Here is a 288,358-nt window from a genome sequence, read left to right on the forward strand (position 1 = left end):
CAAAAAAAGGACAAAGGCCAGACATTTTCAGGATGTTTACAGGAAGTGACTTGTAGTTAAAAGTGAGCCTGTCACATGTAGTTATGTGACATTATGAAAGAGGAATCAAGATTTTTATTATTATTATTATTATGGAATTAGTAACATAGTCAAGGCTCACATTAAAAAAATCAAGACAAAAATAATGTTAGAATTGTAAGAAGCATTCTGTATGTTTATTTTATGGAAATAAATAAAGTGCTTTATGTTCCATGAATCAATAACACAACAGAAGCATCTTTAGCTAGTCTAGGCAGAGCATTAGTGAACCACAGAAATACTATTATTTGACTGTATTCAGGTTTATCACTTTAACAAATTGAACCATTTTTGCAGATTAGGTCCAATATATTGACTTTTTAGACTGAGGAGGACGTTTTGAGTGATATATAGTGTGCTGTATTTCAAAAAATCAAGGCGAAATGAGATTTTTCATCGTTTCACAACTTCACATCAGTTATTCATTTTTTACTGATAAAAAAAATCTTTCTTTTATCTGTTTTACTGTTCGTATTTCTGTTTTGAATCCAAGCAGACCTGCACAAGAATCTTATTTAGCTTTTTTAATGCGCAGAACAAATGCTTCATGCACTGTGTTACATTACCTGCTCTGCTCAAAATGAGATGCACTGTGGTCCTTGGTCAGATGTTGTACAGGGGTCTATTACTGGAGATATGAGATGGACAAGGTGTCCATAACATGCTGTGGAAACACTGTTTGTGGGCAAAGGGCAGGAGATGAAGCCAGGGCCTGTCACGGTGCTGTAGACAAAAAAATCATTATGTTAAAACAGTATATCTCATCACAGATAGTATACATTAAAATAAAGTAAGATGTTCTGATGAACTCTTGCCATTAACTGCCAATAGATACTGTAACAATGACTGGCTTTGGACTTGAAGAGAAACAAACTCACATGTTGAGGAAGTTGCAAAGAACTGAGACATGTGATGGCTGAAAAGCTAGAAGAGAGAAAACATGAACTAGTTTCTCAGAGTCAGAGGAAATAAAAGTCTGCACTGAGGATGGTGACCTAGAGCTTGAGTTCCCATGAGTGAGAAAAATGAGTCAACTGAGAAAATATATGAATATATAAAACAGTTGTTCTACAATTACCATGAAGCATCATTCAAGTGTGCAGATTCCCTTGTATGAATCATAGAAAATAGTGGTCAATCAAAACCCAAGTGTCAGAACATCTCTAGATAGTGTAAAAAAAAAGTGGCTATAGAAACAAAAAGGCATTAACTATTCATTATATAGCTTTATTTCTATCATGACAACTCTCGGGGGGATTGGCATGGAAATGTACATGATAATGTTAATCTATTTTGTCTTTGAGGAATAGATCTGCTATGCTGCTCGTACTGAGACATGCTTCTGCCAATACATCCACAACATGCTCATGCGAGCTTGTAAGATTATTGCTGCTGCAAATATAACATACAATGAAATACCTCGTAGCGGATCTATACATGTGGAGCTGGGGAAGGTGGAGGGTTTCTGAAGCAAGCTACACTGCTACAGCAAGCTCTAGTCATGTATTTGAATGTTTGTTCTCATTGGCTACCAGTACAGGAGAGAACCAATCAGCTGTGACATGTGATGATGTCATTACGTCAGATTGAGTTAGACCTATCGGACTGCACCATCAGAGTTTCATGCCAGAACTCTGTATGTAACCTACTGAAACATCTCAGTTGATGGTGATTGGCCCCTGTGCTTAAGGATGAATCATGATCTGATGTAAACTTTCCTTGTCATTTCATCCCTGTCAAGGGACTTCATGATTTATAGACTCCGCAGCAGTTTTGCAATTAGTTTGGTATGCAAATAATAAAACTGGTATTCAGATTAGAGATCTAGGAACTTTTTTTTTTTTTTGCTGAGAGGAAAATTACATGAAGGTGTTAAGATAAGAGACGAGCTGCAAACCACAAGTTGAACAAAATAAATACAATCATGCAAGAAAAAAAAATCCTGCACTACAACACAGTTCCTGCTCAAAGTCTTCATCCTGTTTGTGTCAGCGAAAGAGCTGAATTTCCCTTGATCTTCTTAAAGCTACTGTAAAGACGTCTCGAGGACTGATCCCCACAGTGTGTTTAGGCTACTGTTCATCTGCGCTTATCTCTGAGGTGATAGGGCTAGGAGGACCCCCTAAAGGGCGGAGCGATTTGGTCGAAATTGAAGTATGGAAACTGAAATCAAGAAGTAGCCTAGAGTTTTCAATCCCGTTGCCTATTTCTTTTTTCTTAACAGAAAAAAAATACCTCGTGCGTTTTTAAAATGGATAGATGTGCTACCAGGATATAATATTGCAATCGACGCACAGTCCCACGCACATCTTAAGACAATAGATCTTATTTTTAAAAAAAATAATTGTAGCCCATCTTAAAAATTTAAAGCGAAATCGATACTAACGTAACAGTTTTTAATGTACTGATAGCGCTTCTTTGTTGTAAGCGTTGTAGGCTACTTTTAATATCTGCTTAATATCTGAAAAAAGCGGACGAGCAAGCTCGCTCTACAAAATCATGAGGAGATTATTAATTGGATATGTCGGGATATGTGAATATGGTTTATAAATCTTTTTTCCTCTGTCTATGGATTTGGTTCTCACATGGTAAGTGGTTCAAATTTTATTAAATAGTGTTTCATCCGCAAAAGTGGCATTTTTTTATGTTTTCACACAATAAATCTATTCTATATTTCGGTGAATATGTTCAACCTTGGAGCGCAACATGTGGAAAACGTCCTGTCTAAAAGAATAAGCACGAATGCAGTCTTTTTTGTGTGTACTTATTGGTTTCTGTCATGTAGTTTACTCTAAAATTTGAAAAATATTTATCTGTTTCAGGTGTGTTTGGTGATACAGATGTAATGCAGTCATTATCAGTGATGGAGGGCGATTCTGTCACTCTAAACACTGATGTTAATTTACAGAAAGATGATCAGATACTGTGGATGTTTAAAGTTAACAATTCAATCACTCGTATTGCTGATAGACAGAAGATCTATATAGCTAACAGAACTGTGACATTCAGAAACAGACTGCAGATGGACAGCCAGACTGGATCTATGACCATCAGAAACATCAGAACTGAACACTCTGGACTTTATAAACTACAAATCATCCAAGATGACGTTACATCCAAGAGTTTCTCTGTTGCTGTCTATGGTTAGCAATTTTACATGCTTAATGATGCTAAGAGATAAAGGTTTTGGAAAATGGTCAGACGATTATGTCGTTTAAGATGAATAACTCTCAGTTTTTTCCCATTTAAATTTATATTTCCATCATTATTTTCAGCTCCTCTTCCCATTCCTATCATCACCAGAGACAATTCAAACTCTTCATCATCATCATCTTCTGAACGGTCATCAGTGTCCAGATGTTCACTGCTGTGTTCAGTGGTGAATGTGGGTCATGTGACTCTCTCCTGGTACAAAGGAAACAGTTTATTGTCCAGCATCAGTGTGTCTGATCTCAGCATCAGTCTCTCTCTACCTCTGGAGGTGGAATATCAGGATAAAAACAGCTACAGCTGTGTGCTCAACAATCCCATCAGCAACCAGACTCAACATCTGGACATCACTCAGCTCTGTCACACATCTGCAGGTATGTCAGTGGTGATATTAGTGATTAAAGAGTATGTTTAAAAAGGTATATTCTAACCTTGTCCGTTCAAAGCCATGTTATGAGATGAGAACAATTTCTTGATTGAAATCAGACACTGCAGGACTAATGAATTAATATTATTCTTCTGTTGGTAATTCCAGGACCATTGCAGCAGTCGCAGACAATGGTATTGTTAATTAGTTTTGCGGTGGTGCTGGTCTTGGCAGTTGTGGGGGGACTATACTTTAACTGCAGGAAACGCAAACAAGCAGGATCAGAAGGCAAGTATTACCTTTTTCATTGAATAATATGAGCATTCTGGGACAAAATCGAGATCTCAAAATATGTTTTTGAACACCATTGCAGACTTATTTGAACAATGTGATATTATCATTAAAACAGTCCAGACTTGTGAGGAAGAGGTGCTTTATGCCGAAACAACATTTTGTGCACGCAGTGTTCACAGTACGGTAAGACACTGTACTGCTTTGTACAGTGAATCTGCATAAACTACAGATGTCGAGAGAAAGACATGCGCTTGAACACATGACAAAGCAGTAACTGTGCCACCGTGTGCTGCTGTCAGTGTTTCTTCTTACTTGTCTGCGCATGATGTGGCCTTTCAAGCTATTTAAACCACTCTTTTTAGCTTAATGTCTGTTTATGCTTGTTCTTTTTTCTGCTAGGCTTCAATTGCACATGGTACTTTCCCCAAGGCACAGTGCAATATCAGATAACTTGAGAAACACGTTATACCAAAAACGTCTTCTCATTTCTCAGAGCTAGTAGGGTTTAGGAAGGGTGTAGTTTTTTCCTTTACATTTATGGGCATTTTCTGCCTTTATTGGGACAGGACAGTAGAGAGCTGACAGGAAAGCATTGGGTGGAGGGGGAAAGGGGTGGCAGAGGACCTTGAGACGGGTATCAAACTCGGGTCGCGTGAGAGCGGTTGTGTTCTATGTCTGTGTACTAACCACGTGGCTATCGGCGCCGACGTAGGTTGTAAATTTAATGAATACCATGATTATGCTTTTGAAAAGCCACAGGCATCTGTAACAGACACACAGTCAGTGATCAAATCACAAAAGCCTTTATTTTAAACCCTGACGATTCAATAGCAGCTGAATGAAATGCAGGAAAGCCGTGCTGGAACCTCCAGTTGACTTTTTGCAGCTTTGCCAGTGATTAACAACGAACAGACAAAAATGAAAGTGTTTTCAAAATGCCCAAAATACCTTTCCAAAGCCAAACGAAATGCTCTGTTTGAAGTCTTCACTTTGTGGTGAAATTGTGCATGTACATCTTGCCAGTATTTAAGAAAGTTATTTAAAACGATTGAATAAAACATCATGCTTTTGCTATCATGCCCCGTGCTTGTAATTGTCTTTGTATTCAACTGCTGACCATGAGCCAGTTAAGAGTTAAGAAGTATTACAAGCACATTACCAGACTGTTGGTATATATGTATACACACAAACATTACTTATATAAGCATACACACACTCTTTTCATTGTTTTACGTTTTAATTCCTGATATCCATGTTTTGTTTTCTTTCAGAAACCAGATGAAGAGCACCACGTCATATACTCGAGTGTTAATGTGAAATGATCAGTGGTATAAGCCTTTTTTTTTTTTTGCAACTGATATGAAACCAGCATGTAAAAGTCATTTTCAAGTATTCACTTCTCTAGCTTACACAGTCATTTCATGTCATAGAATGCTAACAAATACATGAACATTCTACATTTGTAGTATTCATTTTTCCGGAATACTTGACTTTGATTGGCCAGCAGTTATTGAGCAGTCAAATGTTTCTGAGTAATCTCCACTCATGTGGGTAACTCAGTATAACTGAGCATTTATCCGGAAAATCGAATAGATGTTTTAATGGATTATTCCTAGTGATAACATTTGACCTTCAGTGTTTGGCGTCAGTTTTATCTAACACGCTGTTACTTGTTCTGTGGGTAGATGTTTACCTGTTAGGCAAGGCATGTTCATGCAAGCTCAGCTCTGTTGCTGGAATCCTTCTTTTAAATCCTTCATAGACACTTAAGTTTACATAAAAGCCTTCAATATTTTTTTTCTGCTATCTGCTCTTTTAAAAAGTACTTATTCTGCTATTAATTGTGTTATTATTGGCATACAAAATATATATTTATGTACATCATTTTCTATAATTTTTGGATCAGAAAATGTATTATGCATTTATACTTTTGTATTAAAATGCCTATTTTGTATTATTGTACCTGGAAGGCCACATCTAGTCTGACTGCTTCTGCCTTTTTGATAAATGGGAATGTTAATGGTTAACTCGCTTCAGTTATTATATATACTTCCTTTTTTTCAAACAGATTAGATCCTGAATGTTTGACACCCTTTTTAATCTGACCCTAACCAACAAGCTCTATTACACAGTAATTTTTTGACTAGAAGAATCTTGCCTCTGTGCTCGAGTTGTAAAACGTGGTGAATTCATGCAAGTGACACTAGAGGGAGCCAAAGCTTTATGCACTGTGCTGCATACTCAAAGCCATTTGGTTCAGAACTACAGCCACGAACAGAAAGAACTACAAACATGGTGGATGTGAGTGAGACGCTCTGAAACGGATTGCATATGGATTCGTCTTCTCTCTATTGCTCTCGCGATACTTTACACCGATGGTTTAAAAACATTATCATATTTACTACAGAAATGTTACTACATTTTACATGGTTAGAGAAAATAGATTTCTTTCGAAAATTTTAACACTCCAATAAAGGATACTACAACATGGTCAGGACAAAACATATATTATTAAAACATGCAAATTACTTAAAATGAACAAAAAACATCTTAAGAAGTAATTTTTTTTTTGTTCTTGATTGCATTGTTAACTCTGGCCAGTCATTGCTGTCAAGCAGAAATGCACATGCTATTTGATACTATTATTAGATCTGTCGTATTTTGACTATTATTATACTTTGTACCTGTTCTATCATTCATGCATACTAATTCATTATCTTCTAATACTCTATTTGCATCTATTTTCCTACTACCCATTATTACATTATGTGCATTAAAGTCTCCACATATAACATTTTACCTAATGTGCTCATCCTTTCCAGATTTTAATCACTATTACTAAATTTTATTTATCTGTACTTATCAAATTATATCTCACTCCACATTGCACAAAAAAATTGACACTCCACCCCCATTTCCATTTTCCTTATCTTTTCTAATTGTTGTATACCCTTGAATTATACAATTCCACCTTGGTTTGAGCCATGTTTTTTGAATACAAATGATATTGTGCTTTTCCTGTATATTGAATATAAATTGTTTAAACTCTAGACCATTGTCAACCAGATTCCTTGCATTTAATTGCTAAATATTTACAACCATGGATACATCACCCCCGAGAGATATTCTTTATAAAAGTTAAGAGTCAACCACATCACCCTAAAATGCCTCGTTTTGTTTCTCTAAACACTGATGTAAAAGAACAGAGAAAGGATCAAATACTGTGGATGTTTGGACCTCAAGAGAGTAGTATAGATGAAATCCACAGACAGAGCATCTATATTGATGCTAATCCAACATTTGAGAAAAGACTCCAGATGGACAATCAAACTGGATCTCTGACCATCAGAAACATCACAAATGAACAATCTGGACTTTATACACTACGGATAATCAACAACAGAGGAAATGCATGCAAGAGAGTCAATGTTACTGTCTTTGGTGACAAATTGGTGGTATCCTGCCAATGATGCATTTTCAACGATTCATCTTTGATTTATAAGTGTTTTTAAGACATTTCTCTGATAATGGGTATTGTTTTATATTTCCTAATGGAAATACATATGAATAGAAGGAAGAAAGAAAATATAGTGTTGACGTTTTAGCTACAATGTGTATCAAAGATTGTAGATTGGGAAGAAGGAGGTGGGAAAACTATTCATCAAATTATTTCTTTAATGATTGTATATACTACAGAATATCAGACATGATGTGAGCTGTAAAGTAAAGATCTAATATGAATACTTGAATACCTGCTTAAGTGAAATGTAATATGTGCAATGACATAATCCATCAGGATAATTACTTTCTTCCAAAGTTTAAACTGTATTATATTCATATTACACTAATGACTTCTCTGTGTATTACAGCACTGAATGAGCATTCACGTCACACAAAGTCTTATAGTGCTGCTGGTCATAGAAAATGAAAATGAAGGCAAGTATTGACATGCAAAAATTAAACAAAGAAACTTTTAAAGTTTATTAAATGTAGTTATGTTTATTAAATGTCAAATTATTATTAAAACAGCTCAGACTCAGGATGAAGACATACATTATGCTGATTTAAAATTCAGTGCACAACTGTTTCAAAGTACAGTGAGATATATTGTATTAATTTGTGAGGTGTGCCTATTGTCCTTATGTAAACATCCTTAGCTTCTTTACATCCATGATTCATGATCACACTGCTTTGCTTCTTACTGGTCTGCTCAGTTGTAGTAAATAGAGCTCTTGTTTAACATAAATCTATCCTTCACGTTTATACACTGAACAAAATAATAAATGCAACAATTTATTTTGCCCCTGTTTTTTATGAGCTGAACTCGAAGATCTCATACTTTTTCTATGTACACAAAAGGCCTATATCTCTCAAATATTGTTCACAAATCTGTCTAAATCTGTGTTAGTGAGCACTTCTCCTTTGCCGAGATAATCCATCCTCCTCACAGGTATGGCATATCAAGATGCTGATTAGACAGCATTATTAGTGCACAGGTGTGCCTAAGGCTGGCCACAATAAAAGGCCACTCTAAAACTTATTGTTTGTAATAATCTTAGGTTAGGTGTCATTTCTTGTGCGTGTGTTTACACGCAAGCATACACTCGTGCACACACAAACATACTCTGCATTCCATTAGGAAGGGCTCATCCCTAACCCCTTCAAACGGAAAGGAAGGCCCTTTGAAGTGGCTTGTTTTAAGCACTTCGGTTTGGTACGACCCTTCACTATGAAAATGCTAATGTTTTTGTGTAAACAGAATTGGAACAGAAACTGTAACTAGAATATATCACTTTTTCCACTTCCAAAAATATTACTGTTCAGTTAAACCACAAAGGCACTTTCAATTAATGTATTCCCTCTGTATCTGTATCCTTTTTTTCCAGTTTCATTTCTGCACGATCTTACTTGTGAAACGTGCCATGAAAGTACTGTGGGATTTGTTGTTCTTGTCTGATAAAATGTTTGTCATGTTTTCATTTATTAGGAACTTTGTAAAAAGCCTGAAGATCAATGCAGTAACTATATTTAACACTGATAAGATCTATAACAATCAAGAAAGCACACAATGTAAACAATGTGACTTTAAATGCCATTCAAACAAAATAACTCATTGTGATTGCAATGTATAGCGTTGGGTGCCGTCTCATATCAATGTAGCCTTTCAGAAAATTGCCTAACTTTAAAGAATGTGCCATGAGAAAGGTACTTTTTGTAATTCTAGAAGGTGTGAGCTCCATTAGTTTGGGAGATTCACAAAAGTCAATATTAACATATTACATTTCAATAATAATACATCATTTTTGTCACTGTGTGCACAGCATATGAAAGAAGTGCTCCTTTGTTCCCTAGATATTTATAACTCTTGCAGTATTACTGTCCTGCAAAGTTCAGAAAGTTTCTAGTAAATCTGAAGACCTTTATTAGATGCTTCAGTTGTGTTTAATTAGGGTTGCAGGACAGTGGCCCTCCAAGAACAGGTTCGGACAGCCCTGAACTAATGTAAAGGAAGTTAAATGCCGCCCCCTACAGTACACAGCAGTGTGTGCTGTTATATGAATATTGATGTTAGATCATCATGCATTCTCAAAAAAAAAAAAAAAAAAAAAAAAAAAAAAATATTATATATATATATATATATATATATATATATATATATATATATATATATATATATATATATACACACACACATCAAAAAGCATATCAAAATCACAGAAAATTTTAATCTGAGAGCCTCAATATTTATTAAGTATTACTTTTTGAGAAGATTAAGAATTATTATTGTTTTTTTAATACTGTAAGTTTACTGGGAATGTGTTTTCACGAGTTCGCATTTACTTATAATTAAATAAAGGTTATGCGTATTTGGCGTCCGGGGAGAGAGCTCCGAGCCCGGCAAGACTCCCGAGCCCGGGGCACCCCCACCCCACTCCCCCCCACGTCTGGGGAGAGGGGTCTGAGCTCGGAGTCGGGCTTAGCCCAAGTGCTCCCCTGAGTTCTTCTACCTGAGCTGGGGTAGAAACTTGGCTGAAGGTGCGAGATCGGGGTGGCGGAGGGATTCTGAAAGTCGAGAGATAACGAAGGTAGGATGTACTTGATTATTTATAGGCGTTTTCTCGAGCTGATTGGTAAACAGTGTAATTGCTGATGATGATGAACTGGCTGTGTTAATTATCCGTGCACGCTCCTCCTGAAATTCGTTTGTGAAACGTCACTTCACGAGTTCGCATTTACTTATAATTAAATAAAGGTTATGCGTATTTGGCGTACTGTCCGGGGAGAGAGCTCCGAGCCCGGCAAGACTCCCGAGCCCGGGGCAAGATCGAAAAGGCTCCTGCGGGAGCATACACTGCTGAGGCAGTGAGGATAATATGGAAAAGGCTCTTGGGAGAGCTGGCACTGCTGCGGCGTTGAGGAAATATGGAAGGACTCCTGCTGGAGCTGACACTGCTGTGGCATTGGGGGATACGGAAAGGCTCCTGCGGGAGCTGATACTGCTGCGGCAGTGTGGAAATGCGAAAAGGCTCCTGCGGGAGCATACACTGCTGCGGCAGTGAGAAAATATGGAGAGGCTCCTGCGGGAGCATAAACTGCTGCGGCAGTGAGAAAATATGGAAGGGCTCCTGCTGGAGCTGACACTGCTGGAGCATTGGGGGATACGGAAAGGCTCCTGCGGGAGCTGATACTGCTGCGGCAGTGTGGAAATGCAAAAAGGCTCCTGCGGGAGCATACACTGCTGCGGCAGTGAGAAAATATGGAGAGGCTCCTGCAGGAGCATACACTGCTGCGGCAGTGAGGATAATATGGAAAAGGCTCTTGCGGGAGCTGACACTGCTGCGGCATTGGGGGATACGGAAAGGCTCCTGCGGGAGCAGACACTGCTGCGGCGGTGAGGGAATACGGAAAAGCTCCTGCGAGAGCAGACACTGCTGCGGCAGTGAGGGAATATGGAAAGGCTCCTGTGGGAGCTGGCACTGCTGCGGCGGTGAGGGAATACGGAAAAGCTCCTGCGAGAGCAGACACTGCTGCGGCGGTGAGGAAATATGGAAAGGCTCCTGCGGGAGCTGACAATGCTGCGGCGGTGAGGGAATATGGAAAGGCTCCTGCGGGAGCATACATGCTGTGGTCGTGAGGGAAAACTGAAAGGCTCCTGCGGGAGCATACATTGCTGTAGCAGTGAGGAAGTACAGAAAGGCTATTGTGGGATCTGACACTGCTGCGGCAGTGAAAAAATACGGAAAAGCTCCTGCGGAAGCTGCCACTACTGCGGCAGTGAGGGAAATACGGAAAGGTTCCTGCGAGAGCATATATTGCTGTGGTAGTGAGGGAATGCGGAAAGGCTCCTGCGGGAGCGGGGTGCCGTTGGAATGAGAAATGGAGATGGCTAGGGAAAAACGGGTGACTGATGAGGGTTTGGTGGGCTTTCTTGAGATTTAAGCGGTATGATCGGATGTAGCTCTTAAAAACTTCTGATGACCAGCGACCGAGTGTTTGGATCTGATGTTGGGAAAGGCCATTTTGAGCCACTGTGATGGCTGCACCTATTCTTAGGGAATGGCTGAAGAAATCATCAGCTGAGATAGCAAATAGACATAAGACAGACTTTAGGCGCTTTTAGAACCAAAAACAGGAGACAGGGCGGCTGGAGTCATCTGTGAAAAAGAGGGTCAGAAAGGGATTTAGCTTGAGATTTCCTGAGCTGAAGGAAGGCTAGGAGAGTTTGGTATTGGAGAATAGGTGAATGGAGATTAAAAATATAAATAAAGTGGCCATATCATATGATAATATTGTGTATTGTCGATCTTACAGGCTGATAATATGACGATTTGAAAAGTGACCATATTGCCCAACTCTAGCGGGAGCGAGAACTGCTGCGGCACTGAGGAAATATGGAAAAAGGATCCTGCGGGAGCGGGCACTGCTGCAGCAGTGGGGAAATACAGATGGACGCTCCTGCTGGAGCAGGCACTGCTGGGATGCTGGAGTGAGGATGGGCTATTATGGATGGATAAGGGGATGTTTAAAGAGGGTTAGCTATGGTGGGTCGCGATTTTGAGTGAAAAGGGATGGACTGGCGTTAAGGGGGTTGGCTGATGAGGGTTCGGTGATCTTCTTTTATATGGAGTCATTAGGGTATGGCGGAACAGAGAAGTAATGGGGAGCATGAGAGGAGGAGGAAAGATAGCTGCTGGAGCCGCCTGCGGAGATGTGTTTACGCTTGGGACGGTTCTGGTAGTGGAATAAAGTGAGGATAAATGGCGGGCATTGGGGCCTGCGCTATTAGCAGAGGAATGCTCACACTTGGGACAGCTCTGGGAGTGGAAGAGAGAGGGGAAAGGCGTACAACGGGGCCTGAGCCAAGGGTGTTTGGAGGGATGGGTAGGGCGGAACATAGAGAAGGAAGGGGGAGCAAGAGAGGAGGAGGAAAGATAGCTGCTGGAGCCGCCTGCGAAGACGTGCTCACGCTTGGGACGGCTTCGGAAGTGGATGAAAAGAGGGGGAAAGAGAGGGTGAACGGCGGGTATAGGGGCCTGCGCCAATATGAGAGGCAATGTCACACTGGGGTTAGACTGTGGGGCTGCAGGCCATGAGTATGGGAGAGGGTTGTCGGAAAAGGGTTGTGGATGGGTCTGCACTGCTATCGGAGGCATGCTCACGTTAGCGTCTACTACGGCAGCTGGAGGCCACTGAAAAGGAAAAAGGAGGTAAGAAGTAGCAGGAAGAAAGTAAGGGTCTGGGTTGCAAGTGGAAGCAGCTTCGCACTTGCTTCACGTGTTGTTGGTCACAGGAAGGGAATCCTGAAGACCCTGTGTGCAACCTGCACTACTACCGGAGGCAGCCTTATGCTAGTGTTTACTACGGGAGCTGGAGGCCGCTGAACAGAAAAATGGTTATTAATAGAATGAGGGAGCAGAAGAGTTGTGGGCATGTTTACAAATGGAGGCAGCCTCACGTTTGCTTCAGCTGCTGTAGCTGTAGGCCATGCGAAGGGGTTGGGGTGTGTGATGTCTTGAAGAACCTGTGTAGCCTGCACTGCTAGCAGAGGCAGCCTTATGCTAATGTCTGCTACTTGAGCTGGAGGACACTAAAAAGAAAAAAAGGAGGGTTAGAAGTAACAGGATGGAAATACTGGGATGTGCAGGCCAGTGTTGCAAGTAAAAGCAGCTTATGCTTGCTTCGGCTGCTGTAGATGTTGGCTGCGGGAAAGTAGAGGGGTTAGTAACATTAGACAATTCCTCGAGCCATGTCCACATTAATATGTTCTGGTTGAAAAAACATATTTTCCTCTCATTTTGGCCTTCCAGCCTTTTTAAACACTCTCCAGAGTGGATAAATTTGAAGATGCTGTTTTCACGTTGTAGTATGGACTGTAGAAACAGAGGCTTTTGAAAACTAAGCATGTTTAGTCTTGTAACACATTCTACCAATAGACATGTTTATAGCAGTAATGTTAACTTGCAGTTATGTGCTATTCACTTTCACATGGTTTCTAAAAATTTATTTGCATGCTTTTCATATTACAGTCCTAAAAGACAACAGAAAATTTACTCACAATTGCTGTCCTGCGGAAAACACGAGGGCAGTTGCGTTTTAGATCAATTCTGAGTGATCGCCCCAGTAAATGGTGAAATTTCCTTAAATAAATTGATCCTGCCGGAAAATTTAATGAAACTTATGTCTGTATCATCTGAGTGAGGTTTGGACATGCACAGCAAGGCAGGTGTAACCTTAATGGGTTCAGACATTTAGTGTGGATGACAGCTCTGAAAAAATGCCTTGTTGGCTTAATGGTTAAAAATGGCATCGACATCAGACAGAATTACGTCATAACATCGTTTAACAAACTTTAGCAGCGAAACCTGCATTTGAGCAGCTTCACCTGAAAATATTAATTTGCAACACGCGGTCTGCGCCGCTAGTGGAGGCAGCCTCGAACTGCGTTGCGGCCGGAAAAGCCGTGGTGAAGGGCTGAGCCGCGGCAGGAAGTGAGTGAGGCTTTGCTTCGGTTAGATCTGGGGCGCGGCCACATTACTTCTCTGGTGGTGTCGAGCGAGGCGAGCTCGGGGCTTTGCACGGTCTATTGGCGGCAGCGTGTGGCTGTTCGAGAAGAGCAGGTGTCGCGATAACGCTTGGTGCTCGGCGGCTGTGTTAGGCGGGATAGGAGTGATCATGGGGCCGGCGAATTGCAGCAGATCTGAAAAAATCCCCGGTCTAACGTTAGATCTCTTTGTTGGATGGAAAATTGGGTCTGTGATGAGATGGTAAACTGCGCGAACCGAATTCTGAAAGTCGAGAGATAACGAAGGTAGGATGTACTTGATTATTTATAGGCGTTTTCTCGAGCTGATTGGTAAACAGTGTAATTGCTGATGATGGTGAACTGGCCGTGTTAATTATCCGTGCACGCTCCTCCCGAAATTCGTTTGTGAAACGTCACTTATAAAGCCTGTATATCCTAATAATAATGTAGTGCATTTAAAAAGTACATTAAGTGCATTTGTATAAATGCTTAAAATCAACATTCTTGCAATGCTTTTTAAAGGTTATTCATGAAAGCAACAGGATTTGTCATCTAAAAGAGCATGTGTAAGCAGTAGGATGTCCATCTAGGATTGTTTCTAGGTGCTTTTTGAAGAGAAAAGTTTGCTAGGCTAGTCTGGAAGGCTGCTATATCTAGGGCTTTTCGATTCCAAATTTTTTGGAATCAACTCCGATTCAGATTCCTGGTTCCGGAATAAATGGGAATCAATTCCAAGAATCTATTCCTCACTGTTGTTTTCGATTCTTTTTCAATTCTTTTTTTTTTTTTTTTTTAGATTGAAGGAACCTAATCTCATCAAGATGACAACGACTAAAATCTAGATGTCAACCACACTGCTCGCCTAAAGCAGCTTCAAAGTTCTCTCCTCTCTGCTTTGACAGTAAGATTTCTGTCGTGATCACCAATACTATGGAAGGATTTGTGGGTCTTCATTATTCAATCAAACATTCTGTGTTTGAAAGTAAAACTTATTTTTTTACGAGCAAGAGGTCGTGTAGGCCTACCGGGTAAGATAACTTAAGATCTTAAACTCAGTGACAAGTGAACTTTATTATCTCCTCTCATCCTGACGCTTTACTATTGGGGGCTCTGGCAGCTAGTTATACTGTTGGCTAATCAAATCTACAACTGGCTTAGCTAACCTTACGTATTTATGGGAGAGCATGAGACGAGATAATAATTAAGTTCACTTGTAACTGAGTTTAAGATGTTAAGTTAAAGAATAATAAAAGACACAAAAATCATTCCATACAATACAAAAAAAAAAAAAACTAATTAATGACCACAAGGTGGCAGAATCAGTTTTAAATATTTAAACAATCAGGAAGCCTTCAGCGGAAACACTCTGAGGTGAGTCACCATGCATGGCCACACATTGCCAAAATGGCAACCAAAAATACATATCTTCATTTCAAAAGATAAAACTGGATTCCCTGTCGAAGAATTAGATCCCAATTCTTACGTCAAAGTGACAAACAGGCTATTGTGATACAATATTCGATATTAAAATTCCATTAATATGATGAGGTGCATATCAAAATAGAGAGGTTTTAGCAGCATTGTGTTGTGATCACGCTAATGAGGTAAACCAGTCATGCACAACTACTGGTAATGTTATTTTATATTAAGTTTCTCTATAATCAGGCTTTTTTTTTACATGGAAAAGAAATAAGCTGACTTTAAAAGTGGAAGTAGGCCTACACAAATAAGTTCTATTTTATCCAGTAGTACAAATACATTTTTCTTCATCAGGATAATTATGTGATATGCAGTGGTAATTTATCAGTCTTAAGTTGGATGAAAAACTATGTATACTCTCAGAAAAAAAGGTACAAATGTTGTCACTGGGGCAGTCCCTAAGTACCTAAAGTGTACATATCAGTACCTAAAAAATACAAAAGTGTCCCTTTAAAAAGTGTACCGCCCCAGTGAAAGCGTTTGTAGGCCTACCCACTTCTTTCAGTTTTTTTTTTCTTCTTTTTTTAACAAACATGAAATGGCTAAAACTGAAGCGGTTGCATTAATTGTAAGTAATGTTCAATTTACTCTTAATTACATACTGCATATTGATAAAACTGTTTATGATAATACTGTTTGATGAAAATATCATAGTTGGTTAGATTAAGATCACCTACAGACCTTTAATGTGTAGTGAAAGCAGTTAGTTCAACAACACGAAAAATGGTGTTGACGTGAAAGGACTTGATTACACTGCCACTTTTGATAATTATGCAGCAAGTGTGTGAATATGTTTTGCCTCTAATGGATCCTTTTTTTTTTGAGACTCTGCCCTTGACAGTGGTCTCCAACCACATTACTGGTGCATGTTTCTTTTCCTGACACTCACTTTAGCTTTTGTAATCTCTAACAATGAGATGAGTTCTGGTGTGTTTGATTAAGGATACGGTTACTTCAGTCATTTACATGTGTATCAGATGGCAGCAGGATGCACAAAGAAGGCAGGCCGGAGGCATTTTATTGGTAGTTTTAACAGGTAATACATGCAAATGCAGTTTGATGTTGAGCTGCTTTTAAAAATCCACATGCATTTGTGCAGTTTGCTGTTGTGTGAGAGCAACGGAGCAGTCAAAAATACATTTGTATGAAAACCCCAAGTACCCTTGGTTTTGTCATTTTTATTCTATTTATTTTTTTTCTTATCGACTGTGTACTTCTGCTTTTTAAGAAACAATGTGTACTAGATTAAATAACACTTTAAGGCTACATTTTTTAAAAGAAAATTTTTGTTTATAATTTAAAATTAAACAGCACTGCCAGCACAAAGTTTGTTATTGTGTTCAGTCTCAACTGCAACTGTTGCATGTCCAAAACATGGGTAACAGGTCTGTATGAGAGGATTGGGCTCCTATAGGCAGCTAATGCATGCCATTTGGTCTCTTTTATACTATGAGAGCTGTGTTAAGTTAATTGCCTTCTAATATGGCTAATTCAGCGCATAAGGAAGTACTATAAAGCCTGTTTCTTTTTATCAAGCTTTTGACTAAAGTGCAGTCATGAAGTACTTTTATATATTTTTCTAATGGGGGGGTGGTTGCCGCACTAAAAGCTTTTCTCCTCTGGCTAAAGGCTAATGCTATTGCCATGCTGAAGAAATCAACGGAGCTGAAGAAAAAAGCGCTGAGGTGATTCATAAAAGGATCCTCTGGGACAATAATTAGACAAGTCTCAGTCTCTCCATCTCACTCCATCCCGCTTTTTTTCTCTCTCAGATGATGGATTGGCAGACTTGGCGTGGTCTGGGCACTAATTCATCAGGTTTTAGTGAGAGTTTTAGCCGTTAATTGGACTGTTTCTTACCTCATCTCGGCCATAGACAGTAAAAGAAATGGACACAGCGGCCCCATTGGAACTCAATTGAGACAAGTAAAGCCCATTTTTAGCGATTTTTAGCACTTCCGTTTCTGACGCGCAGACTCAAACTAAGCGTGATGACGTCAGCAACCTGTCTGACAGATGTAAATCTTCTAGTGGCTGTGCGTGCAAACTGCCATCGTTAATCTTGCAGAGACGGCGAGCTTGAGCGGGGAATTCTTTGGCATGAGTGAGCAGGAGTTAATATTCTGATTAATTATTTTGTATAGTATTTTAAAATGTAACGCCAGCACGCCATATTAAGTTTGCCAATACTTAATTTAATGTGGTAAGTGGCTCTGTATTGCATTAACCTTACGAAAAATAACCGTGGTTTTATTATAGTAAAACTGTAGTAACCCATGTTTTTTGGCGTGTTGACTACCATTAGTATAACCACAGATTTACTACAAATACCATGGTTAAACTATGGTTAATATAGCAAAACCATTGTTAATTTGTGGTTACCATTGTGGGTTTTTTTTTTCGGTTTTATTTGTAGTAAAACCATGGTTAATTATAAACGACTTTTAAGTTAATCTTTTTTGTAATAAAGTTGTTGACAGGCTGAACTTTGTGGTATCTATCTATCTATCTATCTATCTATCTATCTATGTCTGCCTATTTGAGGAATCCTTTTTTAATTTTTTCACATTGGTCTCTGTTTTAAAATCAATTTAAGCAGAAATGAAACAGAGACATATTCCAAATCAATTTTATTTCATTATTTATTTATTTATTTATTTATTTATGTGCTTTGTCAGATGTTGAGGGTTTCTGTGTTGAAACTGTAGTGAACAAGATGCAAGTGCAGGGCTTATGGACCCTGATAAATATTAAAATTTGTACTGGTGTGAGTTTACAACCCATTTGGAATTTCTGGAAGTAGTAAAAGGACATTTTATGCATCTTTTCAAACTCCATCCTTTATGAAAGGGATGCGGTTTAAAGGATTGAATCATGGCTTCCAGAAAAGTTTAAACCATGGAATGAAATTACTTTGATAGGCCAGACTGCTGCATTTTTACTTTATAAACGTGGTATGAACAGACTGGAATGTTCAGATATCATTCTGCTCTTGTTAATACTGAAAGCTAGATCATACAGCTCACCAAATGTTTACAGGATGTGACCCTAACGATAAAATTTTAGCTGATAAAGTGAAACACGTTTGTATTGTTTGCTTACAGTTACAGAAAGAAACAATGTAAAACAATTAGTTTAGTAACAAGGATTTTTTTTTGTATGCATTACAAGTAAACACTATTTCAATCTTTAGGCCTACTAAAAAATTTCATGAAGTGGTGTGTTACTTGCCATCCCTTTTTTTCAGTGCAACCCAAGAGAGAGGCATATTGATGATACGCAGATGCTTTTATTATATATATTTTATTTTTAATAAAAAAAAAATATCCTATATCTTAATTAGAAAATATAAAAAGACTTATGAAAATTAATTCTGCAACATTTAAAAAATGTGACTTCAACACATGCAAAAAAACAACAACTTTTTCTGTCTGTTTCCTCTTAAATGATCTTTGATGTGGGAATATTTTAAAGCTTTATACTCAAATCCAATTATTTATATCATGCGAGATATGGAACAATATATACTGATAACATAGCATAACAAGAGATTTATAATCTACTGTTATTTTTTATTTAGTGTTGTGGCAATTTTTCATTTCAATAAAGGTATGAGACAAAAAGTATTTTTGAATATTGAATATTGAATATTTTGAATATTTATTTTCTTGCAGGAAATGTCTAACATTCATACAGTCATTCAGGGTTGGCTGTAGTTTTCGAAAAAAGAAAGGACACTTTAACTCAGTATTTATACCCTAATAAAACCAGAATGCTTCTGTCTCATCCAATCATAATGCATATTCAACATTATCCATTTTAAGATATCCACCTATGTCGTCTATAGCCGCGTTTACACTAGGCGATCTGAACCGTTCCCGAGCACGTCTGACCCCCAAAGCCCGTTTTGTTTGATTAGTGTGATCATCCCGTGCGATGTTTGTTTGCCCTCCCCGGACATGTGGTCCAGAGCACGGTTCAGTTGGGCACGGGCGCGGTACGCATGAAATGACTGCCAATCGCGCCTTTCCTGTTATCTCTCATTAAAAAGAGCGTATGGTGCATATAGAGAAGAAAAGAACACTCTTTGGTACAGTAAAGCAAATAAAGCGAATAATATTTCAGATTAAAATAAAATGTCATTCTTAGTTATTTGTAGGTCGGCAGGTAATTTTGACTGGGATCACCACAAGTGTGATTTGTTCAACTTTGTACAGAATAAAAATGTCGGTGTTCAAAGTCATTTATTGTTTGGTTGTATAAATAATTTAAGAGCAGCATCTGTTGCCAGTCATCCTCACAAAGATTCTTTTTAGGCTAAAATTTGCAACTGACGCCGGTGACCTGCACCTGTTTCCAAATATGTAGGCCTGTTCATTTAAATAACGAATTGACAAATAGGCAAAAAAAAAAATTCAAGCATAACATTTTTGAATACAATTTATTTTATACACCTTAATTATTTTTCATATGTTTGAGGAAATATGATGAGGAAATATATTGCATTAAATAAGCTATCTTTGTACATTTACTAGAATGATGGAATGAAAATTTAAATATTGCCTACAGATAAATGACTTCTGTTTCGGAATAAATAAATCAGTATTTAATTTTCGTTCAAACCGCTACTACTCAGGTTTTGTATGTGGACATGTTCTCTTCTATGTGTTATGACTGTTGATATAGGTTGTATTTATATAGTTGAACAGACGTGCATTAGTGACCTGTGGTGAGATCGTCTTTCTACACACCTTCTAACTTTATAGTTCGAGCAGCGTGTTGAAATCTGCAGCAGTATTTAGGGATTTGGGGCTATTGTGAAAGATTTTCATATTTTCATATAACGGGCAGGTTGGTCACGGTGAGTGGTAGTTTTATTATGCGTCTCCCATTGTGTTCTACGGTTTCTTTTTCAATAGGATCAAATAAAAGAAGGTTGAAATGACCTGAATATTTAACCCGAAAGTGTATTTTTGGAGAAAAACAACCTTCTCGAATCCCTTAATGCAGGTGCACAAATCCCATTCTATCAATCACAAATTAAAAAACTCATATATGCTCACAGTTTTGCGACTATTGCTTTAGTGGATATGGTGCAAAACACAAACCTGAATCAAAAATCTGAAGTCACGGACGAATTGTTTTTTTGTTTTTTTTTGCACATCGGCAAATCAGTAGGCTATGTGAATTCTTGCAATGAGAGTTGCACACTTGTAGAATGTTTTCTAACAAGTAGCATCCTATATTCTTGGATCACAAACACTAGGCCTATACTTGAAAGAAAAAGCATCCAAGAAAAATCCGGTTGAATCTGCTGCTATGAGTCTCAAACGCTGTTTTTCATGCAATCTCCCTTATGCACCTCATATCTGTGTGAAATAGGGAGCAAAAGTGATTCGAATATCATTATATATTGTGCCCACTATATCCTTTTGAGGGAAAAAATTATTAGGAATGTTTATAGCTACTCGATCCTGTTCATGCCTATAGAAACATTGAGATTTAAAACACTTCGATTTGTGATTTAATTCTAAGGCCAGTCTGAAAAATATTTACCAGAATAATCACAAAATTAACTTTATGATATCACCATACATTTCTTCAGCGATTTTAGAACAGTGCACTTTTAAAGACTCTCAATGTAGTCTAATAAAAAGATAGGATATAACAAAAATATCTAATGGCATGGCTTGTTTACATATCTGATAGCCTACACAAGGCAAATTCGGTGGCTTTGGCTCAGAAAGATTAGAGAGATGTTAGCACGTGTCCAATGGCTCCAGAGACAATGCACAGATAGCCTCAATAAATCAAACTACACACTATAGGCTACATTACTGTCCATCCAGGTTTCGTTTGACGCTGATTTCGACACGTAGATACCAGTCCAAAATAGTTTATGTGATACGGGAGCTTAAACTGTTTACTGTTTGTCGAATATTTCAGAATACCGTTTTAATGAGGGTGGCTATCGTCCATGCATTAACGCGCCGCTAACTCTCGCTTTCGTTTCACGGGAAGACATGGTTAGACCGAGTAGTACATTTGGGACATGTGTAGGTGAAACATCTTAAATACCTTGAGTGCACAGGAACCCCGAGGCATGATTTTTGCTCCAAACATAATAGCTTTGATCGTGGGATGTTTGAAAAAAGCATGCGTCTCACTCCGAAGATATCGGCAAAAGGTTTTATTTTCCGAGGTAAGATTTTCACTTCACAATGTCCCTTCCAAAATAAATAGCTTGTTATCCTTTTATGATTGTTAAACTTAAGGTATATCATTGCAAACATTAGGCTCTGTGCTCTAAAAAAACGTATTATGACATCGTGTCATGCATTAAGGTCGCTTACGGAATGTTCATATAATGTTAGAAATAGCCTGTGTGTGTGTGTGTGTGTGTGTGTGTGTGTTGCGTGTGAGTTTTAGGCAATATCAGTGAGTGGACTTTGTCTTTTTCCTTTTTAAATTTGTTTGCTATATCTTTTACAGTGTTAAATATTTTGTTGCTATTTTGTTTAACTGAATCTGAATTAAAGCGAATAGGCCTAAATAAATCTGATTTTTTTTTATTATTATTATTACATTAGTAATAAATGGTTAGCGCATAAAGAATGGATACTACGGTACTGTTTATAATATAAATCAAATTTTATAACTGAAATTAAACCAAGGTTAAACATAGTTGGCATATCATAAACACCTGAGTTTGTTTGTATCCTTCTTTATTGCGAGCGCTCTTCTCTAGCACGCGCTTTCTCCTGTTTTCCACGGAAAGTCACGCACGCGCTTAATTTAAAGATTAACGGTCATTTCGTTTTACTGACTTACATTCGTTTATTGATCTCTTTGTTTGATAATTACTTACAATTAATATGTATACGATATAATAAAATATTGTGATTTCAGTTTCAGAGAGCTTTGATACGTCTAATTGAAGATGATGTTAACCGAGAAGTTTTTGTTTAGGCCTGACCAAAAAGTCAAGCACATCATCGCTAATTCAGCGGTAAGAAATTAATGTACTGTTATCCTAGCCAAAGTCATATAAATGTTATTCATTTTTAATGTCTGTTAAAATAAAACTGAAATTTAAAATTAAAACTTTAATTAAAACCCAAAATTGTGTCGCAGTCATTGTTATTTGGTGCTTAAGAAACGTAAAATATTGGTTAGGCCTGTTATATGGTAAGGTGACACAAGTTGAAATCTTATATAGCCTATTAATTGATAGTCTCATTTAATGCTCCTTAATGGTTAAATGTGCTTTGATGTCTTGATATTGATATCTGATATTTGATATATTTAATGAAACAATAGTTTAAAACAAGAACTATTAAGGCCCATCCAACTATCTTCCATGCCGCTTATGGGACGCAGGAGTGCTGGGTAATTACTGACGTACAGCAGGGTATATCAGGGTAAAAATGTTAGTAGAACATTATGGGAACCCTCAGATAACTTTATGGGAACCTTATAGGAAAGTTTTACTAAGTTAAGAAAACTTTCCTGGCTAACCAACAGTGAACATTCTTGGGAACCCAAAATTGTTAACTGGGTTCTCACTTATTGTAGTTTAGTTTCAATGAGATTTTATTCATTGTAATCTCAAATTTGTATTAATGATGCAAGATATTATTCCCTTTTACAAGTCTCATTTTTATTTTTGGGTAGATTTTCATTATTCACACATTATTTTATTTTTTATTTTTTACATATTGAACATTGTTGCAGCATGCCTGTTCCCTGTTTGGCAATTTGTACTTTCTGTTTGGTCAGCGTACATGTTACAAAACATACGATTATTCTGATTTGGCGTTTAACTAATCTTTATTATTATTAAACTTTTGAAAACATTTTTGCTGCTTAGTAGTTTTGTCATGCACCATTCAAAATTTTGGGGTAAGTGTGAATGAATACTTGTATTCAGCTATTGGATGCATTTAATTGAAAATATTACAGAAGATTTCTGTTTAGTTATTTAGAATTTTCTTTGCATTAAAGAATCCAAGAAAAAAATATTATTGCTTTCAAATGTAAACATTAATTATAAAACATAGAAATTAATCATAAACTGTTGGTCTCAACACAGCGGAACAACTGGGAGGTTGGAAGACCCTCTGAAGGAGAATGAATATGGAAAGAAAAAACAGCCATATCGAAAGTAGGAAAATATTTCTAATTTACTTTCTTATAAGTAAATGTTCAAGCTTTAATAAGTTTAACTGCAATATTTGCACTGTTTTGGTTTATTTTTTTAAACAGATGGTACCAGCATTGAAACACAGTTTGGAGCCATGACACTTCAACAGCATAATGACATTCCACAACATAATAATATTAAAAGTTCTACATCACTCAGACAACCACCAATTCAAAATTCAGACCAGTATCTTCAGGACTTCAGAATCGACCAGAAGAATGGTGGCACAGTAGTTGCTCCAAACATACTAGGATCCATAATAGCTGGTGATGTATATGTGGTGAGTGTTAATGTAATATTGTACATTTTGCTGAGTTGCTCATTTAAGATATGGCTTATGTGTATTTTGTTATATGTACTGTTAACATATGGGATTTTTTTCAGACACAGGTGTCTCACTTTACCTCAATAAACAACAATGGTAAGAGCGAGAAAAGACATGTGAGACTCTTGCTCAATAAAACTGTTCAATCATAAGTGCAATACTGTTTATCTTATGATATGTCCTGATTTCTAGAAACTCTTCAGAGTGTAAAGAGTAAGATAAAAACAAGGATGATGAAGGACTCTGAGAGGATTTTGGAGGGAAGTGCACAACAGTCAGTCTCTCTAAATAAGATCTACACACAACTGTTCATCATCAATGACGAGTCAGACCCCATCAATAGAGAACACGAGATCTGGCAGATTGAGACGACCAATGATTTAAACACATCAGCACAGAAAATCATAAACTATAATGAAATTCTTAAACCACCACTGGATGAAAATAGAACCATGAAGATTGTTTTAACAAAAGGAATTGCCGGAATTGGGAAAACGGTCACTGTGCAGAAGTTTGTCCACGACTGGGCAAGTGGAAAAGCCAATCAGGATCTAGAATTTGTTTTCCTCCTCCCATTCCGAGAGCTTAACTTGCTCGGGGGAAAAAAGAGTCTTTCTGACCTGCTTTGTGACTTTTACCCAGAGTTCAAAAACGCGAGAACTATCTCTGACTGGATCTGCGATAGAAAAGTTCTGTTCATCTTAGATGGGCTGGATGAATATAAAAATGAATTGAGCTTTCAAACCAGCATTTTGTCAGACCTTACTAAAAAAGACACAGTGGATGTCCTCCTAGCAAACCTTCTTAGAGGAAAACTGCTTCCATCTGCACACCTGTGGATCACCAGCCGGCCTGTGGCAGCTGAACAGCTTCCGTTTGAGATCTTCAGACAGGGATATGTCACACAGATCAGAGGATTCATAGATGAACAGAAGGGCGAGTACTTCACGAGGCAGTTTGAGGATCCAGATCTAACCCAAAAAGTCATCTGTCACCTAAGGACTCATAAGAGCCTGTGGATACTTTGCCACATTCCCCTCTTTTGTTGGATTTCATCGGTTGTTCTGAAAACCATCATTAAAAGTCAAAATAAAGCTAGTGAAATGCCCTCAAATCAGACAGAAATGTATATCCACTATCTGCTCATTCAGACTGGGTTAAGCCACAACAAATATCAAGGCAAAAGTGTGTCACAAGAAGATGCTCTCATAGAGCACAAAGAACTGATTAAGAAACTGGCGGCGTTGGCCTACTGGAAGCTGAAGGAACAGAATGCAATCTTCAGTAAAGAAGACTTGAGGAAATATTATATCACTCCTGATGAAGCTCTTCGATACCCCGGCATCATCACGTATGTCTCTGAGTGCAAGTCTGGATATAACAGGACTAAACTTTTCAGCTTTGTCCATATCAGTGTCCAGGAATTCTTTGCAGCCTTGTTTGTTTTTCATGAATTTCTATCAGGAAATCAAGACTCCCTGGCATTAACTAAAGCTAAAATGGGGCAAAAGTCTAATTTGTCAGATTTTCTCAAAAGCGTGATTGATGTGGCTGTGGAAAGCAAAAATGAACACTTGGATCTTTTTAACTGTTTTCTCTTTGGGATTTCTTGTGATTCCAGCAGACGTATACTCGAGGGACTCCTGCCTCGATCGGAAGACAGTAGTTTAGAAGAACACAAAAAAGTGACCAAGTACATTAAGTCTTTGAGGAGGAAAGATCTGTCCCCTGAGAGATGCTTAAGTCTTGTTCGATGCATCGTGGAGCTCAAGGACAGTTCTTTTTTGCAGATGCCAGATCTTGAAAGCTCACGGACCACGAAGCCCCTCACACTGTTCCAGTGCACGCTTCTGGCTTTCCGGTTTGTGATGTCAGATACAGAGCATGATGAGTTTGTCCTCAGGAAATTCAACATGACTTTAGAAGGATTTCAGAGATTCTCTCCAGCCATCACACGTTTCAGGACGGCTATGTAAGTATTAAGAAAACTTCTGTAAAAATCGTCAAAATATTCTCAGTCAAAGTTAAGTGTAACATACAGTAGTTTATATGTGAAATCATTGAGTTTAAATGCAATACTTACAGGCTCAAAGGAAGCGGCTTTACAGAGAAACACTGTGAAATCCTGGTGCCTTTACTGACCTCACCAAACTCTCACCTGACTCATCTTGATCTGAGCCACAATAGTCTGGGACTGTCTGCACTGAAGCAACTTTCTAGGGCCTTCTGTGATCCCAAATGCCAGATTCAGATGCTGAACCTCAGCCACAATGACCTCCATAGTCAGGACTTGGAGCTCATCAGGAACGTGCTTTCAGGATCAAATGTGAATCTGAAAATCCTGGACCTCAGTGACAATCAACTTGAGGATGAAGGAGTGAAAATGATCTCAGCTGGGCTGCAGAGTGCTAACTGTCATCTTGAAGTTCTGAAGTAGGTAAAACTAACTGCAAACATCAGGGTCCAGACAGATGGGTTAAATAAACATTGTTAAATGAAATTAATAGAAGTTGTAAGGGGATAAGAATATCATTCAAGAATATCATTCCTTGGCCGGTTGATCAGAACCAAAATCAGATTTTGCTTTATAGACTTTCAGGCTGTCATATTAAAGAAGGAGTTTTGAAGTTGCTGTCATCTTTGAAAGCCAGTCTGAGAGAGCTGGACCTGCAGTATAATGACCTTGAAAACATCATGGAAAAGAAATTTTGTCTACGGAAATATAAGCTGCCCTCACTGAGGTAATGTAGCTTTTATCTGCTATTGGTTCACGTGGAAGGTTAGAATGAACATCCACTGGATCCTATCAAACTTGTAGTGAGGACTTTGATTCTTCCTGAGTGAATTGTTCACTGTTGTGTTCAAGTATACTTCCTTTAGGCTTACACAAGCACTGTACGCAGGGCCAGATTAACACTTTGTTGTACCCTGGGCAACAATATTCAAGGGCCCCATCATCACGACCCCAGGATCACCATAATATGGTCATATACAGAATATATTACTGTAATATACAGTAAATATACTCAATACTTCAAATTCTAACTGTCATCAGGTGTATTTTGATTTACAAATATTTAAATGCTCATAGAACTACAAATGCACTACTATGTCCCCTATCAAAGACATTCACTCACATATGATGCTATGAAAACAAAACACATCAGCATCTGTATAATCTGGTAAAATTGACCCCACTACATTGAGAGGGAGGGAAATATCCTCCATTTTCACAAAAATGAATAAATAAGCAACCACTTTCAAACCATTGTTTATTTAACAACATTTATTCCCAATAGAAATGTTATAGCTATAACAGAAGACCACAGACAACACATCAAGAAACATTTTGGTCCTCAGCTCATTTTAAGCAGAAATCACCCTGACAGGGTGACCCTGTCTCCTCAGAATTCAACAAGGCAATCAAGTTATTAGTCCAACACAAACAATTTGAAATCTGCCAGTTTTCCCTCCACAACAATATACAGCATTTTAATAAAGCTGGCACCTCAAGGAAAAAATAAATAAATAAAATGCAGTATCACTGTTATCTGCTCATAAACATTTTTATCCTAAGCTCATTTTAACTTGTTTTAAAATAGAACAACAACATATCACAGCACAATTAACCAGTTAAACATTGTAGTGCTACATAAACATTTAGAAATCTGTCAATTTCTCTGAAGAAGACAAGACAGAAATAAATGCTACATAATCTGGCAAAACACACAATTTTAGTCCTAAATAATGAGGAAGTGCATGTTTGAATTTGAAATGCCTTCATTTGGCAAACACATTTTACAATGGCTTTTTTCTGGACTTTGACTGTGCAAACTGGTGTACAGTATAACATCTTCAAAATCAAGGCCACTAACAAGTTCATGTCCAATAGCTAAAATAGAAAGTGCAGAGCCGTGTCTGTGACACAATTTCTCTCTAGAAGACAAGATAAAAATAAATACTACAAAACCTGGCAAAACACACAATTTTAATCCTAAATAATGAGGAAGTGCATGTTTGCTTTCATTTGGCATCTTGTAGAAAAGTCCTGGCTAGCTGAGTTGTCCTCGTCGTTGACGGAAGCTGACTTAACAGAACTGTCGGCAACATTAACAGGAGTGAAGAAATTACCTATTTTAGGTATATACTTTACATTTTCTGCGTTTCTGATGTCCTTTTCCTTTTTTAATTTCCGCTTCGCGCTCCCATTTAGCTTCTCCATGTCAGATTTTTTTTCTGTTGTAGCAACGCCTGACGTAACCCGCTCGGCGTAACATTTGACCAACCTCATGCGGACTGACCAATGAGGAGAGGGTCTTAACTTGAGGCCCTCTCTTCATTGGTCATTCCGCATGAGACTGACTCTCAACCGCTCTCAACTCACGTTCAAAGTCATAGGCAGCGCAGCGTATCTCTGTGCAGCGCAAAAGCTTGTGGCGTGTTGACAGTTTGTTTAATGTAAAGCGGGAGATTACCAGATACAGTATTTTGCTCGTGCCCTTGCTGCCCTGGGCCCTTTAGAGGTCTTGGGCCCCTGGGCAATTGCCCAGTTGCCCGTATGGTTAATCCGGCCCTGACTGTACGTAGGTGGTGACTAATGTAAAGGTAAAAATGTGAATGCATTATGAAATGAGAGACTATCTATTTGTGCTTCAATAAATGTGCAATGTACATATTAACCGATACTAACCCTAACTCTCACTAGAATTTACACTGGAGGAGTCTGCAGTCACCAACCAGGACTGTACCAATGTGAGTTTAATCATGGACCATCACAAAGATTTGTAGCAGTTTTATTACAGCCCAAGACTGGTTGCCCACTGAAGCTAAGCAGGGTAGAACCTGGATGGGAGACCTCCTGGGAAAACTAGGTTGCTGTTGGAAGAGGTGTTAGTGAGGCCAGCAGGGTGTGATCTGTGTGGTTCCTAGCGCCCCAGTGTAGTGACGGGGACACTATACTGACAAAAAGCACCGTCTTTCGGATGCAACGTTAAACTGAGGTCCTGACTCTCTGGAGTCATTAAAAATCCCAGGATGTCCATCGAAAAAGAGTAGGTGCACTCTGGCCAAATTCGCCCTTCTGACCTTCATGGCCTCCTAACCATCCCCATATCTGCTAATTGGCTTCTTCACTCTGTCTCCTCTCCACCAATAATCTGGTGTGTGGTGGGCGTTCTGATGCGATATGGCTGCCGTCACATCATCCAGGTGGATGCTGCACACAGGTGGTGGATGAGGAGATTCCCCACTTCTATGTAAAGCACTTTGAGTGCCCAGAAGTTTTTTTTTACATCATCTACACACAATATGCTGTTAATGCTAATTGTAGATATTTATGCTGAGAATTTCTGATAAGTCTCACTTTAGGGAAGGAAAGGGAAGTCATGGCCTAATGGTTAGAGAGTCGGACTCCCAATAGAAAGGTTGTGAGTTCGAGTCCCAGGCCGGCAGGAATTGTGGGTGGGGGGAGTGCATGTACAGTTCTCTCTCCACCTTCAATACCACGACTTAGGTGCCCTTGAGCAAGGCACCGAACCCCCAACTGCTCCCCGGGCGCCGCAGCATAAATGGCTGCCCACTGCTCTGGGTGTGTGCTCACAGTGTGTGTGTGTGTTCACTGCTCTGTGTGTGTGCATTTCGGATGGGTTAAATGCAGAGCACAAATTCTGAGTATGGGTCACCATACTTGGCTGAATGTCACTTCACTTTCACTTTGTTTTTAGATGCTGTCCCGCTCACCTTTGACCCTCAGACGGCTAACGAATACCTCTATCTGAACGAGGACAATACTGTAGCTTTTCGTAAGAGGGAAAAGCAGCAGCTTCCTGCTAATGACGAAAGATTTGACAAGTGTAACCAGGTCCTGTGCTGCCAGCCGCTGTCAGGACGCTGTTTCTTCACTGCGGATGTGTTTGGAGCAGGTGTGCACATAGGTGTGGCCTGTAAGGGAATCAAGAGGAAGGGTGTGAATGACACCGTATGTCTGGGACGTAATAAGATGTCGTGGTGTTTATGTTGCTCAAAAAATGTATGCGTGGCTCATGACAAAAAGACTGAATCACTAACTAAACCACTTCAAACAGAGTCCACCAGAAAACTCGGTGTGTTCCTGGACCAGGAGGCTGCTTCTATTTTCTTCTATAGGATGAGCCCAGAGCCCGAACTCTTGTACATGTTTGATGCAGATTTTCCTGAGGACCAGGAACTTTATGCTGCATTCAGTATTCAGGAACCAGACAGCTCAGTCTGTTTAAAGCAATCATCACTATAAGTAGTTACTGTTACAGTTACAATTTGTGGTCCAGACATGAATGATGACTCAAAGTAGGAGATGTTTGCTATTACCGTTGAAGGCGTGGATCCCAGAATCATCATGGCCTTCATAAAAAGTATATTTTTGCATGATTATTGATCAAGTTATTAATCAGTATTTAATCTTATATATTGTTAGTGGGTTGAATAAAATTATTATTTACAATATAGTAGTTATAGTCACCAAGAAGAACCATGTTATTGGAGTGTGTTTTCTCTTGTTCAGGAGAAGCTCCTTCCTTTGCTTACTCCTCTTTACTCCTCTCAGGTCTTTGCATGCAAACGAATATATGCTTTTAACTTAAAGTTTTTCGCTATTTCAGCCAATCAGAGTCATTTTACCTAAATAATGAGTACTTAGGTTAGAGTATAATTGCTGTTTTATTGAGAATGTATACAGAGCGGCCTACAAACTCCTTTTTACTGGATTACTGAACCTGACTTCTGCCGATAAGACCGCAAACTACTTTTCTACAGTAATTTTTTTTCTTCAATTGACTTCATCTCTGACTCCTGGTCTTCATTAATCATACCTGACCTGGGGTTTAACTGTAAATTCCCCTACACTGATTTAGTAAACAGACTTACGGTATTCACCTAGCAGACCTAGGAACCTAGACCTAGGAACCAGCTAGTAAAACCGAAACAGAAAGTATTGAAACATTGCGCACTTGATAATCAGCAAACCTCAAAACTCAAGAACTCTTTACTATATAATAATATATATAATCAATACCAGGGGCGTCTCTAGGATTTTCTTAGCTCAAGTATGCTAGCCTTTTTGCAACATGCACTGTTATATGTTTAAGTTGTAATACCTATATATTAAATAATACACTGTAATGTGTATTAAAAGTTACATTTTAAAATGAAAATGACAACATGATCGTTTTATAAAGTAGGTCTGGCTATGCGATCATATGTGTTGAGGTCTTCATTTTCGTCGCTGGAGGAAACCGCTGTGGTGTGACGAACATATTTAAAAGCGTCAACACAAACTGTCCTGAACAGAAAATGGCTCGATAGCGCCACCTGTATGTAGCACCCCATACCACCTGAAAACAAGTACTTTTTTTTTTTTTATTGTGCAAAAATTATACAAAAAAATGTACAAGCATATACATCTCACAACAATTAAAAAAACAAATAAACATTCATAAGAATATGTAAAATAAAACAATTCATGCCAGGGGTAAAATTACAACAATTTAAAGTAACAAAAAGCTTCATAGGTCTTTCTTGCTTTTTTGTTCTTAATTTTATCTAATGTAGTACCATATTGTTTAATCTCTTTTATAAAATGTTCAAAGTTTGGCTTAGCTTTAGACCATTTTTTCACATGAATGTGATATTTTCCAAGCAAAATTAAAAGTTGCGTAAGAAAGCACATTGTACTTTTTGAATCAACATTGTCCTGTACAAAAAAAAATACAATATCATACAGATCAATTTGTATATAGGTTCCAAACAATCTAGAAATGAAATTAGATACATCCAACCAAAACATTTTTGAATAAATACAATCAAAAAAAAGATGAGTCAAAGATTCTTTGGCAGTGCTACAGAATTCATATGTATTTTCAGTATTTAAATTGAAACGTTCGAGCAATTCCTTAACAGGGTAAATTTTGTGTAATATTTTATAGGATACCTCTCTAATCTTGTTATTAATAAAAAACCTATTTGTTATTGACCATACTTTTTTCCAATTAACGTGTTCATATTTAGTGGACCAAAACATTGTTGAACATGGTAAATAGTTTGTTTTTAAAATGTTTCTAATATATTTATTACTACATTTATCTACTACAATATTAATATCTCCAATAAATATTGTATCACTACACAAACTAGTTTGATGATCAATGCTAACAGGAGAGAATCCAGGATTTCGCAATAATGATACCGCTCTGCCAGGGATTGCATCAAAGATAATAGAGTATTCTCTTGGCCTCACAGGGATCATAAATTTATTGAGAAATTCAGAATATGTTAAAAGCAGACCTTGTTCATTAAGCAACTGACTAACTGTAAGAATGCCACTGTCGTACCATGTCTGATTAAAGATTGACTTTTTTTTGTACAAGATATCTTTATTATTCCATATAAAATATCGGTGCGGTGAAAAGTTATGTTTATAGATTAATTGCCAAGCCAGCAGTGCCTGCTTATGAAAGTTTGCAATTTTCCCTGGGATTTTTTCAACTGAAAAATTACATTTTAAAAGGAAATTAATGCCACCCAAAGAGTTAAATATGTAATTGGGGAAAACATTCCATACACTATCTTTATTTTTAATAAATTCAATTATCCATTTTATCTTAAACACATTATTAAGATCTGTAAAGTTTAAAACTTCAAGGCCACCAAAGTCTCTTTTATTATTTATAATATCTTTCCGTAGATAATGTATTTCTTTCTTCCAAATAAAATCATAAAGTATCTTATCTAATTCCCTGACAACTTTTTTTGGAACATCTGCTGACATAGATATATAAACAGACCTTGAAAGCCCTTCTGCTTTTGAGAGTAGAACACGTCCATATAGGGACAGATCTCTCATAAGCCACATATTGAATCTGTTTTTAATTTTTTCAATAATAGGGTCAAAATTTAACAGGCTTCTCTGATTCAAATCTTTACACACCTTTATCCCAAGGTATGTGACATCGTCTTTAATTGGTATTCCACAAATTTCTTTCCGGAAACAATCTTTAAGAGAGAATAAAGTGTATTTATTCTTATTCATCTTCAATCCCGAGATTCTGGAAAATTCTTCAATACATTTAATAACTTCATCTATTTCTTCACTATTTTTAACAAAAATTGTAGTATCATCTGCTAATTGGCTAAGTTTAATCTCTTTACCAAACACTGAAATTCCTTGAAAACTTGCTTTTTTGATATGAGCAGCCATGACTTGAGTAACCAATATGAAAAGAAAAGGTGATAAAGGACAACCTTGTCTTATCCCACGCCCATATCAAATCTCTGACAGGTACCGTGAGACAACTGGACTGAACTATTACAACCATTATAAAGCATACGAATTGCCTTTTGAAAAAAATGGCCAAAACCAAAGAAGTCAATAACTTTGAACATAAATTGATGTTCAATAGTGTCAAACGCTTTATAGAAGTCAATAAATAATATAAAACAATCATCTGAGATAAGGTGTCTATAATCAATTAAATCTAAAATTAATCGTATATTATTTCCAATATAACGGCCTTTCAGAAAACCTGACTGCTCTTCATCAATTATTGTATTTAAATTTTTCTTAAGTCTTTTTGCAAAAATCAATGAAAAGATTTTAGTATCATTATTTAATAAACTAATTGGTCTCCAATTTTCTAAGAACAATTTGTCTTTGTTAGGCTTGGGTATAAGTGTTATTACTCCTTGTTTTAGTGATGCGGGCATTTCTCCCAAATCAATTGCTTCTTTAAATACTGCCAATAAAAAGGGTGCAAGGTCATTACAAAAAGTTTTATAAAACTCCCCTGTCAATCCGTCATTTCCAGGAGACTTATTCTCTTTAAGACTATTTATACAATTTGTGATTTCCTGAATATTTAATTCTTTATCACATACATTTTTGTAATCTGAAGTTATCCTATTAATATTGGTGGATAAATTATTAAGAAAACGATCTGAATCATTTAGTTGATTATTTGGACTATATAATTTACTATAAAATTGATTAACAAAATAAGATATATCCTTGGTATTATCACTAGTAAGCCCATTTATTATTAATTTGTTTACAGAAGTTATTTCTCTATTTCTTTTTTCTAAACCAAAGAAATATTTAGTGTTTTTTTCTCCTGCTTCCATCCATTTTTGTCTTGACCTAACGAAAGCACCCCTAGCTTTCTCTTCATAAATATTATCCAGCTCATTCTGCAGTGTAGCAAGTTCTAATAATTCAGTGCTTGACATATTTTGGTTAGCTCTAGAAGTGATGGATATAATTTCATTAATTATATTGTTTTCTTTTTCTTTTTTCTTTTTCTTAATAGATTTTTCATACGACATTGCAAATTTCCTTATTTCAAATTTTGTTTGTTCCCATAACTTCCCGTAAGTTTGAATCAAAGAAGCCTGTTGCCAATATTTAACAATTAAATTCTTAATTTGTTCACAAAAATCATTATGTTTCAATAGACTATTATTTAACTTCCAATATCCTCTCTTAACTCTACTTGATTGACAAGCTAACAAACTAATTTGAATAGATATGCCTTTGTGATCCTTTAAAACCGATGGTTCAATAGTAACAAATTCAACTCTGTCTTTTATATGTTCTGAAATGAGCCAAAAATCAATACGTGATTGAGATCTGTCCCTATTACTCCATGTATACATAAGTGACTGTGGATTGTTATATCTCCATATGTCAATTATGTTCAGTCGTAAACAAACATTGCTTAATTCACTTGCCATATTGTCAATTCTAGGTGGCCATCGATCTTGTTTTCCATCAAACACCATATTAAAGTCACCCCCCCCAAATTACTTCAGCAGACGGGAATTTTGAATGAAGATGATTTATATGACCTTCAATATCTTGAAGTATTAACTCGTTCGATTTTTTATTATTGGTGGCATATATATTTATAATAATAATTTTAACTTGGTATATATCAACAAGTAGAGCAATCCAATGACCTTGATCATCTGTTTTGTGACTTAGAACTTTCCCTGAAAATCTATCCTTTAAAATGGCAACACCTGCTGTTCTATTTGAGGAACCAAAAGAGAACCAGATGTCACAACCCCAGATTCTTCCAAAAAAGCGCATCATCCTTGCAGGCATGAGTTTCTTGAATGAAACAAAAAACAGCTTCTTTTCCTTTACAAAACAAAAACAGAGCTTTTCTTTTTAGCATGTTTCGTAAACCCCTGGCATTAACTGAAAAAATTCTTATTGACATGAACTTGAGAAAGAATTAAAGAAAAATAAAAAATTCTTGATGGAACAATTAAATGAACAATGAGTAAACTGGAATGCAAGTGTTGAGAGAGTATAAGGGTACTCTTACTTCCAAATTTTCATAGGAGTCACAATTCAAATTCAAGTTTTGAGATCCTGTTTGCTTCAATTTAACGGAAAAAAAATAAAGTGAAGTCTTTTTATAGTCCCAGTATCACAAAAGAAAAATCAAGTGATGTATTTACATAGGCCTGATGTCACAAGAATATAAAACATTAACATCTTTATAATTTTAAGGTTATTTTAGAAAGAAAAAAAAAAAAGAAAAAAATTAAATTATGTCCAGCTTGTAAGTCTCTCTATATTTAAATTAAACAAATTATTGGTTAGTGAGGCAAACAGAATTTTCGTAGCAGACTGGAATTCTAGACCAATGACATAAAGCATGGTTTAAGGTTTGATTTCTTTACCATTCACTATTGCCTTGACTCCCACATAGAAGGCCCTCTTGCCTTCTTTACGTGCTTTGTCAATTACAGGCCAAAGGAGATTTCGTGTAGCTCTATCTTTGATCGTGAGGTCTTCTTTGAAGTAGGCCTACATCTTGTTCTGTTTAAGGAAGTCTTTTCCCTTTGCTCCTTTCCATGTGAGGTCTCGAGCTGTTCTGGAAGCAAATCTTATTATTACTGGCCTCGGTTTCTTTCCATTGCCGCTGTCTGCATTAGATCTTCCAAGACGATGAGCAATGTCCACATTGTTCGCCACGAAGTTACACTCTTCCTCGACAACCACCGCTTTGCAGATCTCAATCACCTGAGACTTGACATTATCGTCGATGCGTTCAGTCAGCCCTTCTAAACGCAGATTCCATCTCCGACAGTATCGATCCTGATCATTCAGTCTGTCCTCCAAATCAGAGACACGTTTCACAAACTCTTCATTTTTGTTTTTCAAATCTTCGTTTTCTTTTCGAATGTCAAATATTTCAGAATGCACAACTTCCAGTGCTTCTTTCAAGAGGTTGATGCTGGCCGAGTTTTCTTTCACCATGTCTTTTATTTCTTCGGATGACTGTTTGATTATTTGAATGATGCTATTTTGTACCTGACTTAACGTTAAATCCTCTGATGTAACGTTATCTCCTTTTGCGAGCTTCTTCGGTGGACGTGTTTTGGATGGCGTGTTAGGGAAAGAGTCACATTCACCTCCTTTTTTGCTTCTGCAACTGTAGGAGTGCAAGTCGTCATTAAGTCTTTTCTCTGTCATCTTTTGAACCTCAACGTCCATTTCTTCGATAACTGACGAGTCCATGGTAACTCAAGCTCTTCTGTAGAATTAAATAAACTCAAAGCAGCTAATTTATGTCAGAATCTCCTTATCACATAAAACAAGTGTGACTTATTAGTTATATCAACATTAGTAAGATATACCCGAAATTTATTTTACGCAGCCGTGCAAATGCATCTAGTCATGCCGCCATCTTGAAGCGACCCGAAAACAAGTACTCCTCGCTGCAGACTGTAGCGCGGCGACGTCACGTATGTACGTCACGTATGTACGTCACGTATGTACGTGACGTGTGTTTACCGCGCATGCACAGTAACGTATATGTATTTACCGTAAATACGATTTTGCGCCGTACACGCCGTACTGACTGTCAATAATGCGCATATCCAGGTTCATTCACTTGCGGATGTTCGTAAGGTATGGTGGATATGAGATATTACTTTTGTTTTCTTAACAATTTGCGTTTAAATTGCTTTTAATTGTAAGAATGCTTTGGTCATAATCATAGAGAGTGTCATTGCAAATGTGTGCGATTTCAAACACTTATGACATGTTTTATGATATAGTATTCGAATGCTGGTCTTTCAAAGTCTTATTTCGCCTAAAATGAACCATTAAAGATGTCTTAAAATAGAGCAGAAAAACTTTATTAATGTTAGTAATGCCATTCCCTTATGAAACAAAAATATATTGCAGTATATTGGAAAATATCATGTAATATATTAGGCATATATTCTTATATATGGGATTAAATATTTATTTTTTCCAATATATTGCAATATATTGAAAGCGGCAATCATTTGTATATTTTGCAATATATTATATGATATATGTATCATCAATATATTATTCAATATATTCAAATATATAATAAATTAGAAAATAAAAAGGAAAAATAATATATTACAATATATCACAATATATTTTAAGAAATATATTGGTAAATATATTTTCCTTTCGTAAGGGTTGATAGTAAAAAAAATATCCTATTTGTAATCTTTTTCATTAACATTATCAAAGATTAATAGATACTGTAACACATGTATTGTTCATTGTTAGTTCATGTTAATTAATACATTAACTAGTGTTTACCAATGACACCTTATTGTAAAGTGTTACCACTGACCTTCATATATCTTAATATGACTTTTTGGGGACATTGTCAGTGAGAAGAAATTCAGAGAAGAGACCCATGTGGCTAGAGTACTGTAATTATCTGTTTTTCTTTCTCTGACAGACTGTATAGCCCTCAACTGTAAAATTTTCAAATTGAAAAAAACTTCAAACTTTCAGGCCATGCTTTCTCAAGCCAAGCCAACCTACATTTTGACTTGAGAAAATGTATTAATGTAGTTGATGTTAATGCTGGTTATAATTTAATCTCTTAGGTAGTTTACAGAAGCAAATAACACTTTTTCTAACACCATGCTATAATATATTTAAAAATACATTTAAAATATTTTCCTTGTATGGCTCTTCTGCCTTTATTCAAAATGATTTAATTTTGCTTTAGTATTGTTTGTTCTTTTATGCAAATTAGGTGTCGTGAACTGGAGTGCATTGTCTGAACAATACAACCTGAGTTCCCGGGCGTCATGTTCTCCGACCCAGTGTACGGTGCAATGAGATATTTAAAGACTGTCCACCTGTGTGTGAGGAATCACAGGAGGAGAGTCCTGTGTGGGTTTTATCAATTCAAAGAATTTGAGGGCTACTGCTTGGTTTATTGTTTAATCAGTGATGGAGGAGAATTTCAGATTTTTTTTTCTTTTGTGCTGCTTTTGTGCTCCAGGGTCACAAATGCTATTGTCATGTTTTGCTGCAAGAGAGCAATTGCAAGTAATTGTCATTTCCAGGAATGTAACATGACTATTGTATAAAGTAAGCTTTATCTTCACGAACACTGTGAAAGTCAAAAGCAGGCACAACAATGGCAGTACAATAACTTACAGCTGCGTACAGTATGAGAAACACGACTAATCATGTGTCATCATGTTCAAATTCCTCCATTTTCACAGTCCACTCTATAAAGCTATAAAAAAGTATAACTATAAAAATGTATGTGAATCTCAAATGGAGGCAAGAAGAAAAATAAGTTTGAACTTGACATTATTTTAGACCAAGAATAGTTTCAATACTAACCTCTGCTTTCTCCTCGTTTGTGTTTCATTATGTAATAGATCACACCTGCAATCACGACCACCACTAAACCTAAAAGTGGTAGCAGTACAGGAAGCGGTACAGTATCTGATTTCTGGTAGAGTTCTGTAAGGGCCAAAGACAGCTTTGAAATGAACATATCTGTGTCCTTCCAGGAGCAAACAAAAGTGTAAACCACAGGTGATTTTATGTGACAGTCGCATTAAAGATCGTATGTCGATATCTGTATATGTAAGTTGTATCTGAAATGTGATGTTCAGGCTTTTTTATTACTTTTATTTATAATCATTGCAATGTAATTGAAGCCAATTCACACAAAATTAAACACATCACCAGTTAAAAGAGAGTGTAAAATCACCACTGACATACCTGCACATGTGTGACAGAGTTGAGTGATGTCCAGATGTTGAGTCTGGTTGCTGATGGGATTGTTGAGCACACAGCTGTAGCTGTTTTTATCCTGATATTCCACCTCCAGAGGTAGAGAGAGACTGATGCTGAGATCAGACACACTGATGCTGGACAATAAACTGTTTCCTTTGTACCAGGAGAGAGTCACATGACCCACATTCACCACTGAACACACCAATGAACAATTCTGCTCTGAGGATGAGGATGATGAGGATGAAGGGCATTGTGAAGAATTACTGCTGATGACAGGAACAGGTAAAGAACCTGAAAAACAAATACATCTCTCTATATATGTATAAATATATATAAAATGTATATAAAACAACAATAATTCAGATGACCATTGATTTATAACTTGCTTACTGTAGACAATAGCACGAAAACATTTGATTGTTTCAAAGTTTCCGCTTCTGTAGCTTGTAAATTCGTAATGTCCAATGTCTTTTTTGCTGCTATTCCTGATGATGAGCGATCCAGTCTGACAATCAAGCTTAAATCTCTCTCTGACTCTCCCATTATCACATGCAATCGTTTTCTCATCTCTGAATGTAGCTCTGCATAGATGTTTATTGTCAAATCTCCACTGTATCACATCATCTGGCTGAAGTTTATTAGAATCAGGGTAAAAGGTCACAGAATCTCCCTCCATCACTGAAATTCTCGTAGTATTTCTCGGACCTGCAGAACACAATTCCAGTCGAAACTGTAATGACACTTCAAAATAGTCTTTGTGCAAGTCCTTTACTTTATTGGAGAACTTTGATAATGTTCAGTTGTTGTGATGTCACTCTACTCACATGCTTGTTGCAATTCCACCAGGGGCAAGAGGATATAACCTACAATGTTTAAAAGACAGTGTTTAATCCGACACCACTGGAGAGCATTTCTACAGTGATCAGAGTTACTACATATGAAGACGTGCTGAACGAAATCTTATCATGATTCATAAATAGCAGTGTAATGATAGGCTACATGTATTCATATTGAGCATTTCGGTACGAGGTTTTCGGTTCGGTACCTACGCTTAACAAACCGAATAATCCGTTGGACTAATCCTATTACATTTTGAAAATAAAAAGGTTAAAGTGTGTGAAATATAATTTTTAGGGTACCACTGCGCTCAACTAGGTACGAACGACGTAACAGGCAACCGGGCTGGGGTGTGTCGAAAAATGATGTTCTATCGACGATAGCCACAGATATGGTCAAAAACAACAATTATTGGCAATATTGAGAGGATGTGGCATTTCTAATTAATGTAGATCTGTTACATCCTTATTTTTATTAGGTCTGTTATTATTATTAAGTTATTTTTATTATTAAAATAAAACTACAATTAATTTGCCCAGCAATATTACCGCATTACTATCGCGCTGCAAAGATTAGTGTTGCTTTCGCCAACGAAAATTATGACTAAATATCATCACCAACGAACCTTTATCACGTGACGAAAACGAGACGAGACACAACGTAAATGCTGGTCATGTGAAGATAATTAAATGTAAAATGCAATATTGTTAACGAATAAAAACGAGACTAAATGTGGTGTACTAAATACAAACTATTCTAAAATTAAAACAAACTATTCTCTTCATTTTCGTTGACCAGAATCGCCCTGAACTCTCGCATGTTCGGCTAGAATCGCCCTGAACTCGTGCATGTTCGGCTAGAATCACCCTGAACTCGTGCATGTTCGGCTAGAATCACCCTGAACTCGTGCATGTTTGGCTAGAATCGCCCTGAACTCGTGCATGTTCGGCTAGAATCACCCTGAACTCGTGCATGTTTGGCTAGAATCGCCCTGAACTCGTGCATGTTCGGCTAGAATCGCCCTGAACTCGTACATGTTCGGCTAGAATCACCCTGAACTCGTGCATGTTTGGCTAGAATCGCCCTGAACTCGTGCATGTTCGGCTAGAATCGCCCTGAACTCGTGCATGTTCGGCTAGAATCACCCTGAACTCATGCATGTTCGGCTAGAATCGCCCTGAACTCGAGCATGTTAGGCTAGAATCGCCCTGAACTCGTGCATATTCGGCTAGAATCGCCCTGAACTCGTGCATGTTCGGCTAGAATCACCCTGAACTCGTGCATGTTCGGCTAGAATCACCCTGAACTCGTGCATGTTCGGCTAGAATCACCCTGAACTCGTACATGTTCAGCTAGAATCACCCTGAACTCGTGCATGTTCGGCTAGAATCACCCTGAACTCGTGCATGTTCGGCTAGAATCACCCTGAACTTGTGCATGTTCAGCTAGAATCACCCTGAACTCGTGCATGTTCGGCTAGAATCACCCTGAACTCGTGCATGTTCGGCTAGAATCACCCTGAACTCGTACATGTTCAGCTAGAATCACCCTGAACTCGTGCATGTTCGGCTAGAATCACCCTGAACTCGTGCATGTTCGGCTAGAATCACCCTGAACTCGTGCATGTTCAGCTAGAATCGCCCTGAACTCGTGCATGTTCGGCTAGAATCGCCCTGAACTCGTGCATGAACTCATGCATGTTCAGCTAGAATCACCCTGAACTCGAGCATTTTAGGCTAGAATCGCCCTGAACTCGTGCATGTTCGGCTATAGAATCGCCCTGAACTCTTGCATGAACTTGTGCATGTTCGGCTAGAATCGCCCTGAACTCGTGCATGTTCGGCTAGAATCGCCCTGAACTCGTGCATGTTCGGCTAGAATCGCCCTGAACTCGTGCATGTTCGGCTAGAATCGCCCTGAACTCATGCATGTTCGGCTAGAATCACCCTGAACTCGAGCATGTTAGGCTAGAATCGCCCTGAACTCATGCATGTTCGGCTAGAATCACCCTGAACTCGTACATGTTCAGCTAGAATCACCCTGAACTCGTGCATGTTCGGCTAGAATCACCCTGAACTCATGCATGTTCGGCTAGAATCACCCTGAACTCGTGCATGTTCGGCTAGAATCGCCCTGAACTCGTGCATGAACTCATGCATGTTCAGCTAGAATCACCCTGAACTCGAGCATTTTAGGCTAGAATCGCCCTGAACTCGTGCATGTTCGGCTATAGAATCGCCCTGAACTCTTGCATGAACTTGTGCATGTTCGGCTAGAATCGCCCTGAACTCGTGCATGTTCGGCTAGAATCGCCCTGAACTCGTGCATATTCGGCTAGAATCGCCCTGAACTCGTGCATGTTCGGCTAGAATCACCCTGAACTCATGCATGTTCGGCTAGAATCACCCTGAACTCGAGCATGTTAGGCTAGAATCGCCCTGAACTCGTGCATGTTCGGCTAGAATCACCCTGAACTCGTACATGTTCAGCTAGAATCACCCTGAACTCGTGCATGTTCGGCTAGAATCGCCCTGAACTCGAGCATGTTAGGCTAGAATCGCCCTGAACTCGTGCATGTTCGGCTAGAATCACCCTGAACTCGTACATGTTCAGCTAGAATCACCCTGAACTCGTGCATGTTCGGCTAGAATCACCCTGAACTCGTGCATGTTCGGCTAGAATCACCCTGAACTCGTGCATGTTCAGCTAGAATCACCCTGAACTCGTGCATGTTCGGCTAGAATCACCCTGAACTCGTGCATGTTCGGCTAGAATCACCCTGAACTCGTACATGTTCAGCTAGAATCACCCTGAACTCGTGCATGTTCGGCTAGAATCACCCTGAACTCGTGCATGTTCGGCTAGAATCACCCTGAACTCGTGCATGTTAAGCTAGAATCGCCCTGAACTCGTGCATGTTCGGCTAGAATCGCCCTGAACTCGTGCATGAACTCATGCATGTTCAGCTAGAATCACCCTGAACTCGAGCATTTTAGGCTAGAATCGCCCTGAACTCATGCATGTTCGGCTATAGAATCGCCCTGAACTCTTGCATGAACTTGTGCATGTTCGGCTAGAATCGCCCTGAACTCGTGCATGTTCGGCTAGAATCGCCCTGAACTCGTGCATGTTCGGCTATAGAATCGCCCGGAACTCTTGCATGAACTTGTGCATGTTCGGCTAGAATCGCCCTGAACTTGTGCATGTTCGGCTAGAATCGCCCTGAACTTGTGCATGTTCGGCTAGAATCGCCCTGAACTCATGCATGTTCGGCTAGAATCGCCCTGAACTTGTGCATGTTCGGCTAGAATCGACCTGAACTCGTGCATGAACTCGTGCATGTTCTGCTAAAATAGCCATGAACTCGTGCATGAACTCGTGCATGTTCAGCTAGAATAGCCCTGAACTCGAGCATGTTCGGCTAGAATCGCCCTGAACTCGTGCATTAACTCATGCATGTTCGGCTAGAATCGCCCTGAACTCGTGCATGAACTCATGCATGTTCGGCTAAAATAGCCCTGAACTCGTGGATTAACTTGTGCATGTTCGGCTAGAATAGCCCTGAACTCGTGCATGTTCGGATGCGGAGCTATGCGGAAAGTTTAAAAAAATTTACTGAAAAGTTAATGCAAAAGATTTCCCATTTTAGGGCAATTCACCCTATATCTAATTTGGCCTTTTCAATTGTAGGCCTGTTACATTCTTCTGATTATTAGGCCTATTCTATTAAGTTACTTGAATTCTTAAATTAATATTACAATTGTTTTGCCCCACAATAATTTCATAGTGCATCATCGCAAAACTTAGGCTAGCTTACTCCTCATTGACAATGTTTTTTAAAAAGGTCTTTCAAAACAGGTTTATTTATTATAGGCCTATAATTGAAATTAACACTGCAATCATCAAAAAAAAAACTTTATTTCAATCACTGACTTTTTTTTAAAAGAAGAAAATAGTTTTTTACAAAATACATTTCTTCTCTCTTTATTTATTTTTTAATTTATTATTATTACCATTATTATTATTATTATTTTGCACTAGCCTAAATGTTCGGGTCACAAGAGAAATATTAAGGGAGTAAATCAAATAAAACATTTAGCTATGTATATATAACATTATCAGCATATGAAGTAGATTTGTCTTTCGTGGTCTCTGTGCGCTTTTAATGCAGTGTCAGATGCCGAAATAATTCTTGCAGAAAGTTTGCACGTTGCTTGTGTGCTATCCATTGCCTCGCCTTCCTGGTTTAAAACTAATAATTACAATATTGCGACATAAGTAGCCCCCCTCCCGCCTCCACCCAGCCCAAAAATAAAATTATATCTATACCCCTGACTAGAACAGATTTAAAAGAGTATGAAAGTGACTAAAATAATAAAAACTAAAATGACAGCTTCACACAAAGGCTAGACTAAAACTAAAATTAAAACAGGCCACACTAGCAAGGATAACAAAAGACTAGGCCATTTACTCTTCAATTAAAATGTTTAAAAAATATATTTTAAAGCAGTTCTATATATAGGCTAATTAATTATAGACCTATAATTATAATATTAGCAGTCATCTATAAAAATCCATGAATTAAAAGCTTTAGCAAGCACCGAGTTTCAAAACAACCTGTTTAACACGAAAAAAAAAATATATATATTCTTTTTTTTTTTTTTTTACTGTAGGCTACTAACCACAAGAAAAATATTAAGGGAATAAATAAAACAGTTAGCTATATCCTGTTATCAGCATGTGTTAAAGTATATTCGTCATGTGTCGTCAGATATCGAGAGCTCCGTTGCTCTGTTTTACTTCCACTTTCTGTATAACGAATCGACTGAGATTAAGACGCAATTTACACCGGAATAACTCTTGAACAAAGTTTGCACGTTGCTTGTGTGTGATATCTATTGGCTCGCCTTCATGGTTTAAAACAGAAATAAGCCTATATCCAACATTGCGACGAAACTACACCCCCGCCCCCCACCGTAGAACTCAACGGTAAAATTGGTGAACCGTTACACGGAGGTGTGAAACATAGCATAGTCAAAACAAACACATAGCACTCACCTTGCAGACGCAGTAGATTAAAAATGAACAAACCGCGAGAGAAATACATCATCTGCATCAACAAGTGTCTTCAAAAATCATATATGAACACAAAATCGTCCCCAGTTGTAAAACCTTCTACAAGTCACGTGACATGCGCAGTGTTGCCAAACCCCTCCCTCAGAAAATCTCTAGAACAACCCTCAAAAGTCTAAATTTTTCACAAAAAGTCGCTAAGTATGAAAAAAAAAAAAAATATATATATAGATACATATATCCTTCCAAATGATTACGATATAAAAATATAACAAATGATTAAGCATAACAAAAAATTCTAAAGTGAAATTAGCACATCAAACTTGATGGAAATGATGGAATTTGTTTCATTTGTCACCAAAGTGCATCTCTGTCCTGCTCAAATACAACAGATATTATGATTCTCCAAAAACGAAAACTTTATTCATACAAACTTATTCCAGTCAACACACTCTATAACTACAAAGTAGGCCCAGGTGCAAAATACTGCATCTCAGCAAACAGGAAACGATGATGCACTGTGTCTCAGTATCTGTTTGACATGACTTTTGTGTCCGTGGTTAAAACAAGATGTCCATGCTTTGAATAGTTGGTTTCCTCATGTTATCAATTAAATTGAGTTGTGCGTTATGGCAGGCATGGCGTACTGGTGTGTTCACTGTGCAAACTCATTGGCATGATTGAGAGCAAAAGTGAGTGGTCACAGGCCTACAGAAGGGTGTTCCCAAGTAAAAAATAAAACATCTCCAAAACGTCGCTAGTTTAATTTAAATATAGCTAAAATAGCTCAATATTTTTATTTTTTTTTAAGTCGCAGCTACAATGGGAAAGTAGACAATATCCCCAAATTGGCAACACTAGACATGCGTCATTGCTTTGAAAACTCAAATTAAGTGTTGGTCAGAACCAACAAACTTCGGAAGTGACTTAAACTGTAATTCTTCAACTGGCCCAAAAAAAGGGAGTCAATCTCCCCATGTTAAAATGCCCCAACTTTACAGCATTAAAACATGTTTACAGCCTGGTGCAAAAAAAAAATTTGCCCTTCATTACAACTGTGAGGGGGTGAATTTTTTATAACTCATCCATTTAAATTATATTAAGCCTTAAAGTTCTGAATAATTAAGGACGTAGCCACTTAACAGCAAACATGCCCTCTTGGGTTTTCTGTGGGACAGTGTGGGCAGAGCAAACCCACACTAAACCCAAACAGCAGCATTTTTTTTTTAGTGATAAGCTATTTATACTAAGTGCAAATAGCTATTGATTTTATTGATTTTTATTTTTTCACTATGTTAAAATTTTACTTTTTATTGCAAATAGTGGCAATTATCTGAACCTCAGTATTGTAGTACATTGTAAAACAGTATCTGTACAATATTAACTTACTGAGTGTAGATTGTAATTTTAATTCAAATTATTAAATGGATTTCACCTTACTGGGACAAAAAAAAACTCCCTTTACCTACCTTTTTTAATATATTCTTCATTTTCATTGAAAGTAAATGCTTTTCTGATGTTTGAAATTTGAAAAGGGAGAAAAAAGTTTGCCAAAAGGCGGATTTGAATCCAGTGTCAGCTAGTGAAATGGTGACGTGAAAGGACTTTATAATGTTAGCATTTTTGATAGTTATGCAGCATTATGAAAGTGTCTTATGTTTATCAATCCTGCATTTATTTGATCAAAAATGCAGAAAAACTGTAATATTGTGAAATATTATTAAAAGTTAAAAGAATGTTTTTCTATTTGAATATACTTAAAATAGAGAAGTTAGTAGACTAATGGTTAGAGAGTCAGACTTGCAATCCAAAAGGTTATATGCATGATTACTTCCTGTTTTCAGCTCAGTCATTTCCGGTCGTAAGGGGAGCGCCCTTTGCTCAGTTTCTCTACATAATTCATTCACAGTTTGGAGAAAAGTTTTGTTTGTCTAAGATGACCAAACATCCACGTATACCATTTCAGAAATTATAAAGATTCAGACGAACAAAACTACAGCAGCAAGTCTGTGTCGGATAAAACTTAAACAATGTAGTTTTTCAATTAAAGGTACAATTTGTAAGATATTTGCAGTAAAATATCCAAAAACCACTAGGCTAGTGTTATATATTTTGTCCAGTTGATTACTATCAATATCTCTAATGTGTTCAACTACTTGTAAATCATGAGAAAATGCCCATTCTAAACAGTGACACGGGGCAGTGCAGTCGCCTGTCAATGACGTCAGTTACCCTTTGTTACCGTCTTTACTGACGTAGAAACCACATGACAACAGGGCAGTTCCTTATTTACTTCTTCTTGCACGTTTAATGGTGGATTGTGTTACTTATTTATGAAAGATAATTACTGTTTACCATCTGCCGCTGGTTCTGTCAACAAGGACAACTCCCGTAAACTTGTGTTTTACTCGACAGGTGAGTTGTTTTTATTCGTATCTTTACAGAAAACGTATGCTATTATAATGACCAACAAGATTAGTATTATGGGGCATACACACCAAACGCGGTGCATCGCATCTCTAGACCCGCGCGAGGACGCGTCTGATCGCGTCTTTGCATTGACTTTTTATGTAATCTACTCGCGTTTGAAAATTATGACATCAAAGACAACATTCATAAAACTTTACCTCATCCGTTAAATCCATGTTTTATATTTCCATCTGATTTGATGGTCATCAGCGGTTGGGTAGAAGACAACAAATCCCATCATCCCACGCTCCTTCTTAGCGTCATCAAACCACGCGATTGTTATTGTTTTGGTAGTGCGCCCTCTTGTGGCAGGTCCTACAACCTGGACCTTTAAATCTTAACATTTACAAATATTCATTGCATTGTTTATTTATTATAACTTATTTAATTTGTATTTAACTATATAGGTGTTTAAATAATTCAGCATTATAGGCTGTTGTCTGGCCTTTTTATTTATTTCTTTAAATGACAAGTGACTTTGTGACTTCCTGCACTTGCTATAGGCCTTCATCAGTGTGATAAAGTACTTAATTTGTTATAATATTTATTTTATAATAAATCAAAAGACGTGAAAAGAACTAGGGTGTTGAAATAGCAGCTGCAGCCAGCGAGTTATCTTAAACTGTCATCTCGTGGTTATAACGGAAATTTCTTTTTCATCTTAAATTTTTTTTATTTTTTGCAGAGTCACGTTTTTGCCACAATTCTTCATGTTGTCCTCATGAGTTAGAAAGTGAACCTTTAATAATGTAAATTTTACATTTTTGTATGTCACATCACTTTCACTGTTTTACTTTAAAATAAAATGTATGCAAAGCTGAATTTTCAGCATCATTGGGCCTGCTCCAGTCTTCAGTTCATGATCCTTCAGAAATCATTTTAATATGCTGATTTATTATCAATGTTGGAAACAGTTGTGCAGCTTAGATTTTATTTTATGAATTTTTTTTAAACCTGTGATACCTTTTTGGGGTTCATTGATAAAAAATGTTTTTTAAAAGAACCACTTTTAATCAAAAATAGAGATGTTTTCTAAAAATATCAATCTTTATTATAACCATTTCTATCAATTTAAAAAAAAATTAGCTTTTGCATGGTAGTGTTTTTTGTAAAAAAAAACTAATATTTTAAATAAATGCTTTACTTTTTATTCATCAAAGAATCTTGAAAAAAGTACCACTTTTGAATATGCAATACACCAAAATAAAGGTACTTTTAAAAAATATACAAATATACATTCCCGCAAATATGTATCTGTTCCACTTGGAGGACTGTCCATCTAGACTGCTCTTATTTCACTCCTCGCGTAATCCAGTCAAACTGGAATGTCATGAACTTACGCTCGCTGTGTTTTCAGTGTCTTGTCGTCTCACTAAATGAAGTCATAGAACACATGAACTTCATCTTCACAGCTGCTCTGAGAGTAGCTTCATGAACAGTTTACACTTCCATTTGAGAAAAGTCACATATACCCACAGAAACGTTTTAAAACTCTTTTTGAATAATGAATTTAAAAAAAAAAAGATGTAGGCTACAACTTTGCAAGACAATGGCTAATTATCTTTCATATGCATTAATATGTGTGATCACTTACCATATTATAGCTTTTGCTTTAATTGAACTTTTTTCCAGATGTGAATGATTTTGCAAGGGATGAAATGATGACAGGAGTGACTGAGAGAGATTTCATCATTCTTCACAATGATAGGCCTGTTACTGAAATGCAGTGAGGCGATCACGTGCTGTGGATCTCTGGATCTCCACATATTCACACCCCTGAAGTCTATGAAAGGATCATCTCTACCTCAAACAGTTATAAAGGGTTCAAAGACAACCAAAGCAGAATGCACATTATCTGGAGCTTCAGCAACACTCGAACAGGACGGCAATTCTTTTCCAGATCGTGTGAGTAGAGTTCATAATGATATATGTGCAAACCCTTTGAAATGCTAACAGGATGAAAATAATTTTCTAATTACAATAATTCTCAAAATTGGAATGTTTTACAGATGTAAGAGTTGAGAAGAAAGCTTTAGTGATGGAGGGAGAGTCTGTGTCATTTTATCCAGACGCTACTGAACTACATAGCGGTGATCTGATCCAGTGGAGGTCTGCAAATGGATATTGTCTGTTTATAGCTAAAATCAATGAAAAGCAAATGATTACATGTGACAGTGGGAGAATCGGAGGCAGATTTCAGCTGGATAGTCTGACCGGATCTCTCACTATCAGGAACATCAGCACAAAAGACAACGGACATTATGAATTCACAATCATCAGAAATAGAAACATAGAAACATTCAAGCATTTCAGTGTTAAAGTCTATGGTATGCAGTTTTCTGCTTCAACACTTTCATGCTGGTTATAAATCAATTTGTCTTAAAGCGAGTTCAGAAAAGAACATTGTTAACCTCATGTTGTTTTCACACCTCTATGTTTCTTCGGTGGAACTAAGATTTGAGTGTCACTGATGTTGTGAGATTCATAGGAATTTTTTAAAGCTTATAATTCTATATGTCAGGCAATATTTATAAAGGCTATCTGTACTGTTGTAGTAATTTATTCATTTATTTCCAGGTTCTTTACCTGTTCCTGTCATCAGCAGAGACTCTTCACAATGTTCATCATCCTCCTCATCCTCAGAGCAGAATTGTTCATTGGTGTGTTCAGTGGTGAATGTGGGTCATGTGACTCTCTCCTGGTACAAAGGAAACAGTTTATTGTCCAGCATCAGTGTGTCTGATCTCAGCATCAGTCTCTCTCTACCTCTGGAGGTGGAATATCAGGATAAAAACAGCTACAGCTGTGTGCTCAACAATCCCATCAGCAACCAGACTCAACATCTGGACACCACTCAGCTCTTTCACACATCTGCAGGTATCACGTTACCTCTTTTCCTTAAATGACTCAAAATTGTGTCTTATAGTGTTAATTCCATGTCTATGGGCTTTAAGGTCATCTATATGTGTTCTCTCATCTGTAATATTATCTTACATATTGACGGATCATTATTAACAAATATTATCACATACAAATGTTTGTCTAGCCAATCAAGATGGGATGTTTGTCTTAAATTGAAGCCCATTCGTTGCTTAAAAAATGGCATTTGTCCCATCGTTTCAAAAGGAAACACGTAAAAAAAACCTGTTCATCAAATAATTTCTATAGAATTTCAGACAGGTTGTGAGTGGTAAAGTGAAGACCTGGTTTAAACATCACAATATTTGTTGTATTCAGATTACACTAATGACTGTTTTCTCTGTGTCTTACAGCACTGGATGAGCGTTCACATCTCATGATGTCAATAGCTGTTACTCCAGAGCTGCTGGTGTTTATAGCTGTAGTTGTAGGTTTGATGTACCATAGAAAGGGTAACAAATCGGATAAAGAAGGCAAGTATTGACATGCAAAAAATTAAACAAAGCAAATAAACACAAAATCAGTTCGTGTTGATCAGAGGTAGTAAGATCTATTAAATGTCTGATTATTATTAACAAAGTTAAGACTAATAATCAAGAAATGTATTATGAGCTGATACAACATCTGTTCACATTCAGTGTGTAAAAGTCTGATTCGAATCATATTTCATATGAGTTTTGATTCATAATTTAAACAATTCTATGCAAAAAGTCATATTTTTGCTGACAGTATGAACATGTAAGTGTGGTGTGTGTGTGTGTGTGTGTGCGTGCGTGTGTTCTTGTTTTTGTGACATATCAGGACACAACTGTGTATAATGACATGGGTATGGTTGGTGAAGGGCCATAGAATATACAGTTGTGCGCTGTGTGTGCCGGGTCCCTCCAGGATCGAGCAGGTGCCAGATGTGGATCTGGCTGATCCTGGGTCATCACCTGTGGCAGATCCATCCAATTCTGATCTGGGCAACAGTGAGTCATTATCACTTCGGTTCAAGTTGTTTCTGCCATCTTTTGTTAAATACCTTTCTCTATCATTACTTGCAGCTGTACTTCTCATTCACTGCAAGTAGCTGCTTAAAATTCAACAATGACTTGTTGTACTATTTTCACTGTGCTGTTTTCAAAGTAAATAGGCAATTATTCAGAATTTATTCAGAAATGGATTTAACTGATGTATTTATTAAAATTATCACCTGAATATATAAAAAAAATTGGTCTAGTATTGACCATAAATACCTTATATAGCTTGATGATAGCCTTGATATCACCATGATGATAGCCTTGTTGCTGACATGGCATTAAAAATAAAATTATTTATTAGTAATTAATTAGTAGCTGCAGGTACAATAACGATTCATGGATGTTTCAAATAGTTTATTATTCATTTCTTCATTTCAGAAAAAACTCAGAAAGGCGAGGAAGAGGAAAGCAGTCTGTGCTTTCTTTAAGAGATTACGTATGCCTGTAAAGCACCTCTTCCTCTGTTGTGACCTGAACAGAGTCCAGCATCTGACCCCAGAGCCGGATCTAGACGATTCTGAGCCAATGCCTGTCCAAGCTGCATCCGAGATCAAGTCAGCAGATGAAGTGGTTCCTGTTGAGCCTGAGCCAGTGTGTCTGCAGAACCATGTCTGTGTAGATCTCCAGTCCTCGTCTGTACAATCAGCCGATGCAGATCCAGATTCGCATGTGTCAGATTCATCTGATTTGAAGTCTGAACTGGATTGTGGTGAGTCATTATTAGCTTTGATTTATGTTGTTTCTGCCCTGTTTTATTTTCGATGTTCTATGCTGCTCCTCTGTAAACCTATTAAAGTCAAAGTCAAGTCACCTTTATTTATATAGCGCTTTAAACAAAATACATTGCGTCAAAGCAACTGAACAACATTCATTAGGAAAACAGTGTCAATAATGCAAAAATGATAGTTAAAGGCAGTTCATCATTGGATTCAGTTATGTCATCTCTGTTCAGTTAAATAGTGTCTGTGCATTTATTTGCAATCAAGTCAATGATATCGCTGTAGATGAAGTGACCCCAACTAAGCAAGCCAGAGGCGACAGCGGCAAGGAACCGAAACTCCATCGATGACAGAATGGAGAAAAAAACCTTGGGAGAAACCAGGCTCAGTTGGGGGGCCAGTTCTCCTCTGACCAGACGAAACCAGTAGTTCAATTCCAGGCTGCAGCAAAGTCAGATTGTGCAGAAGAATCATCTGTTTCCTGTGGTCTTGTCCTGGTGGTCCTCTGAGACAAGGTTTTTACAGGGGATCTGTATCTGGGGCTCTAGTTGTCCTGGTCTCCGCTGTCTTTCAGGGATGTAGAGGTCCTTTCTAGGTGCTGATCCAGCATCTGGTCTGGATACGTACTGGATCCGGGTGACTGCAGTGACCCTCTGATCTGGACACAGACTGGATCTGGTGGCCACGGTGACCTCGGAACAAGAGAGAAACAGACAAATATTAGCATAGATGCAATTCTTCTAATGATGTAGCAAGTACATAGGGTGTTATGGGAAGTGTTTCCGGTTTACCTATTTAATGCAGCCTTAAAATCCTTTAACGGATTTGGATATTAAAAGCATATTAGTATGTTATGTGTATGCCAGGTTAAAGAGATGGGTCTTTAACCTAGATTTAAACTGCAAGAGTGTGTCTGCCTCCCGAACAATGTTAGGTAGGTTATTCCAGAGTTTAGGCGCCAAATAGGAAAAGGATCTGCCGCCCGCAGTTGATTTTGATATTCTAGGTATTATCAAATTGCCTGAGTTTTGAGAACGTAGCGGACGTAGAGGATTATAATGTAAAAGGAGCTCATTCAAATACTGAGGTGCTAAACCATTCAGGGCTTCTTTATAAGTAATAAGCAATATTTTAAAATCTATATGATGTTTGATAGGGAGCCAGTGCAGTGTTGACAGGACCGGGCTAATATGGTCATACTTCCTGGTTCTAGTAAGAACTCTTGCTGCTGCATTTTGGACTAGCTGTAGTTTGTTTACTAAGCGTGCAGAACAACCACCCAATAAAGCATTACAATAATCTAACCTTGAGGTCATAAATGCATGGATTAACATTTCTGCATTTGACATTGAGAGCATAGGCCGTAATTTAGATATATATTACTCTGACTTCCCTTCAGTTAACTGCTTGTTGTTGAATCCAAAGGATGACAGTGTTTTTGATTCTTTAAACAGATTTTATTTGATATGTTCATATCAGACAATGAAAGGAAACTGCTTTCTCATGTATGTCTGTGTTCTTTTCCTGTGTGTTTTTCAGGATCTACGTTCTAAAAAATGCTGAGTTATTTTTTTAAACCCAAATGTTAGGTTTAGCCTGTTGGGTCGATTTATTTGGTTATTTTTAAAAATGTATTACCTAGGTGCTGGGTAGTTTTTCTGTACTCTAAAAAATGTTTGTTTGTTTGTTTACCCAAATGCTGGCTTCAACTTGATGGGTCATTTTTTGGTGATTTATTTTTTATTTTTACACAGGTGCTGGGTATTTTTTCCTTTAACTCAGCTGCTGTGTAATTTTTACTATCAATACAAATGATGAACCTACCCAGTGCTGGGTTAATGTAACCCAATGTTGGGAAACTCTACCAAACTGGTTAAAACTGGATACATTTGTCACCGGTTATTTTGTGCTCTGTCCTGAGAGAAAACTTCCTGAGGGAAATCTTCAAGAGGGGAAACTTCCTGGATGAAATTAAGGTTGGTATTACATTATATTCCTACCAAATAATTAATTTATAAATAGGAAAACGCCTGTAGTCTCACATTTTTTCTTTTTTTTTTTTTTTTATGTACGCAGCTAACATCTGCTTGGAATGCTAACCTTCTACAAATGTAGTATTTGATGTGCAGGCACCACCACGGATGTGGGAAATAATAACAATTCGATCCAAAAGATAGTTGTACTGTAGCAACACAGCGCAGATGCTACAGAACAAAGTTGGCTGACTAACTGTATAAGATTGTGTTCTACGCTAATATATTACTTCACTACATTACTGGCTTGTACTTTTACATCCATAATATTATAAATTGACAGTTTATTGCTGGTCTGTGGTTTTATACTGCTGTAATTTTGAAAGATTTTATATTATTGTAAGGTGAGCTTAAAGGGTACACTACTATGAAAATCACACACCTTCAGCATGACATCAAGAAAAAGTATAATTTCATAGATATTGCTAAAAATCATATTATTAACTCATAACGCCAATATTCAAGAATGGAGACAAATCAGACCCAAACAATTACAGAGGCAGTAATCTGGGGAAGCTGTTCTGCAATATCATCAATACAAGACTCGTACACTTCCTCACCAAGTTTAATGTCCTCAGCAAAAGTAAAATTGGATTCTTACCAAATTGTAGAACTATAGACCACATCTAAACCCTACACACCCTGATCGACAAAAACAAAACAAAACCAAAATTTTTGCTAGTTTTGTAGATTTCCAGAAGGCCTCTGATTCAATTTGACATGAAGGTCTGTTGTCAGAACTTCTAGAATCAGGTATTGAGGGTAAAACATACAATGTTATAAAATCAATGTATTCAAAAAAATCAATGCACAATTAAAATTGGAAATAAACTAACAGAATTATTCACTCAAGAGCGGGGTGTGAGGCAGACCTGTCCACTATCACCGACCCTCTTCAATATCTACATTAATGAACTAGCAACACTCCTAGAACAATCAGCAGCACCTGGCCTCAAACTACATGACTCAAAGATAAAGCTCTTGCTGTTTGCAGATGATCTGATTCTGCTGTCTCCAACAGAAGAGGGTCTACAGTAGAACCTAGAGGTCCTGCACACGTTCTGTCAGACCTGAGCCCTGACCATTAATCCTAACAAAACTAAAGTACTAACATTCCAGAAAAGACCCAGAGTTCAGGGAAAGAAACACAACTTCACCCTTAATATGACCAAAATTGAAAATGCTACAAACTACACATACCTCGGGCTGAAGATAAATGCAACTGGTAAACATGGCTGTGAATGAACTGAACGAGAAAGTGATAATGGCCTTTTATGCCATCAAACGATCTATCCAAATTGAAATACCAATTTGAATCTGCCTCAAAATATTTAATATATCAGTCGTAGAATCTATTGTGAAGTGTGGGGTCCTCTCCTAAATCACAAATTTGAAAAATGGGACAAATATTCGATTGAAGCCTTGCATGTGGAGTTCTGTAAGAGTCTCCTCAGATTCCAGAGGAACACTACGAACAATGCATGCAGGGCAGAATTAGGCCAATCCCCTTTACTAATGTGCATTGAGAAACTAGTCAAAAATAAAATGAGAAACCCCAACTCTTACCATTTTAAAGCTCTTAAAAGCCATGAAGTGAACCCTGAAAAAAGTCCCCTGATTCAGATGGTCCTGAAGCTGCAGAAACAAACTAACACGACTAACAACAGCCAGAATCAGAACACTAAAATAAGAATCCAGAAAATTCGGCCTAAACAAATTATAAAAGCACAAAAGGAAAATGATCTAACTTATTGGACTGAAACAACAGAAAAACTAAGTAAACTTGAATGTTATTTGGCCCTAAATAGAGATTACATAACTGCAGAATATCTGAGTACAGTGAAAGTGTGTAAATGAAGATGACAGATGAAGAGGTCCAGACTGAGCAGTCATACTCTGACCATAGAGACGGACAGATATCCACACCACTGGCCGCCCAGAGACAGCCACATCTTCCCTTACTGTAATCATGGGGAAGTGGAGACGGAGACACACTTCCTCACCAGCTGAGAAGAGCTATGAAGAAATTAGAAATAAATTTTATCCCAAATTTGAAATACTTTACCCTGACTTCAAAATGTTTAACAAGAAAACACAACTTCAATATTTATTAGGTGAAAAACAAGATTGTATCTTACTAGCAGCAAGATACATTTATGTCACAAAAAGAGGGCGGAGTCAACTAATCAGTAATGCACCCATACACACACACCACAAACGCACAAACACACACACCACACACACACACCACATTGAATTATAAATTGTTCCTAGAATTTAAAAATGTTATTTGTTCTACTTTTTAAATGTATATACATGCTGTCACGACCATTAGCTGGAGTGCCCATGAACTACAGTAGAGGGCACTCCACTCAGGACTTACTCAAAACCCATCAACCACCAGATGTCACCATATCATCACATGGACACTAGCACCTCTCATACTGTTGCACCACACCGAACTACATCTCCCATGAGTCACTGCATCAATATCACCTTGCCACACCTGCATCTCATTCATCAGCTAATCTCCTTGCCACACCTGCACCTCATTTACACACACATATAAGCAGCACTCACTTTGCAAAGTCTTGTTTAGCCCCGTCTAGCATTTCCGAGCGTTTTCCCTGTGTTTGTTCTTCCCGTGTCTGATCTTGGATTGTTTCAACCGACCCTGATTCTCTGCTGCCTGCCCTGACCTCTGCTTGTTACGATTATGATTCTGGTTATCCCTGACATACCTGATGCCGTTCCTGATTTCTGCCTGTCTGACCATTCTCTTAATAAAGTTCTGCACATGGATTCAAACGCCTCAAGCCAGGTCCCCGTCGACTTCCCGGAGTCAAGCCAGGTCCCCGTCGACTTCCCGGAGTCAAGCCAGGTCCCCGTCGACTTCCCGGAGTCAAGCCAGGTCCCCGTCGACTTCCCGGAGTCAAGCCAGGTCCCCGTCGACTTCCCGGAGTCAAGCCAGGTCCCCGTCGACTTCCCGAAGTCAAGCCAGGTCCCCGTCGATCAGGTCCCTGTTGATTTCCCAGAGTCTAGTCAGGTCACCATTGACCGTCCAGAGTTAGGTCAAGTCACCACTAACACCCAAGAGTCAAGTAAAACAACAGTTAAACTTCATGAGTCAAGTCACCGTTGGTCTCCGTGAACAAAGTCAAGTCACCAATGATCTTCATGAGCCGAGTCAAGTCACCAATGATCTTCATGAGCCGAGTCAAGTCACTAATGATCTTCATGAACAAAGTCAAGTCACCACGGATCTTCCAGAACCTCGCCACGTCTCAGCTGAACTTCCAGAGCCTCGTCACGTCTCAGCTGAACTTCCAGAACTCACTGTCTGTCCTGTCACGGCCACGGAGGCCATCCATGAACTCACCGTCTGCCCTGGCACGGCTATGGAGGCTGTTTGGGAACTCCCTAACCACCTCATCATGGCCTCGGAGGTCGCCATTAACCTGTTTATGTTCTCTGTTTCAGTCCTACCTGACCAGACTTGCTCCCCTGCTCCATCGACTCCACTGTGGTGGTCCTCTGCTCTGCCCTGGTGGGCTTCTGTCCCGTCTTCTCAGTTGTGGTGGTCCTCTGCTCCGCCCTGGTGGGCTCCAGCTCCACCTGCTCCGCTCTGGTGGGCTCCCACGCCACCTGCTCTGCCTTGGTGGACCCCTGTTGCCGAGTTAAGCCCACGGCAGGCCCCTTCTCCCGAGTTAAACCCACGGCAGGTCCCTGTTCCTGAGTTCAGCCCTGTTCTTGAGTTCAACCCATGGCGGGCCCCTGTTCCCGAGTTAAGCCCACGGCAGGCCCCTGTTCCTGTGTAAAGCCCTGTTTCCAAGTTAAGCCCAAGGCGGGCCCCTGTTCCCGAGTTAAGCCCACGGTGGGCCCCTGTTCCTGAGTTAAGCCCTGTTCCCGAGTTAAGCCCACGGCGGGCCCCTGATCCTGAGTTAAGCCCTGTTCCCGAGTTAAGCCCACGGCGGGCCCCTGTTCCCGAGTTAAACCCTGTTCCCAAGTTAAGCCCACGGTGGGCCCCTGTTTCCGAGTTAAGCCCTGTTCCCGAGTTAAGCCCACGGCGGGCCCCTGTTCTCGAGTTAAGCCCTGTTCCCGAGTAAAATCCATGTCGGGCCCATGTTCACGATCATTAGCTGGAGTGCCCATAAATCAGTAGAGGGCACTGCACTCAGGACTCACTCAAAACCCATCAACCACAAGATGTCACCATATCATCACTTGGACAATAGCACCTCTCATACTGTTGCACCACACCCGAACTAGATCTCCCATGAGTCACTACATCACTATCACCTTGCCACACCTGCACCTCATTCATCAGCTAATCTCCTTGCCACACCTGCACCTCATTCATCATCTAATCTCCTTGCCACACCTGCACCTCCTTTACACACACATATAAGCAGCACTCCCACACAGACATTTTGCGAAGTCTTGTTTAGCCCCGTCTAGCATTTAACATTTTAATATATATTACATGAAATGTAATAAAAACTGGTGATGCTCCCATTAAGCTCTTCCACGTTGAACATCTATTTAAACTTTATCTTAATCTACTTCATAAACAGACTTTAAATATGAACTGATATCAAATCAAATCTACAGACTGGCTCTGACCTTTTGTTGTGTATTCCAGCCTTAGGAGACGAGTTCACATCCATTTAATAAGAGGCTTCATAATGAGGATAGTTTCTGTGTTCATCCCCGTGAATGTAATGGTTTTTTTATTTGTTTTATTTGATTTTGAATTTGTGTTTCTTAGCTCAACATGGACTAGTCTAGATGTTGATATATGCTTAAGTGACACTATGTATATTTAACTGATCAAATTGAATGCCTTGTTGCTTGATTTTAGGGATCTGTTTTTTTTTTTGTTTGTTTTTGATTGACTTTATGTATATCTTAATTTAAATGCTTTTTTTTGTTTCTTTTTTTTATTTGTGTACAGTGGCTTTATTTGAAGTGGGAGAGTTTATAGGGTCAGGAAGTTTGGGCAGGGTGTATGAGGGATCCCATATATTTAATGGCAATGTATAGGTCCTTTTCTATGCTATTAAAGTGAAACAACTCAACATAGATATTGGAGCCAGATAAAAATGCTCATTTTAGATTAAGATTTCAGATGGCACTTAGAGGCTATTGCATCTGAACTCTTCATATTTAACACAGAACATCTATAAAAATGAAAGCACATAATGACAACAATGTGACCTTAAATGGCATTAAAACAAAACAACTCATTGTGACTGCAATGAAAACTTATGGGTGTTGTCTCATAAAACTGTAGCCTTTCAGAAAAGTGCCTGAGAGATTTAAAAGAATGTGCCATGAGAACTTAGCATGCATAATTCTAGAAGGTGTTGATGATATATGTTGTGAGCTCCATCGGTTTGTGAGATTTACACAACTCAATGCAAACATATTACATTTCAACAGCATAGATTATCACTTAATTTTACATACTGTATGAATTAATTTCTCTTCTCTTCCCTGTTGATATTTGAACTAATGCAGTATGTCCTGCAAAGTTCCAAAACAGTTGCCTGAAAGTTTCTAGTAAACCTGAAACCCTTGATTAGCTGGTTCAGGTGTGTGTGAGTAGGGTTGGCCCTAAACTCTAAATAAGAGTGGCACTTCGGGAACAGGTTTGGACGTAGCTGAATTAATGTAAAGAAAGTTAAATGCCATCCTCTACAGCACACAGATTTTAACTTGAAACATACAGGAATACTGGTATTAATATTAAACGAATTTTGTGTCTTAAGATAATTAATATAAATTCAAGTCAAATTCAATAAATTCAAGATTCTTGGCAAGAGGAATAAAATAACAAAAATTTTTGCAGACTATAGACTTTTATTTGTTTGCTCATCTTTCTTTTTTCAGTAGAGTATATCTAAATATGAGATTCTGGAACGAGATCTAAATTATTGGCATGAAATGAATGTTTGTAATTAGGTGATTGATGAGCCTGCTAATATCAATTAGTCCTATACTGAGTGTAATATCACAAGAGTAGGATCCATGTAATATTCTACATGTGACATCTTTTGTAATTTGTTAATAGATATTTGTGTGGAATATATTTTCTGTTGATGTGATCGTGTAAAAAGTGGATACTGAATTTGTCATTAGTAATCAAAATTCCTTTCAGTTGAATTATAAGTGGTATACAGAGAAATTGGATTATAATTTTGCTCTTCTTTCAAAAGAGTTTTTATACCATTAGGAATGGCGTTGATTACAAAATTATCTTTTAACGAAGCCCCATAATTTTGAAAAGGAATAAAAGTGGCCATTGGCATCTATCAACTGAAAAAACACATCATATAAAGGTTAGAAATCACAGTGTAATAAGTATTTGATCCCCTGCCAACCAGCAAGAATTCTGGCTCCTACACATTGGTTATGTGCCGATGTGGAACACAGAATAGTCCAGTCACTTTAAGAAGTTACTCCTAATGTCAGCTGGTTGGGTGTATAAGACACCTGTCCACACAGTCTTCCATTCCAACCTCTCCCACCACCATGGACAAGGCCATAGAGCTGTCAAAAGATGTCAGAGACAAGATTGTAGATCTACACAAATCTAGAATGGGCTATAAGTCCATCAGCAAGAAGCTTGGTGAGAAGGAGAATTAATATTGAGAAATGGAAGACATACAAAACAACCATCAATTGGCCTCAGTCTGGAGCTCCGTGCAAGATCTTGCCTCATGTGGTAAGAATGATCATGAGAAAGGTGAGGGATCAGCCCCTGAATTACACGGGAGGAGCTTGTTAATGATGTTAAGGCAGTTGGGACCACATTCACAAAACAAAACATTGGTAAAACACTACGCTGCATGAACTGAAATCCTGCAGCGCCCGCAAGGACCCTCTACTCAAGAAGGCACATGTAAAGGCCCATTTACAGTTTGTCAAAGAACATCTTAATGATTCAGAAAAGGCTTGGGACAAAGTGCTGTGGTCAGATGAGGCCAAAATGTAGCTCTTTGTCATTAACTTGACTCGCCATGTTTGGAAGGAGAGAAACGCTGACTATGACCCCAAAAACACCATCCCTACAGTCAAGCACAGAGGTGGAAACATTATGCTTTGGGGTTGTTTTTCTGCTAAGGGTACAAGACGACTTTTAGGGGCAAATGGATGGGACCATGTACTGTAAAACCTTGGATGAGAACCTCCTTCCCTCAGCCAGAACACTGAAGATGGGTCATGAATAAGTCTTCAAGGATTACAATGACCTGAAAGATACTGGCAAGGCCACAAAGGAGTGGATATTAAGGTAATGGAGGGGCCTAGCCAGGTCTGCACCAAGTACTAGGTTTGTGCACCAAGTACAAAGTCATGTTTTGGTTGGGGATCAAATAATTTTAACTCACTAAAATGCAAATCAATTGCTAACCTTTATATAATGTGTTTTTTTCAAGATTTTTTGGTAGGTATTCTGTCTCTAGACATTAAAATAAACCTACCTACTTAAAAAAAAATACAGACCCTTTATTTCCTTGTAAATGGGCAAACTTACAAAATCAGCAGAGGAACAAATAAATATTTTCCCCACTATACCATTTCTCAAAAAAAAAACAATTATTTATTTTTGTTGTATTTATCATTGTGTATATCATTGAAGTTACTCCCTTTAAAATACTTTAAGAAATTACAACCCGAATTCCGGAAAAGTTGTGACGTTTTTTAAATTTTAATAAAATGAAAACTAAAGGAATTTCAAATCACATGAGCCAATATTTTATTCACAATAGAACATAGATAACGTAGCAAATGTTTAAACATTTTGTTAAAATTTTACACTTTTATCCACTTAATTAGCTCATTTAAAATTTAATGCCTGCTACAGGTCTCAAAAAAGTTGACACGGGGGCAACAAATGGCTAAAAAAGCAAGCAGTTTTGAAAAGATTCAGCTGGGAGAACATCTAGTGATTAATTAAGTTAATTGATATCAGGTCTGTAACATGATTAGCTATAAAAGCTTTGTCTTAGAGAAGCAGAGTCTCTCAGAAGTAAAGATGGGCAGAGGCTCTCCAATCTGTGAAAGACTGCCTAAAAAAATTGTGGAAAACTTTAAAAACAATGTTCCTCAACGTCAAATTGCAAAGGCTTTGCAAATCTCATCATCTACAGTGCATAACATCATCAAAAGATTCAGAGAAACTGGAGAAATCTCTGTGCGTAAGGGACAAGGCCGGAGACCTTTATTGGATGCCCGTGGTCTTCGGGCTCTCAGACGACACTGCATCACTCATCGGCATGATTGTGTCAATGACATTACTAAATGGGCCCAGGAATACTTTCAGAAACCACTGTCGGTAAACACAATCCGCCGTGCCATCAGCAGATGCCAACTAAAGCTCTATCATGCAAAAAGGAAGCCATATGTGAACATGGTCCAGAAGCGCCGTCGTGTCCTGTGGGCCAAGGCTCATTTAAAATGGACTATTTCAAAGTGGAATAGTGTTTTATGGTCAGACGAGTCCAAATATGACATTCTTGTTGGAAATCACGGACGCCGTGTCCTCCGGGCTAAAGAGGAGGGAGACCTTCCAGCATGTTATCAGCGTTCAGTTCAAAAGCCAGCATCTCTGATGGTATGGGGGTGCATAAGTGCATACGGTATGGGCAGCTTGCATGTTTTGGAAGGCTCTGTGAATGCTGAAAGGTATATAAAGGTTTTAGAGCAACATATGCTTCCCTCCAGACAACGTCTATTTCAGGGAAGGCCTTGTTTATTTCAGCAGGACAATGCAAAACCACATACTGCAGCTATAACAACAGCAAGGCTTCGTCGTAGAGGGTCCGGGTGCTAACCTGGCCTGTCTGCAGTCCAGATCTTTCACCTATAGAGAACATTTGGCGCATCATTAAACGAAAAATATGTCAAAGATGACCACGAACTCTTCAGCAGCTGGAAATCTATATAAGGCAAGAATGGGACCAAATTCCAACAGCAAAACTCCAGCAACTCATAGCCTCAATGCCCAGACGTCTTCAAACTGTTTTGAAAAGAAAAGGAGATGCTACACCATGGTAAACATGCCCCGTCCCAACTATTTTGAGACCTGTAGCAGAAATCAAAATTGAAATGAGCTCATTTTGTGCATAAAATTGTAAACTTTCTCAGTTTAAACATTTGCTATGTTATCTATGTTCTATTGTGAATAAAATATTGGCTCATGCGATTTGAAAGTCTTTTAGTTTTCATTTTATTAAAATTTAAAAAACGTCCCAACTTTTCCGGAATTCGGGTTGTATTTGGGTGTTTTACGAGATCCTGGATATGAAGGGTAAAATGGTTCATGATGGAAACGGACAGCCATTTCTTTTAATCTCAGTCACTGAAGTGAAATATAATTTATTATGTATTTACTAGCTTAACTATCAAAGAGTATTTATAACACTTCATTTGCATCTGCATTTCAAAATGATTAATACGTCAAATTATATGAATCTGAAGATTAATTGCTTAATCTGATTTTAGACATTTGTTTTTTTGTATGATTGAGTAGAGAATCTCTTTGGTCAACCAACATCTGTTTAAAACTTGATTACATACAGTAAATCATCAGTCTCGGTTTGTCTGATCTACCAGCAAGAAAAAAAACAGTTGTAACCATTCTAATCTCACTTCTTTTTTTGAAGCACACCATGCTTTCAGAGAATCCCCATTTATGGACGCAAAGCAATGGGACACAAGTAACAGCTTCAGATTCTAGCTGAACTGATGCATTCAAGTTAAAAATGATTAAAAAAGGATACAAGGGTTAAATGTATGAATGATGGTTCAGTGGCCTTTTGTCTTCTGTATAGCTGTTTTTCTGAATCAACACTGTACTAACATGAGCTGTATAATGACTATTGGCTTGTTAGAGCTGCTTTAGAGAAGACTTTGAAATGTTTACTATTGTGAAGCTGCTTTGAAGCAATCTGTATTCTGTAAAATGCTATATAAATAAGGGTGACTTGACAATTTGCTAAAAATAAATCTGTTTCAAGCTCCATTTTGTACCTAGTTAATGGAAAGTGTCCCATATTTTATTTTCGATGTTATTTCACAGCTCTCATCATTTTTCTAACTACAACAAAGGCATTCATTCACCATTACCACTGATCAGGGATGGGCAGTATTTCAGATACATGTTTTTGAAATACAAAATACTATTTTGTATTTAACTACATTTAATCTTAGTAATTATGTATGTTTCAAAATACATAAAATACTTTTTATAGGACTGTGAATATTTAGGTAGATTGAGATTCGATTCACGATTCATAGGTTTTTGTTTCGATTCAAGAACGATTTTTGCAAATTTAGAATGATTTGATTCGATTCACAATTACATTTCGATTCAATTCTATTATTACGATTCTATTCTACATTGCATTCACAGGATTATTTAAAAAGTTGCCAGAAAGCTGCAGCATTTTTTACAAATCTTTCTTGGCCCCCAAAATATTTTGTTGTATAAATATTTCAACATACAATATACCAAAAGAAAGAGAACCTTTATTACAACAACAACACAATTATTTAACTTCATGCATTATTTTTTATATTTACAAATATTTAGAAAGCAACTTTTTGAGCAAAAGGTTGAGAAAAATGTGTTTTTGTCAAAAGCTACATTTGTATATGAAATGATCCTATTAGTACTTGTTTCTGCCTCTTTTTTGGAAATTCTTTACTCTTTCAAACGACAGCTCCACCATACGTATAACAGCATATTGTTGAAAATGGCAGTGAAGCATTGTTTCATAAATGTTACAGAAAACTGAAAATGGTGGGGGAAAAGTTAAATAGCCATACATTAACCTTATGTAAAACTACAACAGGTGTTTGATATATAGCAATCCAACACTTTTCACACATACAGTGACATGCAAAAGTTTGGGAACCCCTTGCAGAATCTGTGAAAATGACAGTACTAAATAAAAAAAATAACATGCATTTAGTATGATCTCTCTTATTTTTGTTAAAATTATTCACATTTTCACAGATTCTGGAAGGGGTTCCCAAACTTTTGCATGCCACTGTATATGGCTTCTCTCCACTGTGGATCCTCATGTGTCCAATAAGGTTTCTTTTCTGTGTGAAACGCCTCCCACATTCTCTCCACTATGAACTCTCATTTTTTAAGACTTTTCTTGTTTAGGAGACTCTTTCCACTGTAAGAGACTCGTATCACCAGTTTTGGCATGATGTCTCAGCTCCGCTTCACTTCGCTTCAGGTCTAATCTCTGTCTGTTCATGTTCATGTTCTCAGCTGGTTACTTAATGCGTCCACTTCCAGCTGTTTTCTGATATTGTCATTTGTCTCCCGATCATATTTTGTTAAGACTAGTGTTATTATACCAAAGCAAAATCAATGGAAAAGTACTGCTTCACAACATTTTCCTGCAACATTACATTAATTAAAACATTGAAATGAAACAACATGTAATATAAAAGCATGAAGAATGACAAATAATATTTTAAAAAAATATTAAGCTGTTAAATAGCTAATAATCAGTGGATAAATTGTTCTAACCTTTGATTAATCAGTTATCAACAATTGTTTGATGCAGTCCAACACACCATCGCTCCTAAGAGTACAGGACCAGAACTCAAACTAAAGGTTTTTGTAATTTCAGGCATGCATTTTTTTTTATGACCGCTTAGAGACGACAAATGAGTGAAACTCTTCCCACATCGAACGCAGTGATACGGCTGTTCTCCAGTGTGGATCCTCTCGTGTTTTTTCAGATATTCTGAGCGTTTGAAGCTCTTGTCACAGTGTGAACACTTATAAGGTGTTTCTCGAGTGTGAACTGACTGATGCACTTTCAGGTCACCAATTGTAGAAAAAGCCTTCCCACATTCAGAGCAAGCATGATCCTTCACAGCGCTGTGTCTTTTCTGGTGTATCTTTAATGCACTTGTCTGTCTGAAACTCTTTCCACACAAGGAACATACATAAGGCTTCTCCGTTGTATGAACCTTCAAGTGGTTCTTCAGGAAATCCGCCCTAAAAAAACTTTTACCGCATTGGTCACAGTTATACAGTCTTTTTCTAGAATGAGTAAGCGTGTGTTTTTTAAAAGCACCTGATTTTCTGAAACTCTTCCCACACTGATCACACGTGTACGGATTCACTCCGGTGTGGATCTTCATGTGATCATTAAGGGCTCCTTTTCGTGCGTAACTCTTCCCACACTGAGCACAAGTGTGTGGTTTCTCTCCAGTGTGGATTGTCATGTGGTGGTTAAAGTTTGTTTTATACGTGAAACTCTTCCCGCACTGATCACATGCATATGGATTCTCGCCAGTGTGGATTTTAATGTGATCATTGAGTAAATATTTCCCTGAAAAGCTCTTCCCGCATTGAACACAAACGTGTGGTTTCTCTCCAGTGTGGATTCTGAGGTGTACCTTAAGGTTTTGTTTTAGTGAGAAACTCTTCCCACAATGATCACACGTGTGCGGCTTCTCTCCGCTGTGGATTTTCACGTGATCATTAAGGTTTCCTTTTCGTTTGAAACTCTTGTCACACTGAGCACATGTGTATGGTTTCTCTCCGGTGTGAACTCTTATATGAAGTCTAAGACCTTGTTTGTGTAGGAAACATCTTCCACACTGGGGGCAGATGAAATATATTTGTGCACTTCTTGTCAGCAATAAATTACTTTCAGTTTGTGAGGAAGAAGATTTTTCTCCAGTTTGGACTTGATGTTTCTCCTCTGATTCACTCATGTCTTCACTCTCCTTATTCACTTCCAACAGGTCTGAAATGAAAGTAAAAAGATGCATCACTTTTGTCACTCTAAAGGTTAATAAAGAAAATAAATTCCATCCTTCAATTTTCCAAACGCCTTGTTATCAGTATGTTTGGTCACAGGGGAGTAATTTGCAGTAAAAGAATTATCAAAGAGAAAAATTTCAAATTGATGGACATAAAAGTGAGCATAAATGTAGCAGCAGACAACTGCAATGCGATATAATTATTAATTTAAAATTTAAGGCTGCGCAATTAATGGAAATTGATTTGCAATTTCTGTGCATTCATTCAGTTAGTATTAATCATGTAAGTACAGCACAGTTGGTTTATATCTAAAATGAAAAACGGGGGAAAATCAGATGTTTATTGAAGCCTGTTTGATAGAGTGGAAATACTCTGGTTCTAAATTTGCAGAGGATGTGCAACTGAAGACAATATAACCATTAGTCTGATCACAGGTGCAGTCACAAACAATGCAATTTCCCAATTAACACCATCAAATGGGGAAATACAACTGGTTAACATTTCTGCAGATGACACACCTATTACAAGGTAAACTGTAACATTTAGCTCTCTATCTATCATTAATTGCGTCGCACATCTTGATTCTCTATCAAGCGAACACACGTGAATCGTCTGAATGTCCGTGCATTTCACTACAAACGTACAAAGTTAAATAATACACTTCAAACATGGTTGAAAACATATAGAAATCGAAGAAAACGTACATTATGGTAATGTACTAACACTCTGAACACAAAAACACCAACGAGCATTCAAATTCCAGGAACTGTAGAAAGAAACAGCAAGCAGCAGCAGCACACAATAACAATAATAACTCCAACGGGAAGCGCCGGAAACTGCACTCTTCAAAGTATCAAAATAAAAGTCCCTCATTAAACGTCTTCCTTTCCCTAGGAGCCTATTATACACTGTGATTGAAATTTCACAGGAATCTTTTTTTCTTTTTTTTAATCATCGTGATCAGTCGCGATTATGTTTTTTTTTTTTTTAATAAATCAATAATATTGTTTCCTGGAATTTTCCAAGAATTATACTCTAAATATATATTTTTTAATTTATGAACACAAGTCACATGTAGTGAGAACTATTTTTAAAAAATCTATAAAAATTGTAGTGTTGGATCCAGATAGCACACGTACGTCTGCAAGATGTCTGTAAAAGATCTGTTGATCTGGAAAGCATCTGCTGTCTACAAACGTCTGACAGACGTCTTTCAGATGTCAGTTTTGCATACATTCCAAATCATAAACATCTTATAGACATCTAATAGACATCTATTTGACATCTGAAATGAAACGTCCTATAGACGTATTGCAGATGAGCAAACACTCTAAAAAATACTTCTAAAAAATAGTCTTGCACACATCAAATAGACGTCTCCGAGATGTACGTGTGCTATCAGGATGGATTCCTCAGTGCTGCTACCGAGGTTATTGTAAGAAAATAACTTCTATATAATTCAGATTAACTTCCATAATTCAATTTATTAATTTATTTCAGCATATTATAATTTGCCTAATTTATGATAAAATTGCAATCCTGTTTACAAGTTTATTTAATACATTTTGATAGAAAACAGTTAAATTGACAAAGTTTAGTAACACAGTTGCAAAAAAAAAAAAATGAACCATTATAAAATGAATGTAAAGAAATATCAGTATGATTTTTTTTTCTTAAATCTCAAATATTTTGAAAACAAACATTAAAAGATTTTAGTTTCAGGCTCTTTTATAACAACTAAATATGATTAAAATATTATGACCTTCACCTTAATGTTACCAAAGTTGTCTTTAATGAAAAAACAGGATTAAACACCAATCTCTTTGTTCTTCATCATCCTCTTGTTCCATTATGCAGGCTTCTTGGTCATACATGTTCTTTAATGAACTCCATTTTCTTCACTTGTAGGCTTATGGAAATAAGCTTCACTCCAGGTGATATGCTGTGGGAGGAGCTTCACTCCAGGTGATCTGCTGTGGGAGGAGCTTCACTCCATCACATGACATCACTGAATTCAATGATGAACTGCCTTTAACTGTCATTTTGCATTATTGACACACTGTTTTCCTAATGAATGTTGTTCAGTTGCTTTGACGCAATGTATTTTGTTTAAAGCGCTATATAAATAAAGTTGACTTGACTCCAGGTGATCTGCTGTGGGAGGAGCTTCACTCTAGTTGATCTGTTTTGGGAGGAGCTTCACTCTAGTTGATCTGTTTTGGGAGGAGCTTCACTCTAGTTGATCTGTTATGGGAGGAGCTTCACTCCAGGTGATCTGCTGTGGGAGGAGCTTCACTCCAGACGATCTGCTGTGGGAGGAGCTTCAATCCAGGAGATCTGCTCTGGGAGGAGCTTCACTCCAGGAGATCAGCTGTGGGAGGAGCTTCACTCTAGGTGATCTGTTGCGGGAGGAGCTTCACTCCAGGTGATCTGCTGTGGAAGGAGCTTCACTCCAGGTGATCTGCTGCGGGAGGAGCTTCATTCTAGGTGATCTGTTGTGGGAGGAGCTTCACTCTAGGTGATCTGTTGTGGGAGGAGCTTCACTCCAGGTGATCTGCCTTGGGAGGAGCTTCACTCCAGGTGATCTGCCATGGGAGGAGCTTCACTCCAGGTGATCTGCCTTGGGAGGAGCTTCACTCCAGGTGATCTGCTGTGGGAGGAGCTTCACTCCAGGTGATCTGCTGCGGAAGGAGCTTCACTCCAGGTGATCTGTTGTGGGAGGAGCTTCACTCCAGGAGATCTGCCTTGGGAGGAGCTTCACTCCAGGAGATCTGCTGCGGGAGGAGCTTCACTCCAGGTGAATTGATGTGGGAAGAGATTAACTGAAGGTGAATTGCTGTGTGTTGGGAGAGGATCTGACAAAAGTAAAAATTAATTCCCACAATTTCAGCATTTGTGTTCATTTATCTATATAAGATGTAAATTACACTTTTTTTCACCACACATTCACATTCTATGTATTTATACTTTGTTAGTCAAATATAAAAAAAATCCTTCATTTGCTGTATGAACAAATAGACAGATATACAAAAATAAAAATAAATAGATATATATATATATCACTCCAATTGAGTTCAACATCATATAGCTGTTTTTTGATCACAAAATAGTTAATTTAATGATTTGGCATATAAAATAGGATTTCAGAATAAGTTGTGTTATTGTTACAGAGCTACCCAGTAGTAATTGTAAGACTGGATCATTTTACTGACTTTTTCTTTGAATCTCAATTAGCAAAATGAACTACTCATATTTAAGTCATTTCATAATCTGAGCAATATTCAATCCTTTTTTCGATTTAGGAAATCATTATAATGCAGCCAAAGATAAATCATCTTGAAAGATTAGTTCACTTCCTAACCATTTACCTTTAAAAATTGTTATGTGAATTCATCTTAGCATTGTTTTGATTATTATAACACTATAATGCATTATAAGAGAGGAAATATATTCTTTCTATTTCAGTTCTAAGCAAAGCAGTGTTAGATCAGATGCATCTAGACATCAGAAATATCACACATATTAGAGCTGATCCCGAAACCATGTCAGAAGATATCTGCTATTGTTTTATCTGCTGTCCAAAACCAGAAAAACCTGTCAACAGAAAGTACCCAAAACTCTGTTAACAGTCTTCTTTCAGCCTGAAAGTTTTACTGAGAGAGACAGAAGAAGAAGACAAAGTTATGATATAACAAAGACCACAATTTATTGAATAATCTTAGTTGCGTATGTTTCAATGCTCAAGATTTCATCTGAATGCAATTGTATAATAGCTCAGACAAATCCAACAAGTCCTATTATACCAAAGCAAAAACAATGGAAAAAGCACTGCTTTACAAAATTAAAAACTTTGAAACAATGACATTCTCTAATCTCTTACCAATAATATTCATAAGATTAAACAACAATAGCAAGCATCGCAAGGAAATAAGTAAAAGAATAAGCAATATAAAATATAAAAGCATGAACAATGACAAAATAATAATAAAATGATTAAAATAAAATAATTAATAATTATTAATCTGTAAAATAATCAACAATCAGTTGATTCATTGATCTAACAACCTTTGATTAATCAATTATCAACAATTGTTTGATGCAGTCTTACAGTTCAACTCGAACTACTTATTGTAATTTCAGACATGCATTTTTTTTTATGACCGATTAGAGAAGATAAATGAGTGAAACTCTTCCCACATGAAGGGCAGAGATACGGTCTCTCTCCAGTGTGGATCCTCTCGTGTATTTTCAGATATTCTGAGCGTTTGAAGCTCTTGTCACAGTGTGAACACTTATAAGGTGTTTCTCGAGTGTGAACTGACTGATGCACTTTCAGTGCACTATCTGTAAAAAAAGCCTTCCCACATTCAGAGCAAACATGATCCTTCACACCACTGTGTCTTTTCTGATGTCTCTTTAATGCACTCGTCTGTCTGAAACTCTTTCCACACAAAGAACATACATGAGGCCTCTCCTTTGAATGAACTTTCAGGTGGTCCTTCAAGAAATCTGCTCTAAAAAAACTTTTACCGCATTGGTCACAATTGTGCAGTCTTTCTCTAGAATGAGTAAGTTGATGTACTTTAAAAACCCCTGATTTTCTGAAACTCTTCCCACACTGATCACACGTGTACGGATTCACTCCGGTGTGGATCTTCATGTGATCATTAAGGGCTCCTCTTCGTGCGTAACTCTTCCCACATTGAGCACAAGTGTGTGGTTTCTCTCCAGTGTGGATTGTCATGTGGTCGTTAAAGTTTGTTTTATGTGCAAAACTCTTCCCGCACTGATCACATGCATATGGCTTCTCGCCCGTGTGGATTTTCAGGTGTTCATTAAGGTTTCCTTTATGTGTGAATCTCTTCTCACACTGATCACATGGGAATGGCCTCTCGCCAGTGTGGATTTTCAGGTGTTCGTTAAGGTTTCCTTTTTGTGAAAAGCTCTTCCCACACTGATCACATGTGTGTGGCTTCTCTGCAGTGTGAATTTTCACGTGTTCAATCAGGTTTCTTTTTATAGTGAAAATCTTCTCACACTGATCACATGCGTACGGCTTCTCTCCATTATGCAATTTTATGTGAAGGTCAAGATTTTGCTTGAATGAGAAACACTTTCCACACTGAGGGCAAGTGAAACATATATTGTCGTTTTTCAATGAGGGACTCCAGGATGTTTCTTCAGTTTTGACCTGATGAATCTCCCCTTCTTCAATAAGTTCTTCAGTCTCCTCGTTCTCTTCTATCAGGTCTAAAATAAAAGTTTCAAAAGTTTGTTTTTCAGTAAATCACTATAAAAGTAATAAATAAATAAATAAAAAAATCAAAAAGAGAAATGTGAAATGAAGAGGTTGTAAATCCTGACATTATATCAGAAATCTGAAGATTCTGATGCATTCATTTGAATTAGGTAAATTTATCGTCCATTTATATTTGTATTATTTTATCATCCAATTATTATATTTAAACATTGCAGGCACCAATTGAAGATTTTTTTTTAATGAGAACTACAAACTATATATATTCATTAACTATATTTTATAAGTCTGGGATGTAAAATCTTAATTTTGAACACCTGACATCCCCTGCAAAACGGTTCTCATTCATACTTGAATATGAATCGCCCATGAGTGAACATCATGAACGTCATAATTCAGTTCATCTGTAAGAGAAGACAAAAATGTTTTGTGGGAGCACTTTAAATTGATTGAGGACAAGACAAAGACAGTGTGCCAGATGTGCGATTTGAAATTGGCCTACCACAACAGCACATCAAGTTTGAAAAATCACCTGAGTTCTGTAAGTAGTACTCCTATAGCATATTGCTGGTTAAAAAAAAATTATAAAAAAACAAGCTGCTTTTATCCGCATGTTAATCAGTTATTTTACACATGATAAAAACGTGCACTTAATTTGCTTGGAAAATACTACTACGAACTACTATACATTTCATTAGCTATATTCATACAATATAATATACTATATTGTCCAAAATGTTAGTAATATGGTTGCAAAAATTGTGAAACACATATATAATAATAATAATAATAATAATTCATTACATTTATATAGCGCTTTTCTAGGCACTAAAAAGCGCTTTACATAGTCTGGGGGTATCTCCTCATCCACCACCAGTGTGCAGCATCCACCTGGAAGATGCGACGGCAGCCATAGTGCGCCAGAACGCCCACCACACACCATCTTACTGGTGGAGAGGAGACAGAGTGATGAAGCCAATCAGCAGATATGGGGATTGTTAGGAGGCCAAGATGGTCAGAGGCCAATGGGCGAATTTAGCCAGGATGCCGAGGTCACACCTCTACTCTTTTTGAAAGACATCCTGGGATTTTTAATGACCACAGAGAGTCAGGACCTCGGTTTAACGTCTCATCCGAAGGACGGATATAAATAAATAAATATATAAATAAATATGAAATAAAACTGTTTAGAAAATAGTCGGTAAAAAAAGAAAAAAAAGTGCTCCATTGTGGGTATAATTCATGGAAAGTTACCTGGATATTATTTGCTTTAAAGCTGCAGTGCATAAGTTTTTGGCTAAAATTCGATTAGAAAAAGACAGTGTTCAAAAGCGTAAAATGGAAAGCTTATAATAATGTTTTATCATTTGAATGGTGGGGTTGGATTTCATGGGAAATGTCAGTTTCATCACAGCAGGTAGAGCTGCTCTGTTCACAAAGCACGGAATATAGGAAGAAAATACTAAATATTACATTTTATATGGATGTATTTCTGTTTTCAGTAAAATTTGCATGGTGTTCTCTTTTCCTCTTGGCTCAGTATAATGCATAGTATTGTTACTACTATTACCATACTTTGTTCTCAAATTGTTACCAACATCAACATTGCGTGAGTGTATTTAGTTTTTGTTAGCGTTATCTTTAGATTTCAATTTCTGTACAGTCTAATCTCTAATTGTCATACCATTCGAATGTCATTGAAAGAAATTGCTCTTTTAACCTCAAAAGCAATTTAATACTACTTAGAACTCATTCTCTTTGGAATGCAAATCTTTTTCGAGTACAGTAATCCCATGTTTTCAGACGTGACGTAATGACGCAAAGCGAACAACGCGAACCACTCAAATTATAAAACATCACTACAAGCTTACCTTTGTGAATTTGGCAAACTTAGCTTTAAACACTGATTGGTTATGTACTTCACTTTGGATCTTTTTAAACAAAAAAAAAGTTTTGCAGATTTAAGTATTATAACCTTATTATAGAATTAAGAACAGACACCAACCTATTTGTTGTTCAATATCTTCCAGTTTTATTCCGCAGGGCTCTGGATCATTCATGTTTGTTTACTTTCTTTCACAAACTTTATCTTCTTCACTTTTAGACTACTGGGAACATTCCATCTTTTACTGTGAAGACGCTGAACTGTGGGTGAACTGCTGTGTGATGGGGCAACAAAACTGCCAAAATAAAAAATAAATCCGTTGTCAAATCAATGCTTTCACCGAAGAAATCATGATCGACTCCCATTAATTCCCCTTAGATCATGCTATGACATTTGAACTAGTATTCAGTAACAATACCAATATTGCTCCAAATAATCGATGAAAATACATCAAGGTCCCACTGTAACGTTAGCTATTTAACATTAGTTCCTAACATCTGCTAGGCTAAACGTTTATTTCAGTCAGCAGACGCCAGAAAGCCGCATAAATAGCGCAGTACCCGATGTAAACAATACAGAATGACTGCAAAAAAGGTTGCTTTAAAAATCAGTGTTTTATACTTGTATAAATGTTAAAGCACCAAGAACTGATTGTCTTTTTGTCTTACCTCAGGAGACCCAACGCTGACTGATGACGCTAGTTGTGACGTCATCTTGTTTCACGGCGGTTCGTGTATCAGTGAACTATCGCCACCTATCGCAGAATGGACCATTGACTACGTGGATATGTTGTTTATATCGTGGCTTAACATGAAATAGACTTTATATTGCTCAACAATATATTGTGTGACGTTTCATATTTAATTTCAGTCACGTTCACTTAGAGAAAAATATTAAACTAGTCAATTATTACTTGTAAGGCGAGAGGTGAATAGGGTAAAAAAAAAACTAATATTTATCACCTTAAATTGATTACATTGATAATTGCAAAAAAAAAATGTATTACAAGTTTTCGAAAATGTTATGTTGAAATATGCAAATTATGCATTATTTAATTAAATATGCACTCATTTGCATAACTTCTAAAACAAAAATCTGAACACCCCTTACGAAAAAGTAGTATACTTCAAGTATATTTTACTAAGTATACTTAAGTAAAGTTCAAGTATATTTTTAAGTATACTTTAAGTAGCAAGTATACAAATATCATTGTTCTAGTAGAATACTTATAAGTGCACTGTTTTTAAAGTTAAAGTTTCAATACTCCTTGGGACTAAATTGCCCCACTCTGTATATAAAAGTATACTTTTATGTATACTTTAAGTATAATAGTAGTAAACTTTGAGTACACAACTAGTTTACCTCCATGTCTGTAGTTTGTACTGCAATTATACTAAAAGTGAACTTATATGTACTGAGAGTTTACTAATTAAATACTTTGTACACTTTGAAGTATAATCTCAGTAAACTAGTTTAGTAGTTTTATACTGCAAGTATACACATAAGTTTTCTTTATGTCCCTATTTAGGTTTTAATTGTATATGACCCACCTTTCTGAATTCCTCAGAAAGGGGTAAATGTTGGGGGGGGGGGGGGGGGGGGTAAATGTTGTGTTTAATCAAGAAAATTATATGAACAAATCCCTCTGTAAAAACCTTCAGAATATAGACAGGAATAAATGTGTAAAGTTTGGTGTGTGTATGTGCTACTGAAGTGGAGATTTATGGAGAAAAACTCATTATGAGAGAACAGCCTTTAAAAATATGTATTGAAGTTCAAATCTATTGACACAAATAGATATAAAGTCCTATAAAATAAATAATTTTAAGAAATAAGAATAAGAAATAGCTCTCCACTGTATAATCTTTTGTGGTGGGTGTTGTTGCTTGCTCACACATCTGGTCAGATGTTACATGATGCGTCGGCTCCCAGGCGAACCTCAACTCTGTTGCTTAGGTGATGGCTCGTCGATCGCAGTGGCTCTGGCTGTTGCTCTGCACAGCGGGTGTTATTTGGCTGGGCTCTGGGTCATGCCAGTTCCTCATCAGCCTGGCAGATGGTGAACGGGGATCTGTTTCTCACCAGTACCCGGGGCCTTAGCTGGGGTTTGCGGGGCCCCGGTGCAGGTTGTACCAGTGGGCCCTGTTTGAAATTGTTTAATTTATATGTTCATTCTATTTATTTATTTGTGCTGATTGCACAATGTTTAAGTTGTTTCATGTTTGTAGGTGTACAGGTACAGAAAACAAATAATTAAATATAAAATAGCACTGCATAGTCTTCACTGTAAAAATTAAATTAACTGTCAAACCAAAATGTATTCAGACACCTTCAACATTTCTTACATTATTACAGTTTATCTGCTCTAGTTTATAAAATGGTAATAAAATATGATACAAAATCAGAGTTGAACTGTCAGAACAAAATGTTGCATTAGCAATTAAAGAAAAAAAAAACACATAAGCAAACCATGAGGTCAAAGTGTCTGAATAACTTTTGGTCCCATTTTTTTTCCATCAATTTCACTAGTTGTGTTTTGGGTATAATATGTGACAGTTCGCTTTGTTTTGCTATACTCACTAACCTAAATTAATTATAGTGTCCTGCACCTATTAAAACTTTAGTTTAGTGTCGCTGTCTGTTAGATGAGGCTGAGACTGTGAGATGAGTGCACACCGAACACAGCGCGCGAGTAACCAGTTCAGATGACCACCCGTCCCGCGTAGCGCATAAGCGCACAGCGTTTGAAGCCCAATTCATGTGTCCCACAAATTGAGACTGTGTCATGCACAGAGTTTGGAATAACGGCGTTTAAAAGAACGGCGTTAGCTAACGACGTTATTATTTCAGTAACGGGGTAATCTAACGAATTACTTTTCCCTCAGTTACAACGCCGTTAACATTACTGAACGTTAAATGCGGTGCGTTACTATGCATTGTTTTTATAAACTATGCAATCCGAATGCACCCCTGGCTCAATACAGAGTCTGTGGGAGTGATGGTAAATTTCATAATGTTCTCTATTCTGATTGCCATTATCAGTCTCTCTCTATTGTTTCCTTTTCTGAAAGTTGCTATTTCAGCAAATGTAACACACAAAAATATATTAGATGTAGTCTCACATTCACTGCTATTGAACTTAACCAAACTATGATGACTTCCACTGCTGAGAAACCCAGAAATGTGAAAAAGGATAATTCTAGGCCAAGAGTTGTTTGTAATCGTGCCGTGCCAAACAGAGCTCAAGAGGAAAGACAGCTAGAACCATTCTTTACTGTTTTAGAACTGTGTGATGGGAGTGAACTATTGAGATGAATGCACTTTTGATCTACATTTTAATGTATATGATTGGTCCATTGATCATGTGAGTTGTATTCTGCTTGTTCTGTTAACATGTCTGTTGATGGACTAATCAGTGACCTAGTGTCATAGGTTGGTTACAAAAAGAGGTGGAGACTGTTGCCCTTTAAGACCGTGCTTGAGAGACTGACAGGTGTCTTGTTTGGATTGCATCACTACGTGGAAGGCGACGCCCTGTCAAGTGTTGTGTGCTGTTGCTGGCATCTGAGAAGGAACACAAGAGCAGTGATAACCGGACATTTTACGGCTGTGCAGAAAACCGTGATTTGAAGTGTTGTGAAGACGTAGAGCAATCACAGGCGCAGCTCTTGGAGACGAGTGAGTCAGCGTGTGTTTGGAGTCGAGTACATCAGCGGTTGACTAGCAGAGTAACCACGTTTGTACAACTGTTTTGGAGACGAGTGAGACGGTGACGGAGGGTTTGTGCAATGCTGGAAATTGATTAGACTGGGTAGTGGGCACTGCTACCCAGTCATACTGTGAGTACAACCCCAATTTGAAGATCGTTTGATGGATGTTATTGTGACCATTTTCGGCATCTAATTCCTAATTAATAGAGACTAAGAACTAATTGCCAGTGTACTAGCCATAGCTCTTAGTTTTACTTTTTTGTAGTTGTGTGACTTATTTGGTTGCAGTGTATATTGGTTGGTGTGGGTATTTGTGTGCACAAGTGAGAGTGGTAGTAGGCTACGTTAGCTCTTGCTAACATTGGACTGGAGATACTGGTAGTTGTTTCTTATTTTTCTCTTTAGTACACGACTGGCTGGATCCGTGCAGACCTATGTGTGGTGGGACCAACCCAGGACATTCATTCGGCTGACCATAAAGACTTCATATTGGACTGTGCTGAGGACTACATTTTAATAGTTGTTTTACTATTTAGATCATTCTGATTTTATGGTAATAAAATATTTTGTAATTCAATCTACTACTGTTGAGTGTCAATCGTGCCCAGCCCTCAGTCAATAATTAAATTTGGTGAACTTGGGTCCTAGGTTTTTGTAAACAACCTAGGTGGCGTAGTCGGCTACTTTTATGTAAGTGGGGTTTAATACTAACAGTGTTGGTGGTAGAAAGTATTATAATCGTGCAGCCCTTGAACCATCCCCCTTTGTGCCACGCCACATCTGTTCACATTTAGCCTACTATAATGTTTCTGTTTTTCTTAAGCAAGCTGTCATTATGTAAACAATTGTTAAAGGGGTCAAATATAACAATCTAAATTAGGTATTATTTTTTATTAATTCTTTTAACCCATCCATCCATCTTCTTCCGCTTATCCGGGGCCGGGTCGCGGGGGCAGCAGTCTAAGCAGAGAACCCCAGACTTCCCTCTCCCTAGACACTTCCTCCAGCTCTTCTGGGGGGACACCGAGGTGTTCCCAGGCCAGCCGGGAGACACGTAGGTGTTCCCAGGCCAGCCGGGAGGCCAGCCGGGAGACACTCCAGCGTGTCCTAGGTCTTCCCCATGGTCTCCTCCCAGTGGGACGCGCCCGGAACACCTTCCCGGGAAGGCGTCCAGGAGGCATCCGGAACAGATGCCCGAGCCACCTCAACTGACCCCTCTCGATGTGGAGGAGCAGCGGCTCTACTCTGAGCTCCTCCCGGGTGACTGAGCTTCTCACCCTATCTCTAAGGGATCGCCCAGCCACCCTGCGGAGAAAGCTCATTTCGGCCGCCTGTATCCGGGATCTTGTCCTTTCGGTCATGACCCAAAGCTCATGACCATAGGTGAGAGTAGGAACGTAGATTGACCGGTAAATCTAGAGCTTCGCCTTGTGGCTCAGCTCTTTCTTCACCACGACAGACCGGTACATCGACCGCATTACTGCAGAAGCTGCACCGATCCGTCGGTCAATCTCCCGTTCCATCCTTCCCTCACTCGTGAACAAGACCCCAAGATACTTAAACTCCTCCACTTGAGGCAGGAACTCTCCACCAACCTGAAGAGGGCAAGCCACCCTTTTCCGACTGAGGACCATGGCCTCGGATTTGGAGGTGCTGATTCTCATCCCAGCCGCTTCACACTCGGCTGCAAACCGTCCCAGTGCATGCTGAAGGTCCTGGCTTGATGAGGCCAACACGACAACATCATCCGCAAAGAGCAGAGACGAAATCGTGTTGTCACCAAACCTGACCCTCTCCGGCCCCTGGCTGCGCCTAGAAATTCACCCTCCACAGGCTGCCGCGAGGGACACAGTCGAATGCCTTCTCCAAATCCACAAAACACATGTGGACTGGTTGGGCAAACTCCCATGAACCCTCCAGCACCCTGTAGAGGGTATAGAGCTGGTCCAGTGTTCCACGGCCTGGATGAAAACCACACTGTTCCTCCTGAATCCGAGGTTCTACTATCGGCCGGATTCTCCTCTCCAGTACCCTGGCATAGACTTTCCCAGGGAGGCTGAGAAGTGAGAAGTCGTTGGACGGTGGAAGGAATACTTCGAGGATCTCCTCAATCCAGCTGTCACGTCTTCCATTGAGGAAGCAGAGGCTGAGGGCTCAGATGTGGACTCGTCCATCACCCAAGCTGAAGTCACCGAGGTAGTCAAGAAACTCCTCGGTGGCAAGGCACCGGGGGTGGATGAGATCCGCCCTGAGTACCTCAAGTCTCTGGATGTTGTGGGGCTGTCTTGGCTGACACGCCTCTGCAGCATCGCGTGGCAGTCGGGGACGGTGCCTCTGGGATGGCAGACCGGGGTGGTGGTCCCTCTTTTTAAGAAGGGGGACCGGAGGGTGTGTTCCAACTACAGGGGGATTCTTTTAACCCGTCACTGTAAAAAATAAGTGTAATTTTAACTGTGATATTTTGCAAAAACCCTGTGGAAAAAAAACTGTTAATAGATTAACAGTAAGTTCCCGTATTATATAGAGGGAAAAACTGAAAAGATCTAACCAGACATTTCATGTAACTTTACAATAAAATGCTGTTAATTTTACAGTTTTTAGAAGTAAAAAAATAACAAATCAATGTATAATTTAGTCAAACACTGTAAACTGATATTCCCAGAATTCCCTGCAGGACATTCTAGTTTGAAAGTATTTTGTTTAAATAATCATGTTTTTAAATAGTTTTTGTTATCAGTTATGTACATTTTGGCTTTGTTACATCTTCTGTTGTTCTGAAAGTTTTGATTCTTCATGTGGCTTTCTCTTTTACCACCTGCATTATTATGGTGGTTGTCAGTATTTTAAAAGTACAAAACAGATTTGAATAGTTGAATTTGTTGAATTTACTGGTTAACATTCAAATTTTCTTGTTTGTAAATTAGTTTTATACTGTATACAGTTTTTGACCGTATATGTGTTTACAGTTTTTCTGTATTTTTTACAAAATTATTCTTGGAACCACAGCTGCCAAAATTACTTTGTAAAAACTACAGATTTTTTTTACAGTGTACATAAATGCAATTATGGGGATTATAAAACTTTTTTTTTAAAGTTAAACAATACCTAAAAACTATTTATAATCAAAAAAAAAAAGTATTTCCATGTTTTTATTTAATTTTTATTTTTTATTATTTTATCCAAGCATGGCTGCATGGACAGGGCTGTAGAGTGTTGCCCAGAACATAACCATACCGCCAACACTAACTGTATGCAATATTGTAATTGTAATAAATATACTTGACAAAAGTGGTACTGATTGAAATAAACACTCTTAAACTTTCTCTCTGTGCAAGTTATGTCTGTCTCTTTATGCCACAGTAATAGCCAGATGGAGATGGCTGACCAGATGAACACTGTACCAACAGGCACTGGGTGTCAATACAATCTCAGGTTGGCGTTGGACCCCAATGTTGGACAGACGTTGCATTTTTGAGAATTAAAAATCTGGTTGACGTCAGTATTTGACATCATGATGTCATATGACGGAGCACTGTTGTGTCTGTGCTAATTTGACAATGTGGTTATAAGATCCCTTAATGCACACTAAATCTACACTATCTTTAATACCAATTCAGAGATGTACTTGAGGTGAAGCATATCCCATCATTCCTCATGTTCAGGTACTCACGTGCAGTGAAATTATAAGATATTTTGAAAGCCACCTTAAGAAATATTTGGCTATCAATTCTATGAATGCAAAGAAACTAAAAGGCTTCTGTACATTGCAGTTGATGTTGATGTGAAACGAGAACACAAAATTGCATAAGAACTCATGCTGAACAAAAAAATGTGCCTTTTTGGCTTTCCATGTGTGAACATGCTAGTTGAGATTTCATCACATGATGCGAAAAAAAAAATAGGAATTGTTCACAATGACATAATCATCTAAAAAACAAATATGAAACATATAACAAAAAAACTGCACACTGAGTAAATAATACAATATTGCATATCAATGGTAAAATATTTCTTATAGATATAACCCAAATTCTTAAAGGGGTCATATGATGCGATTTCAAATTTTCCTTTCTCTTTGGAGTGTCACAAGCTCCTGGTGCATAAAGAAGATCTGTAAAGTTGCAAAGACTAAAGTCTCAAATCCAAAGAGATATACTTTATAAAAGTTGAAACTCGTCCACGCTCCCCCAAAAACCTCTCGTTCTAGCACGCCCCCACATGTCCACGTCCCTATGTGGGAAGATTTGCATAACGCCGCACAGATGTTCATGCAAAGAAAGAAGGCGTACCTTTTATTCTCGTTGTAGTATTTTTGTTGCCTCCATGTCGTATAGAAGCTGTGTGTTTCACTGTGAAAGCGAAACTTGTTTGGCCTTCCGAAAGAGGACGATATCCGCTTCGTCATGTCTGGAGCTGATCAGTGCTGGTAACTGGTAACTGAGGAAATACAGTTGTGACCTCTCGAAGGAGAACAGGAAGTAGAACAGACAGCTACGACATCAAAGGCAGATATCGCATTGTTTACACTCATGCGCTGTGTTGGTGATAAACATATCATTTCAGTTCTGTTGTTTTTATACGATAACAAATATGATGAACAAGACACTCAAAGTACTTGCTATTTATTCCATTCGAAAACCGTTTTTATCATCCATTTTCACTTAATACAAACTTGTATTTTGGTTTTTTGTATATATATATATATATGACAATCACATATCTCACAGAGACTGCACTGCCATAGTGTTATCAGACAAAAGAAATTAAATTTAAGAAGAGAACGCAACATCATGGTTGTTGTTGTTGTCGTTTATTGAAACATTCACATTAAACAATCTGACAAAAAAAAAAACAGGTTGACTAAGGACAACTCCAAAACAAATAAAAATGTACCACAAAAAGTACAAACCATGTCAATATTACAGTTAAATCTATTTACAAGGAAATGGTTACCCTGGTAATATTTACTAATGAGTTTGAAATAGATTTATTTTGCTTTATTTGTTATTAAATATTTATGAGGTAATTTCCCAATTCTATGCCATGTCAAACCATCAACACAGCTATTCCAGAAAGTTATATTAGGAGGTCTAGAAACAACATCCCATTGAAAAAAAAGCCCGAACCTGCCGAATTGTGTTTAACAGAGGAAGAAGAAAAGGAAACTCGACCAACAGCATCACCAAGATCCAAAGACTGCAGAAAAGATTGGGGATGTGTGTTTGTTTTGAAATTATGTCATATCAGTTAGTTCTTTGATTTCGTTTGAAGTATATCGGGGCCTTCAGTCATCACGCCAACAGACGATTGGCTAAACGTCTGATGTATACAGCAGACAAAAGTGGAAACACTTCAGGAGTTGAAGCCGTCATTGGATTGGTTGAAATATACAGGATTTCCAGGAGACGTGTGTGTCGCATTCTAACGTTCTGCCTGGAATCAAAGATGCCATGACGCCAAACCACCTCACAAAAGAAGAAAGCCGTCGTGTCTACAACTGTAACGACAAGCACTTATCAGGATCAACTAAACGCTGGATTTTCAAAAGTATGTAAAATGATTAAAGTTTGCTGCACAGATCCTTTAAAATATGTTTAAGAGTTTTATACACCAGTCCGTTATTGTGGCAACATTTCCACGCCTTGAAACGTGATGATGAAACAAAACAAACTGTGATTGGTTGTTTGACATTTCGGTCAAACGACCTCATGGGTGGGCCTTGGCCAATGAAAGCTGCCATGGATTCCAGACCTTCAGTTGTAGGCCTAAAGGTCTGGCTATGCGAAACTACTTCAGCCCAAGCCGGCAAATAGTTATCAAAAGCTTTTTAATAGACTAAACCAATCTCAAATAACACATCGGTGAAATTGTTGGCATGATGCCAAGCTGATTCTGAGGATGCAACTCTTCAATGCTTTGGCATATTGACCCCGAAACAGTTGTCTCATCACACTGACCACACTATAATAATCTGATAACAGCACCACCTATTGGTCAAAATTGATTAAGAAATATTTATATACTGCAAATACTCCACTGTCAGCCAATAATGTAAAACACTCGGCATTGCCACATTAACTTCAGCCTCTGTTTCAGTCTCAATAATTATTTTGCATTAAAAGAGTTGTGCATAAGGCCTCTTTTATTTAATATACAGAATGAAAACGAGGAGCTTTATGCCTCACTGGCAGCTCAGTATCAGAGTCAGAATGATACCTGCTGTAGTCATTGTTGTTTATCGACTGTCCATGTGGTTTTGTGTGGTTGGCTGAATGTAGCAGCGGGTGCAGGGGTGTATGTATTACTGGTCACATGGGAAATGCATGAAACAGTGTGTTGGTGTGTTTGTGTCTGCTTGCAGCAAGTGGGTAAAGGGCAATTTCCACTTCTGTGAATCCCCCTACCAGACACCTCCACACTTCACTGTAATCAAATGTTGTGAGAACGCATTACAATAGTTTTGCAATTAATACTAATCCAAGTTCCAGTTAGTTAATTCATTGTCATTGTACGGGTATGAGATTCGTGTTCAACATCCTTTTTGCAAAAATTATAGATGAACCTTATCTAATTTTTCATGTGGCCATGTGGTTTAGCCTTACTTTCATTTGTGAAACCCCAATGGAAATGCTTAAAACATTATGATGTTGGGTAGCTTATATAAATGCGTTTTATTCTACAAAAGCAGCTAAAAGCTTGGTTTTGAATATGAATTATCCATTTGATCAGGATGTGCACAGCATGGTCTGTCTGTCTGTCATGTGACACAAACCTGCCAGAATTTAGCTATCATGACACAACTGATGATCTACAATGATAATTCATCCTCTTTAATCCCGTCAAGAGAGCAAAAGCACTTTGAAAATGTCACTGTACAGCTTCAAACTGATGAGAAAGTTGTAAAGGATGTTGAGCCTTAGCTGCAAAGGAAATGGTGGCCAGAACCCAAGGCATCAAAAAAAAAAAAAACTCTCAGAAGTGCAAGACTGTTAACGGCTTTTCGGTGGTCAATCAAAATACAGGTGTAAGTGAAACAAAGTAATTATTTAGCTCAGAGCTAAAAAAAAAAAAAAAAAAAAAAAAAAAAAAAAAATTAAGAATATCATAAATAAACTGAACTGAATTGAATGAATGGGCCCTTTAGAAAATATTTAACGCAAGAGCATCAGCGTTTGACATGCAAACAACTGATGACTAACAATGTAACTGTGCTCTGATCTGCTGTTTTATTTGTCAGATATGAGGAAAAGAGTATTGATTTAATGCAAAAGTACCCTATATTAATGCAAAAGCAGCATTTACACATCTGTGTTCATACACCTGGAGCAATAAGCAGCTAGAGCATGTAATCGCTCTGAGGACACGCCATGAGAACAGGGTAAAATGAGACAAGCATCCTCGTGTAGGTGTTTCAACGGGGGTTCGCTGTATTTAGCGGCCAATGTCACGGGTGTTTATTTCTAAGGTTGATGTCACATTAGCTGTGTGAGTGTGCGGTTGATTTAGATGCACACAGCGTCAGAAGCACGCGTTTATTGCTCTATGGCTTCTATACATAGGCCTATAAGAGCGTGATATCAATAGCCATGTTTACATGTGCACATTTTTTGTCATTCAGATTTAAAGATTCGGTGGACTGTTTACATGAGACGATATCTAATCCGATATGGTGTTTACATGTGCTTTCTATTTTGGGACATGCTAAGTGGCCTACGATGACATCATACAAATCACCAGAGGAAAAAACGGCCACAGTTGTATTACTATTTTAATAACTGCTTGCACTGATTGGAATAAATAGACCATGCATAGAACCAATATAGCTCTCAGCAGTTGATAATTATATCATCATATCTCCCTAATTTCTTAATGTTAAAGCATTAAGGAAAATAACCGTAGCCTAAAACCCTATGTAATGCAGCTCTGAAATAAATTGAATTCTGATAAAAAAAATAAAAAATAAACTACATTTTACTGTACTTAAATGGAAAAATACACCATTTTTCACAAAGTGTTGCTGAACAGCAGTACATTGTGCTTCATTTATTACATCAGCTTTCTGCTCTGGTCATGAGAGCAGATATGACCGTTCATAACACAGCAAGTGTTTTCCATTCTAATGTGTGATAACTGTATCATTTAAATTTTAACTTCTAGGTCCACTATTATCCAGTCTCTACTGTAACGTCAGTGTCTACAAATCACAGAATGCACAGCGTTGCCGACATCACGTTCCCATTCTGATGACTACATCTATCTGATGTGATTACATCGATGCAAAGTAATCAGTTTAACACGTTACATGGCAGGGTTTTAATTAAGTTCGGTTTGTAGAAGGTTATCCCACCCCTCTCAAACCGATTACTATTTCGGTTTGGGCAATTTAATTCCGACTGAGATGTTTATATGGAGCATTCTCATTTAGATTGGACTGTAATTCTAAGTTTCCAAAGGCTGTATGCTTCCCCTGCTGGAATACCACCCTCCATTATGCAATTTATAGCATAAATACATATTACATGCTCCTCGTGCAGCAGCAAGGGGTCATATCCTTCCCCTTTATCACACATTTGCGTTAATGGTGTTTCATGTATTCAGAGTTGTTCACAGTGTTGAAGAGATGGATTTTTGTGCTGAACTGGGCCAAAGTTTTAAAAAATGATTTGGACAAATGATGGAGAATTTCTGTGCAGCAGATCTAACTTTCGGGTTGGTATGGGTATGGCTGTTTCTTTTTTTTTTTTGATCATGGATCTAATGACGTAGATGATGGTAGAACTCCTTATATGAGCATTTCTCTCTGAAAAGTGCGCCGGCGCACACATTGACCAAAGAAGAGCGAGACCATGCACATCAGCAGGCTTCATCAGAAAATCGTCGGCAGCGCTGCATAGGATTTGTTCAAGATTAAGTGTGTTTTTGGATGTGAGGGAAAGTTTACCGTGATCAGCTTTCCAAAGAACCCAGGATGCAGTTTGCTTTTCCAGGGCAGCAATGGAGTGTAGCAAGTGCGTTTGTGTGTTCTCATTATTGACTATTGACTATTTTATGACTATTGATTTAAGATAAATTAGTCCATTAATTTCATCTCTGGTTTACCACTACAGAAGTTTACCTGCTTTGAGTTTACCCAAAGGCTCCATGAACGATTTTAAGGGGGATAAAGTTCTTGTACAGTGGCAACAGTTCAAATGTAGTATTTTTCAGAATAATAAAAAACACAAAAACTGTACAGATATAGAAAGTATTTAAACCACACAATACAACTGTATTAATTTTTTAATATCCATCCATCCATCCATCCATCTTCTTCCGCTTATCCGGGGCCGGGTCGCGGGGGCAGCAGTCTAAGCAGAGAACCCCAGACTTCCCTCTCCCTAGACACTTCCTCCAGCTCTTCTGGGGGGACACCGAGGCGTTCCCAGGCCAGCCGGGAGACATAGTCTCTCCAGCGTGTCCTAGGTCTTCCCCGGGGTCTCCTCCCAGTGGGACGCGCCCGGAACACCTTCCCGGGAAGGCGTCCAGGAGGCATCCGGAACAGATGCCCGAGCCACCTCAGCTGACCCCTCTCGATGTGGAGGACCAGCGGCTCTACTCTGAGCTCCTCCCGGGTGACTGAGCTTCTCACCCTATCTCTAAGGGATCGCCCAGCCACCCTGCGGAGAAAGCTCATTTCGGCCGCCTGTATCCGGGATCTTGTCCTTTCGGTCATGACCCAAAGCTCATGACCATAGGTGAGAGTAGGAACGTAGATTGACCGGTAAATCGAGAGCTTCGCCTTGCGGCTCAGCTCTTTCTTCACCACGACAGACCGGTACATCGACCGCATTACTGCAGAAGCTGCACCGATCCGTCTGTCAATCTCCCGTTCCATCCTTCCCTCACTCGTGAACAAGACCCCAAGATACTTAAACTCCTCCACTTGAGGCAGGAACTCTCCATCAACCTGAAGTGGGCAAGCCACCCTTTTCCGACTGAGGACCATGGCCTCGGATTTGGAGGTGCTGATTCTCATCCCAGCCGCTTCACACTCGGCTGCAAACCGTCCCAGTGCATGCTGAAGGTCCTGGCTTGATGAGGCCAACACGACAACATCATCCGCAAAGAGCAGAGACGAAATCGTGTCGTCACCAAACCTGACCCCCTCCGGCCCCTGGCTGCGCCTAGAAATTCTGTCCATAAAAATCATGAACAGAACCGGCGACAAAGGGCAGCCCTGCCGGAGTCCAACACGCACCGGGAACAAGTCTGACTTACTGCTGGCAATACGAACCAAGCTCCTGCTCCGGTCGTAAAAGCACATGTGGACTGGTTGGGCAAACTCCCATGAACCCTCCAGCACCCTGTAGAGGGTATAGAGCTGGTCCAGTGTTCCACGGCCTGGACGAAAGCCACACTGTTCCTCCTGAATCCGAGGTTCTACTATCGGCCGGATTCTCCTCTCCAGTACCCTGGCATAGACTTTCCCAGGGAGGCTGAGAAGTGTGATCCCCCTGTTTCTTGACTACCTCGGTGACTTCAGCTTGGGTGATGGACGAGTCCACATCTGAGCCCTCAGCCTCTGCTTCCTCAATGGAAGACGTGACAGCGGGATTGAGGAGATCCTCGAAGTATTCCTTCCACCGTCCAACGACATCCCCAGTTGAGGTCAACAGCTCCCCACCTTTACTGTAAACAGCGTTGGTAGGGCACTGCTTCCCTCTCCTGAGGCGCCGGACGGTTTGCCAGAATCTCTTCGAGGCTGACCTATAGTACTTCTCCATGGCCTCACCGAACTCCTCCCAGGCCCGAGTTTTTGCCTCCACAACGACCCGGGCTGTAGCCTGCTTGGCCTGCCGGTACCTGTCAGCTGCCTCAGGAGTCCCACAAGCCAACCAGGCCCGATAGGACTCCTTCTTCAGCTTGACGGCATCCCTTACTTCCGGTGTCCACCACCGGGTTCGGGGATTGCCACCTCGACAGGCACCGGAAACCTTACGGCCACAGCTCCGCGCGGCCGCTTCGACAATGGAGGTGGAGAACATGGTCCACTCGGACTCAATATCTCCAGCCTCCCTCGGGATCCAGTCGAAGCTCTGCCGGAGGTGGGAGTTGAAGATCTCTCTGACAGGAGACTCGGCCAAACGTTCCCAGCAGACCCTCACAGTACGTTTGGGTCTGCCGAGTCTGTCCAGCTTCCTCCCCCGCCATCGGATCCAACTCACCACCAGGTGGTGATCGGTTGACAGCTCCGCCCCTCTCTTCACCCGAGTGTCCAAGACATACGGCCGGAGGTCGGATGAAACGACCACAAAGTCGATCATCGACCTACGGCCTAGGGTGTCCTGGTGCCACGTGTACTGATGGACACCCTTATGCTTGAACATGGTGTTCGTTATGGACAAGCTGTAACTAGCACAGAAGTCCAATAACTGAACATCGCTCGGGTTCAGATCAGGGGGGCCGTTCCTCCCAATCACGCCCCTCCAGGTGTCACTGTCGTTGCCCACGTGGGCGTTGAAGTCCCCCAGTAAAACGACGGAGTCCCCAGTCGGAGCACTTTCCAGCACCCCTCCCAGAGACCCCAAGAAGGCCGGGTACTCTGCACTGCCGTTCGGCCCGTAGGCACAAACGACAGTGAGAGACCTATCCCCGACCCGAAGGCGCAGGGAAGCAACCCTCTCGTTCACCGGGGTAAACTCCAACACATGGCAGCTGAGCTGGGGGGCTATAAGCAAACCCACACCAGCCCGCCGCCTCTCACCATGGGCAACTCCAGAGTGGTGAAGAGTCCATCCTCTCTCGAGGAGTGTGGTTCCAGAGCCCAAGCTGGGCATAGAGGTGAGCCCGACTATCGCTAGTCGGAACCTCTCAACCTCACGCACAATCTCGGGCTCCTTCCCTGCCAGTGAGGTGACGTTCCACGTCCCTAGAGCTAGTTTCCGTGTCCAGGGATCGGGCTGTCGAGGCCCCCGCCTTCGACTGCCGCCCGATTGTCTAAGCACCGGCCCCTTACGGTCCCTCCTGTAGGTGGTGAGCCCACGGGAAGGCGGCCCCACGTCGCTCCTTCGGGCTGAGCCCGGCCGGACCCCGTGGGGAGAGGCCCGGCCACCAGGCGCTCGCATACGAGCCCCAACCCCGGGCCTGGCTCCAGGGTGGGGCCCCGGCTGCGCCAACACCGGGCGACGTCACGGTCCTTAGATTTAGTCTTCTCATAAGGGGGTTCTGAACCGTTCTCAACTGTGATCTCAAAAACACAAAACAATAATGCAGCAGGTCTGTTTCCATGAATAGTGAAAGTAGGTCATAGGTGCAAAAAATGTAAAATGGCTTATTACAGGAAGTGAATGTAGTTGCATTGCATGATAAATCAGCATAATAAAAAAAATCAATTTCTAAATTTCTAAAACCATAACAAAAAGGAATACACATTAGTTTTATTATTTGCTCACAGTTAAAAACAGAAACCCAACCCATATAAATTTCAAAAGAGAAAGTGCTCTAAAAAAAAAAAAAGGATCACGTGCACTGAGGTTTGCTTCAAAAACAAAGAACCCTGCATCCGTTCTTCAATGCTTTAACAAGCTTCACTTTAGTTGGTTTGCTTCAAATCAAGCAACCCATTTCATTGGTTCTTTTGAAGATTATGGCTCGACTGCTATTTGTTTTATGGCTCTTGAGAGGTAAATTCTACATTTACTTTTAATATTTTAACCCCTATTGTTTAATTTGAACAATATTGTACTGCAAACTTCATTAACTTCTTCTCTTTGTTCATACCGTATCAAATTACTTGACGCATTGTCTCAGTAATAAGCGCTTTTCTCTGTACATAATGTCAGTATATGTTCTGTGGGTGTTGTGCGTTCAAGCTTATGGAATAAAGATGGCATCAGTGAAGAATGGAGATCCCAGCTTTCATAAGACTGATGTAATACTTTTAAACTTTTTCAGCTAGCTGAATCTTTCTGTAATTATCATAATAATTGCTTCAGATTGTCTTAATGTTTTAGATTTAATTCTTATTAATTGATCTCTGATTTTTTTTCCAGCTCATGCCTCTTAAAATTACCAGACATTTCAATTGTTTACCATCAGAGTCCGTGTGCGTGCTAAAGTGTTCAGCATCCAGAGTTCAAGAAGCTAATCTAACCTGGTTTAAAGAAAATCAAGTATGTTCCCAAGTCAGTGTTGTTTATCTTGACCCAGACCCCTCTCTTAAATTGTTTGTGGATAATCAGGACAAAAGCAACTACAGCTGTGTGCTGAACAAACAGAACAGCAGCACGACTTTATATCTCAACACCCCTCAACACTGTAAGCCATGCCCAGGTATGTAAGGGGTGATGTTACTCTTAATTTACTGCATATGTCTATGTCCTTCTTATTTCTGTCAGTGTTTTGTTACTGATACAGCCAAAACACAGACATCGCAGACGGTGAAGAAGGGAGATTCTGTCACTCTACACACTAATTTAAGAGACATACAAGAGGATATTTTCATTAGATGGTTTTATGGTCCTAATGAGGCTCTCATTGTGGAAATAAGTAAAGATCATATCAACATGTGTGTTCACGGGGAATTAAAAGGCAGACTGTTGGTCGACAGTCAAACTGGAGATCTCACCGTCACAAACACCAGCACAACAGACTCTGGAATCTTTAAACTACAGATCAACGATGAATTTCGCGAATGTTGGAATTTCAACGTTACTGTCATTGGTAAGTAAACTAAAGAGATCCTGTCACAAATGGAGTGCACACATTTTAACTATTTATGTAAATGCCTATGTCCAAAACCTTACTAAAAAAGTAGTATACTTCAAGTTTATTTTACTAAGTATGCTTAAGTAAAGTTCAAGTATATTTTTAAGTACACTTTATGTAGCAAGTATACAGATATCATTGTTCTAGTAGTATACTTGTAAGTGTACTGTTTCAATACTCCTTGTGACTAAATGGGCCGCTTTCTAGTATATAAAAGTATACTTTTATGTATACTTTAAGTATAATAGTAGTAAACTTTGAGTACACAACTAGTTTACCTCTATGTTTGTAGTTTGTACTGCAATTATACTAAAAGTGAACTTATATGTACTGAGAGTTTACTAATTAAATACTTAGTACACTTTGAAGTATAATCTCAGTAAACTAGTTTAGTAGTTTTATACTGCAAGTATACACATAAGTTTTCTTTAAGTGAAGTTTACATCATACATTTAGTATACTACTATCTCTATATTTAGGTTTTAATTCGTATATATTTTGTTATATGAAAATCTGAACATACAAAACATCCAAAGAAAGAACAAAGAAGTCAGCTTGTAAACCAAAACATTTTATTCAAGCTTCATGCGTTCTTTTTTTAAACATTTTAATGTGGGTAAGTTTAATAAAAAAATAAATAACATTTTGAACAAAAAGCTGAAAAAAGACTATGAATTGGATTCAGAATGACAATAAAAATGATCAACACCCCAAAGCCTGACTGCAATTATTACCTCTTCATCAGTCGACATTTTCTTCCATAACGCTACAGTTTTGATGCTGTTTCATTTTACAGATGAACATTTAAGGGAAGTCGTGGCCTAGAGTCAGACTCACAACTGAATGTCACGTCACTTTCACTTTAGATTACGTGTTTTAGGATCCGGTGTTTCTTTTTTCTTCTTCACTTGTGTTTTTTTGGAAATTCTGCACAGAACATGTGTACTAGCGCCCTCTACCATATAATAATGAAAACACAGATTCTAGGAGTATAGCTCAAATATATTTAGACTTTTTGTCAGTATAAGTCAAGTATACTTAAATGTCATTTTAAGTATATTTTTGAGAAGTACATAAAGCACATTTTTTGAGAGGTACATAAAAAGTAAACTAAAATCATACTTTCCTATTTTTAGTTTAAAAGAAGTATACAAATAGCAAGAAGAGGACGGATGGGACAGAGAGTTGCTGAATTCTACCAGAATAGTACTCTTAATATCTATACCATGTTCAGAAATAGTGAAAAAGGAAAGAGTAGTGTGCTAGTATGCAGTTCTGAATATTGAATAATTAAGTCCAAAAAAAAGCCCTCTAGTGATGCAGCGAGTGGAGTTTGGGCTGCTTTATTAGGATATAAACAGTCTTGCATTCGTTTATGTTGTCATGACTATTGATTTCTTCTTTTTCTACACATTTCTCATATGTTTCTTCTTTTTTCTCTCTCTTATGTTCCCCAGATCGTCTGCCCAGTCCTCAAATTTCCAATCAATCCAAACACTGTCCATCATCAGACTCAAAATGTGTGGTGGAGTGTTTTGTGGAGAATGTGAAATCTAAGGCAACTCTGTCCTGGTACAAAGAAAACCGTTTATTGTCCAGCATAAACATAACTGATTTAAACTATTTATGTCTGGAATATACGGATAAAGGCAACTACAGCTGTGTGATCTCCAATTCGCTCATCAATGAGACTAAGTTTCTCATCATCAGTGAAGTTTGTGCAGGTATGCCATCATTTGTCTGGACTTGATCTCTCAGGATGTCTTTTTATATCATTTTACCAGACAGTCAAAGGTTTGGACACAAACCTTGAAGATCAGCAGAAGCAAATTCAGTCCAAGTCATGTTTAATGGTTAAATGTGTTCACTGTCATGTTTATATGGGTGCTAATACTGCCAGTGATTCCTTGTTGGTCAAATAACTGCTCTCTGTATATGTCTGATTATATGTAGTCACCTTGTTTGAAATCTGTGAGGAACAAGTCGCTTATACTGTTTTCTTTTTGTCTATTCCAGAAAAAAGCGATAATACATGGATAAAGGTTTTAAGGTGCTGTTGCTCTTTGTATTCTTGTTGCTCTTGTTATATATTTCTACAAACGTAAACAAAGAAGACAAGAAGGTAAGTATTACCTACAGCTGATATATGAGCCTTTTGTGGAAAACTAACTTGACAACTATATTGACCATTTTTATGTTCACAATAATTTGCAATGTTTAGTCTTTTTTGTTACTAATTTTAGTTTTATGATAGAATCATTTAGCATCTAGAAAGTACAGAATTGGATATGTGGTAAATAAAAGAATATGTAAGCTATGTAAATGTAATAATAATCTATGAAAGCCTGCAGGCGGTCAGTGGAAGATCTCAGACAAGGACATTGCAGTTTTATATTATACATTTTCACAATGAACTCAATAAAAAACACTTAATACAAGTTTAATTTATAATGGTGCATTTGAATTTTGCTTTTGCTTTTTTTTCAGTGGCATCCAGGAACTCCCCAGGCAGCAACCCTGCAAACCCCTTGCTTTCCTCATATCTCTACCATACGGTTGATAGGGAATAAATCTATCAGAAGGAAAAGATGACAGAGCAATCTTTCCACAGCTGTATTGCCCAATCTCTGTGTCTGCTGTTGCCATGGGGGGTTGGGAATTTCCAGTTTTCCAGTGACAGCAGCAGTTTACAAACTTTAGTCAGTCACACAGAAGGGAGAAGGGCACTGGTCAGTCATCAGATAGGGTCAAACAAGCAGTCAAGGGTGGATATGTCTGTAAAGGACATCATATAACATATACTGTATATTGCCATACGTCTATATATATTATAGAGATTCTTAAATATAATGTTTTATCTTTGTGGACCCCTGAAGGTTATGAAATGTATCCAAGATACTAATAAAGTTAAAGGAATTTGTATTATTGGAAAATAACAAATAGAAATAGTTCTCTAAATTTTTACTCAAGATTTACCATGGACTGACAGCTCAACAGTATGGTATAGTTTTATATAAACCATACATTTAAAAATATAATTTATTATGTGTCTACTTGTAAGAATTTTAAGTTAAATATTTTTTTCATTAGCTCCTTTTAGGGGTGAAAGTTAAAAGGTTAAAAGTTAAGGTACATCACAAGCCATCTTATTTGTGCTGAATATAGTGCATAGATATTTCTCCCATGTCATTATTAAACCAAACATCAGGAATTATTAAACCAAATACATTTGCAGTTACCTGAATTCAGAATCCTTTTACTTGTTTTTTATTTTTACTTTTTTTCCCCAATTTGAAAAAAAAATGCCTCCTTTATGGAGTTGAGCACTCAAACAAAAATAAATCATTGCAGATGATAAAAAAAAAACATGTTTTATGTTTCCCAAATCTTTGTTTGAATGAATCATGTGTTAATATTTTTTTGGTCTGCTTTGGAATGTTCTACAAATATAGTTTTTACCGGCCAGGTTGTGAAATTTCTGCAAGCATTTTAAAGCTAAAATATAGCGCTACAAATTCTAATGTTAATGTTTATTAAGATAAATGTTTATTGATTATAGATATTATAAATATCACTTTATTTGTCTTAAAAGAGATTTTAAACTGTCATTTAGTTTTTATTGGCTTTAGTAGAGAGACAGAGACATTGAAGAGATTGATGAAAAGAAGCAACCCCCCCCCCCACACACTGATGCCACAATGCAGTCATATATTAATAAAAGTCAACCAGCAATCTAAACAGTCTGCATTTCATATATTTTTAAATGAATAATTTACTCCAATTTCCTTTGACTAGGACCTGTATAACTTTAACTCAGACTAAAACATATCACTCTTGAATGAATCACACATAAATAACTTCAAAATGGCTTTTCATAAAGGCTTATTTTGCTCTTCTGGAGCCTGTACTCTGCCTTTAAATTTTCATTTCATGCAGGTAAAATTACATAACTTTGTTGTCATTTCAGAACATAACTGGGGACAGCCATTACTAACATTTAAAGAGTAGTACCAAAACATAACTGTTAACAACCTATTAATGTGCATCACTTAATGTCTCAGTTCATAAGTGTGATCTCATAGGTTGTTTACAAACTCACTTCTGTGATGCTGGGCTCTGTCACACTGAACTGAACATTGACACTGGGCTCTGTAACCCAGTACTGCATCAGTTTCATTACTTCTCTCTTTTCCTGTGGTTGGCAATTGGGAAATGCTCTGTTGTTCTGTATCATGGGTGAGGCTTTTTTGTTGTTGTTCTCTGGTCTGTATGAGATGTCTTCTATTCCGAGTTTTTGACCATCACTTTCCTCCACATAAGAATTTGGTGCCTTACTTCAATCACCTTTTCTGGCTTTGGGGGTGGGCTTGTTTGACTCAGGGCAGCAGACAGCCAATCATGAATTACCATCAGCACTTCCTAGCCACACCCCAGCAACCACTATTAAGCGCCCTAGCAACCCAAACCCAAACAGGCATATCTTTAAATCCAAATGTCATAGAGACATGGGGGTTGGTTTATATCATTCATACTGAAAAGCAGTCATTGGAGTATCATCATTGGCAGCTGCCAAGCCACTCCCTACACTATATAAAAAAAATAAAATTTAAATTAAAAACTAATTTTGTCAACTGTGGTTTCCAGAATGACTTTGTAAATAATACAAAAAAACTGTAAAAACATTTACAGAACATACTGTACATTTTACAGTATAAAACTATAATTTACAAACAAGAAAATTTTAGTGTATTCAACAGTGCACACTGCTAGTAAAATCAGTAGTGGAAAGAGTACTAAGAAATTGTACTCAAGTAAAAGTATTGCTACTTAAAGGGGACCTAACACAAACAATTTCACATAATTTCATATTAATCTTGAGTACCTATAGAGTAGTACTGCATCCTTCAGATCTCCAAAAAGTCTTTCGTTTTAACATGTTTATAAAAGAAAGATACAGCTTTACGATTCTCTCCAAAAACAGCTGAGCTCCTGGAGGTGCACTGTGGCCGGAGCTAAAGAGTGATGAGCAATTAAGCGCCAATTGCATTAAAACAGACATTTGATGCAGTTTCACTTGCCATCTGTAGTTCTGAATAATGACCGGGATCTTTTAAAGCTGGGACCCCTCTATCTGCCAGTATCAAACATAGTCCCTTTAAGATAAACATTTTGCACAATTTATTAGCTGTAATATCATTGTCTTGCCACTAGATGCCTGTTTAGCCCTATATAACAATCCCCAGTAGCTAAGACATTGCACATAATTCACACATAAATTAATTTTATTACATTTGGATTTGGTATATGTTTAGATATTATCAGTGGCTACTTTTTGTATTGATCAGTTTTTTTGTTGTTGTTCAATTGTTTTGTTGTTGTTGCTTGAAACATTAATTTAAAGTGTCAGTCATTGCATTAATTATTTCAGTCAACCCTATAAAACCCTTTGTTACCCCAAACTACATACTGTATAAAAGCTTGATCAGTGGCATAAAATTAATCAATGCAGCTGCTTAATCCTTTGCTCCTTTGTGATGCTCTGCCCTCTATGTGAATGATGCTGTTCCCATTAAGTGCTGTTAGAAGTGATTTAACACATCTAGCATGTCGACACCTCCGTAAGCAGTGTTGGGGTAGTTATTCAAAAAATGTAATTAGTTCCTAGTTACTAGTTATTTCTGTAAATTGTAATGAGATTACTGTACTAGTTACTGCATTTGAAAAGTAACTTCACTTCTTACTACTTTAGGGCCCTATAAAATCAGTTTAATTTTTTTCCAAATTCTGTTTTTCCGTTTACATTTTTCTGCATTCCATTTTTTTTTCTCAACTCCATTTTAATGGTTACATTTAATTTTATTAATCAAAAAGCATGTCTAATTGATTTAAATCATAACACATACATTTTTACAACAATTTATTAAAAGTTTAAAAAAACTACATGTTTAAGGCCCTATGAAATGTTTTATGTTTTCTTCATCATATGTTTTATTGTAACCAAATTCTGTGTTTGAGCATGTCTAATTATTTAAATGCATAAAAACAACTTAATTTGTTCAATATTTTCTTAAAATAGCCTTATGAAATGTTTTTCCCATCAGAAATTCTGTTGCGTAATTACATTTTTCTGGTTGTCAAATGAAGGCATAAAACATTCAGTTAGTTTTTCTTTTAATTATTAAAAATTAAGCACAGTTTATTTGTTGGTAAACAAAGGGGATTTACTATTAAAAATAAAACATGGAAGAAATTTTGTGATTATTCCTTAAAAAAAAATCATTTTAGTAGAAGTAGTAGTAGGCTATGTACATCCTGCTGAACAATAGTAATACATTTCTGGCAAATACTTTTCTTTAAAGTAAACCGGACTTTTATTTTGACGTGTTAACGTGAATACCTTTACAGTTCTGTGTATGTTATGTGAAGCTAGTTTTACTCAAATCAAATGGTCAAATGCTCATGAAGTGAACGCAGCATGACTCTCAGTGCAGTTCTGGAGGGGGAAAAAAATTTCATAAGGCTATTTTAAGAAAGAAATGAATAAATTAAGTTGTTTTTATGCATGTAAATGTGGCAGTGACTTGCTGAAGTGCACTAAAACCAGCCATGTATGTATTAGACCCGGAATTTAAAGAACGTCTCTCTCTCTCTCTCTCTCTCTCTCTCTCTCTCTCTCTCTCTCTCTCTCTCTCTCTCTCTCTCTTTCTCTCTCTCTCTCTACTGTATAAAAAGTATTATATATTAGTATGTAAAGTATAATATTATACACTATGATATAATATATATATATAGTATAATAATATAGTAGGCCTATTATAATATCCAAGTGTTCTGTCTGGAACGCAGCATTAGGTTAATATAAGAACGTTTTCTAGAGTAGTTTTACGATCGTTCGTTATTGTTTCATGTGTGTTTCCCAACAATGCAGGTAAAGCAATCGCACGTAGCTGTGCTTTAAGTGCTACTTATAGGAGTCACTGTCCATTTGTCAAGTGCTGAAATGTTACTTATAGAATGGCTCTTAATTGTAGTACACGATTGTTTATTGACGTTAACCCTAATGCTGCGTTCCAGACAGACAACTTGGATATAATAACTATAATACAATACAATATTATATTATAGTGTAGCCTATACTTTACATAATAACATAGACCGGTAATAGCCTATACGTTATATACTTTATATACTTATATATTATGTTAGGTAAAAATGTTAGCCTGAATACACTGTAAGTCGCTTTTGATAAAAGCATCTGCTAAATGCATACATTTATTTAAATTAATTTATTCATATACAGTATAGAGAGAGAGAGAGAGAGAGAGAGAGAGAGACGTTATTTCTGGGTCCAACACATAGCTGGTTTTCGTGCACTTCAGCAAGTCATTGACATATTTTCCCCTCAGTCTTTGAAGCATTTCCTACATCTTTTATTCTTTTTTTTCAGTCATTTAATTCAAATTTCCTGCCGTTTTTAATTAATTCATTTATAAATAGATTACAAAACAAAGAAAACGATTCATAAAGTGTACAATAAAGCACAACCAAATCCTTATATTATAATCACATTGCACTTGAATCAAGTTGAAGGAGTAATATGACGATTGTCCTGCAGGTGATCACATAAATCTGTCTTCTTACGATGTACTTAGGGTTTAACGATTACTCCAGAGAACTCATAGATCTACGATGATTTTCAAGTGCTTGTGCTACTTAAGTTACGATCAGAGGTGGGTACCCACTGTACTGTACTGTATTCAAGTAAAAGTAAAAGTACTAGTCTTGAATAGTTACTTGAGTAAGAGTAAAAAAGTATCGGATAAAAAATCTACTCAAGTAGTTAGTTACTAGTTACTTTGGGTCATATATACTGAGCCTATTTTTATTTAGATATATAGATAAAAGGTATGTAATGTATGTGTGTGTGTATAAATATATACATTTCATCAGCCTTTACTCAAGTCTTCAATGTCACATAATCTTTCAGAAATCATTCCAATATGTTGATTTACTATCAATGATGTTCTTTTTATCATAATCCTAAACAAAATGTCACAGGTTCCAAAAAAATATTAAGCACCAAAACTGTTTCCAGCACTGGTAATAAATCAATTTATTAGAATTATATTTTGAAGGATCATAACTCTGAAACCTGGAGTAACAGCTGATGAAAATTCGGATTTGCATCACAAAATAAATTATATTTTAAAGTATGTATTATATATGTATAAACAACCTCTGACACAGAGAAGAGAGAAAACTCCTCACATGACCGTTAAGTTACAGAACATCTGTCTGTTTACTTAAGTAACAGTTATAGGTGTCATTCCATAACATATTTTTAATACGACTGACTTTATATTAAATGTGAATTTAACATTGAAAGTCAATGTGTTATAAAAACTGCTACTAATATTTCATTGTTTAGGGAAGTCGTGGCCTAATGGTTAGAGAGTCGGACTCCCAATCGAAAGGTTGTGAGTCCCGGGCCGGCAGGAATTGTGGGTGGGGGGAGTGCATGTACAGTTCTCTCTCCACCTTCAATACCACGACTTAGGTGCCCTTGAGCAAGGCATCGAACCCCCAACTGCTCCCCGGGCGCCGCAGCATAAATGGCTGCCCACTGCTCCGGGTGTGTGCTCACAGTGTGTGTGTGTGTGTGTGTTCACTGCTCTGTGTGTGTGCATTTCGGATGGGTTAAATGCAGAGCACTAATTCTGAGTATGGGTCACCATACTTGGCTGAATGTCACGTCACTTTCAATTGTTTATAAAGAGAGCAAATAACAGTCTAGACTCTAGAGTTCAACCACTCTCAGAAACTCCCATTAAAATCACTGAAACTGTTAACACTGTGAAATCAATATCTTATTTACAGATTCGTACACACATCTGCACTTTGTTGTTTCTGACGAGAGAATTTGCCAGAAAGACGAGGTATTCAGTCAGTGAGCGAGTGAAGGAAGAACCGGAATTTTAGCGATGACTCATCTGAACGCCTCTGATTGGCCATTGCATTCAAAAGCTCAACAGAATCGTGTGTGATTGGTTATAATGCGCAGTGCTGTAAAAACACATCTATCTCTGGCTCAGCGCCAGCAAGCGAACACAGATCTGAATTTAGCAGCTGATGATATGACTCGCTGAACGTTCTCACGCCGGTGTGATTGTATTAATATTAATAAAATATTAATCGGCTATTTTTTGTCTTTTGGAAGCTGCATTCAACTTGGTTCCCTTCTGTTATAAGTCACTCGTACAACAAACAAACAACAAACGTCACAGGTATCGTGTACTGTAATCGAATGTAGCCCAAGTTATTACCTGTTGAACAGTAGACAGCACACGCGGTGTTCATCTAATAAATATCTTCATCGCTAGCAAATAGCCTTTGCAGATTTGCTTTCAATTCAATGCAGTTCTGCTGATGTTAAACGTTACAACTCTGAGTGAACCGCTTCAGATGCTCAGCGCGTGCAGCAGGGAACTGAACGAATCATTCAAACTGATTCATGAACCAATTCACTCATTTGTCAACTGGTTTGATCAAGCCTTTGAACAGAGTTGACTCAAAAGAATGAATCATTCGCGAATGGGCATCGCTCATAGCCCAGAGAAGTAAAAGTACCCATCTTTAAATATACTCCAAAAAGTATTAGTTACCCAAATAATTTACTCAAGTAAATGTAACGAATTAAATGTAACTCGTTACCCACCTCTGGTTACGATTCTATTGGGAAACAGACCGTAATATTAAGATCAGTCGTACGATCGTTTTTAAGAACTTCTTAGGCTTACGAAGCTTTTGGGGGATAGAGTGGGGACTGCAGTCATATTTCAGAGTGACCATCTTTATCACAACCCTGCTAAAATGTGGCTAGTGCCAGTATTAGCCCTCATTGGCGTCCCTTCAGCTGGTGATCAGCTTTGATCTAGCATATATATATATATATATATAAATAAAAATATATATAAATATATATATATATATATATAAATATATATATATAAATATATATGTCACAATGATAAATGAAGGATCCAAAAGCAGAGATGAAAAATAAACAGTCTTTAATGGAATATTCTTAACAAAGGCAGTCCGTAGTATAAGCACACAGAACTGGATCTTGAAATAATGAGCTGACTCCTGTCTGAGGATTAACAAAGCAAGGCTTCCTTGAAGCAGGCAGTAGCAGCACAGGAGTTGAACTCAGTCAGGTGAGCACCGCAGGTTACTCACTCATCGGTACAGCAGGAAACAGAGACAACAGGAAAACTCGACTGTTCCAGACAAACAAGACATAATAAACGGGAGTACAATTCTTATTCAAGCTAGCAGCAATACGAACGTGTGACATACAACAATAATCCGACAGAGAAACTACTAAAACCAACACCAGATAAAGGGTGAACACTCAGAGCAAAGTAGGAACAGGTGTCAAAGCAAATCAGCGCGAGCGCTAATAGTAATGACTACCAGGTGAATAATGAGGTGTGTGTGTGTGTGTGTGTGTGCGCGCGCGTGTATGTGTGTGTGCGCGAGTATGCGTGAGAGAGAAGAGACAACCTGACTCATGACAATATATCAGTATCATAAGCACTTTAGGCCTAAAAGTTCAATAGGCTGGCTACATCTTTGGATTAAGAGAATAAGATTTCTTTTTTTTAATGCCTTGCAATCCATCAACATTTTCTGACAAATAGACAATGTAGCTTTGCTTCATATTTGTGTGGTTGATTATCAGAGGGACTTGCGTGTCTAGATTGTGATTCTCTCTTAGAGGAACTAAAAAATACTGCGTTAACTATACCGTTCTCTTGTGTAGCCTACTTGAAAGGTAAACGCGCTGAAATAAGCCAGATGTAGGCTATAACTTTGTGTCTTCGGTTAAGGTTTTGCGAACACAGCAGACTGAGATACTAAATCAGCAGATAGCCTACTCTATTAACACTTAAAACTCTATCAATGTAAAGTTTTCATACTGCTGATATAAATAATAATTGTCCTGTTATGTTTTGTTAATGAAACAGCTACAAAAAAGTGAAAAAAAAAAGTGAAGTGACATTCGGCCAAGTATGGTGACCCATACTCAGAATTTGTGCTCTGCATTTAACCCATCCGAAATGCACACACAGAGCAGTGAACACACACACACACACACACTGTGAGCACACACCCGGAGCAGTGGGCAGCCATTTATGCTGCGGCGCCCGGGGAGCAGTTGGGGGTTCGGTGCCTTGCTCAAGGGCACCTCAGTCGTGGTATTGAGGGTGGTGAGAGAACTGTACATGCACTCCCCCCACCCACAATTCCTGCCGGCCCGGGACTCAAACCCACAACCCTTCGATTGGGAGTCCGATTCTCTAACCACCAGGCCACGACTTCCCGACACAGACATGTTGGCGACGGAGGGAGATTCTGTCACTCTAGACAGTAATTTTACAGACATACAGATGGAAGATCGAATCATGTGGATGTTTGGACCTCTAGAGACTTTAATTGCTGAAATCATAAAAAAAGAGCAGCACATCATAAATGGTTATGATAATGGGAAATCCACAGACAGACTCCATCTTAACAGTGAAACTGGAGATCTCACCATAACAAACACCTGCCAAACAGACTCTGGAGTCTATAAACTACAGATCAACAGTCAGTATTTCAGATGCAGTGGTTTCAGTGTTACTGTCTATGGTGAGAAAACGAATAAATGATTTCAGTATAGCATTTCAAGTGCAAAAGGGAGATGATTAGACAACATATAGGGAAGTACAGATCATAGGGTGGAATCAAATTGAACTGGCATGGTTTGCCTTGTACTGTAGACGTCTTGATATCGGTAAACCCTGAAAACGTGTCAAGTTATGTTTTGTTTTCATTGATCCTGAGACTAAAATGTCATTCATTTATTCTATTTTTCAGCTCGTCTTCCCATTCCTGTCATCACCAGAGACTCTCCACAGTGTTCATCATCATCATCATCATCATCATCATCTTCAGAAAGGTCATCAAAATGTTCACTGCTGTGTTCAGTGGTGAATGTGGGTCATGTGACTCTCTCCTGGTACAAAGGAAACAGTTTATTGTCCAGCATCAGTGTGTCTGATCTCAGCATCAGTCTCTCTCTACCTCTGGAGGTGGAATATCAGGATAAAAACAGCTACAGCTGTGTGCTCAACAATCCCATCAGCAACCAGACTCAACATCTGAACATCACTCAGCTCTGTCCAGGTTTGCCAGTGTCTGATATTTAGGTTATAGCCTAAAAAAACCATATTATAAAACCATTTTCCATATTTTAGTAGTCACAATATTATAACTATGAAACAACACCAACTGAAGTATAGAGACCAAAAAATATGAAAATAAATAAATAAATTCATGCTGCTGTATGTATTCTGTGCATTTAACTTATTGCTGGCCTAGCACTAATGACTCTTTTCTAATGTTTGTTACAGATCAGAGCCAGGCTCTAATGATAAGTGGTTGGACTCTTGCTGGTGTTTTATTGTTTGTGTTGGTCATCATTGCGGCTGTGAATGTCTGGAATTGTAAACGAGCTAATCAAAATGGTTAGTACTTACAGATGATATATGACTGCAAAAAAGTTCAAATGAGACAATAATATTGTGGTTGACAATAGAGCTATTGCACAAGTGGAGCAACAAAATTGAGTCTTTTTTGCCTTTGTGGTTTTAGTTTTATGATTAAGAATGTTTGTACATCACAGATTGTTAGAAAATACAAATATAAATACAGAAATTTGTGTGACATAATTTGAAAAGACTAAGATAAATGTGCGTGTTCAGCAGATGCTGGGAGCCGAACTGAGACGAGTCAAAATCCCCCAACAGGTTAGATACAGTTCAATTTTATTTCAGACTCAATATAAACCAAGTTTGAAACCATAAGAGTGCATTTGAAATATTTCTGTAACAGTGGCATCTATTAGGGACACACCAGACACCAGCCATGATGAACAGGACAATGAAGATTTGATTCCCAATTCATCCTCCTTAAGGGCACCTCAGGAATCTATCTGTTTATCTCATCTGTGCTGCAGATAGTTACAGAGGATAGTCACACATCAGGATTTATAAAACAAAATTTTCACTCTTGCAATTGGTGATTATTGATCAAGTAAATTAAACAGGTTTATACACAGAGAGAGAGACGATCCTCCCTATATACGCAAAATAGCAAGCTGAGTAGGGCCCCAGAAACACCAGAGGGCCCCCTTGCTCTCAAATATGATTTAATTTTAGTTTCGATTTTGAATTTGGCAAGCGGTTATGAAAACATGAATGATCATTTCTTTCAATGCAGTGCGCTGTTGCCCTTTCTGTGGGAGAGACACTGAAGAGATCACTCTTACCCCACATGGCTTTTTATAGGCTGTTTTTGTCCTTTTTCTCTCTCTCTCTCTCTCTCTCTCTGCCTTTAACTTGCCATTCTCCATGTTTTTTAATGCAGATTTTGGATTTTGATTTTTACGTACAGTTGAAAAAGAACAAAATTAATTTATCTCCATTGTCTCAAATTCAGAGATTAAAGAATTCCTTTGCACTCCTACATAATATGTACAGTAAATGTTGATATTATGGATCTCTGTAAGACATGTACATCAGTGAATATATTCATGGCTCTGTTGTTTTTCATATAGAAGTTGAACATTACTTTTATTGTAAAATGTTCAGCTCTGAGTAAAAGTTGCAAACCCTACATTATTCTGTCTTTTAGCACTGATTCCAGTTGTACTAGCAGTTGGAATATTTTTCTACTGGATTTATACAAACACAAATGCATACGTATAAATCTAGTGCTTAAAGTGATTAATTTACAGAAACAATGGAATTTATAGATACAATATTCACAGTTAGATTTTTTTGTGTGTGTAGTTGTTGTGGTAATATTGTTTTTCAGTCCGTTAGGGTTTTTCTGTTTTCTTGGAGGAAGCTGTTGTAGATCACACAGTGAATCCAAGTGTTGTAACATGAATTAGGAATCCATTGGTTTGAAAGTTGTTTTAACATTTTGATTCATTTCTTTTAATTTGGGGACATGCAAAAACCATGAGACACTTCTGCAGTTCTGGATCATCTAGTTAGTCTACTTGAAATGTTGATACAGTACAACAGGATCATAATAATGACTTCCTGCAACCCAATCTAATAGGCCTACCTTGTCTGAACTTGTATTTTCTTCCTTCTGATGAAATACTGTTCAGAAACTAGATCAACCATCTGGCTTCAGTCTGTTTGTACACAGGTTTAAAATAAAAATTTAGTTTATTTCTCAAGGTTGCTTATGGCTAGGGACCCTAAGTCTAGGGTTCAGTGTCATCAGTATTTCAGCGTCTTTTTGTTTATATTTCAGAACTATTTTTGCACTTTTTTCTCACAATGCTATATGTGACCCTGGAGTACAAAACCAGTCATGTTGGTCCTTTTTTTTTTTTAGATTAAAGAAATATCTACATCAACTAAAAGTTGAATAAATCATTTTAATTAAAGTAATTTTGACCCATACACTGTATTTTTGGGTATTGCTACAAATATACCCATGCTGCTTATGACTGCTTTTGTGGTGCAGGGTCAGATTTGTTAGTTGTGACATGCTCAGATATTCCAGTTGGTGGCAGCAATGTTTAAATTAAAACCCCTGTCTATTTTCAGTTTCAGCATCAATAAAGACTTTTTCTAAAACTTTAAATTAAAAAATGTTTTTTTAATATATATATATATACTACTATATATACAGAATTGTAAATTCTGTCTAAAAAAACAGAATTGTTAATAGGCCATCTAACGAACCCGTACTGTTAATATGGGATGGAACAGACATGCTACTTTTCTAATGCTTTAATTCACACCCAAAACAGGATCAAGCATTAGCTCCAAGGTAGTAAACAGGATTATGTTGCTGATTATGATTGCACAATATCAAACTCAAAATAGTGTATGTTGGACAACTAGGCACAAGATTGCCGGTAACTGATTTGGTACAAAAGCACTCAAATGAATGTGATTACAGGTTGAATTCATTTTAGACCAAAGTAGTGCATCTGCTACATTTTTGACAACATCTCTGCATATCGTTTGCTTGTTCTTTTCTCTGCCAATGATAGTAATTAATTAGTATCAAGTGTTTCTTCTAGCTCCTGTAACAAGTTCAGACTCATTATAATAACTTGTTATAATATCTGGACAATACAGGCAGCCTATTTGCCCAGCATATTATTTAGTATCCTATGTTTAAATAATGTGGTGGGGGTAATCATGTTTGTGTTGGGAAATGTATTAATTTCGTAATAAATAAAAGTCTGTTTTAAAATAACTTTATTTCTCCCAGCTTAAGTTATCTTTTATAGATTTTTATTTTGTAAATTTAATGTGATTTCTGTCTCTGTCACTACTGAACTAATAGCATTTAACGACCAGAAGGTGGCAGAAACGATTTCATATATACAGTCAGTGACGTCATGTAACGCCAGGCTTCTCTCTGCTTGGAAAAGAACGCGGGGGAGTTTGACGTTTGGCGTCGGCGGGAAAATAAAGAGCTTTTTCCCGGGTCTCGTTTTTCGAGATGAGGGCGGTTCATTAGGTCTTCTCACTCCTCGCGAAGAAGTAAAATCTCATTCTAAACTCTTTATTATGACACATAGTGTGCGCGTAAATATCTCATAGCCTAAATCTTACAATTCATCTGTTTTGTAAAATGGTTTGAACTGGCAAATAACGCCTCAGTAACGGGTTGTGACTTGTGAGCGTTTCTCCCGATGATAAGGATTTGTTTAGTTGTGAAGATCACCGTGAAAAACGTCCTCAAAATGCAAGGGGTTTTGTAAGCAAAGAAGCTCCTAATGTACTGTAACGTTAGGTGTCAGAGGAAAGTAAACATAATATAACTTTGTGGATCTTTAAGATAGCATTACAGCTTTTTGTTGCATTTATACATATTTTCCATTGTCATGCATTTTATAGAAAACTAGATATTTAAAAAGTTAGATATTTAAAGAAACTAGAATATAGAAGTGATTACAACAGCCTTAGTACAAGATATTGACTATTTCTGTTCTTTTATGTTTCTTGTGAGCAGTGTTGGGGAGTAACTAGTTACATGTAACGGCGTTACGTAATTTAATTACAAAATTATTGTAACTGTAATTAGTTACAGTTACTAAGAAAAAATGAGTAATTTAATTACAGTTACTTATGAAATTTTTAACGATTACAAAGGGGATTACATTTGAATATTTACACACATCCACATACAGATTTAACTGTTTTCTTTCCCATATTGCACTGACTATTCTGAGACATACGCCCTAATAATTTCCGGGATGCGGAAACACAGTCTGGTTCGTAGAATCCAGTCATCAAAACAAAATGCCTAACGCGGACGGAATATGCCACATTTTGGATGACTAAATCAAAAGTAGGTCAGTAGCCTACACTTAACTGTTAAACAAAACATGACATGGACTAGTGTCTGTGAATATTAAGCCCCAAAAATGCAATATATGACTTGCACATTCTGCGTGTCTGTGGAAATCAGGCGCGGACTGGACACCGGGAGAACCGGGGCAATTCCCGGAGTCCTGGCAGTCGATTTTGCCCCACTATTTAATATCATTATTGTATAATTGCCTGCCGAATGTACTAAAGCGATCATTTGCGAATCTGCCATTTGATAATTAAATCTCTAATAAGTCATGAAGTGTTAGTCATGACTCGCGCGCTCTCCGCGCCTCCGCCAAACGGTTTGGATCAGACTCAGAGTAATCAATGCGAGAGAGAGAGTGAGAGAGAGAGAGAGAGAGAGAGAGAGAGAGAGAGAGAGAGAGAGAGAGAGAGAGAGACAGTGGACTGCTGGAGCAGAGAAGCAGAACTACTGTTCAGGGTTTCAGGTCAGTTTCATCTGTAAAGATGCTTTTTTTGTCTTTGTTTTTTTATTTATTTAATCAAGCAGCAGCACGTTGCTCATCAGTCATCACTAAAAATACTATATAAAGGACATCAGTATTATCTGTTGTAATGTTACAGTAGGAATTTAGCTGAAAAAAATTCAGATTTTTTCATAGGTTTAGGGGGAGCTACGACAGACAACAACACAACCCTTACGAAAATTAACATTTTAATATTTAACTATAAATCCAGAGAAAATGGTTACTATTGTTTAACTGTGATAACCAAAAATGTAAACTTATTTTACAAATGTATTTATTTAAAAATCCATTTGCAAAAAAAAAAAAACGTTATTTTTACTTTTATATAGGCTAATAAAAGCATGTTTAACTTTTGTAAGGGAAAAACATGACTCGTGTACAGTATTAGGATTTTTCTATAAATATATTGTAGTATTGTAGAGTATTGCATTGTAAAGTATAGTTTTTATCAATCTTGATTATTAAAGTCATGAGAGAGATGGATAACGGCAAAATAAAGAGACTGAAGAGAAAAATGGAAGTGAAGGTGCAGTTCAGGAGAGAACTTTTAATTATTTTGCATGTCCCCAAATTAAAGATTTAAACCTTTTTTATGTCAGGTCCATACCAAAAAAAATTTTGTCCATGAATTTGTTTGTATGAGTTTGAATTTTCCAGTCTGAATTTTTTTCCCAGTCCGCCCCTCCTGTAAATTAATGGCAAAGACATGGTTTCATTTACTACACATAGGCCTACTGAAGCTCGCAGTGTTTTCAACCTCTGTCATCTCAATATAGGAGTACACGAGCACATAAACATAATTTCTAGAACTGCTCTGTGTCACTTCATGTGCATTTTACTTATTTTGAGAAAACTATCATCATATACAGAGACAGCAGTTTAAAAAAACACCAATGTTTCAGGAGTTTATTACACAGAATACGTCACATGCTTATTAGATAACTGTATTTAAGTTGATGTATATGCTTTTATTTATTATTCTTTAATTTTCACAAATTTAGAAAAGTAATCAAAAAGTACTCAAAAGTAATTAGTTACATTACTTTAATAAAGTAATTGAAAAAGTTACACTACTATTACATTTTAAACAGGGTAACTTGTAATCTGTAACCTATTACATTTCCAAAGTAACCTTCCCAACACTGCTTGTGAGCTTATGGTTTTTTAGCATGAGTCAGAACCCAGAGGCTCAATTTCTGCTTACTGGATTGACAGATAAAGCAACTGCACTTGTTTTCCATGGAAATCCCCAAGCTCTCCTTTCCCTTGTGTTGAGATATAAACACTGAGCAGAAGGTACTTCTAGTACTGAAAGAAAACAATGAATCCTTTTGCTGATTCTTTTTCAGGAGTCAGTCTTTAGAATCGTGGCTGTGTTTTAAACCATACTGTATTGTTCCCACAGTTGTAGGTTAGGTGTGTTTTCTTTGAACCCGATGTCAATATTTGTAGAGGAAAGGACAAACATGGTAGACTGTACTTCACTGTCACAGGAAGTTAGGTCTTTTTAAATAACTCTGAAGCTTCACATGCTCCGTTTTGAGACCACTGGCACAGGATGCGGTTAGGTAAATGAAACGGTGTCAGACCAAGATAAAAATATGAAACTTGTATTGATGCACAATTACAGGTTTGCAGCTTCTCCTGTACCTCGCTTGTTTTTCTAATATTTAGTTTCATTTTTGATCGAACAGTATGAACATTATCTCTAACAGACAGAAACATTGAAAAACGTAAGTGGAGCATCTGAATGGAAAGTAGGAGGTCATAAAATGAGTAACTGATTTATGATTTGTTTAAACTATGAAAACACCATAGCCCTCCTCCATTACATAATCAGCTGCTTACACAATGGTGCATCTTGATACACCCCACTGGTACTGAATATTGGAATCATGAGGGAATCCCACTTTTTACGTACAATACTTTCTTACTTTGAAACCCCAAAACGAAACCCTACCAACTGTGAACATGTTAATCTGACAACACTTACTGGAAACAGATCAAGTTACAGTATAAACACACCCTTAGCCATTAACCAGGCCAACATCCTCTGAGTATAATGGATGCTCTCAGTTACTGAGGAAGTTTATCATTATTAGAAATAGGAAATGAGTGTGTAAGCACTGGGGGATACTAAGGTTCTGTTGTCCTTGTCACACAGAATGAAATAGTCCCTCTGTCCTTTGTGTTTTGTGGGATGCTGATGTTTCACACTGTATGCAAACAAAAGACAGTTGGCGCACATATCAGATAACAGCGGCCATCTGGGAGCGGTAACTTGGCAACCAACTCGACCAATAAGGTAGTCAAGACACTGAAGCCCTGTCCCTTTATTGTCTGTTTGGAGATAGAAGCAGGTTTGGTCAGTCTTAATCATATTGATGACTACTAAACATGGGACGAATGAAAACAGAGGACATTTTACCAGACAACAGATCAAATCCTACAACAGCAGTTGATCAGTCGATTGGATTTAAATACATAAATATGATATTACTCAGCATAAATCTAATGGGACCGCGGGAAGAAAATGAATCTCTGATCTACAGGAAATGGTGGCCTACCAGAACCCAAAGTGTGAAAAAAGTGTGAACTGAGGGTTTTCTGAAATTAAGTTTGAGATCAGTCTGTCACATCTGTTAGCATTTTGTCTGTAAAAGCAGTAACAGGGACAATAATTTGGGACTTTATGTCCAAATTACACCAATGTTATTTAGAACTGTTTCTAAAACACTCTTACATGTTTACAATTTACAGCTCTATCTTTAAACTATAACTGCCGAAACTACTTTCCATGTTATCAGTGTTAGCAAAGGGAACATTTCCTTCATTTGTTTTGGAAACACGGATGTAGGATGACATTTATGGCACCATAATGTCATGTCAGATAATCAAGCAAATACTTATGGTAAAAATCGACATTTGAGGACATTTAGAAGTAATTTACTTCTTTGAACTGACATTCTAGTCTTCCATCCGACCATCAAACTTCACTCTGCACTCTATTTGACGAATTTGGATTTTAATATACTATCTAAAAACATTTGGTATTTTACAGTCACAATGTTGGTGACTGTATATGCCGAAAGTTGATTAACACATAAGGGTGACTAGACTGAGGACAACTTCATGCACACTGCACTTTGGTTTTTACCTCTTTGATCTTTGTTGTAGATCAAAGAGGTATGCAAACTGTAATGCAAACAAACTGGGGAAGTTGTGGCTTAATGGTTAGAGAGTTGGACTCGCAATCGAAGGGTTGTGAGTTTGAGTCTCGGGCCGGCAGGAATTGTGGGTGGGGGAGTGCATGTACAGTTCTCTCTCCACCTTCAATACCACGACTTAGGTGCCCTCGAGCAAGGCATCGAACCCCCAACTGCTCCCTGGGCGCCGCAGCATAAATGGCTGCCCACTGCTCCGGGTGTGTGTTCACAGTGTGTGTGTGTGTTCACTGCTCTGTGTGTGTGTGTGCACTTCGGATGGGTTAAATGCAGAGCAAAAATTCTGAGTATGGGTCACCATACTTGGCTGAATGTCATGTCACTTTCACTTTCATCTCAACAGGAAGTGGTGGTCACTCTGAAGGTGATGCAACAGATGGTCTAATGTCAGAGCACCCCAACCCAAGTTACCTAATAAGGTTTATGATTGTGCTAATCTGATACACTGTTCTTTATTGTGTTAATATTGATAAGGATCTACAATCTAATGTGAGTTGCGCTGCACTGATGGGGACTTTTAGGCCTGAGCTGTGAGAAATTCTGCATCTTTCTTTCCTGCAAACATGACAAAACAGATAATCGATCTCAGTTGGTTGAGTCAGATCAGAGGCCGCAGCTTGCTTTGGGTTTTTGTAGAAGAGTGAAAAAGATGAGGAAGGGGCTTTGGGTTCAGAGAAGAGCTGAAAACCACAGTGATGATTAGACTGTAACATCATGGTTTATCATTCAGATTGTTGACTTTGTATTGGACTGCAGGGTTTGACTACAAATGTGTATGAATTATTTTTAGCAAATCAAGTCCAATAAATTAAGCGAATGCTTCAAAGAAATATTAATATTGTGTATGTGCAATTAGTTTAACCAGCTCAATAAATGTATTGTTATCATAAATCTAGGTCAGGGTATTGTACCTCCAAGTTTGTGGTTTGTACCCGAGGAATGTGCAACCTGTGCACAATGAGTTTGAGAGATGGATGCGTGGTGCTGTGTGCATATGCGGTACCAGTGCAAGGTGTAGGTGGATGAGATGCTTCTGATGGCCTGATCTTAATACTGCTTTATATACGTTGACAGAACCTCTAGGCAAATACAAAAATTTCAAAAGTGCATCAAGCATATGTTATTTGCAACAATAATACCAATATGTTCCAAAAACAACAACAACAAATAATAAAAAAAATCTGTTTGTGCAATGTGCATAAGCTTGTATGACCAGCTGGTAGCTGGTTTCTTTCTGGTCCAAGATGATCTACAAGCTTGGACCAGCCTGTAACCATCTTTATTCAAAAACACAAAAAACATTTTCCAGGTATAAACAAAGAATTAACAAAATCTTAAGATGTTAATAATATTTATATTTGAACGCAGACAATACAATTTTCCATAATAAATACAATTACGATAGTTTTCCTCAAAACCTATGCCAGCTAAATCGCTAAAATAGACAATACAAAATAGACAGTAGCCTATAATGTACCAGAAAACTTCACTCATAGCCTAATAGTCTAGGGCGGGACTGAAAACAGTGTGGTCGACTCAAACGCACTGCATGTGGAACCTTTTTCTTTTTAATTGTAGATTCGTGGAGAAAATAAATTCCTTAATTATCGATTTGATGTAATCGGGTTAATTAAATTTGTAAACCCAGCTCGGTTTGAATGCGTCAGATCCGTGTCAGATCCGTGTTCCTGGTTGCTTTTGTCCATCTTGACGACGCTTCTCGTAAAACATCATGTGGAATACAGGTATCTCTAGGACAAAATGAGGACTATTATTAGTAAAACAACGTCTTTATGTCTCTTCCTGTTGGTCATGGACGGTAAGTGTTTTAACTGTGTCGCTTCGACTTCTAGTCTGTTGGGTTTAAAACATAAATATATATTTTTTCACTCTTGTCTGCATTTTGACTGAAAACGTGCCAATTTCTGTGGGTTTATCAGATATAGGATCAATCAGCATGCTTGAATACCAAACAGACAACCTGCATAATGTAGTAGATCAGCTTTGATGGAGTTGCGCCCAAATGTTGGATCAGCCATTGGGAATCTTTCTATAGAAACTAAGAGCGCTACATTCTCCGTTTGTCCTTTCTTTGTTGCGCACATACCTAACGTTACCAGAATCTCAAAGAAAGCAGAAATAGCATCGAGTGTAGCATTAACATACATAGTTTAACATAACCACGTTTAATTAACTCTAAACATAATTATAAACATGAATTCAAAATAACAATTAACATTTCCGAATAGCATTGTCGACTTTGCAAATCCTGCAGCATCCAGTGGATGTTTTTGTTTTGTTTGATCTATAGTTATATTTGCCGCTGTATAATCATCAGAAACTGAATAAAGCTATACAAATTTGTTAATTTCTTCAGAAGTGAAGAATAATATACTGTAAAATAAAAAAAATATTTTAACAGAAAAATAAATGGTTGGTTGGCTGTAATGTTACCTGGCAATATACACCATGCTAAACAAATTCATTAAGTATTAGTTATGGGGCAAACGGAACTCTGCAGATTTATTTAGTTTCTTTAATATCAATTATGTTCATTTAAGTGTTTTATGTTGCCTTTTTTGTTATTTAGTTCATGTTTAGTGTGTTATTTTAGTCTTGTATGATACCCTGAGTAAAAATACAAACACACACACACACACACACACACACACACACACACTCTTATTCTGGAAAAACTGTTTCTGTATGTGTTTCAGGTGTGTTTGGTGCTGCTACAGATGTAATGAAGTCAGTGACTGAGGGAGATTCTGTCACTCTAAACACTGATGTTACTGAACTACAGAGAGATGATCAGATACTGTGGATGTTTGGACCTAAAGAGACTCGTATAGCTGAAATCTATAAGCTAATGATTGATATGTTTAACAGTAATGATATATTTGGAGACAGACTGAAGCTGGACAATCAGACTGGATCTCTGACCATCACAAACATCAGAAGCACAGACTCTGGGCTTTATAAACGACAGATCCGCAGCAACAGAGGCAACTCAGACAAGACATTCAGTGTTACTGTCTATGGTGAGTCAAATATGACTTAAAAACCTCTTGTGTAGCTTATTATTGATCTGGTAGTATATATCATATTACACATTTACGCATTTAGCAGATGCTTTTATCCAAAGCAACTTACAGTGCGTTCAGGCTAAAATGTTTTGCCTAACATGTGTTCCATGGGAATTGAACCCACAACCTTTTGTGCTGTTAATGCAAAGCTCTACCACTGAGCCACATATATATACATATATATATATATATATAGCTCAGTTCTGGTTTCCGTGATGGATATTGTGATTATTGTTCCACTTAATATGAAATTGGATCCTAATTTCCCTCATGTCAGAGTTTGCCCACATTACAGCAATATTCTTATTCAATTTACATGTTTTCCAGCTCATCTTCCTGTTCCTGTCATCAGCAGTAACTCTTCACAATGTTCTTCTTCATCATCATCATCATCATATTGTTCACTGCTGTGTTCAGTGGTGAATGTGGGTCATGTGACTCTCTCCTGGTACAAAGGAAACAGTTTATTGTCCAGCATCAGTGTGTCTGATCTCAGCATCAGTCTCTCTCTACCTCTGGTGCTGGACTATCAGGATAAAAACAGCTACAGCTGTGTGCTCAACAATCCCATCAGCAACCAGACTCAACATCTGGACATCACTACACTCTGTAAAAGTATGACCATATCAATGATTATTTTTAGCTAAGCTAAATAGCTTCACTAAGTACCAATTATAGTTTGAATCTTGCAATATGCAGGTGGTGCTAATTTAGACTGAGTTAAAATCCTTTCCAGGTGTTCTGTGTTATTCATCTTTTTTATATATGCTCTGTACTTTTGTAAATCAGTACTTCTTTCAGACCATTTTTGCCAATTATACCAACAACCTACAGTTTGTATAACTTTCTGTATAGTAGTGCAAGATAAAAATGAAGGCATATGCACATTTATACTGGAAGTAAAAATAAAAAAATAATAATTTTAAAGGGTATTCTGCACAATGGATGAGTATAAAGTATATAAAAAAAACTTTTAATTCCTCTTCTGCCTTCATATCATTACTCTTACATAAATACTATTTCTGTTTCTTCTTTAAAGGCACAGGTTAATGTTAATTGTTGTTTTTCCTCTTTTCAGTTTCAGATTGCAGTTCATGGCTAGTTGCAATAATCTGCGGTTGTTCTGCAGTAGTTCTGGCTATGATAGCAATTGTGATGTGCTGTCTTTACAGGAAATACAGAAAATCAAGGCCAAAAGGCAGGTCTTATCTGAAGCTAATGCATCAAGCATATGTGCATTTGTCTTTTAATGATTGCTATTAATGATTTAAAAAACTTTTTTAAATATTTTTTTCTTCCATGCAGCTGAAACAGTTCCGACAAACGAGAGTGAGGTAGTTTACACAGAAACAACATTTGTACCTAATGTACAAAGGAAGGTATGACTCTCATGGGCATGTTCACGTTAACATCAGATACAAATGGTAAAATGTATGTTTTGCTGTTTAAAAATAAAAAAAAAAGTTGAAATGTGTGCATGAAGCAATGGCAGTATACTGTTAATGGACATATACACCAGCACATTAATCAGAAAACAGCGCACTTCTTCCTTGTGACTTTGCCAGCTTCTGGTCTGACGAACTGGGGTTTCTAGTAATGCGATTACTCTGGAATTATTCAAACATAGCATTTGTAAGATTATAATTTTTCTGCAACAGCAGCATCCACTTAATACTAGGTAGATATGTTCTGTCTTTTCATTTTTAAAATGTGTTTCGAAGTAAGGACTGTACATAACATTATAGAAATGCTATTAAAGTGAGCCTGCTGGTTTTTGTTTTGTGAGACTTCTAACCTTCTGTCTGTGTTGTCCTACAGAAGGCTAATGGGACAGAAGAGACGATATACTCCGCTGTCAAAAAACACTGATCAAACAAGCAGAAGTCTCTCATTTCACCACAATGGCTTTGTACGCCTGCATCTGTCAGTATTACTGCACTTGATCGAGGAGAGGAAAACATAATTTGTGCTTGATTTTATTTGCCTTTTAACTTCAAATAATATTTGGGGAGGAATTTTGTGGTCCAAACAACATTGAGCCGCATTCATTCTTACTGTATGAAATGTGCATTTAAAATATTGTATAAAAAAAAAACTTTTTTTTTTTCGAAATATCTTCATAAGTTCACCATTAGATTGAACTTTTTTAGCTTGCTTCGTTTTTTTTTTTTTTTGCATATCCAAATTCCCCTCTGGCTAACAAATCTATATTTTGCATGTAGCAAGAGTTAAAATGGCTATTAAACAACTGACTTAATTCAGAAATTACTACATTCTTGTACTAAAAAGCAGTTCCATATGTGATGCATTAAAATGTAGAAACGTGCATGCCTTGTTTATGCTCTTTCAGCTTGTCTTATACACAGAAAAACTGGCAGTTATTCATGTCCTCAGGGTTTTTATGTAAAGTCACAGGACTCTGCCCCAACTCATGCTGTCATTCCAGTAATTCTTACCTTTCTGCCCTGTATCATAGCAATACAAGTCATTACATGTCTCATCCTACACTATAGTGCTTTACTCCCACAGGCTTTGTGCTGCATCTGATGAAATTTAACCCTGATCTGTGCTGTTTGTTAGTGTTAAACGTTGATTTTTTCCCCCCTCTTTTTGTTTTTCCCTTTTCATTGTCATTAGTATTTGTATAGAAATCAGTCAGTCAGTTATTTCCAAAAATAAAGAGTTTGAAATTTAACTCAAATTACAACACTGTTTATTAAGGTGTTTGTTCATGCTTTAGGTCAGTGACTTTCAATGTGTTTGTAAATTAATACAATTTGTAAATAAAATTCAGTGTGTTAATTAGACCCGAGGGTGAGTAAATTATGATTTTTAGAATAACCCTTAATTTATTTGGTTATGACACACTACCTCTTTAAAATGGTGAATCACACAGTTTTAAATGAGTAGTTAAAAAATTGGAGAACCACTGTATTAGAAGCACGTTTGCTCTATTTACATGACGAAGTGGATGTGAATTCGATTGAACAATTATGAGTTACTGCCTCCTCGTGTCTGCAGAAGAGAATGGCGTGAGTGAGGTTGTGATGCTGGCTTTTTTTTTGTTTTTTTTTTTTTTTTTTTATTAAACTTCAATATACAAGTACATCAAGTACAGATTTTGTGTACAAACAGTAACAATCACGCCAGGGGAGAAGACAACTAAGATAACATACAATAAAAGAAGAAAAAAAATAAATAAAAAAACAAATCATACAAATGCATTGTAAAGCAGAAACATTGTATGTGACCTAACAGCTTTCTTATTCGTAGAGCAGGAAATGGAGGAGATGTATTGTTTTACATTAATGGAAAGTTCAATAAAGGTAGGTTTCTTATTCTGGAATTTCGATTTATGAATGTAAAACTTGGTCAAAATAATAATTAGATTGATTAGATAAAACTCAGAGGTAAAGTTCATGTCATGGGTAACAATACCAAACAGTACATTTTCCCATTTCAGCATAAAGTCAAGATAAATATGGTCGGCAATATATTTACTTAGTTTACTCCAAAGCAGCCTAGTATGAGGACACAACCAAAATAAGTGCACAAGTGTTTCTCTTTGATCTCCACAAAAGGAGCAATTAACATCAATATCTTTTTTAAGCTTCTGTAGGTAATGATTAGTTGGGTAAAACCTATGAAGCATCTTAAATGAAATTTCTTTAACTTTATTCGTTAAAAAAAACTTATGCGGCAGCAGCCATATTTTATTCCAACACATATCACCAACAAAATGAGACCAATATGGCACTGATGATGGTACAGTGATAATTTCTTGCTGGAAAGATCGGCAAATGTTTTTATTTACACTTTTACTCTGAACTGAGAGACAGCTTTTACCAATATGTGTTTCCAAAACATTCCCTAATACAGGGGGATTGTCATTTCCCATAACACCTCTAAATAACGATATTACACCTGTAGGGATGGCATCAAAGACAACAGAAAAATCCTTTGGGGTGACAGGGATGCCAAATGTAGTGAGAAATTCAGAGTAAGAATAAAGCCGACCATCCTGATTAAACAACTGGCTAACCAAAAAAATATTGTTTTCAAACCATTGTTTTAAAAAAAGTGATTTGTTTTTAAATAGAATATGCTTATTGTTCCATATGTAGAATCTATGAGGGCTAAAATTGTGTTTGTAAATCATTGACCATGCCAGAAGCATTTGTTTGTGGAAAGAAGCAAGTTTGATTGGAATCTTGTCAATATTATAGTTGCACAATAAAACAAAATTGAGACCACCGAGTGAAGTGAAAATATGATGTGGGATAAAGTTCCACAGAGATGTTGGACACCGAAGAAAACGCCTAATCCAATTTATTTTAAAAGTGTGGTTCAGTGTGGTGAAATCTAAAAAATTAAGGCCACCCTTGCAGTACTCATTCATTAAGACTGACTTTCTCACATAGTGTGTGCGGTTTTTCCATACAAAGTCATACAGAATCTTGTCTATAGCTTTGCATGTCTGCGTATCTACACTTAACGAGAGAGCCGCATACGTTAATCTAGAGATTCCCTCTGCCTTAGAGAGTAAGATTCTGCCCCTTAAAGATAAGTCACGAAGAAGCCATTGGGTGATGCTGGCTTTTTCTTGTTCACATCCATTCTAGATCTGACGTAACAAACGAGCAGAGCGACAGAGGCCACGCCCACCACAGCATAAATCAACGATGGCGTCACACTCGAAGAACTGCTGGGGAAGTCTGGGGAAAGAAAAGACTTATTAGACTAGCCTATATGAGGAATCAAATACTCATTTCTAAAAGTCTTTTGCTTATTAAATGTTTGAATGAAAATTCTAAAATGCAGTGTTCTAAAAAAGCCCCTTTGAGAAAGACCTTGTTCTCAAACCTTATAAACACTCGCACTCTTTTTACTAGACTGAAAACTGATTGCACTGTATTTTATATCTCATCATTTTGTTTTCTTTAGTTTAAATTTTATTTTAAATAATTTTTTAACAATTAAATCCTTGCTTTTATTATTGTGTGTTTTTTTACTGTTATGTAAAGCACTTTGAATTACCATTGTGTATGAAATGTACTATATAAATAAACTTAACTTGCCTTGTTCTTCTGACTGAATTTTTTTATTTTTACCAAGTGAAAGTGAAAAAAAGTGAAAGTGAAAGCTGTGTTAACCTAACTGAGACTTGTTATAGCACTTATATATCATTGCTCTTTTTGTTGTTTTTGATTGCTTCCATTGTCTTAATTTGTAAGTCGCTTTGGATAAAAGCGTCTGCTAAATGAATAAATGTAATGTAAATATATATATATTTTTTTCACTATTTGTATTTATTTATTTAAATTAAAAACTCGACCAGGAAAGTGACACTGTGGTGTTATAATCGGCTTCATTTCATCAATGTTGCTAAATTCATTAATAAATACATTCATTCATTAACATCAGTGAACCAACGAACGGGTTTTTGTTTTTGGGTGAACCGTTCCATTAAAAGAAAGATCACTGAAGTAGGCTACCTGGACATTTACAGAGTGTAGTGATGTCCAGATGTTGAGTCTGGTTGCTGATGGGATTGTTGAGCACACAGCTGTAGCTGTTTTTATCCTGATAGTCCAGCACCAGAGGTAGAGAGAGACTGATGCTGAGATCAGACACACTGATGCTGGACAATAAACTGTTTCCTTTGTACCAGGAGAGAGTCACATGACCCACATTCACCACTGAACACACCAATGAACAATATGATGATGATGATGATGAAGAACATTGTGAAGAGTTACTGCTGATTACAGGAACAGGAAGATGAGCTGGAAAACATGTAAATAAATATAAATATATTGCCGTGACATGGGAAAACTCATACAAAAGGGAAAATAGGATATGTTTATAATAATATTAATACCACAGACACAGAATTGAGCTACACAACACTGGACAAGAAGATCCAACAAAGCACATAAAGTCTGCATTACATATTAGTTTTGAGAAATATGAATTAATCAAGAAAGGACATTGGGTTATACAACCCGAATTCCGGAAAAGTTGGGACGTTTTTTAAATTTTAATAAAATGAAAACTAAAAGACTTTCAAATCACATGAGCCAATATTTTATTCACAATAGAACATAGATAACATAGCAAATGTTTAAACTGAGAAAGTTTACAATTTTATGCACAAAATGAGCTCATTTCAATTTTGATTTCTGCTACAGGTCTCAAAATAGTTGGGACGGGGCATGTTTACCATGGTGTAGCATCTCCTTTTCTTTTCAAAACAGTTTGAAGACGTCTGGGCATTGAGGCTATGAGTTGCTGGAGTTTTGTTGTTGGAATTTGGTCCCATTCTTGCCTTATATAGATTTCCAGCTGCTGAAGAGTTCGTGGTCGTCTTTGACGTATTTTTCGTTTAATGATGCGCCAAATGTTCTCTATAGGTGAAAGATCTGGACTGCAGGCAGGCCAGGTTAGCACCCGGACTCTTCTACGACGAAGCCATGCTGTTGTTATAGCTGCAGTATGTGGTTTTGCATTGTCCTGCTGAAATAAACAAGGCCTTCCCTGAAATAGACGTTGTCTGGAGGGAAGCATATGTTGCTCTAAAACCTTTATATGCCTTTCAGCATTCACAGAGCCTTCCAAAACATGCAAGCTACCCATACCGTATGCACTTATGCACCCCCATACCATCAGAGATGCTGGCTTTTGAACTGAACGCTGATAACATGCTGGAAGGTCTCCCTCCTCTTTAGCCCGGAGGACACGGCGTCCGTGATTTCCAACAAGAATGTCAAATTTGGACTCGTCTGACCATAAAACACTATTCCACTTTGAAATAGTCCATTTTAAATGAGCCTTGGCCCACAGGACACGACGGCGCTTCTGGACCATGTTCACATATGGCTTCCTTTTTGCATGATAGAGCTTTAGTTGGCATCTGCTGATGGCACGGCAGATTGTGTTTACCGACAGTGGTTTCTGAAAGTATTCCTGGGCCCATTTAGTAATGTCATTGACACAATCATGCCGATGAGTGATGCAGTGTCGTCTGAGAGCCCGAAGACCACGGGCATCCAATAAAGGTCTCCGGCCTTGTCCCTTACGCACAGAGATTTCTCCAGTTTCTCTGAATCTTTTGATGATGTTATGAACTGTAGATGATGAGATTTGCAAAGCCTTTGCAATTTGACGTTGAGGAACATTGTTTTTAAAGTTTTCCACAATTTTTTTAGGCAGTCTTTCACAGATTGGAGAGCCTCTGCCCATCTTTACTTCTGAGAGACTCTGCTTCTCTAAGACAAAGCTTTTATAGCTAATCATGTTACAGACCTGATATCAATTAACTTAATTAATCACTAGATGTTCTCCCAGCTGAATCTTTTCAAAACTGCTTGCTTTTTTAGCCATTCGTTGCCCCCGTGCCAACTTTTTTGAGACCTGTAGCAGGCATTAAATTTTAAATGAGCTAATTAAGTGGATAAAAGTGTAAAATTTCTCAGTTTAAACATTTGCTACGTTATCTATGTTCTATTGTGAATAAAATATTGGCTCATGTGATTTGAAATTCCTTTAGTTTTCATTTTATTAAAATTTAAAAAACGTCCCAACTTTTCCGGAATTCGGGTTGTAGTTTGTTGGCATGAAATACAAGTAGATGGGAAACACATTTTATTTTTAACATGCATAAGCTTCATGTCCTTTTATACATGTATGTTTTAAGTCATATTTGACTCACCATAGACAGTAACACTGAATGTCTTGTCTGAGTTCCCTCTGTTGCTGCGGATCTGTCGTTTATAAAGCCCAGAGTCTGTGCTTCTGATGTTTGTGATGGTCAGAGATCCAGTCTGATTGTCCAGCTTCAGTCTGTCTCCAAATATATCATTACTGTTAAACATATCAATCATTAGCTTATAGATTTCAGCTATACGAGTCTCTTTAGGTCCAAACATCCACAGTATCTGATCATCTCTCTGTAGTTCAGTAACATCAGTGTTTAGAGTGACAGAATCTCCCTCAGTCACTGACTTCATTACATCTGTAGCAGCACAAAACACACCTGAAACACATACAGAACAACATCTTTGGCTGAACTGAGAGATCTTGAAAAACCTTAAAAAATGTATCTAGTATATTTATTTTTAAAACATTTAGCATATAAAGATATGACAGGATGTGTTTTTTACCGTTGGTTATTGGCTCATGAATGTCTCTATAATGATTAGATGAGTTTTCTTCAGTAATTTAAAGTTAACCCTTATGTGTTTTGGCACATATCAGTCAAACAGGCACATTATTGGATCATTTGAGCTAGTAACAAACATTGATGCTCAGTGACTCTTGAAAACCTCTTGAAAACTTATATATATATATATATATATATCATCAAGCATTTACAAAAACATATGAAGGTAATAAGTAGCAATACACATCTTACCTTCCACACTAATGAAGAGCAAGATTAAACAGCACTTGTGCGTGTGCATCTTCAAAGTGCAACTGGTGTTACTGAAGTTTCAGTTCACACCAACACACACAACAGAGTATCCGGTAAAGATTCAGCCAATGACCACTCACTGCACATTGTATTGTTATGAGGAAGTATCAGTCAGAGTCTTTTAGAGTCCAGAACACATTGGGTTTCAGCATCTTGGTTGTTTAAACATAATTCAAGTACCAATAGCCTCCTTAGGTTACTAAAGCTTTTAAGCATATTTTTCCACATGTTGTAAAATTCTTGAGTGATTAATATATTTTCAATTATCCCTTGGTTGTGAAAGAAACAGGCTATCTTATATTTGACACACCAAAGTGTGTTAAAATAAGCATGCAGTGTATTTTGTTGCTAAGCACAAGAACGTCAGCATTGGCATTGTGGGCACATAAAGATTCGTGAGAAGTTTCAAGTGCGTGCGAGGATGAAGACCATCTCCAGCACTGTGGTTATAGCTCTCTCATATACTTTCTTTCCACAAGACCACTTTCTACTGCATGCTAACTGTGTTAGAGGGTATATTGTTTAGAGGGCAATAGGTGAGAAGGGACTTACTTACACAGAAGAGAAGAAATTGTTAAAGAAGCTATTTTTGTTTTCTTTGCCCCAAAAGTATTCTCCTAGCTTCATTAAATGAAGGCTGAACCACTGATGTCACATGGACTATTTTAACGATGCCCTTATGTTTCTGTGCCTTTAATGTAGTTACATTGCTGTCTATGCAGGGTCAGAAAGCTCTCTGATTTCATCAAAAAATATCATAATTTGTGTTCTGAAGATGAATGAAGGTCTTACGGGTTTGGAGTGACATGAGGGTTAGTAATTAATGACAGAACTTTAATTTTTTGGGGTGAACTATCCCTTTAACCCAAATAAAAATATGAATTAGTTCAGAACAGTTCGTTCTCGAACAAACACAGTCCGGCTTGTATGTGTCTTCGAAACAAGTTTCTGTTACAGGATTACCTTCATATTAAGATGGTGTTCAAATATACACTGCAAACACTTAATGATGTAAACAATAAGGTATGAACAAAATATTCGGTCGTAAGAGCTTAAGTTTATAAGCTGACACCTCTGTTACCGTCTCTGGTAGGGTGACCACCTGCTAATAAGCCCAAGGGGGGACAAGGCGTATGTTTCTGAGGGACAATGTGGGACACTGCCTTGCGCGGTGGTGCCCCCACCCCATGGGCAGACTCACTGATAGTGGTTTTTGATTTAAACACAATAATCAGTCAATTACAGGCCTAAGCCAATAATGTACTGTTTCACTTTCCATTTTAAAACCTATTTCAAACACTTCAAAATGGAAATACTCAGGTTATTGCAACTAGCACACAAAATATTCTGACAACAGTCATCCTTCAATTCTTCAAAAATATTTTCACACAAATTACAGACATACATTAATTTTTAGCTACATAAATTGAATAATGTAATCAAATGTAAAACGCATCGCATATTTGACTGTATAAATTAAAGATTGTTCTTTATTAAAGTTACAAAAGCTTTTTAATCAGGAGCAGTGATTGATTTCTTTGTTGTTGCTATTCGATTAATATAAAGACTGTCACTTTAAGAGAATGCACTGATACAGTGGCCTACGTTCAGCCGGCTATGTCTGCTGTAGGATACTTACCAAAACAGGCATTTTGACATGATTTTTGTGAGAATTTGTCCATTTAAACACAATACTTAAGAGAGAGCTTGTATTTGCGCGCGTGCCAAGGCGCGGGTTTGCGCGCTGAGCGCATGCACAAATCTTCTCACTGCGCGCGCGAACTCGCTTCCTCTGGCTAAAAATGTTTAAACTGACAAAGCTTAAATGAGTTTAGTTTAAACACAGATATCAGCACCCAGATGATGACGGAATAAATTACTGCTCATATACAGCATTCGCGTTGAACAAGAGTGAATGATTTGTCCAGGGTTTTTTTTTTTCTCATGTTTTTGTAATGTCCCGGAAGCCAGAATTCGCATGCATCAACAGAAACATTTTGTGGGAGGAGACTGGCCAGCAACCAGTTTCAGGTGTAGATGGTTAGTTTTTTCACTAAGATCGCATAAAGGGTTCTTGCAGCAATAGGTGGTGGTTTTTTGGTGGTGGACGACAGAACTCACTCTGACGTGGACTGACACGGAGGCAAACATTGTGACAAATAACTAGGAGGAAAGACTAGGACTGAGAAGTAAAGGTAATATAAATACAGTTTAAATAAATAAATAAAAAGAAGGGAAAAGGGTTGTGTGAGGAATTTGCAGTGGGATTATCGACCGACGGCCTGTATAGGTCCGGAACGGTGGTCTCACGGAGTTTCTTGCAATCCGTAGGAGATGGTAGGAAATGACTCTGACAGTGAGAGTAATAACATGGCTTGTAGTGAGGAAGATGAGAGGAAGCTAAATGAATGGGAAAGTGCTGGTAAGGGAAAGAAGGGAGAGAGTCGGAAAAGAAAGAAAAATCATGCATCTAGCATTGGAGAATCAGAAAGTGATGAAAGTGGAAAAGGGGAAAAAACAGTAAAGGAAGGAATATTGAATGTTGTTGTCAGATTTGAAGAAGAAGGCGGAGTTAAGAAAATTGACCCGATTAAATTAACAAAAATCATCAAGAATCAGATTGGGGAAGTGAAATATGCAAGGATTTTAGGAGATGGGAATTTGCTAATTGGATGTGAAAATGGGACCCAGTTAGACAAAGCTAAAAGGATGACATATATTGGTAAAGTTAAGGTTCAGAGGGTTGTAAAAGTTGGAGAAAAGAGAGATAACGGAGGTAAAGGAGTGATTTATGGGATTCCCATTAATATCAATAATAAAGAAATACTGGAAAACATGAGAGTGAATAAATTCACAGTGAAAAGTGTCAAAAGATTGACCAAAGGAATAGAGAAAAAGGACACGGAGTCAATACTGATTGAATTTGAGGAGAAAGAGTTGCCTAAAGAGGTATACTTTGGATATGTAAGATATAGTGTGAGAGAGTATGTACAGAAACCAATGAGATGCTACAACTGTCAGGAGTTTGGGCACACTGCTAAAATGTGTAAGGGGAAAAGAAGGTGTGCTAGATGTGGAGGTGAACATGAATATGGGATGTGTGGTGAGGGAACAAAACCTAAGTGTTGTAACTGCGGAGGAAATCATAGTGTAGCATACTGGGGATGTGAAGCACTTAAAAAAGAGGTGGAGGTACAGAAGATAAGACTAAAAGAGAAGGTGTCATATGCTGAAGCAGTTAAGATGAATGGACAGAGGAATCAGAATATAGAGGGAAGAGTGAATAAAGGACAAGAGGAAATGGATGATCAGCAAGGGATGAGGAAAGCATGGATAGAAAAAAAGAAACTGGTCACATTCATTGCAGGAGTAATTAATGCAACACATGAGATTAAGTCAAAAACAGAAAGAATTCAAGTAATTGTGAAAGCGGCAGAACACCATTTGGACATGATAGGGCTGAAGTGGGAGGAAATAAATGATGAACTCAGGATGCAAGCAAGTCAGGAGGCATCATGATTAGGTTTTTAATCCTAATAATGCTGATTTTACAATGGAATGCGAGAAGTCTCTTAGCTAATGGGCAGGATTTTAAGCAATTTGTTGGTAGTAGGGTAGAAAAACCAGAGATAGTGTGCATTCAAGAAACTTGGTTAAGACCTCAATTGGATTTTGTTTTATATGATTATGTGGCGGTAAGGTATGATAGAAGGGAGGGGGGAGGAGGAGGGTGTGTTACATTTATAAAGCAAGGAATACCGTATAAAATCTTAGGAGTGGGAAATGAACAAGAATATGTAGTAGTGAAAGTATGGGCAGGAAAGAGAGAGTTGGTGATTTGTAATTATTATAATCCTTGTAAAAGACTAGAGAAAACTAAGCTAGAAAAGATAGAGGGACAAAATTGTAATAATATTATATGGTGTGGGGATTTTAATGGACATAATACTTTGTGGGGGAGTAAAAAAAGTGATTACAATGGTCAAATAATAGAAGAAATGATAGATGAGAAGAATTTAGTGTGCTTAAATAATGGTGTAGGTACAAGAATTGATGTTAACACTGGAAAAGAATCAGTATTAGATCTCACATTAGTTTCAAATAAAATTGCAGCAAGATGTGATTGGACAGTGCATAAGGATGGCACAATAGGCAGTGATCATTATCCGGTGTGGTGTAAAATAAATATAGAGGTAGTATGTAGTATTGGGGAAGCAAGTGGAAAATGGATTTTTGAGAAAGCTGATTGGGGAAAATTCCAGGAGGAAAGTGATAGGTTGTTTAGGCAAACTAAAGATGAAGTTAGTGTTGAAAAATTAGATAATCAAATTAAGCAAGGTATAATATCAGCAGCAGCAGAATCCATTCCCAAGAGTAAAGGAAGATGTAAAAAGAAAGTAGTGCCATGGTGGGATGGAAAATGTAAAGAAGCAGTGAAAAATAGAAACAAAGCATTTAGATTAGTTAAAAGAACACATAATTATGATCATTTGATTCAGTATAAACAAGCACAGGCAATAGTTAGGAGGATAATCAGACAGACAAAAAGAACATTCTGGAAATCTTATTGTGACACAATAGGAAATACAACTCAAATAGGTGAAATATGGGGAATGATTAAAAAGATGGGGGGGGATAAAAGAGAATGGAATTATCCAGTTCTGACTGAAGGAAATGAGAAGGCGATAACAAATAAAGAAAAGGTAGAGATGATGGCAAAACGTTTTGTTAGTATAAACAGTTCTAATAACTTGTCAGAGGAAGGAAGAGTAGCAATAGAAAGAACAAAAGCGCAGTATAAGGATGTGATATGCAGGAAAGATAATGGGGATGAGGAGCAAGATGCTCCTTTTAGCATGGGAGAGTTGCAGAGAGCGCTGGATAGGTCAGGGAAAACGGCTCCAGGGAAAGATGAAGTGTGCTACAGTATGTTAAAACATTTAAGTATAGAGGGTTTGGGGAAATTATTAAATTTATACAACAAGGTGTGGGAGGAAGGGAGACTTCCACAAAGCTGGAAAGAGGCAATAATTATTCCAATAAGGAAGCCTGGAAAGGATCCAAGTAATCCTGGTAGTTACAGACCAATTGCATTAACATCGCATATATGTAAGATAATGGAACGTATGATAAATGAAAGACTAATATATCTTTTAGAGAGTAGAAATAAAATGGCTAGATGTCAAAGTGGTTTTAGAAAAGGAAGAAATACAATGGATCCTGTGATCATTTTGGAGGAGGAAATAAGGAAGGCACAAGTGAATAAAGAAACTGTAGTAGCAGTATTCTTTGATGTGGAGAAAGCATACGATATGCTGTGGAAAGAGGGTCTTTTAATCAAATTACATTTAATGGGAGTTGGAGGGAAAATGTTTAATTGGATTATGGATTTCTTAAATAGAAGGAATATACAGGTGAAAATTGGGGTAGATTTATCAAAGCAATATGTTGTAGAAAATGGAACACCACAGGGAAGTGTGGTTAGTCCAACTTTATTCTCCATTATGATTAATGATATTTATTTAAATCTTCCAGGGGATATAGGGAGGTCTTTATTCGCAGATGATGGTGCTATATGGAAGAAAGGTAGAAATGTTGAGTATATTTTAAAGAAGATGCAGGAAGGAATTGATCAAGTTGAAAATTGGGGATTAAAATGGGGATTTAAGTTTTCAGTGGAAAAATCAAAAGTAATGGTTTTTACAAATAAAAAGAAGAATAAGGAAATTAAGCTGGAAATGTATGGAAGTATGTTAGAGAAAGTAGAATGTTTTCGTTTCTTGGGAATATACTTTGACACAAAACTAACATGGAGAGAACATATAAAGTATACAGTTAATAAATGTAAGAAAGTGCTAAATGTGATGAGATGTCTTGCTGGGTTGGAGTGGGGTGCAAGTGTTTCAGCTTTAAAATATATATACATTGCTTTAATAAGATCTAAATTAGACTATGGGAGTATTGCGTATGGGTCAGCAGCAAAGACAACATTAGCTGAATTGGATATTGTGCAAGCGTGTGCCTTAAGAATATGTTTAGGGGCAATTAAAACTTCTCCAGTATGTGCACTTCAGGTGGAGGGAGGTGAAATGCCATTGTGGCTTCGACGGAAACAACTGACTGCAAACTATTGGATAAATCTTCGAGGGCATGAGGATAGTCATCCAACAAAAAAGGTATTACAAAAGTGTTGGGAAAAGGAGAGAAGAAAGAAAGAAAGTTTTGGCTGGACAGCTGATTTAATTGCAAAAGAAATGGAAGTGTATAATAAAAGATTTGCTAATACTGTGTTATGGCCTGTTAAGCCATTTTGGACATTGGAAATTCCGAAGGTTGATCTAGAGCTTTTAGTAATTAAAGGTTGTAACAGAAATATAGATATAATCAATGAATATTTTAAATATAAGAACAAGTATAAGGACAATACGGAGATTTATACAGATGGGTCAAAGGACCTACAAACAGATGCGACAGGGTCTGCGGTATACATCCCTAAATATGAGATAGGAATTAGCAAAAGAACATCTGACAGCATAAATGTTTATGCAGTTGAATTATGTGCTATACTTGTTGCATTAGAATGGATTGAACAATGCAGGGATATTAACATTCTAGTATGCAGTGACTCAGTATCAGCTCTTATGAGTATGAAGACTGGAAAAGCTAGTAGTCATCAAGAAATATTATATGAAATCTTGTGTTTAAATTCAAGGGTATGTAGACGAGGGAAAAATATAACATATATGTGGATACCAGCACATGTGGGCATACAGGGAAATGAGAAAGTTGATAAATTGGCAAAAAAGGCAACAAAAAAAGAACATGTTGACATGGAAATTAAATTGTCAAAATCAGAAGGGAAGAGTCTAGTGTGGAAAAAGATAATGGAAATATGGCAACATCAATGGGATCATGAAAGTAAAGGAAGACAACTATACATGATTCAAAATAAAGTAGGCAGTATAAGAGAGATGTCAAGTAGAAGGACAGAACAAGTGGTAATAACAAGACTTAGGATTGGGCATTGTAAGTTAAGTGGAACTCTTCATATGTTAGGAAAACATCCCACAGGCCAATGCGATGAATGCCAAGAGGAAGAAACAATTAGTCACATTTTTATGTCATGCAGGAAATTTATAAAAGAAAGACAAGAGTTGAAATATAGCTTACAAGAAATTGGTATAGGACAGTACAATTTAAAAAGTATATTAGGATGTGGAAAGAGTGAGCAAGGAAAGAAATATTTGTTTTATTTTTTAAAGAGGACTGGACTGGAAAAAAGAATATAATAAAAAAGTGACATGATAATAGACAACAGATGGCAGTAATGTAACATATTGGATACCAACTGCCTTAAAAACCCAAGGAAGAAGAAGAAGAAGAAGGTGGTGGTTTTTCTGCAGTTCTGGCGTGTGTCTGTTGTGCTCAACGTGCAGCCTCCGTACCCTTTCATAGGTATGTTTTATTTGTTAGTTTGGGTTGTTTGCATGAAGTTTCCAACTGCTCCTTGATGGTGAAATTCCATCTTTGTTATTTTCTTCTTTTAGGCTGATTATTTAAGAGGTTTATTCTCTGTCTGGGAAATGAGGCAGACAAACATTTATTGCTGCGGTACCTTCAATGGGCTGATGGCCGTGTTGGAATGCTGAATAACGGTAAACGCAGTATATACACTTTAAGACCGATCATTTATGAGTTTGATGCAATTAATATATAAATGTATTTGTTGTGGTAATCTGTTCTCTTGTTTCATAGTACCTTTTATCAATCATGTTTGGGGATTGAGAGCTGAGATTGGGTAACTGTGTTGCAGTTGTACTTTCGCTGAAGTAGGTTTTTTGTTGTTTTAAATTGTGGGCTGCATTGATGTGTATTAACATGCATGTCTCTTTATTGTTAAAGGGGCAGACCAGCCACTGTTTCTTGTATATTTTAGATTTGTATTGTGGCTTGTTATTGTTATTTGATATTGATTTTGATCTTAAATGTTATTTGTCATTTGTTTTGTTTTCTTTGGTACTGCTCTCCTCTTTTGTGTGTTCCAGTGGTCAGAGGCTTTGTACAGGGCCGGGCCTGCATCTACACTAGACCTCCTTCGGTGTGGGTGATTTGGGTGGTGTGACACTGCTGTGTGGTGTGTACTGGAAGTTGGCACTGAAATAGTGACTTAAAGGTTACTAATTTGCAGTGTATGCTGTGGGGTTTCTTCTGTCTTCTGTCTCTTACAGGTGGTAGGAGGTCCACAAGAGCAGGCCCGACCCTCTTGCAGTCTTAAGGAGAGCCAATTCCAACTTCTGTGAATATTATTAACATTTTTAAACATTTGATGGTTCTATTGTAACAATAAAATTGTTACCCTTTGTTACAACCTACATTTGTTGTCCATAATCCGTATTGTGACCCCTAGAGGGCTCCTCCTGCCTTAAATAAGGAGGTGGCGTAGTCCGCTTATATTTACTACACTACATTTTATTAGCTGAACCCTGTTTTTTTACGTGCCATTTATAGCAAGCCATATTACAGATGATATTACAGATGCTTTGTCGAAGCGAGTGTCGAACCGTGTGTGGTGAACCGAACGGTTTAATTTTTTCAGCGAACCGTGCCACCCCTATTACAGGGCCGGCCCGCGGTATAGGCAAATGCTAAGGGCGCCACTCATCCATAGGGGCGCCAGAATGAGTGAACGAGTGAATTATTTTTGTTTGTTTTTTTTACATATTTTTTTTTATAATAGGCTACTATTTAAAACCATTATTTCGAAATACTACCAAATAAAGCAAAAAAAAAAAAAAAAAAAAGTCCGGCTCTTCAATCTTCCCCCGCCCATCGAGTGCTTGAAGTGCGTCAGAAACAGAGCGCACGCACGTCGCACGATCAGTTGTTGATAATTTGTTGTGTAGCGTGCCCGACGCCGCATCCAATGTAGACAGCACTGCTTTTGTTAACACACAGCTCGTAGAAACGGGCCTGGCAGCTCGCGCCAGTTCTAGACACGGTGAAAGTTTCCTGATTGTGACGGAAGGCCGAATTTACATGACACATTATAAATGAGCATAGTCTGCGATAGATACAGTGCCAAAAAGAAGAGAAGAGGATAAAGACAGAGGTAAAGAGATGTAGTGAAAGAACAATTTATTGCATAGGAGTAAGATACTATAATTTTTTGGCAGTTATTTTTACCTTAAACTTAATGTTAGCAGTTGTTCTGAGTCCCCAGACTGTGATTTTGTACAATCATGTCAGTTTTAAGACGCAACATTACTATTTTTAATGTTTTTGAAAGAAGTTTCTTCTGCTCATCAAGCCTGCATTTATTTGATCAAAAATACAGAAAAAATGTAATGTGATTATATTACAATTTAAAATAATTTGTTTTCAATTTATTATACTTTAAATTATCATTTATTTCTGTGATGCAAAGCTGAATTTTCAGAATCATTACTCCATTCTTCAGTGTCACATGTGACATCTGGTCTATCACATGATCCTTTAGAAATCATTCTAATATGATTTATTATGAGTGTTGGAAACAGTTCTGCTGTAATGTGTGTGTGTGTGTGTGTGTGTATATATATATATATATGCTAAATCATGAACACAATGACAGGGTGAAATGGGCTGTGATGCATGGGGCGCCAGGTAAAATCTTGCCTAGGGCAGCAAATTGGTCAGGGCCGGCCCTGCCCTATTACCTCAATAATCAATCAATTACAGGCCTAAAACAATCATGCCTGAGCAGACGGATATTAGTACATCTCATCACACCGGCACCCGCGTCTAAATCAGTTGTATGGTCTGGTTTTCAGTCTAAAACAGTTGCGTCAAGTATAAATGTCTCGACTGTTTCAGGAGGTGCGCGCGCAGTCAGCGGAGACTCGCACCTCCCAACTCGCACCGGAGGCTTGCACCTTTTTTTCTCAGATTTTGAAAAATCATCGCGATCGACTTAAAATGCTTCCAAGATCGACTTGTCGACCGCGATCGACGGGTTGGTGACTCCAGATATAGATGAGCGACCAACTTATTTTGAGCAAGCATTGATTATGCGTGACACAGTCTCAATTTGTGGGACGCATGAATTGGGCTTCAAACGCTGTGCGCGCACGCGCTACGCGGGACGGGTGGTCACCCTAGTCTCTGGTCCACAACTTCTGTTCTGATTTCTGAGGCAGAATGTGCTATAGTGCAAGTTTCATTTACTGATGCAAGTACTGATGTACTAAAATGATGCTCAGCAATGTACGGTATGGCACCATAATAGTGCTGCTAATGGTTGTTGGGTTATAGATTTATATTTTACATATAGAAGGCATCATAATAGTGAATTGAGTATACTTTACATTTAATTGAAAACACTATTTGTGTTGTTTAAATTACAATATTTTAACATAGTTGCAAAAATACCTCTTTTAAAGAGCAGGTCATATGGGTTTTCGAAAAATATATATATATTTTTTTTTCATTTGTAATGTAGCGTCAATGCAAACAGTCTGAAAACTTGTTAATCAAAAAAGTGTCTCTCAAAAGAAAGAGTTGACTCTGAACCACCTTAAATATATTTTCGAATCACAATCCCCATGAAACATGAACACTCTGACCTGCCCACAAACACTTCCGATAGTTGGAGTGTTTACATCATGTTTTGTTTTGTTTCCTGCACGCTTTGTATACGGAAAGACCAATCACAACAGACTTAGCCAACTGACCAATCAGAGCACAGTAGGCTTATTGGAAGGGAGGCATTTACAGACCTTAAGCTCAGAATGAATCGTTTCGAAATCATTGAAAAATGATTCTAATATTAAATGTATATTCTAAAAAAAAATGACAATGACCTTAGATGCATTTCAACCTGTAGTAGGGGACTCCAATACAATATTAGGATACTTTAAAATGCCATATGACCTGCTCTTTAAAAAAAAGAGAAAGTGAAGTGACATTCAGCCAAGTATGGTGACCCATACTCAGAATTTGTGCTCTGCATTTAACCCATCCGAAGTGAACACACACACACACACACTGTGAGCACACACCCGGAGCAGTGGGCAGCCATTTATGCTGCGGCGCCCGGGGAGCAGTTGGGGGTTCAGTGCCTTGCTCAAGGTCACCTAAGTCGTGGTATTGAAGGTGGAGAGAGAACTGTACATGCACTCCCCCCAACCTCAATTCCTGCCGGCCCGGGACTCAAACTCACAACCTTTCAATTGGGAGTCTGACTCTCTAACCATTAGGCCACGACTTTCCCACGACATTTTTTCAAAAATGTTTCTATATTGTGGCTTCATAAACATAAGCATAAGAATCTGTTGGCATGTTTGGTTTGGTTTATTAGTCACAAATACTTTATACTCTCATTATACTGTATAAATATAGCTTCAAAGCTAAGCTAAAACAATTTTTTTTGCAGAAATTATGTACAAAAATCTCATATTTACAAATCAAAAACAAAAAAAGTAGCCTTTTATCTTTGTAAAGAGATATTTCTGTAAATGTGCCCTTATTTTTTTAATATCTGAAGACATGATTTGTTGTATATTAGTAAAGTTGTTTGCATTCACAGCAGATCACACTCGTCCCTCCAGAGAAGAACTTTTGGATTGATGATTACGATTTTCTGCGTCAATCTGAGATGTCTGAATGCATTTCTGCTCATATTCTTCCAAGATTTTCACCATGTCCTTGTGGCCGAACTGCATGGCATCATCCCGAGGAATATTTCCCCACCTGAATAAGAGTTATGAGGTTAGTTATCACCAACTGGATGAAGCTGAAGGTAATAGTATAAAGAAACAGGGCTCTGTACCGGTCTTTCACAAAAGGGTTGACTTTGCAGGACTGCATCAGAAATAGCACAACATCCATGTGACCTAAAACAGAGAAAGAACAGATGGCAAAATAAATTTATGATTAAACCAATCATGTTTGGGACTAAAATATTATTTTATTTTTACAGAAAACGATTTTACCCTCTGCAGCAGCTACATGAAGAGGTGTACGAGAGTCATAGTCCTTCAGATCCATATCCATGGATGAAAGAGCAAACCTGGAGAAAGAGGGTAGTAAGCAATCTATATTTCGGTAGCACTCAAAAATGTGGAGTAATAAAGACATAAATTGTATAAAATGACCTTCTCAGAGCTGAGACATCTCCACTGTGTGCTGCAAACATCAGATTCATCACGTACTTATTCTACAAGACCAAATAAAAATCATTGGTGAGTTCATTGCTGAGACTAAAAAATAGCTTAATGTAGGGTATTTTTCACAAGTTTTGGAGTTTAGTTGAACTGAAAGCTGTTTTTCAAATTTAAGATTTACCCTGTCATCATCAGACTGTCTGCGAGGGTCCTGCTTTTTCACAAAGTGCTTCAGATTGTCATAATTGTGAAAGTTGAACAAAGACACCAGTTCCTAATTATGGAAGGGTTACAAAATTAGTTATTTAAACTAAATGTATAATGTGGAATTAAAAAGAGAGTGATAAACTAACAGGACAATGCCTGAAACACCTGACAGAAGTGGATTCCACGGACACTGTTCCCAACTTTGTCCACAGGGGGCGACCAACACATGACACCCATCACATTTGGCACCACCAGAAGAACTGCACCAGACACACCGGATTTAGAAGGTAACCCAACCTGCCATGTATTGAGAAATAGCTATGATTTGTTACTCGGGATAATACCAATTATTTTGTTTCCGATATGACAACGATATTTTTCAAGGCAGTATCGTCAATACCGATACCGATACGACACTTCTGAACTTAACTTTTAAATTATGAAATTTATTAAATTATTAAATTACTAAGAGTAAAATGGGTAATGATTACTACTTAACTTTATATAAAATGCATTTAACATTTAATACGCCCTTAATTGTAACTTACGAGGGTATATTTTTGTTTACACATGGTTCAGATATGTTTTTTGTTTACAGATGATTCGAAACTATGTAGGCTACAATATCAATATGTTTATTTTGAAATGACTCGAATATGTATGTTTCTTTTCTGTCCTCTGATAAGCATTGTTCAGGACTGCCGTTCCCAAAAGCTTTAATGCTTTCTTATGATACTTTTGGGAAATGCAGCCTTGTTTGAATGCGCTGTCAGAAGTGAGTGAACGCTCTCTGTCATGGATTGATTCTGTCTTGCAACATTTGCGGGTGTTCAGATGAGCAGAAAAATCGTTCTACACAATTATTTGCTAACATAGCTTATTCATCGAATTCAATGCATTATTTTTTTGTTAAATAAAATCACTGGTAAATAAAACACACCTTAGTATCAATATGTTTTGTCTGAGTATCGATACTTTTGATACTTGCATCATTATCAATACATTGATATTTCGGATCGATACGCCCATCCCTATTTATTACTACAACAAGTTTAAGTATGACAAAATTAACTACAATGTAATACAAGAAGCTAGCATAAAAGTCCTTAATATTATACTGATTAAAGGTTTTTGAAGCTCTCCAGTATATAGCATATATGTATTACCTCAACAGACTGCACAATTAAATTTGTTTCAATTAGTAAGGATTTTAATAACTTATCTTAAATAAGCACTTTTTAAATAAAAATTATTTTAAATGTAAGTTCACTAGATTCAAAGCATTAGAATTCAAACTCTGACGACATATAAAGACAGACAGTTTGTAGAGACAATATTTATTCTCACATGGAAAGCGAACTCTCCAGAGAAGTCGTACATCCCGCAGGAGTGCATGAGACTCAGCGTGTTTCGTACGGCTTCTGTGCTCAGAACTCTCTGTCCTGTGATTGGACAGATGCCTCCGTTAGCCAGTGTAGCGGCCATTATGCTGCCAGATTCACATGTGACTTCTATGGCGCACAACTATGAGGGACAGAAAGGAAATTCTGATGGAGCGTTCAATTTAGCGTTCGATTTAGCAATGGAAAAAATTTTCAACTGGGCCTACCTGGAAATAAAAGTCCAGTGCATCCATCATATCCGCCCCCTCAGGAAAACACTGTAAAGAAGGACATCATGGTTGCATTTGCAGACAATCGACAATATCTTGCTAGTTTGCTAAAGATGCTAAAGAACAAACCTTCTTCTCTTTTAGGTAGTATCCTATTGCGTAGTTTCGGTCTCCTGTTTCCTTCTCAGACTGAAACCTGGTGAAATGAAAATAGGTCAATAACAATAGCACTGGGTGAAAAACAAGTGTAAGTTGAGCAATGAAAGACATACGTTGCGTTGCTGAAGCCCACATACTCCCTGCCCGTCATTTTCTTCACAAACTCCATCACCTGTGAAAGAAATCCAAACAGTCCTTAGCTAACAGTCAAGATTTTGGAATCACATTTGGTCCATTTTTGGGATAACGGCATTTTTGGGATAACGGTATATATATATATATATATATATATATATATATATATATATATATATATATATATATATATATATATACACAAAAAGGCATATATTTTCAAGGAATGAAGACTCTTTCTAATACAAAGATACTCTGTGACTTTTATAATATAGCTGAAAAGCTGTATGCACTACATTTTGAATTATTTTTTTTAATGGCAACATCCAACAGGTTATTACTTACATAGTCAAACTTCTCGGCCTTGTTGGCACCTGGCTGTAGAGAACAACAACAGGAGAATTTACCAACCAAATAATTTTGTGTATTCTAGCTTGTACTGAAGAACTCTGGGAACCTCGTAAACATAAGTCATATACACCTAATGTAAAGGTCATTTTTAATAGGCTGGATTAATTCCAGACCATAAATACTCCTGCTCATAGCTTCACAAGGTCAGTATGCTACTCGTGTAACAGATGCACTGGGTCTGTCCACACAGAGCTGCATTCTGGGTCAAAGGTTTGTTAGATCAAATGAATTCTTGGCCCAGTCTGCATGTCAGTACATTGGCATATATCAGTATTTGTTTGGGAGTCGAGCAGAGTTGATTATCGGAAAACAAGTAAATATTAACGCAAACCTATTTGACACCAAACTCAAATTCACCAGAAAATATTTGTATAGAATTTCCCATTTATATAAAAATTTGTCGACCTTGATAAGCGAACTGATGACAATAGCTCCAGCGTTGACCATAGGATTGTGGGGTTTATCTAAGAACAGAAAAGCAGCATCAGCTTATCGAATTATTTAAATTAAATACAACTATTATTACTTTTTTAAAATTATTATAGAATAATACATTTATTTAGATTTTTTTTTTTTTTATGAGATTATTCTCAGGACAGAAAAGTTCTGTCTAGCAAAAACATAAAATATTCTACACGTAATGATAATCTATATCCACATTTTCCCACCTTCTTCATCCAGGGAGAGTTTATTGAATTTGAATCCACTTGGCTCCTTCCCCACGTAGTGGTGCACGCGCTCTGTGCCGTGTTCGTGTACTGCGATGGCATATTCCAGCGGCTTCACGCATGACTGCAAGCAGAACGGCATCTTTGTGTCTCCAACTGAGTGTCTGAATTCCAAGATGTGATTTAAAAACCACCCCTGCATATTTTAGAAAAGTTGGGGTCAGATTGATCTATTTACCTTTGTCCATCCACTGTGCAGAGAGAGACACCCCAAAGATCAGGACTAAACTTGGTCAGATGGGGAATGTATTTTGCAACCTAAAAAAAATTCTATGTGAGTCCAACTTCACAACTGAGTAATGAAAATGGATTTAAAATACAGTTTCTACCTGTCCATCCTGCTGGAGTTTCGATGTGTCGTAAATATGATTGATAATGCCCACAAATGCTTCAAATTCTGGAATGATAAACTTCCGTCTGAAAGCGAGACTCAGCAGGACTATGTTGCCACCCACACACCTGTTTTGATTATCGCAATTAGTAAACAACCAAATATTTCTCATATACAGGAATTTTGCAAATCTACATCGCCTGGATACTCACTTTCGGAACAGCTCAAGGTCCATCATGACTTCACCGGCTGACTCCCGGACAGCTTCGCGAATCTTTTCCATGCAGTCCCGTAATCTGGGGTCAGAGGTCAGTAGGCCAGTGCTTTTCACTGCCTGTAAGATGGCGAGAATAATGTTCTGTCTTTTCACAACCGTTCAGTTTACTTTGTGTAATGCCATTGTGCAATGCACTTGTTGTGCAAGCATTATTTAAAAACGAATGTATATAAATGTAAACTAAACAAGACTATAAATATACTAACTGTTTAATATTTTATCTAATAAAAAGTAAAAAAAATTAATTATACTATACTGATTATTGACTTTACCTATAAATGATTACATAAATGTTGACACAAAACAGTTCCACAAAGTCTAGGTAAATGTTTGTGTGTGTTTTGGCCCAGACTTCTCATGACCAGATTTCGGAACAAACGTGTATGGGGGGTTAATAGTAACTGAGCCTATAACATGCAACTGAGTAAATGTAGCTGCTCCCAACTGTTGCCCATATACACATATATATATATATATATATACTTGGAAAACTGCTAGTGCAAAGATTTTTAAATCTAGTTCAATCTTTATTGGATATGATTTTGTATGTGTTTGTCAATTAATAAACTCACAGCAATGAAATGAGACACGGGAACTTTCTCTGCTCCTTCAGTTATAGTGTAGAAAAGCATGTCCTCTAGTCCACAAAACAGACTGGTCACGTGTCTGCTTTAATAAAATACAATTACACACAGGCTGCTAACACCAAACATATTGTATTTCAGTTAGTTAATTTTATAGTGCATTACTATTTTTATATGCTATTTCATTTATGACTTTAGGTCCATTAGCAAGAAACACACAATACAAACCAAAACAATACACATTAAATAAGACAGTTATACCAATACTTTGTCATAGAGGACTGATATCCCACAAGAGTAAGCCTATGATTTGACAACAACATTATTTTATTATTATGTGAATCATCCAGCCGACAACTTAATTTATAGGCCTAAGTTCAATCAAATTTCTCATTAATACAGGGAATAATTATACTCTAGCCTTACTGTATAAATCACTTGAACTCCTCGATCTATTATTTATCGCTCTATCCATTTATTGTAGAAGTGACTCACTGTTTTGATGTAGGTTGATCGGCGAGAAATTCTTGACTCGAGTGAATCCGCGAAGATAAACTGAACGTCCTCCTCGCCACATTGTGACACGCTGAGCCGCTTTTTGCGATGTCTTTGGCAAGTAAACCAATGACTCCGACATTAGTCAGTCGCAGGGTCCTGAAAGAGATCATTTTACAGTATCTCGTATGACAAAATCCGGTTTAAAGCGTTAAAAGGAGATATTCAAACTATTCCTTGTCGCAAATAACGGTCTCGAGAGTTGCGCGCGGCCGGTTTGTTTTGAGGCGCGTGAACAGGTGCGCGTGGAATTCATCAACACTGACGTCGCCGGAAAGTTCACTGCCAGATTACTGGATAACTTTCACTAATAAAACATCGGACAATTCATGTCATGATGTTTAAGACAGCACGTTTTGAGACGTTTATAAGCTTAAATTTATGTCCTCGACTATTGTTTCATTCAAACGATCGTTTGAGGTAAAAAAGTGAAGCTGCAAGTGTCTGTTAAAGATCTCTTCATCTGGAAAGCATCTGCTGTGTAGGCTACAAACATCTAATAGACGTCTTTAAGATGTCAGTTTTACATATAAATAATAATGAACATCTTAAAGTCATTTTTTAAATGTCTATTTATTACAGATGAGCAAACACTGTTAAAAAAATATTATATACACATATATATGTCTTGCAGATGCAAATGCATAAGTTTAATAGACGTGTATCCGAGATGTACATGCTATCAGGGTTTACATCATTTACATCATATAAGTCTATAGGAAGTTTCCTAGATGTCTTTAAGATGTCAGCATTTGTTTAATAAATCTTTCACCATGGTACAAAGTGTTAATGAATAACTCTTGTTTACTAGACTTCTGGATATCATTATGCAATGGCAGAACCATTTTTGGTTCCTCAAAGAACCTTTGACTTGACGAATTCTTAAAAGAACCATAGTGTGAAGATCAATAGGCTAATATAAAGAAAATCTTTCTATAAGAACCTTTTGCGTACTCAAAGGTTTCAGTTGATGTTAATGGTTCTTCATAGAACCATCAATGCTAATAACTCACCAAAAGCTGGAAGACCATGACCTTTAGAGTACAGTATTGAAAAACAACAATAAAAGATGGTTTTATGCAAGTTATGAGATTGATGCACGGTTGTCAGTGCATAGAAAATATTCTTATAACATTTATTGAATTATGTTTATACAGTTGAATGAATTTAATTAGCAGTGACATACAGATATAATACCAAAGGTCCCTCTAGCAACACATCTACATTAGATGACCAATGGGCACAAACTGGTGATGGACTTTCAAGGCACATTTTAATTACGTTGCATAATAGTTCATAAATATACAAAATTACTAATAGTGTCTAGTTACCAGATAACTTTACATCATAAATACTACAGTATTAAATTTACAGACACATAGTGTTTGTAAACTCTAGTTACTTTGTAAGACCCCAAAATAAACCGTCATCCAGTGTATCGTAAAAGGAAAGTGAAAGGTTAAGATTTAAGGAAATCGGTCCTACACTCACGTCCAAATCTAGACACTTTTTGCTGGCTTTGGCAACACCAGCTTCAGGGCGATATCTACAATGCAAGCGGGCATATAAGACAAGGGAATCCACAAAAGCTTGGCATCCCAGCCTGCGCTGTAGCGTGTTCTCGGGTGGACGGCCAGCAGGGCGTGTTCCATGCAGTTGGTCACTTTACTGAGGTCGGAGTCGCAAATGGTGTTCATAATCAGCCTCTGGATCTTGATATCTGGAGAGACAAAGAGTGTCTAAATGGACTATACTCTTATAAATAAATGTATTTTATTAGCATTGATGATTCTGAGAAGAACCTTTAACATCCATTGAAACTTTTCAGTGGGCAAAAGGTTCTTACAGTCGAAAGAATTTATTTAGATTATTAAATGATCTTCACTCTATGGTTCTTTTAAGAATTCTTCCACTGAAAGTTTCTTTAGGGAACCAAAAATGGTTCTGCCATTGCATAATGGAATGTTTATAGGCTAGTTGAGACTATATGTTTGGAGAAATGGAGAAAAGTAGTTGTTGGCATAAATAACATACATTTATCCAAGTATTTGTCTCCATAACTCTCCTTCACTTGAGGGGTCAGTTGGTTCCAGAGGCGATGAAGTTCCCTTTCGATGGGCTCCAGACTGGTCACCTGGGTCTTGAAGAAACCAGGTTCGATGATGCACACATTGACCCCAAAATTCTGGATGTCCCTCCTGAAATTGAATGCAAAATCAAAACGTTTTCTTTAAAGACTAAAGCTATGGTTTCAAAGGTCAAAATGATATTAAAGCCACATAAAAACATTGTATTCATTGACGTGTGGTACCTGAGACAATCGGAGAAGCTCTCCACTGCAAACTTTGAGATGCAATACCCTCCGCCGTTAGCGGCTACTCTTCCCAACACTGAGGCCACGTTCACCACTCGTCCACGGGCCTTTTTGACAAGAGGAAAGAAGTTCATGGTCATCTCGATAACACCAGTCATGTTGACTTTGAGCGTGCTTTCGAAGTCTTCGATTTTCATCCATTCAGATGGGCCCATGGGAAGGGAGTGTCCGGCGTTGTTCACAAGACCCCATAGTCCTGGGAAATTGGAAGCAAATATGTCACGCTTGTATCTAAAACTTATTTTAAAGTCTCACCTGAAACGCATACCTTTATCTCCAACTTCTTTTTTGGTCCATTCCAAAGCCTTCTGAATGCTGGCTGTGCTGGTCACGTCCAAAATGCAGGTCTTCAGGAAAGGTCCCGTCGCCCTCTTCAGATCATCTGCACCCTTTTCCGTGAGACACCCGGCTAGGACACGGAAACCACGTTTGTCCAGGCGTTTGCACAGTAGGTGTCCGAACCCAGAGTCGCAACCTGTTACAAAAACGTGTTTCTCCGAGACCTTGGTGATCTCCAGGTTGTCCCGGTAGAACCACACCAGAACCCACAGCAGCACGAACGCACCCAAGGCGTATGTGCATGTACAGCTATTACTGTAAGCACAAAATGCATACAAAATTGACATATTTATGAGTTTTGTTGGTATGTAGTTATGTAGCTTGTTTTGATAGTATTTTAGTTAGACGCTTTCTTACCTCAAGTACTCGTACATCGCTTCTGCCTCCTGAGTGATTCTGCAAAGATGTTTTGTAAACAATTGCTTTTTGGTAGAATGCCAATGAATAAAAGAAAGAAAAAAACAACAATGCAGGTGTAATTATGAAGCGTCACAGTGCATTTCCTTAAATCACCACACGGGGCAACATAGTCTAACTCCAGTTTAAAAAGGTATTGTGAATTTATATAAAACTTTTTTAAAGATTCAAATAAAATGATATAATATGTTTTTTACGGGCTTATTGGACTTTATTGATCCATGTTCACAGCTTTTCTTTGGTTTTAGATTATGTATTCACAGGGGGCTAACATGCGTAACGTTATCGTTTTTCAGAGCACATGAGAAATCTTGGCTAAAATCTAAGGCTCTTAAAAAACAAAGGGCGTAAAGATTTCAACAATGCAATAAAATTGAGAATCCAGCACCACAGAAACACTATAAGCTTCTCAAAGCTCAAAACCTATTAGCTACAGGGACTTATTAGCAAAGAGAAAGGTTGAAGATTCATCTCGGTTACCACATAACGAATTGGACAAAACCAACCATTTAAGCTCCTAAGCACATTATGCTTTGAGGAATGTATGATAATTAATTATCAAACAAACATGCTTTTATCAAAAAATTATGCTTTCCGATAATAAATGCATAAAAGTTGTACACACAATATTTTACAATTAACTTAAAAAAATAACATCCAAAAAATAAGAAAAATAAAAAATATAAAAATAAGTTACTAAACTGAAAACCCTTATCAACATACATTAAAGAAATTGCCTTATTTGTAAGGCAAATAATGAATATAAAACCAACTAATACTCTTTTTAATCTCTTTAAGCATACACATTTAAAAAAAATGTTAATCCACCTTGAAATAATAAAAAATTCTGCTATCAGTTAAAGTAGTCAGTTATTAGACTTACTGTTTTCCCTTCTTGGCTCTGGAGCTGGAGGTCCTGAGTGCGTTTGGTGAGTGATCTGAAGTGGGTCTGCGTCTCAGATTTATCCCTAAAGCTGATCCTCTCAGAGAGGGCCGCAATTTCTAATCTCTAATCTCACTGTATTGACGTTTGGGCATTTTTGTGTGCTTGTGTAAGCGTCATCCACAAATAGCTGGGTTGGGAGGAACTTTTAAGGAGAATCATGCCAATTCACTTTATTTTTAGGTTGATTGAATTAGTTTTTGGGAGGTTGATAGGAAACTTTAAGCAATGACAGGAGCGTCCGTCCAGTGATGAGACATTAATGTGACACTTTTTTCTACAGCAGTTTTAAACCATTTCTATTTTTGTTCAAATGGTCATATGTGAAGACTATGGAATATTTGTACGTGTGAAATAATAATAATGTAAATTAGAATATACAATTAAATCGAATAATATTACACAATATAGAAACTTATTTTCATTGAAATTTATACAAATAATTTATCATATGGATCTAGAAGATAAGTTTTTCATGTTTTTATGATTCATGTTCATTTTTATTAAATTTTCATTTCAATTTTATTGTAGTACATCAAGTTGAACTAAATAAAAATCTGTAAACTAGCTGAAAAAAAGTTATAATTTAGTTTTTATTTCAGCTTTTATTTCAAATAAGGATTGTTTTTTTTTTTTACGTTTGTTAAACCCGTTTCAATTTTATGGTTTTAGTTTGATAACTCTGAGCTGTGTGTGTGTGTGTGTGTGTACATATATATATATATATATATATATATCCCATATGAGTTCAAAATTGTATATGCTTAAAATTCATGATAAAAATGACAAATTAAGAACTATCAAGCTAAAAATCTTATGCAATCCCTTAGGGCAACTATGTAGAATCTGGACTTAAAACAACCACATTCTGTTCTTTCTTTTCGTTGTCTTAGTTTAACGCTTTACTCTTTCTCCTTATGTTAATCCTGAGGCTGAAAGACCTTGTTGTAAATGTGGATTATGTAGCGTCACAGTGTGTGCACGGCTTAACATGGGTTAAGTAAAAATTAACAAACCGTGAAATCCCACAAAAACGTATCAAATCTATTTTAGCTGACTGTTACGTCTATAAAAGCTTAAAAGGAGCAGGGAAAATGTGTAATTCTGCCACTATACATTCATTACTGAGGCTGAATGGAAAACACATTAAACGCTGGTCAAAACAAAAGTTTGTATAAAGTCAGAAGCAGGGCAGCGGATCTGTGCAAGGGAACTTTTGGGGGTAAAATGTGATATAAAAAGTTCCAACTTAGCCGTTTTAGCACAATAGATATTTTTTATTAGGCAAGCATATTAATATTATGTAAAATAAAAATGAAACAAATTAGAAATAAACAGCTGTTCCGGCAATGCTTTACAGTAATAAACCAGACACGAATGTCTTAAATAACAGTGTCCGAGATTCACCAGCATCTGGAGGAAAAGCCTCAGCGTTTCTGTCCATGTGCTCATGAAGACGTGGGCTGAACCGGGCCTTTGTGCACATATTCCAGAGCTGTCGTGACTGTCCGCATGTCCATCTCAATACTTCGTGCCCAGTTCTCCACATCGCCGATTTCCTGTAAAGGAATAATCTGCCATTAAATCTGCACAGTTCACCGAATGCAACACTTAATTTGCCATCGTTTCAATCCTGCATTAATCAGTATTTAAAAAAAGCTTGTGTACTTTTAAGGCCTGGTTGAAGTTCTCCACCATGTTGATCCACTGAGCCGTCTGCTTGGCAAACTGACTGGCCTGAACCTGCAGCGTCTTCACCTCGTTGTCAAGCTTGCGCTGGTTGACGTACGCCTGCGCCACCCTGAACAGAGACACATATACTCTACAATGTCTTAAAGGAACAGTTCACCCAAAAATACTAATATTTTCTCGGGCTATTCAAGAAGTTTGTTTCTTCTTGGGAACAGATTTGGAGAAATTTAGCATTACGTCACTCGATCCTCTGCAGTGAATGGGTGCCGTCGGAATGAGAGTCCAAACAGCTGATAAAAGCATCACAGTGATCCACAGCACTCCAGTCCATCAATGAATGTCTTCTGAAATGAAAAAGCTGCACGTTTGTAAGAAACAAATCCAAAACTTCAATCCATTGTTTCTGGCCAAAATATGAGTCCATAATTCATAATAACATTTCCTCCAGTGAAGAAGTCCATCTCCTGTTGTCCTCTTACATAAAAATTCAACAACACATTCTTTTAGGGCCATTTTGGCTTGTAAACAGTGCTTGATCCGTGCATATTTCTCTCCTGATTCAGACCAGATGACTTTTTCATTGGAGAAAGCAATATTATGGCATGTTTAATTTAAAAGTGACAGTTTACATAAAAAATTGGTTAATGATGGATTTGTTTCTTACAAACATGCAACTTTTCACTTTACAAGACATTAACTGATGGACTCGATTTCTTGTGGATTATTGTGATGTTTTTATCAGCTGTTTGGACTCTCATTCTGACGGCACCAATTCACTGCAGAGGATCCACTGGTGATGTAATGCTACATTTCTCCAAATCTGTTCTGATAAAGAAAGAAACTCATCTACATCTTGGATGGCCTGAAGGTGAGTACATTTTCAGCAAAGTTTTCAGTTTTTGTTGAAATATTCAGTTTCCATTCCAGCGCTCTTTGCATTAATTTGTCTGTTGCGTGAACAATGTTCTGTTGCATCCAACCATGCAACTCTTAAGCTGCTTTGGCAGAGTTTCATCATAACGTCCACACAAAGACTGGGCTTATGACCCAAGAGATCACATGAACTGAACATATAATCCTGCATACCGTTACAAACATCACACACGAGTCCGACTCACCCTACATTGAGATGGTCCACCAGAGCTTCTGTTAAACTTGTAGCAGCTGCTATGGCCTCTCGCCTTCGTCTTTCTGTAACACAGAGAAGCATTTCTTCAAGAAAAAGCAATGATTTCATTGCACTTGAGTTGTACAGATTAATTCACTTTATTTTGAAGTTGATTGAATTGGTTTTGGAGATATGTGTGTGTGTGTGTGTGTGTGTGTGTGTGTGTGTGTGTGTAAACCATTATTCAATATTTGCTTATAATAATTTATTCGTTTTTTTTATTATTCTTAACGTTAACAAGCAGTGTTAGTGACTAAATGAAACAGGAAATTACTGAAACCTGAATTTGCGACTCGAAGGAAAATTTAATTTCATCATTTATAGCAATGTCAAAACTCCATCTTTTCTTAAATACATTTAACACACAAATATTAAGATGCGTCTTTATCTTTGCATTTGAATGATATCAAAGGGCCTGTCGATAGAGAGCTACAGAAACACATACCCTGCGACTCTTTCCTTTCGTTTTGCTTCGCTTGATGTTCTTTTAATAATCGGGAGAGCATTTTGGCTATTTATTATAATCGAAAATATAAGATGTTCATCTGATAAAATCAGTTTTCTCTAAACGTTTTGGCAATCGCTGGATTCACATGACAGCTCGAAAATATACGGAGAGGGCGGAGGGACAAAACGTATGAGCGTATTTTAAAACTATATTTCAAAATAAACGTTTCGTTAAACTATTACAAAAATATCACAAACCGTCAACAAATGCATGGCTGTCTTCGACTGCACTTGACTGAATGATAAAAAAAATGTGTACTAAGTTGAAATTCTTTTATTTTATTTTATTTTTTAATAAATGCCTTTTCGTAGGTACAAAAGCATTTTCTAAAGACTGTTAAACGTGTTTATTTTTTTATCTGATAATTTTTAATAAGTTTTGTGTGTTTATTGTGTTTTTTAAAAGTGACCGTTATTTTGAATGCTGACTGACGCCGCCTTTTGCGTGAGCAATTTAAACTTCAACTCCCATAATCCTTCACTCACACCTCAACATCAACCAGATGAAACTACAGCTGGAGCTGCTGCGGCGATTCGCGTGAAATGGCACAAAAGAGGCGCAGAGATGCCGCTTTGGTTCGGCGGAAAACATTAATGTAAAACCCTTGACATGAGTGAAACCGTCCGGAGCGACAGATGAGCTTCACGTGCCGTGAGTTTATCCAGCTAACGCGGGTCTGAGGAGAGGATGTGGCCTTTAGCTGTCAAGCTTAAGTAGTAGAAGCCCGTCAGCTGTTAGTATTTCCCTGAGAGTGAATGATGAAGCTGCATCTAAAGACATCAGTGACAGGATGAATCTGAAGAAGTCTCGGAGCCTCAATGGATTTGGAAAACAAGGTGGGTTTAATTGAAGAGTTCATTAAATACACGATGAGAGATTTACTGCTTCACTTTAACGTTACCGGTCGATAAGTGAATGCTATAAATATTACAGCTCTTAAAGCTCTTAAAATGTAGAGTTTGATGGATAATTTATGAGTTTGAAATAAGTTTTTTTTATTGTTATCTTTACTATATATAAATAGATATAGCATAAAAAGCTATACGAATACTTGTTAAGATATAAATAGATTAATATTTACAAAATTATATATATATTTAAATATATGTGAATATATAAATTATGTATACACACACACACACACGAAGCATATATATTTGTTTACCTTCAGTATTTTACAGTAAAGCTCCTTACAGTTATTACACACACACATATATATATAATTTACTGTATACACACATGTATAATTTATATATCTATATATTTATATAGATTTAGATTATATATACATATAATACTGAAAATATCTAGCTAGCTATAAAGAAACATATTGTGTGTGTTTCATGTGTAATTTATATCTTTATATTTATATATAAATACAATTTAGTTATACAGATAGATATGTGGGGATTTTAGAAATGAATCAATGTATATAAATAAATAAAAATAATGCTTTTAAATTAATATCTTTCTGTATGGATAGATAAATGTAAAAAAAAAAAGACAGTTGTTGCATTAATATAAAAAGCACATTTTGTTTGTGTGTGTGTGTATATGTCTGTGTGTATATGTGTATATATATGTATATATATAGGTGTGGGGATAATTTATTTCTGCCTCATAATCCTTTGATTATGTCTGTGGCAGAGTCCTTATTCTCACATTTAAAGGTGTAATGCTCATTATTTCATATCTTAAGCACTATTCAGAACACTTTTGAAGAATGTATCGTGCATGAGATATCTGCACTCATTATGTACAGTAAAACTGTTACAGTGCTAACACAAACTGATGTTTTGCACGTGACTGTGTTTTGTGTGCCAGAGAAAAATAGTTCCCTTTCAAAACCAAACCAAGTCTTTTAAAAGCGCCGTCCCTCTGGGAACAGCTGTTTAGACAAAAACACTTGCGCAAATGAAAGGGAAAGATCTTGGTCAACTTAGTCAACATTTCCAGCGAACTGTTCTGCTGAAGTGCAGTTAGCATCAGTGCCAGCGTGACCGTGTTCAGGTGCTGACCGCGGTCATCATGTTGGCAGATGCTGAGTCCAGACGGAAGAGGAAGACGGCGGAGATCACGCAGGCCCTGAACACGACGCCCGTGGATGTGGCCGCTCTGAGACGCATGGCCATCAGTGAAGGAGGACTGCTGAGCGACGAGATCCGCCGGCTGGTGTGGCCCAGACTGCTCAACGTGTCTGTAGAAAACATCCCTGAACAGCTGGGTGAGAAGCACATTCTGAGATTCTGAGAACAAAACATGCCGTTTCATCCAACAACAATAATCTCTTTTTCATTCTCTCACCCTGGAATATGCTAAATATTATTCAACTATAAATAATAATCTAGTTTATTATATCTTAATAAATGATTTTATTATTTATTAACACTTAAAATATTTATACGCAATATTTATACATGTAATTTAATTAAATGTGCTTCAATCTATATTAAATATAATTAACATTTTTAAATATTTATACATATTTAATGTTCCAGATAATCTAGCATAATTCATTCATTCTGTTGATTCACTCATTGTATTGAAAATACATTATTATTAATTATGAAATTTAAATATAATTTGTATTTACATTTTAAAATAATTATAGGTCTTTTAATGTCCAAGATAATTAAGCACCGTTACCATAACCAAAATTCCTATTATCATCACTGTAATGTGAAAAAAATACATTATTATTTAATTATTAATGTTAGGTAAACACTGTTGGCCTGGATGCACTGTGAGTTGTCTGCTAAATTCATAAACTTAATTTAATTTAATATTTTTTTATTTAATTTAATTTAAATATTACTAAATAAAATATGCATATACCATAGTTTAATTAGCATTATTTACATTTTAAAATATTACTACAGCTTTTATTTATGTAAAGTGCAATTACCTTCAACAAAAAAATATTTTTCAATAATTGTAATGTGAAAAAAAAATATTATCCATTGTTATTATTAATTATTAAATATACATATAATTTGATACGTATAAATTAATTATAATATTTACATTTAAAAAATGAATGCACATCTTTTATTTAGACATTTCTTGTATATGCCTTAATTTATGCTGATAAAGGGAATGAATGAAATCCATGGAAATTCACTTCATGAAAGCCATGTGCTGTAGATGTGAATCCAGTGTTTATTTCCAGAGCCGGTCGATCGAGACAATAACAAGGACTTCAACCAAGTGCTTCTAGATGTTCAGAGATCCCTGAGACGCTTCCCTCCAGGTGAGCAGAACGGCCCCCCGCTACTCCTTCAGGACCCTCAGCTGCTCTTGGTTCATGTCTAAGCTGCTCTCTGTTTGTTTGCGGGGTTTAATGAATGCAGGGATGCCAGACGAGCAGCGGGAAGGCCTTCAGGAAGAGCTGATCGATATTATTCTGCGGGTGCTGGTGAAAAACCCACAGCTGCACTATTATCAGGGTTACCATGACATCGTGGTGACCTTCCTGCTGGTGCTGGGGGAACGACTGGCCACTGCCCTGGTGGAGAAACTCTCCACTCACCACCTCAGGTGGGCCAACAGCAGGAAACACACACGGCAAGAACCGCTTCAGGACACTTCACCAAAACACAGACACAGGATGTATTTATTAATCACTTCATTTTTGCAGATTTTTATTCATTCTGAAATGTTGTTCAACTTAATAAAGCGCTATTCTCGTCAGTACAAATTAGCATTTGAATTTTATTCAGTATTGTTTACATTTTAAAATGTTTATAAATTAATTTTTTTTGAAGATCATTACTGTAATGTGATAAATATATATAATAATTATTATTACATTTAATGTGCATATAATATATTAAATATAATTTAATTCATTTCATTATTTCAATTTTTTTTTCATTTTTTTTCAAAATAAAAAAAATCCCATCAACTGTAAAAAAAAATATTATTATTATTATTATGTTGTTATTATTGTTAAATATTAATATTATTACATTATCTTTACATTTTAATATATTTATGCATACATTCATTACTGTAATCATAAGTACAACAATAAATGATAATCCTAACTATAAAAATAATGGTCAATGTAATCATAACAATATCTGTACCGATAATTATAACAATTATATTAGTAACTATAACTGTAATCATATGTATAACAATAAATGATAATGCTAACTATAATAATAATGATAAATTTAATCATAATATCTGTAACGATAACTAAAATGAAATGACGTAATTAGATTGATAACTGTAATCATAACAATATCTGTACCGATAATTATAACAATTATAACAGTAACTAACTGTAATCATATGTATAACAATTAATGATAATGCTAACTATAATAATAATGATAAATTTAATCATAATATCTGTAACGATAACTATAATGAAATGACGTAATTAGGTCGATAACTGTAATCATAACAATATCTTTACCGATAATTATAACAATAACAATTATAACAGTAACTATAACTGTAATCATATGTATAACAATTAATGATAATGCTAACTATAATAATAATGATAAATGTAATCATACTAAACTAAAATGATAGTGACGGTAATTAATGTGCATAGAATATATTAAATATAATTTAATTAGTTTCATTATTTCAATACATTTCATCAACTGTAAAAAAAACATTATTATGTTAATATTAAAAAGTATTATAATTAAATTCTATTTACATTTTAAAATATTTATACATAGCTTATGTATATATTTCTCATATGGGCATTTATTCTGAAAATAAATGGATTTTATAATTTTTTTCAGTTACTGTATTAAAAAAAAAAAAACATCTTGAAATGATTTTTTGTTTTAATATCTAGTAGAAATGTATATTATAGGGACTTTATGGACCCCACTATGGACAACACCAAACACATCCTGAACTACCTGATGCCCATAATCAAGCGGGTCAACCCTGAAGTGTACGACTGGATGCAGCAGTGAGTAGACGCCCATTTTCTGTGAGTTCATGTGTTTGGTTTGTTAGTCTGTGCTGAAGCTCAGTGGTTTGATTCATTTTTTCTTCATAATTACATAAAATTAAAAGCATCTCCTGAAAGAATGATGACAAACCATCTTTATTGACTTGTATAATTTGAGATAAGAGTCTTTATATTGTCTGCAGAGCCGAGGTCGGCACCATTTTCGCTCTCAGCTGGCTCATAACCTGGTTTGGACACGTACTGTCAGATTTCCGGCATGTGGTTCGGTTGTACGACTTCTTCCTGGCCTGCCATCCCCTCATGCCCATCTACTTTGCTGCTGTGGTACGTTTCCAGTTGTTGTCCTCGAAACCATCGTCTGAATCTTTGAGTCTCTGATGTTCAGCTTTTTATTTAGAGCTGAATCGGGCTGTTGTTCAGTCGGAATAAATAACTGACACATTCTGTCATGTCCACACTATTTGTCTTTTGAACAGTAAAGTACTGTGTTCTCCATAAACTTTTTGATGTTTGACAAATGTAGGTGAGGGACTAAATTGTAAACACAAATTAAACATTTTTACAGTACAGTTACATAATAGTAGTATTGTTTTTAACCCTTTTATACTACCATAAAGAATGTTAAGATTTTCACATTAAATACACACAGATAAAGAAAATCCACATGTATGTTTTACATTGTCCATACACGGCTGTAAGATAAGTAGAAAGCCAAACACACAAGCGCAGTCTGACTCAATCTCAGTGCAAGAGTGGTTTTCTCTTTGCAGATCGTGTTGCATCGAGAGGACGAGGTGTTGGACTGTGAGTGTGACATGGCCATGATGCACCATCTCCTGTCCCGTATCCCAGAGGACCTGCCGTACGAGACCCTGATCAGCCGCGCAGGAGACCTGTTCGTTCAGTTCCCTCCATCCGAGCTGGCCAGAGAGCGCAGTCAACTGTAAGTCTACCTTCCAGAAATGTATTTCTCTCGCAACTAACATGTCCCACCAAACACTGTTTATTTGTTTTTGGTCCAGGACGGCTGTCTCCACCTATAAAGACTTGGAGTTGGCGTCGACGCACCAGCGTCCGGACACAGTGCTTCGACGGAGACGAAAAGAGCAGCAGAAGCACCAGCAGCGCACCCTGGAGGCCCAGCGAGGGAGCGTGGCAGTCGTCCGGCCCACGGCACGCCGCTTCATGCGGCTGGCGGTCATGGGATTGACCGTGGCGTTAGGGGCTGCCGCTTTAGCCGTGGTAAACTCTGCCCTGGAATGGGCTCCTAAACTAGACTTACTCTTCCCGTGAAGGAGCCAAAAAACAGCACAGAGGACTGAAGATTGGTTACTTTGTAACCAAGTATTTATACTGGTTAGACTAATACACAATACATGTGTTCATAGTTATTATAATTAAACAAGCCTTTTCCCATTGAATGAGGTGCTGAGTCTGAAATATTCAGTAAAGCAGAGCGATCACAAGAAAATGTTTCCTGGATCTAGTGAGGACAAGCAACACAATCCTGGGGTTGGATTGGATGTACAGTGGCTCTATGTATACTCCACGTCTCATACATGAAACACAATCTGAGCAAGTTTTTGTGTAAATGGATTTTTCACCAATGGATCGTCTGCAGTGAATGGGTGCCGTCAGAATGAGAGTCCAAACAGCTGATAAAAACATCACAATAATCCACACGTAATCCAGTCCATCAGTGAATATCTTCTGAAGTGAAAAATCGTCTCGTTTAAAAGAAAGAAATCTATCATTTAAGAGATTTTTAAACTTTAAAATACATGTTCTCTATCCATAAAATTGCTTTCTCAGGTGTAAAGATAGTCTCGTCTGAATCAGGAGCATAATATGGAAAAACCTCTCTAAACATATATATGGTTAGATTTTGATGTTAGCAGGAGACGCAACGGGTTAAAAGTAAAAATCCTAGTGGATTATTGTGATGTTTTTATCAGCTGTTTGGACTCTCATTCTGACGGCACCCATTCACTGCAGAGGATCACTGGTGATGTAATGCTACATTTCTCCAAATCTGTTCTGATGAAGAAACAAACTCTTCAACCTCTCGAATAGCCTGAGGGTGAGTTAAATATCAGCAAATTTCTATTTTGGTTGGAACTATTTCTTTAAAAATTTATTTTTTTTATATAAATTGTCACATTGAATTCATATCAACCATTTAGTAACGATAATTTAAGAGTTTTTGTTTTGAAATGTACCTATAAAAGAAGTATATTGTTTGTAAAACAAAGTTTTCGTTTTGAAAAAATTATCAAATTTAAGTGAATGTGACAATTTACATAAGAATGCCTTGACATCACGTTCATAATGATACAAAATAAAGTAAACTGTTGTATTAAATTGACTGCAACAATTCAAGAATGATGTACATAACGACAGTCATTCATGTGCATTTCTCATAATACGTTTTTTACTAAATTGAATATAACAATTTATTAACAATAGTTAGAATTTTTGCTTTGAAATTAAAATGTAATGTAAACAGTTTACATAAGAATGTTTTATAAACTACATAAAATCATTAAAGGAGTCTTTGTTTTAAAATTCAAGCTCAAAAAACATTTAATGTTTGAAAAAAAATGTGCGTCTATGAAGGTTGTCAAGTCTTTTGTAAAACATTTTCCTTTTTGCGATTAATTTGTTAGAAATTCACGTACAAAAACAACATTAAAGAAGAACAACCATTCTAAAACCATTCCCTCAAAATCAACAATCTCACAAAAATGGCTTTTTCAGAAATTTGCTCAACTTGTGGTTCATGATTGAGACCCCATGTTCTTTATTATGCTTTGCAAACATTGAAAACCTAAAAATAAATTAGGACCAAAATATTTTTAGAAAACCTGTTTGTAGAATTCGATATTTCGTCTGATTGGTCCAGGACCCCTTATGGGTACGAATCTCATTTAAGTGTATGCAGTGAGCGAATCAACTTTTATTATGTTCGTAATTTGCATGTTAATGTTTTTTGAGGTTGTTTTTTTTTCCACTACATTGCAGGTTTTTTTTCTTTCTCCGAATCACCTTAATTACAGTATTTTTTTATGATAAGTGCCAATCCTAGTACATAACGTGCACCTCTCACGAATCTCAAGAGATTGAATTGAAAGCACTTCTGAATAACTTCAGCTGATCAACAGACTTGAGATTCCTTGATTCTGGAGTGTGTAAACGGTAGTTTCTCAAACTCAGTGTTGAATCATGGCACGTTGTTATTTTTGTTGTTCAAATGTTCACAACTGATCGTTTCCACTAAACCACATCAAAGCTTCGAGTAACATCCAACACTGCTTGGTTCAAAAAAATCCATGAATCATGATTTATTGAAATAACACACTGCCATCAACACAACTACTGCTTTTGCTTTTATTTTGCATTACTTTTTCACTAAAGAACGCGCTTCTTGCTCATTTTTTGCACTTTGAGAGATTGTCATAAGTTGTCTTTGGTTCGCTCATGTTAATGTCACATTTGACCATGTTGCTAAATATGTTTAAATAAAAAGAAAAGTTAAATAATTTGAGTCAAAAATACTTGTTCTTTTCAATTAATTTTGCACTGCTTGTTTTTTTTAATTATTACTTATTTTTAAGAGGTTATTTAAAGATGTCTATAAAAAATGAATAAATAATTGAATTGTACACCAGCTTTATTGAATTATACAATTTGTAAACAAAAAAATATTGTCAACAGAATGAAAATGCTTCTACATGTAAAAAAATGCAATATGGGGAAAAAAACGTATAGTCTAATTATTAGACAACATTTTTTTTTTTTTAGTATTAATTTTTTAATATAACCGTAATGTGAAATTATGCATTTGATTACATTCTATGCTGCATTTCTTCTGCTTTTTCTTTAATGTGTTTTTTCCTTCATTGCTCCATATTGCATATTTTGCTATGATCTTGCACACAAAAAAATCTTTGGATGCTAAAAAAAAAACTGCCTTTAAAAAAAAAAAAAAATCAATATTCTTACACCATAATGCTTTCCTCTTACAATATCATTGCACAAAGTCCGAGAGCATCAGTTTGCCAGTAGTGATTTAAGACAGTTTGACGTATTTGATATTTTAAAAATGTCCCTTTTTCATCAGTTTATATTATCCCATGATATTTTTCCGTTTGTAAACACGGTCTGAAAATTTAGTCCTAGAACATATCTATTAGGTCCTGACATCCAGATGATTGTGCCAGTGATATAACTAGACTGAGCAAATGTTTTAAAGCTATAAGTGCAAACTGTATGCATCACATCAACCCCACTTGGATTCTTTTAAGGAGTTTTGTAAGTGTTTTGTTGCTGTAGCGCATGTTTTTGCTCGTGGAATGAGTGTTTAGTGGCAGTTCTGACATCGCGGATGGCAAAGGACTCCATTGATTCGACATTTGCAACCCCCTGATGTGTCTCCAGCACCCTGCGGAGACGAAACCAGGTACAGGTTAGCCATTTGATGTTTGTGAATCACTGAACTAATGATTTATGTACACTTGTGTCTAACCTGAGGTCCCCATCGGGCTTGTTTGGTCACCCAGCAGATCTCGGTCTTGCACATCAGACAGCAGATCCAGTCACAGCCGTCTTTCTTCTGGACGATCACCTGACATTTGGGGCAGTTCATCGCCTCGCCGTTCTTCAGGAGTTGCTGGAAGTGAAACCGGTCAATGGGTAACAAATAACTTAAAGTTTATTGTTTTTTTTGTGTGTATTTGAAAAACATAAGGTGTAACCAGTGTACTATGATTCCTGAACAAAATGACTCTTATGAATCGTTTCTTTGTAGTGAATCAAACAAATACAGCACCACCAATGGAATCTGATTCTGAGAATTTATTGTACATTTGCTTATCAATGATGTTAATTTCCACAATGAAATTGCATTTCCTTATTTGTTTGTGTAGCCATTAGAACTGCAATTCCAGTGAGGAAATTCTTTACAATTCCCACCCCTAGTCGGTGCTGTTTCACAATGGCAATAAATTCAAATACTAACAAAAAGCTGAAGGAATTAATTTTCCACTTACATCCAGCATCTGTGTGGTCTGCAGGGCTGCGTCGTCATTCTGCGCTCGAATACGGAGGTCATCCTGGTACTCCTTGCAGTTCATTCCCTTGTGAATAGCCTTGAGATGCACATGCACAGGCCTTTAGGTCACCATAACACACGCTTTTAAAATTGAATGTGAACAAGACACCGACAAACTTTGTGTTCACCTTGCAGAGGATACAGTTGGTCTCTTTGCAGATGTCACATGTGAATTCGTTCACGTCATCTTCGAAGATGCACCAGCCGGCGCAGTCGGGCGTCTTGCAGTGGTAACTGTTCTCACTGCGCGACTCTGCGATGTTCAGCCTCAGTTCTAGAAACTTCTGGTACTCGTCCTGGGAGAGGAGCTGGTGGGAAACAGTAAAGTTTGGTGTGTTTTATTAAGAGAACAGGTAACCACAATAATCCAAGGTTAAATAATACGGCATTTATGATCTTACCGATTTGATTTCTCGATCTTGAAGTTTGCAGTTACAGGAGTAAGCATGGTCTCTGTAAGGACAAGCCACCTCGGCATCCGTGCAGTTCAGAACTGTTTCCTTCAGACATTCCCTGTAGGATATTCAAAGTTGTATTTCAGTCTGTTTCACTACTTCCTGTTTATAGTAACTGATAAACAATCTCACAGCACCTGCAGAAGCTATGCAGGCACTCTCTCAGCACAGCGCCCTCTCCTGGCATGATGGTGCAAAAGCAGATGGCACAATCCAGCTCTTCCACATTCCCCACCAGACTGTGGGAATCCGTTTCAAGGAGTTCTTGGAAATTCCTCTCCCGTTCATCCTTCATAGACTACGTACATAAACGGACAGGCAACATGCATTATATATCTGCTTTTAATAACAATAAACCAGATCAGGAAAAGACACTGTTGTAAAAATGCTGATTTTTTTTTCATCACAATATTAAAAGATGCTAATAAAATCCTCTAAAAATCAAAACATTTAAATTTGTCCTAGAGGAAAGTTGTATATAATTTATTAAGTTATATATCTATTTAATAGGAATCTAAAAATGAACTTATTTCTTAAAATATGTAACTAATATTAATAGTCAATACAAGCATTTATAATTACAATCATTTAATTGTTATGATTACTAATAATTACTAATAATTATATAATTTTCATCATATTGGTAAATATATATTTTTTTATTCATGACTGTATAAAATTAAAGTTTGCTTCAATTATTAAAACATAATTTTTGTATTTCTTTTTCAGTTAACAACAAAAAAAAGAAACTTTTTTGCATTTAATTCTGTGAATCATAGTAAAACCATATGAAGACTCTCCGAATGTTCCCCATTTTCACTTTCCATTCATCTTTTTAAACAGTAAAGCTTTGTAGGTGCAAGCATAACGTTAGGTAATTTAATAAACCACAAATGTAAACCTGGTGTTTTTTGAGTGGTTTTCATCCCACAGTCCAATCTAAAAGTTCACTGTAGTCCAGTATGTGGGGTCCTCTCAACTAACCTGCTCGTACTGCAGCCTGGCGAGTTCCTCCTGCTGGAGTCTCCTGGTTTCTGTCTCATCCGGCTGGTATATGTCAGGTACATTATAGTTGTCAGGTCTCTCTGTACCGCACATCTCACAACCTGGACGTGTTGGTTTATTCACAAACGTGCAACCAGGACATGACCAACCAACTGCCTATAAAACCAAATAAAATTATTATAATTATGATAGATAGAGCGAGCAGCAGGTAAAATGACAGAGAATGACAGATAGAACAAAAGATATAGTGATAGAACAATAGAGCTACATACAGCAACATATAGAATGATAGAGTGACACAGAACCAAGAAAGGTAGAATGATAGATGGAGTGACCGATAAAGCAACAGAAATCTAGATAGAGCAACAGACAAAGTGACACTGATAGAGCAACAAATAGAACGATAGAGTGACAGAATGATAGTGACAGATAAAGCAATAGAAACTAGATAGAGCAACAGAATGATAGACAGAGGGACAGATAAAGAGAAAGATAGAATAACAGAATGATGGAACAACAAATAGAATGATAGAGCAACAGACAGAACAATAGTTAAAGTGACGGAGCATCAGAACCACAGAAAGAGCAACAGATAAAATGAGAGGTAGAGTGACAGAACAATAGATAAAGTGATCGAAACGGATAATGTGACAGATAGAATGAAAGACGATTGACAGAGTGACAGAATGAAAGAACAACGAATAGAATAAAAGAGTGACAGATAGAGCGTCAGAACCATAAAAAGAGCAACAGATAGAATGATAGCTACAGTGACAGAGAACAATATATAAATTGTAGGATAATGCAGTAGAAACTTAGAGTGACAGATAGATAGAGCTATAGACAGAATTACAGAATGAAAGAGCGACAAATAGAATGATAGATAAAGTGACAGATAAAGCATTAGAAACATTAGATAGAATGATAGAGCGACAGATAGGATGATAGCAAAAGATATATAGTAGACAATGACAACAGACAGGACAACATGATGGAGTGAATAGAAAAGAATGATAGATAATGTGACAGAGTGCCAGAACCATAGACAGAGCGACAGATAGAATGATAGATGAAGTGACAGAAAGAGCACCAGAACCATAGAGCGACAGATAAAATTACAAAAAAAATATATATAATACGATAGATAAAGCGATTGAAACATAGCAACAGATTAATGAAAAGATTAAAGATAGAGCTAGGGATAGAGTGACAGATAGAATGATAGAGCGACAGATAGGATGAAAGCTAGTAGACAGAACGACAACAAACAGAATGATGGAGCAGAAGAATGATAGATAATGCGACAGAGTGCCAGAACCATAGACAGAGCAACAGATAGAGCTATAAATAAAACAACAAAACAATGCATAGAATGACAGAACAACAGAATGATAAATATAGAGACAAATAGAACAAAAGAACAACAGATTGAACGATAGAGCTACAGATAGAGCAACAGATAGAACAATTAAGAAAATGACAGAGATAGACTAAACGAGAGAGCTGCAGATAGTGACAAAAACAATAGAGCAACAGATAGAATGATAGAGAGACAGACCTTTGGTTTGGGAGGTAGAGGAGGGCGATTAACTCCTCTGGCGACGAGCTCTGGTGGGCGATGAGGTGGACGTTCAACGATTTCGATTATATCTTCATTAAGAAAGAAATGCAGTTCAGTGAACTCATATACAAGCTGATATTTTAAAAAAATCAGAAATACAGTCTAGATACCATAGATCCGTCTATCCTCTTTCTCTTTTCTCTCTTGTTCGCGGCTCAGATTGACAGACTGAGGGGAAAGGATGAAGAGGAATGCTGTATCATCGTGGTTTGTGACCCCATACTGATACAGGGTTTCTCTGTCCTGGGCCAGGCGCTTCCCAATCACCCAGCGCTGGAGGGACGGGTGGAAGCCATAGTCTTGATTGATCTGAAAGACAAGTTGTGAATGACTAAAAGGAAATAAGGGCTTAAGTATATGTATCATTTTGGGTTTCCATTTCAAACAAGAATTTTCATACACAGGTTCATCACTAACACTATTTACCTTTTCTTTCAGCTCTGATATTGTCATGTAAACTGGTACCATCACTGTTATTGGGATGTGGGAATCTGACACGGCATCCGCCACTCCTACTCTCAACCTGCCATCACACAAAACAAAACAAAAAATCACATATAGCTTCAGATCCCCAGCAACAAGTGTTCCGCACCGCAATTAAACAAGTCTAACAGCATACCTGATGCTGTCTTTAGAGTATGCTTCAGGATTTATTTTGACACACACTGGGAGTTTTAGATCCAAAAGTTGATCCAGGTACTTGGTCGCTTCATCTTTGTCTCTAGAGTTGATGGCGTCACTCAGCATTCGAGCTGCATCCTCGGCTGGGACAGCAAAAATTTGATGTTAACATAATACATGCTGCTGTGTGGAAAATGTGTATTTTGATATATTAATTTATTGCATAATGCGTTTACTAGCACTCACCTTCTTTTATATTTCTAGAGGCATCTAGGGCAGCCATACTTTTAGCTTGAAAGCTTTAAAACACACAAAGTAAAAAAAATGTAAAAAAAGTATATATATTTATTTATATATATATATATATATATATTTTTTTTTTTTTTTAATAAATTGAATATTACAAATTAAATAAATATAACTTTTTATTTATTTTATTCATTAAAATAAATATTCAATATATACATTTGTTTATATATAATATTATTGTATTAAAGATACCATGGTTTATATATCAATTGTTTACATAAATGGTATAATATATATATATATATATATATATATATATATATATATATATATATATATATATATATATATTACTTTATAACAATAAATATTACAAATAAAATTCATATTACATTATATGCAATTATATACTATAGTAAATGTCCAAAAATACAGCAAATTATAGTACATACATAAAAACCTAGCAGTACCATAGTTCAAGCAAAAAATATTTTAAATATTATTATATTTATTATTTTATATAATACAAATATATGTGCAAAACCCTGATATTTTTTGTCGATATTTAATTCCCTTCCAAAAAAAGTACCCTGGTCATACCATGGTATTTTACTCCATGGCGATTTCAGAATACTATGGTACTATATCAGAAATGTCAACATAAAAGTGTACTACGTATTCTAGACTTTATGTAACCAACCAATGCTAACCAACTTAAACAGCTAACTAATCAAATATGTAACAAGCGCTCGTTCAGCTCAACAGCAGAGAGTGAAATATGAGGAAATAAACTTACCAACCATAGGAGAGCAGTATTTAAAAAGCTTTTCGGGTTCGTGTTTTAAACGATACAGTGCTGATTAAATCATCCGTGCTGTTTACAAAACCAGGGACGTTTAAAGAAATAAAAGTGAAACTCGGTTGCTTCAGGAAGGAAAGTCTCAAGTCTCAACAGAGTTGCATAACGCGGAAGACACACTCGGTTGCAATTCAGTTCATTGGAAGAGTTATGCTATAATAATAATTAAAAAAATTGCAAGCAGAAAAATACAAATTATAGAAATGAACTGGGAAAAAACAACAACAGTAGAGCTGATTTTTTTTTTTAACTAAAAGTTATCAATAAATATATAATCAGTTTTTTTTTTTTTTTTTTTTTTTTTTTTTGGGGAGGGGGGTCTTTTTTATTATTATTATTGTCCGTCATCATAATAAGAATTAATTTCCCTGTTGTTGTTTTATTTTTATTGACTTTTATTGAGGGAGTTATCGCGAGAAGCTTCAGTCAGCCTCGTGGGTTGGACGCGGGAGCGGGACGACTTTTTCGGAGTTTAAGGCGGTTGGCATAAACTGGTTTGTGACTGGGTTGAGATGAATTTTGAGAAAGTTAATGATGAAGATATGGAGTTTGATGATTGGAATTTAGTAGGGAGTGGGAAAAGTCAAGAAAACAGGAAAAAAGGACGAAATGAAGGGAATCTGGTAGCAAGCCAATCCAGTAAACGGATTAGAAGGAAACAGTTCAGATGAGGATAATAGGGCTGTTCGCAAAAAGATTGTAAAAGAGGAATTTAAAATAATTCTTTCATTTAGAAAGGAAGATGAGCATGTTAATCTTAGTCCAATGGCGTTGTCTAAAGAGTTGAAGAAAAAGTTAGGAGAAGTGGATATGGCTAAGATTTTGAGAGACGGAAGTCTGCTGATAATTTGTAAAACAGAAGAACAAAAAAACAAAGCGTTAAAAATTGACAATATGTGCAAGAAAATAGTGAATGAAAGAAAGACTTTGGATGAGAGAAGAAATGAAACAGGGAGTGATAACAGGCATTCCAATCGAAGAAGATCTAGAAGAACTCAGTTGAAGTATTTCTGGAGGGGAAGTGAGTAGAATAAAAAGGTTGCAAAAAACAATAAATGGGGAAAGGAATGATAGTTTGTCAGTTCGTTTGGAGTTTCAAGATTCAGTGCTTCCGGAAAGAGTTAAAATAGGATATATGAGTTTCGTAGTGAGGCCATATATTCCTCCACCATTCCGCTGTTATAGATGTCAGAGATATGGACATATAGCAGCGGTGTGCAAAGGAAAACAACCATGTCACAAGTGTGGAGCTGAGCATAGAATTGAAAACTGTGGAGAGGTTGTACAGGATAATTGCTGTAATTGTGGTTGGCAACACAGGGTAACATACAGTGGATGTGATGTAAGGAAGAGAGCAGTGGAAATTGAAGTGAACGCGGTAAACAACATAAGTTACTCAGAGGCAGTGAAGAAGGTTCAAGAGCAAAGGAGAAGTGATGATACTGTTAAACATATCATGAGACATGAGGTTGGTCAAGCAGAGGAAAGCAGCACAGCACTGACAGTGGATAAGTTGATTTTGTTCATTGCTTATGTAATTAATTGTACAGATCAAGTTAAACAAAAAAACAGAGAACATTTTAAAAATTGTGAAAGGAGCTGAAAGGTTTTTGGGTATAGATAATATATATTGGGAAAATATTTTTAAAAAGACTGGAAGATGGTGGAAAGACAGGAGGCGCAAGTGATAAGTCGACTTGAATATTGTACAATGGAATGCAAGAAGTTTGTTAGCTAATGGTCAGCAGTTTAAAGGATTTATAAAAGGGCTTAGAAAGAAACCAGAAATCATATGTATCCAGGAAACATGGCTTAAGCCAGTATTAGATTTTAGTATTAAAGGGTATGATGGTATACGCAGAGATAGAGAGGAGGATATTGGGGGAGGGTGTATAATATTTGTTAAAAATGGAATACAATATAGGGTTATTGAGAAAGGTAATGAGTTGGAATTTATAGTATTAGAAGTTTTGAGTAAAGAAGGGAATGTTAAAATTATTAATTTTTATAATCCATGTAAAAGATTATCACTAGAGTTAATGGATGAACTTACTGTACATTTAGAAGGAAAAATTATATGCTGTGGAGATTTTAATGCCCATAGCACTTTATGGTATAATTGCAATGATGGGAATGGAACAGTGATTGAAGAGACCTAGTATGTTTAAATGATGGAAGGGGTACAAGGATTAATGTCAGAACGGGCACAGAATCAGCTATTGATCTTACACTTGTATCAAATTCACTTGCGGGGGTATGCTTATGGGATGTAAATAGAGAAATGACTATAGGAAGTGATCATTATACTATAGTAGTGGAAGTTAATTTACGTACAGAAGAAGATAATACAGGAGGAGTGGACAAATGGTTTTTTGAAAATGCTGATTGGGAGTCTTTTAGGTATATTAGTGAGCAAGAAATGAAAAAAATTGATATTGAAGAAAGTATTGTTAATGTTAATAATTCTATTCGTAATGTGATATTATTAGCGGCAAGTCAGACCGAAGAAAGGGGGTATAAAAAAGAAGATTGTACCATGGTGGACAAATGAATGTGATAAAGCAATTCAATCTAGAAATAAAGCTTTTAAATTGCTAAAAAAGAATGACAGTTTTCAGAATTTTATTGAATATAAAAGGAGGCAAGCAAATGTAAGGAGAATCATAAAAAATACAAAGAAGGATTTTTGGAGGAAATTTTGTAACACAGTGGGAAGGGAAACAGAAATTGGTAAAGTATGGGGAATGATAATAATAATGAATGGGATAAAAAGGGAATTTGGGTATCTACTATTAAGGGATGGAGAAACAACAGCAATAAGAGGTGAGGAGAAAGCATGCAGAAATGCTGGTTAAAATTTTTTTTTTTAAATCATTACTCAAACAATATTAGTGAAGAGGGAAAAAGAGGAAGGGAAAGTACATTGGAGGAGTATAAAGAACTATTACAGAATGAGGAATACAATAATGACCAATTAAATATGTTTTTTACAAAGACATAATTAAATCGTGCTCTCAGAAAAACCAAGAAATCAGCTCCAGGCATGGATCAAATTTGCTATATAATGATAAACCAGCTCAGTGAATCATCCAAAGATGTTTTATTAAAAATGTACAATAAAATATGGGAGGACGGAAAATTACCACAAAGTTGGAAGGAGGATTGTTCCAATACGCAAACCAGGGAAAGATTGCACAAATCCAGAAAATTATAGACCAATAGCTTTGACACCTAATGTCTCTAAAATAATGGAAAAAATGATAAATGAAAGGTTAATGTATTATGTGGAAAATAATAAATATTTATCCAAATATCAGAGTGGTTTTAGGAGAGGGAGAAATACCATGGATCCAGCTGTATGTTTAGAACATGATATAAGAAAATATATAATATATAAATAGAGAGAGTGTTGTGGCTGTTTTCTTTGATATAGAGAAATGATGTGGAGAGAAGGGCTGTTAATCAAATTAGGTAAGTTAGGTATTAAAGGTCAAATGTATAGATGGATTAAGGATTTTTATTAGGGAGAGCAATAAAAGTTAGAATAGGAAACAGTTATTCAGAGAAATTTATGATAGAAAATGGAACTCCTCAAGGAAGTATAGTTAGTCCTTTATTATTTTCGATAATGATAAATGATGTGTTTGAGGATCTAGAAAATGGATTGGGGTTCTCGCTTTTGATTGTGATTCTGGAGTTTGAGGAGGAAGTGCTCCCAAAGAATGTAACACTAGGTTTTTTGAGTTCTAGTGTAAGAGAGTATGTTCCAAAGCCAATGAGGTGTTATAACTGTCAAAGGTTTGGACATACAGCAATAACATGTAAAGGCAGAAGAAGGTGTGCAAGATGTGGAGATGATCATGAGTATGATCATTGTAATCACGAGCAACCAAAGTGTTGTAATTGTGGGGGTAGTCATAGTGTGGCTTACGGTGGATGTGAGGTGATGAGAAGGCAAATGGAAGTACAACGAGCTAAAATTCAAAATAAGATCTCATATGCAGAAGCTGTGAAAATGGTTAGTAAGAGTGATGAAAGAAACCGAGAGGAAAGACAAAATACAAAAGTACCAGATCAGGATAAGGAAGAGATAGTAACGGTTCATCTAAAGAAGTTAGTCACTTTCATAGCAGGGGTGATAAATGCAACTATGGAGGTTAAATCTAAAACAGAGAGAATACAAATAATTGTAAAAGCAGCAGTTCATCACTTAGATATCAGGGAGCTGACATGGGAAGAGGTGAGGAATGAGCTAAACAGTCAAGCAAGCCAGGAGCAAGTAGGGACTGGATAGTATTAATAATGGTCCTCTTGCTACAATGGAATGCTAGGAGCTTGATGGCCAACGGACAGGAATTTAAAAAGTACATTGATGATCTTCCCAATAAACCAGACATTATTTGTGTACAGGAAACTTGGTTGAGACCAAATTTTGAATTCAGGTTAGATGGATATGCCTCTGTAAAGTGTGATAGGGGGATGGAGTAGGAGGAGGATGTGCTACATTTATTGGAAATGATATTTCATTCAGAGAAGTGAGTGTGGGGGGGGGGGGGGGCAAGACTATGTTAGTGTAGTGATATGGACAAATGAGGGAGAGTGTGTAATTATAAATTATTATAATCCATGTAGGAAATTAGAGTTGGGGCAGATTACACAAATAGTAGGGCTGGATGGTAATAAGGTGGTGGTATGTGGTGACTTTAATGCACATAGTACATTATGGGGAGGAGTAAAAACAGATGTAAATGGTGAGGTTATAGAAGAATTGTTAGAAGAGAGAAACATGGTGTGTATAAATTATGGGAGAGGGACTAGAATAGATGTACATACAGGGAACATCTCAGCATTAGATTTAACTTTAGTTTCTAGGAATTTAGCGGGAATATGTGAGTGGGATCTATCTGAAGAATCATTGGTAGGTAGTGATCATTTTCCAGTATGGTGTAGTGTTTTATTGGAAATAAATAAGGATCAAAGGGAATTAGTGGGGAAATGGATATTTAGTAGTGTAAAATGGGAAAGATTTAAATATATGTGTGAGATAGAAATGGACAAAATAGATCTAAATGAGGAAATAGAGGAGATTGATAAAAATATTAGAACAACAATACTACAAGTTGCTAAAGAATCGATATCTAAAAGCAAGGGGAAAATGAAAAGAACACATAATTTGAGTCAATATTAAGAAACACAAGCAAAGGTTAGGAAAATTATACGAAAAGCAAAAAAGCAAAGCTGGCAGACTTTCTGTAACAAAATTGGTAGAGCAACACCTGTTGGAGATGTGTGGAACATGATTAAGAGTATGCGAGGAATTCGAAGGGAATGGAAGTATCCAATATTAAAGATGGGGGAGGAAGCAGCAGTGTCTGACCAGGAGAAGGCAGAGATGATAGCAAAGGCATTTACTCTTATTCATAGTTCCGATAACTTAACCACATCAACTCTGGGGACCCACCGGTGGGTCCAATATTGCATATGCCTAATTCTCAAAAAATCTAAATAACAGCTGAAGTGGTTTAACGGAGGAGGGCAAAAGAGGAAGGACAATTACAAGATTAGCATATGGAGATTTACTTTAAAGAAGGGAGCATAGTAACAGTATAATGGATGCACCAATTACAATGGAAGAAATGAGAAGGGCAATAAAAAGATCTGGATTAACAACTCCGGGTAAAGATGATATCTGCTATGTAGAACATTTAGGTGTTTTAGCATCTACAAAGTTGCTGGGGTTTTATAATAAAGTATGGGATTTAGGGAAATTGCCAGCTGGGTGGAAAGAAGCAGTAATTATTCATATATCAGGAATTTATTTAGTAAATAATAATATAAATAAATAGTAATATATCAGGAAACCAGGGAAAAATTTGTCAAGCCCAATGAATTATAGACCAATAGCACTTACATCACATGTAGGGAAGATAATGGAAAGGATCATTACAGATAGATTATCTTTTTATATGGAAAGTAGAGGAATTTTATCACCTCATCAGAGTGGATTTAGGAGGGGTAGAGGAACGATGGATCCTGTTATGTGTTTGGAAACAGAGATAAGGAAAGCTCAAGTTAATAAAGAATCTGTAATGGCAGTGTTCTTTGATGTAGAAAAAGCCTACGATATGGTTTGGAAGGAGGGAGTAATGGTAAAATTAAAAATGATAGGAATAGGAGGTAGGACATATAATTGGATTAAGGGATTCTTGGATGAGAGAAGTATACAAGTAAGAATTGGGACAGCTGTTTCAAGAAGATACATGGTAGAGAATGGTACTCCTCAGGGCAGTGTTATTAGCCCTATACTCTTTTCCATAATGATTAATGATGTTTTTTCACAAGTACAGGGGGGTATCGGACAGTCACTGTTTGCTGATGATGGAGCCTTATGGAAAAGGGGAAGGAACATTAATCATATTAAAGGTAAAATACAAGAGGCAATTAATGTGGTGGAGAGATGGTCAATTGCATGGGGATTGAAGTTTGCAATTGGGAAAACCAAGACAGTATTTTTCACTAGAAAGAGAGGGGTTGAAGCTCAGGTAAAGATGTATGGGCAAGTAAAAGTTTTTAGGTTTTTGGGTATGTGTTTTGATGATAAGTTAACATGGATTGAACATATCAGAAGGGTAAATACCAAGTGTAAAAAGATACTAAATGTGATGAGATGCTTAACAGGGTCAGAATGGGGGGCAAGTAGGCCTGCTAGTAAAAATGTGTATATAGCATTGATGAGATCAGTATTAGATTATGGGTGCATTGCTTATGGATCGGCAGCAAAAACGTCATTAAAGAAGTTGGATGTGGTGCAAGCTCAAGCTCTAAGACTATGCTATGGGGCTATGAAAACAACTCCTGTGGCTGCTCTTCAGGTTGAGATGGGGGAAATGCCGTTGCACATTAGACGTAAGCAGTTAATGATGCACTACTGGATAAATTTACAAGGTCATTCTGGGGATCGACATCCTACAACTAAGATACTTCTCCCATGTTGGGAGAGTGAAAGAGCTAAACGGGGATTCTTTGCATGGAGATGTGAAGAAATAGCTGGAGACATGACATTAAATCAAGGTGGATATATCCCGACAGTGCCATTATCAGTGACACCACCTTGGTTGTTTCCTCCAGTGTCAATAGATTTGTATTTTCTGGAAAAAATGCGGGGTCAAAAAGGATTTGGAAATATAGCAGTACTGGTGGAAGATAGAATACAAACACTATATCAAACATATGTTCAAATATATACAGATGGATCCAAGGATCCTAATACAGGGAAAGCAGGTTTTGGTTTTAGTATTCCTACATTACATGTTTCTGGTAAGAGAAGGACTTCAGATCATCTATCAGTATACAGTTGAGATGTTGGCAATTGTAATAGCATTAGAGAAGGTAGATGAATTACAAATTTAAAAAAATGTATTATATGTACTGATTCATGCTCTGCATTAATGTCACTGAAGTCATTTACATCTAACAGCAGACAAGATATAGTAAATGAGATCTGTTAGAATTAAAAATATGAACATGCAGGTAACATTTATGTGGATTCCGGCACACAGAGGGATTAAAGGAAATGAAGATGTGGATACATTAGCAAGACAGGCGCTGATGCAGGAGGAGGTCTTGTGCGTTCCACTCAGTAAGTCTGAAGCAAAAGGAATAATTAAACGAAGCATCATTTAAGGAGTGGCAGAACAGTTGGGATACCGGAAACACAGGGCGACATCTCTATATGTTACAGCAAAATGTGGGTACAGGAAGGATAGCCAGAAGAAACAATAAAGAGGAGAACATTTTGACAAGGCTAAGGGTAGGACATACTAATCTTAATAAAACTTAGCACTTAATAAATAAGCACCCTTCAGGAGTGTGTGAACACTGCCAAATAGAGGAGTCAGTCGAGCATGTAATTCTTCACTGTCAAAAATTCTATCGAGAGCGGGAAGTATTAAGGGAGGAAAGTAGAAAGTTTGATCAGGAAGAATTAAGTTTAAAAAAAAAATTTGATATTGAAGTAGGGAAGTTATTCTGTTATTTGAGAGAAACTAGATTGATAAATAGAATTTAGGGGCAGGAAATATTTTTAGTATTATTACTATTATTAGCTGTATTTATTTTTAATTCAAGGGAAGGAAAACTCTGGCCCACACTCCAACATAGTAGGTGGCGGTAATGCACCATAGTGCTGGTTGCCACCCGCCATTAAACTAAACAAAGAAGAAGAAAAAGAGAAGAAGAGTTATCGCGAGATTTGGCAAAACAAGAGGGCGCATGGCGCTGCGCATGCTGTGTTTGCGTGCATAAAGGACAAACACGACCTGTAATTCTGTAAGTTCATCTGTTTTCTGACCTCCAAACAGTTAGTTGTTTGACGTTAATTTAATATGTAAATGCAGCATGTTGTTTTATATAGCGACGGGAAACTCTTTAACTAGTATTAGTCTTTTTGGAGTTCATGGTTAATATAGAACTGACGCGTGAGCTGGAAGACACCGATCTTCTATAAATGCATGAATTCTTCTTCTACTAGTTCACCATTATAAAGAATATAGTGGCAGTACCATGATACAGTGATTGTGTTTGAAGATTCGTATTGAATATGCAACTCAACTCTTATATGCATTTACATATTCCTGTATTAATTAGCACTGCAAATTGATTTGAATTGACAGGTTTTTATCTTTCTTCATTTAGGCATACTCGCAGACCATCTGGGAAGATTTCATTGGGTAAAAATAAAAGTTATGGAGCAACCCTCAAAGTTTGAGCGATATGTGTACAAAAATGCTTCAGTTTACCATTATATGAAGATATCTCTGTAAGTGATATGAGATAGGGCAGTTTTGATCTGCTAATTTTAATGCAATTATTAGATAGTGTGCATGAAATGAAATTTTCGCCTTTATTTTTATTTTTTTAGAGTTTTGGAGAGTGAAAACAAAAATATTACTGATGCACAGTTCAAACAATTAATTATCTGTGGACTCAAAGACCTGTACGGAGAGGTAAGCACATAGTATGTCTCTCTTTTTTTTACAATTTGAGTGTAATGATTCAGTTATTGTTCTTTACTAAATAATGCAATGCATCATTAAATTCGAAATATTAGGATTCATGATGATTTAGTTTATCATTCTTTTTTTTTAAGGCACTGCTGGGGGGAAAAGTCAAAAAATAGACTTTGAAATAGCATAATACATTGAGAATTGTTAATTTAATCATAAATGATGCCGAAATGTAAAATAATTATATGTGCAATAATTATGAATAATAAATGTCAAATAATTAAAAATGGCTTAAATTATCTAATTAACAAATTAGATTCTCGTTTTGAATTATAGTTTAAGGATTAAGTTTTTTGTATAATATAAATAATTATTAAAAATGTAAAAAAAAGAAAATGGTTTTACAGTCCATAAACCATTTTCTGTTATGTATAATATGAGCTGTGGTGAGTAATTTGTTTTGACTTTATCCTGATTTCTTTTTTTTTTTTTGTATGGCAGGTTGGAGCTTCTTTTCCATTTGATTTGCTTAAGTTTGATAAGAACGAACTGACAGGCATACTGAGATTGTACAACAGGTAAGACATGCTCAAAGAACAAATCTTGTACATTTAGGCCAAAGAGTTTAAATATAATTTACGTGAGGTACAGAGCTGTTTATAAACACAGAGAAACTTGGAGTGTCCCTCAGGGCTCGAGTTTAGGACCGTTTTAATTGGACAAATCTGTTAGTAATTAATTTCTTGAATGTTTTTTTCTGAAATGAATAAACACTTATGGATTTGTCCAACCCATTTTGTCAATCAAATGATAGTTTTTATATTCTTTTGTGTGTTAATCTCAGCGGCCTGGTGAAATTGTGGAGCGCATTAACATTACTGGGATCATATCAGAATGAGGCGTGTGCATTCAGAGTCATGCAGGTACATTTCCCCCAGTGTTGAAGCAGATTAAACATTTACTTTGCCCTGAGTTTGCAGTCTGTTGGCACTAGATGTCAGTAAAAGATTGTGGATCAATTGTAGATCTTTCAGGAATGACTAGACACAATTTTAATGAGACCATTGGCATTCTGTCAGCCAAACTGTGTGTACTTTGTAATTTGCGTCAGATGCTGATGGGCGGTTACTGTTTATCTCATTATAGATACTGAACCCCAATGCACTTCTAATAAATGACACAGACATCTGTGTTAAATGCAACTCATATTTCATTTTATTTATCATTGCAGGTGTCGCCATTTTTACTAGCGTTGTCTGGGAATAGCCGTGAGCTGTGGTTCGGAGACCAGTTGATCTAGTGAGGTGGGCCTACAGAAAAAAAAATACATTGGGGGGAAAAAAATGTTTTTTCTCAGAAGAAGTATTTTTAGCAGAAATATATACAATTTTTTCAACTCCGCATTGATGGTTCCCACATCCCTCACTATAGGCCACAGGTCACTTTACGTGGGTGAACGGGCCTCGCTTAGCAAAACATTCAGTGCCAGAGATGTCACACTTTTTGCTGAGCTGACGGGGGACACGAATCCTCTCCACCTCGACCCCGAATACACCAAAACTACCTCTTTCGAGACCCCCATTGTTCATGGAGTGCTGATTAACGGTCTGATCTCAGCAGTTCTGGGGACGAAGTTGCCCGGCAAAGGCTGTGTGTTTCTTTACCAGGAAATACGCTTTCCGGCACCCCTCTACATCGGAGAGGAGGTTGTGGCGGCAGTGGAGGTCAAAAAGATCAAAATGTCCTTTGCTTTTATTTCTGTTTCCTGCACTGCCAAAGACAAAGTGGTCATGGAGGGAGAGGTCATAGTCATGATGCCGCAAGACGCACAACAATCATGAGAAACTTTAGTGAATCCAGCTGTTCAGTTTTTATGTGCTGCCAGGAATTAAATGTTCTGTCAAAATGTAGCGCTCACTCAGAGATTTAATATTTCTTGTTTTTTGTTCTCTGGAAGTTGTTTGAATAAAAAAAAAAGTGTGAGAAAATAAACCCACCCTTTGGCTTAGTTCTTTGGTGTGGGCAATAACTATCTGTGTCCAACCTCAACAAAGACATTTTATGTTCTCTAAAACAGCAATTAAAAATTTGTAAGGTTAACATAATAGTGGTAAAATTATATAAAATCAACCAGCAAACTTCTTCCAGCTTAACTAACTTTAACCAAGATCAAATTACCTCTTGGTCCTCAGTCCTTACATTTTTTGCTTAATTTCTCTTTTGGTTAGTTGAGGAAATATGTGTGTTTAGATTTACATGTAGTATTTAATGCTTGTCGATGAACTGTATTATATTAAACTATATATACTTTTTCCTCAGACCTTTGTTTTGATATTTGGCTTTGCTTCGTGTTTGTACATTGTGTAAATAAATACATGCATTTCTTATGTTCTATGCTCTAATATTTTCTTAAGCCAAGAAAATATGTCATGAAATATAGAAACTGGAACACTGTTTACATTGAGTCACATGATAGTATTCCCTTGACAACATTTAGCATAACTGCTAGCCGCTTCGCCAAAATGCAACGCTTATGTTACAAACTCCAAACGAAAATGCAAAACAACGTGCACAGAAATGAAGTCGAAAAATGCTAGTTTGACAGTTTGTCAAGTTTCATTTTATTCCAAGCCCCAGAAGAAATAACATGATTGAATTTAGCCGTGAGCCCTATGAATGTTTCCTGTTTGAAGGTAACGTTATTTACTAAAACATGGCGTCACTCACTTTTTTTTCTTCTTTTTTTTTATTGCGAGAAGACGACATCGCAAGCACTAAATTCAAATGTAAATCATTTTACAAATGTAATCTTAAATAAATAAACAGACCCAAACGATACATTTGTAGTGTTACAAATCTGTGACGTCACTCGCTTACTCTCGAGTGTGCGCACTACTGAGTGCACGAGCTCCTTTAAGCATCCACGTAAATTTTCACTGGCAGTTTCTGATTCGTTTCTCCCACGTTGTCACAAGCACAGACGCGCAGTGAACCGTGAGCCTTGCACCGACCGGGGTGGGCTCTCGGTTACCGAACCCTTTGGAACCGGGGCGGATTGGTATTGTTTTGATCCGGGATGGCGTTCATGGAGCAGCAGCCGCAGCCGATGATCGGCAGGAAGCCGCCGCTGGACGACACCGTGCCGCTGACTGCCGTGATCGAGGCCAGCCAGAGTTTACAGTCACACACGGTAAACGGCACAAACCGGAGCCGCGCGGATCGCTGTTTATGTGCGCGCGGAGACGGTTTCGAATAGTCCGATCCGTTAAGTTACACCTTTAAATTCGGTTATAAATATGCGTTTAAATGTCAATAACATTCGATTAGATTATAAAAGGGTTTAAACCAGGGGTGCCCAACCCTGCACCTGGCGATCGACTGTCCTGCAAAGTTTAGCTCCAGTCCTAATCAAACACACCTGAAGCAACTAATTAAGGTCTTCAAGCTCACTTAAAAATTAAAGGCAGGTGTGTTTGATTAGGGTTGAAGCCAAACTTTGCAGGACAGTCGATCGCCAGGAGCAGGGTTGGGCAAACCATACTCTACTTTGTATGTCGTTTTTTGACGTTTAATGGTATTGTTTCTCCAATGTTAGTCGATTAATATCAGATTAATCGCATTTAGTGTCGGTATAAGATTCGTTTTTGTTTAGTTGTTAAAAGTTAAAGCCAGAAGTCAATTACATTTTGTAAAGCGAAAATATTTGTGAAATAAAATGTAAACAAAAAAATTCAAATGTAGCAACATCCTGAATGGAGAAATATCGGTAGGTACATTTTTTAACATTTATTTTGATGCATTACCTTAGTTTTAAGATTTTGCAAACTTGAATAATAAAATTTTAAATAAAGTGATGACGAAATGGTGTTTGAAATTCTTTAACAAACTATTTATATTATTATGTGTTTATAGTATAATGCGCATAATCGACTTTAAAAGAAAATGTGTAGATATTACTTTGTTAATTTCTATCTATCTATCTAAATATCTATCTATCTAAATATCTATCTATCTATGCCAGTCATCCATCTATCTATCTATCTAGTCGTCTATCTGTCTAGATATCTGTCTATTCTTTAAAAAGATGATTTCTTTTAATATGTTTATGATATAATGAGCATAATCAACTTTAAAATAAAATGTGTGAATATTACTTTTTTAGTTTTGATTATATCTATAGGTTTAGTTAACGTAAACATATAAGCATTCAAAAAAATAAATAAATAAAAACATCATATACTTCTAGATCTCATGTGATATATAAAGCAGTCTGGATCTGTTCTAGTGAATTTATCAGCGGAATTGACCATTTATCATTTGCATTTGTGCAGAAAGACATTTCCTCTGGCTGTGAAACCGAAGCCACAATACAGACTAGTGTTTCCTTTCTCATTTATTCATCTATTCGTTTCTCAATGTCATTCATAATGAAAGTGCAATCTAGTAAACCGCTTTCAGTTCTATGTGATATAAACTTTACAACCTGTTTAATGTTATCTTTTCATTGTAGAGTAGATTCAGGGTAGATGATCAGTCATGTATATTTAATGTTATTTTGTAGGTTGAAAGATGTTAAGATCTTAAGATATGACGAGTGTGTAAATAATCAACCACAGAACGGATGTGATGTGAAATAGTGTTGCGAATGGAAACCGAGTGCCTTTGCTCTTGTTTTAGTCTTATGGAAACCATCAGGTGACTTTATGAAGGAGAGTCAAACATTAATGTGAATAAGAAGTGGCTGTCGGAGGTTGCTGCAGGGTTTTTGGAGACTGTTACATTTGGCCTCTTGACTTCCTGCTTTGGTCTTGCTTCACAATTCTGCTGAAAAACCACAAATCCATGACAGCATGACTTTGATCCCTTTAATGCCAAATATTGTGAAGAAGAAAAAATGAATGATGGGCTTGTTTAGGCTGGTTTCCACGAGTCAGGCTGAACTCGTTTGGTGATTTTAAAGGTGTTTTGGGGACTGAAGAGCAGCTAAATCAGTTTTTTTCAGCAGGGTCTTTATGTTATCACTTGATGTAATGTATGTTTGCTGATTCAGTCATCAGTGTTTTTCTCTGTTAACAGGAGTACATCATTCGTGTACAGAGAGGAGTTTCCACAGACAACAGCTGGACAGTGAGTTACATCTATCTGTCTGTCTGTCTATCTATCTATATCTGTCCATCCATCTATCTATCTATCTATCTATCTATCTATCTATCTATCTATCTATCTATCTATCTATCTATCTATCTATCATCCAACTATCCATCTATCTATCTATCATCCAACTATCCATCTATCCATCCATCTGTCTGTCCATCCATCATCCAACTGTTCATCCATTCATCCAACTGTTCATCCAACTATCTATCTATCCATCCATCCATCATCCACCAACCATCTATCCATCCATCTATGTCTGTCCATCCATCCATCCATCCATCCATCCATCCAACAGTTCATCCAACTATCTATCCATCCGTCTATCTATCTATCTATCTATCTATCTATCTATCTATCTATCTATCTATCTATCTATCTATCTATCTATCTATCTATCTATCTATCTATCTATCTATCTATCTATCTATCTATCTATCTATCTATCCCTCTACCTGTCATCTGTCTATCTATCTGTCTGTCTGTCAATCTGTTTATATGTTGTCCGTCTATCCTTCTATATATCCCTCCACCTGTCATCTCTGACAGTTTTCTGTCTGTCTCTTTCTCTCTCATGTTTGTTATTGTCAGAATGATTGATTTCAGCTCTGATATTCGCAGGTCATCCGGAGATACAGTGACTTTGACATGCTGAACAATAGTTTACTGGTAAGTGAACCGTTAGAACAAACCTGTGCTGGACAAACATGTGTTCCTGTGCAAGCGTTTGACAGCTGCTGTTTCAAAATAAATTGAATAGCATTGCTCTGACGTTTCATTGGCAATGATTCACTCTCGCTGAGTCCTCAAAAACTCCCGTGCCAAAGCTTTTCACATTAGCCTTCCCATTAGTGAAAGAGTAACCATGAGTCAGTCTGTCTGTGTTCACAGATCTCCGGCCTCAACCTGCCGCTTCCTCCTAAGAAGCTGTTAGGAAACATGGACCGAGAGTTTATAGCCGAGCGTCAGAAGGGTCTTCAGGCTTATCTGAACTACATCACACGTCATCACATCCTCTCCAGCTGTGAGCTGGTCAAAAAGTTTCTCGACACTAACAATTACTCTGCAAACTACACAGGTAATGCAACCTGCGCTTATTTTAACACTAGAAAATGTATGTTTTGCATCAAAATTATTGTTAAAATCCTTCCTTATTTTTCAGAAATAGCCTTACAGCAGGTGTCCATGTTCTTCAGATCCGACCCAAAATGGGAGGTTATTGAGCCGTTAAAAGACATTGGTGAGTAAAGCAGTTCAGTTACTTCCATCCAGTTTCATATTATATTATATGATATTATATTATATAAGTATATTTTTAACATATTTTATAATAGTTGTATATATATTTATTTATTTATTTTAATATATAGAGCAGAATGGGCATTTCCATTGACCATAAATGATAACACCGTCAGCCTTGAGATATATCACATCTATAATAGTTAATGATTTAAGGTTTATTGATTTGTTTCTCCCAGTGAGAGTTTATATGCAGTGTCAGGTGTTGGTTTATTTTGACACATTTAGTGTTCCTGACCACTTGATGGATTTCAGAGGCTCATGGGAAATTTTTATCCACTAAAAACTGCCTGAGTTTTACAGCCGAGACACATTAAGAAACTTTTGCTCTTTTGTTTCTGGTAGGGAGATTCATCAACAAAGCTATAACATTTACCTTGACGTGTTCAAATTGGATTATTTTACCCCAAATCAAAAGGAAAAATAGGACGTTATATTTTGTTTAAAGAAAATAAAGGCTATTTGTCGGACTTTTTGATTACAGCGTTATTTTAAAGAAATTACCATAAAACATTTAATCACATCATCATTACTGTAATGCACTCGTAAAAATCCAATTCTTATTACAAATGTGCATTTTAAATACACAAAAAATATAATAATAATATAATTATTATATTTTTTATGTATTTAAAATGCACATTTGTAATAAGAATTGGATTTTTACGAGTTACGGTAATGAAAATGTTAATCAGAAAATATGCTTATTTTGATTAAATCAGTGTCACAATGCAAAACATTTTATATTTTATAATTCTTATATTGTTTATATTTTCTAGTATTGGTTTGAAATATGACATTCATACATGAGATTTATCCAGTCATCTAATATCTGTCTGCTATAATAATAGGCTGGCGATTGAAAAAGAGGTACTTCTTAATCAAAGACAAAGATCAGCCCAAAGACAAACAAGTATTAAGTTGGGTAAGTTTGGTTTCAACCCTTCCTAACACAGACCAACATCTTTTTTTGGAGACTCCTGATCTGTAAATCCAGTACTTTGACCCTCAACAGATTTAATTCCCATTTTTGCGTAACCCTGATGAAGTCGATCCTGTTGATCGCAATAAACGCCACTTTGTTTGGCTGCACAGAAAACTTAACCAAGCTACTTATCTCTTGTGGCAGCTCTTTTCTAGAATTAGAATTGTGTACCCCATAATGCATTTCTTTACCAATTCTAGGTGGATTTGGGTCCAGATAAGTTCCTGTCTGACAAAGATCTCCTGTCTGCAATGAAGCTGCTTCCAACTTTGTCTGTAAGTCTTAAAAACATGACGCTTACCAGGGCATTGCTATATGGTTGCAAAAATGTTTTATGGCTTGTTTTTAGGTTGCAATTCTTTTTTGATTGCAAATTAATTCAGCATAAATATACTAGTAGTAATTATAATTTATTATCCATTAAAAAATACTGTTGTAGTATTATTTTCATTACACTTAAGCACAGCTTCCCTGCTATTATAGTAATGCAAAACGATTGAGAATATACCTTTTCAATTTCACTCTACAAAGCTGTTAAGCAGAGCCGGCACACTGCGGGGAAGAAACTAAAAGAGCCTGTCTTTGTGTGCACACCCGAATGTTTGGATTATTTGTGTGTGAATGCTGTCAGGTGCTCTTGTTTTCGTCAGCAGCAAGATGAAACCGATCACTGAGAGAAACACATCTCACATTAACTCGCTGTGGAAAAATCCTGTGTAGACACCCCAATATAATCCACCCCATTATTTCTATACTATTAGACACTAACCACTTTGGTGTAGAAACTATTTTAATTCAGAAATTGCTTGTAAATTTAACAATTAAACACACAGACAAAGCAAGTAACACATTGAATAAAAATTGTTTAAATGTTGACTGAAATAGTATTTTTTGTAAAGCATGCACCAGTAATCTAACTTTTTTTTTTTTTTTTTTTTTTTTTACAAAATATTTTAGTGGACAAGTATACAGTGCAGTTAGTTTCCATTTAATATTTTTGAATTTGCTAGAACTTTCTAGTTCTGAAATAAATACTGATATACAGTTTAGTTTTTATTAATCTTTTTGAATTGGCATTTGTTTTTATATTTTCAGTTCTTGTTTTAATACAAACATACGGTGTAGTTTATATGAGTACTTTAATTAGCTTTTATTTAAAAATAATATATTTCAATTTTAAGTAATTTTGTTAACCGCTTTTGTCATTTTTATTAGTTTTTGTTTAATTGAATATTACTATTTAGATTTAAGACATTTGCAGTTTTTTTTTTTTTAATTATTTTAATGTTATAATTAATATATAAAATATTTAATAATTTAAATAGTATAAATGAACATAAAATGTGTCAACTAAATAGGTATATTTAAATAACTAATGTGTGCAACAATGAAGAAATGCATTATTTTTATAGAAATGCATTGTTATTGTTACTGTTAGGTTGTTTTCAATTTATTTCCAGTTAGTAATTTTAGTTAGTTGCTAAGGCTTAGTTTTTCATCTAAAAATTATAATTTATTTTATTTCAGCTTTGTTTCAAAAATATTATATAAAAAAATGGTTTTAATAAGTCTGATTTAGTTAATATTCCATATAATACCATGGAATAGGGTTACTTAAAGACCGATAATCAGTCAGATGGAGTTCGTCGACTTCATACGTCCTTAAAGTGTATTTTGCATGGAGAAAATCAAGTATGAAGTGTTTGTATGTGTCTGACTTCATCTCTTTTGGTATTTTCCGTAGCATTCAAACATCTCTCCCGTCACTTTCGCTACAACCAGTGAATCATCTGCTCTAGTCATTCGGGTTTTCAGCGAGAAAGGGACACTCAGGGATCACATCTGCAAGGTTTGCTTTCTTTTATTTGGCTGATCGACAAGGTATTTTCATATTGTAACATACCTGTATCTCTTGTCATTCTCTCTTGAATTTTGTCGACACTCCAGGTGAAGTCCAAAGAGCCCTTTCTGAAGAAGTACTGCAATCCCAAAAAGATCCAGGGACTGGAGCAGCAGCAGATCCAAACCTACGGAAGACAGATTCTGGAGGTCTGGTTACCACTTCATGTTTATAATAACCAGTTTACAGGAACCAGTCTTGACTTGTAGACTTTACTGAGCTTTTAAGGCAGCACTGTAAAACATCCCATTTAAAGTTTGTTTTATATCTCTACAGTGGGTATAGAAATGAATCCCCCTTTAAAGTAGATATATGTTGTTGCTTTGCAGCCAGTGTTTGTTAATTGTTATAAGTTGCACTGAATGAATACAGCCGGATAAAGCAAAAACCATGTCCGTCTTCATTTCAAGCAACAAAATGAGATTCTTTTCTAAACCTACTGTAAGTCTGTAGGTATTCAGCTTCTGCTGCTTTTTTCAGCCTGAACGACTTAACTTCCTTCCATTGGGTTTTATACTCAAGTTTGAACATCTCCCATTGACTTACACAGCTTTGCATTCATTATCTAACCAACAGTGTAATATTTGCATGGTGAATTGCCATTTCTCGCATTTATTTGCATACAGAATTATATTTGATCTGTGTTCTGTTTTGCATCTGTTTATTCATCCATCCTCATAGGCTTTGTTCAAAAATTTGGGGTCTGTAAGATTTTTATTCTTTGTTTTTAGTTTTTGAAGAAAATTATACTTTTATTTAGGATGAATGCATTAAAGTGCCCCTATTATGGACTATTTAAAATTACAGTGTGTAACGCGGCTCTAAGTGAATGAAAACATCCTGCAAAGTTTTAAATATGAAAATACAATGTGTAAAAAGTTATTGTCTCTCAAAAGAAAGAGTTGACTCTGAAGCATTGAAACAAGTCTTTTTTTCAAACTAATTTCAAGCTGTTTCATGTTGACGTCAGCATGAAATATTAGCATATTCCCCGCCCACTTTTGGTCGTTTCGAGTTGGTTTGAATGAAAACGCAAATTAATTTTTTGCCACTAGATGCCACTTTTGGAGCGGCAAAATTAGCGGTTTCCACGGTAACGCTGTACACAAAGCAGCACTGCGCTCACAAATGCTGTTTTATCAGGTATGATGAAATAAAAATGAGACCAATCGAACCAATCGCAGCAGATTAGCGTCATGCAAAGGAGGGGTTTGGAAAAATGAATCGTTGAGAGAATCGTTTGGGAGTCGTTGAGCAAGTTAGGTAAAAATAAATGCATATTATAAGAAAATGAAAGTGTTTTTTGACCTTGCATGCATGTCACCTGTTGTTTGGGACTCCCAAAACCAAAATATTAACTTTTCATAACCCATAATAGGGGCACTTCAAAAGGTGAACGATAAATGGCGATAGACATTTTTAATGTTCAAAATTAATTCTGTTTCAAATAAATGCTGTTCTTTTGAACTTCTATTCATCAAAAAAATGCTGAAAATATGCGCAAAAATATGATAACTGTTTAAACATTTATAATAATACAAATGTTTCTTTAGTAAATCATCATATTAGAATTCAATTCAAGTTTATTTGTATAGCGCTTTTTACAATACAAATCGTTACAAAGCAACTTTTCTGAAAATTATGTTTCTACAATATTTAGTAGTAGCTTATAAGTGGTGACTGTCCGTTTGTGCACGTATGACAGGATTTTTCTGAAAAATTAATACAAGACGTAGTCAGCCAGACGATGTACATTATTAACAGCGATTATTATATGATGCAGTCACACTTGCAGCAATATTAGAATGATTTCTGAAGGATCATGTGACACTGAAGACAGGAGTAACGATGCTGAAAATTCAGTTTTGATCACAGGAATAAATTACATTATAAAATATATGAAAATACAAAATGGTTATTTTAAATGATAATCGTATTTCACAGTATCAATCTATTTTTCATTAAATAATTCAGCCATGGTAAGCTGAATATTTATTTATTTTTTTCAACTAAATTGAGTTTGCCAAGTCTTATTTCACCTCCAACTTTAAACTTATTTTGCTGTCGTATTTCTTTCTAGAAAAGTAAATATGTAATTTCCTGTCATTTTGTAAATATGTCATTTGTTTTACTCCAGGCATTAAAATTTCTCCACGACAAGGGTTTTCCGTATGGACATCTTCATGCGTCTAACGTCCTGATTGAGGAGGACACGTGTAAATTGTTGGATATAGAGAATTCGTTACTGGGACTGCCGTCATATTACCGACCCTATGTAACACAGTTCAGGAAAATTAATGTAAGATACCTTTTTATATTACTATTTTCTTATTGGTAGTAAATAATTCGAATATTGATCATTAAAATGAGGGATTTTCAGAATCTGATGTTTTTACTTTTATCAGACAACAGAAAGCATAGACGTCTACTCGTTTGGACATTTGCTTTATGAAATGACGTACGGCCGGCCGCCTGACGCTGTTCCTGTGGATCAGTATCCTCCGCCTCCGTCCTCATCTGTGGGTCAGTACCATCTTCAGTTGGAGTAGTAGAGGAGTAGAGTAGAAACTAGCCACGATATTTCATGCATGAGCATGTGTAGGAGTTTACAGGCGTTTATTAGCACTGGTCTGAATGGGGAGAGCATGGATGTCTTATGTACAATTGGCTAAATCATTAAGTAGATAAATTATAGTACATTTCATAAATTGAACTTGCTATTTTAAGCTACAGAACATCAGCTGTTGAGTATTATACACTAGTTGACTCCATCCAGCGATAATCCCAAAGTCTGTTGTGGGTCATATTTTTATAGCTAATGGATTTTTGTGATAGGTTTGTTTTTTCATGTTCCCACAGACTCTGTACTTCAGTCCATCCTGTCCACAGAAGCTTGCAAAACGGGAATGCCAACCATTTCCCAACTCCTACAAACACCGTGAGTTACGACTTTATAATCGCACAGAATGATCCTAATCCTTCTGGCACCATAAAAATTTCTGAAATTAGTTTAGAATATTTATTTATAATATTATTTAGCTCTTTTTTTAAAAATATTTTTTATATAGCACTTTTTTTTATACATTTACATTATTTTAGAAAAAAAAAAAAGCTTGTTATTGCATAATATCATGAAAATAATGTCAAATTGAAATTGGTGTCATTTTCTTTATGAAACATGTAATTTAATATCTTATTCCTTTAGGGCAAATACGTTTTTTACAATTAGTTAAAATTGTATACATCATTATTCTTTTATATAGGTTTTTTGTTTGTTTGTTTGTTATATTTGTATGTAACATTATATATATATATATATATATATATATATATATATATATATATTATATAATTACAATTCTTTTAGAATAAAGTAATGGACATCATTATCATGAATCAGTTCATTTACTGCTTAATATCATGAAAATAATGTCAAATTGCAAAAAATAGGTGTAATTTTCTTTATGGAACATGTCAATTAATAACTTGTTCCTTTAGGGCAAAATCATTTTACTTTTATATAGTATTTTATTTGGGTATTTTGTTTGTTTGTTACATTTTTTATATATATATGCTTAATATCATGAAAATAATGCCAGTATGCAGTGGTGTTAAGAAAGGCATCATTTTCTTTATTCAGTATACAATTTTCTGTTTTCTTCTGTTGTTTTAGGGATGAAATATGACCTAGCGTTTTATGTGATTCATCCCAAGACGGATGTGATGTGTACATAAGCATAAAGTCTTCATTTTATGACTAAGTCACGCTATTGTGAATCCGAAGCATGTGGTTTTCTTCTTTACAGTGGTAATGGTGGATGTTGACATTGTTTAAAACTGAAGCACAATCTATGCTTCTAACAGGTTATTCAGTTCCACGCTGCTGTTTAACTCTGAGAAACCCCAGTTTAAGGTAAACTAACTGAAGTCAAAAACTAACCAAAGCAGATTTGTTTTACTAAATAATCAGTTAAATCTTCTCTCTTTCCAAACTCAGATCAGCTCCAAATTAAAGGAGGCCCTGAAATCGTCCAAGGAATGCTTGGAGAAGCGCTTAGTGGAGGAACAGAGGACCGTTAGTGCATTGCTTAATCCACTTTTAGACTCTTGTGTAACAAATGTTTGACTTGGCCTACTTAGGAAACATCACACAACAGTGTCACAAACACCGATTCCATCGTTTCAGTCTGGAAAAGTTGACTTGATGATATCAGCTGAATAAAGGGGGAAGTCGTGGCCTAATGGTTAGAGAGTTGGACTCCCAATCGAAAGGTTGTGAGTTCGAGTCCCGGGCTGGCAGGAATTGTGGGTTGGGGGAGTGCATGTACAGTTCTCTCTCCACCTTCAATACCACGACTTAGGTGCCCTTGAGCAAGGCATCGAACCCCCAACTGCTCCCCGGGCGCTGCAGCATAAATGGCTGCCCACTGCTCCAGGTGTGTGCTCACAGTGTGTGTGTGTGTTCACTGCTCTGTGTGTGTGCATTTCGGATGGGTTAAATGCAGAGCACAAATTCTGAGTATGGGTAACCATACTTGGCTGAATGTCACTTCACTTAAAATGCAATGCTTTAAAACAGGAATTCCCATTAAACCTTTTCTTCGCAGTCCTGTAAGTTTAGGTTTTGATGTAACTGGAGCCTGGTGTGTTTTCAGATCCACCAGCACAAGAGGCTGACGCGAGCGCAGTCGCACCACGGCTCGGAGGAAGAGAAGAGGAAAAGGAAGATCTTGGCCAGAAAGGTGCATGAGATTAGGAGTCGAATTAAATGCTTACACTGTTCTGTGCTAAACACAATGCTTGTTAAAACCAAAACACCTGTTTTGGTTTCAGAAATCGAGACAGTCGACGTATGAAAATGAGGAGGATCTTTCCGTCAAATACAATAACAACTCTGGTAGGTTTCATTGCTTAAACTTTCCTTTATTAATGGAATCGTTCTGGAATAGTATTTATTGTCTTCCAGCAGGTTCCGGGGCGAGTTCACCTCCAACCTGCCCGTCCTCACCCACTCCTCTCCCTGGATCAGGTGCGTCCCGTTTATAACCCCGTCTATCCTCAACCATTATGTCTAATGTGACCCTGGACCACAACACCAGACTTAACCCTTATGCATTGTTGGGGACGTTTTCGTCAACTAGGGGGTAAAGTTGAGTCTTATTTTGGCCACAACTTTCTCTGCATTTGAGCTAATGGAATGATTTTTGGTGACAAATCTTATTTTGACAGATATTTTGGGAAAATGCTTTGAAAATTTTCTAAAACTTAACGATACACTGTGGGCAAATTCACTACCCTTTCGTTATGTTCATGGATGAAAACATCCACTACTTTTAACTGCTGTAAAAATGTATCACATAAATATTTTTTTCTAATTTGTTTGCATAAATCTATTAATCAACCTCAGTCCTGATCAAACCTACCAAATGTTTGAAGAAAAATCCAAGATTTTAATTCTTTAATTACCAAGTTCATAAATGATGTCACTGATTTGGGAAAAAAAAACACAAAATGACACATTTTCAATATGGTGGCTGTTTTTGACCCATTGACTTCCATTATAACAACATTTTTTTATTGCAAAGCCATGACACCATATAATCATGCATTCTTGATTGTTTGTGGTTTTCCCTTTTGGGAAGATGTAAAATTTGTTATTTTTACAGTTGATCACTAGGTGGGACCATTAACCCTTTAGATAGGCCTGTGCAAAAAAAGGCTTAGTTTCTGGCTTGTATATGGAGTTATATGGAGTATAACAGCAAATTATAGTGTGTGTGTGAGAGAGAGAGAGAGAGAGAGAGAGAGAAAGAGAGAGTGTGAGAGAGACCTTTGTGCACTTACCTTGATGCATTTACAAAATTCCAAATATGCACCTCATGCTCTCAGAACTACATGGAGTAAACAATAAAAAAAGAAGTGTGTTTATGCACCTGCTGCCTTTTGATGGTGAAAAGTATGGATGGCCTATGTGTGAAATGCTCGTCTTTTCTTGATGGTAAAGCTAGTTTAAAACCTCAAAATCCTGTAAAAAAAAAACCTACTTTGCATCAAATTTATGAACAATGTATTATGAACCAAAATGCAATACCAATTTCAAATACGCTGCAGCTCGCTGGAGGGGTCAAGCCGGATAATCATTTCTAAAACTTCAGTACAAGTCAAGCCCTTTCTCGTGTTGCTTGCTGCTCTTCTCACCATTAAATGACCAGCACAATGGCATGCAAGTGTTTAAATCCACGTACTATGCTTTTGTTTAGTCTATACTTATCACCACCATTAAAAGGCAGCAGGTGCATAAATACACTTTTGTTTACTCCATGTAGTTCTGAGAGCTGAGGTGTACATTTTGATTTTCTCAAATACATCAAGGTAAGTGCGCAAAGGTCTCCCTCTCTCTCTCTCTCACTCTCACTCTCACTCTCACACACACACACACACACACACAAAATAATATGCTGTTATACTCCATATAGCTTCATATACAAGTCAGAAAGTAAGCTTTTTTTGCACAGGCCTATCTAAATGGTTAATGTTCCCACCTAGTGATCAACTGTAAAAATAACAAATGTTACCTCTTCAAAACAGGGAAAACCACCAACAATCAAGAATCTCACACACACACGAACACTATAATTTGCTGTTATACTCCATATAACTCCATATACAAGCCAGAAACTAAGCCTTTTTTTTGCACAGGGCTATCTAAAGGGTTAATGGTCCCACCTAGTGATCAACTGTAAAAATAACAAATTTTACCTCTTCCCAAAAGGGAAAACCACAAACAATCAAGAATGCATGATTATATGGTGTCATGGCTTTGCAATCAAAAAATGTCGTTTATAATGGAAGTCAATGGGGCAAAAACAGCCACGAACAGTAAATGAGGGAGAAAAAATTAAAATCTAATGCTGCACAAAAACTAAAAATGCATCAAAGCCAATGTTGCTACTAATCTTTGACATGCCCAAGACTGTTATAAAAAGTAAAAAAAAAAACAAATCCAGCCACAATTACTTTTATATTGAAAATATGTCAATTTGTGTGTTTTTCCCCCAAATCAGTGACATCATTTATGAACTTTGCAATTAAAGAGTTAAATATTGGATTTTTATTGGGTTTCGATCAGGACTGAAGTTGATTAACAGATTTATGCAAAAAAATTGAAAAAAAAAATATGAATCTGATAAATTTTTACAGCAGTTTAATTGAGTGGATGTTTTCATCCCGAACATAACGAAAGGGTAGTGAATTTGAACAATGCACAAGGGTTAAAGTTGTCTAAATGAATTCTTAGCAATGCATATTACTAATCAAAAATTAAGTTTTGTTATATTTTAAGTAGGAAATTTACAAAATATCTTCATGGAACATGATCTTTACTTAATATCCTAATGATTTTTGGCATAAAAGAGAAATGTATAATTTTGACCCATGCAATGTATTGTTGGATGTTGCTACAAAACAACCCCAGCAACTTAAGACTGCTTTTGTGCTCCAGGGACACAAATAAATCAGAAGAGTTTGTTTTTCTTGGTCTTATTCAAACATTCCCTTTCCACAGTCAGTATGTCCATGTAAACAATCAGTTTTTCCAGTAAATCACATATAATTCTGTATTTGTTGCATGATTTGGTAAAACATTTTCGATTGTAACCCATCCGTGCATTAACATCTCCTGTGTTTTCTTCTGTCTAATTGAGACCTAATCTTTTCAATTCCCTTAATCAATCATCAAATTCCTCATCAAATCGGTTGCAGTCTCCATTCATCTTACCAGAATATACTCATCCGATGTGTGGCCTCATTCTGATATGATCAATAACTTGTGTGTGCCTCTCTCTCTCCCTCTCTCTCTTATATGCTGTCTTCAAAACTAGAGCATGCACCATTTTGAACGTGTGTGGGGTAAAGTAATTCAATAATAATAATCTATTTCCACCTTAAAGTTGCAGCTCACCCTTCCTCAGTAGTACATTCGGATTCCTCTCCACAAAATTGTTGCTCATTAATATTAATGCATGTAAATGCATTTAAATGAGGTCCCTCCAGACACTTTCCAGCCTACTGAGAAGGGTTATGCAACTTTAAAAGTTCACAATCTGCAATTGTCTGTTTAGGCACAAAATTTGCTTCATTCTGGACTTTTCTGAGGGTAAAGTTTTGTGGATTGTGATGGTTGTTGTTGTTTTTTCTTCTTCTTATATATTGTGTGTTTATATTAGTAAATATACTGTAGTAGATAATATTCTATATACTCTTTTGAATGAGGAATAAAAACTTAAATTTTAGTTTTAAAGCAATTACAAGTGAACACAAGTAGGACGCTATTAAATTTTTAGTATTCAAATATTTTGTATACAATATTTGCTTATTTCTTATATATTTGCTAAATCTTTCAAATATAAATCTTTCAAATTAATTGTTTAACAAGTTAATATTAATTTATTATGAATATAATGTGTCATTATAATATATAATTATATTATTATAAAATTATATAGGAAGTTATATTCATAAAATATAGGATGTATATTTATTTATTATATTAAAGGTATAATAATATTTTTATATTTTGTGTTTTTATCTGAATTATGTTACCATAGTATGTTTTTATATCATTATATTTTGTATATTTATAAATATTGCACGTTTTCAATTGTTATTGTTTATATAACTAATAATTAGAGTTCATATCAGTATATTTTAATATCATAATATGTTGGGTATTATATTATTAGTAGTAGATATTTATATTTTGAATATTAGATTTTATAATTATTAATAATCTAATTACATTTAATATTTTTAGGTAGTGTATTTTATATGTACATAACACATATATTGTATAATGTGTTTGTATATAAAATATTATAATATATAATAATATTTTTATTAATAAATATCATTTAAATTATCTTTACTCATTAATTAAAAATGATTAAATTATATTTTTTAATATTTTTAAAATGTATATGTTTTTCATGTTTTATTGCACAGTATTTTTTATACTGCAATATATTGCGTATTTACGTATTAAATATAAATAATTATAAATCTATTAAATGAATTTATGTTGACTTTAAATGTTGCCGCTTGTGGTAAGTGTATCATTCTGAACGGCTATTGTACTTTATCACTTCCTGCTTACTTGCTGCACAGGATTCTAAGTACCGTATTTTTCGGACTATAAGTCGCACCTAAGTATAAGTCGCATCCGTCCAAAAATACGTAATGACGAGGGGAAAAAACAACAAGTCGCACTGGACTATAAGTCGCATTTAATTAGAACCAAGAACCAAGAGAAAACATTACCGTCTGCAGCCGCGAGAGGGCGCTCTATGCTGCTCAGTGCTCCTGTAGTCTACCACTGAAAACATAGAGCGCCCTCTCGCGGCTGCAGACGGTAATGTTTTCTCTTGGTTCATTTCTCTTGGTTCATGTCAAATTAATTTTGATAAATAAGTCGCACCTGACTATAAGTCGCAGGACCAGCCAAACTATGAAAAAAAAGTGTGACTTATAGTCCGGAAAATACGGGAGTTATCTTGCGTTTAGTTATATTTGACCGATGGTGATGGACTGTTCTCTCTGATTCCAGCAGGAGCACCTCCTGCGCCTCCTCTTCCTCCCGCTGCTCCTCCTCCTCCTCCGGGGATTGAACCCGTCCCTCCATCCCTCTCGCCTCCCAGTGCCAACAGCATGGGCAGGAGCGCCCTCCTCAGCTCCATCCAGTCCTTCAACAAAGGCAAACTGAAAAAAGCAGAGACTGTTGACGACAGCGGCCCACGTTTGTGAAAAAAAATAAATAAATGCTCGTCTTTGTTTTAGTGCAATTCGTCCTAGTCTTTTAGCCATTTACGTCCAGCAGTGAAACGTGACTATTTGTACCTGAACGTCTTCAGTGTTTGTTTTATCCACAGCCCTGCATTGTTTCGTTTTGAGCTACTCGATGTAACCTTAACAGTTCTGCTTGGACCAGACTCGAATGAAAACAATCTTCATTTTAAAGTACTGACTTCTGAAGGCGAGGGCACAATGTGGTGGAGAATGCAGGCATGACATTTACTATGAATGAAAATGTAACTGGATTTTATCGTTGGTTCATGATATCTGATTCTGATATTTGAATTCAACTTCGGTAATGGTTTATTTCGGAGGGTTTGGGATGATACTTTTTAAGCGTTTGTCACATTTACTATTGTGCCTGCAAAAGCTGAGAGCGTTCTTTGTTCTCTTCGTTTTTTCCTGCGGAGCTACATTGTTCGTATTTTCTTTCAGAACAATCTGATATTTGTATTCCCGTTTTGCAAGATCACAATCAATATGATGCACAAATAGAGACATTTATACGAATACAGTAGCATTTACGCCCCTTAACGATACAGTTGCTGTACCAGAAGATCAATGGCTTTGATTTACCACTGACATGATTGTATAATGACCATTGTGATGCAACTTACGTCCTCTAATCCCATTGGCTGCAATCAAGCAAGTGGTGGTAAATGTGATTTCTTGTTTTGCACACATATAGGAAGAAAGAAACTTCTATCATTCATATTCATTGCGGGGGGTCCTGTTGAAATCCAGATTCATTTGTGATCTATTCTAGAACGATGTACAATGAGGCATAATAATTCATGTTCTGCTCCTGTAACAGTAAACTCATTTGTATATAGATTCATACAGACAGACACTGAAAACATTGCAGATGAATACAGAAACACATATTCCTGGCTTTTAGGTGGGGAAAGAGTTTTTGCTACAGCACTTTACAGCTGAATATTTAGCAGTGGTCTGGAGAAGAAGAAACCTTCTCAAGGTTACACAGAGATTTATGTACGTCTGAGAAATATCGAGTAATCAATGATTAATAATGAAAGAAAATGCCACGTATTTTCTCCTCTGTACAGTTGCCACTGAAGGTGGACATCCTCAATATGCTACCAGTTTTTTTCCCTGTTCTAAAAAACTTATATTGGCAATATTTTAAAAGAAAGGTCTTGTGTTCTTTGTTGTGAACTTTGAAGTAAAGACAGAGGAACAGATCGTGTGTGGTTTAATTTCTATTTCAAACTTGTATAAACTAATAAATAACTATTACATATAGGTGTTGTGGGTAATATAAATGTATGTGTAAATAAAATATAATAACTGGTTACATATATACATATATATATATATATATATATATATATATATATAAATGTATATCTATAAAGATGGATACATTTTATATTAATGTTTCAAGTAATTATTTGTAATAATATTTATAAGATTTTTAATTTCATTGACATTTATTATTTTTTTTTATTAGTGATTATAATGTAACTTATTTTAGAAATAGTAAATATTTCAGATATTTAATGACCAATTAATATATGTTCTTCTCATTTGGTTTATAATTATGTAAATATAGATAACAGAAAATATAGTTAAATTGAGAGTTGTAATATTTATTTTTTATTGTAATATTAATTTAACCATATGCTTTATCAATATGTATGCATTGTTAATCCCGTAGTTAGAACCTTCCTCAACCAACTACCTAAATAATAATAATAATAATATATTTATTAACAAGACATGAATAACAAGAATTGCATGTTAAAATGTAATATATATATATATATAGTGGCATGTGAAAGTTTGGGAACCCCTTGCAAAATCTGTCAAAATGTGAATATTTTAACAATAAGAGAGATCATACTAAATGCATGTTATTTTTTATTTAGTACTGTCCTGAGTAAGATATTGTACATAAAAGATGTTTACATTTAGTTCACAAGACAAAAAAATTGCTGAAATGATTGAAATAACTATGTGCTGTTACCTGATGATCCACGACTGTCTTTCTGTTTTCTGATGGTTGTGCATGAGTCCCTTGTTTGCTCTGAACAGTTAAACTGAGAACTGTTTTTCAGAAAAATCTTTAAGGTCCTGTAGATTCTTCAGTTTTCTAGCATATTTCGCATATTTGAACCCTTTCCAGCAGTGACTGTATGATTTTGAGATATATTTTTTCACACTGAGGAAAATTGAGGCACTCAAACACAACTATTAAAAAACGTTTAAGGTTCAAACATTCTCTAATGCTCCAGAAGGAAACAAGATCCATTGAGCTGGGGGTGAAAACTTTTGGAATTTGAAGATCAAGGTAAATTGTACTTAATGTGTGTTCCGGGAAACATACAAGTATCTTCTGTTGCTTACGAAGGGCAGAACTAAATGGAAACAAATTATATTTCCACAAAATAAGAAAAATTTGGACATCTTCATCGTGTTCAAAGGTTTTCACCCCCCAAATCTTAGTGCATCTTTTTCCTTCTGGAGCATCAGTGAATGTTTGAACCTTTTTTAATAGTTGTGTTTGAGTCCCTCAATTGTCCTCAGTGTGAAAAGATGTATCTCAAAATCATAAAGTCACTGCTGGAAAGGGTTCAAATATGCGAAAGAAGCTAGAAAACTGAAGAATCTGCACGACCTTAAAGATTTTTCTGAAGAACAGTTCTCAGTTTAACTGTTCAGAACAAACAAGAGACTCATGCACAACCATCACAAAACAGAAAGACAGTCGTGGATCATCAAGGTAACAGCACATAGTATTAAGAACTAAGGGTTCACAAACTTTTGAATGGGTTATTTTAATAATTTCAGCAATTTTTTTGTGTTGTGAACTAAATGTAAACATCTTTTATGTTAAATATCTTACTCTGGACAGTACAAAATAAAAAAATAGCATGCATTTAGTATGATCTCTTTTATTTTGTTAAAATTATTCACATTTTCACAGATTCTGCAAGGGGTTCCCAAACTTTCGCATGCCACTGTGTGTGTGTGTGTATATATATAATTAAAATTGTTGCTCAGTTAAGTATCTAGAACGCCTCATTCATACTAGATTGTGAGAAACGGTACCAGATCTCATGTGGATTATAATTACATTGCAAATGCAGTTAATATAAATTATAGTTAATACTACTAAGAGTTGTATATACTAGTTTATATATACTACTACTTAAATTCATATTAATTTAAACTGATACTAAATATTAAAAACTGATGTTTTTTTAATAAAATATGTTTGACTTTTAGTTTGACCTTCTTGACCCTTGATGGCATATTTTTGGACAACGATTAAAACTAGTTTAGTCGATTTTAGTCCATTTTTAACACGCCCAATGTTTTAACAATAATGAATATTGCGTCATGTTTATCCTTTTTTAAATAGTGAAGCAATTTGTTTAGAAATCATTGATTTATTTTGGTTTCTATAAAAAGATTTTTTCCTTGCCCTTGGACCGGAACCCAATGACAGTAAAGGCAGCTTCCGCTTTGACATGATTCGGCAGCACTGATTGGCCGCTGCCACTGTGTTTCCTGTTCTGATGTCACAACGCGCCCTCTGATTGGTCGACACCGCTAGGATGACAGCCCCGCTTCCAGACAGAGGACAGTGAAACATGGCGTCTCTGAGGTTACTCTTGCGCTCGGGGAAGGTATTTGTGTGGAAATATGATATATTCATATATTAGCAACATATTACGCTCATGATAATAAGATGAAAGCGTTGAGACTGATATGGCTGTGTTTGTGTCTCTCAGAATGCCGTTTCAGCGGTTTTGCGGCGGGAGTTTCACGGGACGCCGCCGGCTGCGGTTCAGGTCAGTGATGCTGCTGCCCTCATCTTCAGCAAATAAACAACAATCCTTCAGAAAACAGCTGTGAATCTGTTCATTAATACTATGTTTGGTCTATCGAATAGTGGTCAACCGAACGCACAGTAACGATACATGTCAAGAGTGCTAACAAAAACAGCGTGGTAATATCAAGCTTTGTGTGTGTAACGTTACTCTGGTAATACTTTGGTATTATGAACGTTTACTTTCTTTGGTAATATTCCATGATAATCCCACGTTTACCATGATAAAGCCATGTTTTAGTTTATTTTAATATGGACCATGGTAAAACTTTGGTACATTAGACATTCACCATGTTTAGTTGACAATCTTGGGTAATATTCAGTGGTAATGCCATAATTTTTTCCATATGTAACATGGTAAAACTTTGGTACATTAGACATTTACCATCTTTTAATTGACAATCTTTTGGAATCTTCAATGGTAATGACAATTTGTTTTCCATATGTAACTTGCACAGCTGGGTAGATTACTTCTGAAATGTAATCAGTTACTGATTACAGATTACATTGCAAAATTTGTAGTCGGTAATATAATCTCTTAATTACACATTTTTGGTAACGTAATCTGATTACTTTTGGATTACATTTAGGTTACATTTGTGCTAAACCTTATTTGATATCACATATATTCAGTTAGCCTAATCTTGTACCATTTTGACAGATACAAAGAAGAAATATATTTAATTCACCAAAAAGAGCCACAATAGCTTCTTTTTCAAGTGCAATGTATGGACCGTTAATCCTTACAAAATACTAACACTAATGTACCTTCCTGTTAGTGTTTGCTAGTAACACTGAATAAAACAAAATCACATTTTATGATTTTAAAGTATATTTACTTATAACTAAGTAAGTTTAGAAAACAGATACATTACAAGAGCCAATATTGAAAAACATTAAATTCATAGCAATATCACTGCTAGGTCAAATATTTAATCTAAAAAAAATAATAATAAAAAACACTAGAGGTGTATATTACAGTATCAATGAAAACCATCAAACAATAGCTACACTGCAAACATGAATTTTGAAAATGACTAAATTCACAGAGCAATTACATTTGCATAGTGCATAGTAACAATGAGGAAAAGACAAACAATAACAACATTGAATGAACATGAATATTAAAGAACATGAATCTCACAACAATAACATTTCTAGGTCAAAAATTTCACCCTAAAACAGCTGAAATGCATATGAAAGTAACAATGAATAACAAATCAAACAAGAGCAACATTACAAAAAAGTATATTTAAGTACAAGATATTTACAGCAATACCATTGCCACGGACGTTGACCTTGCTGCTTAAAAGTGCCAGATAAACAAAAAGTTGAGTCCCCTGCTTTTAAATGAAGCATATCAAAAGCCCATCTGAGATGAAAAACTGTATCTTTTTGACGTTCCACTGAAGCCTTGACAGTCTGTGATGCAAGAAACACAATAGAATATTTTCTACACCTTAAGTATATTTCATACTCTATTCGAAAGCTGAAGTGCAAATGTTACTGTTGTAACGCAAAATAAGCACCTGCTCAAAATGTTCATCTGAAAGACTACTCCTCTTCGCTGTTAGGATATTGCCACCATGGCTGAACAGTCGCTCAACTGGGGCACTTGATGGCAGAGCAGTGTTAAATTTGATGAATATTTTTTTCACTCCGGGAAATTCATTTAGGCATGTCAGCTCTTTGTTTGTGCCATCAAGGTACTTTTGTACCTCTTCTACTGCTTCTTGTCATCCATCTCTGCCAGACCTTTGAGGTCTATATGAAAAGAATTCTTCCTCGTTGGGAGTTTCTCCAGTGTTGTCAGATGGAGCAGGAACTTCAGTATGATGATATAACTGTGAAACCTCATCTATGATCTCAAGAGAAAAACTGTGTATTTGAAATCTTCTCCTGTAGCTTTCTTTTCAGTGTTAACAATGTGGGTATCACAATGCCAGGGTAACACTTTTGTTCTCCCTGCAAAATTTCAAGTGACTTGACTGCATCAGCAGCGACAGTAGAGCGATGGGCTTTGTTCCATAATGCTGCACATTTTGCGACTGCACTATTGTGTAATCTGCGTACAGGAACCTTGGAGATGGCAAAAAAAAAAAAGTTCAGAAGACTCGTATTTTGAAATGTCTGCTCATCACAGAGAGGGATATCAAATGTGCACCGTTTCAACCGTTTACAATATATTAAAATCTAAACATGATAAAGAAAACATTGTCATAATTCATCAATATACACTTGCCATAAACGTGGACTATTCATTGATGGAGGCCTGCTCTAAAACAGCGAGAATTTGGAATCTTAGGAAATCATTTAACGTTACCTTTTGGGTTTAAAAATAGCATTGTGTATTACATAACCCACTCTTTCGTGGTTCCTGTTTTTCCATCCCTAAATTTAATGTGATACTAAATACATTTTATAGTTTCCACACATATTTTAGTCTCAAGTGCGAGTGAAATATTCACATGTGAGCCCTATGTGTTTCCTGTGGGAGAGTTTCTAGAATTAATGGACAGGTGCAAGCCGTTGGGCTACGTCCACACGAAGCGGGAGTTTACCCCAATCCAATCTTTTTTTTTTTTTTGTGTCAAGAAATATCTGTGTCCACACGAAACCAACACAAAACGATGTAGTATACATGCCAGACCAGCATGTGGTGCTGTAATTCCGCCACAGAGATGCACTAAAAATGGAGAAGACATGGACTATGCATAAGCCTTGCGCATGGTATACAAATTAACATGGAACATTACATTTATTAATCTGTGTTAATGTTAGATAATATAAAGACAAGCGTTCCATGTTTGTTCATGTTTTTGTTGCTATTACGTGATGTAGCATAGTTTACTAGGAGCAAAACGTGGGCTGATGACGTCACAGTTTCAGAAAATAAACTGATTCGCTGTCCACACGAAAATGCAAAGATGGCGTTTTCAGATTTATCCACTCTGGGACCCGGTTTAAAAAAATAGCAGTTTCACCTTCCGAAAATGCCGGGTCCTTGTGGACAAAACGCCTATCCGATAAAAACAATTGTGCGTATTCACAGAAATGCATCTCCATGTGGACGGGGCCTTAAGCAATGAACATTTTGTCAGAACCTCTAATAAATTGTTGTTTAGTTGTCTCACCTTTTTAGGGGACAAGCACCGAAGGTGCTTAGACACCTATTGTGTAAAAAAAAAAAAAAAGTTGAAAGTGAAAAAATAGAAATTTGGTATTGTATCCGTTAGTGTGTTTTTTTGTTTTGTTTTTTTCGCAAGTCTATGGCAGCCCATAGAACCGCTTGTGGGAAAGTTGTGAAATTTGCAAACTGAAAGAGGACTGTGAGAAAATTGACCATAGCAAATTTGAAGTCTCTAACTCACTCTCTAGCGCCTCCACTTGTCTAAACTTTCAAACATTTTATGCTAATAACTTTTGAACCGTGAACCACAAAATTAAAATTCGTTTTTCTTCTGATTCCTTGGCTCATGCGAGTCAAAAGGACACCAAAATAAAAAAAATCGTGAGGTTTAGTTTTTTCGTTATTTTCAATTGTTCGTAGAAACTACTTTTTTGAACTCGTCCTAGGCCACTAAACCAATTGTCATAAAAATTTAACCAGATCATCTTCAGATCATGCTGGCAAAAAGTTATGGAATTCAAGTTGATTAGTCATATTGTTTCCAAATATCACGTGAACCAATTCTACGAAAGGCATGCAAAAGTGGACGTGAGGCTATATCTCCACAATGGTTTGGCCTATTGAGACCAAGCTTGGTGTGTGTAACAAGCATGACCTGAGACTACCTGCAGTGTTTAGGCACTGTGCCCCCTGAAATGCATATTTTTGCGTATAACTTCTGAATGCTTTAGCCAAAACTTGTTAGATTCGGTGCATCATGCTGAATTGAATGATACTAAGTTTTCCAACGTCAGCCATTTTGGACATCGGCTATTTTGCATTATGTTCTAAAATGCTGTATTTTACGAATGCATTAGCGTATCTTTACTAAACTAATTACAAAAATCTTTGGCTCCATACCCTCATGGTACTCAAAAGGTTTGGGGGCAGCACCACCTTGTGGTGAAAAGTTATAATGAAATATAGAAAAATGCTAATAATGTTGATAGATTTCTTGGATTATGTCTAGAACACAGATACCAATTTTAATAACCAATAACCAATATTGGCTGAACTTCCTGTCCACTATTTTGATTCATGTTGACAATCTACTTTTTCGTACTCCTCCTAGATCGTTGGTCCAATTTTCAACAAATTTGGCTCTGATCATCTTCAGACCAAGCTGGCAAAAAGTTATGGATTTCGTGTCGATACACAATTTGCTGGAAAGATGCCAAACTATATCTGAGGGCTGTATCTCTGCAAAGGTTTGAAATATTTACACCAAACTTTGCATTTGTCATTGTCGCCTCACACTGACCATGGCACATAAATTTGGTAACAGTGCCACCTATTGGCAAAGAGTAATAAATCATTCATTAACCTTTAATTATGGAATTTCCAACAATGCTAATAACTTTTGATTGCATTAGGCTATTGTAATGAAACTGGTCTCAAAATATTCCTTGGGTCGTGCCGACAACAGACATATCAATGTTTTTGTAAGAAATCTGAACTCCCTCTCCGCCATTTTTGATTTAAAATCCTATTTGATTTTGGTAAAATCCTACTTTTTCTAACTCCTACTCAACCGTTGGTCCGATTTTCACCAAAATCGAGTCTGATCATCTTCAGACTGTGCTGACAAAAAGTTATGCATTTCGTTTTCAACGTTTTCATACAGCACCACTACAAATTTTAGGCTATATTTCTGCAAAGCTTTGACATATTTGCACCAAACTTTGCATGTGTCTTTGCCACCTCACACTGACCATGTCACATTAAAATGCTAACAGCGCCACCTATTGGTCAAGAGTAATAAACCATTAATTAACCATTATTAATTAAATTTACAAAAATGATAACTTTTGATTGCATTAGCCTATTGAAGTTATTGAAATTGGTTTCAAAATATTCCATGGCTTATGCAGACAACATATGCCAGAGTAAGCTGAACTTCCTGTCCGCCATTTTGATTTATGTTGAAAACCTACATTTTTTAACTCCTCATCAACCGTTGGTCCTATTTTCACCAAAATAGAGTCAGATAATCTTCAGACTGTGCTGACAAAATTTTTGTGATTTCGTGTGAATAGATATAAACATTTCAGCATATCACAGCAACGAATTTGAGGCGTGATGCCAAAATGACACTTCAGGCTGTATCTCTGCATTGATAAGTGTGTCATCGATAAGTCACACAGAGCACACCAAATTGATTTGATAACAGCGCCACCTATTGGTCAAACTTGATAAGCCAAGTAATCATGCTACTAGAGGTTGTATTTATGATTTTTTTTGTTGCCATTTCAATTACAAATATAGCTGCAAGCAGCAATTACGGGGGCCAAGCAGTCCACCGGCAAATTGAGGAGCTAAGCATGGCATGGAGCATCACACCAAATGCAACAATGAGCAATATTAGGATGATTGTAATTGAAATGGCTGAAAAATCACAAATACAAGCACTAGTATTATGATTAGATGGCTTACCACTTTTGACCAAAAGGTGCCGCTGTTATCAAATCAATTTGGTCTACTTCTCGTGATTTGTCAATGACACACACAAAGTTTGGTGTCAATATGCCAAAGCATTGCAGTGATACATAGGGGTGTGCTGATCACGATCGGCCGATCATTAATGCGCATCTCGTCAGTAAAGCCGGTTCTCTAATCAGCGGTAAATTCTATCAGGTGCATGATTTCACATAGAGCAGCTGTTACTACACAGAGCCGTTGTTAACTGAGAAGCTGCGCAAATCCACGTTCATTTTCAGCATTTATTTGCGCAGCTTCTCCGTTAACAATGGCTCTGTGTAGTAACAGCTGCTCTATGTGAAATCACGCACCTGATGGAATTTACCGCTGATTAAGAGTATCGGCTTTACTGACGAGATGCACATAACGATCGGCCGATCGTGATCGGCGCACCCCTAGTGATACAGCCTCAAGTGTTATTTTGGCATCATGCCTCAAATTCGTCGCTGTGGTATGCGAAATCTGTTTTGTCTATCGACACAATCCATAACATTTTTTCAGCACGGCCTGAAGATCATCTGACTCAAATTTTGTGAAAATCGGACCAATGGTTGAGGAGTTCAAAAAAGTAGGTTTTCAACATGCATCAAAACTCGCGTTTCGGATGCTCCGCACCCGGGACAGGCTCTGCTCCTGGCCGTCTTTAGCAGGTTCATCTCCGCCACCCGAACCTGAAAATGGCCAGTAGCCTTTACCTTTAGACCCGCTGCCACCCATCATGGGCTGCAGAACATTCTCCTCCTGCTCGGGTCACAGTCGTACAGCTCTGGAAGAAGAAACAATCAACGGTTACTGAACTCATAGTGTTAAATATTCACATAATTGATCTGATAATGTCCTTCAGGATGAAATATGGCTACTCTTTATGACACGTGAAACCTGGGATCTCTGCTTTCCCACTCAAACATATAATTAAAGGGAAATCCATCATAAGTTGATTTAGGTTCTAGACACTAATAATATTTTATATAACATATTTCCACCTCATCATTAACATATAGCACATGTAGCAATCTAGATTGTGTTTGACAACCAAATAATTTAATAAATTAATAAAAATAGTTTTGTTAATTAAAAACACTCCGCTGAATTACTTTGTTTTCTAATAGTAAATAATACATTGATGTAGCTTTCATTCTAATACGGACAACATCATCAAAATGTCCTACAACGTTTGTGTCTGTAACATACAGTTATTCATATTTATAATGATGACGCTTACTTGAACGAAGTGTCTGATGATAAATGAAGCAGATCAACGGAAATAGTGTGAATTAACGCCGGTTTAAACTGATTTATTGAATGTGCAAAGCCACTCACAGACGAACCGCCGCAGATCAGAGAATCAAGACACGCTCAGCTGCTCATCCGGCTGAAACCGGAAATTACGTGGTAGCGCTCCGGTGAGGACAATGGCTAAAATAAAAGTATTTTTTGTCAAATTTTATTTATTATTGTCTTTTTTTTTTTTTTTTTTTTTTTTTTTTTTTTGGTGTCGCTGTATATCTTTTTTTTTTTTTTAAGCTATTTTTTGAAACAGTCTATTTTTCTGTATGATAAGCACCCAACTTTGGAATTACATCACTGATTAAATTTTTTAAAAGTCAGAATAAGTAAGAAATAATTAAAAATGGTTGGGCATATCAGTTATGAAATTTAACACCAATAATTTTTATCTAAAAAATACTGCTTTTTTAATTAAATTGGCGCACTGTGAAGTATTCAACGGCAGACATTTTTTCAAATAGAAAATGTCTTGAAAACTAAATGATGTATGTCATGTATGGCAGACAGGAAGTTCAGCTTACTCTGGCATATTTGGTATCCATGTTGTCTGCATAAGACAGGGAATATTTTGAGATCAGTTTCTTTGCAATAGGCTAATGCAGTAAAAAGTTATTCACATTTTTATAAGTGTGAAAATTAATGGTTAATGATTTTATTACTATTGACCAATAGGTGGTGCTGTTAAAAACTTGATTTGGCATGGTCAGTGTGAGGTGACAATGACGCATATAAAGTTTAGTGCAAATTAGTGATGGCCGATTCGTGAACGAATCGTTCAATTTAACCGGCTCTTCTTAGTGAACCGGTTGAACCAGTTCACCAAATCGAACTGAATCGTTTGAAACGGTTCACGTCTCCAATAAGCATTAATCCACAAATTACTTAAGATGTTAACTTTTTTAACGTGACTGACACTCCCTCTGAGTCAGAATAAACCAATATCCCGGAGTAATTAATTTACTCAAACAGTACACTGACTGAACTGCTGTGTAGACCGAACTGAAGATGAACACCGAGCTGAGCCAGATGACGAACGAACATGCCCACTGCTGGAGCAGTTCTCGTTTTCGAGTCAAGAGCCAGTTCCATCGGTTTTCAGATCACCAGTACACTGAACTGAGAATCGTTTCTGTCGGACGCGTCCGATTTGAGAACTGATGCTACTGCGCATGCGTGTAAAGTATTTCGGAAAGTGTGATAAAAGAATCTATATACATTTTTATTATTATTATTATTATTTATTTTTTTAAGATGAATGTTTCTAATCTGTATATTGTAGATTATGAATAGGCCAGAGGGGGTTTCAGGGAAGTTGGACAATAATTAAGAACTCTAAAGACTCTATGTTTAATAGGAATAAGGGATGATTTATGAAATATGTATACTGTATTTATAGTTAATGATGACACATTCACAAATTGAGTTTGTAGTAAACAGAACATGAACACGAGTAGAGCCGCTGATTATACTGAACTGCAGCACGTGCCGGTTAGAGTGATTCTCGTTCTCGAGTCAAGAACCGGTTGCATCGGTTTTCGGATCACCAGTACACTGAACCAAAACCGTTTCTTTCTGACGTGTCCGTTTTGAGAACAGAGGAGCTGATGATACTGCGCATGCGTGATTCAGCGTGAAGCCGACTGACTCACAGCGTGTCTGAACCGAACTGATTCTTTTGGTATTTGATTCTGAACTGATTCTGTGCTAATGTTATGAGCGCGGGTAAACCGAGGGCTTGAATGAAGGGGCAATCTGGCGAAACGTAAGTTCATTTAATAACAAATACATCGCAATGGTTTATGTATAGTGGTTTCTGCGCTGATGACACCTAATTTATTTACTTTATATCTTCAAGACTTAAATCCTCATATGCACATTATTGCTGTTACTGTATTTGGGTGCGTTGTTGCAAAACTTAATTGTAAACTTTTCATGATTATGAGGTTTTTAACTGACTAAAGTTATGATTACTGACTTTATATATTTGAATGTTTGATAGACGTGACGCCATTACGTCATCGCCAATGACGTCATTACGTCGAGCGTAAAAGAACCGGTGAACCGGTTTTTTCAACGGGTTTATTGAATCGAACCGTCCGAAAGAACCGGTTCGTGGAAAAGAATCGAACTTCCCATCACTAGTGCAAATATGTCAAAGCTTTGCTGAGATGCAGCCTCAAATGCATTTTGGTATCCTTCCAGCAAATTCGTTGATGCGTTTAATGAGAACCGTTTTGTATATCGACACGAAATCCATAACTTTTGTCCAGGGGGGTATAAAGATTATCCGCGTCAAATTTGGTGAAAATCGGACTAATGGTCTAGGAGGTGTTCGAAAAAATAAGTTTTCAACATTAATCAAAATGGGGAACAAGTATGGCCAATTTTGGCATAATTGGTATCAATGTTCTCGGCATGACCCAAAGAATATAGGGAGACCATTTTCATTTCAATAGTCTAATTTATTGAAAAGTTATTAGCATTTTTTTGATATTTCATTTTAACTTTTGACCACAAGGTGGCGCTGCCACCAAACCTTTTGAGTACCTTCAGGGAATGGAGCCGAAGATTTTTGTAATTATTTTCGTAACGATACAATAATGCGTTCAAAATATACAGCATTTTAAAACAATTCAAAATGGCCGATGCCTAAAATGGCTGACACGGCAGAATTGTATATTATTTGACTTGACATGACTAACTGATTCTAAAGAGACCATTTGTGTGATATTTTGGCCAAAAGTTCTATGCAAAAATATGCTTTTTTCATATCTCCTGACCACTAGGTGGCGCTGAGTCAAAACACTGCAGGTAGTCTCAGGTCATGCTTATTATAACACACCAGATTTGGTCTCAATACGCCAAACCATGGCCGAGATATAGCCTCACATGCATTTTTGTGTGCTTTTCATCAAATTTGTTCACGTGTCATTTGAGAACGGTTGGACGAATCAACTTGAATTCCATAACTTTTTGCCAGCATGGTCTGTAGATGATCTGAGCCAATTTTTCGTGAAAATCGGACCGACCGTCTAGGACAATTTCTAAAAAGTAGGTTTTTCGTACAATTGAAAATAGCAAAAAAAAAAAACGAAACCTTGCGATTTTTATAAAATAATTACTTAATTCAAAATAAAATATTAATGAATCCATCTCTGATCATCCCGGGTTGCTATGGTCACGCAGGTTTGTTTAAGCATTAAACTCGTGGCCACGAGAAAAACATGTCGTTCCCTCAACATAGCATCTCGAGGCCACGACATAAGGATGTCGTTACCTCGACAAAATGATCTTGTGGGCATGACATATGACGTTCCCACAAATTAATATCTCGTGGCCACAACAAAACTAAGTAAACCGAACAAGTCACCTTACGGGCACCGTACCCTAGAGAATTGGATTGGAAAAAAAACTTGCCCTTGGATGGCATAGTTTTTACCATCTATAATGATAATATTCATATGTATTCGGCATATACATATTAGTATATTATGGTTTATATGGAATTTTATAATGATACCTTTTTGTTACTATGTTTCTAAGACATGCAGTATGGTACTACCATGCTTCACAGTATATTGAAGTACCATGTAAATCTCATAGTATATGAACATAATTATTCAGTAACATATTTTATATTCGGAGTACCATGTTTTATCATGTTATGTATAATTATTGCATTTTATTGTTGCAGGTGACAGTCCGAGATGCCCTCAACCAGGCCTTGGATGAGGAGATGGAGAGGGATGAACGGGTTTTCCTTCTCGGAGAGGAAGTCGCACAGTATGACGGCGCATACAAGGTCAGATGCAAAGATTTTTATTATAATTCAGTTATAAATAATGCCACAGCATCTTTTAAAGTTGCTTGTGTTGGGTTGCAGGTTAGCAGAGGCCTTTGGAAGAAGTATGGAGACAAACGCATCATGGACACACCAATTACAGAGGTGGGAATTATGATAAACTTGTCCAGAACTCATCTATGTATGTTCTTAAATGTTATGTTTAATAGAATTTCCTGCTTTGTTCATACAGATGGGATTTGCTGGCATTGCTGTTGGTGCTGCCATGGTGAGTTTTTCCTGTAATGTTGATGGAAGAATGTGAAACTCCGTCATGTTCCCAAACTAATCCATCGCGTCCTCTTTCAGGCTGGTTTGAGGCCCATTTGTGAGTTCATGACCTTCAACTTCTCCATGCAAGCCATCGATCAGGTCATCAACTCCGCCGCCAAGACCTACTACATGTCTGCCGGCCTGCAGCCCGTCCCCATTGTGTTTCGTGGACCCAACGGCTCTTCGGCCGGAGTGGCAGCTCAGCATTCCCAGTGCTTTGCCGCTTGGTACGGTCACTGTCCCGGACTGAAGGTGGTCAGTCCATGGAACGCCGAGGACGCTAGGGGCCTTCTGAAATCAGCCATCCGTGACGACAACCCCGGTGAGTTCCTCACCGCGTGAAGCTGATGTTCACAGGAAGTGAAGGTGGCTCTGACTGTTGTCGTGTCTCTTTCAGTGGTTTTTTTGGAGAATGAGCTGATGTACGGTGTGCCATTTGAGATGTCTGAAGAGTCTCAGTCAAAAGACTTCCTCATCCCAATCGGAAAAGCTAAGATTGAAAGACAGGGTGGGTAATATTATAAATGAAAAATATTTATACATGTATATTTAGTTACAATTTTGTATTATTAATTTATGCATTTAAAATATCTAACTTTTTATATATTTTTATTATGTATTTAATATTATTCATCTTTTTCTAGCCTATAAAAAAATCTATAACTGCTATTTTGATTGTATTAATTTAGCGACAATTAAGTGCCAGCCATTTTTTGCATTAATATTGTTGGTCTGATGTAGGAAGTCACGTCACTCTGGTGTCTCACTCCCGAATGGTCGGTCTGTGTCTCGATGCTGCTGTTGTTTTGGCTAAGGAAGGGATCGAGTGTGAGGTATGACACCTTTTTTCATGGTGTAGTTGTTCTAAGTGCCATTTTCAATTCAGCTGAAAATTAGATATTTTGTATTTTTTCGGTAGGTGATCAACATGCGCTCAATCCGGCCTATGGACACGGAAGCCATTGAAACGAGTGTAATGAAAACAAATCATCTCATCACTATCGAGGGCGGCTGGCCTCATTTTGGAGTTGGGTCTGAGATTCTTGCCGAGATCATGGAAGGTAAAGATTTTTTTCATCTGTTTTGTTTATGACAAACATCTGTTTTCATCTGTTTTTTAATGAATGAATATTGCAAAAATGCTCATTTAAGTTTCAAAATTGTTTTATTTATATAGCACATTTAAAAACCGCAAGCACGGCTGACCAAAGTGCTGAACAAACCAAAAGCATAGAACACAGGGCAACCCACAGATTCATACCATAAACTCAATGAATTGAAAGCCAAAGAGATGATTTAAAAACAGTTAAAGGTGTTTTATGTAGGATTGACACCAAGTGCTTGAACTAGGTATTGCAGTCTAAATTCAAAATATTAGAGAGGGGTTTTTTCACCCGGCCCATCCTCCTTCAGACTTGACGTACAATCATTTTGACAGATTGACTACACCAACAGGAACAAGCCCACTGGATGATGAATGAAATGAAATGCGCTGTGTTTTACACCAACTGGCAACCCAGGGTGCTGAAATACAATTGAGTAAACTTGTTGAACAAAGGCCTCCTATAGCAAAATCGATGCGTTTTTGTAAGAATAATATCCATGTTCAAAACGTACTAATTACTTCGATCTAGCTTGCGTTCACTGTTTTAAATGGAAGCAGCTCCATGTATTTTAAAACAAATTTTTTATTTGATTGGACCTAGTTTGGCGTCTTTTCTGAATAAATGTTTAGTTTCAGAGACTATCCCTGATAGCAACAAAGAAGCTACTGTAACACCTCCTCTTAAGAAACCTTCACTTGATGCTACTATCCTACACAAAATCTGAGGTGATCAAAGACTTTTCTCTGTCCCCAGATCATGGTGAAAGCCTGTGGAACAGCCTTTCAAACTATATTAGATCGGCACAGTCTTTAAAGGGTTAGTTCACCCAAAACTTTTTATTAGGCCATTAATTACTTGCACTCCAGTCATCTTAGGTGTATATAGTCTCAGTCTCAAACGTCATGCCCACGGACCTTTGGCTAAACGTCTGCTGATATGGGACTAGACTTTTGCCGGTATTCAGTAATGCGATATATCACGGTAATGAATATGCACGATATTGTTATCATGGGCACTTCTAAATACCGTGAATAATTATATATTACAAATTATTCCGAATTTGGAATGTATTTTAACAATACTATTTCCATCAACTGGTCAAAATGCACAACACCGCTGTATGCTACTTGAAAGACGCGTGTGCCGCTCTGATGTAAACAAGCATGCATGAGAAGCACATGGAGGAACACGTGAAAGACGCGCTGAATAAAAGCACATTCACTGTCTGACAGCAGATGGCGCTAAACTGCAGAAAATGCATTCCTTACCCTTGAAACACCACAAATAAACTTGCTGCCCTACTTTCTAAAACATATTTAATAATTTAAAATAGCCAATCAGATTTGTGTATTTGCTATGATGTTCATCACAGTACCAAATACTTAAGTATTAAGTCTTAATAGGCTATTTTAATCTGGACTACAACATGACATAGAAATTGTTTGAAAGATTTTTTTTTTTTATTGTTAATTTACATTTTACATTAGGGCTTCATTTTTAACATTAGTTAATTCATTAGTTAACTTAAACTGCCAATGAAAAATTCTTCTGAACATTCATTCATCTTAGGTATTCCAATATTTAATATCATGTTGATAAAATCTAAAGTTCCAACTGTATTTTTTAATGAGCTAACATGAACTAAAACTTTTATTTTTTAACAAAGATTAATAACTTCTGTAGCAAATGTAGCTATTGCTCATTGTGAATGTTAATGGTGAACTAAAGAGATCTTATTGTAAAGTGATACCTATGGGTCTTTATAGTTCTTTTGCACTTTAATCTGTGCAGAACTTTTAACTTTATATATTTTTCTGTATTGCTTTATTGTATTTAAATGTTCAGTTATTTTTTTTTACAAGAAAAGCAGTTTTTTAACCTGTTATACTGCATTATGAGCACTTTTTTTTTAAAACTAAATGTCAATACCGTGATAATACCGTTTACCGTGATAAAAGCATGAACAATTAATCGCAACAGGAAAATTTGGTACCGGTATATCCCTATATGGGACACAAAAGTGGAAACAGGAGTGTCGGAAGTCGTTATCGGATTGGTTGAATTCTACAGGATTACTGCGAGACGTTTGTATCGGGTTCTTTAACATTCCACCTGGAAACAAATATATAGTGGCGCCAAACCCCTCACGAAAGAAGAAAGCCGTTGTGTTTATGACTGTGACGACCAGCGCTTATAGGGATCAATTAAATGCTGGTTTTTCAAAAGTATGTGAAAAATTTTAAGTTTGTGGCATAGAATCGTTCAAATATGTCCGAGAGTTTTACACACCAGTTATTGTATAACTGTTATTGTTGCGACATTCCACGCTTCGAAACATGACGATGAACGAAACAATCGTGGTTGGTTGAACTTGGTTGTTGGACATGTCGGTCAAACGGCCTCATGGGTGAGCCTTGGCCAATGAAAGCTGCCATGAATTCTGGACCTTCAGCTTGAAGGTCTAGCTACGTGAGACCAAGGTGTATATGACTTTCTTCTTTCAGACGAATCCAGTTAGAGTTATATAAAAAAATTTCTTTTGATCTTTCAAGCCGTTTCATGATACTCAGCAGGTGTTGCAGTGCATCGGTCCAAAAGAAGTGAAATAAAAAGTGCCCATCCATTAAAAAGATTTCTCACACAGCTTGCGTCAACAGTTGTACACCGAAGCAGCTCCGGGCGGATGAATGCATATCTGTATATATGTACGTATGTCTTTGTGTGTGTATGTACGTAAGACTTCGTGTATTTGAAGGCCTGGAGAGTTGCGATTCAATCTAGATGCCTCAGTCCGCAGATTGTGAAAGCGTCACAGCAAGTTGCCATGGAGACAGCCTTGGTCAGGTCATAGACAGAGTCAACAATCAACAGGTGTCTGTGGAAGAGGGGGAGGAACGCAAGAGCGTCTCGATGCTGTGCTCCGCCGGGAGACTTGTTATTCCAACATTCCAACCTTGGCTGCTGGTAGAGGGAGCCGAAAGAAGATAAGATTCCAATTGTTTGGTCTTGGGGCGAGTAGCCGCATTACAATTTCACGGTCACTCTCTTGTCCATTCTGATCTCCAAATCAAGACTGGCAGCCTTGTGAGGCTTTGGACAGCTGTTCCTGTTTTCTGAATTTTTCGATAACCCAGGATAAAGCCTAGTCCAATCAGCAGAAGACCTGTTATCATGGTTTCCGAATAGGTAGAAGTCTTCAATATCCTCCACGGAAAGAGCCGCCAGACACACGACCCGCCACCTCTCCATCACGTCCATCGTGTAGCCAGCTGTGAACATCCTGGCTGGGCAATCAGGTCCCCCCGAACCCAAGCTTCTTGTCGAGAAGATTTACATTTTACATTTTTATTTATTTAGCTGACGCTTTTATCCAAAGCGACTTACAATTGCTATATATGTCAGAGGTCGCACGCCTCTGGAGCAACTATGGGTTAATTGTCTTGCTCAGGGACACATTGGTGTCTCACAGTGGATTCGAACCCGGGTCTCTCACACCAAAGGCATGTGTCTTATCCACTGCGCCAACACCACACACCACCCAAGATGGTGTCAATTGCATTGAGAGACCAGTTGATCAAATCAAATCCATGATTTCCAGTTTAGGAGAGCATTGCAGAGACAGTATCTCAGAATAGACGAGAGAGCAAGCAGGGAAGGCAAGGTGAGGAGAGGGAGAGAAATGCGTCCACCTCCGTTGAGAGTCAAGAAGAGATTTAACAAGACACAACAGTCTTTCATTACTAAATGATTCATTTTTGAACGAGTCAATGATTCAGCAAGCCATTTATAAAAACAGTTACTTGCTTTATTTATTGAATGAAACAGCCGTTTGAATTAATCGGTTGGTTGTGAAACAATGGTTCACTCATTAAGACAGTGACTTGCTACTACCTACTGGTGGTTTAATTACATATTTAAAAGTATCATTGAATTTTTCCAACATTTCGTATTTGTATGTCAAAAAAGTCAAACATTAATCTAATAACATTTATTCATGCATTTGGACAGATGGAGTTTGTTGATAGTGATTTCATTCGAATAGTTGCAATCATATAGTGTCTTGGAATAATAACTTAATGTATTGATCACATGTAAGAATTAAACGTAAATGGAGACATGTACATTTAATCAGTTTAGGAAAATATTGTCCATCATAAAGTAAAAAAGTGACCGCAATCAATTTAAGGCTAATATCAAAAAGTAATACCTGATAGAGCACTGAAGAGTATTTTTTTTTTTTTTACTCGAACAAGTTAATGATTGATGGATGCTTGCTTTTTATTTCACTTTTTTAATTTTCGTTCAGCTCTTCTACAAGTTTGCCTCAAAGAGTGGATGTTATCATTGAGCCATGGTTGAGTTTTAGGTTTTGACTTGGTATTCAAAACCTCTGCATGCGCAGCGCAGGAGGATTAGAGCCTGTAGTCACTGAAACTGTCCGCCTTGACTCTGATAACTCGTTAAATCCATGTAATGAAAGAGATAGAAAACGAGGAGTTGGTGTCCCACACATTTAATGGCTGCTACACGACAACACGCTCTTCTCATACATGACACATTAACTCTTTCTTGGCGTTACAAATAAAGTAAAGACAAAATATTAACAAGGCGGCAGAGCGAACTTATCATCCATAGTGGTTCTCACGTAGAACACTCACTATGTGGTGATGACGTAGAAGGACTACGTGAGAACCACTATGGATGATAAGTTTGCTCTGCAGCCTTGTTTATTATTTTCATGCACACCGCACTATAATGTGTGATGCATGCAAAATACAGAGTTTTGGCCGTTACTAAGTCACCATCCACAAACAGGCGTACATCGTCTGCAGATATAAGGTGTTTCATTGCACTTTAACAAGTAATCTGAACGGCCTATATATGTGCACTATTTTAAACGAGCCTTCACTGAGTTTAATGCCACAGTTATGTTAGAATGCATCTCATTCTTGTTTCTGTGGCGGTGCGTCGGTCTCATCATGAGGCGCGCGGTCCGGAGCGCTGTATGACTGATGCATCAGTTCAATTCAACTTTACTCCAAATATATGAACTTACCTGTTTTAAATACTTTATATTTAACTTGTTCGTTTATGCCCAATATTAGTGTTAAACTGTTGGACTTTAAATGAAATCTAATATTGATTTTCACTGTTGACTGATTATACAGAACATTTAGACTGATAACTTCCGCACACAGATGCGGCAAATTGTCACAGGACGCACGATATGACAGTTGTGTCCGACTATATATATGAACGTAGCTGTTTTAAATACAGTATTTTTATATTTAACATTAGTTTATCAGTATGTTTTAAAGTATATTTTTTCAATAATTGGTGATTCCATGGGCTCTCTCACGCACCTGCATGGTTTAAAACACAAGAACAAAGTCTCTTGCTCCACCCATGCACGATAAGATCGTGTATCGTCGATCTCACTGGCTGACGATATGACGATTTGAAAAATGACCATATCGCCCAACACTACTGTGAATTCATTTTAAAGTCTTGAACTAGGTGAGGAGGCCGATACACTAGCACTAACAAAACAAGATAATTCCATTACAGTCGCAACAGCTGTACTTCAAAGCTACCATAAACATCACTCATTTGAAGTCATTTTCTGTTCAAAATGGAATACTGGTGCACCATTTGCTGTATTCTGCACAGTATGTAGTATATTCTATAGATGGTATGCAACAAACATTTTTAAACTGCAGTATGCTGTATTTCAGTCTCAAGACCTCATTATGTTGGATGATTCATTTTATACTAAATCTGATGTTCTTTAGATAATATTAGGGAGTTTGTCATAAGCATATTTATTAATTCTTGTTTTTTAATTCAAGGTCCCGCTTTCAATTTCCTTGATGCCCCTGCTGTCCGAGTCACGGGTGTAGATATTCCTATGCCATACGCCAAGATTTTGGAGGACAACAGCATACCACAAATCAAGGACATCATCTACACCGTCAAAAAGACTTTGAATGTTTAACATAATAGATTTCCCTATCAGGACACATTAAATATTAAATACGACATGTTCTCTCCTGTTTCTGCCTCGGTGTTTGGGGAATAGGACGTGTTCTTTCATCTTATAAAGATCTTCTGTTACATGACCCTTTCTTCATTGGCACTATTTTAAAATCATTTTCTCATTTTGTCGTAACGGTGACATTAATTATGGCTATAAACAACCTACCATGTGTATTATGTGTAAATTCTACTGTAAGCTAAAGTAATAAACTTTTATCACAATGGGTTATAGGAGTTGTGATTTCTTTAATCTTAAAAATCTTTAATTTCTTTTTTTAAAATAATATTTAAAAATTGCAGTATTTAAGTAATAAAGTTTTAGGCATAGCCATTTAGGAGAGCTTTGTAAAATTATGGTTGGGTGGATGTAACACCAAAATTTATTTAAATTTTATTTTTTACATTTTTAGTACAGCTATATATTGGCTACTTGGAAATAAAAAATGCATATAAATAATAGAAAAAGTAAAACAACGAACAGATTGTTTAGTCTGATGCTTAATCATATTCACGATAGAATTATCAGAATATAAAATATTACAATAAAAGTATTCTAAAAATGGCATTTAAAAAGCAGAAATAAGGTAGAAATAAATGATAAATACAAAAAAAAAATAACAGAAAATGTTGAAATCTGTTCGTTTGAAAAAAAAAAGAACAACTGACAAAAGAAATACTCATAAATACAAGTACACTTATCAACATCATATTACAAGTAAAAGGTTTGCCGATTTAAGTATTTTGGATAAACACGGCAAGGCAGACGGACGGGGATTTGTATAATGGGCGTGGCCTGTTTCGTGGGCGTGTCATTTCCGCTTATCCCACACTGATGTCCCTCATCTCTCCTGCTCTGTGAATCCACAACATAAATATCACCGCTATTTTACAGCCTTTACTCAAGCAAAAGAGTAATTAGAATACAACGCTTTCAAAATGCTCTTAAATTTGGGAAACGTCATGAAAATCCTCCGAGGACAGCAAACTTTCCATGTTTAAAGCCCCAGTCCTCCGTATCCCTGATGCTTCGGAAAAGAGGACACAACTGAAGTCCAACGGACGAGAAGGAGAGACTAAATTCATAAGACTGAACATATTTGCAACGAAGTAATATAAGTAATCTGGTTTTATTCATATTATGCGATTTATTGTTGATTATGCATTTGTGTTGTGCATTCTATATGATATTAATGCAGCAGCTATAAATGATGCGCGTGCTGCAGCATCTTATGTCATTGTCAGTAATTTCATCAATATCGATAGATTGCTGCTTTTCGTAGCTAGTTACGTTTACATTTCTTCTTATTTTTGAGAGGTTGCAAAAATTGCAGGGAAACTCTTCATATGCGTCATTCATTTTACATTAATGTGATTCATGACTACTATCCTTGAATATGCTGTCTAAACTGTGAAGAGTTTTGTATACTTCTTTAGTTTACTGCAGGTGTAGTGTTTATAACCCATAAAGGCTGCAGACAGCGTCATTCATCGCATCATCGAAGAGGAACAATTGGTCACATGGAGAATGGAGACTGGACACACATGGTAAATATAAAGCAGCGACACGGAACCCAAAACAGTGTCAGTATTGTTTACTGTACCAAAAAAATAAATAATGTGCAAAAAAATAAATACAAGTTGTTTGTCTCGGGTGGTTGCTAAGGTGTTGCTAGGATATTATTTAATAATCAGTCCCCACTTCCATGTAAAAAGTCAACTCCCATGTTTTTATGATATTCTAGTGCAAGAAATATTTTTGTCAGCTGACCCTTTTGATATAAAATAATAAAGTGTTGTTTTATTTTAATTTAACAAACATTTGCTGTTCATGTACACATTAACCAAAACAAACACATATTCGTTTACAAAAACAAATAAGTAAAACATTTAGAACAAACATTTATTTATTTGTTTGTTTTTATTTTTTAATAGGTTTTTGCCTAATTTTCAGTTTGGGAAACCCTATTCCAGTGCTAATATTCAGTTTGGATGCTTTCTATTCGGGCTGCATGATTAATCGAAATGAAATCGCAATAAGACAGAAGCTGCGATTCTTATGCAAATCTTTCAGTGAACCATGGTTCTGTGATCAGCAGTAAATCTCCATCCGAAGGCCAGAGGGTGCTCTCGTGAAACAGTTGCTTGAAAGGTCAGCCATTTTGTCTTAAGGCTGTCCCACACTGGACGAGAAGCGCAGTGCCCCGTCATATCATGCCAAGCCTTTAAAATTCAAACACATTGTTTTCTATGAGTGTCCGCACATCGGCGCCCAACTAGGACTCAGGACACTGTACAAAATCCCGCCATGCCACAGAGCGCCACTTATATAATTTTTCATAAAATCACATTATATTTGTCCAGAATGATTGTTAATGTACATAATGTCTTCTTCTTAGGCTGTAAGATTGTGAATTGTGTGTTTTTCAGCAAAACGTTTGGCTTTCTGTGGCTTGAATAAAGTCTTTGCGCTTTATATAGAGTTATGTTCTTTTTGTTTCTGTTTGCTCTGTTTTGTCAAACACCATACTTGATCAATGCCATTTTATTGACTCTTGAAGTAAATTTTTTCCTGTTTGGTAATTAGATGAACTGTTTGATGAACTGTTTAGTTTTTCCTGTTTGGTGATTATATGCACTGTGCTTCTCGTCCAGTGTGCCGTCTCCTTTAAAGGAGCTGTATCTAATTTTTTGAATGTACTTCATTTTCAATTGGGGTCATTCCTGTTGTGTGCCCTCAGTTTGACAACTCATATGAGGGTTGAGTCTGAGGAGGAGGGGGTGGGAGAAACAACTCTAGACAATATTTTGAATTTGGACTGCAGTAACTATTTCAACCACTAGTTGTCAATGTTATATACTGCACCTTTAAACCAAGTGGTCCAATTTGTCTGAGAGTAAGCTTTTTTGGAGAACAAGGTTAAATTCTAAAACATCTCATGTGGTGTTTACCATACTACTGGTGTGAAGCTCAGTTTACCATACTATATTTTCCATAGAAACCAGTATTCCTTAGGGTATTGCCAATGCAGCTGAAAGCAGCATATGTTTATTTCAAGGCTTTCATTGTCAAACAGCTCTTATAGGAGAACCAATCTGGTTGAAGTTTAGCTGGGAACAGCTTGGTTTTGATGGTCCATCAACTAGAACAGCACCAAATGAATGGATCTATATGAAGATTTTTGTTGGTCTAAACTGGTCTTTCATATCAGTGCAAGTACCATCTTGACATTCTCAGCAGGCACAAAATGCATCTTTAATGCTTTGAACATCAACTATTTACGTTTTTCTTGGTTGTAGATGATGGATACAGTTTCCCTAAATGTTGGTCAGGCTGGATGCTAAGCTGTTGTTAGGCAGTTGCTAGGTTGTTCTGGGTAGTTGCTAGGGCATTACTAAATGGATGCTTGCCACTTTAAGAACAGGACCTCCAGTGACTCAAAAAGGAAAAGAAAACATGCGTTGAGGATTAGCCATTTTGTCTTATCTCACTGGTCCATTTTCTCTGAGACCAAGATTTTATTAATAACAGGGTTGAATTTGAAAACATTTCATGTGGTGGTTTAAACCATACAATCCATACTTCCTGAAGCTCAATTTCCCATAGAAACCTATGTTCCTAAGGGTATTGTCAAAGCTACTGAAAGCAGCATATGTTGTTTTCAAGAATGGACCCAAGAAAGTCTTTCTTGGTGAACCAGTTTACAGGAAAAACCGAGCTGATTGAAGTACTGCTGGAGAACAGCATTGGTTTGATGGTTCACCAACTAGAACAGCACCATATCCATGGGCCTGCATGGCAGTTCATCTTGGTTTAAAATCGTCTTCATAGCAGGAAATGGTTGAGTGTTTTCTGTATCAAGTATCATCTTCTCATTCTCAGCAGGAACAAAATGCATGTTATTGTTATGTTCTTGTTTGTTGTAGATGGTGGACATTACCCTAAATGTTGGTGGAAATTTGTACACCACGTTGCTTTCCACCCTCCAGCGTTATCCAGACTCTATGTTGGGCGCCATGTTTCGTGGTGACTTTCCCACTTACTCGTAAGCTATCCAAGTACTCAAACCCGGTGGCGGTCATTATCACTCAACTCACTGTCACCACCAAAGTTCATGCACTACTCGAAGGCATCTCCAACAACTTCACTAGATGGAATAAACACATGATGGACACCAGAGACTTACCTTTGGACCACGTGACTACCACCCACCAAGAGGTTTCCCTTCAGGTGCATCTGGTAGAGTACATCTCCAAGCAAGGTTCTCAATTCGCAACACGCGGGTGCATCAAATGAGTGAACGCGCCAATGAGAATACGGTAGAACATTATTGGACATTTTGTAGAGTTGCACAGAAGGTCGAGGACTGATTTATGCTGCATTGATGTCTGAACATTAACCATATCTATTGTTAATATTCAGAGCAACTTGAGCAATTCTGGGTTTAACAAAGATTTGAGCGATTTTTAATTCCTGGGAACTCGTAATTACTTGAATTCACCACATCTCCACTGCAGATCCTGGTTCAGACTAACCAATAATGAACACAATGAAAATATTTTCTGCTGTATGTATTTGGGTGGACTTGTTCTATCGGGTTTTATGTGTCTTCTCACCAACATCAGATGTTTATGGATGAAAAGAACCTCAACTATTTCTAAAAGTACTATATACCTCATATACTAGGAAAGAGTGACCCAAATTTCTTTCTTAATTGTCAAATCTATTTATGCAACTTTTTATATATTTCATCAGTGTTAAATATACAGTATTCAGTTGTATTTATAGTATTTCTGCAGATATTTTGTCTTGTGAGTGAGCCCATAAACTGTAAATGGGTTGCATGGTTGTGGTATCTGCACTATTATTGATACAGTAATATTTTCCCCCTTTGAGATACATACATTTATGTAATTTGCATATTGCTCAATGTGTTTTGTGGCCTAAAGCTTTAAGCAAAACAATACCTCTTATGATTAGCTTCTAGACCAGTTCTAGACCAGAGTTAATGTCCCATTTAAAATTTATGTTAGGCTCAAATGCGTTTTAGACTCAGGTTAGCGTATTTGAAGCTGAGAGCATCCATTGAATGTTTTGAAAACCCATATGAAATTGAAAGAGTTCACTCATGTGTGTAATGAATTTGACCTACACATGAAAAACAAGAGTTTCATTATACATTGTGTGTTTTTATGTAGTTGTCTTTGTATTACATTTAATTGGAAGTACCTTTTGTTTTATTATGGGAATTAATTTAATTGATTATTCTAATGGAATATTTATGTGAATATTAAGTGACTTTTGGTGCCACTCTTTCAAATGCAAAAACCTGAATAAATTATAACTGGATTATCTAAATATATTTGCTTTTTTTTTTTTTGGAGGGTTTTGATGGGAGAGTCTTTTGTGTTGAGACTGACATTAAAATCTTATTCAAAATGCTGAAAACAGCAGATCTTATATATGTATTATGGATTTTTAATATGTTAGTCATAGGCTTAAATGGATGAAAATCTATAAACATGCTTCTCTTTTTGTGAATATGGCACTTTAAGCTGCAGTGTGTATTTCTGTGCCACGAGTGACGCCAAAGGAAGTTTCAGTCTGTTTGAGTGGTGTTGCACAGCAACAATAACACAACCAATGCTGTAAGTTTTAATATTAAAAAGCTTTGTACAATGGCCGCTCGCATCAAGATTCACCATTAATAGAACAGCTTGCATGGCCTTTTAAGACTGACAGCATATTTTTGTTAGCTAGCATTTGTCATTGTGGTTTTATTGATAATTTATTCAGGATATGTGATACTGCCACCAATCTAAAAGTAATGTCTGCCAATAATGTGCATGTGTTTGTGTGCTAGTTCTATTTAGGGCCTTGGGTTGTTTCTTCTTCTTCTTCTACTTCAAACTGAATTGCATTTTTGAGGACCTAAACATGCTCCAATCCTCAGAAAACTTTGCAAAAATTTACATCTGATATAGGTTTCAGAACTAGGTGTGGCAAAATGGCTCAATAGCCGTACACACGTGTAACAGACCATTACCTACAAAAAAGTATATTGGTACAAAATCCAAAACCTACCTTTTTTTGAATTTCCTGTACAATTTTTGTGTAGTTTTTGCCATTTCCATGCCTCATACATTGACGAACTCTTATATTTTTAATCGGATCTTCTTCAGATTTGGTGAGGGTCATCATAACACCTTTGTGACGTTAAACTGCGAAGATCTTGAGTTTTCGTCAAGGGGACATGTCCCTGGCACCTGACAAAATTTGATGTTTCACCATGAAACAGTTAAGTTGCTGTAACTCGGCAAGCAATGTCCGATCTGCCCCAAACTTCACATGTTTGATAGGTGTTCTGTTCTGAACAAACACTCATGCCCAAATTCAGTTATAGTCATCATAGTGCCAGCTGCTGGCAACAGGAAGTGACATGTTTAACACTGTTATGGACTCCTAGAAACATATTAAAAAGTGTCAACAAGTGTTAAATAGGCTGTCAACGTGCTAGAAACATATTAAAACATAGCAAACTTAGCTAAGTGCTAAAGCATGCTATTAATGTATGAAACAGAACATTAATGCAACTCGTGCATACAATGTCCAGTCTACTTCAAACTTCACAAGTTTGATTAGAGTCCTGCCCTAAAGGTATCTACATGCTCATATTTGGTTATAGTTATAACGCCACCTACTGGCAGCAGGAAGTAACTTATACACTATTAGCAACACAGTAAAATTGCACAGTAAACACAGTAAAAATGTCATTGTGTGCTAAACATACTATAAATATTCTCAAACATGCTAGCAACACTTACTAAGTGCTAAAGCATAGTATTAATGCTATGAAACAGGAAGTTGTTGTAACTCATGCATACAATGCCCAATCTACCTCAAACGTCACATGTTTTATAAGTGTCCTGGCCTGAACACATCTAAATGCCAGTGTTCAATTATGCCAGTGTTCAAATATCTTGTTTCACACTAACTTAAACATGCAATGTCTGATCTGCACTAAACTTCACATGTTTAATAAGAGTCCTGGGCATAACAGATCTTAAGGCCAATATTTCAGTTATAATCATACCGCCACCTGCTGGCAACAGGAAATTACTTGTTTTAAACTAGCTTAAACATGCAATGTCCGATCTGCCCCAAACTTCACGTTTGATAAAGAGTCCTGGGCTGAATTACATCTAGGTACATGCCAATATTCAGTTATAATCATAGCGCCACCTATTGGGAGTAGGGAATTTGGCACAAATATTTACCATTTTATAAGCATATTTTCCAACGTTCACTGTTCTCCTATGGCCACCGGGTGGCGGTGAGCCCAGGTGCAAGGGCTCTTTCATCGCTTCATGCAGCTTTAATTTGGTTTCCCTTTCATACATCACTTCGATGCTGCGGTGACGTCACCAGCTATGGGAACACCCCTCGGTGTGACGAATGTCTGAAGCCCTATACCATCTCGCCAATCCTATTGGCCAAATAGCGCTGGAATATTCTCCACATCGCTCGCTCTCCCCTACCCTGGTGCAGAATAAAAGTTTTATTAAGCCTTTCGTCTTCTCTAATGAGGATTTTCAGTCCACACCGGAGGCATGTAGTGCCATCTCCTTCGGTTGTGGACGCTATGATGACGACGTTTTATCCACCGCGGCCTCGGGGTCTGAGGACTTCGCGGCCGAAACTGGCCCTCTCCCTCCTAGCGGACAGGAGAGGCGTGTTTCCCCCTCCTACAGCGAGCTGTTGGATGTGGTTTCTCGCGCGGTGGGTAAATTGGGACTGGATTGGGAGGTTGAGAAGGCCGAGGCCCAACCTTCATCTAAGCTGGACAACCGTTTTCTAGCTAGTCGGACACCTGCACAGCCCCGAAGGCCTTTACCTTTTTTCTCGGACCTCCACCAAGAGGTTTCGAGGTCCTGGAAACAGCCGTTCTCGGCGAGGATTACTAACGCTGCGGCTGCGGATTTCGCCACCATTTCCGATATGGCGAACCATGGCTAAGCAGCAATGCCTCCGGTGGAAGAGACTCTCGCCGAACACCTCGCGCCTAATTCGGCCCCCTTCTTCCCTCTTAGGCGTGTCGATTCACGTCCAGCCTAGTTGGGAAATCCTACATGGCCGCTGGCCAGGCGGCTGCTTCGCTCCACTCTATGGTGGTCCTTCAGGCCTACCAAGCGGAGCTATTAAAGGAACTAGATGAAGGGGAGGGTATCACACCCAAGGCAGTGAAGGAATTACGGCGAGCAACAGATTTGGCGCTACGCGCTACCAAACATACTGCTTGAGCAGTGGACCGTTCCATGGCTGGGTTGATTACGGTTGAGCGCCACCTCTGGCTTAATCTCACCGACATCAAAGAAAAGGATAAATCTTTCCTCATGGATGCCCCTGTATCTAAGGACTGTTTGTTCGGAGAGGCTGTCACTTTGGTGGTGGAAAAATTCGGGGCAGCAAAACAGCAATCAGCCGCTTTCCGCCAGCTGATTCCTCGCAGACCCAGGGAGGTTGAACGCCCGGCAGGCACCCGCGCGTTCTCGCTCGACCTCCTCTCACCGCCAGCGAGTTGCCTTTTGGGAAGAGCCTTCACCTATGGCGCCCCCTCGTAAGGATTGGGGCCCTAAGGTTTTTCCACCGGCTCACCAACGTCAGCGCAAGAGGTTAAACCTGAGTTCGACGGCTAATGCCTCTTGTTCTCGGGCCCCGAATAGCAGCTCCTGATGTTCTCGCTGCTTGCCAGGGACTGTGCCCTCCACTAGAGAGCGCTGTTGGACCACTTTTGCACATCCAACACTCTCACTGCAGTCCCCATGCTCAAACACTGACTGTCTCGCCGCAAACAGCGCCTCGAGCAGCATTGGATCGAGCTGTTACGCCAAACGTTCCCTCAGACACTCTGCGCAATCCAGCTTTCAGAATTAGAGGGACGATTCAAGGGTCTTCCTTCAGGACCGTTTTTCGGATGGAGTGACGCCAGCCACTCTAAAGGTTTACGTGGCAGCCATTTCGGCTTACCATATATAGACGGTGCCTCAGTGGGCCGTCATCCACTGGTTTCTCGTTTCATACAGGGTGCACGATGGCTGAGGCCTTTCCGCCCCGTGCGAGTTCCTTCATGGGATTTATCCATTGTGTTGCAAGGTTTATCAGGGCATCCGTTTGAGCCCTTGGAAACTGTACCGGATAAAATCCTGACTCTGAAGACGGTTCTTCTTATGGCTTTATCCTCTGTTACAAAACAGCCCATGTCCCATTGGCTGGTGGAAGCAATATCTTTAGCCTATGAGGCGCGCGTACTTGCTTCACCCTTAGGAGTTAAAGCTCATTCCACGAGAGCAGTGGCTTCTTCTCGAGCTTTTCTCAGTGGATCTTCTATGGATGATATCTGTGCTGCGGCAGGTTGGTCCTCACTGAGCACTTTTATCAAGTCTTACATTCTGGATGTGAGGATGGCCCTTGGCTTCCGGGTTTTCTGCGCTTGAGCAGATGCTTCCTTGGATCCCAGCTATCAGGTACGTCAGGCGTTATGGTATAGCGTTCCCATAGCCGGTGACGTCACCGCAGCATCGAAGTGACCTATGAAAGGGAACATCTCGGTTACGTATGTAACCATGGTTCCCTGAATAGGGAATGAGATGCTGCGGTCCTGGCCGTGCCATACCTTGATAGCATTCTTCTTCTTCAGTTCATGAAATCTGAGCAAAATAGCGCGCGGCACCCAGGTATATGATGTGTGCGCATGCGTAAGGGTGGTGCCAGGCGCTATTTGGCCAATAGGATTGGGAGATGGTATAGGGCTTCAGAAATCCGTCACACCGAGGGGTGTTCCCATAGCCGGTGACGAGATGGTTTAATATATTGTGTCTATATGCCATAGCAGTTTGTTTTTCTGAAGAAAATGTAATTGGTGTTTGCTTGTGTAAAAGCCACTGGTATTATACTAGGCTGGATGCCATGGCATTGCAATGTGGTTGTTTTTAGCACATTACTATGCAGTTGCTAGGGTGCTCTGGATGGTTGCTATGTGCATGCTCACTAACCTCAGTAAAAATAGCCCATCACCAAGGCTCTATGATATTCTGGTCTCTGGATAAAGCTTGAGTTCCCCATTCAGTACAAATCTTAGATTTTTGTCCATTTCTGGCCTAAGACTGATCAATTTAAAAAAAAAAAAAGAAAGAAAGAAAAAAAGTCAGATCACCTCAACAATTCACATGATTGGAATTATTCATTTTAATGTTATGCACTTCACCAAAGATGTCTTTCTGCCATTGCTGGGCACCATTGCTTGCAACAAAGCTAACACCACCAAGGTTTAGCTACAACTAAACAACAGACCTGAGCAAAGAAAGCTAATGCTAATGTTCTAATGCTTCTTTAGATAAACAGTATAATTTTCACTAAAATTCAACAAATGCTGTAATATTAAAGATTAAAAAAATTTTTTTTTTGTGCATTCATGTCTTTTGTTCATTTGTGTATAATATTTACGCTTTTTTAAATTGCAGAACGTTGTCCTTATTTTTTGTGTTAGACTGTTATTGACCCATCCACCAAAACATTAAATGGCCACCATCAGGGGACTGGGACGATGTCCCTCCAAACCAAAATAAACAAGGGAAAAACATTAGAAGAAAGCATATGGAGGCTATGATCATCTATCTTATAAAGCCATTAGTGGTTAGCAACAGTATTGCATGAGCTAGATGAAGGCATATTGAGTTTACTACAAGGTGTCAAATGTTACCAGTAAAATCAGTGTCAAGAAAAAAATTTACTCAAAAATTTCATTCTAAACTTTGGGATAATCCATCTTGAAATGTCCAACTTTTGACTACGAAGATGTTTCCATTATCTGTAAGGAAACAACATAGCAATGCTGTCTTTAGCATTGCATTTCATTATCATCAAAAAAAAAATCTCCTAGCAACCAAACTGTTAAGGATCAGCAATGCAATGTAGTTTGGAAGTTTGATGCATTTTATTTCCTTAAAAGTGAATTGTCATCACCTCTCTGAGAGACGCCATGCTAACATAATGTCATACAGCCACACCTCTGTGAAATCTGTGAAAAACGAATTTGGAAGTTCAACTTCAAGTGGTGTTCTTTTGTATTTTTTCTAGTACAAAGTTGGACATTCCAACATTCCCATCATTATTGTCGAGCATGTTCTTCAGTCCCATTTTTGGGGGTTGGGCTCTTGATTGCCCATCCCCCACCACTAATCTGCAAATCCTGTAGGAACTAATCACCCTTTTGTAATATTTTTATTAAACATATATGTATATACATTTGTTATATTTATACCAAGTTTTTTTATGACGATTCTTGACTGCATTACTATTAATATTAAACATTAAATGTTTAATAATTTAATGGTCCGTGGTCAGTTTTTCCTTCCATGTTACATACATATTTCTGAACCATTGTCCACAACAAAATTAAATTATTATTTTGCGCTTAATAAACAATTTTTAACCTTAGCTAGCTATTTTCGCGATAGCTCCGCCCCTTCTTCCAGTCAGCCACTCCGAGACTCTCGCCCTCTGAGGCTTTGAGAGCCATTTTTGTTTCATGGCAGGGAGCTCAGCAGCTCTCATTTCAATGCTCTCATAAGGGACTCGGTTAAAGGTAAGACGTTATTTAAAAATTATGTATTTATTTGGAGGAGGAAGCGCGTGTTACAGTTGTATGACATTTACTTAAAGCAGGCTCGCCATAAAGTCTCCGTATATGGCTTATGCTCAACTACATTTTAGCCTGGCTTTTTGCGTATTAGTTTTTTCTCAAGTAGACACCCAAAGTGGGGCAGAAAAACGTCTGTTGTTTTTTAATCGTTTTTATCCGGTCCAGTTGCGAGGTACTGTTCAACCTCTAAGTATCAGACGAATGTTTATCTCTCCTTTTCGCCAGCTGAACGTTGCTCTATTGTATTGTGTTGCATCGCCATTTGAAATGTTATTGAATATCATTCGAAATTATTGACGTTTACTGCTACAAAACTCTTATTTCGCCGTATCAGTTGGCTTCTTACATATCATTCGATCTATTTAACGCTTTGGTTGCTAAGGAAGATTAATATAGCGTGTAAAGACCGGATCTGTATTTTCGTATGCGCTTGGTTACGTCAAACCTCGTGCAGTATCGCAGTTAAGGGGCGCTGCGCGCGCGATCTAGCTACTAGAAAGAGGTGTCTGTATTCATGTATTTGTTGTGAATTTAAATACAAACATGGGTATAAAGTAAAGATTTCATTACAAATAATCATCAAAACAAAAGACATGCCTATTTTTCAGTTAGATTGCGTAAAATTGTCAGAATTGGCTAGACTTTACTTGGACGGGCGAATTACTTTTCAACTAAATAAAATAAATTTTGTATATAAACTAGAAATTCGCAATAATTTATGTTTTTAGATGGAATTAGCTTCCAGTATTAACTATCATATCAAGATGTTTGTTAAAGAACATGTTAAAATTATGCGTTCTACTTATTCAGAATAATAGTCCGCACATTTTTGAAAAACACCTACTTCTCTAAATTGTAAATGTCATAAAGTGCTCTTTCATGTCTTTTTAAGAGACTATTCACACTAGGACTGCACGATGAATCGCATGCGTTTATCATGCGCATCTTGTCAGTAATAGGGCTGTCACTTTTGTGAAAAGCCATTTTCGATTTTTAAGACATAAGTGTTCATTGAATCGATTGTAAAATCGATTTTCCATGTCTAAAAAAAAGACGTTTCCTTTTTCAACGTCAAATAATGGATGACCGTAAAGAGAGTGCTGGAAACGCACAAGTCAGCAATAATTCTTATTTATTGGCATAAGGTTTCGTGCAGAATAACAAACAGCAACAGGAGTGCAACATTCTCGAAAAAATATATATGCAGAGGGGACAGCGGCCATAAAAGAAAAACATCACTGCAGGCTTCAACCCTGCTGCATTTATGATTTAGGCAATTCAAAAATCTCCAAGATTATTTAGAATAATGATTCAATCCATTTCAAACAACTGTTCAAAAAATTAAACTTTAAATGGACTTGAGAACAGGCCATGTTTGTTTTTTTACTGAACGTAACCGACACTTAGGCTAGGCGGCACTAGGCTGGCATAATGAAATGCGCAAAAAGGCTTGGGCCATTACAAATGTATTGGACAGGAAAACAAGTCGATCAACATTTTCCAATTCCAGAGCAGAGCATTTTTTATTCACTGTATGTCCAGCTGTTGAGAAGACGCACTCCGACCGCACTGATGTCCCAGGGACACTCAGGTACAGCTGCACAAGGTGGGGGTATTACTGGCAATTTTCCACCACAAAACCCTGTCGCTGTCAGCTTGCAATGGTCCTTTTCATAACTCAGAATCTCCTGTAACCATATGCACCAATGAGGCAAATTCACGTCTACCGCACTGCGAGACCTCCAGACGCGTGTAAACGCGTCTTTACATTGACTTAACATTGAAATCATTCGCGCCAGACGCTCTATTCGTGTTTGGTGTTAACGCAGCATAAGAGGTCGCTTTTGACGTCACTGGGTCTTATAGGCGCGTAAAATTGCTGGTATTTTCTGTCTAGCTTTCGCAACGCATACTGCACTTTCGAAATTCTTTATTTTCTTTTTCTGCTTGTTTGTGAGTTTTGTTACATCTATATTTTTTATTGTTTAATTCTTTTAAAATTAATAGTGTACATATTTGGTTAAAATCGATTCCCTATTTTCCTTTTTCAATCGATTTTCGAACTAAAAGTGACAGCCCTAGTCCGTAAAGCCAGTTCTGTATTAGCGATACGCTGGTAATGAACGCAATATTGTGTAGTTTGTCAGTGACTTTGTTGTAAATGCCGCTCCATCTGAAAGCTTGTGCTGAAGATTTAGCCTACTACTAATCACAGAACCGGCTTTACTGACGAGATGTGCATGATAAACGCATGCGATTTATCGTGCAGCTCTAATTCACACAGTATTTGTTATTGTGTTCTATCTGTATGATTGTATATTGTCACAATGTAAAGGTTTGCTATGTTGCCATTTGCAAAACATTTCGCACCATTAGCACTGCAAGTTGCTAGATGTTTAGAAAAGCAACATGGCAGCTCAATGTCATTTTTAAGACAAAGGACTGTTCTCATGAATTTGGGGGTGGGTAAAATATGGACTCTTTACATTACAGTGATCGGCATGAAATGAAACTTCACATAAATTTACCTGAAATAAATTTTTTTTAGGGCTGCAACTAACGATTATTTTGATAATCGATTAATCTGCCGATTATTTTTACGATTAATCGGTTTATGTACTAATATTTTAGTTTTTTCCATTCCCCCCCCCCCCAAGTAAATTATTAATAAAGGGTCTTTATCCTTCAGCATAGATTTTTAAGAGATTTTAACCATTTTGCATTGTCATATCCTCAACAAAAATATACCTGGAGTTGTTTTATTATGTGTTAGTGATCCTTTGTCGAACTCTTCTGCAATCAGAACACTGACCCTACTCTAGCAAATTTCACAAGGAGATTTCAAATAATGTTTTCACCATGGCAGTCCTTAGAGCTCCTAAAGTAGTTTAACATCCCGAACAAAGCTTAAGGAATCTTTCAGAACATATTTTCACGAAGAATAAGGATAAAACAGAATAAGATTGCAGTGCGTTGTATTTTATTATTTACTGGGAAACAGTTTTATAGCTTATGCTGTGAAATTGTAAACAATCCTTCGAAAAAAGTGCCAATGGCATGAAACCTGAATGGAACTCACAATTTAAAGTAAAATCCATCAGAAGGTTGTCCAGAAATCCAATCGGACACACAAAAAACCTGCTGTGTGAAAAAGAGCAGTGAATAGTGCATTTCAAATATCTTTAAACATTTACCTCTCTCATTCATTCATAATTAGGCTGCACGACTGAATTATGAACTGGTAAACAACAAACTGGTCACAGAACATGTTTGTAAAGCTTTAACTGTTAAAAAGCAATGTTATCAGCTTTTACAACTAAACATTTGCAAACAACATTGTACTGGAGAATCTGCACGAATAAAAGTCTTAGGGGCCGTTCACATATCGCGCCTAAAAACGCGTGGAAAACGCTAGGCGCACCGCTTTCTCCTTCTTTCCAAAGCGCTCGTGCAGTTGCGCCCCTGAGGCGTCTGCCTTTGCTAAGCAACCATGACGTGCTCTCTCCTCGAAGATGCGGAAATTTCAGCAAAGGATAAATGGATTTGCAGCTCTAAGAAGTAAGTAGCTCTGCTACTAAATTTATTTCAAAATGGAAATCCATATACAGCTATGATCAGCTGTTCCTTCATCTTGGCTGAGCTTTTAACGTTGTTACGGGAAAGGATGAAGCTGATTATTTAGTTCTTGTCACATCACCCGCGGTGCGCTTGCCGCATTCTGAAAAGTTGAGATGTTTTTAACTCTGCGGTGCGTACGCGCCTGGAAAAACGGGTGCGTCGCGACCACGTTGCTTCCATTATGAGCGCGCATACTGCGTGCCTAAATTGGAAATAACGAACTTGAGCGCGCAAAAGTGAACGATATGTGAACGTCCCCTTAAACAGTTCAGTAGTGCAGAGTTTACAGGTTAATCTTCTTTTTTGAAGGCTCAAAGTAAAGTACTCCCACATCCCGCTGAATGCTGCAGAGACGCTGTTCAGGAAGCACGTGACATAAAACGAGGCCAGCTATTGGCTATTCGCTACTTCTCCTGTTGTACTGGCTGAGTAAATCCTCCGGTGGCTCATTACTGCCACACTTTGGTCACCGCAGATTTGAAATATGCACGAAATGAGCCGCTTACGGCAAACAAGTTATTTAGCAATGAATCGGTGACTAAATTAGTTGAAAACTATTTTAATAATTGATTTTAATCGATTAAATCGATTCGTTGTTTCAGCTCTAATTTTTTTTGTCTATTTTCTAAATGTAATTAATCTTGCTGTGAACAATTCATCAAGGACTGTTTAACCCTTGTGCATTGCTCAAATTCACTACCCTTTCGTTATTTTCGGGATGAAAACATCCACTTAATTAAACTGCTGTAAAAATGTATCAGATTCATATTTTTTTTTTTGCATAAATCTGTTAATCAATTTCAGTCCTGATCAAAACTACCAAATGTTTTTTTAAAAATCCAAGATTTTAACTCTTTAATTGGCAAGTTCATAAATGATGTCACTGATTTGGGGGAAAAACACACAAAATGACTTATTTTCAATATAAAAGTAATTGTGGCTGGATTTTTTTCTCTCTCTCTCTCTCTCTCTCTCTCTCTCTCACTCACACACACTATAATTTGCTGTTATACTCCATATAACTCTATATACAAGCCAGAAACTAAGCCTTTTTTTGCACAGGCCTATCTAAAGGGTTAATGGTCCCACCTAGTGATCAACTGTAAAAATAACAAATGTTACCTCTTCCCAAAAGGGAAAACCACAAACAATCAAGAATGCATGATTATATGGTGTCATGGCTTTGCAATCAAAAATTGTCGTTATAATGGAAGTCAATGGGTCAAAATAAGATTTGTCACCAAAAATCATTCCATTAGCTCAAACACAGCACAACTTTACCCCCTAGTGGACGAAAACGTCCCCAACAACGCATGAGGGTTAATTTTTTTTAAACTTTTTTTTTTTTTCTGCCAATAAAATCATAGACTTCTCCTGACTTAGGCCATCCTTAAAAATATTTTTAGCAGTAACAGTAATTTAAAAAAAAAAAAGGTAGGTCGGTCTATATATATTTTTTCAAGTTTCAATGTAAAAAAAAAAGTAAATTTTTGTGATGGTGATGACGTCGGTATGAAATTAAACAAATTAGCATATCGTGACGTGACTGACTGGGTCTTCAACCCGTGCTTCGGGCACATCATTGCAAATCTCATTTTGATGCAGGCTATATAGACCACAAACAAATTTAAATCTTTGTCAAAAACATGTTTATTGCATGAATTTCAGGTGAGAAAAAGAGGTACTGTTTTACTTGCATCCACCGCTACGTATCAATGCAACCTACAAATGAGAACGTTTACTTTGCTTTCTTGGGTTGTCACTTTTGTGAAAAAAATCCTGTTTGATTTGAGTGACGAGTGTTCATTGAATCGATTGTAAAATCGATTTTGCATGTATAAAATTTATACGGCAAATAACACCAAATATAGGTAAATTCACGGACAACAGGCAGGAGGAATGTAAAGATTCAATATATTGGTAAAGACCAATATTTCTGATGATTTATTGGCGTGAAGTTACGTGCAAAATGACAAACAGGAGTTCAACATTTTCGCAAAAACAATAAGCAGAGTGGACTGCCATAATGCAAAACATTTACTGCAGGCTTCAACATGGCTGTGTTTACGATTAAATTTCAACAACAACAAAAAAATCTCATAGGCGATTTTTCTTAGGCTATCAAAAAAATATTTTTTCGAATATTCGTCGAATTTAAAATAAAAATCCACATTCGAATGCGCATATGAATTTTATGGGTGCATTAAGGAAGCTGCCTTATGAGCCCAGGTACGTGTTCCATTCCATCTCGCCACGCACAGCTGTGTCTACACAACTTTCAAAGGCGGACGAGCTCGACACGCAGTATCTGCTTTCTCATCTTTCACCTTGTGTACACGCACGAGATGCGATGACAATATATGTGTCATTGCATTATAAGGTTATGTTAGCCTATCCAGTTGAAGCCACTTAAAAAAAAAAATTAATGTGGAGAAGATCTTGTTTACATCAAACCTGAAACCAAGCCGTGCATCTCATGTTTTTAAATGAAAAAATGTGACGTGACATTCAGCCAAGTATGGTGACCCATACTCAGAATTTGTGCTCTGCATTTAACCCATCCGAAGTGCACACACACAGAGCAGTGATAACACACACTGTGAACACACACCCGGAGCAGTGGGCAGCCATTTATGCTGCGGCGCCCGGGGAGCAGTTGGGGGTTCAGTGCCTTGCTCCAGGGCACCTAAGTCGTGGTATTGAAGGTGGAGAGAGAACTGTACATGCACTCCCCCAACCCACAACTCCTGCCGACCCAAGACTCGAACTCACAACCTTTCGATTGCCAGTCCGACTCTCTAACCATTAGGCCACGACTGTATCCTGTGTGACTGGTTTTCCTCCCTTTTTATTTAACAATGCATGCATACTAGGGCTGTCGCGGTTAAGAAATTTCCCCTGCGGTTATTATGGGTGGCTCAATAGCGCAATATGCGGTATTACCGCCATTTTTTTTTTTTTTTTTTTACATACCTAATTTATCCTGATTTTGCTGCATACAAAGCTCTATCGTTGAGTTATGTAGCATATATTGTTGCTTTTTTTAACTGACAGAGACGTTTTAAAACATTTTTATTTATTGTTAAATGCCAAACAGCAACAAGAACATGCGTTTTCCAATAATTTTTTTTTTTTTAAGAAATCAAGTTCTAACATGTATTACATGTATGTGCGCGCGACTTTGGACAGCAGTGGAAATCTAGACTGATTATCGCGTCACCACTGGCCCACCAGGACAGTGGATTCGCGCTGGAGTCGATGCACTCCTCATGCAGATAGCGTGTGTGAGCTCGTTATCTGCTCACGCTTTCTTGGGTATGGGCACTGACGCAGAGGTTGTCCGTGACTTCAGCAGGTATGCCTGTTACTTTCACGGCTGTATTTTACAGATTTCGCAAAGGCTTCAGCTACTCCTAACTGTCGGCCGGTCACAGCTGTTCTTTTGGGGGCAGCTGCGCTGGATGACAGGGGACGCTCTAAAACGCTTAACATGGCTTAATGTACTAAGACAGTGATATTAACAGACCAAACTCACTAAAAATCATACTAATAAAGTATACTATCTATAAAAAATCAGATGAGCCCTGAATATGAATGCAACTCGTTTAATAACACGTTAAGCCTTTTCCTCCCATAGAAAACCGTTATAAGAAAACGCTTAATGTGGCTTAATGTACTAAGACAGTGATTTTTAAAAACCAAACTCACTAAACATTATACTAATAAAGTAGTATACAATGTACAAAAAACAAAACAAAAAAACAGATGATCCCCGAATATGAATGCAAGTAGTTTAATAACACGTTAAGCCTTATGATGGTTTTCTATGAGAGGAAAAGGCTTAATGTGTTATTAAACGCGTTGAATTCATATTCAGGGATCATCTGATTTTTTGTAGATAATATACTTTATTAATATGATGTTTAGTGAGTTTGGTCTGTTAATATCACTGTATTGGTACATTAAACCACGTTAAGCGTTTTTCCCGTTAAGCGTTTTAGAATGTCCCGATGACCTCAAATTAGATGTATTGCAGTGTCACACGAACATTTTTTGCAGCACATTTTGCATATCGGCTCATCTATATTCGCTGGCTCGTCCTTTTCATTGGGTTGAAAGCCAAAATGTTCCCAAACTGGCAACGTGACATTAGGTTTTGGGACGAAATCGAGCGCCTCCCATCGTTTCAGCCGGCCTATTCAAAACTAGCGAAGCACCATAAAGCTACAACGGCTCACGAGAAAATTACAGTCGTGACCATATTGTATCATTAATATAATTTATTTAACATTGAATGCACAGTGACAAATTGAAAAAAAAAAACAATAAGGCCACAGCCTCATAAAAAAAAAAAAAAAACTGAACACTGCGGTTGCCGCGGTTTCTGCGGTTGCTATCTTTCCTCTGCGGTTTGCTTGTCAATAGCGCGGTATTACAATTTTGCGGTTATCGCGACAGCCCTAATGCATACATAATGCTGTTTTGTTTATAGTTCTTTAAGCAACTTAATTAATAATAATTGGTTCATAAACATTATTTTAAATATTGTTTTTTTCACAGTCATGTATTCTAATGCTTTGAATAAACATGCAGTAATATTTTGCTCGATGCGCTATCTTGAGTTGAAATACAATTCGAATTTTGATCATATTTAAGTAAAAAATTTGAATTTAGTTTTTCAGCTATTTTGACAGCCCTAGGCGATTCAAGCCCGAAACTGTATGAGACTGAATACCGGCTGAATTCACATTTCTGTTGTAAAAAGAGAAACATTGTGTAGAAGTATTATTTGCTGTTATGCGTGTTTGTCCGAAGCTGCAGTTGCTGTGTGACGCCTGTTAAAAAAAAAAAAAAACCTGGACGCGCTCCGAGAGAAGGTCGTTAAAATCATTTTCTTATTTTCGTTTTCAAAACTTGTGTTGGTTGATTCGTGCAATAGATTTTCGAACATAAAGTGACAGTCGACACGGTCACGGTTTTAGACTAGAGAGGAGAAGGGATGGGAAAAGATCTGGGACCAGATTTTCCAGAACTTTGTGCCAAGTTAAAGCGGTGTCGAGCTGTTTTAATGAATTTTTTTTTATGTATTATGGTGCCCGAACCCGTATGACTCTGAACAGTGATCATTTGTATGTAGGCCAAGGCAATTTATATTTTTACAATACTTACTTAAATATAATTAATAGTATTTTATTGCGTTCGTATTAGTTGTTTGAAGAGTAAAAAAATAATTGGTCGGTCTTAACGCAAATTTACAATCGGCAAGTCGGTCGGACTAAAAGCAAAAAAAAATAATAATTGAGTCGGTGCTAAATTGACAGGGTCGGTCGGGTTACGGCAAACAAGAATATTTTTAAGGATGGCCTTATGTTAAACTTCAAAACGTTTAGTGTGGCTTAACCCCGCCCCTTTCTTACAATTTATCGCAAAGTCTGATTCACACCTGCATTCTTCCAATCAACAATAGATAGAGCCACGTCCCCATCCAACATTTATTCTTTTTTGAAAATGTCCCTCAGTGTGCCACACTATACGAAAAATCTGTCACTACTTATAAATCGATGAATAAAAATCCTTTAAACTTATGTGTTGCACTTAAATTTTTCAAATGCAGGAGTGCATTAAGTGTGAGCAACTCTAAACATCTGATTATTTTCTTAAAACTACATTTTCTAGACGTTACAGATGATAAATACTCTAAAATGATGAAAACACATCAAATAAAATGACGAGACATACAGCCAAGTATGGTGACCTATACTCAGAATTCATGCTCTGCAATTAACCCATCCAAAGTGCACACACACAGCAGTGAACACACACACCATGAACACACACCCGGAGCAGTGGGCAGCCATTTATGCTGCGGCGCCTGGGGAGAAGTTTAGGGTTCGGTGCCTTGCTCAATGGCACCTCAGTTGTGGTATTGTCGTCCCGAGACTCAAACCCACAACCTTAAGGTTAGGAGTCAAACTCTCTAAACACTAGGCCACGACTTCCCCTGTCTTTGCAATGTAAATGCACAGGAAACGTTTAATCCTGTAAGCATGCATATATTGCCACATCTATTAGTGTGCAATGTAAGTTTAGCAACGTTCAATGTATGTTAAAGCACTTTTATCGCAAAATCATTACATTCTATTACGTAAGTTGTTTCTGTGCTACATTTGCAAATACAGTGGATTCACTTTTGTTTTAAGGCAAGAAATATACTTTATGTAGATGTAAATGTTTGGCCATTGTGAGTATGTGATTCTGTTGAAAACTTAACGGGTGCTGTTGTTTTGATGTTGCAGTAAAAAAAACTCCATACTAAACGGTACTTTTGAAATTTGAACGATAATATTTTTTTTCAGGCAACTAGCAATTTTCAACTTGCTCAGCATGTTTCTTTTGGATCAGTTGTTCCAACCTGACAATAATTGACTCATTAGAAAATTGAGGCCATCCTTAAAAATATTTTGGTTTGCAGTAACAGTAATTTAAAAAAAAAAAAAAGGGTCGGTAGGTCGGTCTATTTTTTTTCCAAGTTTCAATGTAAAAAAAAAAAGTACTTTTTTGTGATGGTGATGACGTCGGTATGAATTTAAACAAATTAGCATATCGTGACGTCACTGACTGGGTATTCAACCCGTGCCTTCGGGCGCATCATTGCAAACCTCATTTTGATGCAGGCTATATAGACCACAAACAAATTTAAATCTTTGTCAAAAACATGTTTATTGCATGAATTTCAGGTGAGAAAAAAAATGAGGTACTGTTTTACTTGCATCCACCGCTACGTATCAATGCAACCTACAAATGAGAGAACGTTTACTTTGCTTTCTTGGGTTGTCACTTTTGTGAAAAAAAATCCTGTTTGATTTGAGTGACGAGTGTTCATTGAATCGATTGTAAAATCGATTTTGCATGTCTAAAGTTTTATACGGCAAATAACACCAAATATAGGTAAATCCACGGACAACAGGCAGGAGGAATGTAAAGATTCAATATATTGGTAAAGACCAATATTTCTGATGATTTATTGGCGTGAAGTTACGTGCAAAATGACAAACAGGAGTGCAACATTTTCGAAAAAAAAATAAGCAGAGTGGACTGCCATAATGCAAAACATTTACTGCAGGCTTCAACATGGCTGTGTTTACGATTAAATTTCAACAACAACAAAAAAATCGCATAGGCGATTTTCTTAGGCTATCAAAAAAAATATTTTTTCGAATATTCGTCGAATTTAAAATAAAAATCCACATTCGAATGCGCATATGAATTTTAGGTGTGCATTAAAGAAGCTGCCTTATGAGCCCCGGTACGTGTTCCATTCCATCTCGCCACGCGCACAGCTGTGTCTACACAACTTTCAAAGGCGGACGAGCTCGACACGCAGTATCTGCTTTCTCATCTTTCACCTCGTGTACGTGCACCAGATGCGATGACAATATATGTGTCATTGCATTATAAGGTTATGTTAGCCTATCCAGTTGAAGCCACTTAAAAAAAAAATCAATGTGGAGAAGATCTTGTTTACATCAAAACTGAAACCAAGCCGTTCACACAGAACGCATATTTCGCGCATCTCATGTTTTTAAACAAAAAAATTTATCCTGTGGGTCCGTGTATATTTTGGTCATTTGATTTTCTATTTATAAATAAATAAAGATAAATGAGAAACGGTTTGATTTTCGTTTTTTCGTTTTGTTTAAGAAACGGAAAACGAAAATTTAGCTGGATTTTTCGTATTTTTGTTTGTGGGTAAAAAATGAGATTATGCTTTAATGTTTGTTTGAATGTGTGGGCGGCGCTGAAACGCCCCTTTCATCCTTCTGTACTGCACCGACAAGAGGCAACTGCAAGCTCAGTTCATTTTCCGGAGAGAAGCGGCAGACAGCAGAGCTTATTAATCCTGCGGATTCTTTGCTAGTGGTACATTTATTTATTTATTTATTTATCTATCTTTGAACAAACAGAAATTAATTTATTCAATGACATTTGAATTTTACTGTAGGCCTATGATCTACAACGGCATGAAATATGCGGATTTTTAGCCTACTAATTTTATTCTATGCCTATTTAAGAAAAACCTCACAGGTAGCCTAACATGTTTTCATTTGCTATTACAAACAACAGCAACTGAAGCTTTATCTTGTAGAGTCTGTAGTCTGCTGCACTTCTCCGATCGGCGGATCCCGATCCACACCTTCTATCCCGATAACAGGGGAAAGAGCTTCAGCTCCGTCAGTTTGGATCGTGAGACGCCCTAAATAACATGAAAACCTTACAAAACTCAACAGGATGTGCTTTCTGCCATCTCGGTCTACATTAACTTCTTTCTGAAACGTCAGAAATGAACCAGGCTCATGCATCAGACGAACCATGTCTAGCTGGACATGTCTACTTTTAAAATAATCCATTTAAATAGAAAAATAATAATAATAATTTTATATTTAGGCCTATGTAATTCAAATGAAACCAACTAGAGGTGCAGTGTTTCCGTCTGAAATCATTATCTATGATGTCACACCATCACTATATTCATACGGTCATCTACAGAATTCTTGAATTCAGTTCATAATTCTAAGTAGCCTATAGCCTATAATTAAAACATTTAAAGTAGACAAATTATGGGGAAAACTTAACTTAATTTAATATAAATTTTATTATAAATTTGGGGTTGGGTTTTTCCCATTTTATTTTTTTTTATGAATGGTCTAGAATAAAATAAGTAGGCAAAAAATTAGTAGTAGGCCTATATTTTATTCCATGTCGTTGTAGATCACAGGCTAAAGTTAAATTCAAATGGCGTTTTATGAATAAAGTTGTCAAGTCTGCTTTGTCAATAACATGCAGCAGCTGGAAAATATTATTTTATTTTTTATTTTATTATTAATTTAATTAATTAATTATTATTATTATTTTATCTTGCAAGCACCACTAGCAAAGAATCCGCAGGATTAATAAGCTCTGCTGTCTGCCGCTTCTCTCCGGAAAATGAACTGAGCTTGCAGTTGCCTCTTGTCGGTGCAGTACAGAAGGATGAAAGGGGCGTTTCAGCGCCGCCCACACATTCAAACAAATATTAAAGCATAATCTCATTTTTTACCCACAAACAAAAATACGAAAAATCCAGCTACATTTTCGTTTTGCGTTTCTTAAACAAAACGAAAAAACGAAAATCAAACCGTTTCTCATTTATCTTTATTTATTTTTAAATAGAAAATCAAATGACCAAAATATACACGGACCCCTGTGTGACTGGTTTTCCGCCCTTTTTATTTAACAATGCATGCATACATGGTGCTGTTTTGTTTATAGTTCTTTAAGCAACTTAATTAATAATAATTGGTTCATAAACATTATTTTAAATATTATGTTTTTTTCACAGTCATATATTCTAATGCTTTGAATAAACATGCAGTAATATTTTGCTCGATGCGCTATCTTGAGCCTCAGAAGAGAAGCAAAAAGCTTTTCTTCACCCTAACTGAAATTATGCATTTAAAATTCGAATACAATTCGAATTTTGATCATATTTAAGTAAAAAATTTGAATTTAGTTTTTTCAGCTATTTTGACACCCCTCGGCGATTCAAGCCCGAAACTGTATGAGACTGAATACCAGCTGAATTCACATTTCTGTTGTAAAAAGAGAAACATTGTGCAGAAGTATTATTTGCTGTTATGCGTGTTTGTCCGAAGCTGCAGTTGCTGTGTGACGCCTGTTCAAAAAAAAAACAAAAAAAAAACCTGGACGCGCTCCGAGAAAAGATCGTTAAAATCATTTTCTTATTTTCGTTTTCGAAACTTGTGTTGGTTGATTCGTGCTTGATTCGTGCAATAGATTTTCGAACATAAAGTGACAGTCGACACGGTCACGGTTTTAGACTAGAGAGGAGAAGGGATGGGAAAAGATCTGGGCACAGTTTTTCCAGAACTTTGTGCCAAGTTAAAGCGGTGTCGAGCTGTTTTAATGAATTTTTTTAGATGTATTATGGTGCCCGAACCCGTATGACTTTGAACAGTGATCGCGAACATTTAGTTTACTGCAGCCATAGCCATCATTACCAAGCGCGAAACGTTGACTCTGACAGTGAGTGAGAGTATGAGACGAAGCGAACGCACAGGCCACAGTGTGACATCAGTGTAAACACAGATGACGTCAAGGGTTTTTTTTTAATTAAAGAAGATAGCCTTAATTTGTATGTAGGCCAAGGCAATTTATATATTTACAATACTTACTTAAATATAATTAATAGTATTTAATTGCGTTTGTATTAGTTTTTTGAAGAGTAAAAAAATAATTGGTCTGTCTTAACGCAAATTTACAATCGGCAAGTCGGTCGGACTAAAAGCAAAAAAAAAAAAAAAAATTGAGTCGGTGCTAAATTGACAGGTTCAGTCGTGTTACGGCAAACAAGAATATTTTTAAGGATGGCCTGAGTGTAAAATTTGTTAGCACTGTAGCACACTCTTGGTGTTAACTCTTGGTGTAAATCTTTCAGATGTAGCTAGTGATTCATTTCACATTCGGTGTAAACTGTCCCCAAATGGTTGAATGAAAGGTGTTTTCGCACCAAGAGTGAAACGGTCCTATTTGGTCAATGTATTGAAAATGTATCATGGTTTAAAAGATTGGTTGGTTGTAGGGATGTAGACTCAATTCATTATTTAATTCGATTTACGATTTTGATTTCACGATTCGATTTCCACAGGTTTTTTTTTTTTTTTACAAAATGACTTTGAAGACATTTTGCAGTACATAAAAAGGGTGTAATTTCATTAGGCTATTGCTGCACGTTTCTTTGTAAAATTGAAATGCAACAAAACTAAAGTTTTAATTTTAATACAAACCCTAAGTCAAGCATCGGGTTCTACACTAATGGCATCTTCTTTTGATGATGGTTGTCATGATTCAGAGTGTCTTCAGAATCGAGTGTCTCATAAGTCTTGTAAGGCCCATTCAAACCAAGAATGAAACACAAAGATGAATCAATCTTTTCTTTTGGCGCTTTTCCACTACACAGTACCAGCTCAACTCGACTTACCTTTGTTTGGTTTTCCACTGTGTAAAAGTTGTACCTGTACCTTCTTCCAGATACTTTTTTCGTATCCCCTCTGGCGAGCTGAGGCAATACCTAAAATCTGACGTGAAAACACGACAGACTGCTGATTGGTCAGAGAGAATCATCACTATTCACTGCGTCATCATTGCACGTGCCAGACGGAGTATCCTGAATAACCACACCATTTTTTAAATAGTTTGGACAGAGATTGCGTGATATACCCTCCTTTACTATTGTGGCAACTTGGAAGAATACGCTGTGGTCAAACGAGGAGGTGTTTCATCCATACACTCGATTTCCTCCATTGTCCTGTGTGTGTGGGTAGCGGGTGTGTATTGCGTAGAAGATTACGTCACGGCAGTTTCCTGCAGCGTCGCTATGACGACCAGGTACTATTGTGGAGGTACTATCTGTAATGGAAAACGGAGCAAAAAGCGAGTCGAGTCGAATTGAGTTGAGCTGTTACCGGTAATGGAAAAGCGATATAGGAGTACTGTTGGTCATGGTTTTGCCACCCTAGTGACCAAGTGACGCCAAGTTGTTGATTATTTTTTTTTCCTTTATTGCTATGATATTAAAGTAATTTCAGTGATGTAGGTGGTGTTTTTTTTTTTTTTTTTACATTTTATTGAGTATCATATCCCAAAATCATTCCTTAGCCTTTATGATTTGAATCATCAATCATCATGGACTTCATAAATTTACACAGGAAGCAATGCGGCTTGGAATATTAAAACTTGTTTTCATAGACAGTATCTGGTGTGTTTTACCTTACTACACTGGCAGATCTTTTCACTTTAAGTTGTTTATGCTCGAAACAAATAAAAAATCTGCCAGTTCTTGTAAGAAAAAGTGTACTTGTATTAAAGGCACATTCTCTGAAAATGTCATCTACATTGTTTTTCTCTGCTAAAAATTTCATTGATTTGCTCTCAAGAAGCCTAGACAGAGATATGTCGACTGAGTGTGTGGACCAACATCTGTCCTTCCTTGAGACCACTCATATATTTGTAAAAATATATTGGTTTGCCATCAGTTGTACAAAGATGAAAGTGATATCTTTGTTGTAGTATCCTTTCAACGTTTAAGGGTATTTCTCATGACCGGCGTCAACAATGATCAATGCACTGAATCAATGCCCACACCATGGGTAAAAGATCAGCTTCAGTGTTACCCTCATAATGCGTTGTTTATCGATTGAGCCTTGCAAAGTGGTGCTCAAAATGGTGGAAGCTGTGGTGGCCAGAACCTAACTGTAAAAAATACAGATGTAATATTTTAGATGTTACCTAGGTGAACTTAAATTTACAGTAAAAACTTGTTTTTCATTAACTGGTGTAATATACTAACCTAATAAAGTTTAAAAAATCTGTTTTTGTACCTGACACCATGTCTGCACCAGACATGACAAAGTGGACATTGCAAATCATTTGTACATTTATTTGATTTGTTAGTTCAAGGCATCAGTGGTGTCCAGTGTAGACACAGTGTTATAATATACAGTGTTAAGCTAGAAAGGTAAGGGTCCACTGAACGACATCTCATAGAGCATGTTTTGTCCAACGAAGCAATAACATTGTAATATGGATGATAATTCCTTTGTTTACATTTCAGTTCTTCAGAGACAGTATTGTTTGTGTCCATTATGGAATAACTCAAACTCAGAAAACTGCATCTTGGTAGTAAAAAACAGCATGGTTTTGTTTCATACAGTGTCACAAACACAATGAGACTATCCATACACAAAAAAAACCTAAGATAAGCGGAATATAGTTTGTTTGAATTCTTACGCTCTCTCGTGACAGCTCGTGACATGCGCTGTGACGCACCTGTCATCTGATGGAGGTGTAACTTAGCGATCTGGCGCATTTGTATGATTACCATCATCATGTTAACACATGATAATTGACTATATGAGCAGAAATCAGTGTAAATGCTCGATTTCTAGCAATCTCAGCATGTACTGTAATTGGCATACATAGTTAAGTCTTTTTTATTTTTCTTATTTATTTTTATTACTAAAATTATTATTGTATTTTTCTAGTGCTCAAATCATGTCTAAGATTTTGTCCAGTGTTTTATAATTGAAAAACTATGCAGTGGAATGTTTAATGACTAAAATAGTTTATACAGTTGGTAAATATTTTGTATATTTAATTTAATTTATATTTGGGGGGGCTAGACATAGTATCAGAAAAATGGTTGCAGGAATCTCATTTTTCATGGTATCTTCTTCAGATTTGAAATATAAACTCATGAGACATGTGTTTTTTGCAGTCCATTACTTTTCTAGATTTCTCCAGGACTGATTTCATGTATTTTTATATCAAATAAAAAGAAATTTAGTGTGGTAAAAACTTTAAGGCACTTTAGTGTCTAACTTTTTGAGCATTATCAACTCTGGATGATGAAAAGTAAAGCCCAAAAGGTCTTCTTTCCAAAGACACCAAAATTATTTGCGTAACACACTGAAGTAAGGAACTTTTTTTAAGTTAGGTAGAGCACTTTCAGCTGTGAGTCCCATAATGGGGGATGCTGGTTAACAGGTTAAACTCAAAACCATCAAATGTGAAAGGTTTTATGGGAATGTCAATTCACGGTTGTTCATGGTAAATAATAAGAGGACTTGTTCTTTTTCACAAAATTCACAAAATCTGTGAATTAGGGATACACCGAATGTTTGGCAAACAAAATTATTTGTATATATCATTATTTGAATAAACAAAAAGACAGAATAAATTGTACCGAACAATAGGGTTGGGTATCGATTTTTTTTTTTTTTAATGATACCGGTACCATACTGATATTTTTAACATGCTACAGGTAGGCCTGGGACGGTTACCGCATTACCGCAATACCGCGGTCACGTGACGCCTACCGCGGGTCTAAACCTGTAACCGTCATCACCGCACAAAAAAAAAAAAAAACCTTGGCCTGCACATCTGAATACCTTCGGCAGAAGTCAAATGAGCCATTTTAATCTAGATTAATTCCAAGATTACAGTGAGATTAATCTAGATTAAAAATGTATCTATGCACCTCTAATAGGCTAATAGCATTCCATTTGTATTGACTATTAGGCCTAGAGTACCTGTGTAATGTCTTGTAGCCTATATATTGAATTTCATTTAATTTTACTAAAGCATAAAATACAGGCGGATGACTCATGAGAAAGCCAAAAAAGCAGGACCTCAGTTTTTAATTGCACGTGCTTATTCTGCTTAACACAATTCTCTCACGTGGTTGCGCAGCCGACAATTGAGCATTTAAGCTACTATTCCATCGAAACATGGCAGAGAGGGCTAACTTGGTGGCAAAGCCAAATGTCACGTCGCCAATATGGGCACATTTTGGCTTTGAACCTGATGAAAAAGGACTTCCAGGCAATTTTAATGAGCCCATTTGTAGAATTTGCTACAAAAAGATTCCGGTATCACGTTCAAATACGTCCAACCTGAGGACGCATCTTCGAATCCATCATCCGGCAACATTTGCTGCCCTTGAGAGCACCACAAGTGCTTCGTCTGAAGATCGGCCCACAACCTCAGGCCAGGGACGACAGCTGTGCATCGCAGACTCGTTTGCTAAAGGGACTAAGTACCAACGCGACAGCCATCAGTGGCGAACCCTGACGGATAGTGTGACTCGTCTCCTAATGGAGGAAAAGTTGCCATTTAACTTAGTCGAGAAGCCAGCCTTTAAGGCGATGCTACAGGCCTTCGACAAACAATATGTCCCCCCTGACAGAAAATACTTTTCAAAAAAGGCAGTACCAGAGAAGTATATGAAAATGAAGGACAGTTTGGCACGCGAGTTAAAGGACGCTGACCATTTTTCTATCACAACAGATATGTGGTCAAGCGTTAATATGATGCCCTATATGAGCGTGACAATTCATTACCTGAACACCAACTGGGAGCTGAAGTCAAGGTGTTTGGAGACATCCTTTATGCCAGAAAGTCACACTAGTGATAACCTCTCCGAGGCTCTGCGATCGGCTCTTGAAGAATGGTCTCTGGATGAGAAGAGCTTGTGTCACTAGTGATAACGGAGCAAACATTGTGGCTGCGGTGAGAAAACTTGGATGGGGATGGCTACCATGCTTCGGCCACAACCTCCATTTAGCCGTCACTAACTCCATGAATGCAGAAAAAGAACGCACTGCCCGGGCCATGGGTTTGTGTCGAACGCTTGTGAACGCTTTCTCCCATAGCTGGCAAAAGAAACAACGGCTTCAGAAAGAACAAACTGAGCTGGGCCTGCCTCAGCACTCCTTAGTACTGGTAAGTTTGAACTCTCTTCCAACTCTGTTTTTGGAAAGATTAACTACAAATAGGCTAGGCCTGCGAGATTTAATTCAATATAATCAATAAATAATTATTGTAGGCAATTAAACATTTAAGTATGTGATTCTAAAATTCCATTTTCATTAAAGGGCCATCGAAAAAGATATCCAGGCTTACAATGACGACAGTGTGTGACACTTTGTTAAATTAAATAGCATTCGTTAAATTATAGCCTTGTACCACACTGAGACCAAAGCGCACACGAGACATAGGCCTATAAATTAATATAAATATGTAAAAATCTATAATATGTATAAATATTATTTATATTATATATTTTTACATATTTATATTAACTTGGCCTAGATCTCATGTGAACTTTGGTCTCAGTGTGGTACAAGGCTATAATTTAACGAATGCTATTTAATTTAACAAAGTGTCGCTGCTCACAATACAGCCATTGTTTTTTTTTTTACTTATAAATATTTATATTTATCTTATTTATAAATATTATTTATATTTATCTTATTTATAAGTAAAAAACAACCACAATATTGTTAGCAGCAACACTTTGTTAAATTAAATAGCATTCGTTAAATTATAGCCTTGAACCACACTGAGACCAAAGCGCACACGAGATATAGGCTAAATAAATATAAATATGTAAAAATATATAATATAAATAATATTTATATATATTATAGATTTTTAAATATTTATATTAATTTAGCCTATATGTCTACATATTTATATTACTCTATATGCCTTCGTTAAATAGCCTTCATTAACCACTGAGACAAAAAAGCGCACACGTAATATCTATATAAATATTAATATAGCTAAACATGTACAAATATGTAATATAAAATATAAATCATATTAAATATAATTCATATATTATATAATATAAGTAATATAAAAAATATGTAAATTTAAATAATGTTAAAGCAAAGTCTATCCTAAATGTGTTTAATTTGTTCACAGGATTGCCCCACCAGGTGGGGAACAAAGCAAAAAATGATTGCGCGCATTCTTGAACAAGGCCCTGCCATTCGGAGGGTTTTGGATGACCGGCGCACACAACACCTAATTCCGACGTAGCAGGACATGGAGGTCATGGAATCGGTGAATGCAGCCCTGAAAAATGTTGCCGATTTCACGGATGCACTGTCTTCTGAGCGAGCAGTGACTGCATCCTCTTTGAAACCGGTGCTGCAGCTAGTCACCGAGGATCTGCTGCTCCCCGCTGAGGAGGACACCCAATTGACGCGCAATCTGAAAGAAAAAATGTCTGCCGTTTTGATGGAAAAATACAGTGCACCCTCAACTCAACAGCTATTGGCAAAAACCGCGTTTGTCGACCCTAGGTATAAGGGCATTGACATTTCTGACGAGGTGAAGGATGAGCTCATGGAGGAGATGATGAATGTCCCCGAAGAGCAGCGTGATGACGGTGATGGAAAGGGAGCAAGTGCACCCAACCCTCCCAAAAAACCGAATCTGGCTGACTTACTTGGGGAAAAAAAAGAAAAAACATCTACTCCGACCCCCAAGAGAATTCGTGTAGACACAGAGATTAGAAGGTATTTGCAGGAGGAAGCCCTGGATTCCCACGCAGACCCTCTTGTCTGGTGGCGGGACAATAGTGTCCGATTCCCTCTGCTTTCCAAAGTAGCCCGAAAATATATGACCATTTGCGCTACAAGCATTCCCTCAGAACGTGTGTTCAGTGCTGCAGGTAACGTCGTTACGTCTTTCAGGGCCTCCCTTAAACCTGACAAAGTGAACATGCTAGTTTTTCTAGCAAAAAATATGAAGGCTGGGATGTAAACCATAGCGTATGTTCCGTTTTGCCAGCACTTTTTTTTCAGACATAATTTCTGTTCTAAATGTTCTTATTCTAAATGTGAAATAATAAATGTTAAATAAATGTGTTCCTTATGCTCAATCGCCTTAGCCTCTGTGTGCGCAAAAGTCGTTATAGTTTAAGTGATTGTTTGATGACGACGACTGTAGCCTAATCTGAAGGTAAAAATATGGAAAATAAACATGCAAATCAATATCTATTACTGATCAATACGATAAATAAAAATGTGTTTGTTTGTCTTTATGATGCTCTATCTTAAGATCTCTGCTGTGAATTGCGATCAGATCTGATATCGCCCCCAACAAATATGAAGGCTAGGGTAACCTCGCCTATTTCGTTTTGCAGAATTTTTATTTCAGACATCATTCCATTTCTGTTCTAAATGTTCATGTTCTAAATGTAAAAAAAAAAAGTGAAATAAACCTGTTCCTTATATTCGTTTGCCTCCCGTGTGTGTGCGAAAGTGAAAGTACATCTATCACGAGGGGGGGGGGGGGGGGGGGTTGGGGTGTTTGCGGGTTGCGGTTTACCGCAATACCGCGGGAATTTATTGCTTTTCAACCGCGGTAAGAAAAATTCAATACCGTCCCAGGCCTAGCTACAGGTGCCTAAACTAATACTTAAAAAAAGAAGAAAAGAAAAGGAAACTATGGATAACATTAAAGAACATTAAAAATATTTAAAATAAATCCATAGCTTTCACATGCTCCTTGGATGGACTCATTTCCCATGCTTCCCTTACTCCAAGGCTAATAAATGTATTTCATGATCTGGGTCATTATTTAATGCAAAACCATACATAATGTTTCTACTGTATCTCTGTCAATCACTCTGATATTGATATTTAGTTTAAATTAGTGCTGTCTGTCACTGTCTTTAATCAGTTCTGTGAATGACTGTATGGTCATTCAATATAAAGTAGCAACAATGTAATTTGTAATGTTACAGTACTGTGCAAAGTCTTAGGCACAATAGTATTTTCAGCCTAAAAGGGTTTGAAGACCATTATTTATATCTTTTGCTGTAGTATCTCAGTAGGGAATACCAGTTTACATTTCCAAAGATTCATTTTGCCATTAATTTTAATAATAATCTAGAGAGATTTTTGAATGCACAAGCAGCCAACAGCCGGTGCTCCACACGGCGATCTGATCTTACCATCATCGAATCTGTCTGTGATTACATGACGAAACAGATGAAAGTGAGACAAACTAAATGTAAACTGATATTTTCTACTGACACACTAAAGCAAAAGATATAAAAAAAACTGACCGAACACCATTCTTTTGGGTGAATTTTAAATTGAATTGAATTGAATATCAGAATGATTTCTGGATCATGTGACAGTTAAAAATATTTCAAAATAAAACTGTTAAAACTTTAGTGTAAGCTGATTATTCTTATAGATTAAAACAAATGTGCTTTAGCAGTATAAAGAGTATGAAAAGTGCTCTGAGCTGCTGCTACTGCAAAAAAAAAAACATGTTGCTGGTAGGGATGTGCAACAGTGATCGAGTACTCGACCGCGACAGCGATGATCGATCACGTAAACGATGATCGAAATTATTATTATTATTTTTTTTGATTGGTTATGGCAGCACGTTGGGCGGCGCCCTGATCTCTGATTGGTTAGCTTCCCACTTGATACCTCAAAAGACGTAAGAAGACAGATAATCATGGCCTCAAAGTCACGTAGTGATGGCTGGCTTCCCTTTGAGAAGAACGATGAAAATACAGTTCAGGGTAAGCTGTGTAGCGTCAAGCTGTCACACAAATCCACAACAAATACAATGCGCTATCATCTAAAATGTGTGCATAAAATATCTGGCGATAACAGAGAGGCAACTCAGATGAATCACTTGCCGTAAGACCGAAATGCAACGCAGGCAGAACCGAGAAGCAACAAAGCTATTCTCTGAAATGGTGGTGAAAGATTTGCTGCCCATTAGTTTCAAGGACAGAGAATGTTTACTTGTCCAGTGGTACCTGGCTGTTCCTGCAACATCTGTTCCAGCGGAGCGAATTTATTCCACTAAATGTGAACAGGCTGCGCACTCGGCTCTCATCTGAGCACGTAGACCGCCTTATCTTTTTGAATAGACATTTGAATGTTTCACCGGTCGTGGTAAATATAATATCCATTTTTTAAAAATAATAATTATTTTAGTTTTGAGTTTTAGCCATAGTTAAAATATCTAGGCTATTTAGTCTCTGTTTATACCTTATAATAGTTGTTTGGTTAAACTTGGTGAACTTTTTTCTTTATCTTTTAAAAACTACGTTTCACCGCTGGATCAAAATATGCTGCTAAAGTTGGAAGACAATGTTTTGTTAAAAAAAATGCAGTTGAATAAAGTCGCAAAAAAAGAAAAGTATCTTTGTGTGTTAATTTTTAAATCACAGACAAGACACAACTAATGAAATGGTCTTTATAAAATAAAAATGCACTGGATATATTTGAAGCCTAATTACATTAAACATATTCGTAGAGATGACGAAAATCTAAATTATTTGTTTGCCATAGTTTTTATCTTAAATATATTTTAAATCTTATTCAATTATTTAGCAATAATCAGTGATTTCCATGCTGTTAAATAATATTTTGGTTGATCAGAAAGTGCAAATTGAATACAAAATATTAATTAAATATTAGAATACATAAAAAATAACGATAGTGACACTAATGTGAATTTATTGTACTTTCGTGTTTGTAAAGCGCAATCCGAGTTACACTTTCGGTCAAGTTCACATCTGCGTCGGCGAATTTTTTTCAGATATAAGTTGCAAGAGCTAGTCTACGTCTGATTAATTAACATGAACAATTATGCTGAAATCGCTACATATCAGCGATTCGTTTCATGCTCATATAAGCAATGCCCGACAATGATATATTGCTCTTCTATTATTATTGTTATTATTTTATTATTGATGTTATAATAATGCAGCCAAGCTTTTTTTCCGTCGTATTTGTGGGCATAAAATGCAATTCATATGGCTTCGAAAACGCGCAGCTGGTTTATGGAAAATAAAACTTAACTTAAAAATAAAACTTAATTACAACTATTACACTTAATAACGTAGATGAAAATATAGCACAAATCTGCCATACATTTATAATGAGAACTTTATAGGAATCTATAGTAAAATCTGTCCATGCCCATCTTTCAGCGCGCTGTCATGAAAATGCATCAGAGGGAGCTGGCGCGCGCTCTCTCTCTCTCTCTCTCTCTCTCTCTCTCTCTCTCTCTCTATGGTTCACACCGGACGCCGAAGCGACGTGAAAGCGGCGCGGAACGGAGGCCGCTTCCTTTCGGCGCCCATGTTAACCTATGGTGTCGTTCACATGCCAGTTTCGGCGTCTGGTCTATTTTTTGTGCAAACCGCGAGCGATCCGCGTCAATTCCGGCAGGAAGTCACACCAAGAAACACGAGACAATCCGGTCAATTGTCAAAATATAAGCAATTTTCAAATTAAAATACCGCGAGTGACAAATGCGATCATATTTGTGTATCTAAACAGACTAGAAAGATAAAAAAAAAAGAAAACACAACACACACACACACGCACATGGTTAACTTCAACTTCTTGGTTACAGAAACATGGTGTATTCATTTTATGAGGTTATTTACTTACCCATGATGTGCTCTGAATAAACAACAACTGAGCAGAAGCGCTTGTCGACCGCGGCGGAGAATACGCGTCTGGTGTGAACAGGCAGGCGCCGGTCCGCGCGTGATTTTCCGTTCCGCGTTGCTTCGTCGTCCGGTGTGAACCACGCATAACTTAGCATCCTATTGTGCTGATACAAGTTGTAATGTTACGTCTGATATGTATCTCAGTTATCTGATTTATCATAGGATGTGTCATAGAATTAGCTTCCATTTATTGATATAGTACTCTCCACCTCAGGCAGATATTTCTTGTTCCTTTATTAATAACATTGCTTCATCATAATCTAACCTGTCCTCATCATGTGTTCATGTTTTCATAGACAGATATTTTCATGTCAGATTTTTTTTTATTTTTTTCATTTTCATAACAATCTTCAGATTTTTTTTCATTATATACATTATGGCCATGCCCCCCCCCACCCCCGATTAATCGATTAATCGTTTTTGAAATCTATCGATGATCGAAATGAGAAATTTCCCAAAATGCCCATCCCTAGTTGCTGGAGACGGACTTAAAATTGCAAACTTGTCCGCCAGCAAGGAGGCACTGTGAGAGCAGTAGAATTAGCGGTTTCTTCAGTAATGGCTGTAATCAAATCAGCTCAGCTCATGAACAATTCTTTATCAGATAAAATGGAAATGCCAGCAAAATGTTTCTGAAGACCGGTGGTTCCCTTCAGATATATTCATATAAAACACCTGTGATGCATTTTGATTTTGAAAAGTGCAGTGCTCATGTTTATTCAACAAAGTCAAACGCTACAAATAAATCAATGTATGGGAAACACTAGTAATGTATATCGAAATATCGGAAATGTTTAAATATATCACTGTTGTATTGAAAAAAATTATAACGCGATACATATTGATATTTTGAATTATCTGTGAAGGGTGGTGTTCGAGAGGTTTCCTCAAGCTGAAGGGTTCCCCCGAATTTGGTGTAGATCAGGCTACAACAGCAGAAGACCCCACCGGGTACCACTCATCTCCACTACAGATAGGAAAAAGAGGCTACAATTTGCACGAGCTCACCAAAATTGGACAGTTGAAGACTGGAAAAATGTTGCCTGGTCTGATGAGTCTCGATTTCTGTTGAGACTTTCAGATGGTAGAGTCAGAATTTGGCGTTAACAGAATGAGAACATGGATCCATCATGCCTTGTTACCACTGTGCAGGCTGGTGGTGGTGGTGTTATGGTGTGGGGGAGGTTCTCTTGGCACACTTTAGGCCCCTTAGTGCCAATTGGGCATCGTTTAAATGCCACGGCCTACCTGAGCATTGTTTCTGACCATGTCCATCCCTTTATGACCACCATGTACCCATCCTCTGATGGCTACTTCCAGCAGGATAATGCACCATGTCACAAAGCTCGAATCATTTCAAATTGGTTTCTTGAACATGACAATGAGTTCACTATACTAAAATGGCCCCCACAGTCACCAGATCTCAACCCAATAGAGCATCTTTGGGATGTGGTGGAACAGGAGCTTCGTGCCCTGGATGTGCATCCCACAAATCTCCATCAACTGCAAGATGCTATCCTATCAATATGGGCCAACATTTCTAAAGAATGCTTTCAGCACCTTGTTGAATCAATGCCACGTAGAATTAAGGCAGTTCTGAAGGCGAAGGGGGGTCAAAAACAGTATTAGTATGGTGTTCCTAATAGTCCTTTAGGTGAGTGTATATACAGGTCCTTCTAAAAAAATTAGCATATTGTGAAAAACTTCATTATTTTCCATAATGTAATGATAAAAATTAAACTTTCATATATTTTAGATTCATTGCACACCAACTGAAATATTTCAGGTCTTTTATTGTTTTAATACTGATGATTTTGGCATACAGCTCATGAAAACCCAAAATTCCTATCTCAAAAAATTTGCATATTTCATCCGACCAATAAAAGAAAAGTGTTTTTAATACAAAAAAAGTCAACCCTTCCCAAGTCAATATTTGGTCGGGAATCCTTTTGCAGAAATGACTGCTTCAATGCGGCGTGGCATGGAGGCAATCAGCCTGTGGCACTGCTGAGGGGTTATGGAGGCCCAGGATGCTTCGATAGCGGCCTTAAGCTCATCCAGAGTGTTGGGTCTTGCGTCTCTCAACTTTCTCTTCACAATATCCCACAGATTCTCTATGGGGTTCAGGTCAGGAGAGTTGGCAGGCCAATTGAGCACAGTAATACCATGGTCAGTAAACCATTTACCAGTGGTTTTGGCACTGTGAGCAGGTGCCAGGTCGTGCTGAAAAACAAAATCTTCATCTCCATAAAGCTTTTCAGCAGATGGAAGCATGAAGTGCTCCAAAATCTCCTGATAACTTGCTGCATTGACCCTGCCCTTGATAAAACACAGTGGACAAACACCAGCAGCTGACATGGCACCCCAAACCATCACTGACTGTGGGTACTTGACACTGGACTTCAGGCATTTTGGCATTGCCTTCTCCCCAGTCTTCCTCCAGACTCTGGCACCTTGATTTCCGAATGACATGCAAAATTTGCTTTCATCCGAAAAAAGTACTTTGGACCACTGAGCAACAGTCCAGTGCTGCTTCTCTGTAGACCAAAGTGGCTTGATCTGGGGAATGCGGCACCTGTAGCCCATTTCCTGCACACGCCTGTTCACGGTGGCTCTGGATGTTTCTACTCCAGACTCAGTCCACTGCTTCCCCAGGTCCCCCAAGGTCTGGAATCGGTCCTTCTCCACAATCTTCCTCAGGGTCCGGTCACCTCTTCTCGTTGTGCAGCATTTTTTGCCACACTTTTTCCTTCCCACAGACTTCCCACTGAGGTGCCTTGATACAGCACTCTGGGAACAGCTTATTCGTTCAGAAATTTCTTTCTGTGTCTTACCCTCTCGCTTGAGGGTGTCAATGATGGCCTTCTGGACAGCAGTCAGGTCGGCAGTCTTACCCATGATTGGGGTTTTGAGTAATGAACCAGGCTGGGAGTTTTTAAAGGCCTCAGGAATCTTTTGCAGGTGTTTAGAGTTAATTAGTTGATTCAGATGATTAGGTTAATAGCTCGTTTAGAGAACCTTTTCATGATATGCTAATTTTTTGAGATAGGAATTTTGGGTTTTCATGAGCTGTATGCCAAAATCATCAGTATTAAAACAATAAAAGACCTGAAATATTTCAGTTGGTGTGCAATGAATCTAAAATATATGAAAGTTTAATTTTTATCATTACATTATGGAAAATAATGAACTTTATCACAATATGCTAATTTTTTGAGAAGGACCTGTATATATATTACCTGTCAAATGTTTGGAAACAGGAATGGGAAAGTGTCCAAACTTTTGACTGGTATTGAACTATGATATACACACAGAATATATCAGCCTTTTTACCCCCTAAAATCAGTATCAACCCCAAAAAAACATTATCGGTGGGCTCTACTTATTAAAGGGTTAGTTCACCCGAGAATGAAAATTCATCCATCTTCTACTCACCCTCAAAGCATCCTAGGTGTATGTGACTTTCTTCTTTCAGAATAATCCAATCTGAGTTATATAAAATAAAATTGTCTTTGCTCTTCCAAGCCAAGTGTTTGTTGTCAACTGTTCAGAAGAAGTGAAATAAAGTATTAAAACGCATCTGTATTAAAACATCCCTCACACGGCTCCAGGGGGTGAATAACCATGGGTGGTGTTAGCGCAGTGGATAAGATGCATGCCTGTGGTGTGGGAGACCCGGGTTCGAATCCACTGTGAACCGCCAGTGTGTCCCTGAGCAAGACACTTAACCCCTAGTTGCTCCAGAGGTGTGCGACCTCTGACATATATAGCAATTGTAAGTCGCTTTGGATAAAAGCGTCAGCTAAATGAATAAATGTAAATGTAATAAGGTCCCCCGTAGTGAGTCCATGCATTTTTGTAAGATAAATATCCAAATTTCAAATGTAATTTGTAATCAGATTTTTTCTAACATCTGCTGACTGCGGGACACAGAAGATGTGCAGGTGGAAGACTGAATATGTATGCGTCGCATGCACACCTCTGGGAAATGAAGGAGCAAAGGAAACAAAGTTTCCTTAAATTTGAAAAGGAAACCAGTCTCCTCTTGGCTCATTTCAAAATTCTCCAAGGTTTTTTCTCATTTTGTGCATGAACTACAACATCCGCCTCCACGTCTTCCAATTTCCCACAGTCAGCAGAAGTGAGAAAAAAAAGTTCTGGTAAGTCCAGTCCTGGTAAGATGATTTGAAATTCAGACACCGCCTTAAAGAAAATCATGAATGCTTGAATTGCTAAATGTGGAATTTGCTTTACAAAACACTTTGTTCTTGATGCATCAGTGCATATCAGTATTTTAAGATGGGCACAGTGACAAATATTTTGCAATAAAACATTCAACAATGTGGAATTATTTCAAACACTATCAGATTTCAAAATAGTTCAGTTTGATTGAATTTGAACATGGATCCATCTTATGGCTCTTTTTTTATTTCTAACATTTCTTGTGTATGCTTGTTCAAAAAAAGAAATTATAAAAATTACTAAGCATTTGGAGATCTATATGAAGAAATGTATATAGTATCAGGCTATTACTTTACACTACTTGAACTCCTGTCAATGCCCATTTCACAGTTAAAGTCATTTTCTCAACCACAAAATGTTCTTGGGACAGTTATGCAAATTTGATTGTATGGAATACAAGTGCTACAAGCTTTTTTACTTTGCGAAGTATACTTTATTTAGTGAAGTATTAGGCCTATAGTTCAAGAGCACTTTTCAAAGAACTGTTTAAAAACTGTTATTTTTCAATATGTCCTTTAATGCAAAACCATTGATCTTTATTTACAGAACAATTATAATATGAACATTGGACCTCAGCAACTTAAATATTCACCTGAACCTCACATTAAACTATGGAATGGTCTCAGAACACTTTATATACAGTGCACAAAAACTTTATGGTGCTTTATAATGTGCCTTTCGTGGGGCTTAAAAATAACAGTGTATATACACAATATCAGATTTTCGATCCTGCAGAAAATCGCAGCATTGGAGCAATACAGAGTATTTGTCCCAAAGCAAACAATAATAAATAAATAAATTGTTTTGCCGAACAGCATCAGTCAAGACTGGCTGGGATAATTTAGAGCGAGTAGTTTAAATCTAGGTCTACATCTAGGAAGATATAATCATAACTATCAGCAGAATTTTCAGACAAACGAGTAATGGATAACGCAGTTGGACAGCTAGCTCAACCAATGTTGTGTTTTTGGGATAGGACCACCTGTTTTTTGATCAACTGAAGTTGGGATGCCAAGTCATATTTCTGCTAATCCATTTGGAGCTAGTGTTGCAGAGTTTACACTGCTTTTCATAGTAAAAATTATAAACTGTAGTTCATGTGTCCATTTAAAAAGCTTCAAACTAATATCCTTTTCGTATTCACAGACACCTGAAGTCCTTATGCATACCAGCTGTGAAGGTGCACCATGAATTGTGAAGAGCAGGGCATGGGGAGAGTAGTCCATTCCTGGGCCAGATTTGCCCCAGCTGGACAAACTGCCCTCGAAGAGGCCCTTAGGGTCTTTAACCCCATGGCCAAGGACCTGTCAGACACCGAGAGACAAATGGTGTCCTTTCTTCAAGAGCTGAGGAAGGAGGGAGCCAAGCCTGTGATTTTGAGGAGCAAAGATGTGTATGGATACACGTCTTGCACCACAGAGCCAATTACTTCCAGGATTGGCAGCAAGGTTCAGAGAGTGCCGAAACCTTCCAAGAAGAAAGGGCGGAAAGTTTTGAGCAAGACCAAGGATGTGAATTATGCGATGCTCAGTAGAGCAGCAAAGACTATTCTCCAAAACCAACCCAAGATCCTGCTTACCAATCTCTCGGTGGACAGTCTTAAGCAGAATGTTGCATCGACAATGCTAAATAAACATTCTGTTCAAGCACAGCAGTGCCTCAAGCTAACAAACATAAAGGGGTTGACCGGAGGCCACACTGCGAGGTTGCAAATTCACTTTGGTGCAGATTCAAAAAGTGCCCCCAGTTTTGCTCTGGGACGGCCACCGGATCTCTCCGGAATTCCTCACTCACCAACGGAAAATGGCAGTCAGACCTCAAATGTAGTTGCCTTGGATAACAAACATGTTTTGTCATGTCCATTTAAAGTAGAAGATGCCCTGATTGGAGACTCTGCCCCAGTCGTCTGTCAGAATGGGTTCGGTCTTAAAGATGGTAGCATTTATAAAAAGATGGAAACTGTATCAGGTAAACCTGATGTGATGACCAGTGGTTCAGTGAGGAGACTCCGTTTCCAAAGCTATAACTGGTCCCAGTCAACACTCACCAATGGCCAAGATGTTTCTAGATTGAATGGCAATGGTCTTGAATGGAAGGTTATAAAAGTAGATGATTCAGTCACGGATGAGGAGGTGAGGAGAAAGGCACAGAAAATCTTGCAAGTTAACTTGTCGCCTGTGATACAGATCCATCCCCTTGTTGACTCTGTATAGACCCTTGCTGCAGATTTTTTGTTTCGTTTCCTTTTTTGTTTTGTTTTCTTGTTTCACAGAGTTGCATTTTCTGGAAACAAACCCAAGGTTATCTCTGGATTGGGAGCATTGCAGTTACCTCCAAATTTTCCATTGTTGTCAAGTAGTTACTGACATCATAATCCAAAGATGGGATACTTTTTTCTGCTCTCACAGTATTTTGTTTCCTCAACACATCCCAACCTACCTTTTATTTTGTGTATTTTTATCTAACTTCTGAAGGATTGGACTGATGAACAAAACCTTATTTATGACTATGCAGTTCCCAGAATGCTCCTTTTGTTGGAAAAATGGGCATGGACTGTTGTCTTACTGGATCATGGGAACAGACTGAATTTGTAGAGTGATTTATTACATGCTACTGCTTGAAAAGACAATGATAGCCTAACCTAAGTTGGTATTTATGGCTTTCTTCATCCTTGGATCCTGCTGATGTCTATGTCACCAAGGTTTTTTGACATCACCAGTTTTGTAATATGTTAGTCTGCTGGCATAGACTGCATATGACACTTTTGTTTAGACTCTAACATGTTCAAATTGGGGGCACTTTTTACACATTAATTTAATTTCAGGGCAAAATAAATGGCCTTATTCTTTGAGAAGAGTAGAATATAACTGAATCTTTGTACGCTTTCCTTCTCAATGTACTTGTTTCTTTCTGCACTCCACTTCTCATAAATTCCTCTGTTTCTTTTAATGTGCCAACTTTAGTTTTTCATTTCTTTACAGTTTTGTTGGTACCATGACCACAAAGAATTGCAAAAAAAAATTCTTAGTTTTCAGAATTCTCAGAATCCCATCAAGCAGTGGACTTGCTTGTCCATTGATTGAACGTACCTCAAACACTTGAACAAAAAATGTTGTCCTCAGTCCTGCAGTTAATTATGTATATTGCTCATTCCATCCATCCATTAGTTGTTTAGTCCTTGTTTTTGTTTGACGATTTGTGGCCATCTTGATGCGCCTTCTACACATTTAACCAAATTCTGAAAATTACAAACTGATCTTCAAAGGGGTGGTTTTGATGCAGCGATTTCTGAAGGAAGCAATTTGGAAAAGAAAAACTTAATTTAGGTTGTTTGCTAAATCTCCCCAAGATGTTTTATTAAGGTCAATGTTCTGCCTCACCAGGTTCCATTTGTTGATGGTGATTCATGTGCATAGAGCAATCATTTTAAGGCACAACAGGATGGATGCTTGCTTTTTGTGCACAAGAGGAGGTAGAAATATGTGAGATTTAAGTAAGCGTTCAACAAGCCTTAAGGCCTTTGGTTCATAAATTTAAAACAAAATATCAAACTAATGTAGATTATGGCAATGCAGCAGTCTATTTATCATTTAATTTTTTATTTATATACATTTAAGTTTAGAGTTAACCAGCATATGGGTTCCATTTGAGAAAAAAAAAAACAAAAAAAAAACTTTCGTCCACACACAAAATACAAGCCGATTTTGTTTTCCTTTTAATCAGTTTTTATTTTCATCCAGTTTAATCTGTGACACTCAAAAGCTGTAAATGTCAGTGTTGTATCTTTAGTTACTGTTATCACGTTGTGGATTAAAATATGTTTGAGAAGTGTTTGGTGTGGACTACTGGAGTCTCAGAGTTTCCTTTTTTAAATGAACAAGTAAGATCATTGGTGAGCAAAGAAATATTGCTCAAAGACGTCTCTGTTATCTGTTGAGGTGTGGACAGTGATCTTGAGAGCAATTAAATTCCATTTCAGAATTGGGGATACTGTTCTAAAATCTAACTGGATAAGCCATGTTCAAAGCTGTTTTGAAATCGCTTATATAAACACCAGCAAACTGCACTAATTCAAATTTATATTATGCCATGTTGCTTGGTAACCGTAAATTACTTACTGTTTGGCTAATAAACTCGCCAGATGTTATTTAGCAGATGAATTGCTTATTGTGATAATTACTGTAAGTATATTAATTTTTTTTATTGAACACTGATGTGTTTGCCATATTAATGTTGCTGCCTACAATTAAAAGAGGTTTTCGGGACTGTTTAATGTGCCGTACAGCATTTCTTAAGCATTAAATAATCTAAATATTTTAATCCATTTTATTCAACCAAAATGTGTAATGTTTTTTGGCACTCAATGGCCAGAAAAAAAAAAAGAGAAAACCATTAAAACTCAAAGACAATTCAATTTATTCAATACTTTAGCTTTTTTTGTAATCGGTCTTTTGCAGTAATGTTCAAACTCCAAGTTGGATTTTAATTATGAACCTTTGCTTCTTTTCTAGTGCTTTTATGGAAAGCTGCACCAGGATTTTTCTGCGCTTTGCCCCAACCATTTTCAAGTCTTCCATCCAAGCAAAAGAGAAGCATCCCTAAAACATAAGTTGCCACCACCATTCTTTTCACAAAACCAAACCAACCAATGTAGATCTTACCATCAAGGCATTATGTTTTTAAAAGTCTGGTCTCCTCGCACAGTTTCAACATTTCAGTAACTCTTAATAGTTTGGCTTGAACAACAAACTGTTGAAAATCTCTCATACCATTGGACAAATTCCAGCCAGGAAGTGGTATGTTTTAACAAAAGCTTTCTTTTATGTTAATAGAATGGGTGGGGCATTGTTAAGCTTTGCACCATTTCAACCATCTGTCATGGAAGACTGCTGTTTCTTTGACGTTGCCATAGGCCTCTTGTTGGCCTGTATTTCCCTGCCTTTTCTGATCTGGGCATGTGAATTCGGAAAAATGCCAGTCTGGACAGATTAAAACAAAGCTGCAAGAATCAATAATTGAGGTTTACTGTACGGCCTTATTTTTTACATTAAGAAAAATAAAAAAAATTGGAATGATATGAGGAACGCTGTTTGGTGGCCCATCAAGTAATAATGCTTGGTCTCAATATCAAATGTGCATGTAACACATAATTACATATTTTATCCAGTTCCCTGAAACAATAAGTCAAAAATGCCCACCAAATTTTGGCAAATATTGATAATTAACTGAATTTGTTGGTGGGTAGATTTAATAAACAATGCTGCATATCAAATTTCAAACTGTATTTTGCAATCAGTCCCAGAGTTTTAGCATCATATTGGCACAAACAAATGGCCAAGCCCCAGCAAATCTTTTCGGTATTCTCAAAGTAAACCTTTCCTTGGGTGTACCAAAGCTTATGAAAATAAGTAATTCTGTTCAAGAGTTATAGCCAAAAAAGTAGCCATACCTGATAACGTATATGTAGTGTGATTCAATCTTCCTGCTCTGGTTTCATTACAATCTGGCAACCAGCTTTGAACAAACTGCATGATTTTCCCCCCAAACTGGTTAAGCACAAATTTGTTCTCTGCAGTTAATTGGTCAACTCAACACCCATCAACAAAAAGGACTCTGGATGAATCTGAACAGTAATGCAATAATAGGGTTAACTTTAGGGTTAGTGATATTTATTTCAATATTGTGTCCATAATCGATTAAGAGGACTCCTTAATCACTATGACCAAGCCACAAACTATCCTAAAATGGCTGTTACCAGCAATATGCTTCAGAATATAAACATTTTAGAAACATATGATGACAATTTGCTTTTAAAAAGGTATCACCTTGGAGGTTACCCCAACTCCAAACTTTTCTTTTTATTATATCCTTGTTTTCATTAACCAGCTGGGCAAGAAGTAACAGCTGTTCTTGTCTCCAGTTTGGTTTTCTTTTACGTTTGCTTGCCTTACTATGGGCCATGATTATTCTACTCTTGTCAATTAAAAGGCTGTTCATATGCATATTCACAAATTCTGAGAAGCACACATGTAAGAGGCTGACAATTAGCTGAGCATTGTTTAATTAGTGACACGTAGCCTGCATTTTAAAGTCTTTATTTGAATGTGGCGATTAGCAGTTTTATTTTTAAACCTTTATTTGAATATGACAACATAATATTGTGTTCTTCAATATTTCTATGAATAAATCTCTAGCAGAGACTAACAGCCAGTCACTGTTTGCATAGTTGCATAGCATCATCCATTGCAATGAGGTCAACCCCGCCCCTCTTCTTAGCTTTAGACTTCTCTATATTCCTTAGTAAGTTTGCTTCGGCAGCTTTGTGAACAAGTTTTAAGAGAAAACTCTTAGCTAAATCTTTTACTGCCATTAAGGAGAACACTTAGTGGTAAGATAAAATGTTTCGTGAATACAGGGCTAGATTGCTGAATTATTGAAAGGACAGCAACTTCTCTTTGGAGCAGACGTATGCCTTTCGGTGTTTCGAAGGCCTTAGGGATGTCTGGCCTGGGCATGTGGTTTTGGTGGATGGCCAATTTCTGCCACATTCATGGAAACTGAAGGCGAATGTAATAATAACAGTAAGACACTGTAAAAACAAATGTAATTTATCTATTTATCGTGTAATTTGCATGATGTTTTTAAAAACACTGGTCAAAGACGCATTTTGATTTATCTCGTCCAAAGTAAGCAAATTCTTCTTCAACACCTGACCCCCTCCCCACATTCACTTCAAAGTTTTTTATCTCTTAAAGAGAAGCACCACACGCCATCTTGTCTACGTTGTAGTCTCCTACTTTCGTAAATTTCAAAGCAAACACAATGAAAGGTGTGACATGACATTTGTGTGTGATCCCGAAAGCCTCTCTTTTAGAGTGGGGATGGGGGTCATGCTTTGTTGGGAACGAGCGCGATGAAAATGGGGGATGGGAGATGAGTGGAACTGGAAAGATGGTGGAGGAAAGCCCAGCTGTGAATTCACTGCAGTCCTCATTAGCCCTGGGTCCTAAAGTCCCCAGTCTAATTACCAAATCTCTCAAATTAACAGAAAATGTACCCAAAAACTGTTTTTACAGTCTTAAATCGCCACAATCCATTTTAAGAACTTTATGAAGCTGTTCTGTTCTATCAAAAAGCTTCCTGTATGAGGCCTTAAACGCTCACCATCAATGATCGATGGACTAAATTACTACTACGGTATTTGCAAGGCAGCAGTGCATTTACATTAATCAAACATATCATCCCCACAATTAATCAACCTCTAGATCTTCTCTATGACTTTAATGATGAATTCAGCTTGAGCTGCTTAACATACAGTACACATTTCTGTAAGTATTTCCATTGTAGTTTGTTTATCTGTTTCAGTTTTTTTGTAACTTATACTTAAAAGAGAAAAATGAATACTAACGTTTTAAAAAGTGTTTGGAATTCAAAATCAAATTGTCTTTCAAGCGTCTGTCAAACGTGTAAATGTAATTTTAATTTACGCAGAGCTAGAGCCTTGAATGTGCGCCTACCTTAGTTAAAACATGAAGAAAAAAATTAATTTGAGCAGAAAATATTTTTCATAAAAAGACCTGAAATTCCACACTAAACTCAATTTGTTGACTCATTTTTCTTATTTGACCGGCTTTGCCTTTTCCAGTCCATAGTAATTCAAAATCAACAATGTTGTTTTCCTGTCAAGTACTATGAACAGGTGTTTCCTCAGGGGAATTTCACATGTCTCCCTCTTGCCTTAAGCTTCAGTCGTCTTTAATATCAAATAAGACAAACATACCCTTCTATTATTTCGACAAGACCTTTGGGATTATGCATTGCAGCTGGAGACATTAATTAGACCCCAGGTTCTAGTCCCTGGACAGCAGATTTCCTTTCGGATTGGCCAAAAAGAAAACACTTTCGAAAACAACAGGTAAACTAACAAATGCATCCAATGTTTTTAAGGATATGTTTTTATTGAACTGAAGGCACCATGGTAGGCTGATGTTGACATAATTAGGGCATTAAAGTCTTTTATTTTTAGGTTTAACCATATTCAAATGTGTTGAGGCCACCTCCTCCAGCCAGGCTCTCCAGCTGATTGCAGGTAATGAAAGGAAGAGGAGTTTGGTACTGCTGTCTGTGCTAGTCCATGAGGTTGGATGTGTCTGTAGCAGCTGAATCCTGAAATAAAGAAATATCAGTTAGGAAAACTGTACGTAGAAATGCATGTAGTTAAAATTACAATCACACAGAAGGACGTTTTTACCCCAAATGGCTCTGCAAACGCCCTGTAGCCGCTGTATAAAGGGTTTGGGATGGATACTAAAGCAGGGTTTCCACCACCTTTTGTGGAAGCACCATCTTCATCATCATTCTGTTCAATGAGGCAATAGACATTACATTGATTAATCTTTGAAAGTGGATTTATATGCATCATAAATTAAATGTTATTTAGGTTTCTGGGTTTGTAATATAAAGTTGCATTATAAAGACGATACAGACTTTGGAACTGGAAAACTAAGGTTTTGTGATAGATAGATAGATAGATAGATAGATAGATAGATTCTTTGTTTAGTCAACAAATATCTGAAGCTCCATTACGTGAACATACCTTAAAATACTGGAAACGAAAGGCGTCGTTCTTGTGCTTGAGGACATAGTATGCGAGCCCTGCGACAATGCCAACAATTGCGAAGACAATCAGCACAGTGGTGACTGCGACACCGCTGGACTGCGAGATTGGAAGAATTGGCGGCACCTAAAAGTCAGAGAACACCATTGATGACTTAAAAATTGTAGGTCCAGATTTTGGCAAAGCGTGGCTGTCTACTGCTTCTGTTTTGAAAAGACTGGATCGGACATTCATGTTAGTCAAACAGGATGTTGACTTGCTTTATCTAGTCCAGTGAGTCATAGTTGTCGTCTTTGTCTAATGGTGAGCAAAAATTCTTTTCAATATAGTCACTGCTCAACAGAAGGCATGGGAGTGTGCTTTCTATCTGAAAACTGCTGCTATGTAATTCATTGGTGTTAATGCAATTCCCCATGAAATTTTCTAGTAAATTCTGCCTGTACATCCATGAGTGGTTCTTCAATATTCTTCATTGTACTACTACAAAAGCAGCCACTTACTGGAAGAGGTGGAGCTCTGAAAGGCCCATCAATGACGTGGATCAGACCATTGATTGCTGGAATGTTCCAGGCCAATATTACCTTCTTATTCACCAGTTTTTGGGGTTGAGAGTCCTGTGAAACCAATAAAATAGACAGTTTGCTTGACAATGTACAAGAAATGTGGCCTGAGCGGTGTGAAGCTGCTGGGGTTTGCTTACCTCAGCCTGACCGGTGGAATTGGATGGAATCGTCACAACTAGATTAGACCCAAGACGGGACAGGATTACAGTGTTGTGCTTCAGGTCTTCAAAGTAGTGCAGACTATTGATGCTGGATATATGATACAGCAAATCCCTCCATGATAAGGTCTGATAAAGGAAATAAACTGCAAACTCAAGGCCAGCAGAGAAAGAGTGTGTCCAACTGGTTCCTACTCTCTTTGTTAGTTTTCTTCCTCTAAATGTTTATATGAGAATTCATTTTGGCTTGTATTGATAATCACCTTGTTTGCAGAGAAACCGTCGTTATGAGGTACAAAAAGTGTGATGTTTAATGATTTGTCGGACAGGGACTTCAGCAGGTTCTTGCCCTCCTCGCCATCTTCTGCATACTTAAGTAAAGTCTGTGGGAGGAAACCAACAGGAAATGCATGACTCCATTTTTATGAAATTACATGGATGTTCCTCTTTTAAACATTACTTTTTGTGAAATTATATAAAAACATCAATTTATATTGATTTCACTTTAGTTGATTTTCATTGCTTTGTTTTTTCTTCCTTTCTTTAATTCGATTAAAACAAAAAATGTTTTTGGGAATATGTTGTAATTGTTCATTTTAACTTTTTTCCTGTCTCCTCTCTTTCCATCCGGTTAGTTTTTTGCCTTTAACTACAAATCCAGTTCCTTGATGTCAACATCCTGCAAGGAAGTGGCATTATTTTTGGAGGGAAACAACAGGACATGGCTACTCACTGTGTAAAACACAGAAAAGTTGAAAGTGGTGGCAACAACTGAGGCCAGGTCTCCATTACAGAATTCCCCGCTTCCAACGTATCCAGGTTTACATTCACAAGATACCTCTGTGTAAGAGAAAAATGGCATTTTTACAACAAGGCTGTTCAGGTACAGTAAAATTTTGAATTCAATTTCAACTCATATTTCAATTTCAATTTCAAGTCATACCATTAATCCGATAGCAGTATGCATCATATGACCAACTGGCATTGACTGGCTCTTTGTACAGCACAATACCAACATGATTATCGCCGCATTTAGCTGAAGGAAACCGGATCGGATAGCCAGCTTTCTTACCGTCCATCCATCCTGCCACACATAGATGCATTCCCAACTGGAACAATAAAAAAGCTTTATTTTATAATGTAAATTAACCAAACCTCTTACTCCAGTCTTCGGTGTCACATGATCCTTTAGAAATCATTCTTATATGCTGATTTGCTGCTCAAGAAAAAAGTATTTTATTAATTTTGATTTTTCTGTGGGTATTGTGATAATATTTTTTAGGATTCTTTGATGAACAAAGTTGGGGGGAAAAAAGCTTTGTTTAATTTTTCAAACTGGATTTATACTAGAAAAACTGACTAGTGAAAAATCAACGTAAGATATAATTATTTTTGTTTTTTTTTGTGAATTTATTCTGTGTAAATACAAGATGTGAGCAGCTAAAGCAGAGCTCAAAAGTCACCTGTTGGGCGTCAGAGAGCTGCTTGTATGAAGCAAGAGTGGCTCCCTCGGCCTCGCAAGCTTCCTGTGCTTGGCTGAAGTTCAATTTATACTTCCCCTCAGATGAGCGCAGATGGAAAACACCTGCCGTTTTTACTGACACATATAAAAAAAAAAAGCCTTTATGTTTGAGTACTCAAAATATTATGTTGCTGTCAATTCAATCATTGTGAAGTCGTACTGTGGAAATGAAGGTCTTTGCATGTGGCTTTGGGGTCGCAGCCGCCGTTGTCCTCCAGGCAGCGGTCAACAGGGGGCACCACTTTCTCCAAACACTGGATTCCGTTTCCCACATATCCCTCGAGACATTCACAGCGCCTCTCATTCTGCCACAAGGTAAATGCAACACATTTGGTTCATCCAAAACTCTTGTCAGATTACAAAGACAAAAAACAGAAGTTCCACATACAGGTCCAGTGAAAATGCATTCTGCAAAATCGCTGCAGCCACCATTCGCCTCCTCTACACATCGGTTGATGGGCGAGCAGACATGTCCATCTCCAGAGTATCCCGTCTGACAGGAACAGGTAACATTGACACCAGTCTGCGAACAGTCTGCTGCCTCATGGCAGCCTCCGTTATATTCACTGCAAAGATCCGGAGCTAGAAAAACAGACATTTCATAATCAAAATTTATTTTATCCATTTAAAGCATTCATAATAAGACTATTCTGAATTATTATGGATTTTTGTATTTAGAATTTTTGTCATGTTTTAATGACAAACATCTAAGAATTCTTGAATCAAGATACATTTACCTGCAAAGGAAAATAGACTTCAATTTGATAATTATTTCTGAAAAAAGACTTAATATCTTAAAGGAGATTCTGGTGCTCTTCAGTCATTTTTCAAAAATTCGAATTCGTTAACCTTTTTAGTGTTTTTTTTTTTAAGGAATTTCTACTTCAATGAAATTGTACAAAACTTGGTAAAAAATTGAAATAATTTTTTGAAAACTGAAAAGGTTCTGATGATGGTCCTGAAAATGGTCTCACTGGAAATGAATGGAAGGGAATTTCATCTGGTGGAAACATTTGGTACTGCGCCCAAACAAAATCTTTCTGAAAGCTTTTTTTTTTTTATATCAACCTCAAATTTGGAACACAACTTGTTTAGATTTATGGCTTTGAGTTTCTTGCTGTAGTAGAGTTAAACATATTTTGGAAAATGTATTTTTTATATTAAAATTTAAGATCTTATTTTTTGACATTTATTCATAACAATATACATTAACGTCTATAACTTGTTTAAATTAAAAAAAAAAATTCACAGCAGCAATAATTTGCTAAGTGTCATATTTACAAAGAGACTACACTTAACTGTGCTCCGAAGCATTAAAGATTTATGACAGTTTAAAGGTGCCATGTGTAAAAATTGAGGTAAAAATATCCAAAAAATTACCTACATGCATCAAAAGAATGAGAAGAAATAAGGGCGATGATGTCATTAAAAAAATGTCAAATTATAGTGCAGCAGAGATATCAATCTTAATTAGCATTAGCATTACTAGCCACGGCCCGACAGGTGTCGTAATACCAGTTTCGGCCATGGGAGGCGGTATGCGGGCAACATAACCACCAGCCAACCTGCAATACACGAATAACTCGCACGGCTTGTGGGCGTACTTGAACCTGATGTCAATCGTGTGGAAAGTACAGCCCACCCACTACTTCATTTCAGTTCAGGGAAGAGAGCGGAAGGATGGCTGAAGCCCTTGGCAAGAGACCCCTACCACCACCACCCGCTACAGGGAAAAAACCGCGCTCGGAATCACAAATCAAATCCGATAAGAAAAGGAGCCGAACCAGAGTAAACATCAGCACTGCTTTCCATCACTGGAGACAACTGATGGACTTGAAAGAAATGAGGTTCGACTCCGAACTTGCAACATTTCTTTTGGATTGGTAAGTAAGATGCTGTTAGTATTTCGCTAGAAGTTTGTTTTATATGTTTGTGTATTTTTTTCGGAAAGTTATAACATAGAAATGTATCGAAGGCTGTTCGATAAACGTGCTAATGTTACCGTAGCTGCGTTTGTTACTATAGTAGAGATGATCGGTTCACGTGCGCTAGGGATCTGCTGTATAACATTTACAAGTGCCAAAACGGTATTGTTTGAATTACTTAATGAAATGGACAGAATCTGATATTTTTTTATATCATAACTATCCTGCTCTGTCTAGTCTGTTGGTCTCCGTGTCCTCTTTGCTTCGTGGTTTTTCTGTGCGTGAGAAAATTGATGTGTGGCGTGAAAGCATGTGAAAAGAGTCAATTGCGTGTGTCTCACGGTGAATGCTTGAGAGTTGGCAGCTCTGGTTACGTTGGTTGGCGCTAGCTTGGTCAACATCAGCTGTCTGATGTTGACCAATGATGTTGACAGAATGCTGTCTGTCAAATTAATTTAATTCAAATAATGTGTATATACAACTCAATGTAATATGAACAAAACGAATATGAACATATTCACTGGTAAAGGTGAAGGGGAGTAGCTTGAAGATGTCATGTTTCAAAATCACTTGACATCACCCAACGTTCCTCTGGAGGCAAAACGTCCTCTTATAGCAGCGGTTCTCATTTCCAGTCCTCGCGCCCCACTGCTCTGCATATTTTGCACGTTTCTCTTTGTTAACACACCTGATTCAGATAATCAGCTCGTTAGAAATGAACTCCGTGCATGAACTGTGTGCCAATTGTTCATTGCTCCCTACTCCCTGAGCAGGGGAAATCTGTTGAAGTTTACCTCACATTGAAACATTCATTCACTGATTTATGCTGCGCAGCGTCTTTAAACATGGACAACTGTGACATCATATACCTCTGTAAATCAATACAATTTAAATTCACGTCTTGCACACTTCAATGCACTTTGATTGGAACATATAGCTACGTTCGCTTCGAACTGGAATCATGGCTGAATATCCTGTGATGTCCACTTCGCAGGGCACTTATGTTCGAATAGAACAAATGTCTGAAGCGCTAAGAGAAACGTTCAAAATGTGCAGAGCAGTGGGGCGCGAGGTCTGCAATTGAGAACCGCTGTCTTATAGGCTTCAGCTATGCTCTAGTGTTGTTGTAAAGGTAGGGGCGGAGCATAGAGACTATGCCGTTTCTCGTTTGTTACTCTAGAGTAGACCAATTCACTTTATTGAGGCATACTGCCCCCATCTGGTATGGAATGTGGAGTATGACTTGATTTTTTTGCCAGACATGACATATGGCACCTTTAAGATGGAAATTGAATTTTCAGATCTAGTACCATAGAATTGCATCAAAGTAAAATATAGTACATTCATTTTATTGAATTTTTTTTGACCGCCACACAAGGAAAAGTCAAAACAAGAAAATCCATCTTTCAGTCAGTTGAAAAAATGAAACAAAAAAAGATTATATCTCTAACCCCACTGACATATGAATTTAAGCATTACATTTTTCAGAAAACAAGTCATTTTGCTTCTCAAGTAAATACATCTCTAAATATTTTTTTGATATTTGTAATGAAAAACAAGATGAAAATACTAAGAAAATAATTTTTTGCAGTGCATTATGTAAAACGGATTCAACAACATGGATAACATGCCATTAGGTTCCATGACATAAGCTGTTAAATATACAGTATGTTGGAGCCAAGGCCACTAGTTTCAGATCTCAAGCAGTTCTCAAGTGAACATCTTGAGTTCGAACCAGAGCTCTCTCTTCTTTTATATGAATAAAAGTAACAATAGGCCATTTGAATCCTGGACAAACACCTTACAATCAGTAAGTCTAATACAATAGATGTGATTCATAACCCACCTGTGCAGTTGATGCCATTTCCTCCATAGGGCGGCACACACTCGCACTGGTTTGCAGGGAGGCAAACTGCATTGATATCACATGCAGGAGAGCAGATCGGCTTGACTTCTGTTAAATAACAGGCAAAGGGAGTGTTTTCACAGTTGAAAAAGGCGAAAATATTTTCTATGGCTTTCTACAACACTACACATATCTTTGACCGATCCAGTACATTTGATAGAGTTTTCCATGTGAAGCTTGCTCTTACCGATTTTGGATTCGCAGTATTTACCCGTCCACCCCTCTTGACAGAAACAGCTGCCATCACTGTCCTGGCCGCTGTCACACGTGCCTTTGCTGGTGCAGTTACATGCTGTAAGAAAAGATGGATAAACTGTTCATTATAGTCAGCACAATGTTGAACAGAACTAATACAATAACATTTCAAGCAAAACATTAATACTGATCAGACAATAAATGAAATGTCATTTTAGTCTTCCATCTTCCAGTGCCTGGTTGAATGAGAAAATGTACTGCCCATACATATTTATATTTTATATAGATTTGTTTCTTTATTATTTATTGATAAAATGTTTTTTTTTTTACACTGCAAACATTTTCTTATTTCATCTACGAGTATTTTGCTACATCTAAACATCCTTTAAACATTACAAACTGCTTTCAGTGCATGTATCTTAAAGTTATCTTTCTTAAAATTTTGCGCTTTTTTTTTAATCCTCTGGTTTTGCTTGTGCGGTGGTCAAAAATGACATTCTTTTCAGTGAATTTTCAATCAAATAAAAACACAATATTTTATTTGATAATGTTTTTATTTTTAATATGTTGTATTTTGGGGGAATTTTATGGTTAAAAAAAAATTATGTGGAATAATTATGATCCATTCATTAACAATTAACCATTTTTTAGCATAAATCTGAAAATTAATTTCCAATTTAAACTGTTGTAAATCTTGAAGCACACTTAAGTTTGGTCTCTTTCTAAAGAAGCCACTTGGCAGGTTATTGAAAAGTGAAAACCACAAAAATGTTTAAAGATTCTATTATGAAAAATGCACAAAATAATATTTTTAAATTAGATATGAAATATATATTTTCCAAAACGTATTTAACTCTAAAACTGAATGAATCTACTGTAAACAAGTAGTGTTCGAAATTTGAAGTTATCTAAAAAAAAATAGCTTTCAGTAAGATATTTGTTTGAGTGCAGTACCAAAAGTGGCCACAAGATAAAATTCACTTCTCATTAATTTCAATGTGGCCATTTTTAAAGTGCCTTTACCAAGTTTCATATCTATCTGATGAAGTAAAAAATTCTAAAAACCAAATTGTTACATTTTTCAGTCAAAAATGGCTGAACAGCCCCAGATGGTTAAAGCATAAACCTCAATAAATTTTGTTAGAATAATGTAAAAGCTCAGAAGAAGTGCCAACTATTCACAAATGATCAAAATTGCCTAAATTTAAATCCTGTTTTATATCGCAGTCAAAATAGTACCAACCAGTATCTCGATTTTGTCTACTTCCTATGCTAATTTCTACTGCCAATTTTGTTCATTTTGAACCTGCTTCCTTTATTTGAGTAGTGCTCTATTTGGATTATTATTCCTACAGTTGCGTTGACTGATTTGCGTGTTCACTTCGTCTTCACCAACACCCGTGGATAAGGAATTGGACTGTTTAGAAACGGGTTACCTGTGCAGTTCGGCCCAAAGTGATTGCTTTCACACAGTTCACAGGCTGTGCCTCTAAAACCCTCGTGACATTTACACGTCCCTGTGCCGGTGTGGTCGTCATCGCAGTCTCCATGTTCTCCACAGGGCGCCTCGAGTCCACCAGGACACACTAAACCACAAACAGTGTAATACCTGTTGGCTGCATCGTTTCATGTAACGTTCAAGCAACCTCTTGCTTTTTGTGTGTTAAATTCTCACCTTGACAGTCTCTTCCAAAGTGGTTTTTACAGCACTTAACAGACCACGTCATTCTCGTGCAAATCCGATTACAGCCAAGCCAATCTCTGTATGAGTTGTATCCATAACCATACGAGTACAACCCATAATAACTGGGCCGTCTGTACATGTAAGGTGAATATGGCCGTCTACATATGCTAGTTCTGTTCTGTAAAAAAGAAATCAGTCTGGATCAAGGCATGCTATGTTTGTATAAGCATGTGAAGCAACATAAATACGTTTCGTTAATGCAACAGAAAAAAGTAAAAGTGTTAACTGCTTTTTAATCCTACAGAACCAACCAACCAAACAAGAAACACATGAGAAACAGTGAATAAAGTGCCGGCTACTAAAGTTTTGTTAATGAACGGAACCACAACTGCACTCACTGTGTCCTCTGACCCGAGGGGACAACGGGGCAGCAAACTGCAGGAGCCACAGAGTCCCTAATGACAAACAACAGTAGAACAACATTAGGACAGCTCATTTGTTTTAATCTTAAAATCACTTTGAAACAAGTTTGTTGCACCAGTAGTGGAACTAAACTGAACTGACGAATAACTGGACGATCTCTGAGTATTATTTCGTTATGTTATTTTATCTCTTAGAGCATTAACATTATCTTAGTCTCAAAGTTTTTTTTACCTTAATCTCTATGCTTTTGAAGTCGTCGCAGCGAGCGCCAATGCTCGGCGGCTCCAGAAGCTGATCAATCCCATGAGCGATTCCTGAATTAAACAACATGTTCCGCGCTGTGATTCTGCCATTGTTTCCATTGATTAAGATGTCACCCTGAAAATCAGTCAATAAGAGGTGAGCAATTTTGCAATCAAACGTCTTCAATGTACATCACTAAAACACCAATGAATAAAACAATGCAAATGAAAAAAATATTTATTAATATTTATACATTTTCAAATATGATAAATATTGGGGGGGGAAAAAACTTTTAACTTTTTCACTTTTAAAAACACAAAGATAATATAAAAAACAAAACATAGAGACAACATCTGGAAATATTTAAATATTAAAATAAACATTTGTTTTACCACAAATATTCATTCAGGAGAATAAATGTTGAGAAAAAAGTGCATTACTAATAACACTTTACTTAAGGCCTTTATATATATAAAGCATTATTTAAAAAAATGTATTAATTATGCTTTGTAATGCATGATATGTGTCTTAAGTTGCTGGGGTATATTTTTAGCAATAGAATAAAAAAACATTGTATGGGTCAAAATTATCGATTTTTCTTTTATGCCAAAAATCAGTAGGATATCAAGTAAAGATCATGTTCCATGAAGATATTTTGTAAATTTCCTACTGTAAATATATTAAAACTTAATTTTGGATTAGTAACATTCATTTCTAAGAACTTCATTTGGACAACTTTAAAGGCGATTTTCTCAGTATTTAGATTTTTTTTGCACCCTCAGATTCCATAATTTTCAAATAGCAGTATCTCGGCCAAATATTGTCTGATCCTAACAAACCATACATCAATGGAAAGATTATTTATTTTGCTTTCAGAAGATGAATTAATCTCAATTTCAAAAAATGTATACTTAAGACTGGTTTTGTGGTCCTGGGTCACATATGGTCTCACAAATAATTGTAACCACAGTTATAATACATGATAAGACTTGTGTATACATTGAACATAACTTTAGAAAGTATATGATGCATTAAAACAGAGATGTAACAAGTAATCTAAAACTATAAATATTATAGTGCATTTTAACTTTGGTTACAAGATGTAATGCATTACAACACACATTATGAATACCTTTATAATGCATCACACATACACATAAGTGTTAATATTTTTTTCTATAATTAAATAAAAAAATCTATATAGACATCAATATAAAAAACAATGAATAAATCATTAACATTTCACAGGCAAGAAGTTCATAAGGAACTGTAGCTCATTATTCTTCATCAAAATACTTACAATTAAATCTTTGTTGCAACTGAAGGTGAGCTCTGATCCAAACAATGTTTCCATTTTTTTCTCAGCAGTAAGAGCAACAGCAACTACCTGGAAAAATACCAAACCATTTTGTGACCCTTAGTGATGCTATTAGATGGTAACTTTGATATATAACTTCGTTGATTTCAGTTAAATGATTTTCATTTAATTAATGAGTCTCGTACCCTCTGGTCGCGGACTATGTGAGCTTTGAGGTAGGCTTGTAGCTTATCACGATGGTCTTCGCTGTACAGCCATTTCTTTCTGTCCTCAGGGAGTTTGTTAAAAACGTCATCCGTTGGCCAGAACATGGTGAATGGATAAAAGGGTTGATGCTGCACCACATGCATCAATTCTGCATCCTGTTTAGATGAAGAAAACAGCGTTTTTGGAAGATGTCTGAAAGAAAAATGCATATGATCCGAAAATGCTGAAAGTACAGCATAAATATTACCTGTAGGAGCTTGCTGAAGATTTTGAAGCCATATTGTTCAGCAGCTGCGGTAATGTTCAACTGCAACATAGAGTTTTACTTTGTGGAATGACATTTTTATGACTTTTTTGAACTTGATTACCATTGGTTGAGTTACATACATCAGTGGTGACATCTGCCTTGCCCGTTAGATCGTATGTAAACAGGACCTTGTCTATGATATGTATGACTCCATCGGAGCACTCAACATCACTGGTGATGATCTTTGTATTGCCATTGATGTACACAACACCCTAAAAGACAAAAGCAGACACTTCAGATCAAGGTCATTGATCTATATTTGATCTGCAAGGGCAGTTTTTAGAAGTATCTACAGTATATAAATTGTAAATGGATCTGTGTTGTCTTTTATATGTCAAATTATTATATTTCTTCAATTAATCAGCCAGAATACTATAGGCTATATACCTATATATCATAGGTTACCAATAACATTTATATCAACATCAATAACAGCCATCTTCACCTTGCAAATATGGCACAGAAGCTGCATCTGGCATTTTACAGTATGTTTAATGATGTTTTATTCTTTTCTAATTTGGAATAATTGTGTTTTTTGTTCATTTTGGTGGCATTTTTGCCCTAAGCCATCGCTAAAGGGATAGTTCACCCAAAAATACAATTTTGTCATCATTTCCTCACCCTCTAGTTATTCCAAAACCATATGAGTTTCTTTCTTCTGCTGAACGCAAAAGAATATATTCTGAAGATTGTTGGTAACAGTAGCCATTGACTTCCATAATATCTTTTCCATAATGTGCAGGTCAAAGGCTACTGTCAACTCTTTGATTACCAACATTCTTTCAAGCTCAATAAATAAAAGAAACTGAAGTTTGGTACAACTTGAGGTTGAATAAATGATAACAGAATTTTCATTTTCAGGTTCAATTTCTGACTCTGGTTCAGATAAATATACAACATTGAAAATATAAAATGTGTTTGAAATGTCAAGGACTCACATCTCTAACACTGAAGCGTAATTTATATCCACTACTGGTGACCACTTCTTTAACAGATTTGAGGTTTGATTCGCGCAGTTCTTCACAACTGACAATGTGGTACCGCAGCAGGTCTGAACTGCGACTTGTATTTGTCCACATTTCAACCTGCATAGTCATGACAAGAAATTATACGTCAATAGAAAAAGTCATGAAATCAACATGAAATTCCTTTCTGATTTGTGCAAATGTACACAATTCAATTGTTTATGACATCAGAAAAAGAGAAAACTGCTTTGGCAAACTTGCAAACATTAGACACAACTTTTTATTTTTTATATATTGCCTACTTTCAACAATCCAATCAACACTGATATAATATTTATAATGTTAAAATACTTTTGTGTGATTCAGTGCAGCATACCGAAACATTTGCCACATAATCAGCATGAGGAACAAATACAGTGAAAGGGCCTTGACTGTACAGATCTCGGAGTATTGTTACCTATAACATACACATTTTTCTTGTTAATATATTTCGAATATATCCCGAAATGTGCACATTCTCTCACTAATTTAAATTAACACTTACACCAATATTTCTTCTCATCCATGCTGCCTCAGGCATACGAAGAATCTCCTGCATGAACAATTATAAGATTCATTTGAAAAGTAATTGTTGTTAAATGTGGTTGTTTCTAATGTTTTTTCAATCACTATTAAGAAACCTAAAATCAATCTTAAATGATACTAACTCTACTAACTGTCCCTGCACACTTAAAACCATCTCCTTTGTAGCCGAAATAGCATGTGCAATTACGTTCCCCATCCCCAAGGTATCGGCAAACAGCATTAACACTGCAGCCACCATTATCCTGTAATAAAATAAAATAAAATAAACATATTTTGCACACAAAAATACCTTATATCAGATGATGATTTAATACAATTATTTGCCATAAAATTGTTTGTGATTTCTGTTACCTTCCGACAAGGATTAACTGCCAGACATCTATGACCTTGAGAAATAAAACCAGGCTTGCATGCACATGCAACCTGGAACAAATGTAATGTTCAACATCTTAATGTTTATTTCATAACGTTAACATTTGCTGTTAAGCATGAACTAAAATAAGTGACACAAACCCTGTTTGGTCCAGTTTTCATACATAAAGCATTTTTGTCACATCCTCCATTGTCCACTAAACAGGCATCCATTTCTGTAGTGTAAACACAATTATATAACTTTAATGCATACAGACAATAAAAAAAAAATTATAATTGAGCGCAGTACATATCCCTGAGGCACACCCTAAGCAATTTTCATATAGCACAAAAAAAATCATAATCAAGGCTGATTATAATAATAAACTAACATCAAAGAAACCATAGACAGCAGACTAAGACCAGCTGCATAACACCACAAGGGATGAATTAAGATTTTCAATGCTCTACCTGGTCCAAAATGCAGCAGCTAGAGTTCTTACCAGAACCAGGAAGTATGACCATATTAGCCCGATTCTGTCAACACTGCACTGGCTCCCTATCTTGCTAATTACTTATAAAGCCCTAAAAAGTTTATCATCTCTGTACTTGAGCGAGCTCTTATCGCATTATTGTTCTTCACTTCCACTTTGATTTCAAAACTCTGGACATGTGATAATACCTAGAATATCAAAAATCAACTGCCGGCAGCAGATCCTTTTCCATTTTAGTGCCCAATCTCTAGAACAATCTACCTAGCATTGTTCGGGAGGCAGACACACTCTGTCAGTTTAAATCTAGATTAAAGACCCATCTCTTTAACCTGGCATACACAAAATATACTATCAGATTTCTATAATTCAAATCCGTTAAAGGATTGTCAGGCTGCATTAATTAGGTCAACCGCAACCAGGAACACTTCCCATAACACCCGATGTACTCATTACATTGTAAGAAGAATGGCATCTACACTAATATTAGTCTCTTTCAACGTAGCCAACCAGATCCAGTCCATATCCAGACCAGATGGTGGATCAGCGCCTAGAGACGACCTCTACACCCCTGAATGTCAGCGGAGATCATGTCAACTAGATGAACCCTAGAGGAAGATCCCTGTGCATACCTCATCGGCCATCGGCTCAAGACCACAAGAACCAGACGACTCCCCTTTTCAATCTGAGGTGTATTGCATCAATGGAATTAAACCATACAATACTGGCTTCGTCTGGCCAGAAGAGAACTGGCCCCCCGATCGACCCTGATTTCTCCCAACATTTTTTTTTCACTATTTCTGTCACCAATGGAGGTTTGGTTACTTGCCACTGTTGCCTTTGGTTGATAAGATGGGAACACAATTTCTGGCAACATTGTTTACTTGACTGCACAAACAATATTGTAAGAGAACTGAACTGAGCTGGACAATGACATCACTGAATGAACAATGAACTGACTTTAACTGTTTTCTACTGTCCTCTGGCATTATCAGCACACATTTTCCCGGTTTAACACTGTTTTGTTGTGTCAGCTGCTTTGACACAATCTGTATAAAGTGCTATACTAATAAAGGTGACTTGATTTGAGTGCTAAATTGACAAATGTTGCACAGATGCATTGAGAAAACCATTTAAACATCAAATTTATAACACAAATGCCATGAATCTACTGGTCCATGCTACCCATTTAAATTTTTAAAGTAAGTGAATCACACTTTTACCGAGACACATAACCCCATCACCAATGTAGCCAGCTTTACATGTGCAGCTCCTTTCACCAGGCGATGTTTTTGTGCAGTTTGCATTTATGGAACATCCTCCATTATTTGTGGTACATGGTTCAAATTCTGTGGAAGAAAAATCATTCACAATAAAACCAGGATATTGCGAAATTAAACAGTGTGAATATTGATTTCACTTCCACTGAGAGGGAAAAAACCTTCAATAACAATCTTAGCAAAGAACAACAAACAAACCTTTGCAAAATGTCCCGTTACCCTTAAAACCAGCTATGCAGGAACAAGTTGGATGAGCTCCTGAACTTCCTGAGATACAACTGGAAGAAAAATATTGTATTATAAACACTGATCAATGTGTTTAAAAACGTGTCTTATATTTATGTTTTCCATGCTTACTTAGCATTGACATCGCAAACTCCACCACAGGCATCATTGACTACCGCTGAAATTGAGAAACGTTTATGATGTCAAGTGCATGAAAGTAAGAAACATGCTATCTGACATAAAATAAGTTGATCTTAATACTGACCAACAGAGCAGTTCACTCCCTTCCATCCTTTGTAACAAATGCACTGCCCGTTTCCCTCCATAACGTCCAAACATTTGCCATGCTCACAATGGCATTCTGTCAAATGAAAGCCAAGGGTTTGATGAAAAATGCTTCAACAGAATGCCTACAGAACGACAGTAGAATAGAAAATTGCTTGTTGATGTTACCGGACTTGCAGTCTTTTCCATATCTCCCAGGTTCACACATCTCGCAGGCCGTTCCGTGGAAGCCCTCATTACAGAGACACTCCCCACTGCCATAAAGCCCATCCTTGCATTGACCGTTGTTGGAGCACCAGTTATTCACAGTCCCAGGACATTTGGAGCAATCATGCCCAAAGTATCCTGGACAGCAAGAATGGTCCTAGGAATACATTTACTGTGAGATTTTAATCTGAATCAGCTTGTAAACTGAAGTGTAAACCCAATCCTGATGCAGGAATTTCTAGCTGCACAAATTCATGCATTGTAGTGTTCAGAGTGCAAGAACGGCTTGCATTCTCACTGTTGCCACATGATTGGTGATTGGTACAAACTTTTACTCTATAGTAAGTATTGTCTTTCAGATCAACGACTGTCAAGATGGAGCAACAGTTTGAAGGATATCCTGAGAAGCCAGTTAGGTAAACTATCCACATGTTTATAGTTACCTGAATAATAACAACCGGTTTAACAAGAATTCATTAGATTTGCTTTGAAGGTGTGGATAGAGCCGTGTCAGTTTGAAATCAAGATAGAATATAATAAATACAACCCGATCCAACTATGGAATTTTCATTGACAAATGGAAGTAAAAATATCTTTGAAGAAAAGGAGAAAATGTAGTACCTTAGTTGTTTTTAAACATTCCATGTGACAACCCGGCACATTCAATCTCTTTTTTCCAACTCTTGTCCTGTATATACAATTTGACTTCATATTTTGAGGGAACTTTGGTTGTAGCTGAAGAAACAAGGAGAGGGATACATCATAAAATTCCTTTCACATAAATGTTCAACTAAAACATCAAAAGGACTATATCATCTTACAGGTTTCTCATTTAAAGCGCATTTCGGTTCAGCTTTACAATCTCCACAGCGACCCTGCAAAGACAGCAAATGTTCCTTAAGATCGTCTGTTGCGTCGCTTCAAGATTCACCTTGAAAAATTGTAATGGAAACTTACAGCAACTTTTAAAACCACATCTTTACTGCAGTGGTTCTTGTGGAGATCTAAGACACGTGGGATCCTGAACACTGTGCCATGCCTCGTCTCAATGAAGTGTCCATCTATAGGTACGTCATTAGCCATTGTCTGGAGTTTAGGACTAGTTAGTCACAACTAATTTCATCTATGTCTTGTACAGAATACGATATATAGAATAGTTATTGTTGGTTGTGCAATACCTGATTATCAGTGTCCACAAAAAACATGATCTGAGTGCCATTTCCCAAAAACGTGTTTTTAAAAAGTCCATTGCCCAAGTGTTCAGGAAAGAGTTGCTCGCCTACAATTACGTGATATTTCACGGTGTCTCGGCTCTGTTGAAAAGAGATGCTTTCATCGATTAATTTCACAAGTGAGATGTTTCTAGCATCATTTCTAAAAGTTCTACTCACCAGTTGCGTCGAGTTTGTTTTTTTCAGGTACTCCTGTATGGCACTGTCATTTGGGATAAAAATGGTGTAATCTCTAGTTGGGATACTGTTTTCCAAGTTGTAGAGCTAAAATAAAAACAGAGACAACTATGTTTATGTAACAAAGATATTCTGTTACTTTTGTACAGTTTTTGAAAATATTAAGTTTTTATTCCTAGGCGAAACACACCACTGCTGTCTGCCTGAAAAGGCTGAAATCTGGCGTGTCGTTCAGGAGCGTCATCAAACTGGGAGGCGGTGGAGGGAAATCAGATAGAGGAGGTCGAAGAACCTGTAAGCAAATTTGTCAGAAATGTTTCATATATTTTAGAGAACAAGGGGATTGTAATGTTCAAACGGACATCAGTGTTTTTGGTGAAAAAAACTGGCAACACAAAGGGCTGCCAGGGGGTTGTCTGATTGGTCTGAGTGTGTTTAGGGTGTTGCTATGTTGTTGCTACAGGGTTTAGGATATTTGCTAGATCATTGCTATGCAGTTTCTAAGGTGTTCTACATATTTTTAAGGGCATTGCTATATAGCTACTAGGATGCTGCCATGCATTTGCTCAGGTGCTCTAACTGCGTTTAAGGCATTGCTATGCTACTGCTAGGGTGTGCTCTGTTGTTGCAAGGGTGTTGCAATGCAGTTGTTATGTTCTAAGTGTATTTGGGGTGTTGCTATTTTTTTGCTAAGGTATTCTGGGTGTTGCTATGCAGTTAATCTGGTGTTTAGACATATCTTGGTTCCCTCCTTTCATGCAACTCCAATAAACATTCTAATTTATTGCAAATTCATAACACAAAGTTAATTTTTTATTTGCAATAATCTGTGTGTTAAATTAAATTACCGTGTCAATGATGTGAATGCACCCATTTATTGCCTTGAGATCTGGAGCGAGGATGGTAGCATTGCCGATCATGAGCTGCTGGGGACACAAGGGTTAACAGGTCACATCAGAGGTTAAAGATGACCAATTTAAGGTGTTAACTAATTCAAGTGGTGAGTTTTGTGTTACAGCTACCCTGCCGTTGCTTTTGACCTCCCATTTAGTCTTTCCTAGGGTCTGGACTGTTTTACCAACCAGCTTCTGTAAGTCTTCAGAGGTGTATATGCCATCTAAAAAATGAACCCTAGACAGAAATTGCACACGGAAAATGCATTTATTTCATTTTTCAAACATCAGAAATCAGTTCTCAGTGTCGATCCAAACACTTACTGCAGAAGGTGAGGAAGCGTGTAATAATCGAACCAAATCGACTCCTCCGAATCGCTGAGGTTTCTGAAAGCAGCTTTAGATGGAACCAAAGCCGTGACTCTGCTGTCACTGTCAATCACTTTGTGCCTCTGCAGATGAACACAGAAATCTTGTATAGTAATATATTCACATGATGTTGCAAACGGAGTAATACTTGTTTAAATGTTCACATGATGTTGCAACAACATTATTGTAAATTGAATAATTGAAAAGATGAACTTACTAGAAGGAAGCGGTTGAAATTATAAAACTCTGAGTTTCCATCTAGCTCCTGAAAATAAAAAAATCTATTGTGAATGTGTCCATATATAGTATGTTGAATTCAGATGTTTTTTTTTTTTTTTTGCTTTTTTTTTACTTGAAGAATAAGGTATTATAGTTATGTGTTGACCTTTTATTGTTAATTTAAAATTCTGTTATTGGTAGCTGATTTATCACAATTAAATGAATGCATAAATGCGTAATCTTACCATAAGCATGTTTCCATAACATGTGATTCCATCGCCTTTGTATTCGCTTCGGCACACACATTCACGTACTCCAGGGCTCTTTAATTTACATGTGGCCTGGACAAATTATCAGACAGTTATGCCTCATTGCACACTAGCTCTTGCACGTAGAAAAAAAATCCAAGGCTTGTATATAATTTCAGCAGAATCTCTCCAGCTTCCATATTTTGACAGATTGTTCAGACATGTACAGATTTATTTAACAGATAAATCTGCAAGCAAGAAATACAGACCAGAGAATGGCAGCCTCCGTTATTTGACATACAGGGGTTGACAATTTTGCAGACGATGCCATCTCCCATGTAGCCTTTCCTGCAGCTACATTCATTCTGAACAGAAAAGAAAGTTGGAACAAAACTCAGTTCTGGGTATGCAATATTCATTTATAGCTAAGTTCTTGGATGCGTTTTATACAAGTATTAATTCAGTCTCAGATTTTCTCTTAAAATTTCTTTAAAGAAATGCAAACTTTCATAAATACCTCAATATAATTTTAATACAATATATCAGTAATCTCTGTCTATTGATCTAACAACTGATTTTGGCATTTTAGCAACTATATGAAAAGTTTGAGATTTTTGAGACGTCTAGTATTATGTTAAAATTGTGAGTACAGTTGTTATGTTACAGATAATTTTTTTTATGTGAATATTGCAAACAGGCCTTTTTTTCTAAATGGGTTTTTGGTAGTTTTGTGCATTTTCCTGAAGCTCAAACATGAGATCATGGGTTAAAGCAAAATTCACATGCAAGAAGTGATGAAGATTTACAAAAGCATAAATGTAATCACCCTCAGATTGTAGTTGTGAAACTGACATAACAATATACATGTTTTTTTAATTCTGTGCACCTGCTTTTAAAAAAGAAATTTGTGGGTCCAACCGACATCATAACTGCAATAGAAATACAACACAAATATGTTTTTAGGTCAAATTGACCTAGAACATGAGATAAGGGCTAGAGAAGACACGAGTGAACCTCCAACATGCAAAAGCCTTTCAACAGGAGCTTCATTTAATCTCAGTGGTGTCTAGGAAAAACAATGGAGATAGAGATTTTTTTGTAATTTTTCTGTCCTACCGGTTAGTTGTATCTTCACAGATTGTCCAACATTACCTGTCCTGGTCCGGTGACTCTGCATTCTGCATTTTCATGACATCCACCACGACTCTCGCTCAAACAGTTATTGATTCCCACACACAAACGTCCATCACCTGTCCATCCTTCCATACAAGCACAATTTACCATTCCTGCACTGTACATGCATCTGGCCTATAAAACACACACACACAAAAACCCAACATGAGCTTATCATAGTATCATATATCATAGAAAGGTATTAGAAAGTCCGACAGATTCTAGAAAATTGGTTCATTCTGCAAAATTAGGCAGACATTGCTAAAAGCAAACCACTGGAAAAGGGAACATCTGTTTTACATTGACATCGCAGCCTCCTCTCTGAGGTTGGAGGCAGGGATCGGTTTTAATGCAGGTGTAGCCGTCTCCTTCATATCCAGGCAAACAAACACACCTATAGCACAATGTATGATAGATCAATAACATGCCAAAGATTAACAAGTCTGCACATAAACTGCCATTACTAACATGCTTGCTTCAAAGGGCACTGCAGTAAAAGTATTGGGCTCTTAAAAAAAACAAAAAAAGATATTTGCAAAAAAATAACATTGTATAAATAAAATTAAATAAACCTGACTGTATAAAGAAATAAAATAAAATTATAAAACTGATTGTGAAAAGTAATGTAAAAAAAAAATACCTGATTGCAGTCTAAAATAAAATAATGGGAATTGAGTATAAATATTGGGTTGTCAAAAATAAACCTGCCAAATATTTGCTGAAATGATAAATGGTAAACAAATGATTAATTAAACAAATGATGAATAAAAAAATTAAAATAAAATAAAATAGCTGACTGCAGTCTACAATGATCTACACTAACATGGTTTGCTCGTTGTTGTAGACACATTTGGCATGAATGTGGCAGTGCTCGAGGACGCCGTCTGAATTGCAGGGGGTGGCTGTCTGGTCACAAAGCTTCCCTGAAAACCCATCCTGACAGGATCCTCTTCTACACACCCCCATACTGCCAGGCCTGTTATCACATATGCCATGGACACAGTGGCAGTCTACAGGAGCAAACAGAGCACGAGCAGAGAAAGAGGTCACTGTGACTGGTAATATATCAGCGGGGTCACGGTTTGTACAAAAATCCTTTGACAATATATAAGGTATATAACTTCACCTTCATCACAGTTCTCTCCATGTTTGTTGGGGTCTGAGCAGAGGTGGCAGCCTACACCTGTAAACGCTGCTTCACACTTACAGGAGCCGTTCCCATTGATGCCATCAAAACACTATGGACAGACAGATGACAAATAAACACCAGAACTTCCAGTCACGATTGTAGTGACCGCAGAGTTGCATACTCACAGTCCCTGTGTCATAACATGGGTGCTGGAAACCCCCAATACACGGTTTACAGTCCGGCCCATAGAAACCACTACAACACTGTGGCATCTGAAAACAAGATGGTGCACTTCTCACAAACGTCCATATTCATACAGATTATTCATTATAAATTGAATGCATTAGTGCCCGTCCACTTTTTCAGTGGAGGTGGTTCAGATGCATTTTTGCTAAAAAAAAGTTTAAAATCTATAAACCAAGCCAACCAGCTACAGAAGAATCACAACATTACAAACTTTGGAAAAATAAATGGGCGAAGACAAATGTACAAGACTGTGTATTTAATGGCTTCAGTAAGGGAAAGAACTACAATCCCATGAACCACTGCAAATTACATTATCGAATTAAACAATGGTGAAACTCATTTAAAGTTATTAATTATACCTGTAGAAACAATATTTTTTTAGTTTATTTCAAAATATGTGTTTATTTACAAGCTTCTGTGGTGTGATTTGCTCACTGCAACTCAAATTATTTTGTATGGAATCATGGGTAATGTAGTTCTTCATTTTGAATTCTGCTCTTAAATGGGATTACTTTGAGAATAAATTGAAATAATGCAGATTGATGGCTTCAACTGAGGTATATACACTCGAAGAACAACCTTGTAGCATATAGTAAGTCTGTCTTTAAAGGTTTATAAGCAATTGTTAAAAAACAGTTTAGCAAACAATTGTGGGTTGTGTTTGTATGTGGGATCTGAGATCTTGTTTTCATACCGTCTGAGTAATGTTGCAGTATTTGGCACAGCCTTCCTCATAGATAGAGTATGACCATCGTTGATCAGGAATTGGTTCACAGCCTCTAAAATAATTTTCCTACCAAGGTGAAAAAAAAGCTCAAATACAGTGTTCCCATCAATAAATGATACAGCTGTACTGTAAATGTTGCTCATGTTTAGATATTCTTCATTGGTTGTTTTAATTTTGAAAATATATTCATTTAAAATGTCTTTTATCAATTACATACTGATTATAGATGCGTTAATGGATGATATAGGTCATAATTAATTGAAAGCATCAAATACCAGCTCAACACTTCCAGGCGGACATTGTGTCTCATGGAGATGGCTGCATCGGACACAGTGACCCTATGAAAAGAAGGAACATTTTTCCTAGAATTTTTAGAAAACCTTGTTGTACAGATGTTTTATTAACCATAATAAATAAATTAATTGTATTTAACATAAAATTGAACACAATCATTGCGTTGGTCACTTGATTACGTGAAGACACATTTAAAAGGGACCTACAAAAGAGATCCTGCTCCCATTTATATCACACCGATGGGGCATTATGGGAACTATGAAGGAAGGCACAAGAACTCCATCAATCATGTGAATGATTCCATTGGATGCGATAATGTCTTTCGTTTCGAGAGATATTCCTTTATCGCCCAGAAAGACTCTTCCCTGTGGATTGATTGAGAGAGTGTAAAAACGGCAGTACCATTATTTTTCAGTTTCCCATTATTACAATGCCGCTAAGTCGCCAAATTTTTTATTTGAAAACAGAATGAGGGCTAAAACATTTGTACCAAATTTCATAAAAATTGCTCATTCCCATTAGGAGTTAAAGCCAATGTAATCAATAAAGCACATTCACTTACATCCTCAGAGGCATTGATCCTTAAGACCTCATTGGCCATTGTAGTAATCTCAGACATGCTAGCAAGCTGGTCCACAGTGACCTTAGGCAAGGATATTTTAAGATTAGTTTAAAAACTCAAACATTCATTTAGTATTATTTACAAAATGGTCCAAAAATATTGCAGTCTAAATTATAAGTCCTGAAGCAACCCCTACACTTAACCTTGGAGGCAGCTAATTCTAATCTCACAAGACACATCTAATCTTCACATACAGGTAATGATGTTTACCATCAACAAATGACCCCAAACATGCCCCAATGACCCAAATAAACTCACAGGCATACATATTTTTGTCCAATCAGATGCTTCCTAGAATATAATTTCTTAAACTTTTAAAAACATTTTCATTTGTCAAACCATTTAATTGGAAATAATGTTCATAAAAGCCTAATATTGAAGTCAAATTAACTGTGGTTAACCATTCAGCACATGATTTTGTATGTCAAAGGAGACTCACAGCAGCCAGGGAGAACATATGGTGTTTCAGAAGTGACTGAAGCTTTGGTTTGGCCTTTAAAACAAAGAGATGAAAGATCAGCGTGTGTTATTCGAACACATATATGAACATCCTAAAGATTTGATTAAAATCATTAGTAAATCTGTGTTCTGAATAATTTGTTTTGTACATATCCAACTTCATTAGAGGTAGAAAACACATAATGGCAGCTCACGTCATTCAGCATGTACACAAGACTTCCATCTCTGAATCTGTCTATGGCTGTGTTGGTTGGAACAAACACTGTGAGTGGACCTGAACCTCTGACAGGCAACAGGGCTCCACAATTCTGCAGCAGAAAGAAAGAAAAAATGTTCTCAGTGCATGGGTTCAGTGGAGAAATGCAGAAAAAGATTGCGAGAGGAGATCACTCACATCAATCAGAGACAGGAATCGATTGAACCTGTCATCCTCTCTGAAAATCTCCCCGATGGTCTTTGAGGAGAACTTGAGGTTGCAGAAAAGAACATCTACATTAGAGGGTGTTAAGGTTGGTGCTGTGTGTCATTCATCAGATATTATTGCTAGATTAGCTGCTTGTGAAACTGTTTGAACAGCTTTACCTCCATGTTGTTGTTTGAAGACTCGATATGAGCAAGCGTAAAGGGCTTGTCAATAATATGAATTATTCCATTAGATGCTGGGATATCGCTCTCAAGTATAGTAAACAACATGTCTGGATCTCTCATCAGGATAAAATGCTGCAGACACATGCAAAAATCAGTGGATTGAGGCATTTATATATCAGACAGAAAAAATAGACAGAGAGAATGATGAATAGAACAATAGACAGACATTTATCGATAGATAGAATGAAAGATAGCATGACAGAACAATATACACTTACCTAAAGGATTATTAGGAACACCATACTAATACTGTGTTTGACCCCCTTTCGCCTTCAGAACTGCCTTAATTCTACGTGGCATGAATTCAACAAGGTGCTGAAAGCATTCTTTAGAAATGTTGGCCCATATTGATAGGATAGCATCTTGCAGTTGATGGAGATTTGTGGGATGCACATCCAGGGCACGAAGCTTCTGTTCCACCACATCCCAAAGATGCTCTATTGGGTTGAGATCTGGTGACTGTGGGGGCCATTTTAGTACAGTGAACTCATTGTCATGTTCAAGAAACCAATCTGAAATGATTCAAGTTTTGTGATATGGTGCATTATCCTGCTGGAAGTATCCATCAGAGGATGGGTACATGGTGGTCATAAAGGGATGGACATGGTCAGAAACAATGCTCAGGTAGGCCGTGGCATTTAAACGATGCCCAATTGGCCCTAAGGGGCCTAAAGTGTGCCAAGAAAACATCCCTCACACTATAACACCACCACCACCAGCCTGCACAGTGGTAACAAGGCATGATGGATCCATTTTCTCATTCTGTTTACGCCAAATTCTGACTCTACCATCTGAATGTCATCAGAAATCATCACAGACTTATTAGACCAGTCAACATTTTTCCAGTCTTCAACTGTCCAATTTTGGTGAGCTCGTGCAAATTGTAGCATCTTTTTCCTATTTGTAGTGGAGATGAGTGGTACCCGGTGGTGTCTTCTGCTGTTGTAGCCCATCCGCCTCAAGGTTGTGCATGTTGTGGCTTCACAAATGCTTTTCTGCATACCTCGGTTGTAACGAGTGGATATTTCAGTCAAAGTCGCTCTTTTATCAGCTTGAATAAGTCGGCCCATTCTCCTCTGACCTCTAGCATCAACAAGGCATTTTCGCCCACAGGACTGCCACATACTGGATGTTTTTCCCTTTTCACACCATTCTTTGTAAACCCTAGAAATGGTTGTGCGTGAAAATCCCAGTAGCTGAGCAGATTGTGAAATACTCAGACCGGCCCGTCTGACACCAACAACCATGCCACGCTCTATTGCTTAAATCACCTTTCTTTCCTATTCTGACATTCAGTTTGGAGTTCAGGAGATTGTCTTGACCAGGACCACACCCCTAAATGCATTGAAGCAACTGCCATGTGATTGGTTGATTAGATAATTGAATTAATGAGAAATTGAACAGGTTTTCCTAATAATCCTTTAGGTGAGTGTACAGTATGATAGATAAAGTGATAGAATGATAGAACAATAGAAGGACATACAGAAGAATAGAAAGATAGATAGAATGATTCAAAGAAAAACAGATATAATTATAAACAGTACAATAAACAGAACAATGGACAGAATGTTAAAATGATAGACACAATGAATGAATGATAGATAAAATGATAAAACAATAGATAGCATGGTTTAAAGAATGATAGAAAGAGTTATACATGATATAATAGATAGAATGTTAGAATGATAGAATGTAAGACTGATTGATAGAATGCAAATAAGTATAGAATGATAGACGGGACAATAGAACGACTGATGTGGAATGACAGAACGTTAGATAGTACAATAGGAAGAACAGAAAAAAATATGACAGAACGATAGAAAAATGATATAATGATAGACAGTACGATAGATAGAGTGATAGATAGTATGATAGAACAATAGATAGAATGTTAGAATGATTGACAGAATGATAGATAAAATGAAAGGATGATAGATAGCACGATAGAATGATAGAGCAATAGAACAATGTAAAAGACGATAAATGGAATGTTAGAAAAATAGACAGAATGACAGAAGGATAGACGGAACGATGGAAAGACTGATGTAGAATGGTAGCTAGTATGATAGTGTGAAAGATAAATCGATAGACAGAATGACAGAATGATATAAAGAATAATAGAACGATAGTATTGTAGATAATATGAACGATGGATAGATAGATAGATAGATAGATAGATAGATAGATAGATAGATAGATAGATAGATAGATAGATAGATAGATAGACAGATAGATAGACAGACAGACAGACAGACAGACAGACAGACAGGTGGATGGACGGACGGACAGGCATTAGATCGATGGATGGATGGAGTGATGGATGATAGATGGATAGATGATAGATGAATAGATGATGGATAGATGGATGGATGGACATTAGATAGATGGATAGATGAATGGATAGATGGATAGATAGATGATGGAAAGACAGATGGACACCTTTTTTGTTTTGAATCTGATCTTTTCTCCTCCGTACATCCACATGTCTTTCCCCTCCAGATCTCTGTAGAGTTTCTGTCCGAGGATGAGGTGATTTTTGCACACTGCATTCAGGACGCTGCTCGATGACCTTCCTGTAAGCGTCTAAAGAGCACAGCACATGTAAACATCTGTTCGCGACAAACAGGAAGTTGTCACACGCAAAAAAAAACAGGAAACATTATGAGGACGTGAAACACAAACTGCAGACCACTGTTTGGGTGTTTTTTTGTTTTTTGTCTGCTTCAACCCACTTGGAATGGATTCTGTCCCACAGGAATGAACGCCGTGAACGGGCCGTGCTGGCTGAGTGTGAACTCACACGCTTGCTCTGAAAAACACAACACGCTGTCAGAGCTGTCCGATTTTAAACTGATAAAGCAAACTCAAAAGAGCGGGGAAGCAGATCTGGTGATCTCAGCAGACCCACCAAAGAACCGAATGCTTCCAGTGAGGTTTCCTGCCTGACTGCCATCTCTGTCCAGCTCCAGAACCCTTTCCATGAGGTTAGCATAGCAACGTCTGCCATCGCCGATCTGTTGAGCGTTGCATCGGCAGCTGAAAGAATGAAACGT

General features: G+C 37.1%; 17 protein-coding genes and 3 long non-coding RNA genes across 39 annotated transcripts in view; 10 read left to right on the forward strand and 10 right to left on the reverse strand.

Annotated features, from left to right (window-relative positions):
• Positions 1-1,942: 1,942 nt before the first annotated feature.
• LOC132131737 (natural killer cell receptor 2B4-like) lies at positions 1,943-116,888 on the forward strand. Of its 6 annotated transcripts, XR_009428927.1 has the most exons (6): positions 1,943-2,254; positions 2,550-2,666; positions 2,901-3,221; positions 3,354-3,666; positions 115,884-116,171; positions 116,611-116,888. XR_009428927.1 is itself a non-coding variant. In XM_059543831.1 (4 exons), exons 1-4 carry the CDS (start codon positions 2,600-2,602, stop codon positions 3,964-3,966), a joined length of 840 nt encoding a protein of 279 aa, XP_059399814.1. In that variant the 5' UTR covers positions 2,500-2,599; the 3' UTR covers positions 3,967-4,468. The 6 variants fall into 6 exon arrangements, 1 of the variants encoding a protein (XP_059399814.1); XR_009428926.1 differs by lacking the exon at positions 1,943-2,254 and having other exon boundaries at positions 2,500-2,666; XR_009428929.1 differs by lacking the exons at positions 1,943-2,254; positions 115,884-116,171; positions 116,611-116,888 and adding exons at positions 3,824-4,132; positions 5,221-5,731 and having other exon boundaries at positions 2,500-2,666; positions 3,354-3,662.
• Positions 21,488-31,208, forward strand: LOC132131748 (NACHT, LRR and PYD domains-containing protein 3-like). The gene is made up of 9 exons (XM_059543841.1): positions 21,488-21,654; positions 23,545-23,616; positions 23,718-23,935; positions 24,040-24,076; positions 24,173-25,952; positions 26,066-26,413; positions 26,572-26,721; positions 28,686-28,732; positions 29,704-31,208. Exons 2-9 carry the CDS (start codon positions 23,583-23,585, stop codon positions 30,249-30,251), a joined length of 3,162 nt encoding a protein of 1,053 aa, XP_059399824.1. The 5' UTR covers positions 21,488-21,654; positions 23,545-23,582; the 3' UTR covers positions 30,252-31,208.
• Positions 38,653-39,930, reverse strand: LOC132131303 (natural killer cell receptor 2B4-like). The gene is made up of 4 exons (XM_059543333.1): positions 39,884-39,930; positions 39,450-39,764; positions 39,045-39,350; positions 38,653-38,780 (listed from the first exon to the last, which is right to left on the reverse strand). Exons 2-4 carry the CDS (start codon positions 39,733-39,735, stop codon positions 38,653-38,655), a joined length of 720 nt encoding a protein of 239 aa, XP_059399316.1. The 5' UTR covers positions 39,736-39,764; positions 39,884-39,930.
• On the reverse strand, positions 65,703-67,800 carry LOC132131304 (zinc finger protein OZF-like). The gene is made up of 2 exons (XM_059543334.1): positions 67,641-67,800; positions 65,703-66,919 (listed from the first exon to the last, which is right to left on the reverse strand). The coding sequence occupies exon 2, from the start codon at positions 66,885-66,887 to the stop codon at positions 65,703-65,705; it is 1,185 nt and encodes a 394-aa protein (XP_059399317.1). The 5' UTR covers positions 66,888-66,919; positions 67,641-67,800.
• Positions 70,624-74,888, reverse strand: LOC132131118 (gastrula zinc finger protein XlCGF52.1-like). The gene is made up of 3 exons (XM_059543068.1): positions 74,747-74,888; positions 74,199-74,373; positions 70,624-72,186 (listed from the first exon to the last, which is right to left on the reverse strand). Exons 2-3 carry the CDS (start codon positions 74,251-74,253, stop codon positions 71,048-71,050), a joined length of 1,194 nt encoding a protein of 397 aa, XP_059399051.1. The 5' UTR covers positions 74,254-74,373; positions 74,747-74,888; the 3' UTR covers positions 70,624-71,047.
• Positions 90,109-93,313, forward strand: LOC132131714 (uncharacterized). Of its 2 annotated transcripts, none has more exons than XM_059543802.1 (5): positions 90,109-90,450; positions 90,610-90,698; positions 90,820-91,099; positions 91,184-91,489; positions 92,992-93,313. In XM_059543802.1, exons 1-5 carry the CDS (start codon positions 90,414-90,416, stop codon positions 93,282-93,284), a joined length of 1,005 nt encoding a protein of 334 aa, XP_059399785.1. In that variant the 5' UTR covers positions 90,109-90,413; the 3' UTR covers positions 93,285-93,313. The 2 variants fall into 2 exon arrangements, with proteins under 2 accessions (XP_059399785.1, XP_059399786.1); XM_059543803.1 differs by having other exon boundaries at positions 90,640-90,698.
• Positions 116,889-117,456: 568 nt separating the features above from the next.
• LOC132131739 (SLAM family member 9-like) lies at positions 117,457-123,922 on the reverse strand. Its single transcript, XM_059543832.1, has 5 exons — positions 123,206-123,922; positions 122,504-122,827; positions 120,288-120,578; positions 119,379-119,507; positions 117,457-117,836 (listed from the first exon to the last, which is right to left on the reverse strand). Exons 1-5 carry the CDS (start codon positions 123,252-123,254, stop codon positions 117,784-117,786), a joined length of 846 nt encoding a protein of 281 aa, XP_059399815.1. The 5' UTR covers positions 123,255-123,922; the 3' UTR covers positions 117,457-117,783.
• A 10,652-nt stretch (positions 123,923-134,574) lies between these two features.
• Positions 134,575-140,666, reverse strand: LOC132131662 (glutaminase liver isoform, mitochondrial-like). 3 transcript variants are annotated; one of them, XM_059543727.1, is made up of 18 exons: positions 140,345-140,666; positions 139,838-139,934; positions 139,201-139,322; positions 138,987-139,116; positions 138,836-138,915; positions 138,598-138,761; positions 138,335-138,393; positions 137,864-137,896; positions 137,497-137,555; positions 137,354-137,420; positions 137,222-137,272; positions 136,960-137,136; positions 135,778-135,909; positions 135,587-135,679; positions 135,397-135,458; positions 135,235-135,311; positions 135,072-135,135; positions 134,575-134,992 (listed from the first exon to the last, which is right to left on the reverse strand). In XM_059543727.1, the coding sequence occupies exons 1-18, from the start codon at positions 140,515-140,517 to the stop codon at positions 134,833-134,835; spliced, it is 1,800 nt and encodes a 599-aa protein (XP_059399710.1). In that variant the 5' UTR covers positions 140,518-140,666; the 3' UTR covers positions 134,575-134,832. The 3 variants fall into 3 exon arrangements, with proteins under 3 accessions (XP_059399710.1, XP_059399711.1, XP_059399712.1); XM_059543728.1 differs by having other exon boundaries at positions 139,838-139,931; positions 140,345-140,665; XM_059543729.1 differs by lacking the exons at positions 139,201-139,322; positions 139,838-139,934; positions 140,345-140,666 and having other exon boundaries at positions 138,598-138,721; positions 138,987-139,047.
• An 841-nt stretch (positions 140,667-141,507) lies between these two features.
• LOC132131757 (retinol dehydrogenase 7-like) lies at positions 141,508-144,869 on the reverse strand. 2 transcript variants are annotated; one of them, XM_059543852.1, is made up of 6 exons: positions 144,418-144,869; positions 143,475-143,513; positions 143,047-143,372; positions 142,716-142,974; positions 142,439-142,602; positions 141,508-142,124 (listed from the first exon to the last, which is right to left on the reverse strand). In XM_059543852.1, exons 2-6 carry the CDS (start codon positions 143,489-143,491, stop codon positions 141,904-141,906), a joined length of 987 nt encoding a protein of 328 aa, XP_059399835.1. In that variant the 5' UTR covers positions 143,492-143,513; positions 144,418-144,869; the 3' UTR covers positions 141,508-141,903. The 2 variants fall into 2 exon arrangements, with proteins under 2 accessions (XP_059399835.1, XP_059399836.1); XM_059543853.1 differs by having other exon boundaries at positions 143,475-143,539.
• Positions 144,870-145,801: 932 nt separating this feature from the next.
• On the reverse strand, positions 145,802-147,972 carry LOC132131930 (biogenesis of lysosome-related organelles complex 1 subunit 1-like). Its single transcript, XM_059544109.1, has 4 exons — positions 147,783-147,972; positions 147,288-147,360; positions 146,146-146,278; positions 145,802-146,036 (listed from the first exon to the last, which is right to left on the reverse strand). Exons 1-4 carry the CDS (start codon positions 147,841-147,843, stop codon positions 145,926-145,928), a joined length of 378 nt encoding a protein of 125 aa, XP_059400092.1. The 5' UTR covers positions 147,844-147,972; the 3' UTR covers positions 145,802-145,925.
• A 286-nt stretch (positions 147,973-148,258) lies between these two features.
• On the forward strand, positions 148,259-155,154 carry LOC132131929 (TBC1 domain family member 20-like). The gene is made up of 8 exons (XM_059544108.1): positions 148,259-148,681; positions 149,884-150,069; positions 151,015-151,095; positions 151,196-151,382; positions 152,689-152,790; positions 152,976-153,117; positions 153,564-153,736; positions 153,816-155,154. Exons 1-8 carry the CDS (start codon positions 148,636-148,638, stop codon positions 154,084-154,086), a joined length of 1,188 nt encoding a protein of 395 aa, XP_059400091.1. The 5' UTR covers positions 148,259-148,635; the 3' UTR covers positions 154,087-155,154.
• Positions 155,155-156,445: 1,291 nt separating this feature from the next.
• LOC132131931 (ranBP-type and C3HC4-type zinc finger-containing protein 1-like) lies at positions 156,446-162,793 on the reverse strand. The gene is made up of 13 exons (XM_059544110.1): positions 162,651-162,793; positions 161,852-161,904; positions 161,604-161,748; positions 161,411-161,507; positions 161,095-161,293; positions 160,922-161,013; positions 159,343-159,519; positions 158,496-158,656; positions 158,305-158,416; positions 158,032-158,211; positions 157,842-157,940; positions 157,319-157,462; positions 156,446-157,234 (listed from the first exon to the last, which is right to left on the reverse strand). Exons 2-13 carry the CDS (start codon positions 161,886-161,888, stop codon positions 157,154-157,156), a joined length of 1,524 nt encoding a protein of 507 aa, XP_059400093.1. The 5' UTR covers positions 161,889-161,904; positions 162,651-162,793; the 3' UTR covers positions 156,446-157,153.
• An 8,163-nt stretch (positions 162,794-170,956) lies between these two features.
• Positions 170,957-174,036, forward strand: LOC132131907 (ribonuclease P protein subunit p14-like). Of its 3 annotated transcripts, none has more exons than XM_059544069.1 (6): positions 170,957-171,041; positions 171,408-171,531; positions 171,634-171,718; positions 172,220-172,296; positions 172,563-172,641; positions 172,950-173,170. In XM_059544069.1, the coding sequence occupies exons 2-6, from the start codon at positions 171,458-171,460 to the stop codon at positions 173,016-173,018; spliced, it is 384 nt and encodes a 127-aa protein (XP_059400052.1). In that variant the 5' UTR covers positions 170,957-171,041; positions 171,408-171,457; the 3' UTR covers positions 173,019-173,170. The 3 variants fall into 3 exon arrangements, with proteins under 3 accessions (XP_059400052.1, XP_059400051.1, XP_059400050.1); XM_059544068.1 differs by lacking the exon at positions 170,957-171,041 and adding an exon at positions 171,129-171,147; XM_059544067.1 differs by lacking the exons at positions 170,957-171,041; positions 171,408-171,531; positions 171,634-171,718; positions 172,220-172,296 and having other exon boundaries at positions 172,950-174,036.
• A 556-nt stretch (positions 174,037-174,592) lies between these two features.
• On the forward strand, positions 174,593-191,394 carry LOC132131906 (PX domain-containing protein kinase-like protein). 8 transcript variants are annotated; one of them, XM_059544061.1, is made up of 18 exons: positions 174,593-174,908; positions 176,795-176,845; positions 177,494-177,541; positions 177,764-177,950; positions 178,035-178,112; positions 179,023-179,096; positions 179,357-179,431; positions 180,901-181,005; positions 181,104-181,205; positions 183,194-183,355; positions 183,462-183,579; positions 183,916-183,994; positions 184,921-184,969; positions 185,054-185,131; positions 185,712-185,798; positions 185,890-185,953; positions 186,026-186,085; positions 190,658-191,394. In XM_059544061.1, exons 1-18 carry the CDS (start codon positions 174,795-174,797, stop codon positions 190,852-190,854), a joined length of 1,728 nt encoding a protein of 575 aa, XP_059400044.1. In that variant the 5' UTR covers positions 174,593-174,794; the 3' UTR covers positions 190,855-191,394. The 8 variants fall into 8 exon arrangements, with proteins under 8 accessions (XP_059400044.1, XP_059400045.1, XP_059400042.1 ...); XM_059544062.1 differs by having other exon boundaries at positions 190,661-191,394; XM_059544059.1 differs by having other exon boundaries at positions 174,594-174,908; positions 186,023-186,085.
• A 3,063-nt stretch (positions 191,395-194,457) lies between these two features.
• Positions 194,458-213,175, forward strand: LOC132131432 (pyruvate dehydrogenase E1 component subunit beta, mitochondrial). The gene is made up of 10 exons (XM_059543449.1): positions 194,458-194,555; positions 194,661-194,720; positions 205,387-205,494; positions 205,576-205,638; positions 205,727-205,762; positions 205,843-206,128; positions 206,204-206,314; positions 206,548-206,639; positions 206,726-206,867; positions 212,762-213,175. The coding sequence occupies exons 1-10, from the start codon at positions 194,520-194,522 to the stop codon at positions 212,905-212,907; spliced, it is 1,080 nt and encodes a 359-aa protein (XP_059399432.1). The 5' UTR covers positions 194,458-194,519; the 3' UTR covers positions 212,908-213,175.
• On the forward strand, positions 206,918-207,553 carry LOC132131554 (uncharacterized). Its single transcript, XR_009428893.1, has 2 exons — positions 206,918-206,957; positions 207,145-207,553. It is a non-coding gene; the product is annotated as an uncharacterized LOC132131554 (long non-coding RNA).
• A 128-nt stretch (positions 213,176-213,303) lies between the features above and the next one.
• Positions 213,304-216,986, forward strand: LOC132131679 (uncharacterized). Its single transcript, XR_009428920.1, has 3 exons — positions 213,304-214,055; positions 214,383-214,493; positions 216,873-216,986. It is a non-coding gene; the product is annotated as an uncharacterized LOC132131679 (long non-coding RNA).
• A 7,479-nt stretch (positions 216,987-224,465) lies between these two features.
• LOC132131216 (coiled-coil domain-containing protein 71-like) lies at positions 224,466-256,361 on the forward strand. Its single transcript, XM_059543227.1, has 2 exons — positions 224,466-224,590; positions 254,559-256,361. Exon 2 carries the CDS (start codon positions 254,600-254,602, stop codon positions 255,623-255,625), a length of 1,026 nt encoding a protein of 341 aa, XP_059399210.1. The 5' UTR covers positions 224,466-224,590; positions 254,559-254,599; the 3' UTR covers positions 255,626-256,361.
• LOC132131764 (uncharacterized) lies at positions 248,372-249,340 on the reverse strand. Its single transcript, XR_009428941.1, has 2 exons — positions 249,249-249,340; positions 248,372-248,694 (listed from the first exon to the last, which is right to left on the reverse strand). It is a non-coding gene; the product is annotated as an uncharacterized LOC132131764 (long non-coding RNA).
• A 4,988-nt stretch (positions 256,362-261,349) lies between the features above and the next one.
• The window catches only part of LOC132131979 (stabilin-1-like), a 32,517-nt gene continuing 5,508 nt past the window's right edge, over positions 261,350-288,358 (reverse strand). Inside the window, exons 10-69 of one of the 2 annotated variants that reach the window (XM_059544179.1) lie at positions 288,214-288,341; positions 288,038-288,114; positions 287,745-287,888; positions 285,240-285,377; positions 285,052-285,123; positions 284,852-284,965; positions 284,638-284,691; positions 284,139-284,219; positions 283,783-283,941; positions 283,558-283,620; positions 283,250-283,348; positions 282,495-282,581; positions 282,307-282,418; positions 282,004-282,190; positions 281,481-281,574; positions 281,160-281,315; positions 280,277-280,372; positions 280,005-280,100; positions 279,758-279,805; positions 279,496-279,623; positions 279,301-279,409; positions 279,127-279,201; positions 278,469-278,570; positions 278,261-278,365; positions 278,048-278,182; positions 277,827-277,955; positions 277,691-277,744; positions 277,491-277,604; positions 276,831-277,026; positions 276,643-276,738; positions 276,510-276,555; positions 276,351-276,430; positions 276,096-276,221; positions 274,544-274,617; positions 274,382-274,453; positions 274,153-274,272; positions 273,990-274,037; positions 273,822-273,902; positions 273,419-273,565; positions 272,561-272,692; positions 272,421-272,480; positions 272,152-272,328; positions 271,949-272,035; positions 270,637-270,783; positions 270,381-270,437; positions 269,974-270,160; positions 269,735-269,884; positions 268,291-268,395; positions 268,044-268,151; positions 264,661-264,854; positions 264,433-264,577; positions 264,214-264,347; positions 263,694-263,859; positions 263,484-263,590; positions 263,014-263,133; positions 262,730-262,879; positions 262,530-262,643; positions 262,009-262,155; positions 261,664-261,771; positions 261,350-261,578 (exon numbers count right to left, since the gene is read on the reverse strand). In XM_059544179.1, the coding sequence (XP_059400162.1) occupies positions 261,540-261,578; positions 261,664-261,771; positions 262,009-262,155; positions 262,530-262,643; positions 262,730-262,879; positions 263,014-263,133; positions 263,484-263,590; positions 263,694-263,859; positions 264,214-264,347; positions 264,433-264,577; positions 264,661-264,854; positions 268,044-268,151; positions 268,291-268,395; positions 269,735-269,884; positions 269,974-270,160; positions 270,381-270,437; positions 270,637-270,783; positions 271,949-272,035; positions 272,152-272,328; positions 272,421-272,480; positions 272,561-272,692; positions 273,419-273,565; positions 273,822-273,902; positions 273,990-274,037; positions 274,153-274,272; positions 274,382-274,453; positions 274,544-274,617; positions 276,096-276,221; positions 276,351-276,430; positions 276,510-276,555; positions 276,643-276,738; positions 276,831-277,026; positions 277,491-277,604; positions 277,691-277,744; positions 277,827-277,955; positions 278,048-278,182; positions 278,261-278,365; positions 278,469-278,570; positions 279,127-279,201; positions 279,301-279,409; positions 279,496-279,623; positions 279,758-279,805; positions 280,005-280,100; positions 280,277-280,372; positions 281,160-281,315; positions 281,481-281,574; positions 282,004-282,190; positions 282,307-282,418; positions 282,495-282,581; positions 283,250-283,348; positions 283,558-283,620; positions 283,783-283,941; positions 284,139-284,219; positions 284,638-284,691; positions 284,852-284,965; positions 285,052-285,123; positions 285,240-285,377; positions 287,745-287,888; positions 288,038-288,114; positions 288,214-288,341 (6,676 nt within the window). In that variant the 3' untranslated portion in view covers positions 261,350-261,539. Of the gene's footprint in view, positions 261,579-261,663; positions 261,772-262,008; positions 262,156-262,529; positions 262,644-262,729; positions 262,880-263,013; positions 263,134-263,483; positions 263,591-263,693; positions 263,860-264,213; positions 264,348-264,432; positions 264,578-264,660; positions 264,855-268,043; positions 268,152-268,290; positions 268,396-269,734; positions 269,885-269,973; positions 270,161-270,380; positions 270,438-270,636; positions 270,784-271,948; positions 272,036-272,151; positions 272,329-272,420; positions 272,481-272,560; positions 272,693-273,418; positions 273,566-273,821; positions 273,903-273,989; positions 274,038-274,152; positions 274,273-274,381; positions 274,454-274,543; positions 274,618-276,095; positions 276,222-276,350; positions 276,431-276,509; positions 276,556-276,642; positions 276,739-276,830; positions 277,027-277,490; positions 277,605-277,690; positions 277,745-277,826; positions 277,956-278,047; positions 278,183-278,260; positions 278,366-278,468; positions 278,571-279,126; positions 279,205-279,300; positions 279,410-279,495; positions 279,624-279,757; positions 279,806-280,004; positions 280,101-280,276; positions 280,373-281,159; positions 281,316-281,480; positions 281,575-282,003; positions 282,191-282,306; positions 282,419-282,494; positions 282,582-283,249; positions 283,349-283,557; positions 283,621-283,782; positions 283,942-284,138; positions 284,220-284,637; positions 284,692-284,851; positions 284,966-285,051; positions 285,124-285,239; positions 285,378-287,744; positions 287,889-288,037; positions 288,115-288,213; positions 288,342-288,358 lie in introns of both variants that reach the window. The other variant, XM_059544178.1, reaches the window with a different exon arrangement.

Source organism: Carassius carassius, chromosome 48 (genome assembly GCF_963082965.1).
Source record: "Carassius carassius chromosome 48, fCarCar2.1, whole genome shotgun sequence".
NCBI lineage: Eukaryota > Metazoa > Chordata > Actinopteri > Cypriniformes > Cyprinidae > Carassius > Carassius carassius.

What these genes read in the sequence shown, in the direction of transcription:
- LOC132131737 (XM_059543831.1), top strand. Translation starts at nt 2,600, where the DNA reads ATGTCGGGATATGTGAATATGGTTTATAAATCTTTTTTCCTCTGTCTA. An exon ending in ATGGATTTGGTTCTCACATG is followed by an intron (nt 2,667 to 2,900) that starts GTAAGTGGTTCA and finishes TATCTGTTTCAG; the next exon opens with GTGTGTTTGGTGATACAGAT. An exon ending in GCTCTGTCACACATCTGCAG is followed by an intron (nt 3,663 to 3,823) that starts GTATGTCAGTGG and finishes TGGTAATTCCAG; the next exon opens with GACCATTGCAGCAGTCGCAG.
- LOC132131748 (XM_059543841.1), top strand. Translation starts at nt 23,583, where the DNA reads ATGAATATGGAAAGAAAAAACAGCCATATCGAAA. An exon ending in TAGCTGGTGATGTATATGTG is followed by an intron (nt 23,936 to 24,039) that starts GTGAGTGTTAAT and finishes GATTTTTTTCAG; the next exon opens with ACACAGGTGTCTCACTTTAC. An exon ending in CCAACCAGGACTGTACCAAT is followed by an intron (nt 28,733 to 29,703) that starts GTGAGTTTAATC and finishes CTTTGTTTTTAG; the next exon opens with ATGCTGTCCCGCTCACCTTT.
- LOC132131303 (XM_059543333.1), bottom strand. Translation starts at nt 39,735, where the DNA reads ATGGAGGGAGATTCTGTGACCTTTTACCCTGATTCTAATAAACTTCAG. An exon ending in TTTTCGTGCTATTGTCTACA is followed by an intron (nt 39,351 to 39,449) that starts GTAAGCAAGTTA and finishes TTTGTTTTTCAG; the next exon opens with GTTCTTTACCTGTTCCTGTC. An exon ending in ACTCTGTCACACATGTGCAG is followed by an intron (nt 38,781 to 39,044) that starts GTATGTCAGTGG and finishes TGGCCCTTACAG; the next exon opens with AACTCTACCAGAAATCAGAT.
- LOC132131304 (XM_059543334.1), bottom strand. Translation starts at nt 66,887, where the DNA reads ATGAGTGAATCAGAGGAGAAACATCAAGTCCAAACTGGAGAAAAATCT.
- LOC132131118 (XM_059543068.1), bottom strand. Translation starts at nt 74,253, where the DNA reads ATGAATGATCCAGAGCCCTGCGGAATAAAACTGGAAGATATTGAACAA. An exon ending in AGATATTGAACAACAAATAG is followed by an intron (nt 72,187 to 74,198) that starts GTTGGTGTCTGT and finishes CTTTTATTTTAG; the next exon opens with ACCTGATAGAAGAGAACGAG.
- LOC132131714 (XM_059543802.1), top strand. Translation starts at nt 90,414, where the DNA reads ATGGCTCGACTGCTATTTGTTTTATGGCTCTTGAGAG. An exon ending in ACACTGTAAGCCATGCCCAG is followed by an intron (nt 91,100 to 91,183) that starts GTATGTAAGGGG and finishes TTACTGATACAG; the next exon opens with CCAAAACACAGACATCGCAG. An exon ending in TTTCAACGTTACTGTCATTG is followed by an intron (nt 91,490 to 92,991) that starts GTAAGTAAACTA and finishes TATGTTCCCCAG; the next exon opens with ATCGTCTGCCCAGTCCTCAA.
- LOC132131739 (XM_059543832.1), bottom strand. Translation starts at nt 123,254, where the DNA reads ATGCACACGCACAAGTGCTGTTTAATCTTGCTCTTCATTAGTGTGGAA. An exon ending in GCTCTTCATTAGTGTGGAAG is followed by an intron (nt 122,828 to 123,205) that starts GTAAGATGTGTA and finishes TATGTGTTTCAG; the next exon opens with GTGTGTTTTGTGCTGCTACA. An exon ending in CAAGAAAAAGCCAGCATCAC is followed by an intron (nt 117,837 to 119,378) that starts CCAATGGCTTCT and finishes AGCCAGCATCAC; the next exon opens with AACCTCACTCACGCCATTCT.
- LOC132131662 (XM_059543727.1), bottom strand. Translation starts at nt 140,517, where the DNA reads ATGATCTCTTTCAGGACCCTGCGACTGACTAATGTCGGAGTCATTGGT. An exon ending in CTGGAGAGTTCGCTTTCCAT is followed by an intron (nt 135,910 to 136,959) that starts GTGAGAATAAAT and finishes AATACATGGCAG; the next exon opens with GTTGGGTTACCTTCTAAATC. An exon ending in GATGTCTCAGCTCTGAGAAG is followed by an intron (nt 135,312 to 135,396) that starts GTCATTTTATAC and finishes CTCTTTCTCCAG; the next exon opens with GTTTGCTCTTTCATCCATGG.
- LOC132131757 (XM_059543852.1), bottom strand. An exon ending in AAAAGAAGTTGGAGATAAAG is followed by an intron (nt 142,975 to 143,046) that starts GTATGCGTTTCA and finishes CCAATTTCCCAG; the next exon opens with GACTATGGGGTCTTGTGAAC. An exon ending in AGCTTCTCCGATTGTCTCAG is followed by an intron (nt 142,603 to 142,715) that starts GTACCACACGTC and finishes ATTCAATTTCAG; the next exon opens with GAGGGACATCCAGAATTTTG.
- LOC132131930 (XM_059544109.1), bottom strand. Translation starts at nt 147,843, where the DNA reads ATGCTCTCCCGATTATTAAAAGAACATCAAGCGAAGCAAAACGAAAGG. An exon ending in GTGGACCATCTCAATGTAGG is followed by an intron (nt 146,279 to 147,287) that starts GTGAGTCGGACT and finishes GTCTCTGTTCAG; the next exon opens with GGTGGCGCAGGCGTACGTCA. An exon ending in ACTTCAACCAGGCCTTAAAA is followed by an intron (nt 146,037 to 146,145) that starts GTACACAAGCTT and finishes ATTCCTTTACAG; the next exon opens with GAAATCGGCGATGTGGAGAA.
- LOC132131929 (XM_059544108.1), top strand. Translation starts at nt 148,636, where the DNA reads ATGAATCTGAAGAAGTCTCGGAGCCTCAATGGATTTGGAAAACAAG. An exon ending in CCTGAGACGCTTCCCTCCAG is followed by an intron (nt 151,096 to 151,195) that starts GTGAGCAGAACG and finishes TAATGAATGCAG; the next exon opens with GGATGCCAGACGAGCAGCGG. An exon ending in CCATCTACTTTGCTGCTGTG is followed by an intron (nt 153,118 to 153,563) that starts GTACGTTTCCAG and finishes TTCTCTTTGCAG; the next exon opens with ATCGTGTTGCATCGAGAGGA.
- LOC132131931 (XM_059544110.1), bottom strand. Translation starts at nt 161,888, where the DNA reads ATGGCTGCCCTAGATGCCTCTAGAAATATAAAAGAAG. An exon ending in CTCTAGAAATATAAAAGAAG is followed by an intron (nt 161,749 to 161,851) that starts GTGAGTGCTAGT and finishes TTGCTGTCCCAG; the next exon opens with CCGAGGATGCAGCTCGAATG. An exon ending in AAGATCGAGAAATCAAATCG is followed by an intron (nt 158,212 to 158,304) that starts GTAAGATCATAA and finishes GTTTCCCACCAG; the next exon opens with CTCCTCTCCCAGGACGAGTA.
- LOC132131907 (XM_059544067.1), top strand. Translation starts at nt 173,062, where the DNA reads ATGTTTTTTCTCAGAAGAAGTATTTTTAGCAGAAATATATACAATTTT.
- LOC132131906 (XM_059544059.1), top strand. Translation starts at nt 174,795, where the DNA reads ATGGCGTTCATGGAGCAGCAGCCGCAGCCGATGATCGGCAGGAAGCCG. An exon ending in CCACAGACAACAGCTGGACA is followed by an intron (nt 176,846 to 177,493) that starts GTGAGTTACATC and finishes TGATATTCGCAG; the next exon opens with GTCATCCGGAGATACAGTGA. An exon ending in CACAGTTCAGGAAAATTAAT is followed by an intron (nt 183,356 to 183,461) that starts GTAAGATACCTT and finishes TACTTTTATCAG; the next exon opens with ACAACAGAAAGCATAGACGT.
- LOC132131432 (XM_059543449.1), top strand. Translation starts at nt 194,520, where the DNA reads ATGGCGTCTCTGAGGTTACTCTTGCGCTCGGGGAAG. An exon ending in CGCCGCCGGCTGCGGTTCAG is followed by an intron (nt 194,721 to 205,386) that starts GTCAGTGATGCT and finishes TTATTGTTGCAG; the next exon opens with GTGACAGTCCGAGATGCCCT. An exon ending in AGGAAGGGATCGAGTGTGAG is followed by an intron (nt 206,640 to 206,725) that starts GTATGACACCTT and finishes TTTTTTCGGTAG; the next exon opens with GTGATCAACATGCGCTCAAT.
- LOC132131216 (XM_059543227.1), top strand. Translation starts at nt 254,600, where the DNA reads ATGAATTGTGAAGAGCAGGGCATGGGGAGAGTAGTCCATTCCTGGGCC.